The sequence below is a fragment of the Tursiops truncatus genome, chromosome 2 (genome assembly GCF_011762595.2).
Source record: "Tursiops truncatus isolate mTurTru1 chromosome 2, mTurTru1.mat.Y, whole genome shotgun sequence".
NCBI classification, from domain to species: Eukaryota; Metazoa; Chordata; class Mammalia; order Artiodactyla; family Delphinidae; genus Tursiops; species Tursiops truncatus.
This window is the reverse complement of record NC_047035.1, coordinates 45,147,221-45,422,914: the sequence shown is the minus strand read 5'-3', so window position 1 is coordinate 45,422,914 and position 275,694 is coordinate 45,147,221. Positions and strand designations below refer to the sequence as shown.

Sequence of the window (275,694 nt, the reverse complement as noted above, 5' to 3'; positions counted from 1 at the left end):
GCCGCTCTGCGCATGTGGAATCCTCCCGGACCGGGGCACGAACCGGCGTCCCCTGCATCGGCAGGCGGACTCGCAACCACTGCGCCACCAGGGAAGCCCCTTAATTTTTCAATTACAACATGAGCATTTCATCTTGTATTGGCTGGTACACAGTAAATGGAGCAAGTGAAAGCCAGCCGTTTTCCAGAGTGGCAGAAATCTCAAAAATCCCAAACGAGAATCATTTAGTTCTCACATTCTGTGGCATTCTCTCGCAGAAGTACAAAAAAGCAGCACTGACATGCCATTTCCACTCTCCCATCTCTGATGGACATGCACTCTGGAAAGAAGAGCAGGAGGCACTGGGCTATGCCTGGGAGATTAGCCATGAGGATTGTGGTCTCTGTTGTGCTTTGATACGATTTCAGCGTCTCTCCATTAAGAGTAGCAGAATTGAGTCTAACCATCATACTTGAAATTACCTTACTTTACAGAAGCCATCATCTGTGAAACTTCAATTTTTCATTGTGATAATAGTAAGAGTGGCATTAATTGAGAGCTTACTAAGTGCCTGGCACTATACTAAGCACTTTATGCATCTTATCTCATTTCCACCTCACAACAACTCTTTGAGAAGTATTCTTACCTGCATTTTACAGGTGAGGAGGCCCGGAAAGTTTAAGAAACTGCCGAAGTCCACACATCTGCAAAGAGACAGAGCCAGGATTCAAAGCAAGGTCTTTATGAATCTGTTGCTCGCGCTCTTAACTGCTTAGTTATGCATTTTGTTTTAAAAGAAGACTGCATTTACCTTAATTCTCTGATAGATGAAAAGAAACACCGGTAGGATTTTGTTAGGTTGAATGATGCGAAAGGGTTGTTTTTGTAGGTCAAAACAGTAAGATATTGGCAGTTTCATAGAAGCCAATCTAATAATTCATAACTGAGCAACGAAAGAATTTTCTTTTTCATATCCTGAGCATGCTAATGGGTTAATGTGCACAAAATTATGGATCACTGTTAAGCTCTGGCATCATCTTGAAAACGTAGGTGTTGTTTGATAGCTCTGTTGGAACCCTGGGGCCACCCTCCTCCGTATAAACGTTATAGAAAAGAAAGTCCCCGGGGAGAGCAGGGCTACCGAATTCTTTGTGGGCCACATATGGGCAGAGAAAGTGCTCTCTATACTGCCTTTTTAGGGAGATGATAGGCGCTGCCTGTGATGGGATGCTTCAGGTCTTTAGCTTCTCTTCTCTCCAAATAGTATTTAAATATTTGCATTATTTGGAGTGTTAAAGGTTACCTCTAAATATCTCTTCACTTCATTATCCTATAGTGGCAATTACAATTTTCATACACACACACTCTGTGTGTACACATATACATAGTTTAGTTAATGTTGATTAAGAAAAACTCTCTTCCTCTCAAAGCAGTGCATTTCTCTCTTCCTTCTCATTTATATCAAAACAGCCTAAAATAGGTCTTTACAATAATACAATAGAATACTGAAGTTTTTAAAAAGGAAGGAAATTCTGACACATGCTGCAGTATGGGTGAACCTTGAGGACATTATGCTAAGTGATATAAGCCAATCACAAAACAATAAATAATATATGATTTCACGTATATGAGGTATCTAGGTAGTCAAACTTATAGAAAGCAGAATGGTGGTTGCCAGAACCTTGGGGGAAGGGGAAAATGGGGAGTTATTGTGGAATGAATATAGAGTTTCAGCTTTGCAAGAAGAAAAAGTTCTGGAGAGTCATCGTACAGCAATATGAATATACTTAACACTACTGAACTGTCCACTTAAAATGGTTAAGATGGTAAGTTTTATGTTATGTCTATTTTACCACAATTAAAAAAAAAGATTGATGTTTAAAAACAGTCCAGTTTTCCCAAGATTTCTTATTAGTATATGGGACGATGTGTGAGTTGTCTATGAAGATTATTTTCGAATGCAAAATAAAGACAGTAATTGACTCTTCTTTTTAAACTAGTCCTTAAAAGCTCTCTGAATAGAAAAAGCTTGTTGACAATTTTTCATTTAATGCCAGATTTGCTACATTTTACATATAAGCAACTACAGGCTTTGAATATAGTTGTTGTATGCTCTTTCCAGCACAAACATGGAGCTTTAAAAATATATTGACAGGGCTTCCCTGGTGGCGCAGTGGTTGAGAGTCCGCCTGCCGATGCAGGGGACACGGGTTCGTGCCCCGGTCCGGGAAGATCCCACATGCCGCAGAGCAGCTGGGCCCGTGAGCCATGGCCGCTGAGCCTGCGCGTCCGGAGCCTGTGCTCCACAACGGGGGAGGCCACAACAGTGAGAGGCCTGCGTACAGCAAAAAAAAAAATATATATATATATATATATATATATATATATATTTATATATATATATAGACAGTGGGTTCTCTCATCAGTTTAATGGCCTAAGGCAGAATTTCATACTGTTACACATTTTTTAGGAGCATAGCAATTCCAAACACAAGACTTTTTATCCTTTCCTCCATGCTCAAGTATCCTAATGAGTAGCTTCATGAAAATCAGGACCAGATTTATATCTTATTTAAGCTTTAATACTGCTAACTGAAAGTGTATCAAAGATTTTTGCTCTTTTTTTTTTTTTTTTCTCTTGTTGAGGTGACAGGAAGTTATGTCTTTGTTCTTAAAATGCGGGAGGATAAAGAGTATTTTATATAACTGTTCAGGGTAACACTTAAGCCTCATGGCTAATCCTGTGTGAATGGAAGCTCAGTGGACAAAGGTGCAGGTGTAAGGGTTAGGAGCTTAAGAGAAGTCACAGGTGTTTTATAGGAATAAGATAATTATGATGTGTCACAAAGGAAGAGGTCGGAAAGTCAAATGCGATGGACAAAAAGAGCACAAAGATACTATCTGTAATTATGAAGCTTCAAGATCAAAGAATCTAAATATTTACTACTCATTGTTGAGTTAGCTCATAAATCATTTGAGGTTGTGATAAGCTGCCATAACAGAAAATCTTATTAGAGGAGTCAAAAAATAGGGGATAATTTTTCTCATTACAAAAAGCCCAGAGGCTTGTGGCTACTGGCATTGGTTGAATAGATTAAGCTGTTATGACCATTGTCTGAGTAAGTGGACCTCAGGCTTTTGGGCCCAGAACCTCTTTAGAGTATTAAAAATTATTGAGGACCCCCAAAGAGCTTTTGTTTATGTGGTTATATCTATTGATATTTGCTGTGTTAGAGAAATTATAAGTTTCAAAAATTATTTATTAATTCATTTGAAAATAATAAGCCAATTACAAATTAACATATTTTGTGAAAAATAACTATACTTTCAAAACAAAAAGAAAAAATCAGTGAGAAGATTGGCATTGTTTTGAAATCTTTTGAATGTCTGACTTAATAAAGAATAACTAGATTCTCACATCTCCTGCAGTCAATCTGTTGGGCCATGGTCATTTGGTTGAAGTATATGAAGGAAATCTGATCTCACATAGCTACATAGTTAGAAAAAAGATGACCTTGAAAATGCCCTGAAAAGGCCTAAGGACCCCTGGGAGTCCTTAGGCCACACTTTGAAAACTACTGGACTGGATGATTCTTTTCCTCATGTTTGTTGCCTCCTAGTGAAAAGATGACTATTGTACCTCTGGTTTTTGTTTTCGAAGCAGAAAGAAGAGGGAAAATATAGGGATTTCTCATAAGGCTTTTCTTCTCTGTAAATTTCCTCTTCATCTCATTAATCATAACTGGATAATAAACAATCATCAGACCTATCATTAACCAAGGGGTGTAAGAAGATCATGACTGATTTACAACTGGGACCACCCTGGGGCTGGGGTAGGATTTACCATCTGTGAAATTAAGAGCTTTCCCTCAGATTTAGCAGAAAATACAGGATGTCCAGTTAAATTTGAATTTCAGAAGTCAGAGTGGCCATCTGCTTCAGGAGAACTGTCTCTATGAGGCAGGATGGCTGCTGAAGGTGGGATTAGGGGATGCAGAGAAGAGAAATCAGCTAGCGGAAAGCAGCGAGCAGGAGTTTGTTTCTGGGCTTTCACCACCCACGGGTGCAGAGAGGGCCTCTGTGCTGCAGGTGACAGAAGCGTGGCCAGCACAGCATAACCGAGCAGAAACAAAGAGGAGAGGCCAGTCTGCCTGGCAGCACAGAATGTTAGAGGAGCCCTGCAGGACCCAGTCCTGAGGTTTGGTCCCTGGATTCCAAGTGCTGAGGAGGACAGACAGGCTATAAGAATGCAGTCTCACTGTCCCCGCCCCTCCTTTCCAATCTCTCTCCCTTCCAGGTCAGAAGCAGTTATATTTGCATTTTCTACTGGTGAATCTATATTTATCGATCTTCAGATTTCAGAAATGATCACCGCCTTTTCAGTACTAATTCTCAGTACTAATTTATGCCTCAATAAGGTTGTAAGGAAGCAAAACCAATGGAAACATGATGCTTTTTTTTCCTTTTAATTGGGGTATAGTTGTTTTACAATGTTGTGTTAGTTTCTACCATACAGTGAAGTTCCCTGTGCTATATAGCAGGTTCTTATTAGTTACCTATTTTATACATATTAGTGTATATATGTCAATCCCAGTCTCTCAATTCATCCTTTTTTTTTTTCCTTAAAGCAAATCCTTTCCCTGGGCAACAACCAAGTGGCAAAATTAATTCTTTTAATCATTCATTTATTCACTTAACCTATTTTATGTGCCTTTTCTATGCCAGGCTCTAAAGGTGAGCTAAAGGTGAATTAGACGTGGTCTCAGACTGTTAGTAGAGGGAGGGAGCTATGTAAAGAAATAACTAATAGCAACAAAAAGAAATAATGCTAATAAAATCTTTAGTAGAGAAATGAACGAGATAACATTTATTGTCAAGCATTGAATGAAATGCTCTATATTAAGGAAATATATCAAATTCAGTAATTAATATCAATAATCAAATTTAACCCTCCTGATATGCATATGTTATAAGCATTATTATTATCTTCATTTGGTTAGCAGATGAGAAAACTGCTTCTTTCTGCTTCAAAAACAAAAACCAGAGCTCAGAGACATTTAAAGATTTGCCCACATTAGTAAGTAGTGGGGGTGGGATTCAAACTGGTGACCTCTGGCAGGTGAGGAAAGGTTTCAGTGAGTAGGTGATCCTTGAAAAACAATTAGGTGTTTCCTAGTAGGAAGGAGAGAGGGGATGGTTTGAGGGTAGGGCAATCCAGGAAAGAGGAGAAAGTGTAAGTGGGTGGGAGACAGGATGAACCCAGGCTGTGGGGAAGCAGGGAGCAGTTCCGAGAAAGCTGGACATGGGCAGGGTTTGGTGTGAGGAGTGGGGGAAGGCTGGTGAAGAAGGCAGGGCAGAGCACAGGGGCCTTGAGTCTTACTGAGGAACGGCGGGTTTGTTCCATCAAAGGTACTTAGGCAGGGGACTCACAGGATCAGATGTGCATTTCAGAAAACTTACTCTGACAGCAGTGTAGAGAAAGGACGGCAGGAAACTATTTGTCTCCCTGGCTCAGGAGACCAGGAAAGTAATGCCACTCCTGAGAATATAACTTAGAGAAACTCTCAAAAATCTGTTCAAAGAGAGGGATGCCAAACTGTTTGCATTAGCAAAAAAATCCTAAATGTCCTTCAACAGAGAATAAATAAATAAATTGTGGTATAGTCACATGACAAAGTACCACATGGTAGTTAATGTGACTGAATCAGGGCAACGTATGTCAACAGGAAGAAAACATGAAATTGAGTGAGGCAAACAAGTTGCAGAGGGTATGTAAGGTAGATGTCATTTTAGTCAAATTTTAAAACCTACAAAGCAATGCTTTAAATTGTTAATCAATTCATAAATATCTAGAGAAAACATACATGAGATTGATAACAGCAAATTCACGAGAATATGCTGGGGAAGGAGGGACTTGGGAATGGGGGACAAGTTAGTCAAGTGGGCTTAAATATCTATATCTATATTTACAATGAAATCTACATCTATATCTATATCTTCATTTCTTTAAATAAAATGGCAGATAATGACAATGTTAAGATTTTGATGACACTGGTAGTCAGAACACAGTTCATTACATTATTCTCTATACTAAGCTGTATATTTCACATATAACATTAAAAAAAAAAAGTGGATTCAAAAGTGTACGCTTTCTCCGACAAAAAGAAAGTAAAGAAAGAGAAAGCAGCACTCAGGCAGTAGTATAGTCCAGAGATAGGGGGCTGGGAGACCACTGCAATGTTCAGGCAAGAGGTGATGGGGGCGTGAACTGAGGTGGTGGCAGTGGGAACGGAGAGGCCATGAGAGATGGGAAGTAGGTGACTGTGGGTTGATGGGAAGTGGGGGAAAGAGTAGAATCCAAATGTCTTCCAGCATCGAGGTTGCGTTACTGGGTGGTTGAGCAGGTGGTGGGACTAATCACCAAGAAAGGGAACAGAGGAGAAGAAGCAGGTCTGGTTGGGGGTGGTACGTGGAGATGGCTTTCAGACACGTTCAGTCAGAGGCACTCTCAGGAAGAAGCGTCGGATACGTCATTTGATATTCACACCAGGAGTTCAGGGTCCGGGGTAGAAATGGAAATTTGGTTATCACCGGCATTTGGGGGAAACCATGAAAGTAAATAATGAGATTACAAGTCTTACTGTAGGAATAAATATAGATGCATAATGTGGATGACGATGAAAATAAATGTTAATGGAAGGTGAAGTCAGGTATGAGAAGTATGATATGTAAGTAAAATATGAATCCTAACTTTTACTCATTGTACTTGAAACTTTTAAAAGAAGTAGTAACCTGCATCCGACAAATTACATGTCTATGATCCGAAATATGTGTCGTCTTAACCCCTCATCACCATGAAGAGGAACTCACTAAGGATCCTCGGAAAGTCTGACCTCTCTGCAGGGCAGTATGGAACCAGCAAAAAGGCATCGCTAAATCACCAGTGGAAACCGACCTGATGCTGGTAAACCAGTCAATGCTCAGAATCACCTAGGGAACCTAGGTAAAAGCAATGCAGAGTCCAGACCGATCAGCTGGAACCCTGGAGCTGGGGCCCGGGGATCATAATTTCAAAAAGCTCTACAGGTCAGGCTGGTCATCAGGACATCAGTTGGTCATCAGCTACAATATCAGCTACTGGGCAGCAGCTGTCACCTGAAGTGGAGCCTGTCCATCTCCATCTGACTTCTCCTCCATTGGGACCTTGAGCTCAATGTCTTTATGTCTCAGTTTCCTTAACCATAAAATAGGAACAAAAATAGTACCTACTCTTGGGGTAGTGGTAAGGATTAAATGCATTACTTTATGCCAAGTACTTAAAATAGTATCTGGAATATGTAAACATGCAATAAAAGATACTTACTATAACTATTATTTTTATTAATATATGTGAGAAGTGTACTGGGATACCATTCTGCTACTATTTTTGCTAACTAAAATATTCTAATGATTTTAAAAAAAGAATAAAATTCTACGCTCAACTTGAGTCCTTTGTACTAAGATCTTCACTGCCCCTGTCTTCTAAGCCTCCTGAAGTAGTTGCCTTATCTCTTTCACTTCTTTGGCACAGAAAATTAACCTGAAGATATTGGAAGCCTGAAAGCATATTTTATGCATGAACTGGTCTGTGAGAGTTTTGGCATTTGAAAGAAGATGGATTTGTATTCAAATGGCTCTTATTACTAGCCAGGTGCCTCAGCAGACCCTGATGATATTCGGAGTTTCTGGCAGTTTCAGAGGAAGTATTTCCATGGTTAAGAAACTTGCTTCTGAGCAAATTTAGTTTGTTAGACTTCACGTCCATGCATGCCCTGAAGACCTAATTATACAGACTTCCTGAGGTAGATGTATCATATTACACCCACATTTTTGAATTATTACAGTGCATATATTCAATAGATTCTTAATCCAAATTGGTTCATAAAGGTGAAAAAGAACACGTCTATTATAGACATACTCTTTAGCAATCTTACTAATCTCATAATAACCATGCACCTTGAGTATATATATATATATATTTTGTGTGTGTGTGTGTGTGTGTGCGGTACGCGGGCCTCGCACTGTTGTGGCCTCTCCCATTGTGGAGCACAGGCTCCAGACGCGCAGGCTCAGCAGCCATGGCTCACGGGCCTAGCCGCTCCGCGGCATGTGGGATATTCCCGGACTGGGGGACAAACCCGTGTCCCCTGCATTGGCAGGCGGACTCTCAACCACTGCGCCACCAGGGAAGCCCTGTACCTTGAGTATATTTTATGAATATTGTGTTGAGTCATTTTGAGAGTTAGAATTCCTCTACATTGAAAGTTAGTAGTTTTAATTTCATGAGAAGGTAATACATCTAAGATTTTGCCTGTTAAGTGGTTATTTCCAAATCATTACTAAAGCACATTTAAGAGCTAAACAAAAATGTAGCCAACTGAAAGAGGGCATGAAATGACGTAACACTGAAATTTCAACACATTAAAAATGCTCAATATCACTGTCAATAGAGAAATACAAATTAAAACTGCAAGGAAATACCACTACACACCTATTAGAATGGCTAAAATCAGAAACGCTGACAACACCAAGCGTGGCCAAGGTTATGGAGAAAATAGAACACTCACACATTGCTGGTGGGAATGCAAAATAGTACAACCACTTTGGAAACAGCTGGACAGTTTCTTTTAAAATTGAACAAGTATTAATATTTGACCCAGCAATCCCACTCTTAGGTATTTACGTAACTAAGAGAAATGACAACTTATGTTCCCATAAAAACCTAAGTACAAATATTTATAGCACCTTTGCTCACAATTGCCCCAAACCGGAAGTGACCCAAATGTCCTTCAATGGGAGAATAGATAAATAATCTTCCACATATCCATATGTTTAAGGCCAAATAATGGCACCCTGGAAGACAACCATGTCCTAAACCCTGAAACCTGTGAATGTTACCTTATGTGGCAGAAAAAGGACTACACATGTGATTAAGAATCTTGAGAGAGAAAGATTCACGTGTATCCTTATAAGAGGAAAGCAAAGGGAGATTTAACTCCAGACAGGTATAAGAGGAGGTACTGCAACCTCAAAGGCAGAGATCAGAGTGATGTGGCCATAAGTTAAGTACTGGTGGCGCCCACCTGAGGCTGGAAGAGAAAAAAAAAAGGATTCTTTGCTAAGGCCTCCAGAGGCCTTGCCAACACTTGATTTTGGCCCAATAATACTGATTTCAACTTCTGGCCTCCAGAAATGTGAGAGAATACATATCTGTTGCTTTAAGTCACCATGTCTGTGGTAATTTGTTATAGCAGCCATAGAAAATGAATACCCCGTACAATGGAATACAACTCAGTGATAAAAAGGAATGAACTATTGATATACACACTAACATAAATAAATTTCAAAATCTCATATGCTTAGTGAAAGAAACCAGACTCAAAAGGCTATACGCTATACAATTCCATTTATATAACATTCTTGAAAAGAGATAGTCATTAGTTGCCAGGGGTTAGGAGAGGTTGATTACAAAGGGGCAGCCTAAAGGAGTCTTTTTGGGACGATGGAACCCTTCTGAATCTTGATTGTGACAGTGGTATACACTTTATTTGTCAAAACTCATAGAACTGTACACCAAAGAAAGTAAATTTTGCTGTGTGTAAATTTTGAAATAAAATTTAGAAAAGAGGGGCTTCCCTGGTGGCGCAGTGGTTGAGAGTCTTCCTGCCGATGCAGGGGACACGGGTTCATGCCCCAGTCCGGGAAGATCCCACATGCCGCAGAGCTGCTGGGCCCGTGAGCCATGGCCTCTGAGCCTGAGCGTCCGGAGCCTGTGCTACGCAATGGGAGAGGCCACAACGGTGAGAGGACTGCGTACCGCAAAAAAAAAAAAAAAAATTTAGGAAAGAACTCAAGCTTGAGCAACCAGGAAAAATGCTGAAGTGTTAAACTTTCAAAGGGAAGTTGAAGTTCCTTTTAAAATATTGTTGCTATACAGGGCTGTGAATGAGAAGCAAGGAAATATTGGACGATGTTTACAAAAAATGCTAATTTAACTTCAAAAACACTGTAAATACCTCTTTTCTGACTTGCAGGGTCCAAAAACTTAAGCCATATGAGATGCACAGTCTTGTTACAGTGTGCTTAATGAAATGATTGAGGGCAAGCCATACAGAATAGAGTAACTGAGAATTCTAGGAGTACAGCTGTACCATTTCAAACTATCCTGGTCCCTGCTGAAGTCTTATATCACCTGGTGGCAGCTTACTGACATAAATATTGCTGGAGACAATTCTGGGTCCTGTGATGGGCTGAGTCTTCTGGGATAGCGGCAAAGATTCCAGGAATCTCTGGGTTAGTTGACACTTATCTCGATGGGCTTATCCAGGGAGATTGAGCCAAGAATATACCATACACGCAAGAACTCACTTTCAACCTCTGTACTTCTTAAGACTGGAATTCTCTGCTGTTTCCCTGTTTGACCTAGCCCTCACCTCATTTCTCTGCAGAAGATAAGAATTTTAACTGGCCCCCGTTTTAGAAACAGGGTTGGAAGGATAATGGAAGTCAATTGAGAACTGCATTATATTTGAATTAATCTCATTGCAGGGTGTGTTATCACTGTTTAGTTTTTTTTTTATGGTAAATGGGTCTAATTCATTATTTTTGAGAGCAATTAGAGAGCTGGCCAGTTATGTTAAGCCAGTCCTAGTTTGAGAAGAAAAAGTGTTGTTATCTTAAAATATGGTGATCCTAAGCCTGTTTTGCTCTCAGATCTATTCCTCATTCTTCTGCTCTGCGGACCTATTTCCTAGGCCCTTATGTCAGTTAGACTCTAGCTGAGTTTGGCCAATGAGAGGCAGAATAATGGCCCCCAAAGATGCCCATGCCCTGATCTCCAGAACCTGTAAAAGTATTAAATGTTATATAGACATAGAGAATAGACTTATGGTTACTAACGGGGAGGGGAGGTGGGTGAGGGATGGACTGGGGGTTTGGGATTAGCAGATGCAAACTATCATATATAGAATGGATAAACAACAATGTCCTTCTGTATAGCCCAGGGAACTATATTCAGTATCCTGTGATAAACCATAATGGAAAAGAATATGAAAAAGAGTGTACATATATGTATCACTTTGCTGTGCAGAAGAAATTAACACAATATTGTAAATCAACTGTACTTGAATAAAATAAATTTAAAAAAAATTAAATGTTACATGGCAAAGGGGCCTTTGTAGGTGTGATTAAGGTTATGGACCTGAGATGGGGAGATTGTCCTGAATTATCAAAGTGGACTCACTCTAATCACATGAGCCCTTAAAACAGAACCATCTCTGTCTGGGAAGAGGACAGATGAGTCAGAATGGGTCTGAGAGATCTGAAGCATGAGAAAGACTTGATCTGCCATTGCTGGCTTTGAAGATGGAAGAAGGGGGCCATGAGACAAGGAATGTGGGGAGCCTCTAAAGGTTGAGAATCATTCTTATTTGATACCCAGTGAGAAAACAGGGACCTCAGTTCTATACTTGCATGGAGCTGAATTCTGTCAGCAACCTGAATGACTGTGCAGGTAAATTCATCTCCAGGGCCTCCACAAACAAATGTAGACCTGCCAACCCCTTGATTTAGGGTTTGCGAGGACCCTAAAAGGGGGACCCAGCTGAGCTGCACTGTAGTTGGACTTCTGACCCACATAAACTGGGGCCCCTGGGTTCTGTAATATCAGTTCTTCCTCTTGTCCCTCCAGCTTGAGTGTCCTAAGAGCTTCTTGCTGTTACTATTATCTGAGATACCTTCCTGTCACTGAAAAAAAAATGCGAAACCTAGAAGATGAGAATTATATTTTATTCAGTGGACCTGCTGAGGACTTGAGCCCAGAAGACGGCTTCTCACATAGCTCTGAGGGACTACCCTGAAGAGGTAAGGTAGGAGCCAGGATATATAGGAGTTTGGCAACAAAAAAGATTACTGTTAATTAAGGAAAACCAGAAATCTCAAGTTAATGAATGTAGCGCTTTTCTTTGTATAGGAAGGTGCAAGAGTCTGGGCTCATCCAAATCATTCCTTTGATATGCACCTTAACTACCTAGGGCCAGTATCCTGCTTTTCTCCTTCCTGAATTCCTTCTCAGGGTGCAGAGTCAGGGGCAGCTGCAGTGGCTGATGGCTTGAGGGCCACCACATCCTTTGTTTACTGAGATGGCAGATGACATTCTTCATCCACATTCCGTTCCTTGTTCCACTTCTCAGCCTGTTCTACCTCCTGTGTTACCAACTCACTGTGGTAAATTCCTTCTGTTTTAAATACTCCAAGTGATTTTAGTTTCCTGATTTGATTCTGAGTGATAAATACAGGATAATTCTGGGGATTTTTTGGTTCTTTTTTCAGTGGTGGTCAGAAGGGAAGTACAATCATTTATTCATTCAACAAACATTCATTGGGAGTCTATGCTATGTATCAGTGTTGAACAGGGCAGACAAGGTCCTTGACCTCAATGAACTTTACATTGCAGTCAGGCAGAGAGAATTTTAATTAATAGTCAAAGTAAAGTGTTAGTATTATGATAAGAATAAGGATCTGTAAGAACATAAAACAAGGGGTTCTTTAATCTAAGAGCTAGAGAATGATTCTATAAAGAGGAGATATTTAATGAGATTTGAAGATTGAGTAGGGTTATCCAGATGATCCAAAATAGTTAATAAGTTTGGGATGGGGCTTTGCTGGAGAATAGGAGTAAAACAACCCTATTTTATTCTGCCGGAAAAGTTAAACGAGAAAAAAAAAATCCTGGACCTAATATGCAATTACAGAATAGAGGCAGGATCCAAGGTTAATATCTAAAATCAATCACTTTCCTATATATGAGTAATAAACAAGTGTAATTTGAAATTTAAAACTCATCATTTACATGAGCACCCATCAAAATAAAATACTTGGGTGTAAATCTAACAAAATATGTACAAGATTTTTATGAGGAAAACTACAAAACTGTACAAAATGTCAAAGAAGAACTAAACAAATGGAAATATTTCATATTCATGGACAGGAAGACTCAGTATTGTCAGGAGGTCAGTTCTTCCCAACTTGATCTATAGATTCAATGCAATTCCAAACAAAATCCCAGCAAGTTATTTGTGGATATAGACAAAAGCTGATTCTACAGTTTGTATGGAGAGGCAAAAGACCCAAAGTAGCCAACATAATATTGAAAGAGAAGAACAAAATTGGAGGATTGACACTACCCAACTTTAAGATTTATGATAAAGCTATAGTAATCAAGATAGTGTGTGTTGGTAAAAAAAAAAAAAAAGACAAAGAGATCAATGGAATAGAACAGAGAGCCCAGAAGTACAGTCACATAACTAAAATCAACTGAGCTTTGACAAAGGAGCAAAGATAGTCTTTCCAACAAATGATGCATCTACGTGCAACAGCAAACAGCAAAAAAGAATCTAGATACAGACCTTACACTCTTTACAAAAATTAACAAAATATGGATCAGACCTAAATGTGAAACACAAAACTCTGAATTCCTAGAAGACAACATAGGAGAAAACCTAGATGATCTTGGGTGATGATAACTTTTTAGATACAACATGAAAGGCATAATCCATGAAAGAAATAACTGATAAGCTGGATTTCATTAAGATTAAAAACTTTTGCTCCATGAAAGACACTGTTAAAAGAATAAGAAGACAAGCCACAGACTAGGAGGCAATATTTGTAAAAGATACATCTATAAAGGACTATTATCCAAAATATACAAGGAAGTCTTCAAACTCAACAATAAGAAAACAAACAACCTGATTAAAAAATGGCAAAAGCTCTTAACAGACACCTCACCAAAGAAGATATACAGATGGTAAATAAGCACATGAAAAGAAGTTCAACATCATTAGAGAATTGTAACTTAAAATGAGATGCCACTACACACTTGTTAGAGTGGCCCAAATCCAAAACATTGACAACACCAAATGCTGGTAAGAATGTGGAGAAAAAGGAACTCTCATTCATTGCTGGTGGGAATGCAAAATGGTTCAGCCATTTTGGGAGACAGCTTGGTAGTTTCTGACAAAACAAAAATACTCTTACCATATGATCCAACAGTCACACCCCTTGGTATTCACCCAAATGAACTGAAAATTTATGTCCACACAAAAACCTGCACATGGATGTTTTATAGCAACTTTACTCATAAGTGCCAAAAAGAAGCATGAAGATGGATAAATAAACGGGTACAACCAGACAATGGAATATTAAAAAGAAATGAGCTATCAAGCCATGAAAAGACATGGAGGAAACTTATATCCATACTACCAAGTAAAAGAAACCAATCTGAAAAGACTACATATCGTGGAATTCCAACTATCTGACATTCTGGACAAGGCATAACTATGGAAACAGTAAAATGATTAGTAGCTGCTAGGAGTTAGCAGAGAGGGAGGGATGAATAGAGCACAGAGGATTTTTAAGGAAGTGAAATGATTCTGTGTGATACCACAATGGTGGATACGTGTCATTATACATTTGTCAAAACTCATAGAATGTACAACACCAAGAGTGAGTTTTGAGTGATAATTTAGGTTCATTGATTGTAATAAATGTCCCACTCTGGCGAGCGTCGTTGACAGTGGCAGAGGTTGTGCATGCATGGGGACAGGGAGTATATGGAAACTCACTGCACTTTTGTTCAATTTTGCTGGGAACCTAAATAAAACTGCTCTGAAAAAGTTTATTAATTAAAAAAAATTCTGTATGCTACTTTAGTGAAAAGCCTGAGTAGTGCCATCTTTGACAATTTGCTTTCTCGGCCAGGACACACGGCTCTCAGGGAAATTCCTCCTGGAACCACTTTGGTATCTGACCTTATTTAACTTGGATTCCAGATCAGATGTCCGAGTTATATCTTTTTTACGCATTCTTGAGAAATACATAAAATGAAAAACGCACTTTTTTCTGAATCAAATAAATAATGCACCCAACAGGTACCCCTGTCAATGTAACACAGAACTGTGAATCTAACAAATCAACTTCTAGCAATTTATTATGAGAAACTAATTATTTAAAGAAGTTCAACACAGTATTGTTCATAATAGTAAAAATAGGATACAGTTTAAATGGAAATCAATTATATAAGCGAAGCATATATATATATACTGTTCAGCAATGAAAAATGTTGATGTAGATCTATATTTATTGACATAGAAAGATGCACACAGCATCTACCAAGAGAAAATAGCGGAAAACCATATACATGTCGGTGTGTGTTCATATGCAGTACCCCTAGGTGGTAGGTTTTAGAGTGTGTGCCAGTTGTCAACTTATTGCCTTTCAGCTTCAAATTCATAGTTCACTCCCTGTTCTACAAAAATGGAGATACATTTTTTGCCTTTGCCAGCTGACACCTGTGGTAAACTTCATCAGTACAGGAAGCTGGAGTTTCATTGCAGGTGGGAGGGATTTTTCTCCCTTGTTCCAGTGTATTGCCTTGGCAGGCTCCTGTGGCCAAAAGCTTCCCCAACGGCCCCACCTGACCCCTCCAGTGGTTTTGCAACAGAATGCTTCTGGCTTCCCCAGAAGCCTAGAGAGCAGATTTTGAGCAAGGTTCGACAGCACAGCAACTCAGTAACTTCCCTGCCATCCTGTGGTGGTGGGTAGGGAGGGTCCTTAAGCCTTCTATCTCAGACTTAGAGGTTGTGGCTGCTCCTTATATATGCCCTTCTTATATTCTTTTTCTTAAAATTAATTAATTAATTAATTTATTTTTGGCTGCATTGGGTCTTTGTTGCTGCGAGGAGGGGCTACTCTTTGTAGCGGTGCGCGGGCTTCTCATTGCAGTGGCTTCTCTTGTGGAGCACAGGCTCTAGGCACGTGGGCTTCAGTAGTTGTGGCACATGGGCTCAGTAGTTGTGGCTCACGGGCTCTGGAGCACAGGCTCAGTACCTGTGGCACACGCTCCGCAGCATGTAGGATCTTCCCTGACTGGGGCTTGAACCCATGTCCCCTGCATTGGCAGGTGGATTCTTAACCACTGTGCCACCGGGGAACTCCCCCTTCTTATATTCTTTAGAGTTCTCTTTGTTTCTTACTAGCTGAATCCTTGTTAGTCCAATTCCCTTCTATAGTTAATCATTTTTTATATTAAATTTTTCCTTGCTTAAAAAAACCCACCTACATAAAATTATATGTAACTCTACTCTCCCTGTGATAACCATCATTAACATCTTGGTGCATATACTTTAAGCCTTTTTTTAAAAAATAAATGTGTATGCATGTATTTTATGTGTATATATACATATGTAAAAACTATGTCCATATGTAGTTTTTACAACAAAAGATAAAGCACGTTATACAGGTTGCTTTGTGAGCTTTTTTTTACATCAATATTTGTAATGGTTGCAAAGCACTTCACTTGGTATATATACCTTAAATTGTTAAAAATTTCCCTAGTTTGGGACCCTCAAACTATTTCTAATCTTATGTCATTATAAACAGTGATGCAATGAATATCTTGTGCTGGAAATCTCTTGTTTATTTGTCCAGATTTACCTTCTACTCTTCTCTATCCCACTCTCAGCTCCACTCTCTTTAGGGAGTACATTAACTTGTTCCTTTGCTCTCTGGCTTCCTGTCAGGTTCAGACAACACAAAGGCCCAGCAGGAGACTTGAGGAAAGGACAAGAGTGAGATCAGAGCATTCATTCTGGCTCCTTCCTTGTTAGGTCTCCTAGAGCTAGCTGTGCTCCTCAACTGAAAGTCATTATCCTCAAGGTGGCCAACCCTACACAGTCCTCTCTTCCCAGTTCTCCTAACCAGTCCTTCCCTTGTCCTTTTTTACTGGGCCCAATGGTGACAGCTCTGCTGCTGCTGGAAGCCCTGGGTACCTGCACCATTGTTGTGGTTTTCCTATAAGTCATCCATACCATTGTAAATTAACCCCATTCAAATTATCCTAGTTGTTGTTCTCTCACTAATATAACCTTTGTGTTTAAATATTTATGTATATCTTTAATTATACTCTTCAAGTAAATTTCAAGATGAGGAATTTGCTAAGACACTGGGTACACCTGTTAGAAAAGACATGTATGCATTTTAGATGGAATGTCTATAATCTTGGTGATATAGAGAGTCACCCTTTAAAATGTGTAATCTATACTCTGGATCCAACCAGATGAGGATATACCTAAATATTTAACAAAGATAAGAAATTGGCAAGGAAGACAGCCCAACATTTACCTTGGTCCCTGAGAAGTTCTGGAGACCTCAAATCTTCCTGAGTGTTTTAATAAACCTATTTTGTGAAGTATTACTAAGATCCAGTTAGAAAATGAACAAAGAAAGAAAATACAATTAGTTAATGTTGGCTTATAGAGTAGAATAAATAAGCCTTCCACGTGTCAGTTATTATCTGGGCTTTTGAGACGGCATTCATCAAATTTCTAACATAGGTAGTCCAAATTTGTCTTCATGTTTCAGTTTCAGGCCCAATCCTCATGACGATGATTTCTTATACCTGAGTTTTTCTGAGACAATGAACAATTTAAAACAGGTGTGGCAGATATGACTTTAACAAACTGAGGAGACAAGAAATATTGTACCTTTTACAGGTTACACCATATGAAATTGATGTTTTGTAAGTCAAAATTGTTACATACCATCAATTTCATATGCGTTACCCTAGTAATTTTCTCTAAATCAATTTAATTCTATTTAGAACCTCATCTTGCCACACTGGCTGGAAAGATAACCTTGGCCATTTGCAGGTTTTCTTTACACCTCCCCCTTCATCTACGACTGTCCTCCATCCAACCTCCTCGTCTACCTGAGAATACGTGAAAGTTCCAGGGTGAATGGGAGTTTGGGGAAGGGGACGAGCATCTGGTCAAGTTGATGCTGTGTCTTCCATGTCCTCTGCCTCTGTTCTTCCTAGGCCGTGCTGGGAGCATGGAGATCAAGAGACGCTGCCTAGGGATCTGCCAGCCTAGGCGCACTGGTCAGCGGTTTCTTCTCTGGGGTCTTACTTATTGCTTCCATAGTAAGTAGCATAGCTGTGATTGCAAAAGGGTTTCCAGATGACCATGCCAAGGCTTACTGTAAAGGAAATGGATCACTGTCCACAGTACCTGGAACACCATAGGCACTCACTAAATATTGATTGAAGGGATAAATAAATCATCTGAAGGGGTCAACCTAAGCATACTAAGCGGAGTAAGCAGAAAAATAGCAATAGCAAACCCTTAAGGTGACAGGCATTGTTCTAATTGCTCTGCATAGATCAACTCATTCAGCTCTTGCAGTAACCCTAAGAGTCATGTAACTGAGCAGAGCTAAATTAACCTTTCAAGTTTGTGGCAGACCCTTGCAGTCGGACTCAAAAGCCTGTCTGCTTAAGTTCTAGTTCATACTGCAGCCCAAGCATAGAATCAAGGATGCTTTCTCACTTTGTACAGAAAGAGCTAGGCCTTCAATGTCCTCACATATTGCTTTCAGCTTCAGCACAGATTTCACTAGTGGCATTTATCTCTGATACTTAAGATCACTAACAAAGCCCAGGCAACATCCCGGCTTGCAGCCAGACCACTGGCCTTCCCATCTGGGATACTTGGCAGGACTGGTCATGCGACAAAGACAGCTAATAACAACAATTACTGGGTGATGAATGGCTAGAAGTAACGCAGCTCAAAGCATGACTGGGACAAGGAATGCAATCAGGAAATGCTGACCTGGAACTTAGAGTGTGCTGAGTTGGGCTGTGATGGATGGAAGGCAGCAGCTGCACGTACAGCATGTTGGGACACACAGTATGAGAAGCGCTGCTTAATTTGAATTGAAATGGGCAGCTTGAGAGGCTGAGATGCAAGCAGTGACCACAGCCACAAACCGAAATACAAACTTTCCATTAATCTGTCCAACGACACTCACACTCTTGGGTAGTATTTTTGTTGTTCAGCACCATCCTTCAATATGATAAAGAACGATGATACAGGGCTGTGGGCCCAGGGCCATGCCTTATGAGATGTCTGAGGGAGGAACCTGCAGAAGAGGCTTCAAGCTGAGATTTATTGGGCTCATCTGAGCCAATCTCCGAACAAAGGTTCCTGTTTAATATTTGGAATAGCAGTTCTGGACCACACTGAAGTGCCTGTGAATGAGAGCAGAGTATCTTTGGTTCCTTTTTATTTCACACCTCAAAGTCAAGGGCTCCTTCTGTTATTTTTCTTCTTTCCCATTGTGCTTATAGCTCTTGCATCTCAGCCCAAGTCAGAGCTCTGGGTACCCTGGGAGCCAGGAGACTTGACTCAGCAGGAACACGATCCTGAGCAGTCAGTGAAATGTTGGGTCCACGCTCTGTGGGCTCATGTTGTTCTGGACGCACTTGTACAACTCGCAAGGGGAAGACACTTCATGAGTCTGTGACTTTTTATTACAGGCCTCAAATGAGACTTCAGATGGATGTTTAAAAATGATCCCCTTATCAGAAAAATGGCTTGCAAATATTTTCTCCCATTCTATAAGTTGCCTTTTCAGTCTCGACTGTTTCCTTTGCTGTGCAGAATCTGTTTGTTTGTTGTAATCCCACTTGTCTATTTTTGCTTTTGTTGCCTATGCTTTTGGTGTCATATCCAAGAAATCATTACTAAGCCAATGTCAAGGAGCTTTTCCCTATTTTTTTTTTCTGGGAATTTTATAGTTGCAGGTCTTACATTTAAGTCTAATCCATTTTGAGTTGATTTTTGTGTATGCTATAAGGTAGGGGTCCAATTTCACTTTTTGCATATGAATATCCAGTTTTCCCAGCACCATTTGTTGAAGAGATTGTCTCTTCCCCATTGCATATTCTTGGCACTCTTGTCAAAGATCAGTTGACCATATATGCATGGGTTTGTTTCTGGGCTTTCTATTCTCTTCCATTGGTCTACATATCTGTCTTTATGCCAGTACCATACTATTTTAATTACTGTAGTTTTGTAATACATTTAGAAAATCAGGAAGTGTAATACCTTCATCTTTGTTTTTCTTTCTCAAGATCACTTTGACTATTTGGGGTCTTTTGTGGTTCCATATGAATTTTGGATTTTTTTCTATTTCTGTAAAAAATGCCATTGAGATTTTGATGGGAATAGCATTGATTCTGTAGATCTCTTTGGGTAGTATAAACATTTAAATAATATTAAGTCTTCTAATCATACAATTCAACAGCAAAAAAACAAATAACATGTATTAAAAATGCACAAAGGACTTGAACAGACATTTCTCCAAAGAAGATATATAGAGGGCCAACACATACATGAAAAGATGCTCACATCACTAATTATGAGGAAATGAAAATCAAAACTACAATGAGATAGTTATAGCTATTTTTCTAGGATAGCTATAATAAGAGGGACAGATATTTTAAGTGTTGGCAAGGATATGGAGAAACTGGAACTCTTATCTACAACTGGTAGGAATATAAAATAGTGCAGCTGTTGCAGGAAACAGTTTGACAGTTCCTCTAAAGATTAAACAGAATTACCATATGAGGCTAGCAATGCCATTCCTAGTTATATACCAAAGAGAAATGAAAACACATATCTACACAAAATTTGTACACAGATGTTCATAGCAGTATTATTCACACTAACTGGAAACAACTCAAATGTTCATCAGTTGATAAATGGATAAATAAATTGTGGTATGTTCATAAGATGGAATATTATTCAGCCAAAAAAGGGATGAAGTACTGATTAATGGTATAACATGGATGAACCTTGAAAACATGCCGAGTGAGAGAAGCCAGTCACAATTCACATTTTGTATGATTCTATTTACATAAAATGTACAGAATTGGAAAATCAATAAAGACAGAAAGTAGGTTAGTAGTTTCCAGGAGCTGGAGGGCTTGGGTGGAAATGGGAATTTATTGCTAATGTCTATGGGATTTCTTTTTGGGATGTTGAAAATATTCTAAAATTGATTGTGGTGATGGTTATACAACTCAATATACTTAAAACTATGGACTTGAATACTTTAAATGGGTGAATTGTATGGTTTGTGAATTATATTGCAATAAAACATATACAGTATGTATAATACATGTGGAATCAACAAGAATAAACCACACTCAAAGGGTTTTTCTTGCATAAACCACACTCAAAAGGGCTGTCTATGATTTCCATTATATTTTTGTAAAAGATTAATAAGAAATTAAAGATATTTGTAATGTAATTACAAAGGTCTTTTAGTTTTTTCAAAGTCTTTGCAAACTTTTGTAGTCACTTCACTCACTCCTGATTTTTTATAACAGCTTTATTAAGATATAATACACATGCCATAAAATTCACCCCTATAAGTTGTACAATTTAGTGGTTTTTAATGTAATTCAGAGTTAACACACATACTTATTTTGACATTGAAGTTTCTAGCTATTTGTCTTTACCAACTCTTTCCGAAGTAATGAACATAGTTTTAATTAACAGGTCTTTTTGCACTCAGTATTTGTTTAAATTATGTAAATACAGTTACAGAAATCTGACTGAGAAAACATAACGGACCCTTGGTAAGCATACTCAATCACGGGCATAGCTGTGCTTGGGTGTGCTAGTGTGTAGCCTATAGGCACAGGTGTTACAAGGCAGTGCATAGCACAGAGAGAATGGAGAGAGCCACTGAGTTTGGAGAATGAGTTAAATGGAGGCTGGATAAGAGAGTTTTTACTAATGAAGCAAAATGTTTTGGAAGTTTAAAGGAGGAAAGAAAATCTTATAGCTTCTTAGAAGAAATGGCTTTGAAATGTGCCTATAAGAATGGATGAAAGATTTCTCTTTAGTGGAAAAAAAAATTGGAGAGAATATAATGTGCCTCAATGATGTACAGATCACCCACCCAACAATTATCAACGTGAGATTAATCTTGTTTCATCTATAGCCCTATTTACTTCCCCCCTTGGAAATATGGGTACAGTTTTGTTTTGTTTTTATTTTTTACTTTTTTCCAAATTGAAGTATAACTTAGGTACAGCAAAACACCAATCTAGCAACACAGCTCAGTGAATGTTTACATATGTATATACCAGTGTAACTACCACTTGGATCAAGACAGAACATTCTGCCTCAATAAAGCTGGAGAAAAAAGATATAGAACATTCCCAGTTTACTGGAAGGTTTCTTTATGTCACCTTCTAGTCAATGCTGCCCCACTCCACAACATAACCACTATTCTGACCAGTATCACTATAAATTAGTCTTACCTATTCTTGAACTTCACGTAAATGGAATGATATAGTAAGTACTCTGTTGTGTCCATCTTCTTTTAATCAATCTCTTGTTTATGAGATTGATTTATGTGGTTGCATGTAACAGTAGTTTGGTTTTTAATTGCTGTATAATATTTCATTATGTGAATACTCCACATTTTTTGTTTGTTTTAATTTTTTTTTAATTAAAAATTTTTATTTTTTTATTTTGGCTGGGTCACACTGCTTGTGGGATTTCAGTTTCCCAACCAGGGATTGAACCCGGGCCGTGGCAGTGAAAGCACCAAATCCTAACCACTAGACCACTACAGAACTCCCTCCACATTATTTTTTAACCCATTCCACTGTTGATGGGCATGTGGGTTGTTTCTAGCTTTTCCCATGAAGCTTCTTGTGCATGCCTTTTGGTGGATATATGCACTCCTTTCTGTTGGGTATATTTACTGGAGTGGAATTTCTGGGTTGTAGAGTATAAATATGTTTAGCTTTAAGTACTGTAAATTTTCCAAAGTGTTTGAATGAATTTATACTCCAACCACCAAGTTAAGGCAGTTCTTTCAGTTGCTCCACATCCTTGCCAACATTTAGGATTGCCAGTCTTTAGGCATTCTAGAGGAGGTATAGTGGTAATCATTATTCCTTTTTCATTTTTGTCTGTTTTTTTTAATCAGATACTTATGTTTATTATTAAAGTTCATAAAGATGTAGTTAAGATAGGGTCATTAGAATGAGCCCTAATCCAATATGATTGGTGTCCTTAGAAGAAGAGATCAGGGCACAAGTGCACAGAGAAAAAACCATGTGAGGATACAGTAAGTAGGTGGCCATCTGCAAGCCAAGGAGAGAGTCCTCAGAAGAAACCAAACCTGCAGACATTTTGATCTTGGACTTCTAGCTTCCAGATTGTGAGAAAATTAATTTCTGTTGCTTAAGTCAATCAGTCTGTGGTATTTTATTGTGGGAATCCTAGCAAACTAATGCATATGGTAAGTGTGTATTTAATTTTATAAGAAACTCTCTTCCAAAGTAGTGCATCATTTTGCATTCTCATCAGCAATGTATGAGAGTTCCAGTTCCTCAGCATCCTTGTCAGAGCTTGGTATTGTCAGAATTTTAATTTTAGCAATCTCAGTAGGTGCAGCGGGATCTAATTGTGTTTTATTTATTTATTTTTAAAAATATGTATTTATTTATTTGGTTGCGCTGGGTCTTTAGTTGCAGCAGGTGGGCTCCTTAGTCATAGCATGTGAACTCTTACTTGCAGCATGCATGTGGGATCTAGTTCCCTGACCAGGGATCGAACCTGGGCCCTCTGCATTGGGAACGTGGAGTCTTAACCACTGCGCCACCAGGGACATCCCCTAATTATGTTGTAAATTTGCAATTCCCTAGTGACTTGATAACATTGAACATCTTTAATTCTTATTTGCCACTCAGTGTAGCTTTAATTTGCCATTTTCTGATAATTAGTTATATTGGACATATTTCTATATGATTATTTGCTGTTTAGATAACCTCATTTGTAAAGTGCCTATTCAGGTATTTTGCCTATTCAAAAAATAGGATGTCTGCCTTTTCCTTTTAGAGTTGTAGGAGCTCTTTACATATTCTGGAGAAAAGTACTTTGTTGGATATATGTATTTCAAATATCTTCTCCCAGCTCTACCTGCATTTCACTCTCTTAATGGTATTTTTTTTTTTAGAGTTCACATCCATTTTTATTAATTAATTTCTTTGAGCATCATAATTTATTTAGCCTTAATGGTGTTTTTGATGAAAATAAGTTCTTCATTTTAAAGAAGTGCAATTTTTAATCTTTTATGTTTATACTTTTTTCTCTTATTTAATAAATGTTTGTCTACCTCAAGATTGTAAAGATATTCTCCTACATTTTCTTCTAAAGGCATTATGTTTTTAAAAAATTTATTTATTTATTTATTTTTTAAATTTTTGGCTGCGTTGGGTCTTCGTTGCTGCACGCGGGCTTTCTCTAGCTGCGGCGAGCGGGGGCTACTCTTTGTTGTCGTGCGCGGGCTTCTCATTGTGGTGGCTTCTCTTGTTGCAGAGCACAGGCTGTAGGTTCAAGGGCTTCAGTAGTTGTGGCTCGTGGACTCTAGAGCGCAGGCTCAGTAGTTGTGGTGCACGGGCTTAGTTGCTCCGCGGCATGTGGTATCTTCCTGGACCAGGGCTCGAACCCGTGTCCCCTGCATTAGGCAGACAGATTCTTAACCACTGTGCCACTAGGGAAGCCCCTAAAGGCATTATTTTAATTTTCATATTTGGGTTACGATCTGTTTGAAATCAAAAATTTTTGTGTGTTATATAATGTGAGATAGGCATCACATTTTCCTTGACCAATTGATTCACCACTATTTACTGAAAGGACAGAATGTGTAAAATTATTTATTTATTTATGTAATATTTTTTTTATTGAATGAAAGATTCTTTAAATTCTATAGTGCTTTACAATTTTCAAAAGTTTCACACAAATGATTGCGTATAGTCCCATAATAAACCTGCTTTTTTTCTCCTACCTCTATACTGCCTCATCCCCCTTCCCTCTCCACACTGGTAATCACTAGTTTGTTCTTTCTATCTGTGAGTCAGCTTGTTTTTTGTTTTATTCACTAGTTTGTTATATTTTTTAGATTCCACATATAAGTAATATCATACAATATGTCTTTCCCTTTCTGACTTATTTCACTTAGCGTAATGCCCTCCACGTCCATCCATATTGCTGTAAATGGCAAAATTTCCAGAACGTGTAAAGTTTAAACTGTGGATATTATGTGAGGAATGGAAGGTGGTGGTATTCCAACATGAAGGAATGGGAGGCAGTGCCACAGGAATAATATATTTAGCAATGAGTAAGTAGGTCTGTTTGAGGGGGATATCAAACTTTAACATTCATAAGTATTACCTATTAAAAATGTTAGGTCCTGAATATGCCTCCCTCCACCCCTCCTCCCCCAAAATTCAGAACAGGAGGCCTGATGTGGATCACAAATAATTTGTGAACTACACTTTGAGAAATGCTAGTAAAGGCATGGTGGCTGCTGTATGTCTCTGTCTTTTTCAGATCACGCTGATATAATTACTTTAAAAACTTTGTGGACTTCCTGAGTGTCCATTGATAATCTATTCCATTATATAAAAGCCAGGCCCACAAATCTCTTTCAAATAAGCTTTTACCTTCCTTGGACTCTCTGTGAAGCTGCTGTGAGACAATGGACTTAGATTCTTAAAAGCCCCGCTGTTTAAACAGAGAAAGTCTGCAAGATAGACTCTTAAAAATCCTTAGAAGGCCTTCTGCCTGTCTGCAAGGATCTGATCTGCACCACCTTAAACCTCTCTGACTTTTTACTAAAGAATCTTGCAGTTTTATCCTAGATTTGATTTCTCTTCTGAAGCCATGTGAAAATTGTCACCTACAATAGCCTCCTACAACTGATGGGACAAGATTAACTACAAGATTTATGAAAAGAAATTGGAAAAAAGTTTAGGAATATTCAAACCTGATGATGCTTTGTGTAATGCTTCAGCTGTTGATTTGTACTTCTTTCAATCAAAGCATTTTTTTTCTTTTTCAGAGATATGTTATTTCTATCTCTCAATACTAAATAACTTTTGACAAAGGTATTCATTGAAATTTTCAGTGGAATATCAGTGCTTGGATCTGAGCTTTTCACTAATCTTGACATTATATCCTCTATTGTCAGGCTAGAAGCTGAAAGGAGTTTTTTTGCTATTGACCTTTATGCTCCTGTAATTTGGTTTCTTTTCAATCTCCTGAACCAACGGGAATTCAGATCTCTCATAATAGTCCCGAGGCACTCAGTAGAAGAAAATACAGTTATAGAAAAATAAAATAAAGTCAAAGAAGGAAAAAAGTGGTGAAAAAAAATCTCTTTCATTGGGCTTTAGCTGACAGTAGACATCTCCTTTCTCTCCCGGGAATTTCATAGGAGGTGGACTCTGATAAACCCGGGCATGAATTTCTAAGCATGATGAATATTTCTTGGTTAGTATTTAAATTCACAGTTCACTGTTTCTGCAAATTCTGTTCTTCTTTATGTCCTTAAAAAATTAGAAGAACTGATTCATAAGAACATAACACAAGACTAGTGATCTATTTACCCCATTATTTGGCTGAGAGTAGTACCAATGGAGGTTTTGTGGGAGAGTATTGTTTTACCTCAGTTGTTTCTGACCTGAAATAAAATAAATCTTAATCTTGAGTTCTACTCTGTGATTGGTGCTGTAAGCCTAGTTCATCTGCAAACAGATCTTTTGACAATCACTGATGTCATTACCCAGACACAATAGAAAATGAGAGCGATGTTCAATACTTAGAAGACCAGGGTCTCTCACCAACAATCCCTCATTGAACAGTGATTTCTGATGAGATACTAAAGAACACTGAGCTTTTTCTAGGAAAGTCAGGGCTCACAATCATATAAGCAAAAAATTAAATTACTCACTGGATTAAATGTGTAAGTATAATTTTTTGGTCAGTTAAGGAAATGAATGCTTGGTGAGCATGACAAATCATAATCTAAAACAAAAATAATGAAGTTTAAATAACAGAGCATTGCAAATAAATATGAAATATTTGGGTTGGATTAGATGATTTATAACATCTCTTGCAGATCTAACATAAATTTTTCATGGTGCTGGAAAAATTAGATTAATGAGAATTCACAAGAAAGGATAAACATCAGAGTACTTCATTCATGTCCTGGAAAAATATGAGTAAAGAGCATGACAGTCAAAGTTTTCCCTTCGACTTGCCAAGAAAGCCTAACTGTTCCCAAAGGCATGTAGACCACTGAAGAGGATTTTTGTGAAGAGAGGTGAGCGAATGAAGGGGCATGCCAATGTCATTGTCGAATGTTTCTCCCTGGGATGCAAAATAAGTTTGGATGTCATCAGGAATATATTTTGGGAGGGTGGAGAAGATGGGTTGAGCCTGACATAAACCAGATCCACTCTAAAGCAAATTTGTTGAATTCCTTTCATGTCTCAGGGAACTTGGGTGACCAGCTGTCCCAGATTTCCTGGGACTGGGGGATTTCCTGGGATGTGAGACTTTGAATGATAAAACTGGGAAAATCTCAGGCAAACTGATACAAGTGGGTCACCCCAGTTATGAGAGAACCAAGCAGAAGTCAGATCCCATTGGTAGTACAGATCCACCACCCCAATCAATAGAGTATACCCCTCTTCTTGTTCAGTGGTTTGAGAAACACAAAACAGCCAGTTGGAAGCCTCAACTTTCAGTTCAGATAGAACCATGTTGTGTCTCCTCGTAGAAGCCTTCTTCCCTTGGGAATTAAGAACTTTTAAAGATGCAGAGGGACTTCCCTGGCATTCCAGTGGTTAAGACTCCACACTTCCAATGCAGGGGGCACAGGTTGGATCCCTGGTTGGGGAACTAAGATCCCACATGCCTCTTGGTGTGGCCAAAAAATAAAAATAAAAAATAAATCTGCAGAGATCAGAAGCAAAATTTTTGGAAGCAGATGATTAAGTAGAATAATGAGAAGAGCCACTCTTACTTCTTACCCTTGGTTTCTGTACCTATATACTCTGTCTGTGGGGTAAAAAAAAGAGACGCAAGATACATATTGCATCTTGTAGAAGAGCACCCTAATGTTGCAAGGCATTGTTTCTGTCTCTCATTTGTCACCAAAACTGGGTCTTTGACAGCCATTCCAACCATTCTATAATGTCAGCTCTTCTAGTGAATCTTTTGCCTCACTTTTTTTTTTCCTGTGAAATGAGTTTCTTTGTCAGAACAGTGTTGTGTGGGATTTGTGACAGTGAATAGGCATTCAGTAAGTACACAGATGGTGGTGATGGCAGAAGCTTTGCATGCAGGGAAAGCAAGTCCATATCTAGAAGGAGTGTCTATTTCTGGGGGGACCAATCACTAATCCCTTCATGATGGAAAGTGTTTAATAAAATCAACCTGCTATCTGATGGCTGCTGTTCCCCCCAGGGTATGTTGCTATACTAGGGTTCAGTGTAGGTATCTGCTGTTAGTAGGCTGGGCACTTAGCAGTAGTGGTAGGTAGATTAATCTTGGTGAGAAGAAGTCCATGTGCTTGAAGCCCTGCAGAACCTCCATCTCTGCAACTATGACCACTTTCCTTATGAATTCATTGAACGAATTGCAGGTTGGCTGAGGAAAGAGGTTGGTTTACCTATAGTGGCCCATCTTGCCTACCTGATTATAGAGAACTGCAAGCTTTTGCCCTAGATAAGCATTCCTACAGGAAAGAAATATCCTTACATTTTTAAAAAAAATCTTGGCAGTGGTGTATTTTTCCCAATTAATTAATTAATTTTTGTCTGTGCTGGGTCTTCGTTGCTGCACGTGGGCTTTCTCTAGTTGTGGCGAGCTGGGGGTACTCTTCACTGTGGTGTGCAGGATCCTAATTGTGGTGGCTTCTCTTGTTGCGGAGCATGGGCTCTAGGCGCGCGGGCTCCAGTAGTTATAGCACATGGGCTCAGTAGTTGTGGCTTGAAGGCTCTAGAGTGCAGGCTCAGTATTTGTGGTGCACCGGCTTAGTTGCTCCGCAGCATGTGGTATCTTCCTGGACCAGGGCTCAAACCCGTGTCCCCTGCATTGGCAGGTGGATTCTTAACCACTGTGCCACCAGGGAAGTCCTATCCTTACAGTCTATGTCCACTATTAAGTGGGCATATACACATGCCTCTTCCCCAAACCTCCTTGTTAACTGTTCTCCAATCTTGTACCAAGTCCCTGACCTCCAACCCATGAATTTTTGTAGACATAAATATATGGGCATCTCTCCTTCCAGGAAAAGTGCATACCAGATGTATGGCTTGACTTTCTTCCCTTTGGGAAAATTCATCCTCCCCATAGTTCTCCAGGGTCACCCCTGAACAGGGTGTGATTCTGTAGCAGTTTATTTTCATCTAGTACCCACACGTTGTATAGTTGCATCTCTAAACCAGGATCAATTTTTTCCTTCCTTGATCAGGTGGAATTTATTTTTTTAATATACTTTTAAAAATATTTATTTTGCTGCACCGGGTCTTAGTTGTGGCATGTGGGATCTAGTGCCTTGACCAGGGATTGAACCCGCGTCCCCTGCATTGGGAGCGTGAAGTCTTAGCCACTGGACCACCAGGGAAGTCCCAGGTGGAATTTCTTATGAGACCATAGGTGTGAATGAAGGATAGGCGGCACTGGAGTAGATGGTGTGGCAGTCTTAACCACTTGTTTGTAACACATTTGTGCCTTCTCTGAAGGCACAAATGAGTTATGAACCTGTTTAACCTAGATCTTGCATAAACCATATCTTTTTGATGATGAACATCTTTTCCCACTCCCAAAGTTATGGGTTGATGGGTTAGATTACACCCAGTTCATAATAGGCAGCTCAGGTCACCTGGACAGTTGGTGTTCCATGGTCAAGTACTTGATCTTAATTAGAGGAAAATGGCCAGCATACCCCAAAATCTAAAAGTCTGCACTATGCTTCTCCTATTGAGATTTGCCAGTGGCTTTACATTGTATTCTCATTTTCGCTGTTGGATCTGCTGGGTCACAAGTCTCAACTGACCATAGGGCACATGAGTCTTAGACCTGCTAGAGTTCTTTCTTGATCTGGGCCCAAAATTCATAGCCTAACAGGTTTCCCAGAAAATGAGTTAGAGTAGCAGACCCGAATGTAGTATGCATTGCCTACAGAATCCAAAGATACCATGATGGTTAATTTTATGTGTCGACTTATTAGGCCACAGTACCCAGATATTTGGTCAAACATTATTCTAGATGTTTCTGTGAAAGAATTTTTTAGATGAAATGAACATTTTAATTGGCTGACTTAGGGTCAAGCAGATTATTCTCCATAATGTGGGTAAGCCTCATTTCATCAGTTGAAGGCCTTAAAAGACAAAACCTGACCTTCTAGAAGAAGATGGAATTCTGCCAGCAGACTGCCTTGGGACTTGAACTGCAACACTCTTTCTTCCCTGGGTCTCCAGCCTGCCTTGCCCACGTTCAAGATTTTGGACTTCTCAGCCTCCACAATCATGTGCATGTATAAAAAAATTGGTTCTATTTCTCTGAAGAATTCAGACTAATACAGATGCCTTTTCCTTAGTGGTAGGGCTTGCAAAATGCAGACACTGGTCTTTGCTTGGGAATATAGATTGTAATATAAGACCAGAGAGGGACTGCAGAGTGAGACAATAGAGGGACAAGGCTGGAAACCTGAGGGACATCAACACAAAAGAGATAGAGAAGACAAATTCAGAAAGGGACTGAGGAGCTTCAGGCTACATAGAAGGAAAAGAGAGAGCAGAAGAGCCATGTTTGTGAGGTCACTGAGGTCAAGGAAAGAGAAGCCTTTCAAGAAGTAATCAGTGGTGTCATGTGACAGAGAGGAGTTAGCAGCAGGGAAATCATTGGTGACTTCAGTGAGAAGTGTTTCAGAATCCAGTTGTGGGTGCAGAAGCAGGTTACCGATGTATAAGGCAGAGTGAATGGGTAGTGAGAATATAGTCAAGTAAGTTGCATCTTAACCAATCCAAGAATCAATCAAAAACCTGGCTTTGTAGGAGATGGGGTAGATGGGGTGGGCTGGAGTTTGAATATTTTCCCCTTCGTTTAACTGGAGAGATCCCTGAATGCAGGAATGGCTGATGGAGAGGGAAAGGTTGAAGATTCAGACAGAAAGGGCATTGTTGATGGACTGCAGTCCCTGAGGAGGCTCAGAGGGCTGACATCCAGAGGTCTGTGTCATGAGAGTCAGCATCCAGAAGAATTATTCTACAGCCTTCACAGAATGATGATTTGTAATAGAGGTTGCAGTCTGTTTACCTTCTCTCATAAGACTTCCAAAACAATATATGCAAGTACCAAAAGGTGGCTTTTAAAAATTGTTGACCTGGATCAAAGGAAGTTGGTAAATTGGAGATGTGGTCAGAAATAGATGGAACTAAGCCTGGGAAAGGTTAATTACAGGGTTGTCATACTACAGGGAGGAAAAACACTGGGCAAGGACTGGCTGGGAATCTAAGAGTTATCATGAGGAGCTGAATATGAACAAGCAAATAGAAGCGTGTTTTTTGTTTTTTTGGTGGTGCCATGCGGCTTTCGGGATCTTAGTTCCCTGATCAGTGGATTGAACCCATGCCCCCGGCAGTGAAAGAGCATAGTCCCAACCACTAGACCACCAGGGAATTCCCAGAAGTGTGGTTTAAAAAGCAGGCACCATTCTGCAGGACACACATTTTTAAATGCATGTTTTATATTTAAACACCTAGCATGCTGCTGTATATGTTGCAAATATTGCTGACTTTGTTCGATTTGTTGCTACTGATCTGCCCTCACCAGGTCATACTCTTAAAAATTATTTGGGTGGGAGTGGTGACAGTTATACTGAAATATCCATGTTCTCTTGCCTGATTCCTCAGGCCAAGATTCATCCCTGCAACTTGCCTGGTTAGGGTGAAGCTTGTATAGGCAGCAGTGGTGAAAGAGTCATTGTTTTTTCTTTTCTTTATGTGACACTAAGCAGCAGCAGTATGTTGACCACATTTTTTATTTAGGCCTCATTGAATAGCTAATACTAATCAACCGATCTAACTTACTAAACAAATAAAACTTCTCACATGAGGACTACAAGTTAATCTTCTTTTACCCTCCACATTATTTAGGTCTCTTATTAGTAAAAGCGTAGTATCCATTATTCAAGCATGCTGTGAAGATCCCTGGTTCGATCCCTGGTTGGGGGAACTAAGATCCTGCATGACACAAGGCGAGGCCAAAAAAAAAAAAAAAAAAGAATCAGAGAGTTTAAAGATTGTTTCTTCCAATTGCTAGGTGTATTTGGACAAAATGTACATATTTCAATACTGTATTATTTTGGTAAGAAGAGTTTACATGATGCTGGCTGGCAGCCAATTTAATATTGTTGATTTAATTTAGTGTTATCTATCTGCTCATTGTTTATACTAATGACAAAAAAGATATCATAAGTAAGAGAATCCTATACATAAATGAAAACTCACATTTTGTTTGTGTACCTAAAAGTTTATACTTTGGGAGTCAACATGTTGCAGTGGCACATGCATGGGAATTGGAATCAAATAGATCTGGGTTCAGGTGCTGCGTTTTTTTTTTTTTTGCGGTATGCGGGCCTCTCACTGTTGTGGCCTCTCCCGTTGCGGAGCACAGGCTCTGGATGTGCAGGCTCAGCGGCCACGGCTCACTGACCTAGCCGCTCCGCGGCATGTGGGATCTTCCCGGACCGGGGCACGAACCCGTGTCCCCTGCATCGGCAGGCAGACTCTCAACCACTGGCGCCACCAGGGAAGCCCCAGGTGCTAGTTTTTGAGCTCTGTGTTCTTGAGGTAGTTAGTTATTCAGCGTAAGCCTAGTCCTATGGGGTTGTTTGGACAATCGTGTGTGCTAATTACGTTAAACACCTGCACCGTGCACATGCGGAAGAAATACTGGCTCCTCTTTCCTCATTTAATCCACCAGTTTCCAATCACTGGCAGCCTTTGAAGATAGAAGACATGAAGGTGCCTTCAATAATGTTAAATTATGCTACAAAGTAGTTTTACCTCCCTACTTATTCCTGCCCAAATTTCCCTTGAAAGTCCCCAGTGATGTCTTGGGATTGTATGGGCAAAGTGGAAACTCCCTTCTGCTTAAATAAGACTAAAATTTCTTGCAGCTATTTAGAAGTGGAAGAAAGATGTGCGGCTTATCTATTACTGCATAACAAACCATCCAAAAATCATAAAAATTATATGGAGTCAGAAATTCAAGTAGGGCTTGGCTGAGTGGTTCTTCTGCTCCGTGTAGTACTGACTGGGATCACTTAGTGGTATTTAGCTTGTGGCATGGATGGTCTGGGGCTCCAGAAGCCTTCATTCATATGTCTGGCACCTTGGTGGGGACAGTTGGAAGGCTGGGCCCAGCTGGTTCTCTCTTCCTCCCCATGTAGTCTCAAGGCCTCTCCACATGGTCTCTCCAGCAAGGTAGTTGGACTTCTCACATGGCAGCTTAGGGCTCTAAGATCAATGGTTCCAAGAGACAGGAAGTGAAATTGCCTGTCTCTTACAGTCTGGGCCCAGAAATTGGCACAGTGTTACTTCTGGCATATCCTATTAGTCACGTCAGTCACAGAGCCCTCCCAGAATCAAAGGGAGGGGCACAGATCCCACCTGTCCATGTAAAGAGTGGCAAATGATTTATGGTCACCTTTAGTCTGTTATGAAAGCATTTGAATGCCATATGCTTGAAGAGATTACATGTCAACGGGAACAATGCAGACCTCTCATAAGCACAGTTATGTGCCAGATACTTTGTTAGAATAGCTGATTACATCTAGATCTCCAGTTGCAGATGTTTGTATAAACTTCCCCACTCCATTATTTGGGTGGAAAAGGTGGACCTGGAATCTTCCTTTTTCTTTCAGTTCTGTGAAATGCTTCTATTATACTTTCATCTCTGCCATCCCTGAAATGGTGGAGTAGGAGGTGTAATACGTTACTCATATATTACTCAAATCTCTACAGAACTCACCACTTCTGGGAAATCTTCCCTGGAAAAAACAGGAATAGCCTGCTTTCTCTCTATCTGCTAGAGAGATAGGTACTGTGTGTCTTTAAAACTTTTCCAAAATTAGATAAAAGTTATTACACACTAGAAGTCAGAAGGCAATCGCCAGTAAATTGCACTTGAGAAAGAGAGAGTGAGCAAGAGAGAGTGAGCAAGAATACTCTTCAGGTAATAGTGTTACACTTTATCATTTTCAATAAAATTTAATTTCTTAGTTGTTAACCACTAGAGATACTTCAGATGTTGGGAGTGCTAATCGTTGTTAGCAAGTTAGTTGCTTCTTCAGTAACATTGAGAGTAGTAAGCAGCAACCAAGGTTAATTATATCTTAGGTTATTTATATCTGTTAATTATAGTTAATGATATTATATTATACTATACTTCAAAACTTAGAGGGCAGGTCTTAATTCCTAATAGGGCTTATCATGCATAACAGTTCTAGTAAGGCTTTGTTTTTACGTGAATAAATATGAAGCTTATACTGAAGAATGAAGTATCCAGGCACTTCCCTTTCAAAGTCAAAGTTCAATCACTCAGAGAAGTTGAAATAGCTGACACATTTACGCTTTTTTTGTTTCAAACTATGGAACACAAAAATAAGTGATCCCTGACCATAAGAAGTGGTATATTTAGGGTAAACATGTCCCTAAGTTCCATCCACTTCTTGTCTTATGTACAAATGTACCTAAAAATTACTGTTTCTAAAATGACACTGAGGTTTTACTGAAATCATAAAAATGATAGAATTTTAAAATTCTAACCTAAAATCTGCTTTAGTACCAACCAGAGGAAATTAGATGGTTGTTTGTAGGCTAATCAAGAGTCCTTAAACTCCTCTATAGGAATGATACATTTCCCCTCTTTGTATTAAGAGACTAATGGCTACCCTCTTCAGTGAAGCTGGATCCTTTATCGCAGGCTCAGGAGACAGCCAGAGGTTTAGAGATAGATTGCTTTGAGGGCACTGGAACCGCTGAGGTGCTGAGTAACCCTACTGAGAAAGAAAAAAGAGGGTGGCGCTTCTGGAGTTAAAATAAGACAGAATGCATCATTGGAGAACACAGTGGCTGAAGACTGGCAGAATTCTCAACATCTCAGGCTACCACATACTGTTCAGTTTTCATGTGTACTTTGGAGGTGCTCTAGAAAGCTCTGACAAAAAATAATTAGAATTCAGATGTACAGTACATTTTTAGCCAGCCCATATAAAGGTGGTGCAGGAACTGTTCTGACGTTCATTACTTAAAAATTGGTCTTGTTCCCCTTTGTCAGTATGTAGCGGGAGGTGTTAGTGATGAGTCCTAATTTTATGTGTCTCTATCCACCCTCTAAAAGGTTTTGAATTATTTTGAACTCTCATAACATTTGAGGAGAGCCTGTAGGTGTTTTGTATATGTTCTGGACAATGCCTAGCATTCTGGGAGAGATTGATAAGAAGTAAGTAATAAACACATCTCGTTTGCCAGTGGACCAGGAAGATAGCTATCATTCCTTTAGCAAAGAGCAAACTAATAAGCAGGGATTCTGGCCAACCTTTCCTTTCTTCTGCAGCTTAAAGTTATTTACTCGGGCTTAATGAATGGCCATCGGCTGGCAGACACAACAGCTTCACAATATTTGCACACAATTTACTTGGGTCCGTTTAAAATTTCTCTCTCTCTTTGGCTCCAGGGATGCCCGAAGGAGAATTCAGAGAGAAACTCTGGAGACAGAGGAACGGATGATTTCGTTTTCTAGTGATAAAAAAAATCCATATATACACTAATATGTATAAAATGGATAACTAATAAGAACCTGCTGTATAAAAAAATAAAATAAAATTCAAAAATTCAAAAAAAGAAAATCATAAAGAAGAGAAAAAAAAAAAAATCCAGTCTGAGGGGCCAGGTTGGAGGGCCATGCAAGACGAAACCAGCTTTGGGGGAAGGACAGAGAGAGAGAGAGCAGGGCCCCCGGACGAAGGGAACTCCGCTGCGCCTCGAGCCCCAGAGCTCCCACCTTCCACCTAGCTGCGGGACGTCATCTCGGGAGGAAAGCCCCGGAATCCCGAGCCCGCCGAACGCTGGGACTTACCCGAGCGCGCGGGAGAGCGCGCGGGGTCCGAAGCGGCGACGCCTGTCCCTTTAAGGGGCCGGTCTCCGGGCACTGCCGGCCCAGACGCCGGGACGTGCCGGGGCCGCCCCGCCCCGAAACCGCCCGTTTCCTGCCGGGCGGCGCGACGGCACCTGAGGTACTGCGGCGGCGGCGGCCACTTGGAGCTGGCGGCTCGGGCTGTACTGCCGGCGCCGCCGCGTCTTTCTGGTATCCTTCCCCGGCCGCGCAGGGTAAGGGAGAGCGGGCCGCGCCGGGCCCAGGCTCCGGCCGCGGGGACCGCGGAGAGGGGAGGGTTGCGCTGGCCGCGGGGTCCCAGGCAGACGGGAGGGCCGCGTCGGGCGGGGGGGGGGGGGTGCGGCCGTGGGGCCGGGACACCGCCTGCTGCCGCCCCCGCCGGGTAGGCCTCGGGCGCCGGGTCGCCGCCGCCGGGCTCCTGCTTGGGCCGGGCCACTAAGGCTGGCGGGCTCCGAGCGGCCTCGCGGCCTCGCCGGGCCGCCGCGGGCCCGACCCCTGTTCCGCTGCGGCGTCTTGTCCGAGGACGTCTCCCGAGGGTGAGGTCGGCCGCAGAGGGCCTTGGGGTGACCGAGACACCTATTTTTAGTTGGGCGTGAGGGCCCCCGGGAAGGAAGGCGGATTACCGTATCCTCGGCCGGGGGACTGAGGGAGCGCGTCCCCGGAGGCCTCCCTGGGCGGGAGCTGGGCCACGCTTACGCCATGCTGGAATTCCAGTCCTCGCCGCTCTCGGGGTACTTGGTGAAGCGGCTTTCGGCCCTTCCAGTGCCCCCTTCCGCCGCCCTGTGCTCGCCCCCGGGTCCTAGAGAGGGGCGGTTGGCCATGGGAAAGCAGCGTGAGGGCAGAGTTTGGAAAAATCTGTGGACCGCCCTCGAGACGGGGGAAGTTATCCTTCCTCTCCCTGAGGGGTGTGTCTTCCTTACTGATTCCCCCTCCCCCCTCAGTTTCCAACAATGAGATTTTTGGCGTTGGGGACCTCGGCAGAAAACCCAGCCGGCAGCCTAGAAAAGTCGTACGGTAATCCGACAACTGGTGTGGCATGTGCAGCACCGCGCGTCGGTCGTGAGGCAGCATGTGTACCAGAGACCGGCATCCCCAGACGCGGGGAGCGGCATCCTAACCTCGGCCAGCTGCACCCTGATTAGGTTCAAGAGCGGGCTGTTTAATCTTAGCTCTTCCTTGTGGGAGGAAGCAGGAATCTAAATTCATGGTTGCGCCTATTCCAGAAAAGGATTTCTTAGCAGGTATCTGAATAAGCACTGCTTAAAAAGCTGCAGTTGAAGTTAACGGTTCAAAGTTGTGCTTTTTTTGAGACGCTTTGTGGAAACCCTTGAGAAATTTAGACACCCGTAGCCTGCTAAAGGTAAACACCTTGGGGTGAACTAAGCATTCTGAATTGTGTAGGAATTGTCTTAAAGTTTGAATTCTTGGTTAATTAGGTTGCACTTCTCCTTACCTCACCTAGCAGGTGAATGGCATCACTGTCTCCAGTCTGGCTAAAGTAGTTGCTGATGAGACTGTTATTATTGTCCCAAGAATAACACTGGAGTACTCTTGAATTGCTCTGTGTTTTGGGTAGACATACCTTGCTATAAATACTTTCATATTTAATGTGTTCTCTGATAAACAAGCCCCCGCCCCGCCCCCGACTCCCCATATCCTCTTGTTTAGGGATCTAACAAGAAATAACTGGGTTTATTGTTTGTAGATTCTAAGGAAAATTCATTAATTCATCCCTCTTACCCTCCCCCCAACACTGAGTTAGAAATCTCTTCTAATTTTGCAGCCTTAGCAGTGTAACCAACTCTATCAGGTGCACTTGGAGAGTGAAGTGTTCTATTTACCTTTGTGAGATTCATATTGAAACTTAAAATATAACAAAGCCTGATGAAATTTTTTCTTAAAAATATTAAACACTTTAAAATTATAAAGGGTATTGAGTATTATATAACCCTTTCTTGATGGCTCAGGGTCAACATGAAGAGCCATTAATTTATGAATGTGTTTCCAGTTTAGTATTTTCTGTATCCTCCTTTAATATCATAGTCTCTTCTGCTTGATGCAAGTGTTTTCATCTGTCTCTCACTCCAAGCCTCCTTCCAGTTTGTAGGCTTTAACCTGCTTTTAGTAGGGAGAACATTTTAATAATTAGATGTTAAAGGACAGCCAGTATGACTTTTATATTTTATTATTATTATTTTTTTTGTGGTACACGGGCCTCTCACTGTTTTGGCCTCTCCCGTTGCAGAGCACAGGCTCCGGACGCGCAGGCTCAGCGGCCATGGCTCACGGGCCTAGCCGCTCCGCGGCATGTGGGATCTTCCCGGACCGGGGCACGAATCCGTGTCCCCTGCATCGGCAGGCGGACTGTCAACCACTGCGCCACCAGGGAAGCCCCAGTATGACTTTTATAAAGGGCCTGAGAAGTGAAGGCTTTTTTGAGGCTTAACTTTAAAGGACTTGTGTTAAGATTGATACTGTGGGGAACTTATCTTGAATTTTACTTGAAATGTATGGAAGGTATATTTTTAATTGCATACTTATTATAATTTTTTATAGCAAAGAAAGTTTTAATCTAAAAGATCTCACAATACTTTGTAAAAAATTTAAGTTGTTAATAAACGTAATGGTATGGGTTTCTTAGGAATCTGACCTAATGTGTAAAAAGGAAATGAAGAGAGACTATGCTTTTCAAGAACATTCGAACGTTTGAGGATAACATCTTATAAGCTGCTTTTTCTGTGTACTGTTTATGTTTTTAGTTATTTTGAAGGTAAATCCAGAGGATACTTAGAGGCTAGAAGCAAGTAATTGTTTCTTTAGAAGTGATCACTTTTATGCATAAATAAAGTTGAGTTTCATTGCTTCCTCTTTCAGTTTTTGTGAACATGACTTTGGGTGTTCTGATCATAAAAGTGTAGTTTATGTACAAAGCACAGGTTAAACATTGGTTTAGATAAGAATGTAAGCTATTTTTTTCTGTAAACAGAAAATTAAACAGAAAGAGGAAAAGCCTTTAGTACCATAACTAAGGAGTTTGATTTAACTTAACCTTCTGTATGTGAGCTCTAGAAAGAGAAAAGTAATGACAGTTTATAACTGTTTGCATGCCAGGGTGTTTAATTGGTGTTTAAATGGTTTTTTTGGTCTTTGAGTTTGATTGCAGTGTTATTTAGGCTTTTAAAATTAATTTTTAAAATGGTATACGTTTTTAATTGGTTTTATCTTAAAAAGATAAAATAGGCAAAATAGTATACTTTTAGTACTAAGAATAGTTTTAGTAATGATTCCAGTAGGAAATCTAATATTCCTAGGAAATGTGTAAGAAGTGACCTCCTTTTAAAAAAAGTTGTGCTTTAGTATTTCACCTATCACCTTAACTACTACAGGCTGATTAAGAGCTTCTAACCTCAAGTCTAGTTTCAGCAAAGTGATTTGTACACTAAGTGGAACTTAAATGAATTGTTTATACTCCCCTCCTTCCAGGACATTGCTTTTTGGGTTTCTCTTCTCACTAATTGCTCTGCTCATTCTGTGTTTACGATTCGTTCTCATTCTTGAAGTGCTCAATCCTTGGTTCACTTTTCTTTTTATACTCCTCTGGTGATTTCATCCAGTGTCATGGCTTTAGATACCTATATGCTGATGGCTTCCATTTTTATATCTACAGCCCAGATTTACCTCCTGTATTCTGTACGACCTGTTCTGAATTTCTGTTTGGATGTAAAGTAGTAAACTCAAACTAAAATTCCATGTTCCTCTTTAAACCTGCTGTAGGGGCAGGCTGATCCATCTTATTAGATGGCAGTTCTATCCAGTATTCAGGTGAAAAGAAAAATGGAGTCATCCCTGACTTATCTCATTCATACTTGGCATTCTTGGCTCAATCTTACCTTGAAAATATATCCAGAATCAAATCACTTCTTACCACCTCCATTACTCATTAGGCTAGTCCAAACCAATCTTCTCTCTCTTGCCTAGATTTCTGCAGTTAACCTCTAATGGGTTTCTCTGCTTCTATCCTAGCTCTCTACAGTCTTTTTCAACAGAGCAGCCAGATCATACCACTTCTTTCCTCAGAACCCTGCAGTGACTTCCCATATGCAGAGTAAAATCCAAAGTACTTATGGTCTACAAGGTCTTACAGAATCTGGATACTCCTACTCTCCCCATCCTCCCTTATCTCTCCTAAGTTAGGTACTACTCTACGTCTTGCTTATTTCAGCTGTCTTAGAGCCTTTACACTGGCTGTTACCCCTTCTTCAATCATTTTTTCTGTAAGGTATCTACATGACTGATTGCCTTGTCTCCTTCAAGTCTTTGCTCTTGAAATGTTTTTCAAAACGATCTGCCTTCTATTTAAAGCTGCACTTCCCTACTTATGATCTCTGTACCCTGTTCTGTTTTACATAGCAGTTGTCACCTTTCAACAAACTATATAATTTCCTTGTTGATCGTGTTTATTATCTCTTCTCTCTGCCCCCAGACGTACGCTATAACGTAACCTCTATGAGGACAGGGCTTTTTGTCTCCTTTTGTTTATTGATGGATTCTAAGGGTTTAGGGCAGTGCTTGGCACATAACAGGTGCTCAATAAAGATTTATTAAAGATGTGTTCATTACAAGTGAATTAAAATCTTTATCCTACAGTTTTTTGTTGTTTTTTTTTTTTTACTGTGATGCATACCTCATTTTTGGACACATGTAGTTTTCAGTTTGCTCCTTTCCTAGGAACAGTCAGAGAGCAGAAGAAAAGTGGCAGGGAACCTTTGGGAACCCCTTGGTGGAGGGAGTGATGTTTAAATGTGGCGGAGACCGTCTTACCTGTCTCACGTGATTAGGACTATTAGTTAGGTAATATAAAAAGTTGGTTAAAGCAAGAACTCGAGGTATCTGTGCACTTCGTTTTAATTTTAAGCATTTACTTACTTTTATTTGCCTCTCTTTTTTTTTTTTTTTTTTTTTGCTGTATGTGGGCCTCTCACCGTTGTGGCCTCTCCCGTTGCAGAGCACAGGCTCCGGACGCGCAGGCTCAGCGGCCATGGCTCACGGGTCCCAGCCGCTCTGCGGCATGTGGGATCTTCCCGGACCGGGGCACGAACCCGTGTCCCCTGCATCGGCAGGCGGACTCTCAACCACTGCACCACCAGGGAAGCCCTTGCCTCTCTTTTTTATTTGGATCAATCTCTTGTCTTTGAGTAGGGGGTCTCCTGATCTTTTTTCTATACATCATTCCTTAAAAGCGTAATTTCTAGTATTGCTTTTTTTTAGTGTAATGAAACATTCGAATTCAAAATCATTCTAGATTTTTCCAATCCTTATCAAGGCCTTCCAAAGGATTTAACTTTGTTTTTGTAGAAATAACAGCTTTGTCTTTATTCTGTCATTTAATCGATTTATAGAAATAAGCAAATGTGTAGGTGAGTAGGTTGCTAGCCAGAAGCATTTAGCTTTCTGTAGACACTAGCCCATGTATTTTTAACCAAGGGGAGAAATGTCATTTAATCCAGTGAGAGGTCCTTTAAGATAGCTTCCATATTGAATCGTTTTCATGGGGGCCATAGGATCCTAGCTGCCTGCCATTACTAGAGAAGAATGTCATTTATCCACATTTCTTTATTTTTGGATCTGAGTGACATCTGCAATTAGTTATCAGAACTTATATGATTTTTAGTAATTACATTGTCTGTCAAGAGACCTGATGTTATGCTACATTCTCACTGGAAAATGTGGGATGATCATTATTTACTCTTACACATGAGTCATTTAAGTTGCTAAGGGAACAGTCTGGTCTGGAAGTCAGTAGTTAGGAGATCTGCAGGTCTTAGACCTTATTAATTCTAAGGTTTGTGCAAATTTCTTATTGCTCAGTTCTTTAATTGTATAATGTGTGGTGTAAGTGGAAAGAGTGTGGTTGCTAGGGAGTCTGAAGAACTTGGGTTTGAATTTGGCTTTGCTAGTTAATACCACTTACTGTATGTGTGGATTTACTTGCAGGAAACTCATTTGCCTTGCTTATATTATCTTAGTAGTTGCTACATAAGTGATAGCTAACATTAGAGTGCTTATTTGTTGTAAGGCTTTGTAAATATGTATAGTATCATATTTATCCTCTCTGCAACCTTATGAGATAGATAGTATTTGGTGGAAACGAGGGAGGCAGGTTAAATAATTTGTCCAAAGACACAGAGCAAGTAAAAGGAGGAACCTGAATTTGAACTAGATATTCTGACTCTAGAGCCCATTCTCATACATTGAGTTGTTTCGTAAGAATGCTTTCTGAAAAAAAGAGTAAGGCACTTGTCCATGTGCAGTTGTCTGATGTTAGGTATTAGAAAGCTACATGAAGGTTATAAAGATTTCTTTCCCCTGGAGTTAGAGGATTAACTCTTAAAGCTAGTGACTTAAATTTGAGAACTTAAAGTTTTCCAAGGAGAGAAAATAGTAAAAGCCATTTAAAACCAAATGCTATAAAGTGTTTTATAGAGAAAGCAATAGGTAGACTATGATCTTTTTAATTTACAAGAAAAATTTTCAGTCTTAATTCCTGTGTAGCGTTATGAGTTTTACTGCCGTGTGATCTTGTAGGCATTGCTCAGTGGTTATTTCAGAAAGGCCAACCCTGATCACCAGAATGAATCTTTATTCTTTGTCTCAGCCTTATTTTTCTTCACTTCATGATCAGTTATTACCTAACATTATAATATATGCTTGTTTATTTATATGCTTGATATCTGTTTCACCTCTAAGAATATAAGCACTATGAGGTGGGAACTCTTGCTCACCACTGTGAACTATATTTCTCACACTTAGGTAGTGCTCAGTTTAATGAATGAATAAATTGCCTGATGTTTGAAAATGATTGGGACTCATTGAGCCTTCTGCTTTACTTGTCATTTTTTTTTCAAATATGGATACTTTAATAGGAAATATTATATAATTATTTCAGTTCACAGTTTTCATTTTTTTGAAAAAGTACTTCATAATTTAACTATAAATTACCTACATGGCAATTATATAAGTGAGGAGCTAGATATATCACGTATTTTAAGGAACTCTCCATATCTAGCCATATTTAAATGACAGATCTGGAGTAAGAAATAATGATTAAAAAAAGCATTGTCCAAATACAAAAAGGCATGTAATACGTTCCTTTAAGGCTTAAATAATGACTTAGGAAAGTCGTATCGTTCCTTTCAGACACCACTGATTAAACAGATCATGAGAAAGTCAAACTAATAATGTTAAAATTTGCATGTATTCAAACAAACAAACTTGAGGCTAGAATTTGAAACTTCTTGACTTGGATTACTGCTAATTTTGCCAATTGCTTTACTTGTCATTTGTGCCATCTGCCTTCTCCATTAGCATGGCTAGTTGATTTACGTGCAATGCCATGGAAAGTGAGACTTCAAGAATAAGGGTTTCAGGTTTACTCTTGGGAGTGGGATGGCAAACAAAATTTAATGCACGAATTTCAGCCAAAGTACTTCTTAGTACTAGTTAATCTTGTTGATCAGCAATGTAAGTGTTCTGAGTGAAATATATACATACATTATTTAGTGATTGCATATGTTTACATCTGGTTACCTTTGAAGTAAATTTGAACAAGCTAGGCTGTACTTTGAAAGCTCTCCAGTGTTCTGAATGCTATGTTGTTGAACATTTAAAGTGTTTCCTTAAATTTTTTAAAAAATAAATTTATTTTTATTTATTGATTTTTGGCTGCATTGGGTCTTTGTTGCTGTGCGTGGGCTTTCTCTAGTTGCGGTGAGCGGGGGCTACTCTTCGTGCGGTGCTTGGGCTTCTTATTGCAGTGGCTTCTTTTGTTGTGGAGCACGGGCTCTAGGCGTGGGGGCTTCATTAGTTGTGGCACACGGGCTCAGTAGTTGTGGCTCGTGGGCTTAGTTGCTCCGTGGCATGTGGGATCTTCCCGGACCAGGGCTTGAACCCATGTCCCCTGAGTTGGCAGGCGAATTCTTAACCACTGTGCCACCAGGGAAGTCCTTTAAATTTTTAATATCCATGCACAGGTTGAATTCATTTGTGTGCTTTTGGCCTGTACTTGATTAGTTTATTGGGAAGTCATGTTCGTTTGAAATGTGTTCCATAATTATTTTACATAGTTTTCCTAACCTGGATATCTCAGGTTGGCTGAACATGATTTCTGTGAAGTGAATTTCTCAAGCTTCTCATATGATTTGGTATTTTCATTTCTGGGTATAGTTTCAGTTACTGTGGTGTATAATCCCTTTTGGTATCTTTTTTTTTCTGTTTTGTTTTTGAACACTGTAAATGGGATCCTTCTGTATGAGTTTATTTGCAACTTCCTTTTTCTCCTCAACTTTATTGTCCAAATATTCTTCCACCATCTTGTATATAGCTCTAATTCATTCACTTCACTTCTACCTGGAATTTCATTGTATGTATATTTGCCACCTTGTTTGTTATCTGTTGATGGGCACTTGGGTAGTTTGCAGTTTTCTTTTGCTATTATAAACAGTTCTGCTATGAATACCTTGTATAGGTCTCTTGGTGCACTTGCATCCCTACTGTCTCTAGTATCGTGTTTTAAAAAACTTTTTTGTTACTACTTACAATAAGAAATAAATTTTACGTTATGAGACTCAATACATTATCAGATGTATACATATGTAACAAAGTTTCTTGGGAAAAAAACCTCATGTGATACTAGTTTGTTTCATTAAGAATAGAAATGCTAATCAAGACCCACTGAGTTGATTTTTGCTACCCACTAGTGTTGAGGTTTGCAGTTTGAGTAAATTGTGTCAGACCATAACCTAGATAGGAGTGGAATTGCTGCATTGTAGGAGAGGTGCATTTTCAGCCTTACTGTAGGTAGCGCTGTGTTGTTTTCCAATATAATTGTACCAGTTTATTCTCCTCACTAGTGTATACATGTGATGGCTCCACATTCTGGTCTATACAGTTGACCCTTGAAAAACTCGGTGGGGTTTGGGATGTTGACCTCTGTGCAGTTGAAATTCTGCCTATAATTTATAGTTGGCCCGCCATATCTACCCTGTTCCTCTCAATCCATGGTTTGGCATCCACAGATTAAACTAACTGCACGTTGTATAGTACTGTAGTATTTACTATTGAAAAAAATCTGTATATAAGACCCTCACATTTCACTCCCATGTTGTTCAAAGGTCTACTGTACTTGATGTTGGTAAATACTAAAGTTAGACAGCTTGTTGGGTTGAATTGATATCTCGTAGTTTGTGCATTTTTGCTTACTGAGGGGAGATGTCTTTTCAGATGTTTCCTGGCCATTTTTGTTTCCTTTTCTCAGAAATGACTGTTGGGTTTGTTTTTCTTTTTGATAGGAGTTCTTTATATGTTCTGAATTCTAATTCTCTGCGGATCATGTATCACAAATGTCTTCCCATTTTGTGGCTTGTCGTTTTCACTTTTGTATGGTTTCTTTGTTAATAAAAGTTAAACATTTTAATTTAGTTGAATTTCTCAGGATTTCTCTTTTATGGTTTGTGTCTTTGTGTCTTGTTTAAGAAATCCTTTCCTACCTCAAGGTTATAAAGGTATTCTTTCTTGCATGTTGTGGTATAAAGTTCAATGTTGCCTTTCACAACTGTTTTCCCAGGAATTGATTTTTGTTTCTTCCCTTCTATGCTGCTGTTTTCTTTTCTCCGAAGTTCCACTACTTAGCATTTCAGTTTTTTTTTTAAGGACTAAAATGTGTGAATTTAGTAGATACTTTGAAATAAATCTTTTGAGTTACTAGTATTATGTATTGTCCACACCTTGCTTTTAGAGTCATAGGTAAATAATTATGTTAAGAATGTTAAGGTATGGATAGCTATCTAGTAAACTTGGAAGTCTTCACTCTCCCCCAACGCCCATATGACATTATAGATTTGTAAATAATCAGGGAAGTCAAGTCAGTGTTTGCATGTGGTTTTCTTAAGTTGTTATGGACATTTGTTGTGAAGTAGTCTGGTTAGTTATTTTCTTAAAGTTGCAGCTCCTTGTGCTTGGTATTTTGCAGTTTTACCGTAGTGCACTGTGACTGTGGACCTATTTCTCTATATCCAGCTAATACTCAGAGTATACATATAATCTGAGGAATCAGATCTTTCTTCAGTTTTGGAAAATTCTCAGCTATTTAAATATTGCTTCTTTTATTTTTACTTTTCTTCTCTTTTGGTAGACCTGTGTTGGAGTTTTTTATTCTCTGTGTATTTTAATTGCTCTTTCAGTTTTTTTAAAAAAAATTTTCTATGCCTTATACCAGGTGAATTTGGTACAGTGTAGCAATTTACTTTGTTCCTCTGCTACGGTCCAGCCTAGAGTTTATTCTGTCTATTGAGTCTACATGGCAGTATTTACAATTTTCATTTTTTTTTTTTTTTTTTTTTTACGGTGGCGGGCCTCTCCCGTTGCCTGGGTTCGTGCCCTGGTCCGGGAAGATCCCACATGCCGCGGAGCGGCTAGGCCCGTGAGCCATGGCCGCTGAGCCTGCGCGTCCGGAGCCTGTGGTCCGCAACAGGAGAGGCCACAACAGTGAGAGGCCTGCGTACCGCAAAAAAATTAATTAATTAATTAAAAAAATTTTTTTGTCAGACTGTTTCATAAAACTAATACCATCTGGTGTGAATTCATGTTTTTATTGGTTTTTTTTTCTTCCTCATCATTAGATTTCTTCCTATGTTTTGGATTATTGGTTTATTAAGTTCATTTTAAGTGGAGTTTTTTTTTTTTTAACGCTTTTCTAAGTGATCATTCCCACCCCCACCTCCAAATTATTTATTTATTTTTAAACCATTTGTGTCTGGCCCACTCTTCCTCTAGTTGCAAGCTAGGTTTATTCTGGGACAGTTAAAAGAAAAATGCAAGGTGGAAAGTGTTTCTAATGTGAAATCATGTACTGAGAAAGAGGGAGATAAGGATGTGTGTGTGTTTGTGCGTGTATGTGTGTGTGTGTGTGTGTGTGTGTGTGTGTGTGTATAGAGAGAGAGAGAGAGAGAACGAGAGAGCGAGAGCACATGCTCATGTTTAGAAGAGTATTGAATGAAATCTAAAAAAAATGACAGTTTGTTATGGGGGAGAGGAACACAGTGTAGAAGAGCACTACACTATGTTCTGAATTTTCCTTTTTCTTTATACCTGACTTTGGAGCCATGTAAATGTTTTACATAATTATTAAAAAATTTTTTTAGATCTCTAAAAATTAAAAGTAAAACAAAATAAATGAATTTTACATGTATTCACTTGGTGGATACCAGAGTGAAACTCCGCCAAGTGGCTTTAAAAGACAGTGACTTGACTCACTGATGATATTCCCCCTGAAATAGACCCTGGGAAGAGAGTGCAGGAAGGATGGCAAAGAAGAAAAACAAGTCTTGAACTATTATAATTTTGGTGGCAATGTATACATTGTATTTCAGTACTGTGTAATGTATGTATTGTGGGCTAATTGAAATGAATGAATATATTGGTTTTGTTGAAAACAAACTTTTAGCATTATTTAAAGAAGATGTAGGTTTTTTTTTTAATACTTATGATGTGGAGCATTTTTTAAAGGCTTTATTGAATTTGTTACAATATTGCTTCTGTTTTATGTTTTGGTTTTTTGGCTACAAGGCATGTGGGATCTCAGCTCCCCGACTAGGGGTCAAACCCGCACCCCCTGCATTAGAAGGCGAAGGCTTAACCACTGGACTGCCAGGGAAATCCCTTTTTTTTTTTTTTTTTGCGTTACGCGGGCCTCTCTCACTGTTGGGGCCTCTCCTGTTGTGGACCACAGGCTCCGGACGCGCAGCCTCAGCGGCCATGGCTCACGGGCCCAGCCGCTCTGCGGCATGTGGGATCTTCCCGGACCAGGGCACGAGCCCGTGTCCCGTGCATCGGCAGGCAGACTCTCAACCACTGCGCCACCAGGGAAGCCCCAAAAACCCTATAGTACTAAATTTGAGTAGAAGCCTCTGTATGCACTCATGCAATAACTTAACTTATTGAAATGTATGCATTTTCTGGCCCTGTTGACTTAAAAGGCCTAGAAACAGTGACCAATTCAATAGCAGTCTTGATGCTCACATTGTGGTCTTTAAATACCTTTTCACAATAAAAGTAAACTAGTGCTCAGAATGGGCATTTTCCAAGTCTGAGGCAGGAAATGTAGGAGATGAGCCTGCATATATTAATTATCAATAGTACCACAAGCTCAGAGGCTTGCAGTGACACACATTTGCACCACCCCCTTAACTGGGTCCTCTGCTACAGGGTTTCACAAAACTGCTATTATGGTGTTGTCCATGGCAGGGGTCTCATCTGAAGTTCAGCTGGGGAAAGATCTGCTTCCAAGTTCATGTGCTTGTTGGCAGCATTCAGTTCCTTGGAGGGTGCCCAACTGAAAGCCTTAGTTTCTTGTTGGCTGTTGTCTGGGAGGCTGTTCTTAGGTCCTTGCCTCATGACCCTCTCCATAGGCAGCTTACAACATGGCAGCTGCTTTCTTCAAAGCCAGTAAGGGAGAGAAAGAGTGACCTATTAACAGGGGTTACAGTCTTATGTAATATAATTATGTATATGTAATCATTTTTAACATTCTGTCACCTTTGTCATATTTTACTGATCAGAAGCAAGTCACAGGTCCCACTCATACTTAATGGAGGGGATTGTACAAAGGTGAGAATGCCAGGAGAGCAACTCGAGTTTTTTTTTTTCCCCTAGAATGTCTTGTCAGAAAGCAATAGAGCAACTAAAAACTATGAAGGTAGTGTCAAAACAACCTAGGAGCCATCCTGAATAAGATCCCATTGGTCAAAAGGGGGACAATTTCATTATATGCAGATGATATGATACTATATATAGAAAACCCTGAAGACTCCACATAAACACTACTAGAACTGATAAACGAATTCAGCAAGGTAGCAGGATACAAGATTAACATACAGAAATTGGTTGTGTTTCTTTACACCAACAATGAAATATCAGAAAGGGAATGTAAAAAAAACAATGCTTTTAGATATCGCAGCCCCCAAAATAAAATACTTAGGAATAAGCCTCACCAAGGAGGTGAAAGACTTATATGCTGAGAACTGTAAAACATTAATAAAGGAAATTGAAGATGATGCAAAGAAATGGAAAGATACCCCATGCTCTTGGATTGGAAGAGTTAATATTGTTAAAATTGCCATACTACCCAAAGCAATCCACAGATTTAATGTGATCCCTATCAAATTACCCATGACCTTTTTCACAGAACTAGAACAAATAATTTTAAGATTCATATGGAACCATAAAAGACCAGAATTGCCAAAGCAATCCTGAAGAAAAAGAACAAATTGGGAGCCATAACCATCCCAGACTTCAGACAATACTACAAAGCATGGTACTGGCACAAAAACAGGCATATGGATCAATGGACAGGATAGAGAGCCCAGAAATAAACCCACACACCTACGATCAATTAATCTTCAACAAAGGAGGCAAGAATATACAATGGGAGGGGATTCCCTGGTGGTCCAGTGGTTAGAACTCCATGCTTCCACTGTAGGGGGTGCAGGTTTGATCCCTGGTTGGGGAACTAAGATCTCGCATGTTGCGCGGAGCAGCCAAAAAAAAAAAAGGAATATACAATGGGAAGAAGTCTCTCCAGCAAGTGGTGTTGGAAAAGTTGGACAGCCACATGTAGATCAAAGAAGTTATAACGTGCCCTCTCACCATACACAAAAATAAACCCAAAATGGCTTAAAGACTTAAACATAAGACATGATACCATAAAACTCCTAGAAGAGAACATAGACAAAACATTCTTTGACATAAATTGTACCAGTGTTTTCTTAGGTCAGTCTCCCAAGGCAATAGAAATAAAAGCCAAAATAAACAAATGGGACCTAATCAAACTTACAAGCTTTTGCACAGCAAAGGAAACCATAAACAAAACAAAAAGACAACCTACAGAATGGGAGAAAATGTTTGCAAATGATGCTACTGACAAGGGATTAATTTCCAAAATATACAAACAGCTCATACAACTTGACAACAAAAAACCAACCCAATCGAAAAATGGGCAGAAGACCTTAATAACATTTCTCCAAAGAAGAAATACAGATGACCCATAGGCACGTGAAAAGATGCTCAACATTGCTAGTTATTAGAGAAATGCAAATCAAAACTACAATGAGGTACCACCTCATGCCGGTCAGAATGGCCATCATTAAAAAATCTGCAAATAACAAATGCTGGAGAGGGTAGGGAGAAAAGGGAAGCTTCCTACATTGTTGGTGGGAATGTAAGTTGGTGCAGCCACTATGGAAAACAATGGAAGTTCTGCAGAAAACTAAAAAAAGAATTACCATATGATCCAGCAGTCCCACTCCTGGGCAGATACTCAGACAAAACTATAATTCAAAAAGATACAAGATACACGTTCCCCTATGTTCATAGCAGCACTATTCACAGTAGCCAAGACGTGGAAACAACGTGAATGTCTATTGACAGATGAATGGATAAAGAATAAGTGGTACATACATACAATGGAATACTACTCAGCCATAAAAAGAAGTAAATGATGCCATTTGCAGCGACATGGATGCAACTAGAGATTATCATACTAAGTGAAGTAAGCCAAAGAGAAAGACAAATACCATATGATATCACTTATATGTGGAATCTAAAATATGACACAAATCAACCTATCTTGGGAACAGAAACAATCAGGGGCATGGAGAATAGACTGGTGGTTGCCAAGTGGGAGGGGGTAGGAGAGGGTTTGATTGGGAGTTTGGGATTAGCAGAGGCAAACTGGTATATATAGAATGGATAAACAACAAGGTCCTGTATAGCACAGGGAGCTATATTCAATATCCTGTGGTAAACCATAATGGAAAAGAATATGAAAAAGAATGTATATATGTGTGTAACTGAGTCACTTTGCTGTACAGCAGTAATAAACAACATTGTAATTCAACTGTGCTTCAATAAAAAATAAATTTAAAAAAGGGACAATTTGAACATCAGTAAAGAAAATAACTAATGAATTGAAACAAGTCAAGTATGTTTAATCCTTGAGTTCGTAATGATGCTAAAACTTAAAAAAATACTTTAGTTGCTCTTGGGCTAACTCATTATTTGACAGTTTTGATAGGTAAAGAAAAATAAGCATTTATCCTACTTTTCTTATATGAATTGGATCTCTGGGTGACCAAATAAGAGAAGTTTCTTTCTATAGATGTATTCTAATAAAGATGGATAGACTTTATATTTATTATATATTTTTTTGGCTGTGTTGGGTCTTCGTTGCTGCGCGCGGGCTTTCTCTAGTAGCTACTCTTCATTGTGCGCGGGCTTGTCATTGCGGTGGCTTTTCTTGTTGCGGAGCACAGGCTCTAGGCGTGCAGGCTTCAGTAGTTGTGGCACGTGGGCTCAGTAGTTGTGGCGCATGGGCTTAGTTGCTCCACGGCATGTGGGATTTTCCTGGACTAGGGCTCGAACCTGTGTCCCTTGAATTGATAGGTGGATTCTTAACTACTGCGCCACCAGGGAAGTCTCAGTGATAGGCTTAGAATGTCACCATTTTGCATCTCCTAATGAATAATGTCTAGGCGAAGATCACCAATAGTTGGTAATATCACAAAAAGATATCCAGATACTAGATACATCGTTTTGGAAGTATGCCATGCTGTCTGTGCCTTAGTCTTGCCCTCAGGTTATAATCCTGAATCTGATCTAGCCTTTAAATTTAACTACCAATTTATAGGAAATAGAAGACAAAACAAAAACAAAACACCAAAAAAACTTGTTAATACTGTGGGGATGCCATCAACAAAATTCCTACTGAGAATCTTTACAGGACAACTGCCTGGTTTTTCCAACCCCAAATTCTAAGAATTGCAAGAAAGTGAATAATAAAAGATACAGGGATGATGAATGGAAGGAGACGAGATAAATACAGTAAGTCCTCTACATACGAACGAGTTCCATTCTGAGAGTGTGTTCACAAGTCTAATTTGTTCATAAGTCCAAGTTAGCCTAGGTACCCAATTAACACAATCAGCTATATAATACTGTATTCTAATAGGTTTATAATACTTTTCACACAAAAAATAAAACATTTTTAATCTTGTGGTACAGTACATTGAAAAGTACAGTGGTACAGTACAACAGCTGGCATAAAGGGGCTGGCATCGAGTGAACAGGCAAGAAGAGTTACTGACTGGAGGAGGGAGAGGAGGTGGGAGATGGTAGAGCTGAAGGATCGTCAGCAATAGGAGATTGAGGGCAAGCTGCAGTTTCACTCACGCCTGATGTTGATGGAAAGCACGTTTGCATCTTTGAAAGCTCGCAACTCTTGAGTTTCGTATGTAGGGGACTTACTGTACATCAATCAATACAGAATAACTCAAAAAATATTTACACAGCAGTTGGGGAAATGGGAATACTGGCTGGATATTTGATATTAAGGGATTATTGTTAATTTTAAATGTGCTGTGAGCCTGGATTTTTGTCCTCTTTCCTTTCCAGGCTCAGAGCTCCTATAAAGCTATATAGCTATAGGTAATAGGTTTTCAGCCTGATTCTTTTTTTTTTTAAACTTTAAAAAAAAGTATTTATTTTTGGCTGCCTTGGGTCTTCGTTGCTGCATGCAGGCTTTCTTTAGTTGTAGTGAGCAGAGGCTTCTCTTCATTGCAGTGCGTGGGCTTCACATTGCAATGGCTTCTCTTGTTGTGGGGAATGGGCTCTGGGGTGCTCGGGCTTCCGTAGTTGTGGCTCACGGGCTCTAGAGCGCAGGCTCAGTAGCTGTGGTGCACGGGCTCAGTTGCTCTGCTGTGGCACGTGGGATCTTCCCGGACCAGGGATTGAACCTGTGTCCCTTGCATTCGCAGACATATTCTTAACCACTGTGCCACCAGGGAAGTACCCAGCCTGATTTTTTTTCATACATCTTCTTTCTCCCCCTACCCCACCACCCAAGCTGTGCAAATTCTATTCCCATACCCACCTCTTGGTGTCAAGCAGCAAACCTGGTTCTGTTCTGTTGCTGTTACCTGTGGGAGCTGAACTTCTCTGACCATTTGCCTGCTATAGTCAGTATCCAGCCATCTTTCCCATTCTTTATTCCCTGTGCTCCATTTTAGATACTGTATGGTTTATTCTTTTGAATTTTTATTGTTTCTAGCTCAGGGATATATTTATTTTCGTTTTGGGTTCAACCATATCTTTTTGATAATCTTATTTTTCATCCATTTTTTTTTTAATTGAAGTATAGTTGATTTATAATGTGTTAGTTTCTGGTGTACAGCAAAATGATTCAGTTATATACTTTTTTATATTTTTCAGTGTGGTTTATCACAGGATATTGAATATAGTTCCCTGTGCTATACAGTAGAACCTTGTTTTTTTTTTTTATTGATGTATAGTTGATGTACAATAAGATATAATTTACAGGTATATAATATACTGATATACAGTTGTTGTTTTTTTTTCTCTCAATCCCTAACTCCCTAACTATCCCTCCCTGACACCCTTCCCCCCGGTAACCATAAGTTTGTTCTCTGAGTCTGTGAATCTGTTTCTGTTTTGTAAATAAGTTCATTTGTATCATTTTTTTTAGATTCCACATATAAGTGATATCATATGATTTCTCTTTCTCTGTATGACTTACTTCACTCAGTATGACAATCTCTAGGTCCATCCATGTTGCTGCAAATGGCATTATTTTAGTCTTTTTAATGGCTGAGTAATAGTCCATTGTATATGTGTACCACAACTTCTTTTCATTCCTCTGTTGATGGTCGTCCATGATTTTATGTGTTTGGATAGAAGCATCCTTATTGGAAGTCTTCATCTTTTCATTTCTACCTATTATAATCTTGTTTTTGAAGCGCAACTTAGTGTATCCTGAGTGCTCTTGTTTAGTGATCTGTTCCTTTGCTCAAATCTGCTCTCTTTTAACCTTTTTTTTAAAATTATTTTTTATTTCTATTTTTTTAATTTTGGTTATGCTGTGTGCCTTGTGGGATCTCAGTTCCCCCACCAGGGATTGAACCTGTGCCATTGTAGTGAAAGTGCTGAATCCTAACCACTAGACCACCAGGGAACTCCCTGCCCTCTTTTAATCTTGTTGGTTGTTTTTCAACTTTATAGATTAAGTTTGATTTTAGTATCACACTAATTTGTTATGACTACAGTCAATTAAAATCCTAAAGCCTTGAAGTATGATTCTTGTTGCTGCTAGTTCATCTCACTCATCCTATGTTTCTTTAGTTTGTTTTGGAGTACAGGTATCCCTTGCTAGTCCAACTCAGGCTGGGTAATTTTTTTCTTTTTTGAGGTAGCACTGGTATCCCTTGCTGTCTGAACTCTTGTTGCTTATTGTTCCAAACTTGGGAATCAAATATATGTATCCTTTGTTTAATGACTTGAATTCATTCTTGAAAATTCTGCTAAGTGAAAAGCCATTACATGAAAACATATTTCCTTTAATTTTTTCCTACATATAAACTTAATTTTTTTAATTGAAGTATAGCTGATTTACAATGTTTCAGGTATATAGCAAAGTGATTCAGTTATATATATATGTATTATATATTTTTGTATATATAAATTTTAAGATTCTTTTCCATTATAGGTTATTACAAGATATTGAATATAGTTCTCTGTGTTATACAGTAGGTCTTCGTTATCTGTTTTTATTAGTAGTGTGTATCTGTCAAAGCATATTTTCATTCATTTTTAATGGGAAATTATGCTCTGTTTTATCTCAACCAATTTTTACACATAGGAAAATATTAATCTAGAAATGAAGATGAGTTTATACAAGCATAAGCAACACTTTGAAAGTAAATAAATATACTTGGTCTTAAAATGTAATGTGATAGGGACTTCCCTGGTGGCTCAGTCGTTAAGAATCTGCCTGCCAATTCAGGAGACACGGGTTTGAGCCCTGGTCCGGGAAGATCCCACATGCCGCGGAGCAACTAAGCCCATGTGCCACAACTACTGAGACTGTGCTCTAGAGCCCATGAGCCACAACTACTGAGCCCGTGTGCTGCAGCTACTGAAGCCTGCATGCCTAGAGCCTGTGCTCCACAATAAGAGAAGCTACCGCGATGAGAAGCTCGTGCACTGCAATGAAGAGTAGCCCCCGCTCGCTGCAACTAGAGAAAGCTCGCGTGTAGCAATGAAGACCCAATGCAGCCAAAAATAAATAAATTTGTTTTAAAAAAAATGTAATGTGATAAAATGAAGGGGTATTGTATTATACTTGCCAAAGGAGGAAGAGAAAACTTGGTTGTGGTGGTGGTTGATGAGGTGTAATTCTTTGGAAAGTCTATTCTTATTATACCATTTTTTTCACCAATTTTAACCTTCCTGGAGCTCAGGGTTATCTTACATTCAGTCTGCACTTAAAAGTCAAATTGTGGTACAGATAAGCACTTTTAGTGGAATAAAGGCCAAACACAAGTCCTTTAAGCAATGTGGAAATAGAATACAGGCAGAAAATACTGAAGAGTTGTAGGAGATGATAGCTTTGCATCCCTCTTGCTTGGCAGTATGTGCAGAAAGCACATGTTCTCAGTTCATCCAAATGTGTGCAGTACATCAATACATATGATGTGTTCCAACTGGATACCATTGTATTGATTAAATTGTTGAGTGTACCTTTAGCTGAAATTATAATGTTGAAATTTTTATTCTTCATAGAATATTTATTTTATGTGTATTTTAGGCGAATAACTAATGTTTATAGTAGTAGTTTGAAAAGTAGTACTTTTCAAGAGTCATTTGATGAAAACCAGTTAACTGAACGATTATATGAGGTAGGTCTGTAGATTGTAATAACATGGTATCCCTCCTTATCTGAGATAGCTATTGGAATTCCTGCTGTTCCAGCTAGGGAACTGAAAGAGTTTAGTAGCAAAGGATAAATAAAAATCTTATTTTATGAAACATTTTTAGTTGGTTTGTCCTTTGTTCTCCTATTCTGAGTTCAGCACATCTTTGTAAACTGGCAAGCTTGTCGTATTATCAGGGCAATGGATGGATTAAAATGTGACTAAGGTCAGGCAAAGAACAGAGTCTGATACATAATAATCCTCTTTCTAAACTATTAATTAGCAACTTTGGGATATGATTATTTAACCTATTAAATATTCTCTAATTTCTACTACTCTTTGGCCATGTTTTAGTACTTACCTATCTTGTTTCCAAGGATAGCTTGTATACATTATCAAGTGTTTTGTCAAAATCACACATTCTAATTTTTCCTAATTTAGTAAACCTTTTATTAAAAAAAAGACATTGAAATGACTTGTTTATAGTGAATGACTTTCGATGCTCCTAAATTCTTTAGTTAGTGACATTGTCTGAATTTACACACAGTGAGTTCACCTATTTTAATTCGATTGCTTTCTGCTCTTTTTAGTATATGATAGCTTTTACTTTTACTTTTTTTTTTTTTTCCCTTAACCTTTTCAGGCATCTTCTAATAGTGGGGAAAGCAGAAGTCTTTCGGGGATCTTGAAATGTAGGATCCTGGCAGCTGTGTACTGTCTGTTGAAGGCAGTACTGTATCTATCTTTGCATGGCTTTTGAGGTTGTATAAATATGGTTTCTAAGCACAGTGTTCAGAGCAAGATGGCTGTAGGATAAGGACCTCTACTTGTGACTGTATTTCATTTTTTTCTAGCTTTATTGAGGTATAATTGACATAACATTGTGTAAGTTTATTAGCTTTGAAGTTTATAATACATTATTGTTGACTGTAATCACTGCTGTGCATTAGATCTCCAGGACTTTTTAATGTACTAGTTGTAAGTTTGTACCCTCAAAAAAAAACTCCCCAAAGCCCCAGGTAAGCACCACTCTTCTCTGTTACTATGAATTCAAGATTCCACATGTGATATCATACAGTATTTGTCTTTCCTTGTCTTATTTAGCATAATGCTCTCAAAGTCTGTCCATGATATTGCAAATGGCAGGATTTTCTTCTTTCTCATGGCCAAATAATATTCCATTGTATATATGTATCACACTTTTAAAATCTGTTTATCTGTTAGTGAACTCTTAGGTTGTTTCCATGTCTTGGCTGTTGTAAATAATGCTGCAGTGAACATGGATATCATGTTGAAGATATCTCTTTGAGATACTGATTTCATTTCCACTGCATATTTACCCAGTGGAATTGGGTTTGCTGGATTATGTGGTAGTTCTATTTTTAATTTTTTGAGGAACCTCCATACTGTTTTCCACAGTGACTGCACCAATTTACATTCCCACCAGTGGTACACAGAGGTTTTCTTTTCTCCATATCCTTGCCAGCACTTGTTATCTCTTGTCTTTTTGATGATAGCCATTCTAACAGGTGTAAGGCGATATCTTATTGTAGTTTTGACCTTTGCATTTTCCCCATGATCAGTGATATTGAGCACCTTTTCATGTACTTGTTGGCCATTTGTATACCTTCTTTGGAAAAATGTCTATTCGGGTCCTTTGCCCATTTAAAAAAATATATATATTTTTTGGCTTTTGAGTTGTATGAATTTCTTATATATTTTAGATATTAATCCTTTATCTGGCATATGGTTTGCAAATATTTTCTTCCATTCTGTAGATTGCGTTTTCATTTTGTTGATCATTTCTTTGCTGTGTAGAAGCTTTTTAGTTTGATGTAGTCCCACTTGTCTATTTCTGTTTTTGTTGCATATGCTTTTGGTGTCATACACCGAAAAATCACTGCCAAGGCCAATGTCAAGGAGCTTTTTCCCAGTGTTTTCTTCTAGGAGGTTTATGGTTTCAGGCCTTAACATTTATGTCTTTAATCCGTTGTGAGTTAATTTTTGAGTGTTGTAAGATAGGGGTCCAGTTTCATTCTTTTGTGTGTGAATATTCAGTTTTCCCAGCACCATTTATTAAAGAGACAATCTTTTCCCCATTGTGTATTCTTGGCTCCCATGTCAAATATTAGTTCACTGTATATGAGTGGATTTATTTCTGGGTTCTTGATTCTGTTCCATTGGTTTGTCTGTTTCTATGCCACTACCATACTGTTTTGATTACTGTATCTTTGTAGTATAATTTGAAATAAAGTGTGATTTATTTCAGCTTTTTTCTTTCTCCAGTTTGCTTTGGCTGTTTGGAGTCTTTTGTGGTTCCATATGAATTTTAGGATTGTTTTTCTTCTTCTGTAAAAAATGCTGTTGGAATTGTGATAGGGATTGCACTGAATCTGTAGCTGTATGACTTTGGGTAGTATGGACATTTTACAGTATTAAAATTCTTTGGTACATGAACACACTATTCTTTTGACACAATATCTTTCCATTTATTTGTATCATTTTCAGTTTCTTTCGTTATTGTCTTACAGTTTTCAGTGTGCAGATTTTTCACCTCCTTGGTTGCATTTATTCCTAAGTATTGTTTTTGGTGCTGTATTTTAGGTTTCTAATAACTGATCACCTTTGAACCTCTTCAGTTATATTTCTGTTGTTTGAAAGGGAGTCTTGGCAATCACAAATTTTGAAGGCTTACTGTATTTCAGTTTTGTAACTAGGTAATTTATAAACCAACTTTAAGAATGTGGGAATTCATTTGGTGAAATTCTAGAGATGAGAGTTTTTCTTGGGTATCGTTCTTAGATTAACTTCTCTCACTGTTTTTTGCTTTGGTTGCTTATTGGGAACAATATCAAGAATGGAACCAACAACCAAAAAAAAATTTTTTTTTTGGTGGGGGCTGCTGTTGTAGGTTTAAATGTTAAAATACAAGGTATGTACTTATTTCCAATTAATGGTAATTTTATCAGGACTTTTTGATTTTTATTTTTCTGTTATATACTTCTTTTGCAGCTTCAAGAATATTATAATGAAGTCCATATTATGATAAAAAGTCCCTGATTTTATGTCTCACAGTACTGGTGGACACAAATGGGATTGATGTAAACTATATTTATGAAGGTTATTTTGAAAGAAAATCCATAATCATAAGGGCTACCTGTATAAAGCTATTTATGTTAATGAAGTAAACTTTTTTTTCTTCCCAGATTCATGCTGGTTGTGTTTTAGCCAGTTAAAATCTGACAGTGCTATGTGTTGAGCACTGCCTGTGTTGGGCTTGCAGGTATTTGGGAGAGAACATACAGATCGGTAGGAGAGTCATTGATTTGGCATGTTAAATTTCAGTAGTATAAAGCAAACCTTGTATAACAAGTAAGTAAAAATCTTTAGTGAATTTTTTTTAAACCATAATTTTCAAGGTACAATTTCACTAGAAGTTGTCTACATAAGATTGTGAGTATAAAAGCAAGTGCTGCTTGATTTCAGTGAATGGGGATGGGAAAATTTCTTACTATTTTAAGATTCTTTAACTTCACCATGGGTTAATAATTTATTAACAGAGGTAATGTTTCAGAAAAAAATAGGAAAATGAAAATATATAAGTAGTTTCCTACCTTATTTTACTATCCTTATTTGTATATGCTTTCATTTTGAATATGTATAAGATTTTGCTGTTGATTCACAGTTTTGTTCTTTGTGTGGACTTTGTGTCTCTTTGCTTTCTTTTAAATAACAGTTAGGAGTTTGTGGAATACTGTTAAAGTAAAAACTGAAATTTAGACTGTAGAAGTGTAGAACTTGAAATGTAAACTTCAGAATAGATTGTATAGTCTTAGAAAAGATAATCAGGATTTTACTGTTATTTAATTAGTGTACTTGATTGTAAAATGCTGTGGAGTTTTGTCCTAATTTTATATGATTTTATACTTGGAAGCTCTGAACACTGTAATTGAGGGACCAGAGAGAAAATTTTTTTTTTTAACTTTTTTTTCTTTTTAATGAAAACACCTGACTTTGTAGGAGAGCACTATTTCTTGTCTCATTGTTTTTATTTATTTATTTATTTATTTATTTATTTATTTATTTATTTATTTATTTATTTATTTATGGCTGTATGCGGACCTCTCACTGTTGTGGCCTCTCCCATCGCAGAGCACAGGCTCCGGACGCCGTGGCCATGGCTCACAGACCCAGCCGCTCTGCGGCACGTGGGATCTTCCCAGACCGGGGCATGAACCCGTGTCCCCTGCATCGGCAGGCGGACTCTCAACCACTGCGCCACCAGGGAAGCCCAGAAAATTTTTTACTAGCACTTTTCCCCTTGGCTTCCTGAAAAGCTTATTAAGAAAAAGGTTAGATGTGATCCCTAATGAAAGAATTTGGTAATATTCTCAATTGTATTCTGGTAGGAAGAAGTATTGCTCATTTACAGAAACTACATGCTAGATTATTAAATTTTAGATTAAGTATTTATAATTGTTTGCTAAATTAAATTTGTTACACATAGCTGATAGACTTTATTGCTTCTGAAAAGTGAATATTCCAGTGTTTTGCTGGATCTGGAATTCTGTGTTAGTGGTCATTGTTTTTATGGAGATTTTATTCCATTATCCTTTGGCTTCTATTGCTGAGTAATATATGTCTAATTTTATTCTTTTATAGGTAATTTTTCTATGTTGCTTTTAAGACCTACTTTGCATCTTTTGAGTTATATAATTTTCCTACACATATATTTAGGTTTGTTTCTTTTTATTTATGCTGTCCAGATTTTGTTGCCCTTCTGGAATTGATTTATATCTTTTCAGCAGTTTTTGAAAATTCTTTGCCATTTTGTCATCAAATATTACCTTTCTTGATTCTTTTCTCTCCTTGAATTCCCATTTGACTTATTGGACCTTCTCATTCTTTCCTTCATGTCTATTAGTTTTTCTTTCATGTTTTCCCTAATGTATTCCTTTGTGCTGCATTGCCAGTTTTTATAAGCTCTGTCTTTCTGTTTGATAATTCTTCAGCTGTGTATAATTATCAGTTCATTTAGTTTTTAATGTCTGCATGTCTGTGTATGCACATATGTTTGTGGATGCTTATACACAATTTACAGTTTCTTTAATTTTTACCTTCTGGTCTTTTATATGAGTGTTTTATTTTTTTTCCCAATGTATGATTTAATTTATGCTTCTAATAGCTGAAAAAATTATTTTTTATAGTCCTCCACATTATTCTATTTGGAATTCTTGGGGATATAATCCCTGTTTGTATCTTTGATTTTCTTCTCTTTTTATTGTAAGTTCACCTTCAACAGGAGGGTATCTGAAAATACTGTACTGTTCAGGCCAGACTGGGTAGAAGGATTTTTTTTCCAGAGGCTTTCATGGCCTTGGAGCCATTTTTGTGTTCATATTTTTGGTAGAAACATTGGGGGTGTTCTGGACTGGCAGAGACTGTAGATGTGAATTTAAGAATCTATGGTTATAAATTTTTTTTTTTAAGGGTCAACAATCAGTATTTATTTGGAGATGTCACTTGCAAACTGTCTTACATCGATCTCTTTTTAAAAAATTTTCTGGTTGTATTTTATTTTAATTTGTTTATTTTTAAATTTGATTTTTTAAAATTGAAGTATAGTTGATTTACAGTGATTCAGGTGTACAGCAAAGTGATCCAGTTATGCATATATATACACACATACAATTTTTCATATTCTTTTCAGTTTTACTTTATTACAAAATATCAAATATAGTTTCCTATGCTATACAGTAGCACTGTGTTGTTTATCCATTCCATATATAATAGTTTGCATCTGCTAATCTCAATCTCCCAGTCCATCCCTCCCCTGTACCCTCCTCTCCCTTGGTAACCACAAGTCTGTTCTCTGTGTCCGCGATTCTTTTTCTGTTTCGTAGATAAGTTGCTTTGTGTCATGTTTTAGATTCCACATATAAATGATATCATATGGTATTTGTCTTTCTCTGTCTGACTTAATTCACTTAGTATGAGAATCTCTGGGTCCATCCATGTTGCTGCAAATGACATTATTTCATTCTTTTTTATGGCCGAGTAGTATTCCATTGTATATATATACCGCATCTTCTTTATCCGTTCATCTGTTGATGGACACTTAGGTTGTTCCCATGTCTTGGCTATTGTAAATAGTGCTATTAACGTTGGGGTTCATGTATCTTTTTGAATTATAGTTTTCTCTGAATATATGCCCAAGAGTGGGACTGTAGGCTCATGTGGCAACTCTATTTTTAGTTTTTCATTTCTGATTTTATTGATTTGGGCCCTCTCCCTTTTTTTCGTGACGAGTCTGGTTAAAAGTTTAATAATTTTGTTTATCTTTTCAAAGAACCAGCTTTTACTTTCATTGATCTTTTCTATTTTTTTAAGTCTATTTCATTTATTTCTGTTCTGATCTTCAGTTTCTTTCCTTCTACTAACTTTAGCTTTGTTTGTTCCTCTTTCTCTAGTTGGTTTAGGCTTAATGTTAGGTTGTTTATTTGAGAATTTTCTTCTTTCCCGAGGTAAGCTTTGTTGCTACATACTTCCTGCTTAGAACTGCCTTTGCTACATCTCATAGGTTTTGGACTGTTGTGTTTTCATTTTCATTTGTCTCCAGGTATTTTTTTAATTTCCTCTTTGATTTCTTCAGTGATCCATTGGTTGTTTAGTAGCATATTGTTGAGCCTCTGCGTGTTTGTGTTTTTTGCAGTGTTTTTCTTGTACTTGATTTCTAGTCTCATAGCATTGTGGTCAGAAAAGATGCTTGATATGGCTTCAGTTTTCTTAAATTTACCAAGACTTGTTTTGTGGGCTACCACGTGGTCTGTCCTGGAGAATGTTCCATGTGTGCTTGAAAAGGATGTGTATTCTGCTGCTTTCGGGTGGAATGCTCTATAAATATCAACTAAGTCCATTTGACCTAATGTGTTATTTAAGGCCTGTGTTTCCTTATTGATTTTCTGTCTGGATGATCTGTCCATTGATATGAGTGGGGTGTTAAAAGTCCCCTACTCTTGCTGTGTTACTGTTTATTTCTCCTTTTATGTCTGTTAATATTTGCCTTATATATTGAGGTGCTCCTGTGTTGGGTGCATATATATTTACAAATGTTATATTGTCTTAGATTGATTCCTTGATCATTATGTAGTGTTCTTCTCTGTCTCTTGCAATAGTTTTTATTTTAAAGTCTGTTTTGTCTCGTGTAAGTATTGGTACTCTGGCTTTCTTTTGATTTCCATTTGTGTGTAATATCTTTTTCCATCCCCTCAGTTTTAGTCTGATTGTGTCTCTGGATCTGAAGTGAGTCTCTTGTAGGCAGCAGATATATATAGGTCTTGATTTTGTATGCATGCAGCCAGTTTGTGTCTTTTGGTTGGAGCATTTAGTCTGTTTACATTTAAGGTAGTTATTGACATGTATGTTCTTACTGCTGTTTTGTTAATTGTTTTGGATTATGTTTTTGTAGGTCTTTTTCCCCCTCCTCTTTTGTTCTCTTGTGATTTGATAACTATCTTTCATGTTATGTTTGGATTCCTTTTCCTTTTTTGTGTGTAAATCTATTGTAGATTTTTGATTTGTAGCTAACCATGAGGTTTTTGTATAGCAGTGTATGTGTATATGTGTATGTGTATATATATATGTGACTGTTTTATGTTGCTGATCTCTTAATTTTAAATGCATTTAAAATACCCTACATTTGTACTCTCTCCCTCCAGTAATTACTGTTTTTGATAACATAGTTTACATCTAATTGTTTTGTGTATCCATTAACTGCTTATGTGGATATAGATGATTTTACTACTTCAGTCTTTTAATTAAACCTCCTTACTGGCATTGTGTATGGATGATTTCCTACCTTTATGTTTGCCTTTACCGGTGAGCTTTTTCATTCTATAATTTTCTTGTTTCTTGTTGTGGCCTTTTCTTTTTTGCCCAGAGAAGTTCCTTTAACATTTTTTGGAAAGTGGGTTTGGTGGTGCTGACTTTTTTTAGCTTTTGCTTGTCTGGAAAGCTTTTGATTTCTCCGTCAAATCTGAACGAGAGCCTTGCTGGGCAGACTATTCTTGGTTGTAGGTTTTTCCCTTTTGTCACTTTAAGTATATCATGCCACTCTTTTCTGGACTGCAGAGCTTCTACTGAAAAATCAGCTGATAGCCTTATGGGAGTTCCCTTGTATGTTATTTGTTGCTTTTCCCGTATAGCTTTAGTGTTCTCTGTTTATCTTTGATCTTTGTCATTTTGATTACAGTCTGCCTTGGTGTGTTCCTCTTTGGGTTAATACTGTAGTGTATGTGTATTTATTGGATATCTTTTCTCCCCCTAGGAATCTTCTAAACGTGTCCTTTAACCTTTCTCTCTCAGGTTCATCTTTTTTTTTTTCCCACGTTCAGTACTTTAATTTTTTAGCAGACAATTTACATACCACCCCCACCCCTTCCTTTAAGTTAGTGTGACAGTTTTCCATAATCTGCTTAAAGAGAAGCTTTGGTCAAGAATAGAATGAAAGAGCAAAACAAAAAAGAAAACCCAAATCACTGCTGCTTTTAAAAAACCAACACTTTCACCAATTATCCTCAAACAAAACACACAACAAGGTTTGCGCCATATGTGTCTTCAGTATTTCCTGGCGGCTGGCTCTTCTCCCCATCATGCGAATGGCGGAGCTGCCCAGTGCAGCCTGTCCATCCTTGTGCTGGATTTGGGAGGCTCGCTCAGCTTCACATTATCTGAAGGCCCTGGACAGAAGACTCTAAGGTCTTGAAATGCCAAATGGTCATGGCTCTGTCGATGCCAGTAGTGCAAAATTTGCGACAATCTTACTTGTCCACTTCATAAATAGACACTTGAGTGATGCTGCTCTGGTGCAGCATCCCCAGGGCCTTGTTGTGGTTCTCAGTTGTGGCCCGCTTGTCCATGTTGCGGAAGTGCTCCATGGCCGACATGTTGTGCTGGATGCGCTGTTTTGGGATGTCTAGCTTGGAGACGAAGGTCAAGCAGCTGCAGTCGTTGCATCTAAAGAGCATGGGGCAGCAGTCATGGCCAGCAGCCATGATGCTGTTCTCCGAGATGAAGGACACACTCAGGAGGGGCAGGAACTCTGTCTTCAGAGTTGAGACCTGCACACTTTTTGAGGCATCGGCAACGGACACCGTGTTGTGGCTGACCCAGGCCAGGTGGCTCCTGCTGGCGGAGAAGTTGACCCCATGCACCCAGCTGCCAGTGCCACTGCCACCAAACGCTGACATCAGCTGACCAAAAGGCATCTTGCTGCCCCAGGGTGTACTGGCTGGCTTCTCATCCACTTCTTTAATGTAGGCAGAAAACACTCTGCATTTGAAATCACAGGATCCTCCTGCCAGCAAGACATTGTTGGGATGCCAGTCCAAGCTGAGAACTGTGGAGCGAATGGGTTTTTTAATGTGCTTGCTTATTCGCCAGTCATTTTTGGACTCGAAGTAACAAACAGAAATGAGTCATGCTCCACTGCCCACAACAAATTTGTTCTGTAGTGGGGACCACTTGACAGAAGTGGCTGCATTGTTAATTCTCAGGATCACCACGGTTGGCTTCCAGATACCATCTTTCTGACTCCAGACCTAGGCGTTGCGGTCAGCCCCTCAAGTGACCATGAGGTCACTCTTGGGAGTGCAGTCGATACCTGTGATGTGTCCATTGTGCTGCTTGAGTTCATGAATTTTCACCCACTGGCTCCCAACTTCTTATAGATGTGGACTTCATGGTTATTGGGGCTAAGGGCAATCTGGGTATGATACCAGTTCCAGGCATGACAGGTAATTGGCTCTAGTAAAAATTGATGCAGGGATATTATTCTTAGTGTTTTCAAAGGACAGAAAGCTGGGGGTTGGGGCCATCTGGACGGGCTCGGAGCGTGGAATTCGTGGACTCTGGTCAGTTGATGCGAACAGGCTCCGGCCAGGTTCATCTTTTTCTCACATTTCGGGTGATGTTTGTAAGTTAAGCCTACCAGACCTTTGTCTTTTTTGAGTTAGTCACTTATTTCTTCCCATAAAGTCTTTACAATGTTTTCTAGTCAGATTTTCCAGTTTTTTCCTTTATGGATCTGGGTTTTACATGAGACATAGAAAAAGCCTTTTACAAAACAAAATTATTTTAGATTGAAAGAAATACACTTGTTTTCTAGTTTTTTCATGGTTTAACTTTTTAACTTTTAAAACTTTGATCCATATATAATTGAGGTAGGGGCTGAATTTTCCCCTGAAATGGCTGTCATTTGTGCTGATACTATTTATTAAATAATCCATAGATTTACTTACTGATTTGAAATAGCTCTCTGATTATATACTAAATTTTTCACATGTATTTGGGGCTTTTTATGTTGCATTTATTTGACAGTTCTTGGGCAAGATGTAAAGATTCTTGTTTTATAGTGAAGCTTTTCCAATAGCTCCCTTAGAGTTTTTTTGGGTAGCATTTGACGATTTTGGCTTTTCATTTACATTTCCTGTTTAGTTTGTGAAATGATCTTAAGTATTATGTGTTTTTTAGGAATAGGCAAGAATAAATATAACATTTTATTATTTTAGTACTTTCATTGTTGAGTGACCTACGGTGATGTACTCATGAGTTATTTCATCAGTCTATTATGTTCAACTTTTTTTTTTTTAAATTTTTAATTTATTTATTTATTTATTTATTGCGGTACGCGGGCCTCTCACTGTTGTGGCCTCTCCCGTTGCGGAGCACAGGCTCCGGACGCGCAGGCTCAGCTGCCATGGCTCACGGGCCCAGCCGCTCCGTGGCATGTGGGATCTTCCCGGACCGGGGCACGAACCCGTGCCGCCTGCATCGGCAGGCGGACTCTCAACCACTGTGCCACCGGGGAAGCCCTATTATGTTCAACTTTTAACACCCTAGCAAAACTTTCCTAAAGGATGATAGGGTTTGAAGTAGGTTTTTTGTTTGTTGATAAATTTAACTGGTACCATACATTACTAGGACTGCCTTGTTGTAGTGGGATTGGACATAGATGAGGAGGCTAGGGCACTTAGAGGGCCTCAAGGAGAAGTTACAGGAGGAAAAGATTTTGGATCACAACTATGAAGAATATTCTAATGTTTTTTGTGAAAGGAGCTTATGGGAGGTGCTGATTCCTCATAAGCATAGGCTCACTGACCATTCAGCTGGGTCCAGTGTTTTAATTAGATGGCCCTTTCCAACTCAGAGGCCTTGTGAAAAAGTAAAGGTAGGTCAAGACTAGATTTTAGGGGAAGGCAGTCTTGTATATATGGTATAGCTGTTTTACAATTACATCATTGGTGTGAACTTCATGTTTTAATGTTAATTTTTGAACAGTGTTAATTTTTGAACAATTTTGACGATTTATCTTCACCTTTGGAAACTTTTACATATTGATTTGAAATACTGATTATTTAAATGTATTATTAAATTTTTGGTATTAAAGCTTTTAATTTGTCTAATTAAGTTATCATAAATTAGCTTTCTTTACAGAATAAACTTTTAACCAGGTTATCTCCTGTGGGTATGTTTTTTTTAAATTTATTTATTCATTTAATTTAATTTTTTAAAAATTTACTTATTGATTTGTTTATTTTTGGCTGCATTGGGTCTTTGTTGCTGCCTGCAGGCTTTTCTCTAGTTGTGGCGAGTGGGGGCTACTCTTCGTTGTGGTGTGTGGGCTTCTCATTGCAGTGGCTTCTTGTTGCGGAGCACGGGCTCTAGGTGCACGGGCTTCAGTAGTTGTGGCTCACGGGCTCTAGAGTGCAGGCTCAGTAATTGTGGTGCACGGGTTTAGTTGCTCCATGACATGTGGAATCTTCCTGGACCAGGGCTTGAGCCCGTGTCCCCTGCATTGGCAGGCGGATTCTTAACCACTGCTCCACCAGGGAAGTCCTGTGGATATGTTTTTAAATGAGCAGTGTCTTTTCCTGGGAAAATGGACTAGTTGGGGCTTGATGGGTAAGCAAAAGTCTGAAAGATATTGGTATAACTCTCAGCAGCTACCAGCTACACAGATACTTTTCATTTTCTTGGAGAAGCTGTTCAAACTGATTTATCTAGTCTTGTATTAAAGGAAAAAAAGTAAGTTTGGTTAAAAAAAAAAGAAATAGAAGTTTCACGTGTTGTGACATGATAACTAATGGAGAAGTGAAATTTTATTATTCATCTCTGGTATTAGTTGGATTTGTTTCAGACTGGGGTAGCAGTTCTCTAGAATGGGTATTGCTGAAATAACTTAAATGGTATGTTAATAAGGTGTGAGTCATAGAAACAAGTACGTGTTGCAGTTTACAAGGAGAAATTGCACCTCAGCTTTAAGATTTCAGTGTAATCTGTAAAGTTAATTTTAGAAAAGCTGTTGTAAATGGACTTCCCATGTCAGGCGACTCAGTGTTTTGATTTGCTAGATTATCTTATCTTTTGGTTGCTTTGAATGTTTTTCTTCTTACCTTAAAAGATAATTTTATAATTGTATTGTGGGCTCTGGGGACATTATACTTTTGGTGTAGAGAATGGAAATTTAGGTAAGTTTTTATATTTTGATGGCTATTTCAGTAAATGATTAATAATTTGTTTTTCTCATTGGTGTCTTTTTCTTATTTATTTGTAGAATCAAGTATTTAAAAACTTACTGTAGACTTAATACACACGTAAACTTTTAAACATATATAGCTGTACAATATAAGGTGAATCTACTTTTTCTGTGTGTTTTTGTTCCAAGTACTTTATACATTTTCTTAAGTTTAAAATTTTAATCTGTCTGGATATCTGTTTGATCTGAACGATCAGATAAATTGATTTTTAAATTTTTAAAAATCAATTTGAATCTATTTAGGTTTTGAGTTCCATTATTTTCTGTTCTTTTATCTTTTATCACACTGCAGTATATTGCTACTTTCCTATAATTGTTACACAATTATCTCCTATCTCATAGAATGCTATGAATGTGTACATAGAGAATAAATGCTCTAGGATTTTAGGAGGAAGAGAAATATCTGTAGGCAAGGTACTTGAGCTGGAAGAGTAGACCTCATTGAGGCTCAGGTTTGGTTTTTATGCTCTGTTTTATTGATACTATGTACTTCCTCAGGTGGGTCATAAATTCATTTAAAGTCAGTGAATCTATTTGTGCAACACTGCTTAGCACCCTGTATTCTCTCCAAAGTTTTAAATTTAAGTGGAGAATCAAAATGAACAAAATTTATAAGTAAAAAATAACAATGTAATAATTATAATGTGTTTTATAGGACCACCAGCGCCACCCTTTCCACCCTTACTCAGAACTAAACTTTGTTTCCCATTTCACTAAGAAAATAGTAGCATTAGGAGGATAATTTTTACAGACTTCTACACTGTATCTACCTCCTTGCCTATGTTTCCGTCTAAGGCTAGTCTCTTCAGAATTTGTACACCAAATTCTTTTCCTCTTGCCATTTGAGAACATTGTCCCTCACCCCTCACTCTCTTGCATCATCAGTCTTTCTGCTTCTGCCAGATCATCTTTATCAGCATATTAACATGCTGTTATTTCTCCTGTCTTTAAAAACTTTAAAAACCAAAGCCCCAACCTCATATTCCCCTCCAGCTTCCATTGCATTTCTTTTATTACTTCAGAGGAAGTCTTCTCGAAAGAGTTGTTCACACCTGCTGGAGTTCTCACTTTTGACTTCATTTCAGTCAGGTTTTGATCACTACCACTCTACTGCTTTGGTCAGTCACCACTAATGTCTCTGTTGCTAAAATCCAATAGTCAATTTCTATCAATAGTTTTTACTGTACTTTATTTACTAACACCATTTGACAAAGTTGATTAATCTCTCTTTCTTAATATAATTTATTCATTTAGCAACCAGGGTGACATTTCTCGTAATTTTCTTTCTACTTCTCCTTCGCTGTTTCCTTTGCAAGTTCCTCTTCATCTTCCTGTTGTTGAATTGTCCAGGGGCTCTGTCTTGAGATCTGGGCTCTGTTTATACCCATTCCCTTGGTGATTTTATCCAAGCTTATGGCTTTAAATATAATTTATATGCTGAGTATGACTAAATTTATATTTTTAGCATGTATTCCTCACCTGCCTAAGCACTCTTTGTTTAGCTGTCTGCTGGATATCTCCACCTGTCTAAAACCTAACTCCTGGTCTTTAACCCCAACCATGTCTTTTCCACACTTCCCCCATCTCAGTAAAGGGCAAGTCTTACTTTTGGCTTAGTCTGAAAGCTTTGGAGTTGTCTTTGTCTTTGCTTGTTCTCTCACACCCCATTTTCCAGTCCTCAGCAAATCATCTTTTCACTACCCTCATAGTGTACTCAGAATTTGACTACTTTTTACTACCCCTCTTGCTACCTGCTTGCTCTGATCATCTGTTGCCTAGATTACTTCAGTTGTCTCTTAAGTTTTCCCTGCTGTCACCTTCTCCCTATACCCTTTTTCTACTCAAAACCCTCTGTTGGTTTCCCATATTACTCAGAGTACAAGCCACAGCCCTTCCATTTGCCTGTAAAAAACTACATGATTTGTTCACTGCACCCTGCCCCATTCAAATGATCTCTTTAACCTCATCTTCTACTACTATTCCTCTTGTTCATTATACTTGAACCACATTGTCTTTATTGTTCTTGGTCAAATGTGTCAGGTTGTGTTCTGTCTCATATACTGTATATTAACTGCTGGACTGTCTTCCTTTTAGTAGAATGTTAGCCCTATAAGGGCAGGCATTGTGGCCTTTTGTACTGTTGTTTATTCAGAATGCCCTGGAAAACAAGGTTGACGTATACTAATTGGTGCTAAATAACTATACAAAGTGAATTAATAGACTGTTGTGGAAGATGGTAGTTGAAAAGATATTTTCATAGGTGTGATTTGGGCTGTGTTTTGAAGGATAAGTGAAGATTTGATACAAAGGACAAGGCAAAGGTTTCTAGATTTGATACTAGGGAGGAGGGGAAATTGGACTTTTTAGAGAGTTTTTCCTTTTTGTTCCCCAATTTAGAACCTGTAGTACCTTCTTAGTGCTGATTTTGTCTACTCAGTTGACTGCTGATATTCTGTAGCTGGTTGTAGTTTATATTTCCTCAAAATCATATCTAAAACTCCCAGACAAAAACCTATTCCTTGTCTTGAACTTGACATGTGATTTCATAATTTACAGATTTTGGCCAAGCTAGAAACATAGGAGTTAGTTGTCTTAGACTCCTTCCTCACTTTCACCATGCTCTTTTTTTTTTTTTCTTGGGTCGCGCCAAGTGGCATGTGGGATCATCTTTGTTGCCTGACCAGGGGTTGAACCTGTGCCCCCTGCATTGGAAGCACAGCGTCTTAACCACTGGACTGTTAGGGAAGTCCTTCACCATGCTCTAATAGTTGCCTCGTCCTCTATCTGCATTGACTTAATTCACTCTCACTTTAGCCTATTGAAATAGTTATTTTAATTGGTGTCCTTGCACCTGTGTTAACCTATCCATTGGATTTTAAATTTTGATGCTAATTTTTATTTGTAGAAGTCCTAATTGATTCGTATCTACCCAGTTACTTTTTTTTTTTTTTTTTTTTTTTGCGGTACCCGGGCCTCTCACTGTTGTGGCCTCTTCCGTTGCGGAGCGCAGGCTCAGCGGCCATGGCTCACGGGCCCAGCCGCTCCACGGCATATAGGATCTTCCCGGACCAGGGCACGAACCCGTGTCCCCTGCATCGGCAGGCGGACTCTCAACCACTGTGCCACCAGGGAAGCCCAGCCCAGTTACTTTTGATAGTTTCTGTTCTTTGCTCATTTTTCCAGTTACCTCTTCTTTATGTGTGTAGGTTATAATCTATATCTATTAATTCCAGTATCTTGAATCTTTAGGGATGTGATTCCTTAGTTTATTTTTGTTGCCTCTTGCTCATGGTGGCTTCTGTCATTTTGTGTTGTGGGCTCTTATCTGGATGACAGTCTTCTTTGGAAATCTTGAGGTTCCTGGCTTGAGGGAGCAATATAGCAAAGAAGATGTGCATTCACTTCTGCCACATGCACTATGGGCACCACCAACTTGGAACCACTTAAATTTTTTGTCTTGGCATTTCCAAGATTGTGTTAAGTAGTTTGGACTTTAGACCTATGTAAGAAGAGACCCCTGGAGCCAAGGCAGAATTGGGACCAAAAGTCAAGACTCTTGACTTTATTTTAGTGCTTTATTATATTGCCGTTTATCAATTTTAAAATTTATTTTTTTTCAGGATATATCTGGAATATGACATGCATACTTTATTTGAAGGTTAGTGACACCATAATGTTTAATCTTACATTTTACCAAGAAGGGTTCAGAAAATACTGTAGTTAACTTCTGTTGTGTAATGGAAATCTGAGTAAGTGATACTTGTCCATGAATATACTTTTTATCAGTGTATGGTACTTCCATAAATAAAGTTTTCCTCAAAAAAATTAACTTGAACATTAAAAAAACAACATAAGATGTTATTATGGATTTAAAGGAAGAGAAACATGGCATGTTTAGAACACAGACTACTTAGATTCAGCATGATCAGGTTACAGATAGATTTTTTAACTTACGAACTCTGTTATTTTTTGCGGTACGCGGGCCTCTCACTGTTGTGGCCTCTCCTGTTGTGGAGCACAGGCTCCGGACGCGCAGGTTCAGCGGCCATGACTCATGGGCCCAGCCGCTCCGCAGCATGTGGGATCTTCCCAGACAGGGGCAGGAACCCGTGTCCCCTGCATCGGCGGGCGGACTCTCAACCACTGCGCCACCAGGGAAGCCCATGAACTCTGTTTTTACAAAGAACCTGTGATAAGAGCTTTCAGCTTAGGTTTCACAGCTACTTCTAGTAATATTATAACTATGTTGTACATTGGATAAAGCTCTTGTAGGCTACTCTTGGTGCCTGTATATCTTTTCAAGGTGTATTCATTTAGTTGTTCAGACATTACAGATTTATACAGGAACTTCTAAGAAATTAAGTGTTCCTGGGTTGAAAACTACCTTTCCCTCAAATCTTTGCTTGCTCTTTACAAATATGCTTGCTTGTATGTTGTTCGGTATACATCCGTGGAAAAAAATTGACTTTCAGTTTGTTCAGACTTCAGTCCTGGATTTTTGTTATATTTTTCTTACTGGTTCTTTTGAGTCACTCCAGTTGACATACTTTTATCAATTGAAGCACAGATAATTTAAAAAATTAGTTTTTTGGTGTCATTTGTTTTAAATGTTCTTTTAGTTTAAAGAAAATGATGTCAGAGGCAAGAGTAACTAAAATACTGTGGTAGTAAGGAAAGAGATTTCAAAATTCTTACATTTACTTGAAATTCAATAGTATACCTATCAAACTGCTTGCATTTTTCCTTGTAATATGTAAGTAACGGTTCTTTTAAAATTTGTGTTTATTTAAACTTTTAAAAGTATGATATTGTGCATTCAGCATGGTTACTTAAATTTCTGTTTTAATGTAGAAAAATTTAAAAAGTTGAGCAATGAACTGTATGTTAAAAATATTTGGGGCTTCCCTGGTGGCACAGTGATAGAGAGCCCTCCTGCCGATGCAGGGGACACAGGTTCGTGCCCCGGTCTGGGAAGATCCCACATGCCGCGGAGCGGCTGGGCCCGTGAGCCATGGCTGCTGAGCCTACATGTCCGGAGCCTGTGCTCCGCAACAGGAGAGGTCACAACAGTGAGAGGCTCGTGTACAGAAAAAAAAAAAAAAAAAAAAGCAAGGAATTAAAACTTTTATGAGTTTCTCTTAAACTAACAAAATTTAAAATATTAAGGCAAGCGAGACTGCACCCATGATTATGGCACAACTCTTTAATTTACATATTCATCTCAATAACCTATTATACATGAGGTGTTTTGATCATACAAGTAAAACTGTGATTTTGACTATTCAGTATTTAATTGAATTTAAGAAAGTCTCAGTATTTACAGTTTTAACAGCAGTGTTTTATTGAGTTGATATTTGCTAATTTAACCCATTCTGATGTTGTATATTCTATCTCAGTTTTTTGTATTATATATAATACTGCTGTGAACATCTTTATATATGCTTTTCTTTGTAAATTTCTTGGGATAAAGAATCAGGAATGTTGGATTAAAGCAATGCAAACACTTTCTTGACTTTAAATTTGCCTTGGTGTTTTGGTTGGGCTCCTCCTAGTTGCAGAAAGAGCTCACATGACTGGGAATTGAATTGTGTGAAGGGAATCTTCTGAAAAATCCAGAAATGGAAATCATGATTCTTCCAGGCTCGTGTGGGACCTGGAAAAGGGACCTAGAAAAATCATCAGAACATTTGAGGAATGTGTGTTTCAGAGTTCTTGTGGTCTCATGGCCTCTTTTCTCCCTGAACGTTTGCTTCTTGCTCTGCTTCATCATAGATTTTGCTCTCCTAAGACTTAAGTTGCATGTGGGTGCAGTTTGCTGTTCATCAAAGCCCTTCTGACTTTGACTTGACCTTTTTTCAGCATCTGTGGTTGCTGCTAAGTGCCTTAGCCTCTTTTCTTTCCTCAAAGCAAAAATCCATAGAGTTCTAAGTCATTGTTTTGTCCTTTTTCTCCCCCAATTCCCCAGCCAAGTTGAACAGGCTTTGTAGCCTGTAGGTGGTCATGTTAAAACAAACAAAAATCAAAAACAAAACATCTTTTAGGGCTTTCCTGGTGGCGCAGTGGTTGAGAGTCCGCCTGCCGATGCAGGGGACACGGGGTCGTGCCCCGTTCCGGGAGGATCACACATGCTACGGAGCAGCTGGGCCCGTGAGCCATGGCCGCTGAGCCTGCGCGTTCGGAGCCTGTGCTCCGCAACGGGAGAGGCCACAACAGTGAGAGGCCCGCGTACCACAAAACAAACAAACAAACAAACATCTTTTAAAAAGCATTTCTGGTTGACCACTAACAGGCACAGTAAAATATGTTTAATAAATTAAAAATCTTGGATAGTTCATGAATTATCAGGGAAGAACAATTCTGTATAAAGTTCCTTTTAGTGTTTTGTTAGCACATGATTCCTTTTCCCCTTCATCTTGTTAAAACCTTCTCTTAGTAAGTCCAGGGTTGTGTTAATACCATTAAAAATTTTGCTTCTTAATTAGACATTATTAAGAGAGGATGGTGATTGCCCTTGTTTTTGCAGTATAACTTTTTTTTACAGTAAGAGGTACCTTGAAAAAAATTGAGAAAAGCATCTTATTTGTAATTTATTTTAGTGTCAAATGACATATCCTAACATTTTGATTTTTTACTGTATTATATTTCCATATCCTTGTTGTAGCCCACCATGTCATGAGGCTGTTAGTTAACTGGAATAAAGGTGCTCACAGTTTGTGAATGAACTTAAATCTTTAAGTGGAGGAATGAACCACTTTTCTTTGCAGTTAAGAGTGTGGTACTTTTAATGGATATCTAGTGTGTTGGTAATAGTTAATGCCTCTTTATTTCCATGTATAGTAGTATTCATGAACATTGTACAGTAAGAGGAAAACTAAATAGTAATAGTGTCAAAAGTGGATATTTTTTGGGAAAAAGTAATGAATGGCTAAGTTTTTTTTCCCTTCCGTTAGAACCTTTCCACATGATTTAAAAATGGAAGGCTGGGGGCTTCCCTAGTGGCGCCGTGGTTGAGCGTCCACCTGCCGATGCAGGGGACATGGGTTCGTGCCCCGGTCCGGGAAGATCCCACATGCCGCGGAGCGGCTGGGCCCATGAGCCATGGCCGCTGAGCCTGCGCGTCCGGAGCCTGTGCTCCGCAACGGGAGAGGCCACAACAGTGAGAGGCCTGCGTACCGCAAAAAAAAAAAAAAAAAAAAAAAAAAAGGAAGGCTGTGTTACACTCCTAGTTACCACAAAATTTTTTTAAAAGTATATTCAAATTGTATTTGGCAAAGTAATCCAGTATGTGATTTAAAAAACCTGTTCAGATTTGTAGATCAGGTTAAATATGAAATACCACTTGAAAGAACAGAGATTTTTTGTGTTTAATAAGACTGACTCAGGTTTTTGTTTCTTCCTTCTTTCACATTTAGGTTTTATAGGATCACATTAACAAAAGCACCATGGAGTTTTATGAGTCAACATATTTTATTGTTCTTATTCCTTCAGTAGTTATTACAGTAATTTTCCTCTTCTTCTGGCTTTTCATGAAAGAAACATTATATGATGAAGTTCTTGCAAAACAGAAAAGAGAACAAAAGCTTATTCCTACCAAAACAGATAAAAAGAAGGCAGAAAAGAAAAAGAATAAAAAGAAAGAACTCCAAAATGGGAACCTCCATGAATCTGATTCTGAGAGTGTACCCCGGGACTTTAAATTATCTGATGCCTTGGCTGTGGAAGATGAGCAAGTTGTACCTGTTCCACTGAATGTGGTTGAAAGTTCAAGTAGTGTTAGAGAAAGAAAGAAGAAGGAAAAGAAACACAAGCCTGTACTAGAAGAACAGGTCACCAAAGAAAGTGATGTATCAAAGATTCCATGCAAAAAAGTGGAACCTGTCCCAGTTACTAAACAGCCCACCCCCCCCTTGGAAGCAGCTGCCTCAAAGAAGAAACCAGGGCAGAAGAAGTCTAAAAATGGAAGCGGTATTGTATTCTATTCAACTTTATTGCGTGGTTATATTTGTTTTAATAACTTTAGAGTTTGAAGTTCAGATACTTTGTTAAGTGTGCATACAAATGTTAAATACTGAATCTGAAATTGAGAACATTATCCTTTTCACTGTGTGTTTGCTTTCATTCATTGCTGATAGAAAGAATTAGTACTGAGCATAAAACAGTGTTCAAAACTAAATTTCACATTACAAATGTGGAAAAGGCCTTTAGTGGAAATATATAAAATCTGTTTATATATATAAAATATAAATATATAAAATATATTATAGAAATATATAAAACCACTGAGGACCTGTAAATATCAGTAGTTAGAAATGTTCACATTTATTTCAACCAGTACTTTGTAATCAGTGTGATAGGAATTAAAGATGAAAAGAAAAATCAGATATCATTTTCACCTTTGATTGATTAATTTTGCAAACATTTGTAATACATGTGTTTTGTGCTAGGCATTAGATTAGGTACTAGGACTGCAGAGATGAAGTGTGCATTTTCAAGGTAGCCTCATGCTAGTTGTAGATACAAAGAGAAATAGGTTATTATAATATAAAAAGTTTAGTATAATGAGCTAGGTATGTCTAAACCAGTGTTGGAGTTCTAAGGTGGGCCACTTAAAGCATGTAATGCCTAAAGTTAATCTTAAAGGTTGAATAAGTACTAGCTAGTTTTTCTTGGTGGATAGGGTGTTCCAAGGAGAGAGCTTAATAGGTACAACAGAAAGGACGTGAGAAATGGTGTGCTGATGGTTGAAATTGCAGTTTGCTCTGTATGAAAGGACTTGTGTTCACTATTAAGTTGTTTTCGTATCTTAACTTATGTAGTATTAAGTTAGTTATACTGGATTTTAAATATTTGCTTGCCAGCTCTGATCAAGCATCGTACTAGGGAAATAAGAGTAAAGGGGACAGAAGGACATGTAAGTCAATAATGAAATGTGACTTATATAAGAAAAATACAAAGTATAGAAATACTACGGAGCCAAAACACCTAGTGCTTATGGGGACCATGGGTCAAAAGCTTTACAGAGGAGACAGTGCCTGAGCTGGGTCTTCCGGAATGAATCACTTCATCGAGCAAATAGTGGGATCTCATTCCCCACTGGCAGAAGATCATGCATAAAGGCATTAAAGATGCAAGAGTACAGTGTATTGTTGAACCATGAAATGGGAGGTGGGGAGGGTAGGAACAAAGCTGAAAAGCTAATGGAGTGGGTAGATCATGATGATTTTTGTATACAATGCTAAGGAGCTGGGATGTTGTGATTTGGCCATTGTTGAAGATTTTCAAGCAGGCTTAGTTTACATGGCCTGATTTACATTTTAGAAAGGTATTTTTGGCAGAACTAGGGAAGACAAGTTTCATAGGGCAGTGTTTAATATAGGCACACTTGTTAAGAGGGTATTATTTTGCAGAGTTAAGTTGAAGGACTGAACTGTGGTAGTGACAGAAGAAATAGTAAGGAGGTTAGAGAGATCTGCAAAGCAAAAATGACATGACTAACGTTATGCATAGGATATGGCAGACAGAGGAGAAAGCAGGATCAAAGATAATTTCCAAGTTTTAAGTTAGGTCAGGGTAGGCAAACTGCAACCTGTGAGCCAAATCTGGCCTGCTTCTCGTTTTTTATGGCCCATGAGCCAAGAATGGTTTTTATATTTTAAATGGATTAAGAAAACTAAAGGAGTAATATTGTGTTAAATATGGAAATTATATGAAATTCAAACCTCTGTGTCCATAAATCAAGTTTTTTTGAATGCAGCCTCACTCAATGTGTTAACGTTTGTCTGTGGCTGGCTTTCACACTGCAACAGCAGGTGAATAGTTGTGACAGAGTCTAAATGGCCCACAAAACCAGAGTATTTACTGTTCAGCCCTTTGTAGAAAAGATTACTCAAGCTCTGATTGGTAAATGTTGATAGCTTTAAGAGGGAATAATGGGGAGAGAGTGGATGTGTGCCCAGAGGAGAATGCTTTCAGTTTGTGTTTCTGGTGCCTATAGGGGCTATTTACATAGGGAGGATGCAGTAGGAAATTTAAGTACAGAGGCATAAGGCTAGACTACAGATTCAGAAGCCTTATTAAGCATGATGGTAGTAGTTGATGTCGTGGGTGTAGAGAAGATCATTCAAGGAAAGTATTTAAAATGAGGACACAATCCTGAAGAATACCAGTGTATAAGGTATTCAGTAGGAACAGCTTACAAAGGAGACTGCAAAGGAATATTCCAAGTGTAAGAAAAGAATTATCATGGGAGCTGAATTTTATTGTGGTACAAATATATGTAACATAAAATTTACCATTTTAAAGTATAAGTTCTGGGCTTCCCTTGTGGCTCAGTGGTTGAGAGTCCGCCTGCCAATGCAGGGGATGCGGGTTCGTGCCCCGGTCCGGGAAGATCCCACATGCCGCGGAGCGGCTGGGCCTGTGAGCCATGGCCGCTGAGCCTGTGCGACCGGAGGCTGTGCGACCGGAGTCTGTGCTCCGCAGTGGGAGAGGCCACAACAATGAGAGGCCCACGTCCCGCAAAAAAAAAAAAAAAAAAAAAAGTATAAGTTCTGTGGCATTAAGTACATTCACATTCTTGCACAGTCATCACCACCAGCCATCTCAAGAACTTTTGGTCTTTCCCAACTAAAATTCTGTACCCGTTAAGCACTAATTCCCCATTCTTCCCTCTCTCTAGTTCTTGGCAAGCACCATCCTACTTTCCGTGTCTATGAATTTGACTACTCTAGGTACTTCATATAAGTGAAATCATACAATATTTGTCCTTTTGTGACTGGCTTATTTCACTTAGCATAACGGAGAAGAGAGTAATTTAAAGAGGTAGAGACCAATAGTATGAAATGCTAAATAGAATTCAAATAAGGATTAAAGGATATTATTGGTAGAATGTGGCATTTGGGACACTAGGGACCTGAGTAAAATCTTTCATGGATATAATGGAAGAGAGAAAAATCAGGTTGCAATTAGTTGAGAAATGATTGGTAGGAAAGGAAGTACAGACTGTTCTTTGGTCAGTATAAAAAGGAAATGGGTGTGGGGGGCTAGGGATTACAGTGGTGGGAAGGGTTTTATTTTTTAAGATGATAAGGGATTTGACCATGCCTATAAGCTGAGTAGGGCTAGGAGTGGCTGAGAAATGGGATATAAAAGAAGGAGCAAGTACTAGAAGTCCTGATGAAGTTAAAGAGCATATGTGGCAGAGTAAGAAAGCTAGAATAAGTGAGAGAATTGTATATCAGAGTTTAAAATTTTGGTGGTAAAGCATTTTAGGAAGTATTCATTAATAATTGAATCTTTTCTGGTGTGTTCATTGTTTGCTATGATGATTTTTCATTTATTTTTAATAAAGATGATCAGGATAAAAAGGTGGAACCTCTTATGGCACCGTCAAAAAAGCAAGAACCATTACCCCTGCATCAAGAGACTAAACAAGAAGGTGGATCAGGAAAGAAGAAGGTTTCATCAAAGAAGCAAAAGACTGAAAATGGTGAAATGTGTAGATATGTATTTTATAAATACTAATTCTAGAGAAGTCCACTAGGACAAGGAACCTAGAGACCTCACATGCTCTTTAACTTCCAGCTTAATATGTACCATAACAGCTTTAAAACTAATACAAGCCCATGGTGCTTTGACAGATGGTTAGGGTATAAGTTTGTGGTGAAGACCTTTATATGAAATTTATAAAAGGACAGAAGCATTTATAAATATTCTCATTCTTAACTGAGTTTTGAAAATAATGTTAATAGCATACAAACTCTATAGAAGAAAAGTATTCCTGAAATATTTGTACTTTTTAATATCACATAAAGATTATGCTTGAGAACATTAGTTAAATTTATCATTACCCTACATTCCTAACTATTTATTAAACATAATTTGCATGTGTGTATGAGAAGCATCCAGTTAAAAGTGATGAAGCAATTTTTATCTGTTCCGAATTGTCCACAGAAGACTTAGCTATGAAATTTATGTAGATAAAACAGTGATTTTTATAATATTGGGCTGTGATATCAACTAGTGCTAGAAAATAGTAAAATTGGCAAGGGAAAAGATGAAATTCTGTTATTTGCATTAAAATTATGATATATCAAGCAATCAGGTATAGAAAAATATTATCACAAAATATTTGTTAATATTAAATATTTATTATACATTTTAAATGAAAGAACTGTATGTGCCCCAGAGTTTTTTTTTTTTTTAGAGAGACTTCCATATGGGTGTGGAAGTTTGTGTCTCTAACCAACAGATATCAGACTTCAGTATTCAAACTTTTCCCATTAAAATTAGGAACAAAGTAAGAAGCCTTCCTTCCTCCACTTTTAATGTGGTTCTGGAAGTTTTAACTAGTGTAGTAAGATGTACCATATAAGTTAGAGGCATAACTATTAGAAATGAGAAGATATCTGCAAGGAGCAGTGACTAATTTTGTATCTAGCAAGGAAAAAAACTCAGGAATTAACCAATGGGAATAAGAGGTCAGTAAAGTACCAACATACATTAAAAATTAATAGTTTTCCTTGAGCACTAATTAAATGTGAATGGATTCTTAGTTAAATCAGGAGAAACATGAGAACTAACTAAAATGTATAGGGATGTATAAGAAGAAATTTTCAGATACTATTAGAGGAGATGTGTGATACAAATGATATGCTATAAAATAATATTGAACTGGTATTTCTTAATTAGAAGAGTGTTTTGAGTTGTTAAATGATAAAATAGGAATTTAAAGCCAAATTGAGCTGGTATTAGAGATTTGAAAATAACTGCATTTATCATTAAACTTAATTGTGCTTACATGTTATTTAATTACTCTGTTATAAAAAATGCTGAGTAATTATGATTTTGTTGAACTTAAATTACAGTCTTGGTAGATGAACCCCTAATTCATGCAACAACTTATATTCCTTTGATGGATAATGCTGATTCAAATCCTGTGATGGATAAGAGAGAGGTTATTGATCTGATTAAACCTGACCAAGTAGAAGGAATTCAGAAAACAGGGGCTAAAAAACTGAAGATTGAAGCTGATAAAGGTAATATACAGAATGTGACAATCTTTTGTATTGAAAAAAACACATTTTTGAGTTCTGATGGAGTGAGTGTGTTTTCTCATAGAAGCAATGAATTGCAAAAGACTAATAGAATCTTTGTAGTAAAAGATTTATTGGTAGTTTTCTAATCCACCTTCTCAGTTTTGTAGAGCTGGACATTAGACTTTGACTTGCCTAAGGTTTCATAGCTGTTTTGCTGTCGGGTAATCTGTTCCCTTCTATTATTGTCTCTCAGAGTTTTCTATGCTAATTCACAACGGCCTTATTATTATTATTACTATTATTATTATTATTGTTATTATTTTGGCCGAGTCACATGGTTTGCGGGATCTTAGTTCCCCAACCAGGGGTTGAACCGGGGCCCATGGCAGTGAAAGTGCTGAGTCCTAGCCACTGGACCACCAGGGAACTCCATATTATTTTTTTAATAGTTTTTTTTTTTTTAAACAGCACTTTTAGGTTCATAGCAAAATTGAGTGGAAAGTACAGAGTTTCCATATACCCCTTGTTCTCATACATGCACACAACTGCCTTTTTAAACTTATAATGTAGCTGAAGTATTAAAAGCTCTGGGCACCTTTGGGTGTAATGGGTGGCAGTTGCTTTTAATGAGAGGCCACTGTTGCCTAATATAAGAGCCCTAGGGGAATTGAAGTGGGTGAGTCAGGAGATGTTTGGCACATGGATTTTTAAAATGTTAGGATTGCTGTATATACTTGATGTTTGTAAAATCAGACTTCCTTTTTGTAATTGTCTTCGAGCTTATTTTCTCATCTGTAAAATTTGGCTCATAAGTCCTAAGTATTACAGTTAAATGACAGTATTTGTGAACATATTTAGTATAGATACTACCATATATTAGACATCTGCATTTTTTTTTTTTAAAGTAAGGGTATACTGGCACTTTAATATTCTGCAGTTTGGATACAAACCACTATGTACATAGAATGGATAAACAACAAGGTCCTACTGTATAGCCCAGGGAACTATATTCAGTATCCCATGATAAACCATAATAGAAAAGAATCTAAGAAATAATGTACATATATATATGTATAACTGAATCACTTTGCTGTACAGCAGAAATTAACACAACATTGTAAATCAACTATATTTCCAATTAAGAAAACATAAAAAATATTCTGCAGGTTGAGCAAATTTTTATTTAATGTAATTATTCCATATTATATTAAAAATGATAAACACTTTTTCTCTGTGGACTAGAGCATTAATTGTTGTTTGACCTGAAATGTAAATCTGTTTTCTCTTGGTTACTGACTTTCTGGGTCAAGAATTCTTGGTGCTTTACCTTTGCTGAAGTTGTTACTTATATCTTTTAAATGTTAACTTTTTTTTTTTAAAGAGAATGCTGAAGTAAAATTTAAAGATTTTCTTCTGTCCTTGAAGACTATGATGTTTTCTGAAGATGAGGCCCTTTGTGTTGTAGACCTGCTAAAGGAAAAGTCTGGTGTGATACAGGATGCTTTAAAGAAGGTAAGCATATTTTAGATTATGAGCCTATTTGAGGGCAGTGATTAGAAGTTCACCAAGCAAGACTTCTGCTAGAGCAATAAGTTATAAGCTACTCCCATCCTTCATACCCCGAAAGCACTTAGTGACATTTAAAAGTTCTGGAATGCCTTCGGAAGTTATTTCGTATATCCATACTAATCAATATACTTATTTAGTTCAGTTAGGTGTCCGAATCATCTGAGGTTTTGACAAAAACGAATTGCTTATAATAAGTAAGAAGATTTATATAACTTTAAAGTCATTTGGCACTTGGCTAAGTTGTACCTTGCTTTCCTGTGAATGTAAGTGCTGAAGGCAAGGTCGGGTGATTTCTGGATAACATATGGAATGTTTTTGTGACTGAAGATAACACCATTCAAAGCACCTGGGCATCTTTTTCGCGTGTGTGTGTGTGTGTGTGTGTGTGTGTGTATGTATGTATAGAATACTACTGTTCTAAAGTAAATGCTTTGAATGATAGAATCATTGCTATGACTGACTAAAATTTGAAAAAAACGAAGCCATGAAGCTAATATTTAATTTCTCATTATATTATACTCACTATATTATCAGGTCTACTAACTATCTCATATTGGGAAATGTGACAAGTTTTTAAGTGTTACTTTGTGTGAGATAAGATGACATGGTATCCGGTGTTCAATATTAGATTGTGGATGTGACCATTCTTATTTTAAACACACATACACACACACTCCTAACACACTTTTCTGCCTTTAAACCTTTAGTGGCTTCCATTTATTCTTTTTTTTCCCCCATCTTTATTGGAGTAATTGCTTTATGATGTGTTTCTGCTGTACAATAAAGTGAATCAGCTGTATGTATACATATATCCCCATATCTCCTCCCTCTTGAACCTCCCTCCCACCCTCCCTATCCCACCCCTCTAGGTGGTCACAAAGCACCGAGCTGATCTCCCCGTGTGATGCAGCTGCTTCCCACTAGCTATCTGTTTTACATTTGGTAGTGTATATATGTCCATGCTACTCTCTCACTTCGTCCCGGCTTAACCTTCCCCCTCCCCATGTCCTCAAGTCCATTCTCTACGTCTACATCTTTATTCCTGTTCTACCTCTAGGTTCATCAGAACCATTTTTTTTTTTAGATTCCATATATATGTGTTAGCATACAGTATTTGTTTTTCTCTTTCTAACTTATGTCACTCTGTATGACAGACTCTGGGTCCATCCATCTCTACAAATAACTCAGTTTCATTTCTTTTTATGGCTGAGTAATATTCCATTGTATGTATGTGCCACATCTTTATCCATTCATCTGTTGATGGACACTTAGGTTGCTTCCATGTCCTGGCTATTGCAAATAGTGCTGCAGTGAACATTGTGATACATGACTCTTTTTGAATTATGGTTTTCTCAGGGTATATGCCCAGTAGTGGGATTGCTGGGTCGTATGGTAGTTCTATTTTTAATTTTTTAAGGAACCTCCATACTGTTCTCCATAGTGGCTGTATCAGTTTACATTCCCAGCAACAGTGCAAGAGGGTTCCCTTTTCTCCACACCCTCTCCAGCATTTACTGTCTGTAGATTTTTTGATGATGGCCATTCTGACCAGTGTGAGGTGATACCTCATTGTAGTTTTGATTTGCATTTCTGTAATGATTAGTGATGTTGAGCATCTTTTCATGTATTTGTTGGCAATCTGTATGTCTTCTCTGGAGAAATGTCTATTTAGGTCTTCCGTCCATTTATGGATTGGGGTGTTTGTTTTTTTGATATTGAGCTGCATGAGCTGCTTGGAAATTTTGGAGATTAATCCTTTGTCAGTTGCTTCATTTGCAAATATTTCCTCCCATTCTGAGGGTTGTCTTTTGGCCTTGTTTATGGTTTCCTTTGCTGTGCAAAAGCTTTGAAGTTTCATTAGGTCCCATTTGTTTATTTTTATTTCCAATTCTCCAGGAGGTGGGTCAAAAAGGATCTTGCTGTGATTTATGTCATAGAGTGTTCTGCCTATGTTTTCCTCTAAGAGTTTGATAGTGTCTAGCCTTACATTTAGGTCTTTAATCCATTTTGAGTTTATTTTTGTGTATGGTGTTAGGAAGTGTTCTGATTTCATTCTTTTATATGTAGCTATCCAGTTTTCCCAGCACCACTTATTGAAGAGGCTGGATTTTCTCCGTTGTATATTCTTGCCTCCTTTGTTAAAGATAAGGTGATCATATGTGTGTGGGTTTATCTCTGGGCTTTCTATCCTGTTCCATTAATCTATATTTCTGCTTTTGTGCCAATACCATACTGTCTTGATTACTGTAGCTTTGTAATATAGTCTGAGGTCAGGGAGCCTGATTCCTCCAGCTCTGTTTTTCCTTCTCAACATTACTTTGGCTATTCGGGGTCTTTTGTGTTTCCACATGAATTGTAAAATTTTTTATTCTAGTTCTGTGAAAGATGCCATTGGTAATTTGATAAGGATTGCACTGAGTCTGTAGATTACTTTGGGCGGTATAGTCGTTTTCACAATGTTGATTCTTCCAATCCAAGAACATGGTCTATGTTTCCATCTGTTTGTATCGTCTTTGATTTCTTTCATCAGTGTCTCCCCCCCCCCCCCCGTCAGTTTCTTATAGTTTTCTGCATACACGTCTTTTGCCTATTCCTAGGTATTTATTGTTTTTGTTGCAGCGGTAAATGGGAGTGTTCCCTTAATTTCTCTTGCTGATTTTTTGTTGTTAGTGTATAGGAATGCAAGAGATTTCTGTGCATCAATTTTGTATCCTGCTACTTTACCAGATTCATTGATTAGCTCTAGTAGTTTTCTGGTGGCATCTTTAGGATTATCTATATATAGTATCATATCATCTGCAAACAGTGACAGCTTTACTTCTTCTTTTCCAGTTTGGATTCCTTTCATTTCTTTTACTTCTCTGATTGCTGTGGCTAAAACTTCCAAAACTATGTTGAATAATAGTGGTGAGAGTGGGCACACTTGCCTTGTTCCTGATCTTAGAGGAAATGCTCTCAGTTTTTCACCATTGAGAATGATGTTGGTTGTGGGTTAGTCATATATGGCTTTTATTATGTTGAGGTAGGTTCTCTCTATGCCCACTTTATGGAGAGTTTTTATCGTAAGTGGGTGTTGAAATTTGTCATAAGCTTATTCTGCATCTGTTGAGATTATCATATGGTTTTTATCCTTCACTTTGTTAATATGGTGTATCACATTGATTGATTTGCATATATTGAAGAATCCTTGCATTCCTGAGATAAACCCCACTTGATCATGGTGTATGATCCTTTTAATGTGCTGTTGGATTCTGTTTGCTAGTATTTTGTTGAGGATTTTTGCATCTATGATCATCAGAGATATTGGCCTGTAATTTTCTTTTTTTGTGACATCTTTGTCTGGTTTTGGTATCAGGGTGATGGTGGCCTCGTAGAATGAATTCGGGAGTGTTCCTCCCTCTGCTGTATTTTGGAAGAGTTTGAGAAGGATAGGTGTTAGCTTTCTTCTCTACATGTTTGATAGAATTCACCCGTGAAGCCGTCTGGCCCTTTTGTTTGTTGGAAGATTTTTAATCACAGGTTCAATTTCATTACTTGTGACTGGTCTGCTCATATTTTCTGTTTCTTCCTTGTTCAATCTTGGAAGGTTGTACTTTTCCAAGAATTTGTCCATTTCTTTCAGGTTGTCCGTTTTATTGGCATATAGTTGCTTATAGTAGTCTCTCATGATCTTTTGTATTTCTGCAGTGTCAGTTGTTTTTTCTCCTTTTTCATTTCTAATTCTATGGATTTGCATCTTCTCCCTTTTTTTCCTGATGAGTTTGGCTCATGGTATCAATTTTGTTTATTTTCTCAAAGAGCCAGCTTTTAGTTTTATTGATCTTTTCTATTGTTTCCTTCATTTCTTTTTCATTTGTTTCTGATCTGATCTTTATGATTTCTTTCCTTTTGATAACTTTGGGTTTTTCTTGTTCTTCTTTCTCTCATTGCTTTAGGTGTAAGTTCAGGTTGTTTGAGATGTTTCTTGTTTCTTGAGGTAGGCTTATATTGCTATAAACTTCCCTCTTAGAACTGCTTTTGCTGCATCCCATAGGTTTTGGGTCTTCGTATTTTCACTGTCACTTGTCTATAGGTATTTTTTGATTTCCTCTTTGATTTCTTCAGTGATCTGTTGGTTGTTTAGTAGTGTATAGTTTAGCCTCCATGTGTTTGTATTTTTTTACAGTTTTTTTCCCTGTAATTGATATCTAGTCTCATAGTGTTGTGGTCAGAAAAGATGGTTGATGCTATTTCAGTTTTCTTAAATTTATTGAGGCTTGATTTTTGACCCAAAATGTGATTTATCCTGGAAAATGTTGCTTGTGCACTTGAGAAGAAAGTGTATTTTGTTGTTTATGGATAGAATGTCCTATAAATATCAAATTATTAAGTCCATCTGGTCTAATGTATCATTTAAAGCTTGTGTTTCCTTCTTTATTTTCTGTTTGGATGATCTGTCCATTGGTGTAAGTGGAGTGTTAAAGTCCCCTACTATTATTGTGTTACTGTTGATTTCTCCTTTTATGGCTGTTAGCATTTGCTTTATTTACTGAGGTGCTCCTGTGTTGGATGTATAGATATTTCTAATTGTTATATTTTCTTCTTGGATTGATTCCTTGATCATTATATAGTGTCCTTCCTTGTCTCTTATAATAGTCTTTATTTTAAAGTCGGAAGTCTGATTTGTCTGATGTGAGTATTGCCTCTCCAGTTTTCTTTTGATTTCCATTTCCATGGAATGTCTTCTTCCATTCCGTCACTTTCGGTGTGTATTGTCCCTAGGTCTGAAGGGGTCTCTTGTAGACAGAGTATAATATGGGTCTTGTTTTTGTATCCATTCAGCCAGTCAGTGTCTTTTTCTTTATTTTAATGATTGCTTGTTTGCTTCCTTGCTTGCTAGCTTGTTTGCTTATTTATTTATTTATGACTGTGTTGGGTCTTCATTGCTGTGCGTGGCTTTCTCTAGTTGCGTTGAGTGGGGGCTACTCTTCGTTGCGATGTGTGGGCTTCTCATTGAGGTGGCTGCTCTTGTTGTGGAGTGTGGGCTCTAGAGCGCAGGCTCAGTAGTTGTGGTGCCTGGGGTTAGTTGCTCCGCGGCATGTGGGATCTTCCTGGACCAGGGATTGAACCCCTGTCCCGTGCATTTGGCAGACGGACTTTTAACCACTGTGCCACCAGGGAAGTCCCCAGTCTGTGTCTTTCGGTTGGGGCATTTAATCCATTACATTTAAGGTAATTATTGATATGTATGTTCCTATTACCATTTCGTTAATTGTTTGGGTTTGTTATTGTAGGTCTTTTCCTTCTCTTGTGTTTCCTGCCTAGAGAAGTTCCTTTAGCATTTATTGTAAAGCTGGTTTGGTGGTGCTGAATTCTCTTAACTTTTGCTTGTCTCTAAAGCTTTTGATTTGTCCATTGAATCTGAATGAGACCCTTGCTGAGTTGAGTAATCTTGGTTGTAGGTTTTTCCCTTTCATCACTTTAAATATATCTTGCCACTCCCTTCTGGCCTGTGGAATTTCTGCTGCAAGATCAGCTGTTAACCTTATTGGGGATTCCCTTGTATGTTATTTGTTGCTTTTCCCTTGCTGCTTTTAATACTTTTTCTTTGTGTTTAAATTTTGTTAGTTTGATTAATATGTGTCTCAGTATGTTTCTCCTTGGGTTTCTCCTGTATGGGACTCTCTATGCTTCCTGGACTTGATTTACTATTTCCTTTTCCGTGTTGGGGAAGTTTTTGACTATAATCTCTTCAAATATTTTCTCAGATCCTTTCTTTTTTTCTTCTTTTTCTGGGACACCTACAATTCGAACATTGTTGTGCTTAATGTTGTCCCAATGGTCTCTGAGACCGTCCTCCATTACTTTCATTCTTCTTTCTTTTTCTGTTCTGCGGCAGTTATTTTCACCATTCTCTCTTCCAGCTCACTTATCCATTTTTGTGCCTCAGTTATTCTGCTATTGATTCCTTCTGGAGTATTTTTAATTTCAGTTATTGTGTTGTTCCTTACTGTTTGTTTGCTCTTTAGCTCTTCTAGTTCGTTGTTAAACGTTTCTTGTATTTTCTCTGTTTCTGAGATTTTGCATCATCTTTACTATTATTATTCTGAATTCTTTTTCAGGTGGTTTACCGATTTCCTCTTCATTTATTTGTTCTTGTGGGTTTTTATCTTGCTCTTTTGCCTGCAAGATATTTCTCTGTCTTCTCCTTTTGTCTGGTTTATGGTATTTGAGGTCTCCTCCTTTCCCTAGGCTGCAGGGTCGTAGTTCCTCTTGCTTCTGTTCTCTGCCCCTGGTGGTGAGGTTGGTCTAGTGGCTTGTGTAGGCTTCCTGATGGGAGGGACTTGTGCCTGCGTTCTTGTAGGTGGAGCTGAGTCAGGTGGTATGTTTTGGGGTGTCTTTGAGCTTAGTATGGCTTTAGGTAGTTTGTGTGCTGATGGGTGGGTTTGTGTTCCTGTCTTGTTTGTTGTTTGGTGAGAGGCATCCATCGCTGGGAGCTGCTGGCAGTTGGGTGGAGCCGGGTCTTGGATTCAGTTAGAGGCCTCTGTGAGAGCTCTCGGTGATCAATCTTCCCTGGGGCCAGGAATTCTTTAGTGGTCCAGTATCCTGGACTCCGTGCTCCTACCGCAGAGCCTCAGGCCCGACTTCCAATCTGGGAACCAAGACACTGCAAGTTGCTCATCCCTCAATAAAGGGGATTAAAAAAAAACACAAAAAAGAAAAGACTAATAAAACCATAGAAAAATGGTAAAAAGTAAAATCAAACAAACAAAAACAGAAACAAGGAAGCATACATACACACAAAAGAAACAAACAGAACCATATGAAACAAAAACAAGGGAACAACCAGACAAACAGAACAACTCAAAAACGAAATCAAACAATTAGAATCAAAACTAACAAAAACAGAAAACCTAATAACAAAACCAAAGCAGTGTGCCAACTGAAGAATAAAGTAAGGAAACAGAACAAACTGATAAAAATGAATTAAAAAAATTAAATAAAATAGAAAGGGAAAAAACACAGGATAACAGAAAAGTAAAGTAGAAATGGAAATATAAAAAAAAAATTAAAGAAGAAGAAAAAAATACGGGAAAAGAACACAGAAAAACAGAAAAGCAAAGTAAAAATAGAAGTTTATAAAAAAATAAAATAAAAATAAAAAATATGTTATAGAACATGAAGATCTCAAAAGACTAAAGAAAAAAAACCTGAAACAACAACAAACAAAAAAAAGAAAGAAAAGAAACCCAACAACAAAAAAGCCAGAATGAATCAAAACATAATAAAATTAATAGTAATAATTATGTTTCCCTGGGGTCTCAGCTGAAAGTGTCTTTGCGCACACCGTGAGCCATAGCCCACCTCTGCCTCCCCAAGAGGCCCTCCTCTGCCTCTGGGCTGGTCTCTGGACCTGTTGTGGGCCCTGTGAAGACCACTCAGACTCTGATCTGAGCCAGTTCTTGTGTGTGCTTGTCCCCAACGTCCACAGCTGCCAGAGCTAGACCATTTTCATTTGTGAGAACACTCATTGTCTACTCAGATATTCCATGGACGCAGGGTCTACCTAGCTGATCACGGGGATTTAATCTGCAGCTTGTACAGCTGATGGAAAGTTTTCGATCTTCTTCCTTAGTTGCCCCATCCCTGGGGTTCAGCTTTGGTTTTATCCCCACCTCTGTGTGTGGTCCACCCACAGAGTCTGGTCCTGAGGCCGCCGTGGAGATCTTGGGTCTGCTCCAGTGAGGACAGAGTGCAGAGGTGGTATGACTGCTTGGATCGCAGGAGCCCTGGTGGTGCCAAATGCACAGGGGAGCCGTCAGCCACAGGCACAAGAGGTATGGCCCTAGTGAGGGCCTTTTCTGGCACCCAGTGTACGGTGCGTCAGGGCCAGCCCTGGCTGGGCTTTTTCTGGCGCCGAGCAGCAGGTGCGCTAGGGCCATCCCTGAGGGGGCTTTTTTTTATTGCTAATTGGCAGGTGCTGGCATGAGGGGAGAGAGAGGCTGCAAGAGTGGCTTGTCCCCCTGCGTGTTACTCAGCAATAGTGCCCTCCTTCCATGGCAGTCCCGTCTTCCTCTGTAGGTATTCCCTGCTGCGGATTTCCTCCCTCCCGTCCCCTCAGTCCATCTCCCCACAGCCAACAACAATTCTTGCTCTGGGCCTGTTCTCCAGTCCCCGTGCTCCAGCTCCCAGCCCCCTTGCACACCTGTGAACACATGTCCCAGTCCAGGGTATGTAGGGCCACGGTACGGACCGTCTGTGTATTTCTCACTGTGTCCCATCTGCCACCGATTGGCCACTTCACCCTCTTCCAACAGCCTCAAATGCTTTCTTCTGTCCCAGTCGATTTCTCTGTTGGAGAGGAGGTTTCCCCGAATTTGGGACTCTCTCCTCTGCTTCTGCCTCCCCCCTGCTCCCCGGGGTGCAGGTCCCATCCAGCTTCCTCTCCTCCTCCTCCTCCCTTCTTTTTGCCATCCTACCCAGTTATGCAGGGATCTTTATAGTCCTGTCTGGTGTTCAAGGCCTTCTGCTAGTCTTCAGCTGGTGTTCTGTGAGAATTGTTGCATCTATAGATGTATTCCTGATGCATCTGTGGAGAGAGATGAACTCCACGTCCTCCTACTTCTCCACCATCTTTTTTTTTTTTAAATATGTATATATTTATTTGGTTGCACTGGGTCTTAGTTGTGGCACACGGGATCTTCATCGTGGCCTGCGAACTCTTAGTTGCAGCATGCATGTGGGATCTAGTTCCCTGACCAGGGATCAAACCTGGGCCCCCTGCACTGGGAGCCCAGAGCCCCAGCCACTGGACCACCAGGGAAGTCCCTTCTCCACCATCTTGAATCCTCTCCCATTTATTAAAGACCGTCCTAGTCCAAACCATCACTTCTCATTTGATTACCTTCAGTATTCTCCTAGTTGATGTTTCTGCATTCCCTTGTAGCCTTCTAGTCTATTTTTTCTACACAACTGCAAGGCAGCCTTTAAGGAGGTAAATCACTGCTTTAAAAACCCTTTGGTGCCTTTCTCTTTGCACTTAAAGCAAAATCCAGATTCCTTTTAAGGCCTATGTCTGTCTCTCTCTATAACCTGATCTCATGGCATTTTCCTCATCCCCTCATTAAAGAAAACCAAATATTCTCTTCTGTCTGGACTGTCCGAAAGCCCCCAAGCCCCTACCCCCTAACTTCTTTCCTTGGTTATTTCCTCCATCAGGTTTCCATTTAAATATCATTTCCTCATATAAGGCTAATCTGAATTCCTAGTCTAAATTATTCTCTTCTCTCTTTCTCATAACCATCTGAATTTTTTTTGTCATATAGCATTTATCATGGCGTATGTCTGTCCATACTTCCAGGTATCTATTGACAACGTGTTTTACAAATCTATGGCATTTTACAATGTAGTATGCTTGTTGGACAGTCTCCGTGTGGTGCCAGCAGTGGCTCAGAGTAAACAGTGTGTTCGAGGATCATCAGAGTGCGATAACTGTGTGACTTTGGATACAAAGTTAGATTATTCTCTTGCAAGGAACGTTCTTGAAGTTCTTGACTGAAGAATTTATCTTTTGATTTACTTTAATTGGGTAAGTGTATATCTTAAAAGGGTTCCTGGTTATTTGTGAGGATTGGGAAAATCTTCTTGCAGGGAAAAGCCTCCAGCTGAACTTAGTTACTACCTGTTTGAAATCACTGCTTTTTAAAATTAATTGCTTCAGGTGTTTTTCTTCTGACTAAGGATGGTGGTGGTGGTGGTTTATGGGTGCAAGAGTAGTCATTTTATTGCTTGAGACAGCTTTGAACTCTAGAGGTTGGGTGGTAAATCAGACTCCCCTTGATAGCTATATTAGGCAGGCCAAGGAGGAAGTTGGGAACTGTTAAAGTTAACGTTTTGAAATAGAGTAAATATTTTGAAACCTTACAGTTTTCCCTTTTCCTTGGAACCTTTGGCTTTCAATTAAAATCTTGTTCTGTGTTTCTTATGGTGTGATTCTATTCTTATCTTCAGGGACTCAGTGCCCTTGTAGATCCACTCTTATCAGGGAAAGACTTGGTAAGTTTAATTTCTCCCTTTTCCTGTCATGGAAATTGATTCTTGCTCAGACCTTTTAATAGATTTCAAGGTCCAGGATGTGATGAATCCCCACACCTAATAAAGACCACTTCAGAGAAAGGGGGAAGATAAATGCAGGAATATAAACATAGATGTAGGATAGAGATAGAGGAGTTAGAGGACTTGCTGACCAATTAGATTTGGTGGCTGAAGAAGAGTCTAGAATGAATGCTTGTTTTTGCTCTGGAGTAACTGGATAGATTGTGGTGACAATGGTATTCATGAGCACTTTGCAAAGGAAGAGAGAGTAGAGGATTATGAAAATATTTAGGAAGTTGTTTTAGGCATCCTTTGGAGAATTTAAATGGATACAATTATTTCACAATTGAATATATAATTCTCTGGTGTTGAAAATATATTGCAAAGTGGGTAATTTCAGAAAGTAATGAACTATCACCAGTACATATAGTGGATATATGTTAGTCCAGAGAGGATGTGGAGAGTGGTAAGAAAGTTCAGGAATGAACCTTGAGAAGCACCAACATTTAAAGGTCAGGGAAAGCCACCACAGAGTATAGTGAGAGGAGAAACAGCAGGAGACAGTGGGATCACAGATGCTTAGGGAGGGTAGAGAGTTCAGGGGTGGCGGGAAAAATCAGCAGTGACATGCTTTAGAGCAGTCAAGGAGAGTAAGGATTGAAAAAATGGATTTGATGTCCTTAGTGAAAGCAGTTTCATTGGAGTACTAGACTATAAATAAGTGATGAATGAATAGGAAAGGTGACAGTATCCACTTTGAATAAGCTTAGATGGGAAGGGGAAAACAGAGTAAAAGCTAGAGGGCTTTTGCAGAGTTGGAGAGGAGATGTTATGTTCTATGTGTATGTACACACGCCTTTGTGTTTAAGCTATAAGACACTCTGTTGTATATTTAGAGTGTAGGTTAAGATCCTGGGCTCTAGGGTCAGATTTCCTGGATTCAAATCTGGACTCTGCCACTTTGAGCTTTGTGGCTTTAGATAAGTTACTTAACCTCAGTGTCTCAGTTTACCCATCTCAAAAATGGGAATGATAATAAGGTATTATCTTAGAGTTCCTAGCATAAAATAATTGCTCAAAAATGTTAACTCAGTGTGATTACTAGTAAGAAAACATTTAAAATGTATTTGAATTGTACATTAACACATATATTTGTGGAATCTAGAAAAATGGTACGGATGAACCAGTTTGCTGGGCAGGAATAGAGATGCACATGTAGAAAATGGACGTGTGGACACAGTGGGGGAAGGTGTGGGTGGGATGAATTGGGAGATCAGGATTGACATAGGTACTCTACCATGTGTAAAATAGATAGCTAGTGGGAACCTGCTGTATAGCACAGGGAGCTCAGCTCAGTGCTCTGTGGTGACCTAGATGTGTGGCATGGTGGGAGCTGGGAGGGAGGTCCAAGAGGGAGGGGATATATGTATACATATAGTTGATCCACTTCACTGTACAGCAGAAACTAATATAACAGTGTAAATCAACTATACCCCAATTAAAAAAAAAGAAAAGGCAAAAAAATATTTGATAGTTTTGGTTGATTATTGATTTCTTCTTGTTGGCCTTTAAATATACTTGCCTCAGTTATGTGTTTTTTTCCCAACTCTAAGTTAGTAACTATTTTGGCCCCATGTTGTATAACAGGAGGAAGTCTATTTAAAATTTTTCCTACCTTCTCTCTTCCTTCCCTCTCTACTTTTGTTAATTATAGCATTTGTTTATCAGATACTTACAATATTTAATGTTTGTTTTGTGACTATAATTTTTATGTTTGTTTCAGTCTTAATTCTGTAGCTTAATGCTGGGTTCAAAGCTTGATACCAGTTCTTTTGCCATAAGCTTCTGTATTCATCTCTTGGTTGGCTGAAATTGTTTTTTTTTTTCTGGAATTGTTTCAAGAAGGGCTTATGGAACCTGTATTTCCCAAATTCTGGCAAGTTAAAATGCTGTTTTATTGTCTTTGTACTTGAATGATAGTTTGGTGGGGTATAATTTTTCTGGGTTGCAGTTTCTTTCCTTGATAATTTGTCATGCTTGCTTTACCATTCTCTACATTCCTATCGCTGGATAGAAGTCTGAGACCAGCCTGAGTTTTGCATTCTTTTTTTTTTTTAAAGGCTCTGCCACGTGGCATGTGGGATCTTACTTCCACAACCAGGGATCAAACCCATACCCCCTGCATTGGGAACCCAGAGTCTTAACCACTGGGCCACCAGGGAAGTCCCCTGAATTTGCATTCTTTTCATGTATTTTTGTCAAAATACACTCTCACAATGAAAACATCCTTTGGGTAATCAACCAAGTTTTTATTATTTATTGGACTTTCCAGTGTCCACCCTACTGTACAAACATCAAGGGATTCAGCTTCTTTGAAGTCATGGGAATTTTGCTATAATGTGGCTTTGCATTGACTCTTCTATCAGTATTCCCTTGGGCAAAGCATGTCTTTTCAGTCATGACATTCAGTGTCCCTTAAAAGAATTGAAATAATGGGTATCAATTAAGCGTAAGTTGGATCTTCGTTGCCTATTGTCTTTATCGTTCATATTTTTGTCCTAAAAAAAATAAAGCTTTGGTTTATTTCCTCTTATTTTTATTTACTTCTCTCCACCCTGAACTCTATGTCTTCTCCTGTGTTTTCAGCAACATGTCTTTTTCTGTTTGCTACTTCTAATTGGATTGTATTTCTGAGATGGTGTTACTTTTACTTCTACTTTGGGCTTTGCCAGCTTATATTTCATCTCTTTCTGTGGTCTTATCTTTCCTCTGAATTATTTCTTGTGAGCTCTGTTCTTTGCTCTTGTTTTTCTAGAAATTGTTGCTATGTTAGACTTTCGAAAGTCATAGTGATATGTTTTTTTAATCAGTTTTTGTCCGTTCTTGACAGTCTTTTTATGGTGATTTTTCTCCACTTGGCATTTGGTTTTTCTTATTGCTTTCCTTCCTTTTTTCTCATATCTTACATAGACCTTGTTTTATTTCTTTTTCATTAATACTCCTCTTCCAGGGAGGGGTGTTTCTCTTGGATCATCTCTGTGGCTAGGGATTGATAATGAATGGCTAAGACGAGCTGTTCTCCTTCGGCTATGTGTGAAAATGAGTTCTTTTAGCCTTTCCTTTTTCTCATATAAGAGTTCACTACAGAGGATCTCACTGTAGAGGATCTCTCTTAACTCTTCCTTACTGATTAGCTGCTCTCTTTGAATAAAGTTTACCTGTATGATTTCTTCTTTCCTACTTCTGCTTGCGAAGACCTCCTACCAAGAAAATTCCTACCTTCTATATTTGTGCTTGTTCCTGATGTCAAATGGGGGATTGTTGGTTTTACCTATCAGTATATTCCTGTTAACTTCAGAGAACTATGTACCCATGGCACCTCTGTAGTCTTGGGTATGTTTTGACAAGGTTGTTGAGCATCTGTTTGATCTCCACTGCTTTCGGAAGTCTTTCCTGATATTATGCTTTGACGTTACAGATGTTTGTTTTCTTTTGGTTCAGTTTGCATTTCATTTCATACCCCTCTTTTGAACTTTTAGGAGGAGAAGGGAGAGATTACTATCTTGATTTTGTGTTTAAAAATGGAAGTCAATTCTTTGTAAAAATCTGTTTCTTGATTGATATGTGTCCTATGTTATGCATCAGAATATGTAATGATACAGTGATTTTTCTGAATGATATTTCACTGACCAGTGTTTGGCAGTTATTCTACTTTATATGTAATAGTGAACTCTGCATTGGCCTAAGAACACTTGATATCAGATAGTTCATCTTCATAATTTTCATTAGCCGATGTTTACTATTAACTAATTTTGTATTGATTTCTCAATTGTAGTCAAATAAAGGAGAGTTGACTGCACTTGTACATCAGCTTCAAGAAAAAGACAAGTTACTTACTGCTCTGAAGGAAGATGCTGCTGCTATGAAGGATCGGTGTAAGCAGTTAACCCAGGTGAAGACATTCTTGTATTTAAGGGTTAACAATGAAGGATTTTAGAAATTGTCCATAATTCCTGATTTATTTGTGCAGTAGATTTATACCACGTGAAAGTAATTTTCTTTTAGAATTTAGGTGGTGGTGATGGGGTCTCACTCTTTCATGTTATTATAGCCTACAGTTGAATTGTGAATTTAAAATAGCAGTACTTATAGGTATACTAATTTCTGAATAATGGAAGCCTGTGGACATTGGGAGTATGTTTCAGTTGGTTCTGACCTAGAATTATTCTATAGAAGCACAAAACTCAGTGTGATCTTGTTTAAATCCAATTTATGGGACAAATGTGAAACTCTTACATGGGTGGTTTATTCATGAAGGTTTTTGTGATATAATTTTTAATCAGTGAAGTTCTTTAAATCCCATTTACTTTGAGAGGTTTAAAAAAAAGGCCTTTAAACAAGTGTAAAAGTACAAATTTCCAGTTGTAAAATAAATAGGTCCAGGGGATGTAATGTACAGCATGGTGAATATAGTTATTAATACTGTGCTGTATATTTGAAAGTTGCTACGAGAGTAAATTTTAAAAGTTCTCATAACGAGAAAAAAAGTTTGTAACTGTGTGTGGTGATGATTTAGCAATAAATGCGAGTATTGAATTATTATATTGTATACTTGAAACTAATATAATATTCTACGTCAGTTATATTTAAAAAAATCATGTAGACTGAGAACATAATTGAAATTCTGTAGTAAATGTGGTCTCGTTTTTCCCGAAGTGCTTGTTTCTCCTTTTAGATGTTAAATACAGTAGACTATATGAGGTTTATTTCACTGTCGTTCATGTAGCTACTTGATGACGTTATGAGAATGGCCTCATTTGAATATAAAATCTTTTCTGTGAATTTGAGGTAAATAAAAAAAAGTCAGTGGAAAACTTGGTTAGATTGATTTTTTTTTAATAAATTTATTTTATTTTTGGCTGCATTTGATTAAGATTAATCAAAGTTGTTGCTAAAATAAGTGTTTCCTTAAGATTAGAAACTTTACTGTAGTTTTCTGTAGCTATAGTTTTCTGATTATTTTAAAAATTAAAAAAAGAAACTATTTTGTGTAACTCATTGAGCTGTATACTTAAGATGTGTATACTTTTTTCCTAAACGTATTATGTACATCAGTAAAACAATTTGCAAATGTAAATGAACTCTTATGGGCAAACTGTTAGTTAAATGAAAATCTTAAAGTTTGTCAAACAGTTTCTGAGAGCAGGGAAAATGGACTGATCATACCTGCAGATAACTTTAAAGTTGCTTGGCTTTCTTGCACTTTAATAGTTAATATTTATCCTAGGAGTTCACAATACTTGCAACTCAAAATGAAATTACCCTTTTAATGTTTGACTTGGGAAGATAATAAAACTTTCTGAGTTTTACTTTCCCTATTCTGCTATAAACATATCTTATCCTTATCTCTTAACTTAGGATGGAGACTTTATTTCTCGGCTCTTTTTTTTCTGGGGGCCTATTCTGTACCCTAAAAGAGCTGGTACCTGGAAATAATGAAGAATTACCTTGTTTTGCTTTAAAAATGTTCTTTCTTGGGGGCTTCCCTTTTGGCACAGTGGTTGAGAGTTCGCCTGCCGATGCAGGGGATACGGGTTCGTGCCCCGGTCCAGGAGGATCCCACATGCCGCGGAGCAGCTGGGCCCGTGAGCCATGGCCGCTGGGCCTGCGCGTCCGGAGCCTGTGCTCCGCAACGGGAGAGGCCACAACAGTGAGAGGGCCGAGTACCACCAAAAAAAAACACATGTTCTTTCTTATAATCAAGTTAGAATGTAGGATTTTATTCCATGTTCAGGTCTTTAACTCTTAAACCAGAAAGTGCATTTGAAATATGAGTAAACAGAACAGCTAAGTGTTTATGAAGGGAATTGGTGTAAAGAGCAGGTAAGATGCAGAAGACAAATTTTTTTTTAAAAAACCTTTGACCTTGCTTTTTAAGCAAGTACTTATTTCACAATTCAAGATTGGGCTTCCCTGGTGCACAGTGGTTAAGAATCCACCTGCCAATGCAGGGGACAAGGGTTCAAGCCCTGGTCTGGGAAGATCCTACATGCTGCGGAGGAACTAAGTCTCTGCACCACAACTACTGAGCCTGCACTCTAGAGCCCACGAGCCACAACTACTGAGCCTGTGTGCCACAACTACTGAAGCCTGCGTGCCTAGAGCCTGTGTTCCTCAACAAGAGAAGCGACCGCAGTGAGAAGCCCACGCACTGCAACGAACAGCAGCCCCCACTTGCTGCAACTAGGGGAAGCCCGCGCGCAGCAACAAAGACTTAACACAGCCAAAAATAAAAACATAAATTTATTTTAAAAAAAAAGAATTCATGATTGTTTTACTGATGTTGTTTTCTTCTTAGTAAAGTCTTGTTCTTATTTTTTTAAATAACAAGTTTTTCATATTTTTTTTCTGATTTACTCTTCTAGGAAATGATGGCAGAGAAAGAAAGAAGCAGTGTGGTTATAGCAAGGATGAAAGATCGGATTGGGACATTAGAAAAGGAACATAATGTGTTTCAAAACAAAATGCATGTCAGTTACCAAGAGACTCAACAGATGCAGATGAAGGTATATTTTCATTCTTTGAATACAAAATTAAATATTTGTATTCATTTAATTAGCAAACTTTTAAGTGCCCTGGGTTGGGCTTTGGTACAAATGGCTAATTAAACTGTCTCCCTGTCCTTAAGTAAGCAACTTTTTGGGGAGGCTAGAAGTTGACAAGTAAATACGCTGTTATAGTAGAGGTAAGCATCAGGTGCTTTGGGACAGCGCAGATGAGAGGTGGGGAAGAGAAGGATTGATAGGGAAGACTTTTTAGAAATGAGAAGCAGACCGTGTTGAATCTTTTGAAACAATTAGGCATTGTCAGAAAAGCAAGTGAACGAATGGGTGCTGGGTATGAGACTTATTACATGGTGTAATTCCTTCCCATCCCATGAGATGATGGTTTGGTAGGTCTCTTTTGGGGCCCAGGATCGTGCTTTTTAATGAGTGCACTCCAGGTGTTTTCAGCATAGGTCGTCTAGTGATAACGGTTTGTGAGAAATACAGTAAAGAGTTGTGGTATTTGGGAATCAGGACTGGAATGAAGAGACCTAGAGAAATAGATGGAGGTCTTGTCTTAAAGGGCCTTATATCCCTGAAGACTGGGGAGCCAAGTGAAGGAGTTTAAGCAACCCAACAGTGTGATTGTATTAGTATTTTAAATTATTACTCTGGCATAGTATGGAGAGTGGCAGCAGTGTAGAGAGTGGAACAGGGATAGTTGAAAGGCTTTTGCAGGAATCCAAGTCAGAGAATAAGGACCTTAAGTCAGACATTGATAATGAGGGGATGAGTTTGATAAAAAAGAGATAGTAGATAGGGCTTGATGATGGAGTGGAGAAGAGAGGAAAAGTGATAATGGTTTTGGCCTAAGTGACCTTCTCTCTCTGATCCTTATTTTCACCTGTTTTCTTTCAACATTTTAGAAGGTTCAGTGCTTACTGCCTATTTTTACAGTGTTATCCATTTTCATGATTTCGGTTAGGTCTGGACCAGTGATTGTTGTTGTTGTTTTGAAGAACATGGTTTCAGTCTGCTTGTCAGGTGGGCTTCTAACACTCCCTCTAATTGGACTTTGTGGACCAGTGATTTCTTTTTGAAATTGTTTACATTGCTGGCTGATGCTTCAATTTGAAAGTGTTTGTCGTCACCTCAAAATTAACGTATGTCTAAAATCAAACTCTTGCTTCTGGTCAGGTTGTTTTTATTTTCTAATGTTTTGAGGCATTATTATCCTTACGCTTGAATCTTTGACTTCTCTCTCCCTTGCCCAATCTACAATTTGTTCTGAAATCTTAAAGATACTTTATTTCTAGTTATTCTTGCATTCAGGTTTTAGATATGACCCTAGTTTATTATTTCATACTAGCATAATTATAGCACCTTAATAGATCTCTCATTTCCTTTCTAATATGTGTAATTAGTACCAGATTTTTATTTGCAAAATATTACTTTGATCACATTGGTAGTTTGCTGAAAAATTTACTGCTATTGAAGTTCCAGTTTTTTCTGTGGAAATACCACTAATAGCGATAAAGAAGTGAATGAATCTCCTCTCAGGTTCTTACTGCATCCACTACTTTGATGCTCTAATTTGGCTCAATCCTCCATCTTCCCAGCCCCCAGCCATTTGAAATATTCTTTCCCATTAACCAGGTTATTGAAGAACTGATTTTCCTGGCCTTGTGTGATCCTTTTTCTTCTTAATTCTGACTTACTATTCATTTGAAAATTAGTGGGATACATGTAGCAACATCTTTTATTGAAGGTTAAGGGTGTTGAAGTGATTCTTTTTTTCAACTTGATTGCTTATAGAGGCCAGGATATAGATTACATATGATAAGTTCTCTGAAAAGTGGAAATATAGACTTGATTTTCTTAATTGAATAGGTTTACTAAAAATTATTAAGATTATTTCACATACTAAATTGAGGTTGTGGGGATATAAGATTCAGTGTTCTTTGTCTTTTGATTCTGTAACTCTGAAATAAAAAACAAGAAGCCAGATATTTTAGCAAGTAGATTTTTGTGTAGTGAATTTGCCATCTATTTGGCTATGGCTCAATTTGTAACTTAATGTAAATGTTTTGAACATGTTTTCAGTTTTTAAAGTTTTGATTACTAAAATCTTTCATTAAAATATTGCTAACACAAAATTGACATTAATTCTATGTGAGTCTATTGTGTAGGAAAGAGTTCTAAAACATCTTTTAGTTCTAAAACAGCATCTCAGTGTATTTATTTTGCCTATGATAGCAGCTGGCATCTACTTGCATTCTTGAATGCTGTGGCAGCTTATGTTTACTTTGTATTCGTCACTATCAAAGTTTATCCTTTAAATTTGTTTATATTTATTTGAAAAGGATATCCAGACTTCATTCTATTGATGCTTTTTACATTCTCATCATAATAAATTTTCTTCGAAGTTAGCTTTGGCAATCATTGTTTTCTAAATCTATGTGTGTAAAATTATTTTAGTTCCAGCAAGTTCGTGAGCAGATGGAGGCAGAGATAGCTCATTTGAAGCAGGAAAATGGCATACTGAGAGATGCTGTCAGCAATACTACCAACCAGCTAGAAAGCAAGTATGTTTGCAAATGCTTTACTTTTAATAGAATGGCAGAGTATTTTCATTGAATGATAGAGTATTTTCTTCAGTCACCAAAATGGTGTTTGATAATAATTGGTTAGACTTTTGTTTTTTACACTTGTTTCTAAAATGAATTTTCTAAAACTATCCTCTTGCTTTTGAAGAACCTCTTCAGCTAAACTGTATGATGAACACTAGTGCCACCAGTGGAACAGTTTATAAATTTATGAGGCTGAATTTACAAGTTTTAAACCTTCTATTCCATTTAACAGTAGTTCTCAAACTTCATTATTCTGAAGAACATCTGGCATGTTAGCTAAAAATCATATTCTTGAGTCTTACCCTTATAAGATTATGATTTATTGGCTCTGAGATGTGGAATCCTGGAATCTGCATGTTAAGACACATTCCTTGTGATAGTGATTTAGTTGGCTGTGGGCTGTACTTTGACAAACAGTCCAAGAGAAGACTAGTAGCATGCTTACGTAGAATAAATATTCTGACTGGTTGATTTTAATAGATTTTCAGAACACTGATTTGAGGGTGACACTGTTGATTCGTGCTCATGGTGTGTGGTCATCTGTTTTTCTTGATTATTTTATAGTAATTTTAGTGTTTGTGTTATTGTCCTCAGAATGATTCAGATTACACTCAACCAAACTTCATTATTAGTAGTCACTTATAGCATTCATTTTCATTTAGCTATAAGTGGAATTACTAACTCAGCATAACTCATATAAAATATATTTTGTTTACTCTTCATATGTGTTTTGTAGTAATGGAAGGTTCCTAATCCAGTTACTGTTTTCAGGCAGTCTGCTGAACTAAATAAACTGCGCCAGGATTATGCTAGGTTGGTGAATGAGCTGACTGAGAAAACAGGAAAGCTGCAGCAAGAGGAAGTCCAAAAGAAGAATGCTGAGCAGGCAGTTACTCAGTTGAAGGTGATATATTCCTACCTTTATCATTTCATCAATAATGTAGGTATTCAATTCAATGACATTAAAGTGTATATAGCTTTGAGAAGTGTAGTTTGAGGCTTAATGGGACTTCTGTAGTCTTAGTGCTCTGCCTATATAGAAACGTGTACACTAATGAAAAAATTGAATATAGGCTTGAGTTTGCAGTTAAAGACTTTTTGAAGATATGAAAATTGAAATTAGCTGATTGACAGGCATACACAGTAGAATTTCGTCTTATATATATGGAGGTTAGGGTGTATATGTGTAAGGCAAAAATCAAATTTTTGATAGGTAGTTAAAATCACCTTCAACATCGCTTATACATAACTTGGATTTCTCAGTAAGTTTAGTAGAGCCTGTTTTTATTCCGGCATTGGAATAGATGATTTTCCTTTCCTTTAGCACGAGACGAAGTAGTGCTCCAGTTGCTTTCACTTGAGCCATAGTGGGAAAAAAATCACACATTGTTTCTTTAGACACCAGAATGGCACTTGCTGTCATGAGATGCTTACACTAGGAAGACACGCATGGGGTTGCTCAGGCTGACTGAGAGAGAGGAGTGGACTCATTTCTCTGGCACTTTTTAGCCTGTGTACATTGAGTAGAGTGATGAGTAGAATTGTCTGTTCCTCCTTTTACTGGGGAGAGGATTTATTGAACGTATAGTTCAATTTCTGTAAGTAAATGTATCTGACAGACTCCTACCTAGGTCATTGATACAATCAATATAGCTTAATACCAGTTCTAGAGTAGTAGGGGTTAAAAGGGCTTTGAGAATAATTGAATGCAGAAAATAGCATAATTTTTGTTTTCTTGAAGTTTTCATGGGTCCCTGTGGGAGAGTGATATAGTTGTCCTTCCTTTCAGTAAATATTTGTCTTGCTGGTGTGTTTGCTGGTAGCATTTATAAATATGGAAGTTTGTGCTCTATGGATATGGATAAGTAGATAAATGACATTAAATATTATAGTCATAATTGAAGTGTTGTGCTATACCTAAAAATAAGAATTTTAGGTGCCCACTGAAATTTAGCAATAAAGATACTATCCTTTTGAAAGCCTGTCAGCTGAAGGAAGATCAGTGGAAAGCTGATCAGAGCAAAGTGGATCAGGTATATCCATAGTAGTAGCTATATTGATGCACCAGCACAGATATTGAGTTTCTGAAATAATCTCCAATCTGTAAATCCTGTGTATTGGAGGGTAGAATTGCAGTGGCTGAAAATATCTGTGCATATTATCAGGCTGAGCACATCTGCCTATCTTATTAAAATGTAGGAGACTAGTGATTAGTTGTTGGAATAAGCAGTTTTATGTCACAACAGTAAAGATAGAGGATGCTTTTTTTCCGTTAAATTGGAATCCTGTATTTGTGCTGACTTATCCTTTCTCCAGGTTCAACTGCAAGAAGCTGAGAGAAGGTGGGAAGAAGTCCAGAGCTATATCAGGAAGAGAACAGCAGAGCATGAAGCAGCTCAGCAAGGTAAGGGGAAGTGGTATTCATTTAAATTTAGTATGTAATTCTGGGTAAAACTTCCTCCCCTCTCCATATGTGAAGACAGTGTAAATTGGCATTTTGGTTATAGGTCAATAAAAATAGCTTTTACACTTTCATAGTACTTTTATTTCTTTAACATTTCTTAGGGTTTTAAAAATAAGCTCTCTAGTTTTGTCTGAGGCATTAAGTTATAGTCAATAAATAGGGTAATGGGAACCTGTGCATGTTCCCTTTCTGTAGTTATTCCCTCTGGTTCCTTGATCAGTTCTTCATCTTTTTTTTTTCTAAGAAGGACTCATTCCTATATTGTGAAGAGAAAAACAGCAAGAGCATTACCATTCCAAGTAGTTGACTTAATTTTTTTTGGCTGCGTTGGGTCTTCGTTGCTGCACACAGGCTTTCTCTAGTTGCAGCAAGCGGGGCTACTCTTTTTTTTTTTTTTTTTTTCGGGGCTACTCTTCATTGCGGTGTGCGAGCTTCTCATTGTGGTGGCTTCTCTTGTTGTGGAACACGGGCTCTAGGCGTGCGGGCTTCAGTAGTCGCAGCATGCGGGCTCAGTAGTTGTGGTGCGTGGGCCCTAGAGTGCACAGGCTTCAGTAGTTGCAGCGTGCGGGCTCTAGGGCGCGCGGGCTTCGGTAGCTGTGGTGCGTGGGCTCAATAGTTGTGGCATACGGGCTTAGTTGCCCCACGGCATGTGGGATCTTCCCAGACCAGGGATCGAACCCGTGTCCCCGGCGATTCTTAACCACTGCACCACCAGGGAAGTCCCCAAGTAGTTGACTTAAAACTGCCTACTTAAATGCTAACTTTCACTATTTACTCTTAATTCGATGAATTCATTTAGGAAATAATGGAGCTTGTATTAGTGTGTTTTATCTATGTTTCCACTACTCCCCTTCCTCCCATGAAAATGGTGGAGAGCTAGTAAAATATAGTTCCAAACACAAGGCTAGATCATATAGAGTTTTGGCTCTTTAGACCTTTGGTTTCCTCTGATTTTTTTCACTAAATAACTTACTAAAGCATCTTTGGGGAAATAAAGAGTGCTTGCGAGAAATGATATAAGAGTTTTAAACATCCATGTACCATTCATTTAACACATTTATTGATTATGTATTTTGTGCCAAGCCTTGGGTACAGCTCTGGGTATAGGGAAAAGGCAATCTCTGATCTCAAAAAGCTCACTCTCTGGGAGAGGAAGTGAATTAGTACAGTGTGGCAGGTGCTGTGAAAAAGGTAAGCATAGACTGCTCAAGGGAGCCATATGCAGGAAGCAGAGGAGAGATTCAAGGAGAGCATTCTAGAGGAGGCAGTGCCTACACTAACGACGAGTAGCAGTAACCAGGCCAAGGAAGAGACCTTTATAAAATGCAATGTTTTGTTAGATTTACAGAGTAAATTTGTGGCCAAAGAAAATGAAGTACAGAGTCTGCATAGTAAGCTTACAGATACCTTGGTATCAAAACAACAGTTGGAGCAAAGGCTAATGCAGTTAATGGAATCGGAGCAAAAAAGGGTGAACAAAGAAGAGTCTCTACAAATGCAAGTTCAGGTATCTAATTTTCCCTCTTTAAAAAAAATAAAGACGGGCAGTGGTTGGATGTGTCTTGTGTAGAAGAGAGAGGGTAGCCTATCTTATCCTAATTCTGGAGTGCGGATGAATAATTCTAATTTAATCTTCAAGCAGTTGTCACAATATGATCTGAATATGTGCTCAAAGATGCCTTTACCCACAGTCTTATGCTTTTTTGCATTAGATTAGGAAGAGTACAATGTATTCTTAATTTCTGCTTTGTAAATTAGCTCTCAGAATAGAATGCCTAATCATTGTTTAAAATGACGCCTTTTGGAATCTAAGAGTGCCTTTTTAAAGGTAAACAGATGTACCTGTAACTCATTTTGTTCATATACATTGGTATATTTAACAGAACACTTTTCCCTCTCCTTTTTGGTTGCTCTTTATGAAAGGATATTTTGGAGCAGAATGAGGCTTTAAAAGCTCAAATTCAACAATTCCATTCCCAGATAGCAGCCCAGGTAATGGTGCTTTCTTATTGCTTGTCATTACTAATGGCTTCCTAGCTGTGTAAATAATGTGAGTGCCTGTTGAGTGCTGCGTACTGGATTAGTAGTTGGGTGACTAGTCAATGAATCAACTGGATGATCCTAAGTGCTAAGCACTCTGATAATTACGTATAGTGCTGTAAGAAAACACTACGGAAGAAATCCAAATCTAATGGGAAGGTGGGTTAGAGAGTTTTTAACTTTAGGAGGAAAAAAATGTTGATTACCATCCTGTCAGAAAACAGGTGTCAAGAATCATAGTTTATGTTTTAGAAGTATTCACTAAATATTGACTAGCCATAAGGGAAAACTTTGTATACCCTCAGGTGTTAGCAGTCTGTTAACCATAGCTCTCAGGTTATATATGCCAAAGAATCATTTTTAAATTTATAATTCAGTATAGTTTGAGTGTGAAACCTTCCAGAGTTTTCTAGGTGGTATTGTAAAACCTGTTAATCTTTGGCATCATTCTTATGTAACATGATAAATAGGTAGATAGATAGATATAGATACATAGCCTTTAGAATATAAATAATATAACATTAAGAAGAGAAGAAACTTGCAAGTACTTAGCTTGTTTCCATAATATGCATACTGTGAATTTCAGTTTCAGTTCTTCAACTTTAAACTTCTAAAAGTTGTTTGTAGGAAAAGTAATAGCTTAGAATAGAAGTCATTTTCTGTGCAAAAAGTGGTTTTAACATTAAAAAGTTGTTTGTAACGTTCAGGCAAGTTGAAAATCCCAAAACTTTGAGGTTGCAACCATTTTTTTCTTTTCTAATTGTTCTCTTTGTAGAAACTATAGTCTAAAATTAATTGGGAAAGAATTATATAATATAGGAAAGGGTGTGTGTATATGGATGTATGTGTGTATGTAAATTATTAACTCAAATTGGATTGAGATCTTAAGTTATAGAAAATTTATCAGAAACTTAATATTTAGAGAATGCTATAAGTACCTTTTGAAAAGTAAAGATAAACACGAGCATTACCAAACGACTTGTTATCTTAATCTTGAATGGTATCATTTCATTATTAGAAATTGTTACTAAGGAAAAGAAGCACATGAATGAAAAATAGCCTTTGCTGCTGTTTTTCCTATTTATGTGTTGCTTGGCAGTTACATAGTTTTCAGACCTGTCAACTTACTTTATTAAAAATGTCTTATGATGTGTATAATTCCCTAATACTGGCTGTTATTGATCAAATTTACTTTCAGAATATTAGCTGTTATTTAGTGAACATTCATCATGAGCCAGATACTTCCTTAACTTTATATACATTTATTTCTTTTAATTTTTAAAGCTTTATTGTGATGATTATTGTACAACTTTAAAACTTTCTCTTAAGGGCGTTTATGTTGACACTGTTTCTCTTTCTTAGACATCCGCTTCAGCTCTAGCAGAAGAGTTACATAAAGTGTAAGCCTGCCTTTCTATATTTCTCTTAAAATTGCTTGGTCACCACTAACTGATAGCTGTTAGATTCTACACTTATGATTGACTTTACGTTCTAACTTGTTCAAAAAATACTCTCAAGTAGATTTGGAGCAGCTTTTGCTCTTCTACCCCTAAGCATTATGTATTCTATGTTTTTATGTCTTTGTCATAAAAAGAGTTGGGGAAGCTTTTTTCCCTTTGGGCTTTAGCAGTTATGTGGAAGAGATTATTGTGATTTGAGATTAGTGGAAGTTAGTTTTTGTGTCTAATAAGTAGTTGTAGCTACTCTGTATCTAACTATATGGTGGTATGTCCAAAATGAAGTTCTTTTTTTTGGTGTGTATTGTATAATTTGCATAGACATGGATCACTTAAATTCAGAAGACCTGGAATCTTTTTTTCAGATTGCCAGGCTTGTGAGCTTAAATTACTTAACTTCTTTGACCTCAAGTTTTAAAATAGGGGTATGTATTTTAGGGAGTTGTAGTAATGCCTGTGACAGTTACTACTAAACTGATATGGTCTGTAGAAATGGAAGGTATGGTTATGTGAAAAACTACTTAAGTAAGGATGACCGTATTTGAGGCTTCTAATCCTTTGATTTGTGACTTGACTTCTAAATGTTTATTGAATGTACAAATCTATTTTCTGTTAAAGGATTGCAGAAAAGGATAAGCAGATAAAACAGACTGAAGATTCTTTAGCAAATGAACATGATCACTTAGCAAGTAAAGAGGAGGAACTTAAGGTACAGTAATTCTTATAAATGGCTACAGTATTTTATAGTCATTGAATTACCCTGATCTTGTAATTAGTATGAGTGTCTGTGAAGACTGGAAAATACTCTAGATAGAATTCATTTGAAAAGTGTCTTACCTCTTTTCTAAACTACAAAATCCTCTTTAGCCCTCTAAGAGAAGTTCAAAGGCCTTTTCTCACATGATATTTATTATTCATAATAATTTGGGAAATACGTTAAATAACAGAAGTTGATGGTTTTCTTTCTGACTTAAGAAATTGTAATTTGAGACCTTTGCTTTGAGACCTTTGCTTAGGTAGAAGAGATACATTACAAAACTTCAAATTTAATATTAAATACTTTTAATACTATTTTTCCTTCTTGTTCTAGGATATACAGAATATGAATTTCTTATTAAAAGCTGAAGTGCAAAAATTACAGGCCCTGGCAAATGAACAGGTAGATCTTTATTGCTTTTAAGCATGTACCTTAGAATTACAGTTTGTTGACACTTATTTTCATTGGTATTGCAAACCTTAGTTTTACTTATGTAGATAGTAAACATAATGGTTACTTGTGTTTGGCTGCATGGTGTGTTGTTAAAACCCTCTTCTGTTTTTTTTTTTTTTTTTCTGGTACGTGGGCCTCTTACTGTTGTGGCCTCTCCCCTTGCGGAGCACAGGCTCAGCGGCCATGGCTCATGGGCCCAGCCGCTCCGCGGCATGTGGGATCTTCCCGGACCGGGGCACGAACCTGTGTCCCCTGCATTGGCAGGTGGACTCTCAACCACTGCGCCACCAGGGAAGCCCCAAACCCTCTTCTGTTTGACCATGACTCTCACAACTCACCTAAATGTTACTATATTCATGTTGAAATTAATGTTTGATCCAAGAAATTGATCACTTTATCAGAGAACTCAGTTATAACACTTATGATGTGCTGACTTGTTTTAGCCTTCTGCCATTTAATCAGAAAAGGATATACCTTAAACTAGGATAAAAGTTGAACAGTAAGAAGTACAAAATACTGGACAGCGAAAAATATTACTGTAATGTATGCTGTTGATTTAACTATTTACTCTAAATATATGAAAATATAACTTTAATATGTAAAAATAAGTAAAAGAATAGGTTTGAGTACTTCCTGAGAAATGATACAATTCTCATTTCTAACAGGCTGCTGCTGCACATGAACTGGAGAAGATGCAAAAAAGGTGATTAAAGTATTGCTGTACATGGGCCATTCATACATTTATATTCCAGTGTAATTACAGAAGACATTGCTGCTTATAGCTGATAGTTGTGCACATAATTTATGTAAGCTTTCTGTATATATGAAGTATTTTTTTTCTCATAGTATTCACGTTAAGGATGATAAAATAAGACTGCTTGAAGAGCAGCTACAATGTGAAATTTCAAACAAAATGGAAGAATTTAAGGTGTGTAATTAAACTTGTCAACTCAGCTTTCTTTGAACAAACTTGTGTAATTTTCAGTTGAAGTGAATGTAGAAATACTACTTTTTTATATGTGATCACTCTGAAACAGTGTTTCTATAGTTTATTTGGGGACTTCTACGAACAATTTTATCATAGACTTTTTGCTTTGATTATTTTGACTTACTTGTTTTTATAGTAGACTTTTGATACTTGTTTTGCCCCAACCTTTTCTTTACAGTTTTCATTTGGTAGTTTGAGATGGTTTTATTTGCCTCCATTGTTGGTGTAGTGCTAGTTTCTGGTCATGGCCAAACAGCTTGAGGATTATTGTAAAGCATTCTGATTGCCAGGGTACAATCTCTGCATGCAGTAAGATTTGCTTTTTTTTTTTTTTAATTTTAATTTTTTTTTTTTTTTGCTTAATAGGAATCCTGTAAGTAGTCACTTACGAAAGCAGGGTTTCCCAGAATTCATTGGCACAAACGATTAAACTCTTTGAAATACACGTGTAAGGGTTCTAAGCACAGTGTTAACAGTGTTTGGGATAAATCACATGACTGAATTGGGGGGCTCAGTAGAAACAACTTTTTATAGATCATTGTATATGTACATTATACTATTACTGTATTCCTGTTCTCTGGAAATAATGTTCATTGAAACTGAAAAATGGAGCCTCATGAGATTTGCATTCTTAGGTCAGTATATAATTCACCTGTCACTTTATAAGTACTTAACAGTAATATGGCTTTGATTTTTAAAAAAAATCCAGATGGTTGCTTTGTTACCTTTTCTTAATAAAACAGTAAATTGAGATTCTTTCTTCTAGATTCTAAATGACCAAAAGAAAGCATTACAATTAGAAGTTCAGAAGCTACAGACTCTTGTTTCTGAACAGGTAAGGCTTTTCATGAATTATAAGTTAGAAATATCCGATAGATAACAAGGTCTGATTCTTCTTAAGTAGTAATCAACTCGTTCATTTTTAGAAATTTTGTTTAAGTGTAGATATGTCTTTTAATTGCATTTCTAGTCATCTTGTGCTAATCAAGTCTCTAAATTAAGGAAAATTTAATTTCTCTTCCTGAGAAGAAGCTAATGCTGTTTATAGCATTTTCCAAAAAAAAAAAAGTTTAATAGGATGCATAAAAATAATTTCTTTAAGTCATTTTGATGCATTTGGCTCTCAGGATAATAGTCAGACTTTTGGAGCCTCACTTTTTTCTGTAAAGCAGTGTGGATTCTTAAAAAGAGAATGGGTTTGAAACCTACTACCAGCACTTAAAAGCAGTGATGTTGATCAAATTGCTTAACCTTTCTAAGACCTCTCATTCCAGGTCTCCTACATTGGGATTTTATTTACATTATAAGCTTGTTAGATTTAAATTGGGGAGTTTATGTATAGTTGAGTAGCCTAGTGCTTTGCATATAGCAGACATCTTAAGCCTTAATTCCTTTCCTTTAGAATATTTTTTTCCAACTCATCTCCACCCTCTATTGCCATCATACTTCTTTCTGTATTTATAGCAAGCCATCAAAACTGTAGCAGCCTGAATAAGCATGGCTCCATAAACTCGAGCCCCAGGTGATGTCTGTTCTGTGGCTGTTCCTAAGAGTTGCCTTCATACTCTTCTAAATAATTCTTCGAATTCCAGTTTTTAAAAATATTCTAGAAACACTTCATATTATATGACACATTAAAATGAAGGCATGTTTCTCTACTACTGTTAAATTTTGACACATTTTATTAGAAGCTGAAGTGTAAGTTATTGCAAATGATATAGCACTTCCTTTAGCAGATGCATGCTTTCTTTTTTATTTTAAAATCCACATCTGTGCAGGTATTGAATTGGTGTAAGTAGCTGTGCCAAATGTTGTGGAAGTATTTTAGAAGTATTTTGTGAACATCTGTTTACTTGTCAAGAATTAATCCATTATTTGTTTTCCTCCCCCACAAATATGGTATTTAAGTGCTTTGCATAAACTTTGTATATGCTTTACCCGTTCAAACTAAAGGTAATAGAGGAGAAAATGCTGAACAAATGATGTTTAGTGTGTGGACATGACTTCATGCCAGTGTAATGCTCAAATGATATTTAAGTTTTATTCTTAAATCTTATTCCTATTTCCTTTTGTTGTTATACAGCTTTTAACAGATAAGATATTTCATCAACTGTAAGAACTTTTTTCTCCTCAGTTTATTATCTCTGAAGTCTGGATGTATCTTAGTCTCCGGTTACAGTTTAATTGGAGGCATCTTTAATTTTTAGTGTTATGTAAACATTTTACCAGTTGTGAGATGCAACATTGGTGACTTGGATTAGATAAAATATGATAGATATTTTTTGGCTGTGTTAATTCTTACCCAGAAAAGCAGAATGTAGTCCTTTTTTTGAGTTGGTTGTCAGAGATTCTGGAACACCTATTTCAATATATAAAGTTTTAAACTTTCTAAAATTCACTTCATGGGAGGTAAAATAAATGCCTAGAAATTTCTGAATCTACGCTAGAATTGCAGTATTAAAGGTGATGGTAATTCTTAGTTTTAAACAGAGTACCTGGATCTTTTCTTTTCACTTCTATTGTATACTAAAAATGATATTCTTCATCATTAGACAAGAGTAATACCATTAGCCTTAATTTTTTTTTTTTTCCCCTTAAGGTAACATGATAGCCTAAGAATTACCTAGTTTTCTCTAGTTTCTTTATTTTGGGGGGGGGTGTTGAATTGTATTTTATTAAAAAAAATTTTTTTTATTGAAGTATAGTTGATTTACAGTTGTGTTTCTGGTGTAAAGTGATTTATATATATATATATTCTTTCTCATATTCTTTTCCATTATGGTGTATTACAGGATATTGAGTGTAATTCCCTGTGTTATACAACAGGATCTTGTTGTTTTAATTTCTTTCTTACTGAATCAGCCTTCTGTCTACTATAAAGCTTCTGTGTATTTTTAAATATTCTGTTAACATAACTTTTAGCGTGAGATGGATTCTTTTTTTATGAAGAATAGTTTTATGAAGAACAGTCCACAGAACATAATTTCATAGCCACATTTTAAAATTTATTTAAAAGAATTATTTGATAAGAGGAGAAACTCATCTTTTAAGATTTGCTCTTTGGTAATTCTTAGAATTTTTCCTCCTTGTTCCGAAAGCTTTTTTTTTTTTTTTTAAATAGTCTAGAAAGCATATGACTGTGATGTTATGTTTTTGGTTGTCATTGTGACTTCTCTCTCTGATCTTAGCAGACCAGAGAACCAGCTCTTTGGTTTTTCCTCTGGTCTTTTTTTTTTTTTTTTTTGTGGTACGCGGGCATCTCACTGTTGTGGCCTCTCCTGCTGTGGAGCACAGGCTCCGGACCCGCAGGCTCAGCGGCCATGGCTCACGGGCCCAGCTGCTCCGCGGCATGTGGGACCCTCCTGGACCAGGGCACAAACCGCGCTGCATCGGCAGGCAGACTCTCAACCACTGCGCCACCAGGGAAGCCCTCCTCTGGTCATTTTTATTGCCACTGCTAGTGAAGGAAGAGATAAAGATTAGCATAATTTGAATTTCTTTCATTTCCACCTTTCTTTAACCCCTTCCTACCCAGCAGTCAGAATTCCAAGTGACAGTTGAGAGATGAACAGTTTAGTTATGTAAAAAAAATTCTGTCTCTTTGCTCCATGGATTTTTATCCTGGAGGAAAAAATTGAGCTTATTGAAGCACAAACCAATAATGGTGCCAAGTTTTTGTTGTTTCTTTAGGTGTAGGAAGCAGAAAGACAGCAAATATCAGGTAAGGTAACCTGTTTATATACTAGAGAAGAGAAGACTCCATTTGGATGTAGGCCTATGGATAGATCAAAGAAATAAATCAGTTACTAAGATCTCATTTCTTCAGAATAAAATAATACTTTTTGTGGGGGAAGGTCCTGAGGTGTCTTATTTTTTTTTGAGCATCTTGACTTTTTAGCAAAGGAACAGCATGACTTTTTACTAGTAGTTTTTTAAGATTCAAAGATAAAGATTATTAAGCGAAAACTGTAGCAGTAGGAAGTTTTTTTCTTTTGCCCTGCAGCCTGGTTCTGTTTTATTGCAGAATAATTCATTGTTGTATGATGTAGTTTTGAAAGTCATCCACGGAGGAGAAAATTGGATTGGATTAGGTTAATAATGTATAAAGGTAAAATATTGGATAGATAACTAAGTTGGGTCGATTTCATGCAGTTGAACATTCAGTGAGCAATTGACCAAGAGTACTTGTTAAACTGTAACCTTGTTAAAGGATATTGAGTCCATTAAATTTTTACTAATGGAGAGTATGCTAGGTACTATGCTGCAATGCTAAGGCTACAGAGATGAATGAGACTTGGTTCTTGCCCCAAGAATGTGGTTTAGTGTGGAATTAGGTGTACACGCAGAAAAAGTGTGATGAATAAAATTCTTTTTTTGAAAAAATTTTAAACTGTGTGTACAGGTTTAGAGGAAGAGATAATTCTATCTGAAGGAGAGTAAGAGGTGCCACAGAGAGGGGACAGCTAAACCTGATTTTGAAAAATAGCCAAGAATTTGCTGACAGCTATGGGGCAATCCAAACTGAGGGGATACAGTGTTAAAAGTCATGGTAGTGTGGCCAAATTGGCATATTCAGAGCATATTGGCATATTGTGGAAGTGCAAAGTATGAGGTATTAAGGGGAAGAGAAAGATTTGCTAGGGCCTAATCATGAAGGACTTTGTAGGCTGTGTAAGGACCATGAGCTTGATCTAGAATGTGATATGCTACTGAAGGATGTTGAAAGAATGAATCAGCATTTTGTCTAGTATTTTAGTTGGATCATTCTGGTAACCATGAGGTGTTTGAATTTATGTGGTAGTGAAGTATGCAGTACTAAAGGTGTAATACAACTAAATGATCAAGCTGCATATAACTAGGACTTAATAGTGTTGTCTTTTTTAAAAAATTGAGATACAATTGACATGTTAATTTCAAGTGTGCAACATAATGATTCTATATTTGTGTTACTGTGAAATGATCACAGTAAGTCTAGTTAATGTCTGTCACCATACATAGTCACCTACTTTGTATTGTTTTTATGTGGGACATGCATCAAAAATAAAGATGGACAGGACTTCCCTGGTGGTGCAGTGGTTAAGAATCCGCCTGCCAATGCAGGGGACACGGGTTCAAGCCCTGGTCCAGGAAGATCCCACGTGCCACGGACCAGCTAAGCCCGTGCACCACAACTACTGAGCCTGCACTCTAGAGCCCATGAGCCACAACTACTGAGCCCACGTGCCACAACTACTGAAGCCCATGCACCTACAGCCCGTGCTCCACAACGAGAGAAGCCACTGCGGTGAGAAGCCTGCGCACCCAATGAAGAGTAGCCCCCACTTGCCACAATCAGAGAAAAAGCATGCGCACAGCAATGAAGACCTAACAAGGCCAAAATAAATAAAATAAAATAATACAATTAAAAAATTTATTAAAAAAAAATGGACGAAAGCCATCTTGATGAAAGATTTATAAACTTACTGCATGATTTATTTTTCACAATTTATAAACATGATTTAATGTACTTTTGACAGCTCCTATGTCCTTTCTGATGGTAGGAAAGTTTTTTTTTTCCCATTCGGAAGTTCTGTACCTCTCACGGTATAGTCCTTATGAACTCTAGAGACAGGGAGAAGAATTAGGGTATTGTGATATTTAAGATGAGTAAAGCTGAGGATCTAACCTAAGACACTGAAGAAAAGGGGGTTAATTTTTAGAAATACGTTGAAAGTGGAATCTTATGACTTGGATTTGGTAATGGAAAAATTAATAGTATTTGTGAAAAATTGTTGTAATAAAATTGGAAAAAAAATTATGAAACCAACAAAATTAGGAGAAAGCAGGTAGGGAATGGTATGGGTAGAAGAGAATGTTGAAGGGAAAAAGACCCCAAACCTGTTTTGTCAGGTTGCTTAGCTGCCTGAAGACCTAGGAATGCTGAGGGGGAAACCTTGCTTCTGGACACATAGTAAATATAACACTGAGGACTTTGTAAAGTGTATGGGCGGGATGCTAGAAGGATGGGTGAATGGTTGGGATCAGCTCACATGTCATGTTTTAATGTAGCAAGGAGAATACGTTCTTGTGTTGCTTCTGCACTTCACAATCAGTTTTATTTTATTTTTTACTCTTATAAATTTATTTATTTAACTATTTTTGGCTGCATTGGGTCTTCGTTGCTGCGCGTGGGCTTTTGTTTAGTTGCAGTGAGTGGGGGCTACTCTTCTTTGCGGTGTGCAGGCTTCTCATTGCCGTGGCTTCTCTCATTGCAGAGCACAGGCTCTAGGTGCGTGGGCTTCAGTAGTTGTGGCACGCGGGCTCAGTAGTTGTGGCTCGCAGGTTTAGTTGCTCTGTGGCATGTGGGATCTTCTTGGACCAGGGATTGAACCAGTGTCCCCTGCATTAGCAGGTGGATTCTTAATCACTGCGCCACCAGGGAAGTACCTACAATCAATTTTAAAACATTCTGTATATTGGCTTAGGTGTTGGTTATGTGAAATCTACATGTTAAAAATTCATTGAATTGTACACAGGATTTGTGCACTTGCCTTATATGTTACTTTTTAAAAAAAAAAAAAGGAACAAAGCCTCCTTCTTGGCCTGCAAGGCCTTAGAGCCTTGGAATTTTAGATTTGAAGAATTAATGTAAAGGAGGAGCAAATTCTCTGCTTATCCTTAATATTTCTTTTATAGTAATTAAAAACTTAACAAGGGACTAGTTCATTTTTGCCAGCCCATTTTATACTTCATCTTTTTCTGTGTCTTGTGTGTAGCCTCGTCTTTTCTGTCCTGTGTTTTCTTTTCTTTTTTTATAAATTTATTTATTTTATTTTTTAAAATTTTTGCCTGCGTTGGGTCTTCATTGCTGCACACAGACTTTCTCTAGTTGTGGCAGCCGGGGGCTACTCTTTGTTGCGGTGTGCGGGCTTCTTATTGCGGTGGCTTCTCGTTGCAGAGCACGGGCTCTAGGCACGTGGGCTCAGTAGTTGTGGCACATGGCCACAGTTAGTTGCTCCACGGCATATGGGGTCTTCACGGACCAGGGCTCAACCCGTGTCCCCTGCATTGGCAGGCAGATTCTTAACCACTGCACCATCAGGGACGCCCCTGTCTTGTGTTTTCTGAATTCAGTAATTCTTTAACTATTAGCAGTCTTCAAACATGGATCATCTTCCTAAATTTTGGATCTAATTAATACTAATAGAATTCTATTTCTGAAGTAGTTTTACCTCATGCAGACTTGGTAAAATTAATCTTTTTTTTTTTTCTTTTTTGGTGATTTTATTTTAGCCTAATAAAGATGTTTTGGAACAAATGGAAAGATGGTAAGAGATTAAATTTTTTAAAAATATTTTAATGACTCATTTCTACCAAGTGTGAGATAGCAGAATTATTAACTATATTAATCTAAATTCTTAAAATTCTCTTTGTACTTCATAATGGAAGAGAGTGGTGTACTATTGATTGATTTGGAATTACATTAAGTTTGTGGGTGTCATGTGTGGCCATGATTTACTTGTTTAGGCTAGCATGTAAGCATGCATTACTTGAATACAGTTTAGTTTTTGGTAAAGAGGGACTACCCTTGGACCATGACCAAAGATCCTTAGAAACCTTTCTAGAATTGAAAGTTTATAAGGAAAAATGGGCATAGGAGTTGATCCATGTAAAATATTTATTTAGAAATCATATTGTTTTCTTTGAAAAATAGTTCATACATGTGTTTTAAATTTATAATTTCAGCATTCAAGAAAAAGATGAGAAGTTGAAGACTGTAGAAGAATTACTTGAAACTGGACTTATTCAGGTGGCCACTAAAGAGGAAGAACTGAATGTAAAGAATTTTGTATATTTGTTTTCCTTACGATTATTCAGTGAACATGAAGCGGTTTTACTGTAATGTGTAATATTTTTCCCATACCTTTTAGTTACCCACATTTTATGAATTTATATGATGTCCTTTTTCATTAAATTTAAGATTTTATTATAAATACAAAAATGTGTAGTTACCTATAGCATTCACTGCCTTAATGATGTAGATATTATTGTTATGGTTTGTAATAGATGCTCCCCCACCTCCACTCATGCCCGAATTATAACCAAACAACAACTAGTTACAAGAATAACTAGTGGACTTGATAAGTTCATGAAATAGTATTGGAGGCCATAGAATGGAGAGAATGCAGTTTTATTTTATGATTATCATTAGCCTTAACTAACTTAATTTGGATAGGATTGCTGGAAGAAATAAGGTAAAAGGTGTATTTGATTTTAGGGAGAGAAGTGACTTGACTGTGTGGTTTTCAGGTTGTGGAAACATAAGTAGAAATACTTGTGAGGATAATTGAATTAAAGTCCATTTGCAGAATTGTAGACATATAGAGCAACTGAGATTTCTGGGCCTTCAGAGAGGAAAAGAAGCAGCTAGAGAAAAATGAGAAGCTAGCTGTTTTTTCAGAAAATAAAAGTATGTTGTGCTTATGTGTCTTTGAAAAAGGCAATAAGAACAGAAAATTCATCTCTGACAAAAGAAGTTCAAGACTTAAAGGCCAAGCAAAATGATCAGGTAATATATTTAGTAGATCCTGCAACCGTTCTCTTTTAAACGTTGTGCAAACCTGTTATCAAATATAGCAGCAAGCCTTTTTTTTGTTCCTCCCTTCTCCAACATGGAATTTGTCAATTATAGTTTTAATCTGTGAATGATTGGTGACTTGATTATCAGTAATAGAAGCTGCAATTTATTAAATGCTTACTTTATGCCAGGCACTGGATAGAGTATTCTAGGTAGGATGTCATTGCTTGTTACTATAGTGATAAAAGGTTTTGAGTATACATATATAAAGTAAGACTCTAAATAATAGTAAAAGAGGTTACCTGAAGTTAGGAAATTTCCTATTTTCTCCTTATCTGGTTAGAATCATTGAGTCAATAATTTTAATATTTATCTATTGGTTTTTCTTTTGACCTACACTTACCATAAGTAGCTTTAAAGCTGCTTACTTTCAAAGTGCTTTTCATTTTCATAATTATGACATTTAAAAAAATATAGAAAGAATTACTTCCCAGGTTTACTTTTCCGGGGTTTTGGTGTAGTGGAAAATTTAAAGAACAACATACTTTTCTATTTATGACCCATTTATATTTTGAGCAAATTACCAAGTAGGATACCTTCCTATTTCTAGGTTTCCTTTGCATCTCTAGTTGAAGAACTTAAGAAAGTGTAAGTAATGACATTATTAAACTGGTCTTTTTCTTTTGGTCCAGTTTTATTAGTGCTCATAAATCTTGTTTTATTGTGCAATTAAGATGGCTAGGAGTTTTCATTGCTGGAATAAGGAGACTTAGCTGTGCTTTCCCAGTGCAGTTGTTAAAAAATCAGTTTCCATGATTGACTCCATTTATTAACTTGTGGCATCAAATCGTTAATTTTCTGTTTCTGCACTAGGAACTGTTAATGAACAGGTTATATTGGATAGAGATCAGTTCCTTGTATGTGTTGTTTTCTTGAAGTGTCTATAAAGTTTAATACCATAATTGTATGTAAGTTTTGCCATAGCTTTCAGAGCCCAGAAACCTATATTGTTGAGAGGAACTCAGTTCTCCTTAGTATTCTTTGGGGTGCAAATCTTATATTCCCTGTGCACTTTGGAAACATGTCACCAGCTTCTCCTTGCGTGCATAGGCTTCAGCCATCTGGTAGTTACTGCTTAATTCTCATTTAGGAAGAGCTTTAAGTATTTTTTTCCCCTTCTGTCTGCAAAATATGGTTGCTCTTTTACTTAAAATGGGAAGAGTTGATTTGGTGAGCCTATTAATGATTTGGTACTATTTTTATATCTTAGTTGGTGGATCTTGATGATTTCTCCCGAAGTTTAATAATGCATTTCTTTATCTAAGGATCCATGAAAAAGATGGAAAGATCAAGTCTGTGGAAGAGCTTCTGGAAGCTGAACTTCTCAAAGTTGCTAATAAGGAGAAAACTATTCAGGTATTGAGAGAGAGAAAACTTATGTTTTGCTTTTTTGTTTATCAACTTTAGTGAATACCATTTAATTTCATGTGTTTGTCTGTACATTGCATTTTATGTCAATTTCTGTGTTTCCATTGTCCAATCTTGTCTGTTTTGTCATTGTCAAGGATTTGAAACAGGAAATAGAGGCTCTAAAAGAAGAAATAGGAAATATCCAGCTTGAAAAGGCTCAACAGGTAAAAATCCCAGAGCCATAGCATGACAGATTCATTAGTGTATGTGTATTAATGAACTATTTGGTTTTTTTCTGTTACTCAGAAGAAAACTTTTAGTAGTGTGCTGTAAGTATATTGGGTTATGTGCTTTTTTATTATTTTTGCCTGATTTGAGAAAATGTTTTAATATTTTAATCAACATATCTTTTAACTGTTTAAAGTTTTTTTCTGGAAAGTTTTCTTTATTAATGTTTCATTTTAGTTTGCCAACTTAAAAAAAAAAAAACACTTTGGTAAACCTTTTTTTTTTTTTTGACTGCATGTTCCAAAACATTTTGTTATAGAATACGTATTGCTCAACCTTTGCCTATAGAATAAAGTACAGATTTCATTGGGGGATTTCAGAGGTAGATGTGGTTACTGGAAATAGATGGGTGGTTTTGGTGAATATAATCTGATAAGGTTTGATTGAAAAAAGTGGTGAGATTGCATGGAAGAGATGATTCATTCATTCATCCAACCAACAGATTCATTCAATATTTATTCAGTTCCTCCTGCTTATCAAAGTACTATGTTAGTGGTTGGAGATAATGTGTTGAATGAAATAGGGTATGAGGAAAAGATTAAATTCCTAATATAGACTGAGAGTTCAGGAAGGTCTCCTTCTGAGGAACTGACATCTAAGCCAAGATCTGAAGGGACTGTGAGAAGGCAGTGGGGAATGAAAGGTACTATTGAACTGTGTATGGTAAGAAGAGGAGATTAAAGGACAATATAGAGTACTGTTGAGTAGTTGGCCTTGAAGAGTGGGAAGAAAAAGCGCTTTGACAAGATAGGGAGGTATGTGGACAGTTAATATTCTGATTTTCACAATTTAAAAAAGTATCACATTGTTTAGACTTATTCATAACCATATTCCTTGTCTCTTCTACCCCCCCCCCCCCATTTTTAATTTATTACTCTTACTGTCATTGGAGTCGAGAAGGTGAAATCAAGTCATCTCTGTTTTGGCTAGGTCTTTGTAATTTGAAGTGTGCACATTTTAAGGTTTACCATAAAGCCTATTAAGGTAAACTGAAAGGATTATGAATTGCTTTTTTTCTGCTTCTTTCTTTATATTTTAGTTATCTATCACTTCTCAAGTTCAAGAACTTCAGAACTTGTAAGTACCATTTGCCTCATTTCCCTTTAATATCTTTCTTCCACAAGTTAAACATAATTATAATGAAAATTGTAGCTCCTTTTTATTTGATTTCAAGTAATATTTTAAAGAACATCGGGCTTCCCTGGTGGCACAGTGGTTGAGAGTCCGCCTGCCGATGCAGGGGACACGGGTTCGTGCCCCGGTCCGGGAAGATCCCACATGCCGCGGAGCGGCTAGGCCCGTGAGCCGTGGCCGCTGAGCCTGCGCGTCCGGAGCCTGTTGCTCCGCAACGGGAGAGGCCACAACAGTGAGAGGCCCACATACCTCAAAACAAACAAACAAACAAACAAAAAAACCCCATCAAATTATATCTCACAAAGGCCTCAAAGTCTTAAATTTTTCATTAGGATTTAACCTATAGGTTTTTTGATGGGAATGGGGATAGAGTGGAAGTCTTATTTTTCTGCTTTATAATCTGAATGTGACCTTCAACTGACAATGTTGCTCTTTGCCCATTTTAATAGCCACTGTGAAACTGGTTATATATTTCATACCCAAACTAGTTGTGATAAGCTAAATTTGCTGGTATTGACTTAAACAGGGTGTTAAGGGGTGGGAGTAGAGCTACTGCTTAATTTGATATCTCCAAAATCTTATATGCCTTTATACTTGAAATATTTATTTTTTAGTTTATTTAATCAGTTCGGGTTATGAGTACAACCTAAAATACGCTTTTCCAGTCTCCAGTATTTTTACTTTGTTTAGTCATGTAACATTTTCACTGATAGTTCTTAACTTATTGTTAGATTAAAAGGAAAGGAGGAACAGATGAATACCATGAAGACTGTTTTAGAAGAGAAGGAGAAAGACCTAGCCAATAAAGGGAAATGGTTACAGGTGAGAAGTTAAAAACAATAGTAAACACCTTTTTTATACTTGAATATCACTTTTATTTAGACTTATTCTTCTTCAGGATCTTCAAGAAGAAAATGAATCTTTGAAAGCTCACGTTCAGGAGGTAGCACAACATAACTTGCGAGAGGTATAGTATAAACAGATTACCAGCATATTTTATAAAACATGAGGAATCTTTATTTTACTGTACTAGAAAGCAAAGAAGTTAATATGTTCTCTGAGTTTTTTGCCATAAAAATTACTGTTGTATCGTTGTTTTGTTGTTGATAAAATAACTTTTATCCCTGTCAAGTCTACTACTGCCTCATTTGTCAACATAAGTCTGAAAGAATTTCCTCTCCTTACTTTTTCAGATGGACTCTTATTCTCATTTTTAAGTCTGTGTTTAATTGGTGTATTAATCTGTAATCCTTTAACAAATGGATATTAACAATTAAGTTAAATAAAGAAAATCCATTCTTTGTTTTATGAATGGCCCAATCTTAAATTTACCACATATAATTGTGTTTTTATTTTACTGGTGAGTGATTCTATAGATAATATATTGTAGAACCTGATCTTTTTCATGTTATAATTAAAAATGTGAATCTGTTTCTTAGGCATGTTCTGCCTCACGATTTGAAGAACTTGAGATTGTGTAAGTATACTTTTAGCCAGCATTTTAAAGAGGAACTTCTCAATATTTTCTAGACTGTCCTTGAATATTATGATGAGTTTCTTCTAAGTTATTAACTTTCTTGTTAAGTAGGAATTATAGTCCAGGGGCAAATAAGTTAAATCTCTGTTTGGTATAATAAAACAGAGGCCTTTCAAATGCTTTCTGATACCTGGAGACTTTATCTTTTCCAAATCCTTCAAATGCATTTTCTGAGATGCTCTTTCTGCTAATATAGACTGGTTGGTTTTATTTAAGTTTTCTCTCTCTCTCTCTCTCTTTCTAAATGAAGTATGTAATTATTATAAAGAGAGGTTAAATTTATTTCAAATCAAAATCATTTTTAGTATTTGAAAGAATAACATCTCTGAATTAACCAGAAGATAATCTTAGCCATAATCTTGATAATGAATATTGAATCTTTCTATAAAAGTAACTTGCCTTTGGGGGAAAATGGTATCTGTTGTTGTATCAGTTAATGCTGTGCCGATTAGTAAAAATACTGAATCTGATGAGCATAGGAGGTATCAGTCTTAATAGATGTTATCCTAGACAATTTTTATCCTATGAAGTCTGTTTTCTTAAACTAAATTAGTCTACAGTGGTAAGAAAGGTATCTGTACTTCATTGTTTTGGCCTTCTATCAATTACTTTTAAGAGATTTTTCCTTTGATGTAATCTCATCAGTCTTTATTGATGTTTAAGAAGTGGCCCTTTGAAACTGTATCTTTAAAAAAGTAAGATAGTGAAGATATTTATTAGGTCATTATCTTTATGGAGAAAAAGGAGATGTCTTTATTGGCACTAAGATTGCTCATATGTACAACTAACTGTTTATCTTATGGGCATTATATAACTGTCAAGGTGCTTTTCTATCATTTGCTAATAGAAAGCTTAGAGACGTTTGAGGCCTATTTGTAGTAGGTATATAGATCATTAAAGTATGATTTTAGATTTATTTCTACCTCACATTAAAGAAAATTAATATAATATTTGGGGGGGCTTTTTTAGGTTTACAGAAAAAATTGAGAGAGCAGTACAGAGAATTTCTATATACCCTCCTCCCCATTTTTCTTCTTATTTACATCTTGCATTTGCGTGGTAATTTGTTACAACTGATGAAGCAAATCAATATATTGCTATTAACTAAAGTCCATAGTATCCATTAGTGTTCACGCCTTTTGTACATTCTAGGGGTTTTTGACCAATGTATGATGACATGTATCCATCATTACAGTATTATAAAAAAAAGTTTTACTGTCCTAAAATTCTCCTGTGCTCCACCGATTCACCTAACTAAATATAACGTCTTTGTAAAAATTCTAGGTTGAAAGAAAAGGAAAATGAAATGAAGAGATTAGAAACTGTGGTAAAAGAAAGGGAGAGTGATCTTTCTAGAAAAACAAAGCTGTTACAGGTAAATATGTTTATACTTAAAATTATCATGTGAGTTACTGTCTTTGCATGTTTGAAAACAATTTTAACTACTGCAAAAGAAAATTGAATGCAAAATGACATTCCCTCCTACCCAGATACTGGGTCTCATTCCTCAGAGATAACTACTATCAATTATTTATATATCTTTTGAGCAAGCGCCCATGCATAAAATGTGTGTGTGTGTGTGTGTGTGTGTACTTAATAGTTTTTAAACATATTGTATTTAATCATACACAATTTTGTATTTTGCTCCCCCCACCCAATTAATAATGTTTTTGAGGTCCTTCCACATAAGCACATCTTTATCTTTAACGTTGAATGGCTTCATGGTATTCTTTTGTATGATTGTATTATCATTTATACAACCAGTCCTGGTTTATGGATACTTACATTATTTAGAGTTGTGTTTCCTGTTACAACAGTTCTATGGTGAATATCCTTACACACACATTTTCAATACTTATGCTACTATACTATATCTGTATTTATAATTCCTACAAGTGAGATTTTGGATTTTATGCAGAGGGGTTTTTTCCTTCTTGAAAGTGATAGTTAAAATAGAAAATAGTATCTCTTCATCTTCATGTAGTTAGTATTGAAAGTCCTTACAAAACATTGTTTTGAAGTAATAGGAAATTTTAGATGTCTGCACTGTCTCAGATACTTGTGCTCACATTTCATGCTCCAAGGGTTGGTTCTGTCACATTCCCTTTCCTTCCCAAGTAGGTTCATTTTAAATTTTGTCATATAATGCTAAATTGTCCTCCAAAGTGTTTTTACTAATTTATACTCTCCAACAGACTAAATTACAACTAAACTAAATTGCACTAAATTAAACAACCAGACTACAACAACTAAATTACACTCTCCAACAGAGAGCCATTTCCTTTTCATCCTCTTCAACACTGATGAAGATGAAAACATTTGATATTATGCTTGAAAGATGGTCAGATTATTGTAATTTGTATTTGATAGAGAAGTTAAGCACTCATCATTTGTGTATGAATTGGCCTGTAATTTTTCCTACATTTTCCCCTCTGGGTTGACTTTTTCTTATTAATTTATAAGATCCTTTTAACATAGTAAGGGAAGTTAGCCTTCTTGTCATGTGAGGTGATTTATTTTAGTTTTTCTTTCGACTTAATTCCTGCCCCCCCCCGCCCCCCCCGCTTTGGAAATTTTTATGTACTGAAATGTTAAGTAGTTTGCTGAGTTTGAAGTCTTGAAATGAAAGTTATCTCTGACTCTATGATCATAAAAATGTTTTCACGTGTTTTCTTCTAATAATACTATGTTTATAATTTATTTTTTTTGCTTAGATGTTTTATTCACATGTAATTTATTGGAGTAAGTTATAAGAATAGCATTTCAACCTTAAAAAAAATAAAAGACTAGCCACATTATTAAATAATCGATTATTACTTGACTGCAGTGGCTCTGTCCCCTGCCTGGAACATTTAGCAATATTTGGAGACATTTTTGGTTATCACAGCTGGCGGAGGGGTGCTACTGCATCCAGTAAATGGAGGCTGTGGATGCTGCTGAACATCTTACAGTATGTGGGCAGCCCCCATAATAAAGAAAATACGGCCCAAAATACCAGTAGGACTTGCCCTACTGATCTGAGGTGTCACCCTGTAGTAAATTCTGACATGTGTTTGGGTCTGTTTCTGGATCCTGTTTTCTTCCATTGAGACATACCCACTCCCAGGCTAGTACTGAATAATTGAATTATTCTAATTTTATAATTTTTTTTTTGCGGTACGCGGACCCCTCTCTGCTGTGGCCTCTCCCGTCGCAGAGCACAAGCTCCGGTCACGCAGGGTCAGCGGCCATGGCCCACAGGCCCCGCCGCTCCACGGCATGAGGGATCCTCCCGGACCGGGGCACGAACCCGTGTCCCCTGCATCAGCAGGGGACTCTCTTGACTCTCAATTATAATGTATTTTATAATCGATTCTCAATTATAATGTATTTTATAATCGACTCTCAATTATAATGTATTTTAATATAGGGCTTATTACACCCTTTAAAAATTGTTACTATTGTAGAATTTGCCTGTATGATACGTTTTAAAGCTTATATGGAAAATAAAAGCTCTGTCCATGTGTTCATGTTTAATTTTTGTTTAAATAGGAAGTACAAGATGAAAACAAATTGTTTAAATCACAAATTGAGGAGCTTAAGCAGCAGAACTACCAACAGGTAGGTACTGTTAGATGCCTTGCCTTTTATTTATGTGGTAAAAAATTTTATGACTCATGACCATAAGTATTACCATTTTGCCTTTTCATTGAGAATAAAGTATGTGTTGTTTTATTTATAAGTGTTTATCAAATTTCCTAAAAAACAAAGCAGTTTGCTATGCTATAGCCAAGATAAGATAATCTATAATTTATAAAGTATACACAAATAACATTACTATCTGTATTCCAGCTCTGTTATGTATCTGTGTGTGTATGTTTTCAGATCCTTTAGAATGCCTTTCTTAGCAGGTCAGATAAAATCATGTAGAGGTCAGCTTAAAAACATGTGTATACCCTACTTCCCCTTTCCGCAAACAAAACATCTATAATTGGAGAGAAACTAAGAAATGTGTAATATTATAAGTAATAGTTTACCACCATTTAAAATACTTTCTCAGAGTATAATTCTGCTTGGTAAAAATAAAATGTGTGATTTTTAAAAAAAATAATGTTCACCAAAATATTCTTTAAATTAATTTATATTGTGAATGTATATGGATAAACTCGAAAGTATTTTGAAGGACAAAAGAATTAGAGTCCTTGTCGACAAGAAGCTTATAGTAGTTTCGTTTGGGAGATTGTAGTCATCAGGAATAAATACCATATGTGAAGGGCTATGTACCTTTACGTATTATGTAAAATTAAATTTTTGTAACATGCAAGTTAACTAACTTTTCCATACTTTTCCTTCATTAATGGTATTTTTTTGACTTTTGGAAGCTTAGTGTAGTCAAATATGAATTATGCATTATGAAAATTTAAGGTATTAACTCAGTGCTTTGCACATGATAGGAAATTTATAAATGTTTGTTAAATGAAGAGTTTAAGAATATAGTGACAATGAAGATTTGATTTAGCACTCAGTACATTGTATAAATGTGTACATGTTTTTATTAAAATTACTTTTTGATGGCATATAGAATATATGATATTTTTACCTTTGGTGTTGTCTCAGTTTTAGTCTGAGAACAGATTTAATTTTTTTGAAGTCCTCTAGAAAGCTGTGTTTGAAAATAACATTTAACTGTTTTAATAGGCATCTTCTTTTCCCCCTCATGAAGAACTATTAAAAGTGTAAGTAATAATTCTTATTCACAATTTGGGACGTGGCAACTGTTTTTATTTACTAAACAGTTCTCAGATAAGCAATTTGATGTAACTGCAAATGCTCCCCTAATTTTTACAGTTCTATTTGGATTTCTTGGACTGTAGGTCATTAGAGCTTTAGCTGTGCCTTTGGCTGAGCTAAATGTACCTTTTATGATATTTGGATTTCTTTGAACCTTTTTTTTTCTTTTTCTTTTTTATTTTTATTTTTTTGCGTTACGCGGGCCTCTCCCGTTGCGGAGCGCAGGCTCAGCGGCCATGGCTCACGGGCCCAGCCGCTCTGCGGCATGTGGGATCCTCCTGGAACGGGGCATGAACCCGTGTCCCCTGCATCGGCAGGCGGACTCTCAACCATTGCGCCACCAGGGAGGCCCTTTTTGAACATTTTGTTGAGGGTGATAACTGGTTTTTCAGGCATTCAGAAAATACCTAATCACATTTAACTATATTTTGAAGGCTTTACTGATTTACCTTAAATTATCTCAATTATCCTCCTGATATCTTAGCGGAATTGAATGGTGCACATTTTGGTTTAGCTTCTGCATTAAAAAAGTAAATCTTGTAATCTTTGTGGTTACTCTCTTTTAAGTAGTTTTTTTTTTTTAACTGAAACATTTTTATTGTGGGTCTGTATTTTTCTCTAAGAGGCTGCTTTTAAGGTCATTTCAGGTAAGTTGGTATGTTTCAACATGTTAAATGTCAACCACATGAAGTATATTCAGTGATATATCTGTGTGTTCTTCCATCTTGACTTGTTTACACAGTTGGTAGTTTGCTAGTTTAGAATTATTTACTATTAAATTGAGTCTTGAGTTTGACTGTATAGAGCAAGGGTCAGCAAACTTTTTTTTATAAATGGCCTGACAGTGAAAATTTTAGGCTCTGTGGGCCACGTAGTTTCATATTCTTCTTTTCCTTTTTTCCCTACAGTTGTTTAAAAACATAAAATCAGCTCTTGGCTCAAGGGCCATACAAAATCAGACTGTGGGTCATGCCCTGAACCCTAGTTTGCCAACCCCTTATATCGAGCTTTATTCTTAGGGAAGAGCAGTTTGTACTTTAATTTTCTATCCAAGCCTCCTCTCAGCTATTACAGAATCAAATTGTGACTCTTTGCCATTTCTTTCTGCATTTCTGGGAAGTAAACTAACTTATTTGATAGAACCAGAAAAACATGAATCCCAAGACTGTTCTTTTTTTTTTTTTTTTTTTTTTTTTTTTAATGGTACGTGGGCCTCTCACTGGTTTGGCCTCTCCCACTGCAGAGCACAGGCTCCGGACGTGCAGGCTCAGCAGCCATGGCTCACGGGCCCAGCCGCTCCGCGGCATGTGGGATCTTCCCGGACCGGGGCACGAACCCGTGTCCCCTGCATTGGCAGGCGGACTCTTAACCACTGCGCCACCAGGGAAGCCCCCAAGACTGTTTTGAAAATGAAAAGAGAACACCTACCTCACGTTAATATTATGCTTTTATTGTGGGTTAGCCACTTAAAGTCATAATTGATTTCATTACCTTCTGGGGAAAAAAAATATTGAAGGGAATGTGTCTACATCAGTTTTTACTCCTCTGAAAATAGCTACTTCACTGCCCTAGATAAAAATAGAAGTGACTACAACTACAGCTGTTCATGTATTCATGAACTGTTTCTTAGGGGATGATTTCTCTTTAGCATAAATGTCAGTATATCATATTGTAAAAATGTATTTGAAAGGTTATTTCTGAAAATAGGAATTCATGGATAGGCTTTCTGTGGTAACTGTTTAAGCTTAAAGAGTTTGCCTGTTAGGTTAATGCATTTTTCAAAGCATCATCTACTTGCTGTTTTTATTGTAGTGACAAATAATATGTTCACTGTTTACCTAAAATATTGTTATATATATTCATGTTCTGGTTTAGAATTTCAGAAAGAGAGAAAGAAATAACTGGTCTCCAGAATGAGTTAGCTTCTTTGAAGGATGCTGTTGAACACCAGAGGAAGAAAAACAATGTAAGCAAATTTTTATCAGAATAAAGCTTTTTATTATTATTATTTCACTGAAATATCATGGTTAAGAATTTTTTAATCAACTTTTACTTTAGATTTCTTAACCTTTGTAGGAAAGTACTGTTTTGTGTGTAGGTTTTATGAGAGGATTATTGGGGAAACCACTTTATTAGAGAGTGGATTTTTTAATGAATAAATGAAAAGTCCATTTTGTACATGTCTGAATATCATTTTAAATGTTGACATTACAATTATTACAGCTACAGATTTTTTTTTTTTAAACTATAGTTGACTTTCTGTTAAACTTTTTTTGTTTGTTTTTTTTTGTGGTACGCGGGCCTCTCACTGTTGTGGCCTCTCCCGTTGCGGAGCGCAGGCTCCGGACGCGCAGGCTCAGCGGCCATGGCTCACGGGCCCAGCCGCTCCGCGGCATGTGGGATCTTCCCGGACCGGGGCGTGAACCCGTGTCCCCTGCATCGGCAGGCGGACTCTCAACCACTGTGCCACCAGGGAAGCCCATCTGTTAAACTTTTATCTGGAAAAATTATTCTTTCAGCTCAGTATCTTAAAATTAAAGGTTTTTATTCTTATTTTGATTGGGCTAGCCTTTTTGTAAACTGAAAATAATGCCAGTATTCAAACCTAGTATTTTCAATAATTAAATGTCTTTCAAAGTCTTCTGCCACCTCCCTTTTTAAATTGAGAGGCGTTTCAAATTTTGGTAATTAAGCATATTAGAGGGCTCAAAACCTGAATACATTTAGGTTAGAATGGAAGGGATAGTGAAATATTGACAAGTAGTAAATTTAGATGAGTTTCTTAAATTCTCTCTGACCAGAGGATGACACCTTTAAGTAGAATGCAAGCGTTCTTGTTAGACGAGGAATTTTTGCACACAAAAGTATCATTGTTAAGACTTGAGTAAGGTCAGAAATGTTATTGAAATCTAAGCGGGTATTTTCTAATGAAAGCTAATTTTTCAAAGTTTGCGTTAATTTGTTAATTTAACAAGTTGACATGTTCCTGCTCCTCTGAGTTTGTCAAAATTAGGTATGTGAATTGCCCTTTGTGTGTTTGTGTAACATTACTAATAGCATTGCTTGGCCAGAAAACCTAAGCTCAATTTGCCAGTATTACTGTTACCATCTTAACTGTGTTTTATTATCGGGATTCTGAGATAAGGAAGGTATGGTAATGCCAGTCTAATGCCTCAGCAGCAGCAGTGCTGGAGGCACTGAAGTGTGTGAAAAGAGCCAGGACACTGGAGGCCAGCAGACTGCAACGTCAGTCCATTCTAGTTCTGCCCCCTCATTTGCTGTGTACACTTGGTCACATTTATTAACCTACCTGAGCTGTGGTTTTGCCATCTATAAAATGGGAATAAATACCTCTTAGGGTTGTTATGAGGATTAATGAAAATTTTTGTGACATGCCAAGTACAGTGTTGGGCACATAAGTAAGCATTCAATAGATGGTGATTATTGGCTTTTTAGTTTTTGTTTTTAATCTGTTTAGATTTCTAAATCTGAAGAAAGGCTGAATTATAGCAGATTGTCCTTATTAGTATTTGCTAATGAAATGCTGTTGAAATAGATCTTTCAGAACTCAGTTTCCAAAGGCCTCTGTTTCTCTTTCTAGCCTCCTCGTTTGCCTTGATCAAGTAGCTCATACAGTTCCTGTCAGGTTGCTTTTTGGTATGCACATTTGACCATGCCAAGAAAGATAGAGAAATACAGTGAATTCCTATGTCATTCCTAGGTAGACTTGAAATGTGTTAAATCAATAAAACATATTTAGAGAAAAAAATGTTATGCTGCAGTGGAAAGTCCCATGAGTGATACTGGGTCCTGTTTAAAAATCACACATAAAGCTTTTTGTAATACTTGTGTATTTGTTCTGTCCTTAATCCTCTAATATTCTATGTACCTGAAATTATATTTGTAATCTTGGTTTCTGTGTTTACTTTTGAATGCTTTTTCTTCCTTGTTATATGTGCATAGTAATTACTTTAAAGCTGGCATATTTGGTGTGTATACTAAAACATGGGAAGTGGGCATCTTTATTTTCTCATTCAAACTTCTAAACATTGCTTTTTATTTTTTTGCTAATATACATATTTTCCCATTGAAATAATTTTGCAGTAAGCAGCAGTTAAATGCAGTGCAAAATACTGATGAAGCAAAAAGCAAAAATCTTTCAATAATGGATAAACTGAAATCATTCTTTCTAAAAATGATTAGGACCTTCGGGAGAAAAACTGGGAAGCAATGGAAGCATTGGCATCAACTGAAAAAATGCTGCAGGACAAAGTGAACAAGACTTCCAAGGTTGTAATGCTAACTCCTAGAAACAATCCACTGAACAGAGAAAATCTGCAGCTTGTCTTAAAATCAGACTAAAGCATTTAATTTTACTGCAATTTGAATATAAAATCTCCTTATCATCCACATTTATCACCTCTGTCATCTCTGCTTTTTTTCATCTACTCCTTGAAGCTTTAATTTTGGGCATGCTGTTTTGTTGTGATTACTTGATTGTTTGAGCTTTGGTGATTACTGCTTTAAGCTGATGAGTCTCAGGAAGCCTGTGCTACCCATGTAAGCTCGTCTTAGACAGAGTGTACCTCTTGGGTTGATTAAGACAACTTGGTGAAAACCCTGAGCCAAAAAAAATCTAACTGAATTAACAAACACATTTGACTACCTAGAATGCACCTGTGATGCACAGTGGACTCTCCTAGGTTCCTTGAGGCACTCCAAGATGACTCAGACAAGGTGGAAAATGATAAAAGTCTTCAGAAGTACAAGGACGGGATCAATTCTGGGTGTGTTATTGGGGATGCTTCCTTAGAAGAGATGGAATTAAAATTAAACTTTAGGTTTTGAAGTATCTGGGCAGTAATGATGCACATTTTATGTTTAGTATGGAATGTTAATGTAAGGGATAATCCTCTTGACCAGAGTACGTAAAGTGCTCCTGAAACATATATCCCCTTCTGTCTTAAAGACGATTAAAGGTATTCTCCCTGAGTTCAAGTTGTTCCATGGATTTAAAGATTTCTAATGAATTGTAATCGAGAAGCTGTTTTTAAAGATTGAGAGAAATAAATGTGCCAGTTCAGTCAAGCACTTTGAAAATTCCTACCAAGAATAAATGTGGAACAGAATTATTGAATTTCAAATATGGGTTAATTAAAGTTCATTATGTTATTCAATTCAGCATTCTGTAAGTATTTTGTGTGCTAAGGTAATATGCTGAATTTTAAATGTAAGTCTTAGTGACATTTGAAGGACTTTTTTTAAGCAGAATAGAATTTTAATAAATTTTTTTATCCGTCATGTTTGTAGTTATATTTCCTTTAGTGTAAATGGATTTGTATTTACTTATATACTTATTCATCAGGCCCTAATTTTCACTAAAACCTTAATTTGAGATATTGGCAGATATTGGAACCAGAGAAATCTAAGCCAGAAAGTAGAAAAATCTAGGCCAGGTAGGACGTTATTATTTTATTGTCAGTGGTTGCAGTCAGCCCTGTCAGCAGTGGGGGTTCTGTATAGTTTCTGATTGTTTCTGTAACTTTGTTTTTCACTGTTATGAGCTACCTTTTAGCCTTATTTTGTTAATGAGGCTGGTTATCTAGAAAGTGCTAAACTCTTAATATGCCATTCCTACAAGAAGTTATGTGCCACCTGTCATAGGCATTCTTGCATATTATGATGCCAAAAGAAAGCTAGAATTTGTTTCATCATGTGTTTGGTGGTGAATTTAAGAATTTATATATATTTCAGAACTAATCACCAAGTGCATGATGGCTTCTCGCATGGCTGATGATCTACAGAGCATAGACTTTATACTCCTTCTCTATTTTAATGGAATTTAGACAGTCCTCAGATAGCATAGGTATAAAATGATGTTGATTGACCCCTGACTACAGGTTGTGCTGTAAGGAGTAAATGTTCTTGAGGACCTACTATTAATGACAGGTTCACATGAAAGGTACTTCACACATGTTACATTTAGGTAAAGATAGTAAGGAAATTATAATAATGCAGTTTTCAATATTAAAGTGGAATAGAAATTGCTATCCACAACCAAACTACTATGTCAAATGAAAACGTTTTACCTAAAATTGCTAGTACATCCTTGTGCTTCTCAGTTACAAGTTAGACACCTATTTCCTTTAGTTAGATTCTTTTTCCCTTGGGGAATTTTCAAAAAAGTTTCTGTTCCACAGTGTCTCTTTTCCTGATCTTCTTTAGAGATTGCTCTACCACTTCTATGGTCAGATGATAAAAATGAGCTCTTCATTGTTTCTGAATTAGCAGTTAATCATTTTCCTTAAATGAGTGTACCTTATTTTATGCAGTTAGGTGGATGTATCCCTGAAAAATAGTGCACTTTACTGAGTTATTGAAAATACTCCATTAAAACATCCATTTTTAAAATCCTGCCATTAATCCGAATAAAGTAACAGCTTTTTGTGTGTACAGAATATGATTAATCTCTAGCTTCTTATTGTGTAACTTTAGATTTTCATGTTATTAGATTTTCTTAAATTGAAGTGTGTGCATCTTAAATCCATAATAGATTTGAAAGATTGATTTAAATGGTGGAGGAAGATAGGGTTGAGATCTTGCTAGCTTGCTTGCCTTCTTGTCACCTGTTGAACTTCACCAGTGTTTTGAGATGATTTTCTTGGCTTGGTTTAGATGTGCATTTTTATATATGTCTTTTTTTGTTTTTTAATCTTGTAGAGATAGTTTGAATATTCGATTTTTATTTTTTCGTGTGATCAAGTCATTACCCTAATTTTGACAAACAATGCTTTTGAGTTAATAATTGATACCCATTAGACTTGGATTTAAAATCACCAAATCTAGACATGCATTTGTGATACTTATCTTTAAATTTAACAGCTGACAGAGTCCATACACACATGCCAGAGTTAGTCTTCTTGACGGCATTGGTGAAGTAGTGCACCATCAGTTTTTCCTCTTTCTCTTTTTCCCATATGTACACCTGTCAAATTTTGGTGGTTCCTTTTTTCCCCCCCTTTGTTTAGCATAAATAGCTTCACCTGACCTTGAAACTGGAAGTATCCAAGTTGCCATTTTAATTCCATGGTCCATCAGTGATGCATTTTTTGGAAAGAGATTTACCAGCCTAATAAGCCTCAGTTATGTCACCCAGATGCATATTTTTTGCATGCAGTTTGTTTTAGCTGTAGGAATTATTTTTTGTGTTTTTGTTTGTTTTTTGAATTGTTCCTGGAGGGGTATCACTTGATGGCAAGGAAAATGTCCATATTGTCAGATATTGCCTTAGTTTGATTAATATAAGACATTGTTACTTAGGATGATTTTGCAGATTTTTTCTTATGTAAGCATTTTGATATTTCAGAATGGGAAATTTGAACATTTGTCAGTAATAAGAAGAATTTTTAAAATATTAAGTCTTTTTCTTCCCTTAGAGCTTAAAAGACTGTAGCTTTTTTTTTTTTAAATAATCTTGTAATCTTGTAAGTTTGATTTGGTTCTTCTTCTGCTTTAGGAAAGACAACAGCATGTGGAAGCTGTTGAGTTAGAAGCTAAAGAAGTTCTCAAAAAATTATTTCCAAAGGTGTCTGTACCTTCTAATTTGGTAAGATTAATTTATTATTTTTTAAAATATGACGTCTTTATCATTATTCAAGGAAGTTGTGAATAAGCAGCATTTGCACTCTGCACTTGGTTTTAGGGTGCACTGATCCCTCAGTCTTTCTCATTTTTAACCTAGGGTGTTTTGAGTAGTTAAAATCAATAACTTGGTTCAAAGACATTTATGTTTTTTCAGTTGATACTTTGTTGTAATCTATAAAATTTGCATATGAGACATATTATTTAGAGGATCATAAACATCATATTTGGGAAAGAAATATTTCTTCCTAAGTCAATAGTGGTTAATAAATCAGTAATGTTCTTAATGGCTTTATTCAAAATAGAACTTAATTTTAAGTGATTCCTTCTTAGTTTTAGGAACACTTTATTTTTAAATGTATTTAATACTAAGAACCAGGCTATTTTTATTTCATAACTTAAGATTTTGGTCATCTGTTAACTTCTTCAAGCAAAAGTCTTAAAGATGATATAGAACAACTTGCTTCAAGCAAAAGTCTTAAAGATGATATAGAACAACTTGCTTTATTTGAGGTTGTATGTGTTTTAAATGGGAGAGAAAAGTTCCCTCCGTTCAGAGAATTAATACAGTGAATACTTGAGGGCACTAAAATGGTGGCACAGGTCCTTTTCTCTTTTAGTGGGAAGTTGTATGTATGTATAGTCAGAAGCAGAGAGAGGAGCGTAATGAGCCAGGTAAACCAGTATCTCACTTCAGCCATTACCAGTATATCGCATGCCTTGATGCACGGTCTTGTTTTACTTCTAGCCCTGTACTTCCTCTGTTATTTTGAAGGAAGTCAAACATCAGAGCATTTCATTTGTAAATATTTCTAAAATATAAGGATTCCTTTAAGAAAATACTATTATATTAAAAAAAAATTCTTTATGTCATACATCTAGTCAATATTTGGATTTTTTAGTTGTCATATAATGTATTTTAATGAAATAATAACTACTTATTGTAGTTTGTTTTAGTCAGGACTCAAATAAGGTCAACCTGTGATTGATTTAAGACATCTTTTGGATCATCTTTATTCCACGGGTTCCCTTTTATCTGTCAGCACACCCCCTCGCCCACCCTTTTTTTTTTTTTTAATGTAGTGGTTTCATATGCAGTTTCCCAGTCTGGATTTAGCTGAGTGCATCCCAGTAATGTCAGTATGTTCCTCTGTCCTTTGTGTATCCTATAAATTGGTAGTCAGTGGAGGCCTGATTAGATTCAGGCTCAACACTTCAGAGTTAGGATGGGTAGAGGCAAGACTACTTCGTGGCCAGTGTTGTGTACTTCCATTAGGAGGTCCATCATGTCTGCTTTTGCTTCTTTGGCCCGTTGGAGCTTATTTAGGCTGGCTACCAAATCCTTTTGACACAGCACTGCTAAACTTTGGTAGCTTCTTTGCTTTGTGGTGTGACAAGTTGTTCCTGATTTGTTGTGTACACTTCCTGCCCCAAACTTGGAATCAGGGTATTTCTCAAGGAGAGGGCTGTAGGTGCCAGGTGTGATGTAAGTAGACGTCATGGCCTGTTCTCTGTGCAGTCTTAGCTGCTTGCTCTCTTCGGTTTTATCTACATATCGTCTGCGTCTAACTTGCACAAGAAGCAAAAATTCTTTTGTTTCTGTTGTAACTGTCAAGGATATATTCAGGTTTGATCAGCTTAGTAGATACGGGTTGAGCTGATGAAATAACCTGTGCTGGGCAATATGAATAAATTGTCAGTTCTAGTACTGTTCTTACATTGAACCTAGGAGAAAGGGTTGCTCTTCATATACTTCATATTTTTTCCTTTGTGGCCATAAGCCGTTTTTATTTCTTTATTCCTACTTTATATTTTATTAGTGGAAATAGAATTGCACGATTTATTTGGCAGTATTTTATGAGCCAAAAGAGTTAATAATTTGTGTTTCTCTTCTTTAAAGATTGTATAAGATCACCAGAATTAAAAATTCTTTTTAATGTAACAAATTCATTCTTAACAGCAATATTACCCACCTTCAACCACCAGACCTTTTTGACACTATAAATATTTATAAATCACCATAAGACATGAATGATGATATTTGGCTTTTGTTCATCCACTTGTTAAAAGTTGAATACTTCTGCGTGTAGTCTGTATTTAAGAAATATATTAAGCTTTTTGTGTGCTACCTAGGGTCTAGCATTTAAAATTTTTAGAGATATGATGGATAATAAACTATTTACCTTAAGAGAATAATTAAATTTAATATTACTAATATAGTCAGTAGATATAAAAGGGCTTTTATACATGAAGTAATTTTTTTAAACTGTTTTCTATTGCTTTTTTGCTAAGCAAATCATCAGAGGAGTGATCTAAACTATATGACCTGGATTGAAGAGAGGCTTACATACTTTAAGCATCTAAATCTGAATTTAATTTATATTGAATCCCAGTATTTGAAGCTAAGTAGGATTTTAATAGTATCATTTTGTCATCATTCAGATTTATGATGTGAGAATGTAATTTTGTTTTTAAATGGAGAGGCTTTTTTGACTAAAATGTACTACGGGGTATTGTACTACAGGGTGATCTCAGCATCCAGTTTTGTTTTTTATTTGATAGAGTATAGAGAATCCTGATTCAGCCACATAAGTAAAACTTTTAATTAGAGCAATTAATAGAAATTTCATGTGTGTTCTTTTTGTCTTGAATTAAACCAAACCGAAGACTTAAAAGAGGAATAAGAGGAAATTTGCTTTAAAGTATCTAACAAATACTCTCTATCAGAGTTTAAAATTCAGACAAGAATCATCAATAATCTAGAATAATTTATTCTGAAATTTGGAATAATGACTAAAATTATAATAATGCCTTGTGTTTGCATCAGCTGACCTTTCAGTACAAATAGAGTTTTTGTTGGTTTTAAACACACAAATGTTTGTGTATTCTTATCTCTCATTATGATTTAAAAAATGCTTCATAATACATATTTATTTTGAAGTATTTTCACAATCCCTGGAGCACCTTCACAGAATCTGAAATCTTTTGACTACAGTATCTCAATTGAACTTTTAGTTTATGAGTTCAGTTTTTGAGAACTGGTTCACCTGAAAAAAAGTTTGAAAAATTATTCATTCTAGGCTTTCTCTGTCTTAAATACTGAATCTATTAGTCCTAGCACTAGTAAGTGGTAGAGGCTGGTTTGAGCCCAGATCTTCTACCTGTATGTCCAGAATTCAGTTGCACATATCCTAGGACAGGGTAAATAAATTTAAATTTGATTTTGTGGTAGTACATAGGCATATTTTTAGTGTTTATTTTCAAGGCTGGGTCACGTACAACTTATGTAACAATTCTATTCTTCTTTGAAATTTCCAGAAGGATGGTATTTGTCTATATAGATTTCTTTTATAATCTTCTAATTTGGTTATTTAAAATACTTATTTCATTTAGGTATTTTTTGAAATTGGTTGTTTTGACTTTTCTTCTCCACAGAGTTATAGTGAATGGTTGCATGGATTTGAAAAGAGGGCAAAAGAATGTGTGGCTGGAACTTCAGGTTCAGAAGAGGTTAAGGTTAGTTCATGAAGTGAAGTATTTATATTTTAAAGAAACATAGAAAAAAGAAGTAAATCAGAATTTGTCTTTATAAGCTTGGGAAAGATAAAGGCTATATTATGAGTAGAATAGTGATCTTTTCAGAAAGTATAAGAAGGTGGTTTCATTTTTGTGTACATTTTGGTGGAAATGGTATTAAGTCTTCCCTGTGTTTGATTTGTGTACAAAGCTGGTGTTTCTCGTTTAACTCTGTTATCTTAGTCATTTCTAAAACTGAATATTTAACTGTCTGTTGCTCTCTTTTTAGCTTGGGTTTAGAAAGTAAAGATCAGTTGATAGGTAGAAACTGACTGGTTTGCTAATGTATCCCCAAATACATTACTTAAGAGTATTCAGAGCCTAGATGTATTTTTATCCTTGACTACTGAAATTTGGGAGATTAACTTTTTTTGTCTCTCAAGTGGCATGAATAAAATTTCTTTCCCATGGCATTGTGATCTTACTTCACATGTGGATCTGCTTTGATTTACTGTCTCACTAAAGAGTGACAAGCCTATTTATTACAAAATTGTGTGATATATTTTGTATTAAACAGACTCTAAGAGTTTTATTAGGAAAATCAAATGACCATAAAAAAGGTAATTAAACTTCATTGTTACTTAAGAAGATTGAAATGTAGTAATTAATAATAAAACAGAAACCGTTTGTATAATATACCATTAAGTACTGAAACAGATTTGAAGCACAAAACTTTCTGGTAAAACTAAACTAGAGAATTTTTCTTTATTTTATTTGCAGGTTTTAGAGCACAAGTTGAAAGAAGCTGATGAAATGCACACATTGTTACAGCTAGAGTGTGAAAAATACAAATCCGTCCTTGCAGAAACAGTAGGAAATGATTTTTAACCTACATTTTAAAATAATTATTAACATTACTTAGTTGCTTAAATAGTTTATCTTGGTATTAGAACATGAAGTTTTCAGAACAACTATACTTTTGTTTATAGGAAGGAATTTTACAGAAACTACAGAGAAGTGTGGAGCAAGAAGAGAATAAATGGAAAGTTAAGGTCGATGAATCACAAAAGACTATTAAACAGGTATTTAAAAACGAAGAGCTTAGGGGAAAAAAAATAAAAGGAATGTGTGAACGATTTAAAAAAAAAAAAAAGCTTAGAGTAGTGGTTCTCACAGTGTGGGCCCTGGACGCGCAGCGTTAGCGTCACGTGGGAACTTGTTAGAGACGCACATTGTTTGGGCCCCCCCAAGGCTTACCGAATGTGAAGCTGTGGGGTTAGCAGTCTGTGTTTTAAAGAGCCCCCCGAATGATTCTGATGCCCACTGATGCTTGAGACTCACTGGTTTAGGGTACGACTAAAGAGTAATGATACAGCGTGCAGAGTGCTTTGGAAGTTAAAGAACCACAATGTGATAGCATAAGGCAAAGAATTTGGTGTTCACAATAAGTTTTAAAACACAGGTATGTGACTCATGATATAGTATTCAAGAAAAAGTAAGTCCTTCTTCTGTTCACGGGACTTGAATATTATTTTGTAGTCTTAGTTTTTCTTCTGTTTACAGTTGTCCCTCCATATCCATCAAGGAATTAGTTCCAGGAGTCTCCACAGATACCAAAATCTGGTATCTTGGATGCTCATATAGAATGGCGTAGTAGTACTTGGGTGTGGTAAAGAGTGCCATCTCTTGCTCACTTGTTTTCCTGGGCTGACCTATGCAGAATCTGGGGTTGCTGATGGTATTCTATATTAATGCATTTGGGGATTAAGTACAGCTGATTATTGTTAATTACAGTTAATTAACAATTAACTGGACCTAATATAATACCATGCAAATGGGGTAGGTTTTGACCACAGTTTAAATCAAGTTAAATGTGACACTCTAATTTTTAAGATCTTTTAAAATTCAGTTATGGCTTTAAGTGAGATACATAAAAAAAACCCTCTGAAGTGTCTAATTGATTAAAATTCTACAAGATAGGAAAGCCTCTGTATCCTTGGTGGTTTAACTTGGTCATGTAATTATTTCACATTTCAGATGCAATTGTCATTCACATCTTCGGAGCAAGAGCTAGAGCGATTAAGAAGAGAAAATAAAGATATTGAAAATGTATGTTATCTCACCATTTGATTTGTAACCTATGGACTCATTTTTTAGCATTAAGGATTGTCTTACAAGCTGTGTTTTAAGATTTCTTTTGTCTTATGATGTGGTTGTTACGCCTTTAAGAATATCTTGAGTAGTGTTTCAGATGGTATAGTTTTATATTCATAAGTGTCATAACTTTTCATTGTAGGGAAGCCTCTTAAATATGGCTCTTAACTTTTCCTTCTTTGTTGCACTGCTAGCTGAGAAGAGAACAAGAGCATTTGGAAATGGAGCTAGAGAAGGCAGAAATGGAACGATCTACCTATGTTACAGAAGTCAGAGAGGTACTTACGATAGAATTTTTTTCAACCTTCTCAATTTAAGTTAAATTTATAACAGTGATAAAATATTTCAGTGTAAGTTGTTTCTGGCAGAGCTTCCAAGTAGCATACAAACATGGGATATCATAAGGAAATCAATCTTAAACTCTAAACTTCATTGCAGCTGAAAGATCTGTTGACTGAATTGCAGAAAAAACTTGATGATTCATATTCTGAAGCAGTAAGACAGAATGAAGAGCTAAATTTGGTAAGAAGCTTGTTCTCCACGGGGTATCAAGTAGGCTCTGAAAACACTTGTGTTGACATGTGGAGAAACCATCCAGACTTCTCCTTGCTAACACCTTTAGCTTGGCATTTTTATAAGTTTAAGATAATCTTCATATTCTGATGACTCAAGATGGTCTGTCTTTTCTTGATTCCTAAGATGATCCTTCTTTTCTTAGCTCCTAACAATGGCATGTTTGGCTTGCAACTCTTTTTCAGAATTTTCTGTGTTTTATAAAACCAGATTTCTTCAACAGCATTATTTTCAGTGAATAAAGAAATGAAACAAACAGACAAAGACTGGCTGAGTTGCAAAGATTCTCTTCTCAGAGTTAGCATAGTTAACTGAGCCTCTTATTTTCTAACCTGGAAGGAGATTACTGAAGGAGGAAGATACATATTCTTCGTTCAAGGGCAACGATCCAATGTAGCTTCTTATTTTAACTGGCCTTTCTACACATTATAGATAACAAAAAGCTTGTGGAATTCTTTATCATCGTCTTATCATTCAGAGCATAATAATCCGAAAACTACAGACTCAAAGTTAGTTAAATGTTGTATAAAGACAGAGTACCCTGTATTCCCATTCTTAAATTTTCTGAAAATTTACACTGAGGCAGGCTTGTTTTTTAAATAAACATGACTATCTTATTGTATGTTTGAAACAGTAATCATTATGTCTATCTGTGACTTTTAAAACTTAAGAATATGATTAGATTTTTAAAAAGTACTTGAATGGGGCTTCCCTGGTGGTGCAGTGGTTGAGAGTCCGCCTGCTGATGCAGGGGACATGGGTTCGTGCCCCGGTCCGGGAAGATCCCACATGCCGCGGAGCGGCTAGGCCCGTGAGCCATGGCCACTGAGCCTGCGTGTCCGGAACCTGTGCTCCGCAACGGGAGAGGCCACAACAGTGAGAGGCCCGCATACCGCAAAAAAAAAAAAAAAGTACTTAAATGAACTCTAGTACAATTGCAGTAAGACAGTTTTCTCCTTACTATAAGTTAACGCTGCCAAGTTTGGGATTTTCTTTTTAGTACTGCTGTATGTACCAAAGAAAATTTCTTAACTCATTCATGTTAAGCAGTGTTACAGCAGTGATTTATGGGAATCAATTTTCAGAGTAGAGCTCTCTATGAAATGTACACAGAGTCCGCACCCCGACACACACACACACACACACACACACGCCCCTTTCTATTTTTGAAATAAAATTTACCTTTATTTTACCTTAATTGAATCATTCCCACTGCAGTGTGGGAATGATTCAATTAAGGTTTTATGCATACGTTTGCTATACATTGCACAGATTGGTACTGTGATATGCAACAGCTTTAAGTGATATGCTTATCCTGTAATGTGGTTTTTTTTTTTTTTTTTACTTTTAACTTTTACTTTTACTTTGATGCTTTGTGGCTGACTCCAGTGCAGCATCAAACCCACAGGATTATGGTTGAGTCTCCATTCAGTCTGATGCTCTCTTTGTACATTTTGACCCTTTACTTCTGTCAAGAGGTCATTTTGAGTGATATTTAAAATTTTTTTGCCTTGAGTTTGCAGTCTTCATTTTAATCTTCCTGTTTGCTTTTTGCTCAGGGTAACTGTTGCCACATTTTAAGATATATTAAAATAATTTTGTTTGCTTATACATTGTGTGTTCCTGGGCTAAAGGAATAACCTCTCTGATGTGTGAAATCAGAGTTAAGTAAAGGAGCAAGAACTGAAGCATTTGGGATAAATAGAGTTCCCAAAATAAAATTTCCAAATGGAATGTCCTGCACTAATTCTCTCTACATGTTCGAAATGTCAGTGTCTTATATTTCCCCCTTTTGGGTTTCCAGAACTGTTTGGAATGCTGTGCCTGTGGGTGAGAGACATAATTAACTTGATGAGTTTAATAAGAAAAAGTTATCTTTTGTCAGTGAGTCCATTTCCCTCATTCTTATGTAATCAGAATAGTTACTAAGAGAACAGTCATTATGTATTAGCTCTAGAGTTTAATAGAGCTTTATAACTGTTTCAACAAGTTGGTTGAGATGTATATATTAAGACATGCCTTGTTGGTATAGTTAGGCCAGTGTGGTCTTGCACTTATCTTTCTAGTGACATCTTAAAGGATGAGTGACATTTAAATTTTTGAAGATTTCATTTTACTGGATTTGTAATCTTCTGTTCAATGTTTTTATTAAAAATATTACACAATTGATTCTTCTTAACTGAACTATATAGGTTAAGAAAGCCTTTAAACATTTAAAAACTAGTAAAATTTCTTATGACTTGCCTTTTAATTTGAAATAAATGTGAATGAACTGCCCTATGAATAGTGAATAGTAATACTTTAAAAAAAATAATCTACTGGAATTTGATGGTTTTGTTTTTACATTTGCAGTTTTCTACTCTCAACTCTAGTTGGTTTTGTAGCTTTTCTTATGTTTAGCTTTACAGATTGGAACCTGCACTTCTTAGCTTTTCTGTACATCTGGTGCAGCATATTGGCTAATCCACTGTGCATAATAACTGTTAGCGAGCCCATTCTTTCTCATTCATTCTTCAGTCCTAGAGGTCTCAGCATAATCAAAGAAGGAATCAAAGAAGGATGTGAATTAATTATGGTGTTCCTGTATTTTTACAGTTAAAGAAGCAGTTAAATGAAACACTTGCAAAACTTAGAACTGAACAAAGTGAAAGACAGAAGGTAGCTGGTGACTTGCATAAGGTAAGACACTGCTTGTCCTGAAGATGCCATATCATCATATTATGTTGTACCTTGAATCTTAAGCAGACATACTGCTAACCCTGGATTCATTCTTTCACATCATTACATTAATTTGTTTATAAATTTAAGCTGTTTGTTATACAGTTACATATTTGGAACTAGACTTTTTGGCTTGTTTTTCCATTCTTAATTCGCTTCTTCATTTCATCATATTTATATAATTAATTGCTTTGTAAAGTGTAGATTAAATTTTGAATTCAGTTGATGTGACTCTTAAAATTGGTTACATCTATATATTTTTTATTGGGATTTGCTTATATAGTCATTTACAAAGTATGTTTCTTTTGATCTTCATGAATGTGAAAGAAGTATATATAGACCTCTGATGTTTCAGAAATTCGTCCCTTTATTTCTTTGTAGAAATATGTTTTTCTTAATCTCACATGTAGATGGGTGATTTTTAGGATTACATTTTTTATTCTTTGCGTTAGGTTGACAAGTTATTTGTAATTCTGTTTTGAGTTTTTTGTTTTTTTTTTTGTGGTACGCGGGCCTCTCACTGTTGTGGCCTCTCCCGTTGCGGAGCACAGGCTCCGGACGCGCAGGCTCAGCAGCCATGGCTCACGGGCCCAGCCACTCCGCGGCATGTGGGGTCTTCCTGGACCGGGGCACGAACCTGTGTCCCCTGCATCGACAGGCGGACTCCCAAACACTGCGCCACCAGGGAAGCCCCTGTTTTGAGATTTTTAATAGTGTAATTCATAAATGCTTTTATCAGAGCTGCTTTAGAGCTAAGATTGTTTATAGCAGATCTAGTCATTAGCAAAACAATTAAATTTGCCACTCTTTTAAAGGTTGAAAGAAATATTTGTTGGTTCTGTATGATTATATCATAATTGTTATGCAAAAGTCTAGGAATCTAGAGTTGCTTCAGATTACTTTGATGTTGTCACCAGTAGATAAAATGTGAACTTAAGAAGTTTCATTAGGTTTGAATCCTACTGCTGCCACTTCTGAGCTGTGTGACCATGGGGCAATTATTTGCTCTTTGCAAGTCTCAAGTTTATCTTCTATAAAATGGCATTTACAAGAGCTGTTTTGTGAATGAAAATAAATTAAGAATGTGAATTATTAAAAAAAAAGTTTCAGAACTCTGACTTAGATATATGATACATTGTCAGGATTGAGCAATCTGATTTATATTTTGATAACGTGAATGTTTGATCACTGGACAAAATATAAAACTTGCAGTTTTAGCCTAGCAGTTTATTTTCTCAAGAGGTAATTTAAGGATATTAAACAGGTGCTCAAAGATATGGCTATGCCGTGTTATTTGGCATAAAATGGCAACAGTAGTTGAAAGTGAACTGTACCATATCTATGTAATAGAAATACTGTGCAACTCTGAATTGGAAATGCACATAAATATTTATTGACATGTAAAAAGAAAATGCTTCGTCAAACAGCATGTATGTTAAAAGCCCATTTATAGAACATTTTCTACCAATTTTCTGTTAGGACATATATGCACTAAAGAGGGATCTAGACTAGGAGTCAGCAAACTCACAAACTGTTTTAGGATTTGTGGGCCACCTATAGTTTCTTTCATATACTCTGTTTTTTTGTCTAGCACGACTCTTTAAAAATGTAAAAACCAATCTTAGCTTGTGAGCTCTACAAAAACAGGCTGTGTGTGGCTAGATTTGGCTGACCTCTGATCTAGACTAATGTTAACCTAAATATCACTGTGCTTATTTCTGCTTTTTATTTCTTTATACATTTTCTGCATTGTTTGAACTTTTTAAAATGGTGAGCATGTGCTTTTATAATCTGGTGGGGGAGAAAGCTATTTGATTTGGGGGAAAAAACGGAACAGGTTGGCTTTACATTGTATTTTGAGAAGAGCTTTAGTTTTGTACAAAATATAATGAGTGTAAGAAAATCACTCATATTTTTTCTTGTATATATTTATTTATCAGTTGTATTATTCAGAGACTCCATATTGCTTTCCTCACAGGCTCAACAGTCACTGGATCTTATCCAGTCAAAAATAGTAAAAGCTGCTGGAGACACTACTGTTATTGAGAATAGTGATGTTTCCCCAGAAACGGTATGCATTTTCTTTAGCTCCAAATCTCTGCGCTGATTACCTTGTAAATTATGTGAAGAATAAAAAATGTACAGGGTCCATTTCTACCTAAAAAAAATGCCTTTTTAATGTGCTTCTATCAATTATGTTGCATTCTTAACTCAAGGTTATTTTTTCTTTGAGGTATCTTATCTGAAATGCAGTGTTCTTATTAATGTTTGTTTTCACTTTAGCTTGGTGAGACATTATTATGTTAATGTGTAGGTTTGTGGTGGAAGGTATTATGGTGTACTGCTTAAGAATGTAGACTCTGCTGCTTGTGTTGAATCCTGGTTCTACTATTCAGTAGCTGTGTGACTGACTTAGGGGAAACTTTTTATCCTCTCTGTGCTTTAGTTGCTCCATCTGTAAAAGGCAATGATATTAGTACCTATCTTGTAGGATTGTTGAAGGGAATAAATGAATTACTATATAAAACACTTAGAATAGTGGGTAACACTTAAAACAGTGCTTCAAGTTTAGTAAGAGCTCAATATATGTTAACTGTTATTTTTCTGTTGTTATGAATGTACTCTCCTTTGGTTCCTTGCAATTTTTTTTCTGAAAGGAGAAATGGATTTATATCTGATATTCATCGATTCTAGATTTTTCCCTTTGTAACCTAGTGACAACATTTATAACATAACTTTCTTTGATGTAAACTAATTTGCATGCTAGGTTAGCAAACCCTATTGCGCTATGTGGTTTTTATTGTCAATTTTCATATCATCTTTCAGATTTTTTTGTTTGTGTTTAAAACAGCAATAAACTATTTTTGGTTTTGGTTGCAAATGCCTTTTTCTTGTGCTCAGCGTTTTTCATCTCTTCCGTCTTCTTTTTAGGAGTCTTCTGAGAAGGAGACAATGTCTGTAAGTCTAAATCAGACTGTAACACAGTTACAGCAGTTACTTCAGGCAGTAAACCAACAGCTCACAAAGGAGAAAGAACACTATCAGGTATTAGGTAAGAATAACTGAAGTATTATTGTCTGTCTATAGATAATTGACATACTGTGTGTGTGAATGTATGTATAGTGTGTACTTACTTTAAATATAGGAACTCTTGTTACCCTAGTGGGAATATTCCCTCTTTATCTCTCTCAGAACCTCCAAATGACAGCTTTATAGCTTTCTTGGAGTTTTATTTCCATCTTGTACATATTTTTTGGTCTTGTAGCTTGGAGGAGAAAAAACATACCTTATCTTTTTTTTTTTTTTTAATATGTAAGTTTCATGAGTATAGCATTATACATGTGTACACTGCAAGGTGATCACCACCACAAGACTAGTTACCATCTATAACCATACAGTTGACTTCCTTTTCCCATTTTGTCCACCCTCCAACTCCCTTCCCCTCTGGTAACTACTCAGCTGTTCTCTTTTGTGAGTTTGTTTTTGTTTTGTCTGTTTGTTTTATTTTAGATTCCACATATGAGTGAAATCATATTGTCTTTCTCCATCTGACTTATTTTATTTAGCATAATAGCTCCAAGTTCTAACCATGTTGTTGCAAATGGCAGGATTTCCTTCTTTTTTATGGCCAAGTAGTTCACTGCGCGCGTGTGTGTGTGTGTGTGTGTGTGTGTGTGTGTGTGTGTGTGTGTGTGTGTGTGTGTACACATACATACCACATCTTCTCTATCCATTCATTCATTGGTGGACACTTAGGTTGTTTCCATATCTTGACTATTGTGAATAATGCTGCAGTGAACATATCTTTTCCAATTAGTGTTTTCATGTAAAAACCCTTTTTCTTTGCCTCTTTTGACCTTTTTACAGAACAGACTCATAACTTGTTTACCTAGGTTTTGTTCATTGCCATAATGTCTGCAACTGTTTCTTTAGTTTATCCTGATCTTAGTTCTGGCAAAATATCTGTGTGATTTCTTTTTTTTTTAATGACTTGGTAAAATAAAGTGACTATAATGTTTTTACTGAGGTAAGATGCTGAACTGAAAATCAAGTCGTCACAGTTTCTTTACATTGGAAGCTGGATTTTATTTAAGTTTGCTGTGGGTAATCAAAGAAATCCATTTTTTAACTCCTGAAGTGAGAGTGTTAACTGAAGATAAACAAACCAAGCTATAAAATTTTATTGACTGTATTACCTGGAAATGCATGTTGATTGATTTGATTCCTGGGTTTTACCTGTTTCAAGAATGACTTAAGTCACAATGCCTTGGGTAATTAATTAGGGTGTTCTGATACGCACTGAATACTTTAGATATTCTTCTTTTGAAGCTGTTTGTTCTATAATAATCGTGGTGTCCTGGACATGAGTAGGGTGGCCTGTGCAATGCCAGGGGGCAACTCATCACTTAATTGTCCCTTTCAGAACCCAAACTTAAGACTCTTAGGTTATACAAAGGCCTCAGGATAGGTTAGGTGCTCTGGAAAAGTTGGTATGGACCTCCATCTTGGTCACAGGGGCATTCTGTCTCACTTTTGTAGAATGATTGTCCTCTGGCCTGTCTTAGCATACACTCTCCTTTAAAATGCTATTTCAGGTGAGTTACCTCTAAGAAGACTTTTCAAATAAACCCAACTCATTCTTATAACCTGTCAGCAAAAAGAATTATACCTTAATCTTTTATCCTTGGTAAGCTGACCTCTCAGTTGCCTAGAGTTAAATTTCTGCCACCTGACCACTCTTCCCCAAACTAGAAAATAACCTCGTTTCCTGCTTCCCAGGGCAACTTTCCTTCCCACATCTTCAGTCCTGCTTCAGTCCTGAAGTCTACATCTTCAGTCCTCTCCACTCACTGCTTCTGTTCAGTCTTGAAAAATGCTCAAATATATTATTTTAACTTTGCACTTTCTTTAGATTACCACCCTAATTTTTTTACTTCACTGTTTAACAAAGATTCTTAAAAGAAGAAACTATTCTCACAGTCTCATGCTACTAACTACTCCATCTCCTCTAGAATGGCTTCTCTTTCTGCCATTCCGTTGAAACCGTTTTTGCTGAGGTAATTCATTAATGATTTCCTAATTGCTAGAGCTAATACAGGATCATCTTTTGCATATAAGATACTGAAAATAGTTGTGAATTATTCTAAATACGGTGAGGTCAGTCCTTAGGCCTCTGTTTTCTGAGGGAAGGGTTTCGCTTCTGAGAACCTAAAAAATTATAAGATGGCCTGTTACCCTTTGCCTTTAGACCTTGTCAGTAGTATCTCTCCAGCATCTCAAAAGTGTTCTTCAGTATTTTCTTTTTCTTCTCAAACATGTGGTCTGAACCATTTTTGCTTGCCTGTTCCCACATTTGCCTTAATCATATTAAATTTGAGATTTACACTGATCATTGGTAGTAACACTTTTATTTTTCCAGACTTTTTTCTTCCTAATTTATAAAAATGTAGTGTGTAATTTGTTAAAAGAAATACATATACCCTGGCAACACAGCTGAACTGTTGTTTAGCAGACAGCTCACCTAAGTGATAGATAACTCAGCATTCTTTTGTTAGCTGATGAACTTAATTTCAAATTTGGCAAGTGAAAGGGCGGTTGAGTGGTCAGCAGTGTATCATGAAAGATAGATGGATTGTATGAAGCTAGAGGTCCACCAGCACTTGAGAACTCTCTCCTTGCATAGGTTCTAGCCAGCACTGACAGTGATAACCCCTCCTTAGGGATCTCTTGGTTCCCACAGCTCTTCTTTATGCCCTTTAAATGTTTGTGTTACCCTCGAGTTTTTAACTTCAGCCATCATTTTTGCTCAGTGTATTCTCCCTCTTGTCAACTCTTTTAAAATTACTACCAGATAATTAAATTGGAAATACAGATTTCTTAATCATCAGAATTTATAGGTTAATGTCTGATGTCAAGAATCTTTTTTTCTTCCCTGCTTTATTTAGGTATATGTTATTACTGTTTTTTTTTTTTTTAATTAAAGCATAGTTAATTTACAATGTTGTTTTAGTTTCTGGTGTACAGCAAAGTGATTTAGTTATATATATACATATATATTCTTTTTCATATTCTTTTCCATATAGTTTATTACAAGATATTGAATATTCAATATGTTGAATATTGAACCTTATTGAATAAGGTTCCCTGTGCTATACAGTAGAACCTTGTTGTTTATCTTGTTTTATATATAGTAGTTTGTATCTGCTAATCTCAAACTCCCAGTTTATCCCTCCCCCAGCCCCCTTTCCCCTTTGATAACCATGTTTATTTTCTGTGTCAGTCTGTTTCTGCTTTGTAAATAAGTTCATTTGTGTTATATTTTAGATTCCACATATAAGTGATATCATATGGTATTTGTCTTTCTCTTTCTGACTTACTTCACTTAGTATGATAATCTCTAGTTGCATCCATGTTGCTGCAAATGGCATTATTTCATTCTATTTTATGGCCAAGTAATTTTCCATTGTATGTATGTACTACGTCTTCTTGTTGATGGACACTTAGGTTGCTTCCATGTCTTGGCTCTTGTAAATAGTGCCTCTGTGAACATTGGGGTGCATGTATTTTTAATTAGAGTTTTCTTCAGCTGTATGACCAGGAGTGGGATTGGCATATGGTAACTCTATTTTTAGTTTTTTGAAGAACCTCCATACTGTTTTCCATAGTGGCTGCACCAATTTACCTTCCTACCAGGAATCTTACTTCTTTTTAGTATATACTACAAGTACATATGAATTGTTTAAGATAATGCTGTACATTTTCAGTAAGAGAAAAGCTATTTTTAAAAGACAAAAATGAGAGATGATGTATAGTAATTTAGTTTTCGAAATCCTAATACACAGAACTTAGCCTTTCTTTGAGTTGTAGGGGCATTTGTCTTGCGCTCTTAATTTGTAAAACATTAACCCTTCTTTTCTTCTGGAAGTCTTCCTGCTCATCTGCTATCCTTCTCTCCCCACCCCTGCCACCTCCCCAAACAGAAGGCTGTCATCCGCCTGTCCCCCTTTTAATTAAGGTAATTGTTTTTGTAGCTTTGGATTGTTAACAGTAGTATTTTGTAGTATACTTTTTTGTTTCCAGATACCTACTTTTTCTTGTGTTTCATATCTGCCTGGCTTCTAAGTGTTCCAAGTGTATGTCCGACTATATCAGAAAACTTTATCACCCCATGTCTTAGTCTGTTTGGGCTGCTATAAAAAAAAACCCATACATTGGGTGGCTTAAGCAGCAGGCATTTATTTTTCACATTTCTGGAGGCTGGGGAGTCTGAGATCAGGGCACCGGTAGGTTCTGTCAGGTGAGACCCACTTCCTGGTTTAAAGATGGCCATTTTCTTTCTGTGTCCTCACATGGCAAAAGGGGCAAGGGAGCTCTCTGGGGTCCTTTTTAAAAGGGCACTAATCCCATTCATGACAGTGGAATCTCCTAAAGGCCCCACTTCCAAATACCATTACATGGGAGTTAGAATCTCAACATAGGAATTTCGGGGGATGGGGGAGACACAAACATTCAGACTATAACACCCAGGATCTTTTACCTTGGAACCTGTTTGTGGAATCATGTGGAAGGAGGCTGATGATTTTAACAGCTGACACTTCATGAATGTGCCTCTAAGAACGAACATGCTTCTAACATATGGTCATTCATTTAAATTTTCACAACAACCCAGTGCAGTAGATAGATAGGGATGATGGTGATGATGATGATGATTAATACTATTACTTATTTTTTTATTCCCATTTTACAGCAGACCCAAAGAAGTTCTGTAAGTTGCCCAAAGTCACACAGCTAGTAACTGGGTGAGCTGGGATTTAAATTAAGGTGGTCTGGGCCTAGGCCCTGTGCTCTTAATCTGCACTTTTCTTCTCCCTAATTCAAGCACTATGTGCTCTGATCCTTGTCACAGCTTTCCTTTCTCCTCATTCTGTCTAATCCTTTATTGCCAGCTTCTTATAGTTTCTTCCTTCAGTTCTGGCTTTTTCCTAAAGTTGGTAATTTGGTTTGTCAGTATTGAATTGGAGAGGCTCTTGAAGTTATCCAGGAAAAACTGAGGTGAAATTTTGTGTATGTGTTTTTTATATATGTGTCCTCCTTACTCCCTTTAACAAATAGATTCTTTCATGATACAGTTTTCTCTTGTTTCTGAAAGGAAAAAGTTCTTTTTTGGTGCTATTGGAGTGTAAGAGTTAATGTTTCAGACAAAAACTAGCTTTTATTTCTACACTTTATACTTGACTGTCATATGGATCAGGTTTTCATTTTGTGTAATGTGTTCACACAGCACTTCTTAGTTTAATGTACCAGTGGGCTATGTAGACTTTCTGATTAGCTGTTAATCTTGTCTTAATTAGAGAACATGATAGCCAGTGATAACTTTGTTTTTTAACTTTCTAATTGCTTCTTTTCCCCTCAACTTTCTAATTTTGAAAAATTTCACACTTAATGAAAAGTTGAAAGGATATATAATGTATAACACTGACACCCTTCAGCTACTTCATCTCTTTATTTGTGTATACATATTTTGTTGATGTCAACACATTTGAAAGTAACTTTCAGATAATATGACATTTTACCCCTAAGCACTTAAGTATGTATCTCTTAAGAACAAAGACATTCTCTTACAAATCCATAGTATCACTGTCACATCCAAAAAGACCAGAACAGTAGCTCTAATATCATCCATTTTAAAGCCCATATTTGTGGCCCCACTTATACCCGAAATATCTTTTTAGCTATTTTTTCCAAACCAGGATCCATTCAGACTTCACATGTTGCATATGGTTAAGTCCTTTTAATCTCTTTAATGGCTTTTGAAATTTAATTTCTTTAGTCATTTTATCTGACTTGGAAAGCTTCAAAAGACCTTAGGAAATCTCTGTCTGAAGCTTCAATTATTTATTCACCGGGGGAGAGTTGTAAATTTCAGTTTCTTTCCAGTGCTGCTCACTCACCTTATTAGCTTTACAGTCTCTTGAGTAGAACAGTAATACAAATGGATTCCCAGTGTTCTCTTAAATGTTTTCTAAATAGGATTTTTAAATCCCTGTATTATTCTCAGTTTGGTCTGAGATTTTGGTTCACATATTTAAAAATCCACCTTCAGAAGCTCCTTCTGAATCCTGAGATTTTTCTCTTATTTTTGATTACCATCAGTATTAATTGTTCTGATCTTAGTTGAAAAGGCCATGCTAGATCAAATGGCATATGTACTTTTGGTATTTGACAGATGTCTTCTGATTGCCTTTTGGTTTCTTTGTTTTAAAATGAATTTCTTTCTTTCTGATCTTTTACAGAGTGAAGTAATTGGGAAACTGTTCATTCAAGGATAACAGAAGGCATTGTATTATATTTTGCCAAATTAAAGCCTTATTTATGTTTTCACCCTTTCTACTTTGTCAGAAACACTGAACAGAGTTTTGTCTTTTCTAATCCTTGTTAGACTACTGATTTAAAGAGAGAGAAAAAAAGCCAACTCTGTAGACACCTTCAGAGTTTAGTTTTATAATAAAAACTGTTTGAATAATTAGACCTTTACATTCCTGAAAATAAAATAAACATGTAATCTTGTATCTTATTTTGCTCAATAAAATTGTTCAGAAGATCAAAAGTGGTAAAGACAATGTAAAATTTAACATTTTAATACAGATGTTGTACACTGTTTTACTTAACATTTTGGGGAGCAACTGCCTCTGACTTCAACTCAAGAAAACACTTTTTGTTGCTAATGTAATCGGTTTTTGTAATGACGTCAGCAAATAAAGGGATGCTTATTATTCAAACTGGTTTTGATTTTCGTTGAGCTTTAACAGATTTCATTAGCACTTAGATCAACATAATTTAGAGCACAATCATTAATTGCAACTTCAGACAGGGTAGGTTTGTTGCTTGTACACCTTCTCTAACTAGAGCTCTGGGTCTTCTCTGTGGTTCTGTGCAAGGTAAACTGTGTCCTGAAGGTAGTGTGGGTTACAGAAAGGATGGGGCAAGTATTTAGGTTTTCAGACCTACCACCCCTGCTTCAGGTAGAAGAGCTTTACTTTATTTTTACTATTACTATTATTATTTTAAGTAATGATTAACTTTTTTGTTTCCTTCTTATCAGACACTTTTACACAGTTTACATATGTTACCTTTTTTGTTGTTTGAACATGTTGATAACATATGTTATCTTTTTTTCTTTTTCTTTTTTAATAATTGGCTGAAAACACTGAGTGCTCAGATGCTAAATAACCATTGGCAAATGTCTTATGCCACTGAGTATTAAAGTACCTGCTATACCATATGGTGGCCTCCTTGCTGTTTCAGCCACGCTTCTACCATGGGGCCTTTCCACTTTCTGTTCTTTCTGCTACAGCTCTCTTCTCTTGGGTGTCAGTCTTGGCTGGTTCGCTCACCATCATGAAATCTGCTTAAATGTCACCTTTTTCATCGGGTCTTGACTACTCAGTATTCCCCCTGCCTCCCTATCTGCTTACCTGTCTTGGTCTATAACGTTAACAGTCCTCCAGTATATACTTAGTCATTCCCTATACCCCTCCCTACCAGAAAGTAAGCTCCAGGAGGGCAGGAACCATCTCTTTTGTTCCTTGCTTTATCCCCAGCCCTGAGAAAGTACCTGACACTTAATTGTGCTCAAATACTTAAATGAATGAATGGGTGAAGTTCATCTTTATTATTTATTTATTTTTTTGGCCACACTGCATGGCTTGTGGGATCTTAGTTCCCCGACCAGGGATCGAACCCGGGCCTGGCAGTGAAAGTGCCAAGTCCTAACCTCCGCACCACCAGGGAATTCCCGAAATTCATTTTTATACCTTGAGGATTATCTAAAGTGGTGCCTTCACCATATAGCGCGTGCACCAAATAGTATTTCTAAAGTATAGAGAGAGAAACTGAAGAAGCTGCTCATGGCCATTGGTAACTGGACTGGGAATTTGGGCTACCCCAGGCCGTGGCTGCTTTCAGCAAACCACTGGGAAATTGGTCTGAAGGCCAGCCAGATGCCATATCATCGTCGTCTCTTTTTCCTTTGCCATTGCCTATAAAGGTACTCATGTCTCTGCCTTCTGAAAAAAGCAAACAAATCCCACTTTCCATCTTACAGCCTCTTCTTGCTATTTTTTTTTTTATAAATTAATTTATTTATTTTTGGCTGCATTGGGTCTTTGTTGCTGCACGCGGGCTTTCTCAGTTGCAGTGAGCGGGGGCTACTCTTCATTATGGTGCGTGGGCTTCTCACTGTAGTGGCCTCTCTTGTTGCGGAGCACAGGCTCCAGGCGTGTGGGCCTCAGCAGTTGTGGCCCACGGTCTCCAGAGCACAGGCTCAGTAGCCGTGGCACACGGAGTTGCTCCATTGCATGTGAGATCTTCCCGGAGCAGGGCTTGAACCAGTGTCCCCTGCATTGGCAAGCAGACTCCCAACCACTGCACCACCAGGGAAGTCCTTCTTGCTATTCTTGCTCAGAACAACTGTGTAACTGTATTATTTTTCAACCTCCTTATATGTTTGAATTAAAAAAAAATTGCAAGAGATTTTGAGGACTCAGTCTTAATCTCTGATTAATTTCTGTTCCCTCCCTCAACATCCCAACCAAATACGTGTTCATCTTTTTGCCTCTGAAGTGGCGGGAAGTTCACAATTAGGTACAATTGTAATTGTTAATGGTTATTAAGTTACTGTATTGAAAGTTGTGTTCCTGTTACTCACATCGGTTTGTCCTACTTCCTTACTCCAGAATCACATAGGAAAAGCGTACCATACTCCCATTCAGTTATTCTTCAAATATGCCAAGATAGCCCATGTTCTCTGAAGTCCATTCCCCTCTAGGTTAAGTATCCCCAGTTCCTTAGTTACCCTGAATGATGGAAGGCTAAACTAGCCTACTTGTCTCATCCACCCCCAGCTGTCTACCCTTCCCCAGTGTCCTATAGGCAGGTCGCTGGGAGAGGATGGGAGCATCAAAAGAGAGGTCATCTGTGTCCTCAGTCTCTAGTGGCCCCTCTTGCCACTGTTAACAGCCAATTGAGGCAGGAAGCAAGCCCTGAGCGTATTTCTCAGTTTGAGGAGTGACTACAGGGAGGGAGAATGACCCTTATACCACTGAGTATTAAAGTACCTGCTATGCCATATGGGGGCCTCCTTGCTGTTTCAGCCATGCTTCTACCATGGGGCCTTTCCACTCAGCTGTAGTTGAGAGCAGACATCGTGATCCCTAGAAAGAACGGAGAGATGTGGAAGGGAGGAGTGGCGGGATACCTGAGAAGCAGGCTATACCCTTCAGTTGGGTGTAGTAAAACTAGTACATTTCTGGCAGGTCAGTGACACTGTGTAAGGCTTGAGCACCTTGTAAGTGTTCACCCCAGCCGCCACAGGGCAGCACCTGTATTGCCCGTAGAGGGTTAGAGCCAGGACCAGATTTTCACATGTCTTGCATCCCAGGACGAATCATATATGGGCATCTGCCACTTGTGAGACCTGCCCTAGATGGCGTGTACAGGAGGAACAGTGATCACCAGAAGGGGGCTGCATTTGCACCCTCGGTTGAGTAGAGATGTTTGTCCTTTGACCCCATTCATCATCTGGGTCCCCAGAGAAGGGAGGGCAAAGGAGGAGTTAAAGAACAGTCTCCTCCCTGTTGCTGCCACTAAGGCCAGTGACTCTGACCTAGACTTGGATTAGCTGCAGTTACAGGACAGCTGTGGGATCTGCTCAGGTTGTGCTTAAGAGAAGAAGGAGGTGCTGCACAAAGACCGTGCTTGGGAAAATGAGGCCAAATCCAGGCTGTTCTACCAACTGATTGATAGATTTTTCTCTTTCTTCTTGACTCAGTTTTTGTCATTTGTGTTTTCCTCAGAAATTGGGCAATTTCATATTCATTGGTGGAATTCTATTATGACAGTTAACACATTAATCACTTATACAACCTACCACATGCCAGACATTTTTAAAGCACTTTACTTGCGTTAACTCATTTAATCCTCACCAGAATTTATTGAAGGGGTGCTTTTATCAACATCTCCATTTTATAAATAAGGAAATTGAGGCACGGGGGGACAATTAAACAAGGTCTCACAGCTACTGACTGGAGGAACTAGGATTCAATCCTCCAACTTAAGCCTTCTGGCTTGCTTCTCTTATTGGCTCATTCGTATATATATATATTCACACACATATATATATATATATATATATATGTATGTGTGTGTAATTATGTATATAATTTATAATTTAAAAAATTACTTTTTTTAATTAAACCTGTTTGTTCCTGATGTTATTGTACCTTCTCATTTTCTCTTGACTGTACTTTCCAAGGGACCTTCAACCTCAGTGGTTCTCAGAAGTGTGGTCTGCAGTGCTCTGGGCATCGCCAGGGTCCTTTCTAGAATTCCAAAAGGTCAAAACTACCTTGATAATACTAAGATGTTATTTGCCTTTTTCGCTGATGGTGTTAAAACAAGTAGATAAAACTGCTGGTGCTTCAACAAGGATCAAAGCAGTGGTTCCAAACTGTGTTGGTAGTTACTGTATTTTCACCACTATTCACTCCCAGTAAAGACAATATTGGATTCACTTAAGAATGTCTTTTCTGATGAGATCAGTAGTGGTAATAATGAATGTGCTTTTTTGGTATATATAATGAAATGTGTCAACGTTTGGAAGATCTGCATAACTCAGTGAACCAATATTTTCCAAATGACCAATACACAATGTTATAAAATCAGGCTTGGGTAAAAGATTCATTCAAAGAACAAGACAAACTAATGGATTTTAATGTAACAGAGTACAAAAAGTTCATTGATAGGGTTTCAGACTCTACATCATGATTAATCTTTAAGAAATTGCCATGTGTTGAGTTTTGCTGTGTCAAAGAATATCAACAATTACCTGAAATGGCTACTTCTCTGTTTTCTAGTGACATATCTGCATGGGGCCATATTTTCTTCGTATACTTCAACCAAAACTACCTGTCACAACAGATTGAATGTAGAAACAGTTGTCTTCTATTGAGCCATATGTCAAAGAAATTTGCAAACATGTAAAGCAATGCCAGTCTTCTCACTACATCTTTTTGGTTTGTTTTGGAAAATGAAGTTATATTTCACGAGAACCTGAAAACTTTAAAATGAGCATTTATAATTTTTCTTGGCTTTAACTTCTATTACATTGAATATTAATAGAAATAACCGAAGAGCTTTTAAAAGTGTAAAGGAGTTCTGAGAAGAAAAATTTGATGGCTACTGGTCTAGCATATTGTTTTTTTCCAACAGTTTTTAAAATTATACTAGGCAGTTCTATCAGCACTTTCTTGTTGTATTTTGTTTTATGTTTAATTCATATGTGGTCTTATCATTTTCAGTCTTTTTACTTTCTTTGCATTTATTTTGTTGCACTTTGCCAACTTCTTGTCTTTAAATGTTAATTCATTTATTTTCAGTTTTTCTTATTTTCTAATTCCTTTCAGAGGCTGTAAGTTTTCCTCTGGACTTATTTGCATCCCACAGATTTTGGTATGTGGGGATTTTGCTGTCTTTCAGTTCTTACAATCATGAATATTTCAGATACACAAAATCATGAAAAAATAATAGAAAAAAACCCGTGTACCCCACTCAATATCGAATATTAACATTTTGTCATATTTGCTCGAGTTTTTTTTTTTTTTTTAATAAAAGGAACAAAACAGTTGATACAGATGAAGCATCTTGTATACCTCTCCTTGATCCCATTTCCCTCCCTTTCCAGAGGTTGGCACTGCCCTGAAGGTAATGTTTATCATTTAATTTTTTTTGAAGTATAGTTAATTTACAATATTGTGTTTTAGGTGTACAGCATAGTGATTCAGTATTTTTGCGGATTATATTCCATTATAGGTTATTACAAGGTAATGGGTATACTTTCCTGTGCTGTACAGTATATCCTCGTTGCTTATCTATCAATATTTTAAATATAGTAGATTATATCTGTTAATCTCATACCCCTAATTTGACCCTCCTCACTTCCCTTTGGTAACCACAAGTTTGTTTTCTATATCTGTTGAGTCTGATTCTATTTTGCATAGGCATTCATTTGTATTACTTTTTAGATTTCACATACAGATGATATATAGCATATGTCTTTGTCTGACTTATTTAACTAAGCATAATATTCTCTAGGTCCATCCATGTTGCTGCAAATGGCAGTAGCTCATTCCTTTTTTATGGCTGAGTAATATTCCACCCCCCCACATCTTTTGATCCAATTATCTGTTGATGGGCACTTGGGTTGCTTCCATGTCTTGGCTATTGTAAATAGTGCTATGAACATTGGGGTGTATATATCTTTTCAAATTAGTGTTTTCATTTTTTCTGAATATGTACACAGGAGTGGAATTGCTAGATCATGTGGTAGTTCTATTTTTAGTTTCTTAAGGAAGCTTCATACTGTTTTCCATGGTGGCTGCACCAATTTCCATTCCCATCAACGGTGTACAAGGGTTCCCTTTTCTCCACATCCTCTCCAACATTTGTTATTTGCAGACTTTTTGACAATGGCCATTCCAATAGGTGTGACGTGGTATCTCATTGTGGTTTTGATTTGCATTTCTCTAATGCCGAGCATCTTTTCATGCTCCTGTTAGCCATCTGTATGTCTTCTTTGGAGAAATGTCTGTTCAGGCCTTCTGCCCATTTTTTAAATGAGTTATTTGCTTTTTTTGATGTTGAGTTGTATGAGCTGTTTATATATTTTGGATATTAACCCCTTGTCAGTTGCATCATTTCCAAATACTTTCTCCCATTCAGTAGGTTGTCTTTTCATTTTGTTGATGATTTCCTTTGCTGTGCAAAAGCTTTTAATTAGGTACCATTTATTTTTCCTTTTATTTATTTTGCCTTAGGAGACCAATACAAGAAAATATTGCTACAATTTATGTCAAAGAGTGTTCCACCTATGTTCTCTTCTAGGAGTTTTATGGTTTCAGGTCTTAGGTTTAGGTCTTCAAAGCATTTTGAGTTTATTTTTTAAGAAGGTGTGAGGGAATGCTCTAATCTCATTATCTCACATGTAGCTGTCCAGTTTTCCCAGAACCACTCGTTGAAGAAACTATGTATATTCTTGCCTCTTTTGTTGTACATTAATTGACTGTAGGTGTCTGAGTTTATTTCTGGGCTCTCTGTTCTGTTGTTCTATGTGTCTGTTTTTGTGCCAATACCAGGCTAATCTGATTTTTTAAAAAAATTTTTGTGTCACCACAGAGGAGTTTGCGCAACTTAAAAAAATTTTTTTATTGAAGTATAGTTGATTTGTGTTAGTTTCAGGTGTACAGCAAAGTGATTCACTTATACATACATATATATTTGTTTTTCTCAGATTCTTTTCCCTTATAACTTATTACAAAATATTGAGTATAGTTCCTTGTGCTATACAGTAGGTCCTTGTTGGTTATCTATTTTATATATAGTAGTATGTATATGTATTTTGATTACGGTAGCTTTGTAGTAGAGTCTGAATACTGGGAGGGTTATACTTCCAGCTTTGTTCTTTTTTCTCAAGGTTGCTTTGGCAATTCTGGGTCTTTTGTGGTTCCATATATTAAATTTTAGGATTATTTGTTCCAGTTCTGTGAAAAATGTCATGGGTATTTTGACAGGGGTTGCATTAAATTTGGAGATTACAGGATATCCTTCCATTTCTTTGAATCTTCAGTATCCTTCACCACTGTTTTATAGTTTTCACAGTATAGGTCTTTAACTTCCTTGGTTAAGTTTATTCCTAGGTATTTTAATATTTTTTGATGTAATTTTAAAAGGGATTTTTTTTTACTTTCCCTTTTTGATATTTCATTATTAGTATATAGAAATGCAACAGATTTTTATATATTAATCTTGTACCCTACAACCATGCTGAATTCATTTATTCTAATAGTTCTGTGGTGTGTTTATCACTTAATTTCATGTTATTATATGATTAATACATATACATGTATCCAAGAAACAACATGTAATAGTGTTTTGCATGTTTTAAACTTTATATAAATTATTCTGTCATTTGCTTTATTAGCTTAATATTAGTTTTAAAATTCATACATGCAGCTTTTATTCATTCATTTTTAACTATGGATATGCCACAGCTTGTTTGTACATTCCTCTGACAATAAACATTTGTCACCAATTTAAAAAATTTTGTGTTAACTTTTGTTTTGATTTCCTTTAAGCTAAGAGATTTTTTTTTGAGCATGTGTATTTTCCACATCATGGATTTTTAAAGTATTGTTTTTGAATATTATTGCATTTGAGTCCGTGAACATGACCTGTATGACATGTCATGTTTGTTTTTCTCCTTAATATGTGGAGACTTCAGAAGAAAGAAAACTTGTAAACCAAAAATATTATTTAGTTTTGGTTTAAAATAAAAGAGGTTATCTGCAAGAATGCTAAGCTTTGGCAGGAAATGATTTTATCTGTGGAGTAGTTTGAATTTTCACATTACTTTGCCAGGCTGTTTGTTATCCTCTTTTGTTAGAAAATGAGAGCCATGGGGAATATTTATTTTCCGGTGACCTCAGGAACACAGGAAACAGAGTTAAACAGGTGGGGAGGGACTTCCCTGGTGGTGTAGTGGTTAAGAATCCGCCTGTCGAAACCCTCCAGAAAGTAGGCTTAGAGGGAACTTATCTCAACATAATAAAGTCCCTGTATGACAAACCCACAGCCAACATTGTCCTCAATGGTGAAAAACTGAAACCATTTCCACTAAGATCAGGGACAAGACAAAGCTGACCACTCTCACCACTATTATTCAACATAGTTTTGGAAGTTTTAGCCACAGCAATCAGAGAAGAAAAAGAAATAAAAGGAATCCAAATCAGAAGACGTAAAGCTGTCACTGTTTGCAGATGACATGATACTACACATAGAGAATCCTAAAGATGCTACCAGAAAACTACTAGAGCTAATCAATGAATTTGGTAAAGTAGCAGGATACAAAATTAATGCACAGAAATCTCTGGCATTCCTATACACTAATGATGAAAAATCTGAAAGAGAAATTTAGGAAACATCCCCATTTACCAATGCAACAAAAAGAATAAAATACCTAGGAATAAACCTACCTAAGGAGACAAAAGACCTGTATGCAGAAACCTATAAGACACTGATGAAAGAAATTAATGATAATTCAAACAGATGGAGAGATATACCATGTTCTTGGATTGGAAGAATCAACATTGTGAAAAAGACTATACTACCCACAGCAATCTACAGATTCATTGCAATCCCTATCAAACTACCAATGGCATTTTTCACAGAACTAGAACAAAAAATTTCATAATTTGTATGGAAACACAAAAGACCCCGAATAGCCAAAGCAATCTTGAGGAAGAAAAAGGGAGCTGGAGTAATCAGGCTCCCTGACTTCAGACTATAATACAAAGCTACGGTAATCAAGACAGTGTGGCACTGGCACAAAAACAGAAATACAGATCAATGGAACAGGATAAAAAGCCCAGAGATAAAGCCATGCATATGTGGTCACCTTATTTTTGATAAAGGAGGCAAGAATATACAGTGGGGAAAAGACAGCCTCTTCAATAAGTGGTGCTGGGAAAACTGGACAGCTACATGTAAAAGAATGAGATTAGATCACTCCCTAACACCATACACAAAAACTCAAAATGGATTAGAGACCTAAATGTAAGGCCAGACACTATCAAACTCTTAGAGGAAAACATAGGCAGAACACTCCATGACATAAATCACAGCAAGATCCTTTTTGATCCACCTCTTAGAGAAATGGAAATAAAAACAAAAATAAATGGAACCTAATGAAACTTCAAAGCTTTTGCACAGCAAAGGAAACCATAAGATGAAAAGACAACCCTCAGAATGGGAGAAAATATTTGCAAATGAAGCAACTGACAAAGGATTAATCTCTAAAATTTACAAACAGCTCATGCAGCTCAATATCAAAAAAACAACCCAATCCAAAGATGGGCAGAAGACCTAAATAGACATTTCTCCAAAGAAGATGTACAGATTGCCAACAAACACATGAAAGGATGGTCAACATCACTAATCATTAGGGAAATGCAAATCAAAACTACAATGAGGTATCACCTCACACCAGGTTAGAATGGCCATCATCAAAAAATCTACAAACAATAAATGCTGGAGAGGGTGTGGAGAAAAGGGAATCCTCTTGCACTGTTGGTGGGAATGTAAATTGATACAGCCACTATGGAGAACAGTATGGAGGTTCCTTAAAAAACTAAAAATAGAACTACCATAGGACACAGCAATCCCACTACTGGGCATATACCCTGAGAAAACCATAATTCAAAGAGTCATGTATCACAATGTTCATTGCAGCTCTATTTACAATAGCCTGGAGATGGAAACAACCTAAGTGTCCATCAGCAGATGAATGGATAAAAAAGATGTGGCACATATATACAATGGAATATTACTCAGCCATGAAAAGAAATGAAATTGAGTTATTTGTAATGAGGTGATGGACCTAGAGTCTGTTATACAGAGTGAAGTAAGTCAGAAAGAGAAGAATACCGTATGCTAACACATATATATGGAATCTGGAAAAAAAAATGGTTATGAAGAACCTAGGGTCAGGACAGGATTAAAGACGCAGACCTACTAGAGAATGGACTTGAGGACACGGGGAGGGGGAAGGGTAAGCTGGGATGAAGTGAGAGAGTGGCATGGACATATATACACTACCAAATGTAAAATCGATAGCTAGTGGGAAGCAGCCGCATAGCACAGGGAGATCAGCTTGGTGCTTTGTGACCACCTGGAGGGGTGGGATAGGGAGGTTGGGAGGGAGGGAGATGCAAGAGAGAAGAGGTATGGAGATATGTGTATATGTGTAGCTGATTCACTTTGTTATAAAGCAGAAACTAACACACCATTGTAAAGCAATTATATTCCAATAAAGATGTTAAAAAAAAAAAGAAAAGAATACGCCTGTCAATGCAGGCGACATGGGTTCAAGCCCTGGTCTGGGAAGATCCCACATTGCCATAGAGCAACTAAGCCCATGCACCGCAGCTACTGAGCCTGCACTCTAGAGCCCGTGTGCCGCAACTACTAAGCCCATGTGCTGCAACTACTGAAGCCTGCTCACCCTAGGGCCCACGTGCTACAGCTACTGAAGCTCGCACACCTAGAACCCGTGGTCCGCAACAAGGGAAGCCACTGCAAACGAGAAGCCTGCACACCACAACGAAGAGTAGTAGCCCCCGGTCACCGCAACTAGATAAAACCCGCGTGCAGCAACAAAGACACAATGCAGCCAAAGAAAAAAAAAGGTGGGGAAAAGTCTTATTTACGTTTATATTTATACATTGTCTCATGCTTTTGCTATGAACAGTCAAGAAATTAATGAGTTTTTGAGTTAAGAGCAGGTTCTTCCTGGGCTATTCAATACAGAGTTCTTGAGATTTCATTCCATGCCAAGTACAGAGTTTCTGTTTATCTGCTGAATGCAGTATTCCTTTCAAAATATCTGAAATATGGTATTGTTGATTGTAGTCCATACACTATGGTTGTAGGAAATGGAACTTCACTTACATTGATGAATTGTGTTAAGTTCCATCACCGCCTAAATTGTGCAGGCTTTTCGGCCTGTGCATCTAGTTTTTCTCCTTGCTAGCTGTGTAAGTAAAATAAAACTGTGGCTCTAGTAAATTCTAATCTAAATGCAATAATGAGTTTTCTTCAGCAATTCCTTTGTTGCCAAGTTCATGGTCAATACTTGTAAATATTCCAAGCAATTGAAAAGAACGGATATTTTCTATTTGTTAAATTCAAATTTGTTAATTCCCGTGGTTCCCAAACTGTGTTTCTAGTTTATTAGGTCTGGGGTGGGGCTCAAGAATTTGCATTTCAAATAAGTTCCAAGTGATGCTCATGTTGCTTGTTTGGGGACCACACATTGAAAATCATGCATTATGGTTTTCAATTTGCTTTTCTTCTTTTGCAGTTTCTTCACAGTTTCTTGTCAAATGAGAGTTCCTGTTTTCAAATATTGGTAAATATTTACTAATTTTTTTATATTACTTTTCTAATTTCTACAAATATGAGGTGGGAGAGATTGCAGCATGTGCTCTGCCTATCACGCTGAAAACCGAATTCTCCCAAAGTAGGCCTAAAAAGGGTGAAGTGCTAATTGGTGGTTTTCTTGGTGTTTCTTGTTATTTCCTGGTTATGCCACGCAAGGAGTATTTTTTAAAAAACAAATTTATCTTAAGTTTTTCTCCTCTTTGGTGAATTTCTTTATAGGCATGAATGTTAGTCTCGCATTGACCAGTGTTATGATTTTTAGCGCCTTGAAGGAAGACTCAGTTGGAATAAAATTTGATAAGAAAAACAAGTTTTTCTCACTTTTGATACCAAGGATAGGATGATTTATGCACTCGGCAGCGTGAGGACAATATAGAAACCCAGGTATAAAGACTCTTACAGACTCTTTGCCTTAATGTTCCCTTAGGGGACAGTTTCTATGGACTCAATCTTCTGTTAAAACAGATGAACATGTCCAGTCAGGTGGAACAGGGTTTTTTTCTGACAACCAATCTTGGTAACTATCTGACCGTAGCTTGACACCTATTTTGAATAAACTAACTGCATTTCCTACCCATACTTGCATAGAAAATACAAAGTTTTCTCAGAATGGTTTGAATGTTATGAGTAGCCTTAGAGACAACTGGCCCCGCTCTCTAGTCACTCTCAGAATGGCTTAGGAGTGAAGGATGGACTACTTCACCACCTTAGACATCGCCCAGCACCCTAGAACATACATTCAATTAGCATATACCACCTAACTTTTAACTGGATTATGACTGATGCCCCTATAAAGCAACTAATTAACCGTTTACTTGGGGGCATTTTATCAATGTTAATAATAGCAATTGGAATAATTACATACATTTATTGAATGCTGTTTTCCAGGTACCATGCTAAGTGTTTTTAACTGCATGCTTCATTTTGCTAGTGATTTCCTTTTGAAGGTCATCTGGAAAGATGTATTATTGTGGGAGTATAGTTTTTGGAGTTTTTATAGAGCTTTCCAATGCCAAAGTTGAGTTTTTGGTAATCCAAAGCCTAGACTTTCTAGAAGGTTGAAAAAGGCAAGGAAAAGGATACTCTCCTAGAGCCTCCAGAAGGAACTCAGGCCTGTCAACACCTTGATTTTTATACAGCGGTACCCATGAAGGACTTCTGACCTCCAGGATGATAAGAAAATTAATTTGTGCAGTTTTAAGACACTAGGTTTATGGTAATTTGTTACAGCAGCGATAGGAAACTGATACAACCACTCCTGGCTGCGATCTCCTATCATCTGCACCTGGGATGGGTGTTCCTGCTTGTTCAGTGACTGCAGACCAGCTGTGGCCCAGGGCAACCTAGTGAACTTCTCTGCCTTCTCCAGGCTTCTCCAGTGAGGCTTGAATTCCTGCCTTCCCTTCCAACTCTGTCCTTCTCTAGGTACTCTACCTCAGCCCTGAGGTATTCTTTAGAGTTATTTTTGCCCTGTTAGAGGTCATCCCCTGGTATAATTAATAATTCTTTATATTAAACTTTCCCTGTTCAAATTTTGTGGGTTTTTGTGTCTTGATCGGACCTTAACTGATAGACCCTCTAATCAAACATCCTCTCCCAGATTTTCTTCCTCACACTGCCCTGTGTTTTTTCCCCACTGACCCAATCTGCTTGCTTTCTTCCCACCTGAATCTTTCCACTTCTCCCTCTGGAAATCCTTTCCTTTGGAAAACTGATATTCCCTCAAACATTCTTTAAAAAAAAAAAAAAAAAACTACTCCCTTAAATCTTATGCTATCTAGAAATATTGTGTCTCCTCTTTGCTGTCAACCATATGCCTCCTAGTCATTTCTCCCCATTTGTTAAAAACTGGCATCCACCTTGTAGCTTTCTCTCCAGTACAAGTTCCACAACCATCACAGGTGATCTGAACGTCCATGTGGATATTCCACTCAGCCTTCTAGGCTTACAGTTTTTAGACCTTGACTCCTGTAGAGTTTCTTATGGCTGCTATAACAATTTACCATGAATTTAGTGGCTTAAAAACAGCACAAATTTATTCTCTTAGAGTTCTGGAGGCTAGAAGTCCAAAATCGATGTCACTGCACTACAGTCAAGGTGTCAGCAGGAGTGGTTCCCTCTGGAGGCTCTTGAGGAGAATCTGTTCCCTTGTCTTTTTTTTTTTTAAATAAATTTTATTTATTTATTTATGGCTGTGTTGGGTCTTCATTGCTGCGGGCAGGCTTTCTCTAGTTGCGGCGAGCGGGGGCTACTCTGTTGCAGTGCGCAGGCTTCTCACTGCGGTGGCTTCTCTTGTTGCAGAGCACGGGCTCTAGGCGCGCGGGCTTCAGTAGTTGTCTTACACGGGCTCAGTAGTTGTGGCTCGCGGGCTGTAGAGTGCAGGCTCAGTAGTTGTGGCGCACGGGCTTAGTTGCTCCGCGCCATGTGGGACCTTCCCGGACCAGGGCTTGAACCCATGTCCCCTGCATTGGCAGCTGGATTCTTAACCATTGCACCACCAGGGTAGTCCCTCCCTTGTCTTTTCTAGCTTCTGGAGGCCTCCTGTATTCCTCAGCTGGTGAGCCCTTCCTTATCTCACTCCAACCTCCTACTTCTGTTGTCACACCTCCTAATTCCTCTTTTGGTCTTCTTGCCTTCCTCTTAAGGAGGGATCCTTGTGATTATACATAAAGCCCACCTTGATAATCGAAGATAATTTTCCTACCTCAAGATTTTTAAAATAATCACATCTGCAAGTTCTCCTTACCATGTAACATAACATGCCGAGCTTCTGGGGATTAGGATGTGGCTATCTTTTGGGGGGACATGATTCAGACTACTGCAACTCCAAAGACCTTTGTCTCTTTCACACCTATGAGCACACCTTGAACCTTGTCATTAGCCTCCAGTGTTCCAACCTCTGATACCGTCTCCCATCGTTCCAGATCTCTTGGCCTCTAAGTCCCACAGGTCCTGCCATTTGCCCTCAACAGCCTTTAAAAAAAAAAATTATAATACCTATTGATTTCATTCCTTTCTCTATGATTCCACGTGTCTATATCTCTTCTGTGAATATACAAAATCCTGTTACCCCTTGTCTCTTACACGTGCTTGACAAAGAGCTCCAAATCTGCATCATAGTATATTCAAGTGGAAGCTTATGTAGAGACGAAACTGTCAAGTGGGGCAGGACTCTGCAATATGAGGACTCTGAAAATGGAAGATGGGGGAATGGTCCTGCTGCCCTTATTTCCCACATCCACAGTGATGGCATAATAGGGTTTGAAGTTAGAAATTAGTTGAAAAGGGAATTTTTCAGAGATTGCTGTTATTGTACTGTGAGTCCCACTCTCACCAGGGTGGGTAGAAATTGGAGGGTCGGATCCTTCATCTCCAGTCAAGAGGGAGGGCCTTCAATGGGACCGTCTCAAGAGCTTGTAATGCATCCTCCGCATTTGGAAAACAGAGTGGACTGGTGACTGATTCCCTCCTGGAAAATCCAAAGGCTGAGAGATGGTTGCTTTGATGGCAGGTTAAAGGAGAGGTGGCCATGCTGGATGGCCCACACTACCCACATTTTTCAGAATACAGGATATGTGGGTGTCTGCCATGGACCAGACACGAGCCGTGTGAGGGAAAAAGCTAGTGGGATTGTCTTGGATTCTGTCCAGAAAAGACCTCAGCGGACAAAAGCTGAAGATACCATCAGAGGCCTATGAACGGAGGTAGAGGTAACCAGCATGTTCCTGCCCTCAAGGCAAGTGCAGGTGCGAGATCTCCAAGGCTGGGAAGGAAGGACTCAGGGTTGGGAGTCACACCAGGGAGCTCAGATCCCAGAGGCAGTGCTGAAGGAGAGCCGTGCAGAAGAGCGCCCAGCGCACACTGTGTGGGCAAGGAGCATGGTCTGCTGTCTAGCGTGGCCACGGGGGCTTAGTAGTTACCGCAGTGTGTTGAGCCTTTTAACACCTTCCCACATACAGCAAAGTCTCTTACCCCAGAGGGCTGCGGTGAGAAAAGTGAGGTGTTGGCACGGGCTGAGTCTCGGTAATGGAAATCCTCCCACCCGCGATGGTGAACCAGAGCAGCCCTCAGCACTCAGGCACCAGCGCGTGTTCCGGAGTGCATCTGTGACAGGGGAACTGAGCCCTTGTTGCCAGGAAGCCCATTTAGATTCCTTAAGCACCGTGTCTCAGCCTAATTTACTGGTATGTCTTGCTTATTCTTTCTAAACTGGGTTCCAGTGTTGGGATTATCTACAGACCTCAACATGAACAGCATCTTGGTATTGGGCACATCAAGGTTAAGCCCGTTCCTTCTTGGCTTCATATCTAGGGTGGTTTCTGTTTGTTTGCTTACTTGCCTGCTTTTGGGGTAGGAATAAGGGCACTTTCCTAAAACTACGGGTATGTTACAGTATGTTTACAGAGGATGTGTGACTTTTATTCATTCAACAAGTTTTTACTGTACATCTTCTAGGAACCAGGCAGAAGTTCTGGGGCTGGGACACAGCAGAGAATAAGAGACCTGATGGTGTCTCTACAGAGCTCATGGGGCCACGGGGGGGTTACAGGTCATGGAAAAGCCAGTGACAGGCCACTGACCCAGGTCAGGGACGGCTCCCAGGAGGATACAACGTCTCAGCTCCCAAAGGCCTAAAGTGGCAGGTACAGGCAGAGAAGGGAATTTAGGGTGGGGAGTGGCAGAGTGGGATGAGGGGGTGGAACAGGAGGTACAGGAGAGGGTGATGGAGAATTTAGGTGTGTTTCTGCCTTCGTCTAAGTGGTTCTCCCCTCCTGTTGTCGAGCAGGTACACGGTAATGGTGGTGTAACAATTCTGTACATAGAATTTCACTCTTGAAGCATTTCTGAATGAGAACCAGCACAGCAATCATGGCACTCATTTATGGATTGTGAATTAGGAATCAAGACTTGGCTTAAGCATGTCTTAGTCCACTCAGGCTGCTATAACAAAACACCACAGACTGGGTGGCTTAAAAACAACAGAAACACATTTTTCCCAGTTCTGAGGGCTGGAAGTCTGAGAACTTAGGGTGCCAGCATGGTGGGTTGAGGGCCCACTTCCAGGTACAGACTTCTCATTGTGTCTTCACATGGTGGAAGGGGCAAAGGAACTCTCAAGGGCCTCTTGTATAAGGGCACTAACTACATACATGAGGACTCTTCCTCATGACCTAATCACCTCCCAGAGGCTCATCTCCTAATGCTATCACCTTGGGGCTTAGGTTTCAACATATGAATTTTGGGAGGGCACCCTCAGGCCATAGCAAGCATCATATCTGCTTTGAAATGTTCCTGACCATGTGTGGCCTGTCCATCCAAAAGCTATACCCAGCCTCCTTCTCCTTTGCTGCCTCCCAATATAGGGGCTGAAAAGCCAGATACTCACTTTTCTAGCTTCCCTTGTAGCTTAGAGTGGCCATGTAACCCAGATCTGGGCTGTGAACCTTAAGCAGAGGGGCTTCTGGGAAAGCAAAATTTCTCTTGATTAAAAAGAAAAAAAAAAAAGAGCACATGAGCTGGTTCAGCCCTTTGGCCTTTTCCTCTTTTTCCTGCCTTGAATACAGAATGGCTAGAGAGGCAGCAGCCATCTTGTGACATGAAGGACAAGCCAAAGAAATTGCAGAAAAGGCCCCCAAATCTTTGAAACTCTTAAGTACCCCTGTAACTTCTCACCTCTGGACTTCTGAGTATGTAGACAGAAACAAAAACAAAAACAATTTGTTTAAACCACCTTAGTTGATTTGCGGCCCAAACCAATCCTGTTACACAATGCTAGGCAGAATCTAATAGTCCTTCCTCTGAGTTTCTGTTTCACATGTTGCACAGTCTTCTATTCTGTTAACACCGACTATTATCTTTGGTCTGTCTGTCTGACTTTCCCAATACTGTGAGCTCCTTGGGGTCAGAGACTATCTTACCATTTTGGTGACCCCAAAACTACTACAGTGTGTGGCACATAACAGCCACCTAGTAACACTTTGTTAGATGAGTGAAGGACTGAATGAATAATGTGGTCATGTGGAGGATGGTGTAGGGAAGGAGACAGTAGTGGCCGGGAGACCAGGGAAGAGGTTGTAGTGGTAAGAATCCAGGCGAGAGGTGATGAGAGCGTGAGCTAAAGCAGGACCACGCAGATGAGAGAAAGGATGGATTCAGGGGTTATTTAGGAGATAGAGGGTAAGGGCTTGGGGACGAGAGGGAGGGAGAAGAAATGCTCAAGAATGGATAAGAGCCTCTCAATACGTGGTGGTTTGGGCGTCCACTGGTTCTGTGATCTTGGGTTAGTTACTCAGACATGTCGGCACCTTTGTCATCTGCAAAACGCGGATAACAGTAACACACTCTTCTTAGGTTTGTTGTGGGAGGTCAATGACTTGGCACCTATAAGTTCCTTATAACAGGGCCTGGCACGTTGTAGGTGTTCCCAGGTTGTTACTGTCACCATCATTGTCAATATTGGGGCAGGAGAGCAAGAAACTAAGGAGGCTATTGAGAGAGGTGGAAGTGAGAATGAACAGGAGCGGGGTTCAGGAGGAATGAGGAGGAAGGGCCAGGTAGCTAGCAGAGTGACTTTAGGATGTTAAACACCTCAGTCTTATCCCCTGGAAAGAAAGGCTTTATTTAAAGTGGGACTGAACGTCATTTAATGATCTCAAGAGGAATGAGATGAGGTACAGGCTGCTTTTATTCAGGACTTGTGTCAACTGGTTATGCTGCTTTGATTATTGTTTTAAACATGTCCCAGGGCGCTTAGGGTAAGAAATGAAGAGTCGAAGATACTCATTTTTAATGTAAGCTATTCTGGGGCACAGTAGAAGTCTCTAGAGGGTTGGGCCTAACAGATTTTCTGAAACAATTACTGCAACCCAACAGCAATAACAACATAAGAGGCACCATGTGAGGGCTGTTAGCCTCGAGGCAGTGGAAGATCCTGCATGATGAGGCAGGATGAGATGGTAGGGCACAAACCACACTCAGCTGCTGCAACAGGGCCATTTATAAGGTTACACGGGAACAAAGCAGACAAAGGCTCTGCTTACTTAATGCCTGTGGGTGTCAAGTGTTTTACACGTTGTTTTATTCCCCTGGTTTCCCTGCAAGAGTGGGATATTATTATGTCCATTTTAAGGATGAGAAAACTGAGGACTGAAGAGATTAAGTAACATTTCCAAGATCGACCAACCAGGAAGAGGTAGAACCAGGATTCAAACCAGGTCTGGTCGCCAAGATTTTGCTATTTCCTTTTCAATGTGTTGCAGCTCATGATACTGCCGCTCAGGAAATTTTATTGGAGAAGTTTTTGCCTCTGTACTACAGGAGGTGCTTTTCAACTCATACTCATTCTGGAAATGGCAGAGTATAAAACCTTTCTCATGCCTAAATCATGGGCTGAAGGGGGAAGAACCAGGGAGACAGCGCTAACAGAGAGAAAAAACCTCACACTGCATGTGGTGGTTAATTTTATGTGTTGACTGAGCCACAGGTGCACATATCTTTGATCAAACATTATTCTGAGTGTTTCTGTGAGGGTATTTTTGGATGAGATTAACATTTGAATTGGTAGATTGAGTAAAGCAGACTGTCCTTCCTAATGGGTGGGCTTCATCCAATCAGTTGAAGGCCTGACTAGAACAAAAAGGCTGACCTCTCCCAAGTAATAGAGAATTCCTCCTGCCTGACTGCCTTTGAGCTAGCACATCGGTTTTTCCTGCCTTCACACTTGAACTGAAGCATCAGCTCTTCCTGAATCCTGCTGGCCTTCAGACTGGAGCTACGCCATCAGTATTCCTGGGCCTCCAGCTTGCTGACTCACCCTTGTCAGCCTATCACATGGGCCAACTTCTTATGATGAATCTCTCTGTGTATCTGAGTGTGTGAACACACTCAGACACACACACACACACACACCCTCCAGATTCTCTTTCTCTGGAGAGCCCTGAATGAATACACTGTGCAGTGCTGTGCACATATATGCCAACAAGTGGTGGTGAAGCAAGAAAGTAGCTTTCCCTGCAAAATGCAGTAGAGACTGTATTTACAGTTATATATAGACTTGGAGCAAATATTACTTATTCCTTGCATTTCGTATTAAGGACTCTGATTCCAGGAAAGGACAGGTCATGGTATCATGGCACTGATGAGCACTGGATGGGAGAGTAGACAGTTCTCTTACTCAGACCCCAGGGGTACCATCACCAGACTTCCTTCTCAGCCTCTGTGAATGCTCTGATGATCACAGTGTCCACTGACCAGTCTGGAAGCTCTGCCTTCCCCCAGACACAGACGTGAAGAGGGAAAGGAGGAAGTCATGTGTCACACAGAACAGTATCTGCATAAAATGCAAAACCAAAGAAAAGGAAGACATTTACTTTAGCCATACCTGGCTAGAGCTGTTCATCAGTTCCTAGCAAGGAGAGACTGGAAGTTAGTATCAGAGTCCACCCCTCTGTAGATTATCTATCTTTTGTTGTGTATAATTCTGATTAACTTTAATGATAGTAATAATAATGGTGAACATTTATTGAATGATCGCTGCATTCCAGCTGCTGTGCTAAGTACTCTAAGTATATCATCTCATTTAACTTTCACACTGAGTGAAGTAGATTCTCGTATTACCTTATTGTACAGAAGAGAAAAGGGAGACTCAGAGAGACTCATTGACTTGCCCAAGATCACACAGCTATTGAGTGGCCCAATCAAGGCTTCACACAGGCAGTATGATGTACAGCCTATGTTCTTAGCTCCATTCCCTGGGGCGAAGGTGGTTCTTTTGGCTGGCTTCATACAGTTCAAGATACCCTTCAAGTTCCTGAATGGGGTGGTCCCTACTTGGCAACTGCAGTCAAGGTTTTGGTGTCCAGACTGGGCTGATGAGGTGCACAGCTTGCCTATTAAATGCTGCCCGAGTCAAGCTGTGCAGGACTGGATATGCCATCTTTTTAGGTGACAGCTCTCACCAACAGTGACATTTGCTGCTTCTTGGGATGTCAGCATTGTAGTTAGATCACTTCCCAGTAACCAGGAATTGGTTCCAAATCCTTTTGTCCCTCAAGCTGTGTGGCCATAGGTATCTGTCAAGCAGGGATTCATGGGATCATTGTGAGGACTAAAGGATAAAACTGGGTCAAGCATATAACACAGTGCCTGGCACTTAGAAGGGACTCAAGGAACGTTTGTCTCCTAAAGGAAGAGTTATAACTTCTTGGTCCTGCATCCTTAATCCATCGTTACCTAAAACTTGGAGGCATCTTGGGGTTTTTTCAATACACATGAATAGAACCCTTCAGATCAATCTAACAGATGTTTGTTGAGTGCAAATATGATGGGCTCTGATTCCCAAGTGTCCCTGGCTCCTGGGGTGGGTCTGCAGACTGGGTCCTTACCTTGTTACAGATCTGTCAGTCCTTGGCTTGGGCTTGCAGGACCGACCGGAAGTTTTGAAGAAGCTGAGACCATGATGGCATCTCCTGCTTCCCCTTTAGGGACTGGAGTACAAGTTCTCTAGCCTCAATGCAGAGAAGCAAGCACAAGCTTGGCCGTACGCCCCATGTCTCCCATCCCAGAGCATGAATTTTGGAGAGCTTCTTCCTACCGCAGGTAAAAAAAAATTTCAGTCCTCTGCACCTTGGAGGTGGCAAGGGTGGCATGTTCTTCAGCAACAGAAAGGAGGCACCTGAATAAAGAAGTTCCTGCAGTCCCCGATTTCCCTTTTTTTTCTCCCCATTTATCTCATAAGACCCCAAAGTACCTGGTGGAGTCTTGATTCCTCCATGGAATGGAGACAGAGGCTAACGCTTGTTCCGAGGGCTGCCTGGGTGACTCCTGTTGTGTCAAAGGTATTTGCTCTTCATCCTGACATCTGCTCAGTCCAGGCGCTGGAGCTAGTTTTGGTAGCCAACTACAGGAATTATTTCCCATCATCCCCAAAGCGATCTCATGAGCCTATAATTGCTCTGAACTTGTGTGTGTGTGTCTGATTATAAGTCTGATTTCGCGTCTTAAAGAGCTCCCTATGGACTTTTCTGCCCTTCCTCATGACCACTGGTTCCTCTTTATCTACCAGGGGCTAAAGTCTTTGAGGAAGAGAATCCATTCTGAACACAGCCTGGTCTGAACATGCTCTTCTGGTTGTGCTGGGCTCCCTCGGTGCCCAGAGCTGGGGAGATACACTGTCACAGGAACCAAGGGAGCATCAGGAAAGGGCATCCTCTGGGTTTGTACATGGCTCTGGGCTTGAGACCAAAGCTGAGGGATGGCAGGACTCTTGCAATGTCAAGGCTCTTCTCCCTTAGATGTGAACTGTAAGCCAGGTTAAAAAGGGAGAAACGACTGGAAGATAAGGAAAATTGAGCAAAAGAAAATAGATTTAAGCAGTTAGAGTGACATGTTTTTCAGTAAGATGCCTCCCAGCAGGTTCAGAAACCATAATGGGTTTCTGAGGCAGTGAAAACTCCTCCTCAGAGATGCTGTTAGCAGCAGAAGCAGCAGCCATATCATTTTTACAGGCCTTATCTGTGCACCTGACTCAGTGCTCAAGCCTGCAAAAATGTGACTGAGTCCTTATTGCATCTCTGTGATACTTGCAGTCTCCGCCCACCCCCACCCCCCCGCTTTCACACGAATGGAGATGGAGGCACAGAGTATAAGCCCCTGGCTGGACATCACAAAGGGATGCATGGCAGCACCAGGCTTCAAGTGCAGGTCTCACTCCAAACCCCTAGGTTTTGATTAATAGGTTCCCAGGCAATGTCAGCTTGAGGCGATTTACTGGTGGAATACACCTTGCCTGTTTCACGGGGCTGTTGTCAGGATACAGAAAAGCATTTTGAGGACCTGCAATATTGTACAAGTATAAAGAGGCATTATAATTATTATCATTGGGTCATTTAATTTTTCAACTCTACCAGTGGATTCTTAGTGCACATCTCAAATGCAATCACTAGGGGGCGGCAATAGATAGTGCATACAAACAAACTTAGTCTCCGAAGGGAAGTGTATTTTTCTTGTAAATGATGCTCAGGGATTTAAAACAGAAAAGCAAAGGCCTGTATTAGGCACTGGCTGCCGTTCTCATCCAGGTTTGATCTTGTGCTTTTGTTGAAGTGTTTCCATGAAGGCATCTTAGTTTCTCATGAATACTTTTGAATAGTGGGTGTTGCCCAACAAATGAATGGAAGAGACTAAAGGCTAAGCATTGACTCTCTCACTGTTCTCTGGCTTCTTGCCTTGTTCCTCTGTGATCACTTCTGTTTTCCTTGAGGTTCAGTTTCCCCTTTCTTTTCTCCACTGCATTCCTCTGCAGACCATATTTGTCGGCAGAGCTAGTAAGGCATGTTCCTGATCATTCCCATCCATTTAATTCTGCTCCTGTGGGATGGTCTGTTTGTTTATTGCAGGCAGACCCTTCTCTGGCTATTTCTAGTTCATTGTCATCCTTGTGTTTCTTCCTATGGTGATCTGTTCTCTTCTCTTTCCATTCTTCTGGAATTCTTCATTTCCCTTTTGGAAAGGGAAGAATGTTTGGCCTAGGAGTTCAAGCCCTATGAATACCACTCGCTAGCTAGTTAACCTTGAGACGTAGCAGAATGCCCCTGAGCCTTTGCTTCCAAGTCTACCATTCAGGTACAGCACTATTTACTTTGTAACTCACGTTAATCTTGCTCTTGCCTCTGTTGTTCATGCAGGATTATCCAAATAGTCCATCTTCTCTCCCACTTCAAGTATTTCTGGGAGTCAGTCCCCAGTACGCATGAAGAAGTCTCCACCTGTGGTGTCTGCTCTGTTCTGCCAGGTGGAGATTCTTCGTGGCTTCCCTAGAACCAGAGTCCCTACCTGGGACTCTGTTGCCAAAAAGAAGAGGCTTACCTTGTGTTACCACCTGCTAGAAGGAGCCCAGAGTAGTGCTGCTTGAACTTCCAAGTGTCACAGAGTTCACCATCGTGTCAGTTGCCTCTCTCACCTTCAGGACTGGCCGGAGGGGGATTCACAGAATAGCCTCTCTCCCCACCCCCATCCCATTCATCTTGTGAACGTCTACTCTCCTTTAACAACCATGGGCCAATCAGTGGTGATCCACTCCCCTCTCTTAAGACGAGTCCTACATCCTTCTGAAAATGGGCTATTTGCCAGGCCTGACCTAATATTTTTGAACCTATCAGGGGACATATCCCGAATTCTTTCCAAGAGACTTCCCATGCACGTCAACTACCGCAAGGTCTGTCCCTATTGCTCCTGACCCACAGTGGTGGACATGGAAGCTCTGGCTGAAGATGTGATCTCTGTTTTGACTGAAAAGAACTGCCACTGGGACCGTAACTATCCTCTTGCCTAGTTCTTCCTGGTCTTCTTCCTTCTTCCACATTTCCCTTGATCTCTGTCTTTCATTCTAAATACCACTGTAATGTGTTAAAAACTGAAAGGGAGGGCTTCCCTGGTGGCGCAGTGGTTGAGAATCTGCCTGCCAATGCAGGGGACACAGGTTCGAGCCCTGGTCTGGGAAGATCCCACATGGCGCGGAGCAACCAGGCCCGCGAGCCCCAACTACTGAGCCTGTGCGTCTGGAGTCTGTGCTCCGCAACAAGAGAGGCCGCGACAGTGAGAGGCCCGCGCAACGCGATGAAGAGTGGCCCCCGCTTGCCACAACTAGGGAAAGCCCTCGCACAGAAACGAAGACCCAACATAGCCATAAATTAATTAATTAATTAATTTTAAAAAATTATTTTAAAAAAACCCCCAAAACTGAAAGGGCCACGTCAAAAGGACACCGAATTTGCTTGAAGGGGCTCCCCTAACCAGATTTGGGGCAACTTGAACATCAAAATTAATAATGATAGTAATAATGGCAGTAATGGATAATAACACATTGCATTAAAAAAAGAATCTCCCAGTCTACATTTATACTGAATAAAAGAGGGAAGGGAGAAGAAAAAGCCCTTCTTTGTAGAAGAATGTCAATAAATATGGAGGAATGATACAATTACAAAACCATGGTTTTTCAACCACCACAGTAATAACTAACTCAGGTATGAATTTTTTAATGGATGCTAAAACCACTGGGTGAAATGTTGATGGGGTAGGGGATATGCACACCGTCTCCAAATTTCATCCCCTAGGTTACTTATTAATTACAATGGGGGAAAAGGTACTTTATGAAGGAGAAATCTGGCAGACACCACCTTAACTAAGTGATCAAAACTAACATCACCAATAATGGATAAATAGACATAATGGCCTCTGGTGTGACACCTGAGGACACAACGCCGCCTGTGTGGGATTCTTGCCAAAAATATCGAGCCTGAATCTAATCAAGAAGAAACTATCAAACATATCCAAATTTGGGGACATTTTACAAAAGTACTGGCCTGGATTCTTCAAAAATTCAATGTCATAAAAGATGAAATGTCTGGAAACTATCCCAGATTAAAGGAGAGTAACAAGAAGACATTTCAACTAAAGGCAGTGTGTGATCCTTGACTGTATCCTGGATATTGGGAAAAATTAACCTCTAAAGGACAGCTTTAGGACAACTGAGGAAATTTGATTATGGATGGTAATAGTATTACATCAATGTTAGAAATCATAATTTGTGTAAAAAAGAAAAAAATGAAATTAGAAATAAAATGAAAGAAAATATCATTCATTATTTATGCACGTGAGTCTTTGTGTTTTTCTAAAATCCTGCCAATTTTATGGGCTGGTAAATATTCCCATGATCCTTACTTGCTTCTTTTGTGATCTTCTCTTTCCATTTTCTGTTATTTCTCAGTGAGAGGGCTCTCACAAAGAAGAGGGAAAATAATCAGGAAATGGCAGTTTGAAGGGCACCATTATTAGCGGGTATTTCCTTTTGGGACAACTGTGGGAGAGCCACAGCTCTTCACAAATGGGGCCATTTCTGTTTTTATTGGACAACGTGTTGGTTTGGGGTAAGACATTTTTACTTCCTTTGGGTTCTAAAAGTTTGCTTGTTTGAAATATACAGTATTTCTTTTCCTTGCTCGTTCTAGCTCAATACCCAGGGAAGAAGACGAACCAGCGAGGCGCCATAAATGGGTCATCTGGATCATGGAGCTCCTTGGACTACACCAGGGGCAGTGAAGCCTACAGTTCTTGCCAAGAGGAAAAACATTGGTGCCATTTGAAAATTATTATCATTATTATTTTGCTACTATTACTGTTGTTTTTTGAGTTACAAAAGTAAAAACAAAACAAAACAAAACAAACAAGGGCTTCCCTGGTGGCGCAGTGGTTGAGAGTCCGCCTGCCGATGCAGGGGACACGGGTTTGTGCCCCAGTCCGGGAAGATCCCACATGCCGCGGAGCGCCTGGGCCTGTGAGCCATGGCCGCTGAACCTGCGCGTCCAGAGCCTGTGCTCCGCAGCGGGAGAGGCCACAACAGTGAGAGGCCTGTGTACCGCAAACAAAAAACAAAAAAACAAAAACAAAACTAAAACAAAACAAACAAAAAAACCTGACGGAGCATAAGGTTGACTTCATAAAGAATAGCATTGGAAAGAATGAATAAATTATGTAAGGGCAGTATTTCCTCCCAAATACAAACCTTTTCTTGTCTTTGGAGAAGTTTTTTTGGTTTTGGTTTTTGAGTTAGGAGATAAGTTGAATTTGATGTCAGGAGTATTTCAGAGAAAGGCTCACACCATCAGAACCAAGCCCCAGCTCGGAGGAATGTTGATGGAAACCCCAGTTAAGTCTGGATGACCCCGGAGCACGGGTGACCTGTGTTTCCTTGCCCGTGGTGTTGCCCAAGGACCCACAGAGGTAGAGAAGGCACATGGGGCCAGGGGACAGCCACGGGGCCCTGAGGGCAGCCTCGTGGAGTCCTGGCACCTCGTCTTAGTGCAAAGAGAATACCCAACCATCCTGGGCCCCTGGAAGGGCAGGAGGGGCTGAGAGAGGCCCAGAGTGGGGCTGGGGAAGACACGTACATGGACACTTATTTAAATTTGACAAGAATGTGTTTGCTACCATCAGCAGAACAGGGGCTCAGATACAGAAATTAAATTGGTTTGTATAAAATTAATGTTATACCTTGACAGTCTGAATCAGAGGCTCTGAAATTTGCTTGGCTATACCTATTGACATTTTGTTGGGTTTAACTGGGGCCTGAACAAACTGCTGTTACCGAAAGCAGACGGTATCTAAACTTGCCTTGCTTGTTTTATTTCGGATTAAAAGCTTCCCAGCACTTTGAGGCCAGGCCCTTTATAGCTTCCTTCTCCTTCCTGGTCCATCTGGGATTCCTGACGCAGAAGGGCTCACGATGGATTGCGGTGGATCTTCCTCCACCTTCCGGGGGCTCCCTCCCCAACCTCAGTCCACACCGGGCGCCTGCCCCGAGAATGCGCAGTTCCTCAGCAGCAGGAGGTTCTCTTCCACCCCAGGCGGCGGGAGCTCTTGCTGCAGTGTTTCCTTCAGCCAATCAGGTTACTTCCCCGGCTGGCGGGAGGGTCAGCCTGCAAAGCAGATGGTGGAGCGCGCAGCGGGGAGAGCCACCGCCAGCTGCCCCGTGCTCTCCTGCGTGCCTTGTGCTCGCTCTACACTAGGAAGGGCCGGGCTGGGTGGCCGCCTGACCCGGAAAGCCACCGCTGGGGGCTTTTGGTAGTTGTGAAGGAATCACGCAGGTGAGTGTGACCTTTGGGCGCCCAAGGAAGTTGCGTGGAAATCTGTAGCTTTCGGAGCATCGAGGAAATTGCAATTCTGTTTGTTTTTGAGGCTTTGAGTTTCAAATGTCGAGTAATAAACTGGCCGTTACCCGAGAGACTCACTGTCCTAGGAAACAGAACGCCTCGTTTGGGGAAGAGAAAATGGGGGTGCGTTGGCTCCTACATCCCCAGAAGAGTATTGGCTGATACCCAGTGGCTCGTGGATGGTTTGGGCGGGGAGCTGGCCTTTGGAGGCTGCAGCGTCTGAGGAGTGATTTTTCTAGAACCCTTATTCCGACTCCGACTCGTCAGCACTCTGCGGCCCAGCACTCCAGATGGTGACAGCTGGGTCCTGCAGGGCTGCGCCCACCTTTAATGAAGCCGGCAGCCCTCTCGAGACACAAAACATGGAAGGGTCAGCGCTCAGCCTGACACCTACCCTAGGAAGGGTGCTGGGTGCGGGACGCAAGCCAGAGAGAGGCCAGTTACCTTATCCGGAAAAATGGGACTGTGATAGGGCAGATCAAAGGAGGAAAGCTTGATAGGAAAGGAGATGGAAGATGCAGCTTGTTGTAAAGGACGTTCACATGACAGTGCAGATACAACAGAGCAGGGAGAAAAACAAGTTGACTCAGGAGGAATAAACAGGTTTGTAGGTGATGAGGTCAGATGGGTCACAGTTTACCTCCCGACTTTTTGGCAGCGAGGACAAAAAAATAATAATAATAATGGGCAAGGGACTTTCTAACTATTAAAAGCTAATATTTCATGCCTTCTAGGTACCAGGTACTGTTGAGGCACTAGCCAGAGAATGTTTCGCTTCACCCTCCCAACAGCTCTGTGAGGGCATCCTAACCTTATGTCCATTTTTACATATGAGAGAACAGAGAAGGAGGTTACATAACTAGGAGGTGGTGGCCCCAGTTACTCTAGGCTGTCTCCCTCCAGAGCCCAACCTAAAACCCTCAGCCTAATGCTGTGCTGCCTCAATATACGGGAAAGGGGATGTATAGTTCTTTTTGGCTTTTTGATATGCATCATCAAGCCAAGAGCTAGAGTGGAATCCCACAATCACCCAATGGGCCAAACCTGATCTCATCCGGTTACTAATATGTTTGTGGACGGAAGTGGAAAGTCTGTCTCAGGGAGCAGGTGCAAAGAGGCATTAGGCATCTTCCCTTCCAGAAGGTCACCTAGAGAGGCAGAGGGGCAGGGAGTCCAGCTTCACATTAGGCTTCCTAAACTCCAGATTCTGCCAGGTCCAGTGATGCGCTCAGAATTGACGACAGCTACATTGAAAATCAGGAGCAAGGGGAAGCAGTTTCCTTTAACTAAAGATCACGTCAGTTTATGGCCACATCTCAGGTGCCCCCATCCTCTTGGCCTCCCCTGCCTCCTGGACGCAGCTGCTTACTCGTCTCAGCGGTTGCAGTGTGGGTCAACTTTGGCAAGGCTCTGGTGCGGTTCTGATGCCCAGAGGCTCTGCCTCCTCCCAGCACCTCTGGATGTGAATGAACATCGTGGCACTTGGTGGGGGCAGAGCTGTTCGATGCAACTCAGAAATGCAAGGGAGTTAAATGGGCCACATCTTGGCCAACAAGACTGGAGATGGGTAAATTCCCTCTCCATTCTTCCCTTTGATGGACAGTCCTGAGGCACATTTTTTTTCTCTTTATAGCTTGACCAGAGATGTCCTGCTGTGGCCAAGCAGCTACACCCATTGTGCAAGGGCTGCATCTCTTTAACACTTGTTGGGAAGCAGTGGACAGCACAGTAAGACATCAACATGCATTTACTTTCCATCCTTTCCTGACTGACCCTCCTTTCCCCTTATTTTCACTGCCCTGGCATTGTATTGCCTGAGTAAAGCTTCAGCCCTTAATCCTTGCCTAAGAAATCTAGGCTAAGAGGAATCTTACGTGGGCTTCAGAGTTCAAAGCGAAGTTCCCTCTGAACTTTTCCTCTAGATCACTGTCCTGTACCATTCAGTTTTAAGGAAAGATGACTGTCCATGGACCAGACTTCCAAGAAATAGAGCCTGGTGGCTCTGGTGTAGGAGATGTAGGCTCTGCTCAGAGAGCCTGACCCCCAGTATCTCCATGGTAAGTTTGATTGGGATGGGGCATTCATAACCAGAGGATTGTGACATCTGCCACCATCTTTCATTTCCTTCCTGCTTACCTGGTCCTGCCTTGTTGGCCCCATCTTCTCTCTTTTGTCTCTCCCTGGTGGGTATACCCTCAGCCTTCAAACCTTATTGTACTGAGTTGATCCAGACTCCTCTGACTGAGCCATATGCCTTTCCTTCCTAATAAGCTAAATGATGGCTCGGCCCCCCAAGGAATGAAAATCTGTTGCAGATTAGTGATATTAGAAAGTTACTGCTATGACTTTCCATTCTAATCACTCTGAACAAGCTCCCTTGCTCTGATGTGACTGCCAGATTCTTGTGGGGCTCTTCACAGATGGATTCTAGACAACTGAACATTTTGTTGGCAAACAAATAAGAACTGGAACTTTTTCCCACACTGGACTAAGGAAACGCTAGGAGTCAGAAGTTCTGCTTTCCTATGACAACGCCACCTCCTCTAGCTGGTCGCCTGGTCATCTGTTGGCCCCTGGCTGTGGAGAAGTCTCACTCTGAGAAACCATGTGGTCACTAGAGACACATATTTCAGATCCCTGTGTATTGGCCGTCACACAACAATGACATAACCTAAGATTTCATGAGCTAATGAATCTCTAAAAATTCACTTTAAGACTTTGGGGTTTATAAAATGTCCCCCAATTCTTCTGTAGCTATCATAATGAAAACATCAGAGCAAAGCCACACCGTAGCAAAGTTGCTGAACTTCCATTCCAAGCTAATGATGAGTGGACGCCTTGGTAATATGACTGTGAAAGAATCTGCTGTATTTGGGGAGAGAAAGGGTAAGGATTAGTTTATGACTTCAGAGTCCTGGGTCAGATTGGAGAGAAGATGGAGGAAGGTCTTCGGGGGTCGGAGAAAGCAACCCAACAGTGCATAACCCACATAACTCTGTCCTTTTCCGCCTCTAAATCTTCAGGTAGACGTTCTGCGGCAGAGAGGTGCATTGTGGAGCTTCTGGAGGCACTGCTCGGAGGCAAGGTCATTTAAACTGGCCCTCCCTGGGCTCTTCAAAGAAGCTCCATTGGGCATACAATGTCTTGGGCCTATGGCCTAAGAAGTAGTAGTTACCTGGGCCTGCTCTGAAAGGAGCTCGTCCGTGGAAAAGCATTAGGGGTGATGAAAGGCAGGGAACTTGGGTAAAGGTAAGGCAGGGAGAGGTCCCAGGATGTCCAAAGAAGAGGCACTGGAGTGTCTGCATGGAAGAGCCGTTCAGGTCCAGGAGCCAGAAGTAGGCTGGGCGTTCGGAGACCCCATTGCCCAAACCTTGGGTCTCTTTCTCCATCCACCATCCACTCTGTGTCCCGTTCTCCTCTCTGGCTAGTGAGACCTGCCCCCCTACTGTTGTCTGGTCCCTGGGAGACAGAACAGGTTAGGGGGCCTCATAGAAGGGTCCCACATGGAGGCTTCTAGGATCCGCATCACGCCTTTAGAGCCAGGGGTCTGGATGCTTCCCAGAGGGGCTTTCTGCTCTTCTACCTTGGATACCCTTTCTTGCCTCATGGATGAACATCAGAACAGCGCAGGCTCATTTCGCATCAGGCTGTGTGTGTCGCAGGCACAGCGGGGATGAAAACAGTCTGCTGCATTTGGAGTCAAAGACTTTCTGCTATAGGGCTCTTCTGGGATCAACAGACCTTTAAACAGAGATCTTTCCCCAGCATTTTCTTCGTTGTGTCTTTGGTGCCAGGGTGTCTGACGGATGTTTTGTCTGGGGATGCATTCGGAATTGACTACCGATGATTCAGCCCCGGGGTCTAGTTTCTCTCTCTCTCTCTAGACTCAGCAGGACTGTGAGTTGCTAGGTCACCACAGGCCTTCTGAGTGCAGATACGGCCTCTACTCAGCTCCTTTTGTCTCTTAACTTCCTTCGGTCTGCGTGAACCTTTCAATAGCTGGGTTGGACCATTCGCATGCAGAGGGCTGGGTAAATTCCCATGAAGCAAGTTAATAATATAGCATTTCCATGGTGGCATAGTGCTGCTGTTTCGCTATTGTTTTTAACTTGTTTTATTCATATCTCTTCTTCCCCTACATGGCTTTTTTTTTCCTTCAGATTGATTAAGTAGGGGCTCTCTTAGACTGTTGAGGCGCTCAGAGTTGCTGGTTCTTCCTGGAGTTCTGAGGGGTACTGTTCACTGTTGAGAAAGGAAAATACTTTACCCTGGAAACCCAGAACACTGATACACACACAGCCGCTTCTCTTGGATGAGGCACATACTGATTTTATTATTCTGATAACCCGGGCATCTTCTAGAATAGTGGTTTTTAAATTTTTTAAGGAACCGGACCCCTCCTCAAGTGAAAAACCGTATCTCTGATATAACAGATAAAGCAGAAACCATGGCTGTGGAGGTGGGAGAGATGCTTCACCCTGTTGACCTTCACTTCCCTGCTTCCTCTCTTGGAGGATCCCCTCCGTGAAACCCTGGCGCTCTGTGGAACAGTGGAAAACTACTATGCTAGCATGAAGTGTGACCTGATCTATTTTGGTGCTGATTGGCAAGACCACAGTACCGTCGTCGTTAGTTTGAAAAGTAAACATTTTTGCATATCAAAGGTACAGGTGCTATGGCTCCTATATAAGGTCATTTGATAGTTAATTCCTGCCTAGAGGAAAATAACAACTTGTGTCTTATAACAAGCACAGAGATATGTGCATGGTGGTGGTGCCACGCCCCCAGAAAACACAAAGGTATGAGGAAGGCCACTTGTAGCCTTGTGAGCTGCAAATCTGCTCAGGACTTAAGTAGAAATCCTCCATTGTTTCTTTTTTTTAATTTTTTAATTTTAATTTTTTTAACTATAAGACTTGTAGCCTTGTGAGCTGCAAGTCTGCTCAGGACTTAAGCAGAAGTCCTCCATCATTTCTAATTTTTTAATGTTTTAATTTTTATTTTTATGGCTGTGTTGGGTCTTTGTTGCTGCACACGGGCTTTCTCTAGTTGTGGTGAGCGGGGGCTACTCTTCGTTGCGGTGCGCAGGCTTCTCATTGCAGTGGCTTCTCTTGTTGTGGAGCACGGGCTCTAGGCATGCGGGCTCTGTAGTTGTGGCTCGCGGGCTCTAGAGCGCAGGCTCAGTAGTTGTGGCGCACGGGCTTAGTTGCTCCACGGCATGTGGGATCTTCCCAGACCAGGGCTCGAACCTGTGTCCCCTGCATTGACAGGCGGATTCTTAACCACTGCGCCACCAGGGAAGCCCTCCTCCATCATTTCTGAATCAAGGCTCCTTGACAGTCAAAAAGCCAAAGGGCTTCCTTTGGGGTTACCTTGACCCTCTGTTGGTGCAGTGAAACTGGTCTGTTCTATTTGATTTTAAAGTCACTGCTAACAAACTGATAACTTTTGCTTTAGGGCCTATGTATTTGGATTGACCTCTACTTCGCCAAAAAGTTTTCAATGCTTGTATGTTTCTGATCCCTGTTGCCGGAGCATGTCATGGACCATTCACCAGCTCGCTGAGGCTAAATCTTTCTCAACAAACACAGCTAAGGAGATGTGGGGCAGGTGGAAGTATGTGATCTGAGGGGCACTGACTGACAAGGCCTTGTTTGCCATCCTAACCTACCCTGGCCAACTGCTGTTATTACCCCTACAACTTCCGCTTAGCAATAGTGATCATACACTGTGACCACAGAAATTGTTAGTCGCAGCCCACTTTGTCATGTGAGAGGAAAAAGAACAAGGACTTGGAAATAGCTTGTGAGCTTAGTCTGATAAATCACATCCCATTAATTTCCAAATATTTCTGCAAAATCAGAAAGGGGAACCTTGTAAGTTCTATTAGTTCATTACTGAGTGATTCCTAATTGGTTATGCATTTAAAAACACACAGAGAATTCCATTTAATATTGTTGTCTTTATGTGGAGAGAGATTTGTTTTGTTTGACAGAGCATTAGCTGCGACATTTTGGGGTTAGTGCAGACAGACTACTTGGTTCTCCCTGAAAATTCATAGATACGGAATTTAAAATTTTCTTTTAGCTGAGTATTAAAATAATAGGTACTAATTCTCTCTCCAATTTATTGGTCCCATAACACTGAAATAGTACCTGTCAGGACTGAGGGAGCTAGCCTGCTCCTTCCATGGGGTCCCCCCTTCTCCCTGGAGATAAGTGTGAATTCCCTCTCCTTCTTCCACCCTGTGACACTTTCCTAAAGCACTTTGTTCCATGAACTATCTTCCTTGGTTTATAAAAAGGCAGTGGTGCAATGAGGTTCAATATTCAGAATCTGGCATGCATATCTTGTGTTAAGGGGCTGATGAAGTTAAAATAATGAGCTTTGTTTATGTCTGGGATGTTGTTGACTAGCACAGGAAGAACATCAATTTGAATTTTCTTCAATTAATGATGATGAATTTGATGTTCACGTGTTTGGTAAATATCAGTCGATCATCTTCTCTGTGCTCCGATCTGTCTCTTTTACTCTTTCTTTACATGTTCAAGAACTAATCTGTTTAATTGTCTGATGCTAGGGAGATGCTGAGCATAATGACGGACAAGAATACGACAGAATGTCTGAATGAACCTACAGTTCTTAGCCCTTGAACTTATGGAGCAATTCCATCAGCCACCATTCCCTTTTCCTGGTAAGCAAGATTTCAAAAGAGTGACTGTATATGAATTAGAACCATAGTGGGGAAGCTAAGACGATGGGATTCAGAATAAAATTGTCTGGGCTTGACTGCTGACTACCGCTTACTGTTTAGGATGCCCTGGGCAAGATGCTTCACCTCATGGGGCCTCAGTTCTCTCGCTTGCAAAATGGGGTAATGTTACCACCTACTTCCTAGTGTTAGTGTGAGGATTAAATGAGAGAATCTTCTAAAAGTTTGTAGAATAGGACCTGGCATGGAGTAAGTTCTTAGTAAATGTTAGCCATTATTATGGTTATTATAATTGTAATCATTTTTTTTTATCTCTTTAGCTTTCCTTGGCTATTATGGGAAATACAGTGAAGAGTAATCACTGCCTATGAATAGAAAGTAACCTTTTGACTTACCCGCTCGTTGTCTAAAAGCTTGCTGCCAAAGATGCTCTCTGGGGTGAGGTATATGGTTTTCCCTTCTTGCCCCCACACACAGTAGGTCAGGCGTAGCAGTGAGATGGAGATTGCAGTGGACGTCAGGAGACACAAAGATGGTTGTTACTCCTTCTTGACTATGGAACAACTTTGGCCGAATTCTTCAATCACCTCCAGCTCACCTTTCCCCATGTACAAAACTGAGCTGTTGGAAACCACAGTAGGTGGCAATGAGAGCCTTAAAATACGTTATGTATTGTGGTTTAATATATATTTTAAAGAATCTCGTGTATAATGTAGTGCAAGAGAGTAAAAGCACACTGGGCTCTTCGGAAGTCTTTTAATGTGGTGAGAACCAAGAGCCGATCGTTCATGGAGCCCCCAGTATGTGCTAGGTTCTGCATATTTATCATCTCATTTATTCTTTATAGCAACTTCATGAGTAAGTTGTATTATTTCCATTTTTCAGTTAAGGAATCTGAGTCTCCAAGAGTTTAAATGATGTGTTCAAGTTCACGGGGTTAGTTAGAAGCAGAGAAGGGCTTCAGAGCCACGCCTGTCTTGAGCATGTCCCCTGTGGTGGTCATCAGTGCTGTTTCCTTCCAGGCCAGATCATTTAATTGCCAATGCAAGATTCTCCTTCTGCAGGGGCCATTGGCTGCTCTGTCAGCCTGTGTCCTTGGGTGACTCTGATGAGCAGAATGCCCTGCAACTTGAGATGGACATGCGGTGAGAGCATGAAATAGCCTTTGTAGTTTTTGGTCATTAAGGTTTTGAGTTTCTTTGTTACTGCAGCATAACCTGGCATATCTTGACTAATACATGCTCCAGTAAGGTGATTAACACTGAGAGCTAAATTATCTGTAATCTTCCTATTTGTCAAGTAGAGGCAGCAGGCTGAATCATCTTGTGTGTATGGGGGGAGAATAATGACTGAATGTTTCTAAGTGCTAATAAGGTAGGTCATGGGTTGAAAAGGATCTTTTATCATTTTTTTCCAGTGTTTTCTTTCTGATCAACTTCTTTTCCCTCTCTTACCTTTTCTTCCTCTACCTTCTACCTCTTTCATTTTTTTTCCTTTGGGTCTCCTTTTAGTCTCTATACAGATCTAATGCCTAGTGCCTAGTAGCACTCAAATGTTTTGTTTTTTATTTTTTGGGTACGCGGTCCTCTCACTGCTGTGGCCTCTCCCGTTGCGGAGCACAGGCTCCGGATGCACAGGCTCAGCGGCCATGGCTCACGGGCCCAGCCGCTCCGCGGCATGTGGGATCTTCCTGGACCGGGGCACGAACCCGTGTCCCCTGCATCGGCAGGCGGACTCTCAACCATTGCGCCACCAGGGAAGCCCTCAAATGTTTTTTAAAGTGGGAGGAAATATTCAGAATCCAGGAGAGCAGTGTTGAATTCCACATTCTCTTCTTTTTGTTGGCAATTTGGTTAAAAAAAATGTTTAAGGAGTTTACCTTTGCCTTTAACTAAACAAAGCAATCATAAGACTCAATTTCTTAGTTTTCACATACCTTCAATGTTCTTTCACCTCCCATTTCTCTTGGTATTGTATCTATGTGGCCTAAGGAGGACTCTTGGCTAGGATGCTTGTGCAAGCAGATTGAATTTATTTCTGGCTGAGCCCATCCCTGTCTGTCACCCAATTATCATCCATAAATATTTAAATATCAGGCCAGCAGCCCCTGAATGGAGCCCTGGGTATCAGGCCTCTGTGAATCCCAGCTGATCATTATTAATTCAATGAATGTAGTTGTAAATTAGCTAAGAACATACAATGGAAGCAAATACATGGACTCTTGTCAATGTGGGCTCACTTCATTGAAAGATGTTTTAAATTTGCTTTTGCCTCATTCCAAGAAGATACGAGATGCAATTTGCCTCAAACTAAATGCTCCCTTAGTGTCTTGTCCAGATGTTAAACAAGAATAAGGCAGGTTGGAAGAGCCATCTCTAAAATGTATTGCTCTGAAGGACTTAGAGGTTTGCAGGGTCACTTTTTGAGCTAATGTGAATTGGCAGGCAAAATACTTTCCACTGAGGTGAATTATGTGCTCAGGGTTACCTAGTTTTTAAATCTGAGTTAGACAGAGAAGTCAGAAGTAGATAAAAATGAAATGACCCATTATCAACTAATCAATGAAAAAGCTGCACTCCTGCAATGTTTCTGGATCAATATACAAGTTACCTTTCAGATAGATGAATTATTCTTGTGTAGTTCAGAGCGGATCAAAGCCTACTTGCAGCCAGATGTCCCAAATGCATTGTGTGTGAAAGCAGAGAAAGAAAGCATTAACCCACCAGGCACAAAAATACGGGTCCTCTCCGTTCAGCAGCTTTCCTGAACAGTGCCCAGTGAGAGTATTCTTGGGAACATCAACCAGACCCAGAGGCACAAGCTGTTGAAGGTTTAGTGGATAGTGTAGATAAGGCTCTGAAGAAACGGCACGTTCATTCCTCGAGGGCAGGAGTATAAACTGGCAAAGACTTTCTAAAAAGCAATTTCACAGTACCTATCAGAATTTAAATTTCTGTGCTCTTTGACCTGGCGATCCAATTCTAAGAATTTATACTAAAATGTAGTTACATGTGTATAAAAATATTTGTATAAGGATGTTTCTTTGTTGTGATAGTAAACACATAACACGTCTTACAAATATCCATCAAAGAGGGGATAGTTAAGTGAATTGTGATCTATAAATACTGTTGAATATTATCAGCCATTAAGAAAATGAGGTTAAATATATATGTGCTGACATATGACATTGGAGAAGTTATTCAACCTGTCACTGCTTGAGTTTTCTTATTTGTAAAGTGAGTATAATACTTCATAAGTATTAGTTGAGTGACAGACTAAATGAATATATTTGTGTGTGTATGTATATGCATGTGGTACATATGCAATTTTTTTATTTTTGGAGAAACTAAAATTTAGAAAAGTAACTCAGAAATCCAGTAGATAGAGCTAAGTTTAGAATCCTAAGACCCTCATCTAGGAGTGGGAGGTGGGAGATGGGGAGACATATGAGGAAGGATAATAGTCTTTATTGAAAATACACACTATGGGGCTTCCCTGGTGGCGCAGTGGTTGAGGGTCCTCCTGCCGATGCAGGGGACACGGGTTCGTGCCCCGGTCCGGGAAGATCCCACATGCCGCGGAGCGGCTGGGCCCGTGAGCCATGGCCGCTGAGCCTGTGCGTCCGGAGCCTGTGCTCCGCAACAGGAGAGGCCACAACAGTGAGAGGCCCGCGTACTGCAAAAAAAAAAAAAAAAAAAGAAAGAAGATACACACTATGCTAGGCTATCTGCTACATACTTTACATAATCATATCATTTAATTCTTACAATCATCTGAAGTAGGTATTATTATATCCACTTTACAGGTGAGAAAATAAGGCTCAGAGAAACTTACCCAAGGTCGTACAGTTGTGAGTAGCAGAGCTAAGCTTCCAGTGTCAGAGCTGTGCTTCCCACCACCTCCTTCCATGCTGAGACCATATCTTACTCATCACTGGATATTCAGTGTGTAGCATAGAGCCTGACTCCATAATGCTTGTTACATTTAATTAAATATTTGCTTAAAAATTGAGGATACTGACATAGATTTCCCTTTGCTTTATATTGGTTAATAAGTGGGAATAATTATTACGATACTTCTTTGCTATATAAGTTTTTCTATACTTATCTTATCCCACCTTTATCAGTCACCATAGGCTAAGTTATGCTGTGGTAACAAATAACTCCAAAAGTCTCAGTGGACTGCTTTGTTACCCGCATTGCGTGGATTAACTGCCGCTCTGCTCCATGTTGCCTTCGTTTCAGGACCCAGGCTGAAGAAGCAGCTCTTTCCTGGACATTGTGAGTCTCATGGGAGAGGAGATGAGGGATGGAAGAATCACCTAGCCATTAAAGCATCCATTAATGGTCATTAAAGCTTCTGCACAGAAGTAGCACATACCACTTCTACTCACATTTCCTTGGCTAAAGTGAGTCAGATGGACAGACATGAACACAATAGGGTGGGAAGAGTATTATCGCTCCATAGGGATAGTCTCTGTTGGGTGGGCCCATTTAGGTGCTCCTTGTAAGAGGAGCAGCTGATATTTTGAAGAGTAATGCGATATACCCCACTACTCTATTGCAAAATAAATTTTAAGCCCCTTAAAATAGATACTGTGTTTTGTACTTCTGTTTAGCTTATATATGTAGAATGGAACTTTTACTCTTGTAATTCTAGTGCTTTCTTCACTAGATAGTAAACTTAATTTTGCTTTTATGGGAGTCAGTCTTATCCAAATACAGCAGTTCTCAAAATGTGTTGAGGGAACCCTAATAGTCCCGCGAGACACTCTCAGGGGGGTCTGTGAAGACAAAACTATTTTAATAATAATACTAAGTTGTTATCTCCTTTTTATTTTTAACATCTTTATTGGAGTATAATTGCTTTACAATGGTGTGTTAGTTTCTGCTTTATAACAAAGTGAATCAGCTATACATATATCCCCATATATCTCCTCCCTCTTGCATCTCCCTCCCTATCTCCTTTTTTTTTTTTTTTTTTTTTTTTCAGTACGCGGGCCTCTCACTGTTGTGGCCTCTCCCATCGCGGAGCACAGGCTCCGGATGCACAGGCCCAGTGGCCATGGCTCACGGGCCCAGCCGCTCTGCGGCATGTGGGATCTTCCAGGACCCGGGCACGAACCCACGTCCCCTGCATTGGCAGGCGGACCCTCAACCACTGCACCACCAGGGAAGCCCCCCCAACTCCTTTTTTAAACTCTCATTCTCTCATGAGTGTACAGGGGGTTTTTCCAGATGTCATGTAACATGTGACATTGGAACAGATTGAACACAGAAGCAGATATGAGAATCCAGCTATCCAGGCATTAAAGAGATTTGCAAAAATGTATAGTAATACCACTCTCCTCACTAATGTTTTTGTTTTGGAAAACATAGCTGTGTTTGATAAAAATGTTAACATGTATTAGGTTTTTTCTTAGTAAGGTTAACAAATAGATATTTAATTTTTTTCAGCCTTAATTTCTAATATAGCAACATATTATATTTATCTTTATAATACATCTAAACAATAGCTCTTTGGGGTACTTAATAATTTTGGTAAGAGTATAAAAGCATTCTGAGAACAATGTGTTTGAGAACTTCCGTCCTAAAATGATATGACAGGCCCCATCTCCATGAGAGTATTAGTGGCAAGATCATTAAACACAGGTAAAGTTTCCTTAGCTATAGTGTGGAGCACGGTGGGTTCTTATAAATACTGTTATTTTTCATAATCATCACCAGTGTTCCATATCTTGTACTTCCTGAAGGAACAAGATGATTAGTTTGTTAAAGAAGATTGGTTGCATGAATTATTTTCAGTCTTGTAGAAGTTCACAGCTTGATGTTGCATTAGTAATGAATAAGAAAAAGGGTGGTACATAACCCTGAAAAGAAAAATGCTGCTTTGTAATAAGAGGCCCTGGTAATTTAACGTTGTCTTGGAACTTTATCATCTTGTCTCCCTAGCTTCAATACGGAATAATTGAAAACAAGCCACATGTTTACACTAATGAATGATAATAATGAAGAACACTGTGTGGAGAGCCGTGTTCAGGCTCTATAGTGTTTTTCACGTGTGAAAGTCTACTTTCACATTTGTGACCAAGCTCAGCCAGTTTTTTCTTTTTTTATCTTCCCCCTGCTTTGCGTTTACACTATGCTAGTACCCTCCTTCCTGAAGAGGTAACTCCCAATAAAAGGACTTTAAATTTATGGGCAGAGTCTTGATCTCTGTTGCAGAATTCTTATCAAATAACTTTGAAAGTTCTGGAAGGACAGTTCTGAAGGGGCATCTGGACATGCACATTTTTGCACATATGCATGCATGTTGGAATTTTTTTTTTTTTTTTTTGCGGTATGCGGGCCTGTCACTGTTGTGGCCTCTCCCGTTGCGGAGCACAGGCTCGGGACGCGCAGGCTCAGTGGCCATGGCTCACAGGCCCAGCCGCTCCGCGGCATGTGGGATCTTCCCGGACCGTGGCACGAACCCGTGTCCCCTGCATCGGCAGGCGGACCCCCAACCACCGCGCCACCAGGGAAGCCCGCATGTTGGAATTTAATGCCAGGAAGAACTTTGTTTCTTCTGAGAAGCCAACAGTGCTGTTTACCCAACAGTGAGAGGTGTATAAAGTGCTGCATTTTATTTTCTGCCTTGGCTTCCAGGAAGCTCAGTCCTCACATGATATTTACTTTGGGTGATTTTTATTCTTTTTCACTGCAAATTACTTCCATTTTGGAAGCAGGCACAAGATGTAATAATAAATGAACAACAAGAAGTCAGATGCAGGACAGCCTTTAAACATAGGTAGAAGTGGTAACTACATTTTGAAGGCTTAGCTAGGACAGAAAGTCCTTCTTGAGTACCATGTATCTGCCACTGTTACGTGAAATTCCCTCCATTAGGGTTCCTCCTGTCAGGTAACATATTTGATCTTTAGAAACCTGCTATGTTACAAAGGAAACACGCTCCCAGGAGAGTCATACCTCAGTATTTGGGATGAAACATTGATGAATCAATGAGAGCATGAACTAGAAGAGAATTTAGATATCTTAGCTTTCAGACGTATATTTTTATTAACATACACCTCTCAGCTAGTGGGAAACATTTCCAGAGACATAGAGAGAAATTTTCCCCATGAGGGTTATGAAGAGATTTTTTTCCCCTTCAGGTAGGGTTGCCAGATAAAATGCAAGACATGTGCAATATATGTTTATACCAGAAAATTATTCATTGCCTATCTGAAATTCAAATTTAACCAGGCGTCCTATATTTTTATTTGCTAAATATGGCAACCCTACTCTTAGGGGAACAATATAGAAACCTTTCTACTGGTAATGTTGCTTGTTAATCACCTTGAAAACTGATTCATATACAGACACGTATTTTACTTTTCAGTATATCACAGGGTCAATCCTTGTAAGTGGGTCTGAGAAGATAAACCGATTATGTACAACTTTGTTTCTTTCAAGTTCCTGCTGAGAGGAAAAGCTGTTATGTAAACAGGGAAGTGGCAAAGCATTTCTCTTCTCCTATGGGCCCCAGCACATGTGAGAGAGCACCCAGAGAATTCTTCCAGCCAGGGTACTGCTGCCGCCCATGACGACTCCCTGACAGGGGAAGCTTGGGGACAGAGACAGCACGATGCACGTGAAGGAATGGGGGAAACAAACTTCTAACTAACGAGGCTTTAGACTTCACAGAGGGAGGACACTTGCTATTACACACCCAAGTCAGGTTTAAATTTCCAAAGGTGATACTTTTAGCTGTAACGTTTCTGAGGCTTGGACCAAGTGACTGCTTCATTTTGTGCAGGTGCAGACCTGGATGTAGCTCACAAATGATATTGCCTCTACAAGCCCACCCATTCCCCATCCATCTTTGTCTTGCCCCGCAAAGATGCACTGAGATCTCTCACAAGCCATCCATTATTACCTTGCCAGGAGGATCCTGACCTTAAGACAAACAATTAAAAATAGCAGTAAAAAAAAATCCCAAAACCTTCTCTGCTCTTTATGCTGTGAGTGGTTTAGGCTGTTCACTTTGCTTTCATCCTCAGCTTGGTGTGAATTATACATGCTTTTGTAAACCCAGACTTAAAGCCCAGCATGGCTTCAGATAGCTTCTCACCGCACTCCTTTATGTGGGTTATTTCTCACATAAACTACGGTGATTCTGCTTCCACAGAGAAGGGCAGTGACTTGCTGAAAGTATTGATTAATTGTAGTCTCATTCACTGGTTTGCTCATTTTACAAACATTAAAAAAAATGCATACCTTGTGCCAGGAGCTGTGTGCAAGGCACAGGCGAAACAGATAAATAAAGCACAGTCCATGCCCCCAGGGAGATGACAGGTTAAACAAATATTTGCAATTCAGTGTGGTGAGTCCATAGATGTGCTGCAAAGAGGGGCTGAAGTGCTGTCTGTAGGAGGGGGAGGAGAAAGAAGGAAGAGCGGTTCCGAGGAGATTTACGAGCTGAAGCCTGAGGAATAAACAGGCATATTCTAAGTGCAGAGACGGCAAAATGGGAGCAGCATGGGCAAAAGCCAGGACTTCATGTAGCATATAAAGTGTTATAACTTGTTTGATGAGAGGCCTCCACAGGCTGAAGATGATCCACTGGGATCCAAAAATAAACAGCATAACTTCATACCTGTATTTTTATGTAAAAATTAACTTTGCTAATATTCAGTATATGGTTTATAGTTTGGGTGTATGTAATTTATCACAAAGTATAGTGCTCAGCCGGTTGCATGCTCAAAAATGCTTTACCAAAAGGGGACGCTCACGATCAAATTAATTTGGCTACCACTGCTGGAGTGGTAGAACTAGGAATTCAGTTCTTGCCCACCAACTCCTTCTGCAAACGGCGCCAACAGGAGTCTAGATAATGATGTTTCTTTTGCTCCAGGGTACCTCAAAATACACATAGAATGCTTAGAGTGCTTGTTAAAGAAGGGCAGATTTCCAGGCCTGTCTCAGATCAATAGTCAGCCTCTTTCAGGAATAGAAACAACAACAACCTGTATGTCTAACAAGCTCCACAGGTGATGTTTATTGCCTTAGTCTGTTCAAGCTGCCATAACAAAATACCACAGGCTTTCTGGCTTAAAACAACAGAAATGTATTTTCTCACAGTTCTGGAGTCTGGAAAATCTAAGATCAGGGTTCCATCAGGGTTTAGTTTCCGGTGCAGTCTCTCTTCCTGGCTTGTAGATGGCTACCTTCTCCCTGTGTCCTCCCATGGTGGAGAGAGAGGGCTGGTGTTTCCTCCTCTTCTTTTTTTTGTTATTGAAGTATAGTTGATGTAAAATATTATATAAGTTACAGGTGTACAATATAGTGATTCAGTTTTTAAGGGTTATACTCCATTTATAGTTTTGATAAAATATTGGCTATATTCCCCCTATTGTACAATATATCTTTGTAGCTTATTTTATACCTAATAGTTTGTACCTCCCACTCCTCCACTGGTAACCACTAGTTTGTTCTCTATATCTGCGAGTCTGCTTCTTTTTTATTATATTCACTAGTTTGTTGTATTTCTTAGAATCCACATATAAGTGATATCACACAGTATTTGTCTTTCTCCTTCTGACTTATTTTATTTAGAATTATACCCTCCAAGTCCATCCATGTTGCTGCAAGTGGCAAAATTTCAGTCTTTTTTATGGCTGCGTGTGTGTGTGTGTGTGTGTGTGTGTGTGTGTGTGTGTGTGTGTAATCTTCATCCATTCATCTGTTGATGAATGCTTAGGTTGCTTCCATTTCTAGGCTATTGTAAATAATGCTGCTATGAACATTAGGGTGTGTGTGTATCTTTTTGAATTAGTGTTTTTGGTTTTTTTGAATATACACCCAGGAGTATCAGTTTTATTGGATCAGGGCTCCACCCTTGTGACCTCATTTAACCTTAATCACCCCCTTAAAGGCCTTATCTCCAATACAGGGAGGGTTAGGCTTCAACGTATGAATCTTGGGGTAATGCAGTTCAGTCCATAGCATTTATGTTCACTGAAGTTTGAGGACCACTGCTGTAGTCTAACCAATAAATAGTAAAGCGAGTGATGGTTTCTGAAGTAGGTCCCTTTTTCCTAAGTCTGAACCCAGAGGAAGAGCCAGAGAAATGAGGGGTTTCCAGCTCCCACCTTGCCTTCCAGACTAGCGCTGTTCAACTGAAGTGTAATGGAGCCACTTTACAAATTGCATATGTAACTTAAAATTTTCTAGTAGCCACATTGAAAAAAATGTAAAAAGAAAGAGGTGAAATTAATTTTAATAATTATTTAGTTTAATCCAATATATCCAAAACATTATCAGTTCAACATAAAATCAATACATATGATTAGAAATAAGATATTTTACAATTTTTTGTACTAAATTTTTGAAATCCTGTATTATTTTATACTTACATCACATCTCAAGTCAAGCTAGCCAGATTTCAAATGCTCAGTGTTCTCATGTGGCTAGTGACTGCTGTACTGGACGGTCAGTGCTAGAGTGTTACAACCTTCAGTTCAGCGCTTTAGGAAGCAGAGCAGACAAGGCGTGCTGTGAACATGCTGTACAAGCAGCATCATTTCTAAAAGAGGCTTTATGATTATGATTAATCCTGAAAAGTTTTTAACATGCCTGTCCTCTAACCAGCAGCTTAAGATGTCAAGTTTGAGCAGAGAACAGAAGCCGACGGCTCATCCTAGCAGTTGAAGAAATTGTCACCATTCAGTGTTCTGTTTACCATGTACGTGAGAAGTCACAAGCTGCCAGAGCTGCGTGATGACTGAGACAGGCTGGCGGGATGATAGTTTGCCCTTAAATGAAAACTGAGCTGCATTTGATTTAGCACCCTCAGCTGTCACTTCTCACCTCCACTGAACCTTTCCCAAGACCACAATAAATGTCACTTTAAAGGTTCGGGACTGGATTTCAACTGTGAAGAGTGTATTAGTCCTAAAATGGGCTCTTTCAAACAAAGCAGCATCTGCAGTCGGGGCTGGGGCTGGGGAGAGCATATGCAGAATGTTCCCTGAATTTTATATGATGAAGAAAGCATTAGGCTTAACCATGAGGTTAACTTTATCCATATCCCACAAGACCAAGTTGGGGATCCTGCAGGGCTATTGGCATGTTATTGGTGCTGAGATGTGTCTTGGGATCCACTGGAGCCCAGATGCTTCTAGTTACTTTGAAGACAACAAATTCTTGTCTTATTGGAGGAACCTGAGGATGTTTGGCTGGAAAAGAGAAGTTTGGTGGGGAGGGCATGAAAGGTCACCCTCATATGTTGGAGGGCTTTCTGGAGGAGGAATTAGACTCATTCTGTATAGTCAAGAAGGGCAGAATTAGAACATATTTTTAGTTCAATACAGAAGTCTTTTTAATGAGATTGTGGAATCATTAGAAGACCCAGACATTAGATTGTGTTTCCCTAAGGACATTTATCAAATGCCTACTTTGGGTCAAGCACTGTCACTCATAATATTTCAATTAAATTTTCCCAGTGTTCCTGCAAGGTAGGTACTATTACCTCATTCCAAATGTGGCATCCCCCTGCTCTGGGGCCACGATGACAGCAGTCATGGTTCCAGCATTTGCCCTGCATCTGGAACCTGCTGAATGCTCAGCTTTCTGGAGCCGACCTTATGCCCCAGACAGGAAATCAAATGTAACTGTCATTTTCTTTCTGTGCTGGATTGGAAAGGACACAGCTTGTCTGTCCTGTACAGTGGAATTTGAGTTTAACAGATGGGAGAACCACATTAAAACACCCTGTACAAAGTTGCACAAAGATTTCTATTTAAACGAGTACTTCCCATTCTCACCAGTGATAACGTGTGCCATGGCCGCGTCTAAATTCTCTTCTCTATGTGCATTTACAGTTTTTACTAGCCTGTACAACTCGTACATCCATAATCAGTCTCATTTGTTAAGATATATCTTGCAGTACCCATGAAAGAACATGTTACTGACCCTCCCGAGTTGGTCCCTAAGAAGGGTCCTTCTGCCCAGTGTTGCTCAAACCAATAGAACGAGACTGAGTTCTTCCATTTGGAAGCAAAAGAGTTTCATTCTTTGATCAAAGAACAGAGAGGTGTGAACTCTGGCTGCAGAGCACACGCTCTCCCGTAAAGACTGTGGGTGGGGCTGCTTTCTAGGGATCTCGGCAGTGGGGGAGGAGGCGGAGCTCTTGTGGGATATGGTGCAGCTGCTGCGGCTCCGCCTCCAGATCGCAGCGCCGAGAGCAGCGGCTCTGCACACGGCCCGCCACCGCCGCCATCTTGAACTGAGCGCTGGTTGCAGTGTTTCTGCGCAGAGCCCTGGAGCTGAGGGGACGGCGCAGCCGTGCTGCACCAGGAACGCCGGTCTGAAGGGCCGGGTGCGAGGCCTCTGGATGCGGCACCCTAAGAACAAGGGAAACTACATGAAGCACAAAGGAAGAGGTTAGACCTTATCTTATCACCTAGATTCTGTCTTGCTTTTCCTTGGAGAACCCAGGGGTCTTTGTCGGTGACAGATATGCTCAGAATGTAATTCTAAAATGGATACTGGTTCTTCTTTTGTTGTGACCACGGAATGTGTGGTGACTTGAGCTACCTCCCATCTCGTGTGGCAGGAAGTGGAGCATGAATATCTGTACATGATGTAAACATATAATAAGATATTAAATGGCTGATGCTATCGCATACTTACTATGAGACAGGCAGTGTGCTAAGGGCTGAGGGATCTTAACTCATTGCTCCTGCCATCTCTCCCATAACGTAGATACTGTTATGAAAATACCCCCACTTTATAGAAGAGGGAACTGAGGCACAGGGAGGTCACATAACTTGCCCAGGTCGTGCAAGTAGTAAGTGGCAGAGATAGGATTGGACTCGGGCCATCTAACGACCAGAAAGAAGCATAAGGGATGTGTTGTCTCCCGGTGTAGCAGAGCTTAAATGTTCTCCTACTTTCCCAGCAAACAAGCACACTGGTAAGGCCCTGGTGGAGCCCAGCCTTGCACTGTCCTGTATGGTAACCACGTGTGGCTATGAGCCCTTGAAATGAGGCTTGTCCAATTTGACATCTGCTGTAAGGGTAAAATAAGTACTGGATTTTTGAGGACTTACATGATAAAAAGAGTATCTCTGACCGTTTGCTCACACATATGTTCGCTCATTCATTCAATATGTCCTGACACCCGGGAGGCACTGACGGTGGGATGTAGCAGTCAGCCAGACAGGTGTGGCTCCTGTTCTCATGTAGCTCAGTATTCTGGAAGGACTGGTGGTTTGGGGTGGGAACTGGACCCTAAGAAATAATTATGTAAGTACTTAATTACCATCATTATTGTTAAAGAGGGGAAGGCGTTTGCTGTGGAAGGGCACCTTACCCTTGGGGGCCACTCAATAAATTCATTCAGTAGATATTTGTTGAGTGAAAGAATGAATCTAGGGGATTCGAGGAAGCATCCCTGAGGAAATAACTTTGAGATAGAGTTCCGAAGGAGGAGGAAAGAGGTGAAATATTGGGAGCGTCTGCTGTGATCACAGGCCCGCTGGGCAGGTGGCTCTGGCCGGCTCTTGCTTTATATCAGGGACAGTTGTCTCTGGCCAGGTGGCAGTGGCACAGATGAGCCCAGAGTTTTGTGGGGTGGGCAGAGGCGTGGGGAGCTGTGTTCCCTGGCACGGGGAGGCATGGTTGCAGGCACAGGGACATTTCAAGGAGCCGGCAGGAGGGCGGCCCCTGGCCCTCTCCTCCAGCATCACCCAGTGCCCAGCACCCCCTGGCACACGGACTCAGTTTCTTCTTCATGGCGGCTTCGTGTCCTTCCTCTCCTTTCTTCTTTGCCCCCAGCGGTTTGGGTCTGCAGCATTTATTTCCTTTTGTTGCACAATCCATTCCACAGGTTTTTATTTTGTTGTTGTTTCCACCCAGTGTAAATGAGACCTCCAGTAGGGAGAATAACTTAAATCTCTTGTGACCCAGCAGGACAAAACGTTCCCAGTTTCTTCCCCCAGAGCAGTTTTCATTTCTGTGGCAAGTTACCACGGAGTGCTTATTCTTGTCGATAACAGTGTGGCAGTGAGGACGTGAGGAGGGCGCGTGGAGAAGGAGGAGAGCCCTGGACGTGGTGGCTGGGTGCTGGCTGGCCTGAGTCTGCTGCCCGTAGCTCGCCCAGTGTGACAGGGAGCTGGAGCAGGCTGGGCTGGGGGCAGAGGGCAGCTTTGGGCAGCTGGGAGGAATGCTAGGCATCTGACCTTGGGCTTCAGGCTGTGCTAAGCCTCACCCCAGTGTAGCCCCTGGGAGAGCTGATTCTTGGATGGGTCTCCTTCAGTTCTTTGCACACCTGATCCCAGGTTGCCAAGTTACCCAATGAGCCAGAAAACAATAAAACCACCATAAACCCAGCTGGGGGTGATTGTGCTGTGTTCTGAGTCTGCATATCTTGCCTGGATCTTATATTGGGCTTGAACATTAAGAGGGCTATTCCAGGGTGGGTAACAGTGTTGGCAGGGAAATTTGGCAACGTGCCCTGAACATACTGGGCACCCAACAAATACTTGTTAAATCAACGAATAAGAATTGGCTGTAAGGAATACCATTTTTAGTTAATTTGCAACACTTGTGCTACCTGGGCGGAAAGTCAAGCCAGCAATGCATTATAATGTGGTTTGGTAAACATTGTGTAGCTTTGTTCTAGGATTTTCCTAAAAACCCAACTGAGTCTCAGTGGGCTCATTGTCTCTGAAGTCTCTTCCTGCTGTAAGATTCTGTGATTCTTTGAAACATGCTTGGTCAGGGACGGGCTTCCGACCTGGAGGAGGGTTGTATTCAAGGCTTCGCGTCTACCTAGTGGTGACTACTGCTTCTTTACAGCAGAGTTTCAACTTCAGTACTGTTGTCATTTGGAGCTGGATAATGCTTTGTGGCAGGGGGCCATTCTGTGCATTGTAGGATGTTTAGTAGCATCCCTGGCCTCTACTCACCAGATGCCAGTAACACCTCCCTATCCCTCCCAAGTAGTGAGAAGCAAACTTGTTTGCAGACATTGCCCAATGTCCGCTGTAGGGCCAAACTGCCCCTGCCTGAGAACCAGTGCTCTGTAGGAATAAAGTGAGACGGGGTGCAGACTATTTGAAAAAGCCCATTATGCACAAGCAGTTTTTACTGGAATATATCACACAGCGTGCAGGTTTGTGGATTTATCTTTCCAAGGCATTAATTTGGCACACATTAAAACTGTGTGCCAAATTAAATGCCTTGCAGGATCCCTTGCAGCACTGTGTGGCTCTGGGGGTGGATAACTGGACACAGACAATGGCTACCCATTGTGTTGTCCTTCTGTCCACACCTCCCTGCTCTATTCCTTGTGTAGAGCAGTGGTTCTAGGCCCTACATATTCACTATAATCACGGGGGGAGCTTTTCCAAAATTAATATGCCTGGCTCCGCTGCTAGGGGTTTGACAGAATTGGTGGACCCTGGGGCCTGGGCATCTGTATTTTTCTAAAGCTTTTCAGGTGATTTAACTCTGCAGCCAGGGCTGGGAGCCCCAGGTGTGGTAAAGACCAGTCTCAGCCAGCCAGACTTTTCTGGGTTGACTATTGATGGAACTGGGGATAATTTTGGGTTGGCCGAAAAGTTCCTTTGGTTTTTAAGTAAAAATAAAAGACACATTTTTAATTTTCACCAAGAACTTTATTGAACAACGTATTCACTGTTTTGTTCCACTGCCTTCTGCCATTTTTCAGGCAACTTCATAATGCCATCTTCCCAAAACTTTTTATCTTTTTGAGCAAAGAACTGTTCCAGGTGCCTTTTATAGTCTTCCAGGGGATTGAAATTTTTTCCATTAAGAGAATTTTGTAAAGACCAAAATAAATGGAAATCCAAAGGTGCAATGTCTGGTGAATATGGTGGATAAATCAGAACTTCCCAGCCAAACTGTAACAGTTTTTGCCTGGTCATCAAAGAAACACGCGGTCTTGCATTATCCTGATGGAAGATTATGTGTTTTCTGTTGAGTAATTCTGGATGCTTTTCGTTGAGTGCTGCTTTCAGTTGTTCTAATTGGGAGCAGTACTTGTTGGAATTAATTGTTTGGTTTTCCGGAAGGAGCTCATAATAGAGGACTCCCTTCCAGTCCCACTATATATAATATCACCTACTTTGCATGAAGACCGGCCTGTGGTGTGGTTGGTGGTGGTCTATTTCACTTGCCCCGCGATCTCTTCCGTTCCACATTATTGTACAGTGTACACTTTTCATCGCCTATCACAATTTGTTTTAAAAATGGAACATTTTCATTACATTTAAATAGAGAATCACATGTGGAAATACGGTCAAGAAGGTTTTTTCGCTTAAGTTATGTGGAACCCAAACATCAAAGCGATTAACATAACCAAGCTCTTACAAATGATTTTCAACGCTTGATTTGGATATTTTGAGTATGTCAGCTATCTCCCGTGTGGTATAACTTTGATTGTTCTTATTAATGTCTTGATTTGATCGCTGTCAACTTCAACTGGTCTACCCGACCGTGGAGCATCATCCAGCGAGAGAAATCCCCAGCGTGAAACTTCGCAAACCACTTTTGACACGTTTGATCAGTCACAGCGCATTCTCCATACAATGCACAAATCTTTTTTTGTGTTTCAGTTGCGTTTTTACATTTCTTGAAATGATGAACCATAATATGCCAAAAATATTGCTCTTTTTCTTCCATCTTCAATATTAAAATGGCTACACAAAAATTCACCAATTTCACACTCCCTCTTGCGAGACCACTGGAATCACAACTAACTGCTGAACAATCATCAACAGGAAGACACTGGAACTCACCAAAAAAGATACCCCACATCCCAAAACAAAGGAGAAGCCACAATGAGACGGTAAGAGGGGCACAATCACAATAAAATCAAATCCCATAACTGCTGGGTGGCGACTCACAAACTGGAGAACAGTTATACCACAGAAGTCCACCCACTGGAGTGAAGGTTCTGAGCCCCACGTCGGGCTTCTCAACCTGGGGGCCCGGCAACAGGAGGAAGAATTCCGAGAATCAGACTTTGAAAGCTAGCGGGATTTGATTGCAGGACTTCAACAGGTCTGGGGAAAACAGAGACTCCACTCTTGGAGTGCACACACAAAGTAGTGTGTGCATTGGGACCCAGGGGAAGGAGCAGTGACCCCATAGGAGACTGAACCAGACCTACCTGCTAGTGTTGGAGGGTCTCCTGCAGAGGTGGGGGGCGGCTGTGGCTCACCATGGGGACAAGGACGCTGGCAGCAGAAGTTCTGGGAAGTGCTCCTTGGTGTGAGCCCTCCCAGAGTCTGCCATTAGCCCAACCATAGAGCCTTGTAGCATCCAGTGCTGGGTCACCTCAGGCCAAACAACCAACAACCAGGGAGGGAACTCAGCCCCACCCATCAGCAGACAAGCAGATTAAAGTTTTACTGAGCTCTGCTCACCAGAGCAACACCCAGCTCTACCCACCACCAGTCCCTCCCATCAGGAAGCTTGCACAAGCCTCTTAGATAGCCTCATCCACCAGAGGACAGATAGCAGAAGCAAAAAGAACTACAATCCTGCAGCCTGTAGAATGAAAACCACATTCACAGAAAGATAGACCAAATGAAAAGGGAGAGGACTGTGTACCAGAGAAAGGAACAAGATAAAACCCCAGAAAAACAACTAAATGATGTGGAGATAGGTGACCTTCTAGACAAAGAATTCAGAATAATGATAGTGAAGATGTTTCAGGGCCTTGGAAAAAGAATGGAGGCAAAGATCGAGACCATGCAAGAAACATTTAACAGACCTAGAAGAATTAAAGAACAAATAAACAGAGACGAACAATACAATAACTGAAATGAAAAATAGACTAGAAGAAATCAATAGCAGAATAACTGAGGGAGAAGAACAGATAAGTGACCTGAAAGAATGGTGGAAATCACTGCCATGGGACAGAATAAAGAAAAAAGAATGAAAAGAAATGAAGATAGCCTAAGAGACCTCTGGGACAACATTAAACGCACCAACATTTGCATTATTGGGGTCCCAGAAGGAGAAGAGAGAGAGAAAGGACCTGAGAAAATATTTGCAGAGATTATAGTGGAAAACTTCCCTAACATGGGAAAGGAAATAGCCACCCAAGTCCAGGAAGCACAGAGAGTTCCAGGCAGGATAAACCCAAGGAGACACACGCTGAGATGCGTGGTAATGAAACTGACAAAAATGAAAGACAAAGAAAAATTATTGAAAGCAACAAGGGAAAAACGACAAATAACATACAAGGGAACTCCCATAAGGTTAACAGCTGATTTCTCAGTAGAAACTCTGCAAACCAGAAGGGAGTGGCATGACATATTTAAAGTGATGAAAGGGAAGAACCTACAACCAAGATTACCCGGCAAGGATCTCATTCAGATTCGACAGAGAAATCAAAAGCTTTACAGATAAGCAAAGCTAAGAGAATTCAGCACCACCAAACCAGCTCTACAACAAATGCTAAAGGAACTTCTTTAAGTGGGAAACACAAGAGAAGAAAAGGACCTACAAAAACAAACCCAAAACAATTCAGAAAATGGTAATAGGACCATACTTATAGATAATTACCTTAAATGTGAATGGATTAAATGCTCCAACCAAAAGACACAGACTGGCTGAATGGATACAAAAACAAGACCCATATATATGCTGTCTATGGGAGATCCACTTCAGACCTAGGAACACATACTGACTGAGAGTGAGGGGATGGAAAAAGATATTCCATGCAAATGGAAATCAAAAGAAAGCTGGAGAAGCAATACTCATATCAGATAAAGTAGACTTCAAAATAAAGAATGTTACAAGAGACAAGGACGGACACTACATAATGATCAAGGGATCAATCCAAGAAGAAGATAAAACAATTATAAATGTTTATGCACCCAACATAGGAGCACCCCAATACATAAGGCAAATGCTAACAACCATGAAAGGAGAAACAACAGTAACACAATAATAGTGAGGGACTTTAACACCCCTCTTACACCAATGGACAGATCATCCAAACAGAAAATAAATAAGGAAACACAAGCTTTAAATGACACAATAGATAAGATAGATCTAAAAGATATTTATAGAACATTCCACCCAAAAGTGGCAGAATGCACTTTCTTCTCAAGTGCACATGGAACATTCTCTAGGATAGATCACATCTTGGGTCAAAAATCAAGCCTCAGAAAATTGAAGAAAGTTGAAATCGTATCAAGCATCTTTTCTGACAAAAACGCTATGAGATTGGAAATCATTTACAGGGAAAAAAACTGTAAAAAACACAAATACATGGAGGCTAAACAGTGCACTACTAAATAACCAAGAGATCACTGTAGAAATCAAAGAAGAAATAAAAAAAAATACATAGAAACAAATGACAATGAAAACATGATGACCCACAACCTATGGGATGTAGCAAAAAGCAGTTTTAAGAGGGAAGTTTATAGCTATTCAATCTCACCTCAAGAAACAAGAAAAAACTCAAGTAAACGATCTAACCCTGCACTTAAAACAACTAGAGAAAGAAAAAGAAAACCCAAAGTCAGTAGAAGGAATGAAATTATAAAGATCAGAGCAGAAACAAATGAAATAGAAATGAAGAAAACAGAAGCAAAGATCAATAAAACTAAAAGCTGGTTCTTTGAGAAGATAAACAAAATTGATAAACCCTTAGCCAGACTCACCAAGAAAAAAAGGGAGAGGACACAAATCAATAAAATTAGAAATGAAAAAGGAGAAATCACAACTGATAGTGCAGAAATACAAAGGATTATAAGAGACTACTACAAATTACTATATGCCAGTAAAATGGACAACCATGAAGAAATGGACAAATTCTTGGAAAGGTACAATTTTCAAAGACTGAACCAGGAAGAAGTAGAAAATATAAAGAGACCTATCACAAATAATGAAATTGAAACCGTAATTAAAAATCTTCCAACAAACAAAAGTCCAGGGCCAGATGGCTTCACAGGCAAATTCTATCAAACATTTAGAGAAGAGGTAACACCAGTCCTTCTCAAACTCTTCCAAAAAATTGCAGAGGGAGAAACACTCCCAAATTCATTCTACGAAGCCACCATCACCCTGACACCAAAACCAGAAAAAGCTATTCCAAAAAAAGAAAGTTATAGACCAATATCACTGATGAACATAGATGCAAAAATTCTGAACAGAATACTAGCAAGCAGAATCTAACAGCACATTAAAAGGATCATACACCATAATCAAGAGGGATTTATCCCAGGGATGCAACGATTCTTCAATATATGCAAATCAATCATTGTGATACACCACATTTACAAATTGAAGGATAAAAACCATATGATCATCACAATAGATGCAGATAAAGCTTTTGACAAAATTCAGCACCCATTTAGGATAAAAGAGCTCTCCAGAAAATGGGCATAGAGGGAACCTACCTCAATATAATAAAGGCCATATATGACAAACCCACAGCTAGCATCATACTCAATGGTGAAAAACTGAAAGCATTTCCAGTAGGATCAGGAACAAGACAAGGATGTCCACTCTCGCCACTATTATTCAACATAGTTTTGGAAGTCCTAGCCACAGCAATCAGAGAAGAAAAATATATAAAAGGAATCCACATTGGAAAAGAAGAAGTAACACTGTCACTGTTTGCAGATGACATGATACTATACATAGAGAATCCTAAAGATGCCACCAGAAAACTACTAGAACTAATCAATGAATTTGGTAAAGTTGCAGGATACAAAATAATGCACAGAAATTCTTGTATTCCTATACAGTAACAATGAAAAATCAGAAAGAGAAATTAAGGAAACAATCACATTTACCCTTGCAACAAAAAGAATAAAATACCTAGGAATAAACCTACCTAAGGAAGTAAAAGACCTGTACTCAGAAAACTATAAGACACTGATGAGAGAAATCAAAGATGACACAAGCAGATGCAGAGATATACCATGTTCTTGGATTGGAAGGATCAATATTGTGAAAATGACTATACTATCCAAAGCAATCTACAGATTCGATGCAATCCTTATCAAATTACCAATGGCATTTTTTTTGCAGAACTAGAACAAAAAATCTTAAAATTTGTATGGAGACACAAAAGACCCTGAATAGCCCAAGGAATCTTGAGGGGGAAAAACAGAGCTGGAGGAATCAGACTCCCTGACTTCAGACTATACTACAAAGCTACAGTAATCAAGACAATATGGTACTGGCACCGAAACAGAAAGATAGATCAATGCAACAGGATAGAAAGCCCAGACATAAACCCATGTACCTATGGTCAACTAATCTATGACAAAGGGGCAAGGATATACAATGGAGAAAAGACAGTCTCTTCAATAAGTGGTGCTGGGAAAACTGAGCAGCTACGTGTAAAAGAATGAAATTAGAACACTCCCTAACACCATACACAAAAATAAACTCAAAATGGATTAAAGGCTTAAATGTAAGACCAGACATTATAAAACCTTTAGAGGAAAACGTAGGAAGAACACTCTTTCACATAAATCACAGCAAGATCTTTTTGACCCATCTCCTAGAGTAATGGAAATAAAAACAAAAAGAAACAAATGGGACCTAATGAAAACTTAAAATCTTTTGCACAGCAAAGGAAACCATAAGCAAGATGAAAAGACAACCATTAGAATGGCAGAAAATATTCGCAAACGAATCAACGGACAAAGGATTAATCTCCAAAATATATAAACAGCTGGTGCAGCTCAATATTAAAAAAACAAACAACCCAATCCAAAAATGGGCAGAAGACGTAAATAGACATTTCTCCAAAGAAGACATACAGATGGCCAAGAGGCATATGAAAAGCTGCTCAACATCACTAATTATTATAGAAATGCAAATCAAAACTACAATAAGGTATCACCTCACACCAGTTAGAATGGGCCTCATCAGAAAATCTACAAACAGCAAATGCTGGAGAGGGTGTGGAGAAAAGGGAACCCTCTTGCACTGTTGGTGGGAATGTAAATTGATACAGCCACTATGGAGAACAGTATAGACGTTCCTTAAAAAACTAAAAATAGAATTACCATATGACCCAGCAGTCCCACTACTGGGCATATACCCAGAGAAAACCATAATTCCAAAAGACCCCAGGCACCCCAGTGTTCATTGCAGCACTATTTACCATAGCCAGGTCATGGAAGCAACCTAAATGCCCACTGACAGACGAATGGATAAAGAATATGTGGCACATATATACAATGGAATATTACTCAGCCATAAAAAGGAACGAAATTGGGTCATTTCTAGAGACGTGGATGGACCTAGAGCCTGTCATACAGAGTGAAGTAAGTCAGGAAGAGAAAAACAAATATCATGTATTAACGCATGTGTGGAATCTAGAAAATGGTACAGATGAACCAGTTTGCAAGGCAGAAATAGAGACACAGATGTAGAGAACAAACGTATGGACACCAAGGGCGGAAAGGTGGGGGTGCGGGGTGGTGGTGGGATGAATTGGGAGATTGGGATTGACACATATACAGTAATATGTATATAATAGATAACTAATAAAAAAATCCACCAGTTTTGATTTTTTTTAAATGCACGCTATGACAGCTGTCACAATACAATGTAACAAAATTGTTTCAAATGAAGTTAAAGACAACTAAGCACTAGTAGAGCCATCTTACAGAAAAACGCGAACAAACTTTTTGGCCACCCCAATAATGGCTCTGTGGTGACAAGTAAAGGAGGTAACATTTGCAAAAGGGTCTTACTGTAAGGTACATAATAAGTGCTCAGTAAATGCTCTCTCCTTTTGGGTCTGCCTTCCCTTACCCACTTCCTTTCTTGTGCCCTCTCCCCTCTGGGACCACCAGATCTTGGGGCACTCTCTGTGTGCCTGATGTGGGGTTGCTTCTCTCCACTCACTGTGGAACTGCACTCACTTTAGTCCCCTGTACCTGGAAAGAACCAGTTTCTGCACATTTTTGAGGCCCTTGGGCCACAGCAGGACTCAGAGTGCTCTCTCAAGTGTATTCCTGGAGGTCATTGGAGGGGCCAACAGTGAGCTGCCAGGGGTGGGGACCACGAGAACCCATTCCCTGCCAGGGGTGTGCCTCAATCACTGCCTGCTATTTTTAAAAAAAAAATTTATTATTTTTGGGGGGCTTCCCTGGTGGCGCAGTAGTTGAGAGTCTGCCTGCTAATGCAAGGGACACTGGTTCGAGCCCTGGTCTGGGAGGATCCCACATGCCACGGAGCAACTAGGCCCATGAGCCACAATTACTGAGCCTGCGCGTCTGGAGCCTGTGCTCTGCAACAAGAGAGGCCGTGATAGTGAGAGGCCCGCGCACGGCGATGAAGAGTGGCCCCCGCTCGCCACAACTAGAGAAAGCCCTCGCACAGAAACGAGGGCCCAACACAGCCATACATACATACATACATACATAAATAAAATTAAAACAAAAAAACCATTCCCTTAAAAAAAACATTATTTTTTTTATAGGGAGGTGGGTGTTTGGGCAGAGCCTATATATTATATTAGTAAACCTGAGTCGAACAGGTCAACAGAAGGTGGCAGGAAAAGGAGGGGTTTCATTCATTCTTTTGCTCCTTTATCCTTTTATTTTCTTGTTAAAGGGCCCCCTGCAGTCGCAGGCCCCTGGAATTGGAACAGTGCCTTGGTATGTTTAACTCGAGAGTGATGAATACCCCTGGAAAGAATGCTGCTGACCAGCCACAATGTTTAACCAGCGGCAAGGCGCTCCTGCCAACATCTGGTCTGTGCTCGAGCTTTAGCGAATCCCACCATTTTATCAAGCAGCAGTTGGTTGTCACAGATGTATTAGCATGAAGCAGCCTTGTTCATAAGTACAAATGTTACGTGCCCACCAAATTAGTTCCCCAGTTCATTCTCTTCCCTTGGAATGTAGTGCTTATAAAATATATGAGGTGAATGTTCTTCAGTGGTTTGCTGGAAAAAGGTAACCCTAGGCAGGTGATTTGTAACCAGAAACTCTGGGTAGATTCTTTGACCTTACCTGAGAAACCCATTCTAGGCATGTCACTAGACCAGTGGTTCAACCAGGGGTAATTTTGCCCCTGGGGGAGCATATGGCAACGCCTGGAAACATTTTTGGTTGTGACAAGGGGAAGATGCTACTGGTATTTAGCGAGTAGAGGCCAGGGATCCTGCTAACCATTCTACAAAGCACAGGACAGGGTTACCCAACAAAGAAGTATTTAGTCCAAAATGTCAGTAGTATCGAGGTCGAGGAACCATGGTTTAGGCCAACCAGTGTCCAGTGCTGGCTCTGTGCTCTCACTGGCGTGTGAGGTCCAGGTGGCTTTGTCCAACCAAAGCCTGGCTCTCACCTGCTGAAACAGCTCACTTAGGTTGGTCATGGTTAGATCTGGGCACACTGTGGTCAAACGATGATGGTGACACCTACATACATGACTGTTTCATTAATACCTACTCTGTGGCCGTCCGGAGCTGGGCCTCTTATGCACATTATCCCATTGAATTCTCACAACAGTCCCAGCTCATGTAGATGAGCAAGCAGATCCTCAGACAAGTGCAGTTGCTTGGCCAGGCCTGCACGGCTAGTAAGCAGAGGATTCAGGGTTTGTACCCAGGTCTCTTCCCTCCAGAGCTGGGGTTGCCTATTCCCAAGAAAATCGAGGGAAAGGGCAGTTGCTAAGCATCTTTCATTCAGCTTTTGGATGGGTTTTGCCCAAGAAATGGTCATCCCCTCCTTTAGGTAACCTGTAGTCAGATTAAGTCTTCGCCTTTGTAACTTTTTAACCTTACCTTGATTCATCTTTAATGACTAGTGATTTTGGCCGGTACTCTTTCGTAAGTAACAGCAACATCACGTCACACAATGAGCAGAGTGACTTGCCTGAATCTCTCAATCTTCACGTTGCCTAAGCAAGGCGTGCTGTAGTGAGCCTCAGGTTCTCTGGTGCCTCCAGATGGTCTCATTGAGCTGGGATGACACTGCTCCTACCTACATCAGCTGTGAGGACATGGAAGCGCAGGGGCCCTCCAGGCTCCCATGTCTGATGTCTGCAAACACTCTTGTCACCCATGCAGCTATTGTAATGCTGAGACTTCTCTGGGTAGCTCTGGAGAGGTCCCACTGGTACCAGAATACATGGGTAGCCAGGCCAAATACTTAATTCCAAGACAAGTTCCGGCAATTAGGCATGTCGCACAGCTTCTTTGGGTCTCGGGTTCTGTATCTGAACACAAGGGGACGTACTTTTTGCACTTTTCTATCTTTATAATTCTATGGCTCAAGACAGAGAGAAATTTGAATTCCAATCTAAAGGTAGAGGGGAAAAGTCCAGAGAGATTGCAGTTTGCCACATCAGAAGGAAGGCAGAAACTTCAGACTAGGCTCCCATGTTTAGACTTCCGCAAGCTTCTATTACCTCTGCAATTTCCCACCTTCATTATTTTTTATCTTTGTTGGTTTACAGAAAACCCTGAAAGTGGATATGGACAAGGGGAAGGAGGCAGACTAATTCTGGGTCCCTCAAAAACACTGTGCCTTAGATCTAACTTCATGTTTGTGCTTCCCGGGGTCTCTCTCTCTTGGAGAAGGCCAGAGGAAGCTTTCTCTAGTTCTTCTGGCTAAATACTCCTGAGTAGATGCCCTCCTCCGCTTCCCCATGTACTTTGGTCTGGGTCCTTGCCACCCCTCCACTCCCCCCATATCCCCTTCAAGAGAATGGAATCTGCCCCTGTTCACAGGTCGGGTCACACCGGAAATTAGGATGGGACCCTGTACTGCCTAAATCCTGCTGACAGACTGGGGGCTACAGCTCACCTGAGGGCGAGGTCCTTACTAGTAGACTGGCCAGTGAGCGAAGTCAACCGGATTCCCTCTCTGGGAAAAATGTGAGTTAGGAGTCACAGGGGAACAGAGAACACTCAGGCTAAAAGATCCTGTCAGCTAAAAGGCTGAGATGAGCATTAAGGTAACAGTCCTCTTTCAAGGTGAGGATATTGAAAGATGAAAGATGCTCATTGAGGGTTAAGATTTGCATTCGTGACAGAACCTGGGAAGGTCTGGTTGGGCCACTTCCTGTCCTGATCATCTGCTGTGCTGGCCGTGTCAGGGTGAACAAAACAAGTTAGACAGGCCCCTGCCAGGGCGATGTGTGCTAAGAGGCACAGCTATTAGAAGGGGCTTCAACAGGATTTGTTTTTTGACTTGCTCTTTGCTTGAAAGTCTCTTAGTACAAGTGGGAATTTGGATCAGGAGGACAAGTGCAAGTGTAAAATCCATTCTTTAAAGCCTAGCTTGGAGCAGGCCCTGCCTGTGAAAAAACTGGGATGCCTATGAAATTGGCTTTCTGGTTCCACAAGGCCCTTCTTTCTCTGTTCTTCCATCTATTTCCCCAGCTCCACAGCCACCTTTCTCCTTTACAAAACTTCCCTATATTGTAAGGTAAAAAGTGACTTAACATATTACCAAGTGAAGGGAACTAAACTGAAGAGGCTACACACTGGATGATGCAACACTGTGACAATATGGAAAAGGCAAAACTATGGAGATAGTGACAAGATCAGTGGTTGCCAAGGGGAGGGGCCCATAGGTGAAGCACAGAGGATTTCTAGGGTAGTGAAAATACTCTGTATGATACTGTAATGATGGATACATGTTATACATATGGTCAGACCCATAGAATGTACAACACCAAGAGTGAACCCGAGTGTAAACTATGGACTTTGGATGGTATTGTGTCAGTGTAGGTTCATCAGTTGTAACAAATGTACCACTCTGGTGGGGGATGTTGATATGGGGGGCTATGTACGTGTGGGCAGGGTTATATGGGAGATCTTTGTACATTCCTCTTAATTTTGCTGTGAACCTAAAACTGCTCTAAAAAATAATGTCTTAAAAAAAAAGCAGAGCCAAAACCAACAAACCAACCAACTAACCAACCAAAATGTCTGTTAATGAGTGTTACTTATACTACTAGTTAATTTTACCTTTGAAGACAAATAGCTTTAAACCAAAGAAAGAATTGTAACTTTTTAGCACAGAGAACTGAGCATCACACTAAAAATAGCATTTATTCAGCATCTCTGTAAACTCTGCAACTGTGGTTGACATCGTTGCTTCCTAACCCATCAGTCAATCTGTACCAACCCCTCCTTCTTGCTGGAAGAGCCCTGATGTTTGTTTGGCTCCTCCTCACATATTCCATGGAGGTGACTCGTACCCCTGTACCAGGAGGAGCATGTTGCTTGGATCTAAGCCAGTCGTGCTGCCTGGATTCCTATTGTCAGCGATTGGTTTAGAGACGGAATGCAATGCAGACCTGGCTAGTGAGACATAAGGGGGCTTCTGGAAGAGGTTTTCTCCCTTGATATAGAGCATCTTGGGGGACAGTCTCCTGCTCTCCTGCTGATGGTTGTTGCATGAGGTGGTGCTGCTTGGAGCGTCTTTTGCCATTTTTGCATCCATCAGGGGAGACAGATTGCAGATGGCATAGCAGAACATGGAGAGCATGAGTCCTCAATGACATAAAAAACTGCTTAACCAGCCTTGGAGCAGCCCCAATTCTGAGCTTCTTATTATAATTCCCTTTTTTTTATACTTTTACTGAAGTATTCTGTTATTTAGAGCTGAAAGCATCCCAATGAATGCCATGCTAAATTCTTTGTATAGATCATCTCACTTGATCCTCACAACTTTATAATGATGAGAAAATGGTGACTTAGAGATCGTAAATAGCTTTCTACAAATCACACAAGCAGCAAGTGGGGCCTCAAACCAAGATACCTGCCTTCAAAAAGCCTGGTTCTCAACCACTATGGTCAAAAAACTGTCTCTTGCCTCTACCTCCCTCTGGGACCTTAAGTAAATCTCTTAACCTTGCAAGCCTCAGTTTTCTCATCTGTGAAGAAAGAAACTGGATGGCCTCATATGTCCTTCCCAACTCTAAAATTCAAGGAGTAAAATATCACCTTGTTGGACACAGGAGGCCCTCTCTGCTGGCCTCAGAACAAATTCTGGACTGTTCCTAATCCTTCACTTGCTCCAGGGTAAAAATCTCAGGTGGAAGCATTTAGGTCATTTGGACTTAAGTTGGATGCCCTTGTTGCCAGGGGCTGGGAGTCCAAGTCCAGGTGGGGTTCCCCCAGAAGCACCCGCGAACAAGGATTTGAGTGCAAGGGGTTAATTTGGGAGGTGATCCAAGGAAACACTGGAAGGGAGTGGGAAAGTCAGATAGAGAATGAAGTAATAAACGGTGTGTTATCAAGCAAATTACCCCTGTGGGCAACTAGAGCATAACCCTGCTAGGAGAAAGTGTAGACCATGCACCTCAGAGCTATGTCACTGACGGGCAGGGAGGTAGGATGTTTGTCCATCAACCCTAGACAGTCATTAGCTGAGGGCTGCTGGGTAGGAGGTGCAGCGTACCTTTCCTGCTCCTCTTGCATCCTGCATTTGCAAAGTGGGCTTTGGGGGCCAGAGGAAGCCCTCAGGCAACAAGCCACGGGTGCTGGCAATTGGAAGTCTGACGATGCCTAAGCACCTAGCATTTGCTGCCTCTCACCCACATTTACACAAACAGGAGGGAAGTTCGGAAGCTGGGCAGCCACCATGATCAACATCCATCCTGGGGTCCTTGTGAAATCCTGTCAGGTAGGCAGCCACACTGTGTTGGGGTCCCTACAACCCACATAGACCTGGGTCCTCTAGGCACCCCCAGAAACGGAGGCTGGGCGCACTAGCTGGAAATACAGCCAGTTCAGGCTGCGGTGTCTCATGGCTTCCTGTGTGTCGTCTCGTCTCTTGTGGAACCGCGAGCTCCTCGAGGGTAGATACCATCTTTGATAACATTTACTTCCCTCTTACCAATTGCATTCTTTACAGTGATAGGCACATAGCAGCCACTAATACGTTTAAAAGTTGAATTCAATGTTTTTGTAAATACCGTTATTAGTAGTCTATATAGGTTGATGGAAAATTAGTCATAACTATTTGTAAGGATCCTGTAAGTCACATAGAACATACCTTCTCTATACCAAAACCCCTTCTGCAAGGTCCCTGTTGTGACTGTTAGTTACAGCTACCTTCCAGTGACTTCCATGGGCCAGTGTGCTGGTGTGGGGAAGAGTGGGCCTCTGCAGTCAGCTGCCTGCCTTTGAATCTCCGCTAAGCCTTTTACTCTGTACGTGGCCTTGGGGAAGTTAGGTAATGTTCTGAAACCTTAGTTTACTTATCTACAAAATGGGGGTAAATGGTAGTATCTCCTTACATAGGGTTGTAAAGATGAAATATAAAAAATGGATACAAACATAAATATAAATTCATACATACATACCATATATACATATATGTTTTATATATCTCTATAGATAGTGCTATTTAGCACAGAATCATAAAAGAGCAAACACTCTGTCTGGGGTGGCTATTATTGTTATTCCAGAGACAGGTTATTCCGTCTTCCTGATGATGGACTTCTTCATTTGGGAACAGCTGTTATTGTCAGCAAGTGCTTCAATATATCAAGCCTGGATCTTTTGTCCTCTAACTTCCATGCAAAGGTTCAGTACTGAAACTAAATTGTTAATTCCACTCTCCCAAAGGAATAATTTTAAACATGTGTTGTCTTCTGAAACTAGAGAAGATAATTCTTTTTCATTTGCATGATTTGCCTTCAGATAAATAAGTTATAAAGCAGTGTTTCCTAAGTGTCTTCTGAAAAATCTGCTCTCTGAGGAAAAAGTCTCTTTCAAGTCACCATGCCCATTCCTACATTAAAGGCTCTGAGAAGTCCTGCAGTAAATCATTCCCCAAACTAATTGAAGCATGGAATCCTTTTGCTATGTGACATTTACTAAAATCTCTGCAATTTCCTACATTAAAGGCTCTGAGAAGTCCTGCAGTAAATCATGCCCCAAACTAATTTGAGCATGGAATCCTTCTGCTATGTGACATTTATTAAAATCTCTGCAATGTCCTGGCATGGATTTTGATTTCTTTGCCCTCTTTTCAGCAAGGATTTTGGTGCCGACCACCAATACTATAGATACTGAAAATAAGTGCCTTATTTTCACAAAAAAAATTTAATTTTTTTTCACTTAAGAACTTCTTTTCCCCCCTCTTCCTTTTGCTCTTTTCGAAAGGACATTTTTCACTGTCTGCAAAACTGGAAAGGCAGAGAGGCAAAAGAGCCTGCTCTCTGCTCTCCCCCTTCCTCTCATCCACTTCCTGTCACCAGTAAAACTACTCCTGTTTCTTGAATACCAGCTGCTCGACCCCAGCAGCAGACTGAGAAAGAGTTCCATATGGAGAAACTTTGCTGGCCTTTTTGTTTGTTTGTGTTTTATTTATTTATTTAACGTCTTTATTGGAGTATAATTGCTTTATAATGGTGTGTTAGTTTCTCCTTTATAACAAATTGAATCAATTATACATACACATATGTTCCCATATCTCTTCCCTCTTGCGTCTCCCTCCCTCCTACCCTCCCTATCCCACCCCTCGAGGTGGTCACAAACCACGTAGCTGATCTCCCTGTGCTATGCGGCTGCTTCCCACTAGCTAGCTATTTTACGTTTGGTAGTATATATTAGTCCATGCCACTCTCTCACTTTGTCACAGCTTACCCTTCCCCCTCCCCATATCCTCAAGTCCATTCTCTAGTAGGTCTGTGTCTTTATTCCCATCTTGCCCCTAGGTTCTTCATGACCTTTTTTTTTTTTCCCTTAGATTCCATATATATGTGTTAGCATATGGTATTTGTTTTTCTCTTTCTGACTTACTTCACTCTGTATGACAGACTCTAGGTCCATCCACCTCACTACAAATAACTCAATTTCTTTTCTTTTTATGGCTGAGTAATATTCCATTGTATATATGTGCCACACCTTCTTTATCCATTCATCTGTTGATGGACACTTAGGTTGCTTCCATGTCTTGGCTATTGTAAATAGAGCTGCAATGAACATTTTGGTACATGACTCTTTTTGAATTTTGGTTTTCTCAGGTATATGCCCAGTAGTGGGATTGCTGGGTCGTAAACATAGGCAGAACACTCTATGACATAAATCACAGCAAGATCCATTTTGACCCACCCACCTCCTAGAGAAATGGAAATAAAAACAAAAATAAACAAGTGGGACCTAATGAAACTTAAAAGCTTTTGCACAGCAAAGGAAACCATAAACAAGATGAAAAGACAACCCTCAGAATGGGAGAAAATTTTTGCAAATGAAAATTTATAAGCAGCTCATGCAGCTCAATGTGAAAAAAACAAACAACCCAATCCAAAAATGGGCAGAAGACCTAAATAGACATTTCTCCAAAGAAGATATACAGATTGCCAGCAAACACATGAAAGAATGCTCAACATCATTAATCATTAGAGAAATGCAAATCAAAACTACGATGAGATATCATCTCACACCGGTCAGAATGGCCATCATCAAAAAATCTAGAAACAATGAATGCTGGAGAGGGTGTGGAGAAAAGGGAACACTCTTGCACTGTTGGTGGGAATGTAATTGATACTGCCTCTATGGAGAACAGAATGGAGGTTCCATATGTATAACTGATTCACTTTGTTATAAAGCAGAAACTAACACACCTTGGTAAAGCAATTATACTCCAATAAAGATGTTAAAAAAAAAAACTAAAAATAGAACTACCATATGACCCAGCAATCCCACTACTGGACATATGTCCTGGCCTTTTTTTTCCCCACTGTCCTTGGCGAGGGGGTTTCTCATTGTAGTGAGCGTGAAAAATTAAAACCTGAAAAGGAGGGCATGTTTTCACCAGAACCTTCTCCTCTTCAACTCTTCCCAATGTTGCTAAAAAATAGCTCTAAAGAAGAATATCTGCTCTGTAACTGGGCTCCTTACTCAAAGCAGGAGGTTGAGAGAAAGGTCAGCCCCATGATTTGAATGACAATGGCTCTTCCTTATAGTTGCTACCTTGATAAAGGCAGGCCTCACTCCTTTTGCAGGCAAACCGTGTAATTAGGTGTGAGGGGCTGTGCCTTAGAGAAGCTCAGAGCCATAGGATCTCAGCACTGGCTCACCAAGCCCAGACTTTCCATTATACAAACGAAGCAGTTATGGCCCAGAGAGGTTAACTGCTTTGACCCAAGTCACAAAGCAGAGGTGGCTTCTTCCTACTGCTTTAATGATACCTTTTTTTGCTTTCCTTTTTGCTCTTTTCTGTGTGTGGGTTGTGGGGAAGAGAGGGGATGTATGGCTTCAAAAATCTGATTTTTACCTTTCCTCACTTGCAGCCAAGAAATACATTGCTGGGCTTACGATCTTTCTCATTCGTTCAGTAAATATTTATTAAGTGCTCACTGGGTGTCAGGCATTGTGCCAGGACATTCTTCCACTGGGTCTGTTAAACAAACATGATTTATTTCCCTCTGAAGCTGGTGGAATAAGACCCTAGGCCAGTTGCTGTATGTACAAAAAAATGCCATTTTATATTTTCTGGTGTCTGGCACCAGGCAGTTTGGACCCAGTCACCAAAGGACCCCATTGGTGTTTCCAGCCCCTTGTGTCCCTTGAACCTTGGCCTTGAAGCTTTACAGAGATGGCCTGCAGAATCCTTGTGTATCTGTCTCCTTGCTGGGTACAGGGACGGTCCTTTTCCTTGAACACTGTGGTAATATGGAACGGTCCGGGGGTGGTGCCCTTGTGCCAGTCCCCCATCTCCGCAGTGCCAGGGACCTGGCTAAGCTGATTGGGGGTGTTCCCCAGTCCAGACTCCAGGGGTGAGCAAACTGATGCTGGGAGGAAGGGAAGGGAGTGGAAGATGCGTGCTCTGGTTTATAGGAGGTCATTAACCCTTGGTCAGGTCCCACCCTGAGGTATTAAAACTTAAATTCAACACACATTTACTGAGTGCCTTCTACGTGTCACTCACAGGTCAAAGTGCTTGTACATAGCAGTAAGCAGAACAGGCAAAGGTCTCTGCCCTTGGGGAATGTACATATGACAGTGGAACGTACGTAGGGCAGCTTCCTGTGGATTCACTGATAACTAAGTCCAGAGAGTGAGGCACAGGGCAGGCCCCCAAGGCTGCTCACCAGGGTGGAGAGAGACAATGAGGGTTTCCAAAGAAATACTTTATTCACTTCTCCAATTTTTCTGGGCCCTGACTTTTGCTGTGCTCTCAGTAGAAGCAGGAATGGCCTGTGTCTTTCCTTGTAATTGAGATCTTCGATCTCCCGACCATCTCCCGACCATCTCCCATACTTCTGGGCAGCAGGGGGAGGACCAGCCCACCCACAGCACCTTGCCTTCATCATTCCACCTGCAGAGACGGTGGGGCTCTTTGGTGACTGGTGCTGATATGTCAGACTTGTCTCTAATCAACATGGTGAAGAGACTGCAAGGTTGCTCCTATGACACTCTAGGGCTCAGAGATATCAAAAAACCAGCCTTTCCCTGCCCAGACAAGTCAGAAGACTGAAGAAGAAGCTGTTCCACTAGAGCCAACGTTTCCAAACAATTGTCTTTGGATCAGCAGCCCCAGCATCCACTGTGTGTTAGTTACATAGTGTTGCTTAACGAATTACCCCAAAATTTAGTAGCTTAAAACAACAAACACGTATTATCTCACAGTTTCTGTGGGTCAGGAATCTGGGTGTGGCTTAGTTGGGAGCTTCAGGCTCACAATCTCTCATGAGGTTGCAGTCAGGCTGTCAGTAGAGGCTGTGGACTCATCGGAAGGAGGGGGGAGCCACTTCCAAGCTCACTGGTGTGGTCGTTGTTGGGTGTCTGTCTCTCACCCCATTAGCCTTGTCATACGGCTGTTTCTTAACGTGACCCCTGGCTTCCCCTAGGGCAGGAGATCAAAGAGAGAGTGAGTGATCACTCAAAATGGGAGCCACAATTTTTATATAGCCTAAACTTGGAATTGATATCACATGGCTTCTGCCGTATTCTGTGTGTTAGAAATGAATCAATAAGTCCAGGGTATGACTCCTGGGAGGTGGGGATGATTGCATGCCAGGAAGAAAGGAGGTAGGGGATCTTGGAGGGTCTTCTGAGGTGACTTGATTGGCTCAGGGTTCTTGCCCCCCTCAGCTGTTCAGATGTGGATTCTCGGCCACAGAAAAGGATGCAGCCCGTGGGTAGACGGAGGGTCAAAGAGCACTTCAGAGAGAGGAAATGCGCGTTCACACTAATCCTCCTTATTGGAGACCCCTGTGAGATCTGTCCCTTTGTTAGGAGCCAGTGGGGAGGGGACATGGGGCAGTGCTGATTGTTCCGTTCCCACTAGGTTATGTCCTTTTGAGAATAAGCAGTCCCAGCTTTCATAGCAAAGGGAAAAAAGGATTGCATTTGGAAAGTTGATTTCAATTGGGTAGATAGACTTATCCCAAATTAGAATAAAGTAACTAGCTATGAAAAAGGGGTCAGACAAGTAACGCAAGGTAAGAGCAGGGTGTAATGCAGTAGAGACTGGTGAGGACTAGGGAGAAGTGGAAAGTGAAGACCCCATTAAAGGGGGCAGGTACTATATAGCTTCACTTGTGGCTATATAGGCAGTTGTTGCTACATCTTCACATTTTTAAAGAAAAGCCTGAAATCCAGACTCTTAACTGAAATTTCCCAGGTACAGAATGTGGGCAACTAATTTAAAAAATTTAAAAGCACTGGGTTGGCCCATTAAACACGCACACATATGTGGGCAAAGTGCAAGAAATACAGGCAGACAATGCACACTTTTCCTGAGCAACATTTCTCCTTACGGTTTCATCTTGAGGGCCATATCCCAGAAGAATTAGAACAAGGACAGGGAGACATTGGGTATTTATGGTATGTTATGGTACAGAATAGTTGTGAAAAAAATAATATGTTTTTATCCTTACTTATTTGATCACAAAAATAATGATGTTACCTGAGTGCTGACCTCTCAGGAAATGATTAAACTAAGTTTTGATGAGCTTCATATAAAAGAGCAAAGAAATGTTTATATTTTCTCAACTGGCTATTTGAGGGCAAGGGGTCGTCTTCCTATTTTAGAGGAAGGAAATAGTAGATGCCCTGAGGTTTCTGTAGGAACTGACCAGATATGCCAAAGAAATCCGGTTTTGAACTGAGACAAGTACTAATGCTTGAGTTTGCCTCCAGGGAAATCTCTACATGAATAGAAGAGGAATAATTAACTGGTGAAAATGGGAAACAAGAGGCTTCAGGTTAGACATAAGGAAGTACTTAAAGACTAAGAGGACCTAAAGGCATTGGAACAATGGAGAGAAGAAACTCATTATTTTTTAGCCTAGAGTTTCTAAATGGAAGAATTAACAGCTTTCTTGCTGATCTGCTCTGTGAGCAGTCCTACTCAGAAGGGGATGTGCGAAGGAGGCAGCCCCTGGACCCTCTTCATCCTGTGATTTCTTCTGGGGCCCAGCAAACAGAGGCCCCCCAGTTTACTAACCCACCAAATTTACCAGCTGTCCCTTCCCCCAGGAGGTAAACAGGCAATAAAATAAATGAAATTCCTACTCTTTATTACTTGACCCCCATAAATCATCACTCACTCCAGGTGACCACTTATCTCTAAGGCATCACAAAATATTTAAAGTGCTATCTCCTTTATTATGAATGAAATAGAAGAAATGAGCAAAAAACCGAATGATGATGTGTCTTAGTGCAAGGACAATTCTGCCAGCAGTAACTGTTAAATTTCAGAAAACAGGAGACTCTGTGTGTGTGTGTGTGTGTGTGTGTGTGCTTGTGTGTGTCAGGGGAGTGAAGATTCTTAGGGCTTTCTCAGTTTCTTCCATTCTGTTCCAAACCTTTCCTAGGATTAGATTCACTCTGAACTTTAGGTCCTCACAGAGCGACAGATAGATAGATAGAAGCATATGGGATGTTACTTTCCATTCTTGGTTACTTATAAAGTCTATCTTGAACTAAAAGCTTATTGTGCCAAAATAGGGGGCTTTTGCATCTTGCTGGTGAGCAGACGAGTGCTATCCTGTCACCATGACAACAAGTATTTGCATTAAAGAGGCTCCTCAGACCACATTACAGTCCCATGGCCCAGAGGGACCCCTTTGAAGGCCTTGTAATCTTTTCTCTAAGTGTGATTAACATCTTCTGAACATAATCATGAACCATGTTCTGTAACAGATAATTACCTACTGCAGTTAGCATCTTCTGTCCCTGAGAGCTCTGTGAAATTCATAGAGTGCAAGACTTACTCTACTGTTACTTTACCTAACCAACTAAAGTAAAGCAATCTGACTTCTTAAAATCTGGGGAAGTTTGCATTTTACACAAATATATTGTGTTGACCCTGGCATCATGTGTATCTGTCACATGCTCTGGGATGTTCTTCACCCCGTTTTTGAATACCTCCTGCAGGCATTTTCTGCAATGCCAAGGGCTCCCTTATCCTGTCTGTGTCTCCTGTTTTTCCCATGACGTGTGCACACTTCTAGTCCCAATTTGTGCTTCAGATTTATTGCAGTCACTTGCCTGGATATACGGGGACTTTTAAAACTTTCTCTTCATAGAAGTTTCCCCTGTAGATTTCTGTTTATCACCTAACATCGTTTCTTGAGACTCCCAAGGCTCGTGCCATGACCCAGGGGAGTCCTGCTTCTCTCTTGGCTCTACTTTACCCAGGAAAGTCTCTCTTGCATAGGTGGAAGCCTCCTCTTCCAGGTTCCCTAACCCCATTTTATCTTTAGGGGTACACTCAAAACTTAAGGGAAGCTAGATGAAACGGATGTTGAAAAGAGTGTTTGAGAGAAAAAGGAAAGAAAAAAGAAAACTCCAAACCCCAAGCTACCATAGAGATTGACCTTTACTGATATCTTTCCAAGTCTTTGCACTATATTACACTGTTGTTATGCAAATAGGGTGTGGAATCATTATGATGATAAAGAGCACTTCGGTGTTTTAAATGTTACCTTGCTGGAGTACCAGGATTCTAAAGGTGAAACAATAACCTTTAATATCCTGCCATCTCTCGCAGGGTAGGGGTGGGGCATGAAGAAGACTGATCACACACCACGTCTACTCCCTGCCCTGCTAGTCTTTCTTTGCTAATAAAATTGACTAAAAGGATCTTCCAGTGCTGTTTGGCTGCCATATTTTCTGAACTCCAAATCAGGAACCATGGCAAAGCCATCGTACTATGTTGGTGGTAGAATCAATGTCTCCCAAAGGCATGAGACTGAGGGAAGTAGTCAGAGCTTCACTCTGGAAGGGAAAAAGGCCCGGAGAGGATGCAAAAGGTCAGCCTGCTGGATGCAAGGTGTGGGCTGTCCCATATTGAGTACATATATGTGCAATGTATCTCTATATGTGTATGAAATATATGTACACTTTATATATATATATATACACACACACACACATATATATAGAGAGAGAGATAATTTTTAAAAATGATCCACTCAGGTCTTTAAAAGAGCAGCTGGCTAGGCCATCTCTATCTCCAAGGGGTTCAGAACAAGCCTTCTCAAAATGTGTCACTTTGACATGTGGATTATTTTGAGCTGAAGACAGTCAAGGCCCAAGAGGCTCAGGAAGAGCTTTCTGCCTCCCCCTTAACTACATAAAAGAATTTAGGTAACAGAGAGCTATTACCAGAGGTAAGTTTCCATCTGAATGACCTATCCCCATGGCAGGGCAAGCATCTAATGACTATACTTCTGCTCTACTTACTGTCCTGTGAATTGTCCTCCTCCCCTTGGAAGCTCCAGGCCCCTGTGCCGTTCTTTAGCTCAGGATGGCATATGAGCCTCGACCGCCCATCTTGCCATTGTGCCTCATATTTTTATGGCATCCCCGTGCATACAAAATTAAATTGGCTTTTCTCCTGTTAATCTGTCTCATGTCAATTTGATCATTAGAACAGCCGAAGAACCTAGAAGGGTAGAAGGAAAAGTTTTCCTCCCCTACACTCCTCAATTTGCTTTTGGCCTCAGCCGTCTGGAGCGTTACAGCTCCCCTTTCTCTACCCTCCCGCCACCAAAAGCCCAGGAAATAGGGCCTGTCCCCTATTTGTGCTGCACTCCAGGCAAAGCTTCTGTTATAATGAGCTCCCTTGTGATGCAGAAACCAATAAACCTCTGCTACGAATGCCCAATAGTGAACCAAATTGTACATTTTTTCCCCAATTGAGTGTTGTTTTAAATATGCTCGTACCTTTTTAATGGTATGCATAAAATTGTCATGTGTATGAGAAAACATACTTGCCTCTGATTGTGTGTGTGTGTGTGTGTGCGCACACATGTGTATGTGCGTAAAAACTTCTCTAATTAGCACTACCATGGGTAAAGATTCTTCTGGGATGAAGTGTTGAGATTGGGGGTACTGAGACCCCATCCAGCTATATTTCTGAAGGCCTAAGGCAGAGGAAATTCTTGGCATATGGAATATAATTATTCAAAATGGAAGGTGGCCAAGGTGCTGGAGTTAAGATTTCCTATTCTTACACACTGTGGGATATTTCAAGAACTTCCTTGCCATAACCAGTTGGACACAATTTCTAGGGATGAATGACAATGTGCTGGGACAGGAAGATAGCAGCTGGCCGTTTGGCCAATCCATTATTCTGCATTAATTTGACTTTTTTTTTTTGGTTAGAGCCCTGGTGGCGATGAACTCATTTAGAATCTTCTCTGCCTGCCACATGTCAGTTCAGAAATATTCCAACACAATGTGGCATTAGTTATGTGGCCTGGGATCGGGGCCAACCAATTGGATCCAATGAATGTGGATAAGCTTTATTCATTGGCAAAATTAATAAACAGTAACAGTGACTTGAGCCAGTTAGAAAGCAGCTTATTCATAACAGTTCAGTGCCCCTGGGATGAACTGGTCCAGTCTTTGATTGGCCTCAGCCACAATGGTTCTGTTGTGTACACCAACCAGTGTGTTGGGGTCCGCAGGGGCACTGTCACAGCTCTGCACTGATATCCATCTGAGAAACTGATTAAATTTGCATTAATCACAGGGCCCAGCTTAAGTGCTGTCAGTGCCCTTGAATATTGCCAAGAGGATCAATTGCTTTGGCTTGGAAATATAAATGCATTTCTGTCATTGCTGGAAGCTATTATCTGGTGATAACGTTCTAGTACATTGGTATTATTTTCAGTTAATGAGCACCGAGGAACAAATTCTGACCATAACCACATGTACATGCTATTCAGAGATGGGAGAAGGTAGAAAAGAGAGACTGAGTAACATGTGAAGTCTTTTCAGTGGCCTATGAGACTCGACCTTGTTGGCTCCTATCTGTCTGATAACTCCCATCCCTCTGATATTACAGATTGCTTCTTACATAGCAACCCTCCAAACTGCCCCACCACATACGAAGACTGAATAGATGTGATTTGTTCAGAAATATAGACACAGGCGTAGAGAACAAATGTATGGATACCAAGGGGGAAGGGGAGGGGGGATGAATTGGGAAATTGGGATTGACATATATACACTACTATGTATAAAATAGATAACTAATGAGAACTTACTGTATAGCACATGGGACTCTACTCAATGCTCTGACCTAAATGGGAAGGAAATCCAAAAAAGAGGGGATATATGTATACGTATAGCTGATTCACTTTGCTGTACAGCAGAAACTAACACAACATTGTAAAGCAACTATACTCCAATAAAAAAATTAATTTAAATAAATAAATGGAATCATAAAAAAAAAGAATGTGCTTTGTTTTCTTCCTGAAGAAGAAAACGGTAACTTTTCAGAAGTGCTTTCTGTTGCAAGAAAGCTCTTTGCCACCAGTGAAAAACTTTCCTGTGTTCTACATGAAAAATACAATTATTTTATATCCAATCAGCCTGTGTTCCTCAACAGATTATTTTATTGTAGGGAAAACATGATGCTTTTACTGAAACCTGTTTTGGTTTTTAAAAATTGATGATTAAAAAAAAGTGGTTATGAAAAACCTAGGGGCAGGGCAGGAATAAAGACGCAGTTGTAGAGAATGGACTTGAGGACACGGGGAGGGGGAAGGGTAAGCTGTGACAAAGTGAGAGAGTGGCATGGACATATGTACACTACCAAATGTAAAATAGGTAGCTAGTGGGAAGCAGCTGCACAGCACAGGGAGATCAGCTCGGTGCTTTGTGACCACCTGGAGGGGTGGGATAGGGAGGGTGAGAGGGAGACGCAAGAGGGAGGAGATATGAGGATATATGTATATGTACGACTGATTCATTTTGTTATAAAGCAGGAACTAACACACCATTGTAAAGCAATTAGACTCCAATAAAGATGTTTTAAAAAATAAATAAAATAAAATAAAAAATGATTTAATACACAATGTGTTAGGTTTGTGGCTATGATAAGGCTATCACTTGTACCAGACCATTGCTTCTGCCAAGAATGCCTAGAAAATGTGGATAAAGTACAAAAGAAAGCTTTGTTTGAAAGCATCAGAGAGATGCCAAGCCTGCTATGATTTGAAGGGCCAGATTCTAGAAAGAAAGAAGGCTCATTGAAATAAGCATATTTTATTTTATGTGCTACCTTCTTCATTGGACATTTAGTAAGTATAGACATGGATAAGATGCTGAGACTCTGGGCAGTGGTTTGGCTTCTAAGGGTCAGAGAGGACTTCTGAGCTTTTAGCAATTTCATGAAGCTGGGGAGACAACTATTAGAGTCCAGGCTTGCAAGAAAACCAGGAGTCAAGGGCCCAAGAACTTGGAGAGGAGTGGATCAGATGCTGCACCGGTTTTCCCTTTGAGACATTTACTGTTTAATATATGTAGAGTAAGCAACCAGAAGGCTGCTGAAACAGAGTGGAATCTTAGACAGTGCTGTGGAGATAAAACTTGAGTTCAGGGCCCATTAGGGAGGAGGAAGCATAGAAAACATCCTAGATTCTCGGTTGGGACCCCTGGGAGGCCTAATCTCTAGGATTGCAGAAAGAGCCAGAAATAACTGTGAACCTAATGAGGACTGAAAACAAATCTTGAGCAAGATCGGATCCTGACTGGGTTGATGTTATGCACCGCTACAGCATCTGGCAGAGAATAGGGGGTATCTTCTCTGGAGTGATGTCATGTAGAGATTCCACAGCTTTTCATGTACAACATTTAGTATTCCATAAAAAATGATAAATCAAGCCAAGAGAAAGAAATAGAATCTAGAAAAGCAGACCAAGAAGTGACCCCCAAAATGGAGAATTTCACTGAGAGTAAGAATCTATACAGAAAAATATCAAATGGAAATTTTAGAGATTAAAAAATCCTACACCTGAAATTAAGAACCGAGTAGATGGCTTTAACAGCAAATAAGACACAGGTAAAGGGGGATTGGTGAGCTATACGATGGGTGAGTAGAAATACCCATACTGGAGGGTGGAGGGAAAAAAAAAGGAAAATATATAAAAGAGTATAAGAGATATAATAGAACAATAGAATTTGAATTCTATAAGCAGAAAGAGAATGGAGTAGAAGAATATTTGAAGAGATAATGGTCAAGAATTTCCCAAACTGATGCATCAAGCCATAAATACAAAGATTCTGTGTGAACCCAAGCAGGGTAAATAGAATGAAAACCATGACTAGTCATATAAGGAAACTGATGAAAATCCACACAAAGAGAAGCATCTTAAAAGTAGTCGGGGGCTTCCCTGGTGGCGCAGTGGTTGGGAGTCTGCCTGCCGATGCAGGGGACACGGGTTTGTGCCCTGGTCCGGGAGAATCCCACGTGCCGCGGAGCGGCTGGGCCCGTGAGCCATGGCCGCTGAGCCTGCGCGTCCGGAGCCTGTGCTCCGCAACGGGAGAGGCCACAGCAGTGAGAGGCCCACGTACCGCAAAAAACAAACAAACAAACAAACAAACAAAAAGTAGTCGGAGAAGAAAGATACATTTACCTCTAAAGGAACAACAATAAGACATTTGACTTCTCAACAAAAACGATGGGATCCAGAAAACATTGGCATAAGATCTTAAAGTGCTGAAAGAAAGTAATTGCCAAGCTAGAATTTTACATTTAAAAATTTCCCCAAAAGTTTATATCAGAAAAAGATGTTATAGACAAATAAAGAGCTATATTGCAATCATCGAAAAACAGATAAAATTTAGAATGGGCAAAAGGCATGAATAAGTATTTCACAGGAGAAGAAATAACAAATGGTAAGTTAACACATAAAAAGAAAAGGGTCAAAAGAAAACTATTTTAGGCTCCAAAGCATATTTTTATAATTCGTTAACTTTTTTGGATGGATCAAATAATAATAGATGCCAAGCCAGACCTTGAATAATGAAGCTAGAAAGAGAGAGCCTCATCTTTTCATTTTGTAAAATACATTTTATCACATGTGCCTCTTATACAGACAAAGAGGTTCACTTGCCCAAATTTCAGAAGGAGGTAGTCATAGAACTTGTATTTTAATGGCTCTGTGGTCTTAGGCTATTTATCCCTTGAACACTTCAACTATTACTGGGAAAAGGCAGAGTTTGGCATTGATCCCTGTCCACATGAGAGTTAACATTCTAATAGTAGGAGACAGACAGCAAACAAACAAATGATAAGCACTTTGAAGGAAAATGAAGCAGGTAAGAGGATAGAAAGGAAAGAAATGACCTTTTAAGATAAATTGACCAGGGGTCTCCTCTCAGAAGAGGTGGTGTTTGAACAGAGATCTAGATGAAGTAAGGGAGCAAGCCACGAAAATATTGGGGAGAAGAGCATTCTAGGCTTCAAGCAACAAGACCAGCATGACTGGACAGAAAGAGTGAAAGGGAGAGTGAGGTCAGGACAAATAGTCTTAAGAAGCTATGGTGAGGACTTCAAATTTTATTTTCACTGTTGAGCACTTTGGAGGACTTTGTGCAGAGGAGTAACAGGATCTGACCTAAGTGTTAAAATAATTACTCTGACTACTCTGTGGAGAACAAAGGGGGCTAAGAGTGGATTCAGGGACTCTACTTAATGGGCTGTCTTATTAGTACAGGCAAGATAGTGGCTTGGACTAAGATGGTTATGATGAGTTACTGAGAAATGGTTGTAAATATTTGGAACATATGTTTAATATAAAGCCAATGGGATTTATTGATGGATTATTTGTATAGGATGAGGGAAAGAGAGGAGTCAATGATGAGTCCAGAATCATTAGGAACTGAAGGAACGGAGGAAAAGTTTTGCATTTACAATACACTGGATAAATACTGATAGAGGTGAGGGCAATGGGAATTTAGAGCTGGAGCACCTGACATAGATGTGGGGTGGAGTGGGGTGTAGCCAGGAAAGGTTCACTGCTCTCCCTTTACATGCTGTTTTTCTTTTGTTTTAAATTAAGCATCTCAAAAATAGATTTAATTTTTTTTTACATATACATGTATCTATTCTTTTTCAAATTCTTTTCCCACTTAAGTTATTATAGAATATTGAGCGGAGTTCCCTGTGCTATACAGTAGGTCCTTGTTGGTTATGTGTTTTATTTTTTTTTTATTTTAAAAATTTTTATTGGAGTATAGTTGATTTAAAATGTGTTAATTTCTGCTGTACAGCAAAGTGAATCAGTTATATATATACATATATACACTCTTTTAAAAATTCTTTTCCCATATAGGTCATTACAGAGTATTGAGCAGAATTCCCTGTGCTATGCAGTAGGTCCTTATTGGTCATCTATTTTTTATAAAGTAGTGTATATGTGTCAACCCCAGTCTCCCAATTTATCCCTCTGGTAACCGTAAGTTTGTTTTCTACATCTGTGACTCTGTTTCTGTTTTGTAAAAAACTTCATTTGTACCATTTTTTTTTTAGATTCCACATATAAGTGATATCATCATATGATTTTTGTTTTTCTCTGTCTGACTTCACCTAGTATGATAATCTCTAGGTCCATCCATGTTGCTGCAAATGACATTTTTTCATTCTTTTTTTTATGGCTGAGTAATATTCCATTGTATATATGTACCTCATCTTCTTTATCCACTCCTCTGTCAATGGACATTTAGGTTGCTTCCATGTCCTGGCTATTGTAGATAGTGTTGCAATGAACATTGGGGTGCATGTATCTTTTCGAATTATGTTTTTTTTCCAGGTATATGCCCAGGAGTGGGATTGCAGGATCATATGGTAGCTCTATTTTTAGTTTTTTAAGGAACCTCTGTACTGTTCTCCATAATGGCTGTACCAATTTACATTCCCACCAACAGTGTAGGAGGGTTCCCTTTTTTCCACATCCTCTCCAGCATTTGTTGTTTGTAGATTTTTTGATGATGGCCATTCTGACCGGTGTGAGGTGATACCTCATTGCAGTTTTGATTTGTATTTCTCTAATGATTAGTGATGTTGAGTATCTTTATATGCTAGTTTCATTGCCTTTTTTGGCTTTGGCTGTTCCTGTCTTTCTGATTTTGTGAGAGTTTTTTTGTTTTGAGGAGGGGGTTAGTATTTATTTTTTAAAAAAATTGAGATATAATTGATACATAACACTGTGTAAGTTTAAGGTGTACAATGTGTTGATTTGATACACATATATTGCAATATGATTACCACGGTGGTGTTAGCTAACACCGTTATCACGTCACAATTATCATTTCTTTTTTTGTGGTGAGAACAATTAAGATCTAGTCTCTTAGCAACTTTGAAGTTTATATCTATTGTTGACTATAATCACTATGCTGTGCATTAGATCTCCAGGACTTTAAAATCTACTAGTTGTAATGTTGTACACTTAAAAAACATCTCCCAATTCCCTGCAATCTCCAGACCCTGGTAACCACCATTCTACTCTCTGTTTCTGTGAGTTCAGTTTTTTGTTTGTTTGTTTTGTTTGTTTGTTTGTTAGATTCCACATATAAATGAGATCATCCAGTATTTGTCTTTCTGACTTATTTCACTTAGTATAATGACCTCAATTTCCAACCATGTTGTCACTAATGGCAAGACTTTCTTCTTTCTCATGACTGAATAATATTCCATTGTGTATATACACTGTGGATATACACTATATATACCACATCTTTATCTGTTCATCTGACAGACACGTTGTTTCCATGTCTTGGCTATTGTGAATGATGCTGAAATAAACATGGGAGTGCAGATATCCTTTAAAGTTTAGATATCCTGTATTCATTTCCTTTGGATATACAGGCAGAAGTGAGATTGCTGGATCATGTGGTCGTTCTATTTTTAATTTTTGAAGAATCTTCATACTCTTGTCCATAGTGGCTACACCAAATTTACATTCCAACAGTGCAGAAGGGCTTCCTTTCTCCACATCCCTGCCAACACTTATCTCTTGTCTTCTTAATGATAGCCACTCTAACAGGTATGAGGCAATATCTCATTGTGGGTTTGATTTGCATTTCCTGATGATTAGTGACATTGAGCTTCTTTTCATATACCTGTTGGCTATTTGGATGTGTTCTTTGGAAAAATGTCTATTCAGCTCCTCTGTCCATTTTTTTTTGTTAGCAAATAAACATGCACATTTATTTTATTTTTTTTTTAACATCTTTATTGGAGTATAATTGCTTTACAGTGGTGTGTTAGTTTCTGCTTTATAACAAAATGAATCAGCTATAAATATACATATATCCCCATATCTCCTCCCTCTTGCATCTCCCTCCCTCCCACCCTCCCCATCCCACCCCTCTAGGTGGTCACAAAGCACTGAGTTGATCTCCCTGTGCTGTGCAGCTGCTTCCCACTAGCTATCTATTTTACATTTGGTAGTGTATATATGTCCATGCCACTCTCTCACTTTGTCTCAGCTTACCCTTCCCCCTCCCCGTGTCCTCAAGTCCACTCTCTAGTAATTCTGGGTCTTTATTCCCGTCCTGCCCCTAGGTTCTTCATGACCTTTTTTTTTTTTTTAGATTCCATATATATGTGTTAGCATATGGTATTTGTTTTTCTCTTTCTGACTTACTTCACTCTGTATGACAGACTCTAGGTCCATCCACCTCACTACAAATAACTCAATTTCGTTTCTTTTTATGGCTGGGTAATATTCCATTGTATATATGTGCCACATCTTCTTTATCCATTCATCTGTCGATGGACACTTAGGTTGCTTCCATGTCCTGGCTGTTGTAAACAGAGCTGCAATGAATATTGTGGTACATGATTCTTTTTGAATTATGGTTTTCTCAGGGTATATGCCCAGTAGTGGGATTGGTGGGTCGTATGATAGTTCTAGTTTTAGTTCCTCTGTCCATTTTTAAGTCAGATTTTTTTTTGTTTGTTATTGAGTTGTATGAGTTTTAAAATATATTTTGGATTTTAACCTCTTATCTGATACATGGTTTGCATATATTTTCTACCATTCCATAGGTTACTTTTTCATTTTGTTGATTGTTTCTTTTGCTGTGCAGAAGATTTTAGTTTGATGTTGTCCCACTTATTGATTTTTGCTTTGGTTGCTTGTGCTTTTTGTGCCGTATCCAAAAAATCATTGCCAAGGCCAATGTCAAGGATCTTCTTCCCTATGTTTTCTTCTAGGAATTTACAGTTATCAGGCCTTATGTTTAAGTCTTTAATCCATTTGGGATTAATTTTTATAAGTGGTGTAAGATAGGGTATTTTTGGGTTTTGTTCTCTTCTAGGAATTGTCACTTCTTGATCTTGTCCCATGAACCTTGAGACTAGATCCAGCCTATACTACTAAACTAGCCATCCAAGGGTAGAGCTCCCTGGTCTTCAGGACTGGGATCTGGACCTTTGCTATGAACTCTACAGAGTTCCCAGAAGAACCCACAGCTGAGATCTAGCTGTCAGGGATGGAGCTACAGTAACTCACTAGGGAGGACCGCTCCCTCCTCTCACTGGAACTGCAGGATGACATAACCAGAAGTGTCCCCTGGTGCTCAGCCACTCTGAGCACACTCAGCCGTTTGTGGTTTAAGTTAGTCAAGATTCACCCATAGAGCTAGATGTAGGGTCAGTTTTTCCTAGTGCATATGGTAGATATGCAGGTAGATACTTGAATGAGAATTAAACTTCTCTTTCCAAGAGGCAGGGAAAGTATAAGCTGCGTGGTCCAAACAAAAAGTGCCCAGTATGTGAGGGGAGAGAGGCAGCGTGCTCAGGGAACAGGTGGAGAGAATAGTGCTTTGGGTCACTGTGGTCCATGAATAATGACCCATCCAAGGACAATTGGGAGAACATGACGTAACGATCTAATCGGAGGTCACTTATAGTTAGACATCTCCAAGGACACATACTGAAGCTGAACCACATCCTGCCTTTAGGCATTATAAGGAAATTATAATGTGTGTATCTAAGTCAGAGCCAGTACTACCAGGAGCAGAAGTGTCTCAAAAATAATGTCAGTATTGACTTGTTTTCAGTTATCTTATAAACAAGCTATTCCTCTCCGCAGTTGATGGCAGTACTAGCCCTGTTTCTGGTTTAAAGAGATCAGAGATGGGAAATGGGTTGGTCTCCCCAGATGTGCATCATAGGTGATGCTATGTTAGAGCTGAAAGGGATCTCAGAGACTGTTCAGTCCAATCCTTCAACTAGATGATGGGGAAGAAAAGTTTAGGTAGAGTTCTAGATACAAAATCACATGTATGTTTAAAGACTTAATTAACCTCTCTGTGCAAACTATATGACTATTGTCCTCATAATTTGCTATTTCTGCTGGGTTCATGTCTGAATGAAGGGAAACTTGACCTTTATGGTATATGTCCTTTGTCCTTTCCTGTCAGTCATTTATTAATCAGAAAACATTTCTCTGAGTACCTATCACACATCTGGAACTGTTCTCAGCTGAGAGTAAAGCAGTGATCAAGACAGACGTGGAGCCTGCCGTTAAGGTCTAGAGGGAAGAGACAGAAAAACTCAAGTAAGTGGTCAAATACATTGTTTACAAATTATGGTATTATAAAGGAAACAAAACTAGGATGGTATAAACTAGTGAAAAACAAAGGGAGCAGCTTTAGCTAGGAAGGTCAAGGAAGAATTCTCAGAAGAATGGAGTAATTAAAAAATTTTAACTCAAGGTAATCTGAGAAAATTTCATCAGGCCTAGTTGAACTCAAGCCTTTGAGGACAGCTCAGGTCTGGACGTGTAAGGTGATCCTAGAGCTATTCTTCTTGTCTGACTTTCCTCAGGTTAAGGATTCCCTAAGCTGCTGGGAGTTTCACCAACTCTGCCTTGCCCAGTTTATGGAGACCATGGCCAAGAATGGCATGAGAACCAGCTGCTACTTTGGGGGATGCATGTACAGTTGCAGATTGTGTCCCAGACAGCTCTAGGGTCACCATTCACATAGACTCAGTTGAATACAGCTATATATGGCAGCTTTGACCAAGACAAGGTTTCCTATTAATGTGGTTTTCTCCTTTAATTTATCTTATGAAATAGTCTGGGTTAGAGGCAGGGTGGGACCAGGGGAATAATGGTAGGGGAGGTGGATTTGAAGAAGACAGTGGATTCTGTTTAGTCTAATCTATTGCCCCCTATTTAAATTCCACGACTGTGGTCTAGAGGGAGGGAGCATCAGGACTTTCAAGTTGCATGAACTTTAGCCCTGTATTTTTTTAAACAGAATCATCGCTGCAGAACATGGAATCCAAAAGCCTTGAGGGCCTCATATCTAGTTCTTTGTTCCAGGAAGGAAGTCCAGAAACTTCATACTGTTGATAAAACTTCCAAATATAATGAACAACTTGGAAAGCTCAGGTGTCATCAGTGCCACCCTCCCACCCCAAAACCTAGTGATAATGTGTATTTATTCACATGCCCTTTGCCCTCTCTCCTCTTTGTCCCCAAATTTAAGTTCCCTGAGAACAGAATCTTTGATTCCTTCATGCTTTCCAGAGCCCCTAGGATAGCATTGCTTTACGCATAGTAGGTGCTCAATAACTCCTTATTCTGTCATTTAACCTGGTAATCTGTAGAACACATGTGGTCATTAGTCACAGCTTTTTTAGCTGGGGCCTCTCAGAAAGGATTGGCTCCTGGTTCTCCAGCAGAATAATCCTGTCTCTGGGAGTTGGAAGCATCTGGAGGCTCCCAGCCAGGGAAGATGGAAAATCCAGTGTCAGGGTTTAGTCTGGAAACAGAATGCCCCCAGAACTCACATCTCATTGAGACCCTAAAGCCCTTTGCTTGAGAAGGGGTGGGAGAAGGGACGGGGGCTTCCTGGGATGCCCTTCACTCTCAGCGGCAGTGGTTTGAGCACCTCACCAGTGTATTTCATCCAGTATGCCCAGGAGTCTATCCCAGAGTTTGTATTTAAGGGAACCCTACCTAACCTTGCTTTTCATTTTAGCCTTAGAATCAAAAAGGCAAGTCCACTTCATTGTACCTCAAGAACGTACTTAATGACCTTTCCCAAATGGAAGGCAAGGTACCCATAGCCCACACTTTTAATCTCAATCAATTCCTTTCCTAGCATAAAGAACAAACAAAAATATCTTCCCAGGAAGGTAAATGGCCAGAGGGGACTTGAAGTGTTCCTGGGGTACCTGCAATGTTCATCAGTTGACCTTTTACAAAGGTAAACAGGATTTGCCTTGCTGGTTTCTGAGCAGTTTGTGGGGAGATGCGTAGCAGGCTTCAACAAAACATGGTTGTGAGGCTGAGTGCCAAGTGCTTTGCATGAAGGGTGAATCCGCGTGTGAGTAGGGTGTGCAGCCACATGTGGCTCAGATTCCTGCTGCTTGGAAAGAATTGCAGTGCAATTAAAAGACTTTTTGAGACTTGGCAATATTGTTAATTCCTTTGCCATTTTACATGAGCAGGAGGATTAATTAGCATTGGCTTTATAGAGTTATATCTAAATGCATATGTTTTGGGTTAGATATTTCTTTTTACTAGATTAGTCAGATTTGTTCCTAACTGTGAAGGCTGCCTCCTGAGATTCATTTGTGCCTGCCTGAATGCTTCTGGTTTGACGGAGTGTGTTATCCACGGCTGACACCAGGACCATCTACAGGAAGGCTGACTCTATCCTTACCTTGCAGTATTACGTTTGAAGAAGAAATCAGAAGGAAAATGAGTAGGGATTTGGAATACAGGGGCAGACTCGGTCACAGAATTTCCTTTGTTTTTGTCCATTTCTGCAGATGACTTTTAAAAACAGTCTCATTTTCCCAGTTGCATTTCCTTAATATTTCTTCGTTTTCACACTTTTGTAGGAGAGAAAAGGGGACAAAACTCTTTGCAACAGGGGTATCTTTTAACGAAGCTCAGAATAGCCCTCCAGAGCTACTTACTCAGACCTCTTCAGTGTTCACATCTGAGCCCATGAGGTTCCCAGGTCTTCCTTCTGTCAATTAAGCCATAATAAGAATAGTTTTTCTTGTATACTTTGGTGACCTTGGAAATGTAGTATATTCCAAAAATAGACATATGCATGATTCTCTTTCTTATTGCTCATGGTAATGAGGGTAGTTGGTCTTACTTATCTCCCAGCTCTAGGCTTAGCACATGGAGGTATACAGTAATGTTTATTGAATGAATAAATGTTTGGCTTGGTGCTTGGGCCATTGTCTGGGGCAGTGGTTCTCACTTTAGCCTGCATGAGGTTCACCAAGATGGCTCATTAGAGGCTTTCCAGGCTCAAGCCTCGCAAGTTATGATTTGGTAGGTCAGAGAAAGTGTTCAGGAATCCGTATTTTTAACAACTCTCCTGATGAGTTTGGAGGTAGGTGCCCTTTGGGCCTCGCACACTAGGGAAAGAAATTTCTCTGGGGGATATGGCATTTCAGAACTTTAGAGGGAAAGTTTCTCCTAACCAGCTTAGGCTCCTTCTCATTTCTGTCCAGGCCCATGTCCTCCTCTGAAGGTCCCCACGATGGCTCCCTTCCTCCTGTGAGCACCGGTGCTCAGGCAGTCTCTCCAGGTACCATTCCCTAGCCCTCTACTTCCTGACCGTTGCAGAGTCCCCTGTGCTGCAGATCAGATTCCTCCTGTTCCTGTGGAGCCACCTGAGAATGGCATGACCCGATCATACCCCTTGATCTTACTCTGGGATTGTACAAATTCACTGGTGGCCAGGGTGACGTGGGCCTGTTAGTCTGGCTTAGGTGACATTTCTGCACATTTTCTGTGCTGTGTGTTTGCACAAGACACCGAGTAAGGTTAGTTAAACGAGCTTAGGTGTATAAATGAGGTGATGTATAAACGAGATGATGTATTTAAACTTAGCACCGTTCAGGGTCGATAACCTACGTTCCATACATTGTAGATGCTTTTTCCTCCATGGATTATAAACTCCTTGAGGGGTAGGACTGTGTCCCATTCCAAGGAGTCCCTGAACCAAGCTAGATTTCTCAAGGATTAGGGCTGGAGTTGACATTCACCTGAAAGTTAGACATCAGTCTGACATAGTCATAAAATAACTAAATAGCAAAGCCCCAGGATGTATCAAGTGGGCAGTTTTCAGCAACAGTTGATGCCTACCACCCAGAGAGATGTTGATAAAGCGAGACAGGAAGTAACTGTGTGCAGAGGCCTCCTGAGTAGACTCAACGGGATGATGTTCTCTTCACATTCAAAAGCTGGGGATGCTTAAAAACGACCCGCCCACACCCCGGGGCTCCTCTCCGCCACTGCAGGGACACAGAAGGCCTTTCATAGCAGGCAGTTTGTTGGGTCTGATTAAATGAGTTATACTTTCTATAAGAACATAAATGTGTGCCTTAGCGAATAGGAGTAAAAATAGCAAAGCAGAAGAAATGTAGCTGCAGAAGAATATATTTTAAAATCTAAAGTACCCATCACTCCAGACAGAGACAGAATTCTTTCTAGTTTTGCCAGCCCTGATTAGGGCACTCAGTGGCACAGCCTGAAGAGAAGCCACAAGGTGTCCTTTCAAAGCCTGTGGCACACATGTCCATACACACTGGGTGGGCTGCCTTTTTCTGCAATTTGCCAGTTAACTGGACTACGAGTGGCTTAAAGCAAAGAAAACGTACTCTTAAGAAGGAGTTGGTGGTCAGCAGTTTCAGAATTTGTTCAGCAGGTCAACCCTCTGAGTTGGTGGTTCTTTAATGCTTCTGGCCTTTTTTTGGTCAAGATCACAAAATGATCATCACAGCTCTGAGGTTCCAACAGGACTCCAAGAGGGAAAGAAAGGGTATTTTTCTCTTCTTTCCTCCCTGCGTCCCTCCCTCCCCCCCTCCCCATCTGTCTGTCTCTCCCCTTTTCCTACGTTTCTCCCCCTCCTTTCTTTCTTCTCCCTCTCCCTTTCTTCTTCTGTTTCTCTTTCATCCAGGAGAAAAATCCTTCTCAGAAACTTCCAAAAGGTTTACCTTACCTCTCTTTGACTAGAAGCAAGTCACATGCTCATCTCTAAACCAATCACTAGCCAGTGCCTATGGGGCTACCATTTTGGTTTAGACCTATCATGGTTCCTTTCCTGGGTCTAGAGCGGGCCTCCCTTTTTCTGAGCCTGTAGCTCCATGAATGATATCAAGACTCAATAAGAAAGTAGAGAGGAATGGCTGTTGGGTAGGTAGATGTATTAGGTTCTAGGGCTGCTGTAACAAAGTACCAAAAACTGGCTTAAATAATAGAAATTTATTTTCTTATGGTTCTGGAGGCTAGAAGTCTGAGATCAGAGTCTTGGCAGGGTTGGTCCTTCTGAGGGCCGTGAGGAAGAATCTGTTCCATGCCTTTTCGCTAGCTTCTGGTGGTTTGCTGGCAATCTTTGGAATTCCTTGGCTTGTAGAAATCACCCCCATCTCTGTCTTAATCTTCACATGGCGTTCTCCCTGTGTGCATGTCTGTGTCCAAATTTCCCCCTTTGTCCCCTTTATAAGAACACCAGTTATAGTGGATTAGGGCCCCACCCTACCCCAATATGGCCTCATCTTAACTAATTATGTGTGCAATGACCCTATTCCCAAATAAGGTCTCATTCTGAAGTACTGAGGGCCAGGACTGCAACACATGAATTTGCCGGGAGACACAATTCCACCCACAGCATCAGTCAGCTGTTGGCACAGCATCAGTTTCTGCCCCATGAGGTGAAGTGGTCAGGTTGACCTGACCATGACAATCTCAGCTACTGTACTTTCTTGTTTGCATTTAGCATTTAATTCAGTCTGAAGAGAACTTGCATTCTTTAAATGTTAGAGGAAAATTTTTTAAAAAGCAATTGGAAAAGGGCAAGAACTAGAATTTTCAAAGAACATAAAAAATTAAAAATATCTTCACTGTCATTACCATCATCAGTCAATCCACCTATGCATCTACCTACTTCCTTGCTATAACAGCAATAGAAAACCATAGCCACTCAACTGGCAAATAATAGGAAAGTCCTCAGATAGAAATCTAAGGAACAATACACTGTGTAGTTACTCAACTCCATACTCATGAGAATCGTTAAGTAATTCTTATCATTTATGAAATTTAGTCTAGTGGAGTCATAAAATTGATTTTTCAAACATTTATATTCATTATTTAAACATTTTTTCCCCCAGACGTGGCCATGGAGAACACATAGAAAAGTCAGGTCATTCATTTCAGACATTTTGGGACTATGTATATATCAAAATTGATAAATATTTAAAATACTTTTTAGAGCCATAAATGTTGTTATGTAACATTTTTCTCTTAGAGTAACTGAATCTGTTTACTCAGTATTTTTATTTCAGTGGAAATCTCACTGCCAAGAAGATAAGAGCATGACATTTTCTACCTAAAATTTTGTTTTTTTTAAAAGTCATTCAAAGAGGTATCAAAGATCATAAAGCACCCTGAGATAAGATTATTTTGAACTTATTATAATAATTTTTCAGTCACTGCCACTGTTCTCTAGTGTTTTTGGGTGGGTGCTCATGGCCTGTGGGGCAGACAGGAAGAAGGAGGTGCCTGACCCTATAAGAGATGGTGTGTGGTGCACAGGAGGAGGCTGGCTCTGCTGAGTTGTGTGCTCTGAATATGGGGAGAGACCCAGTTCAGGCAGTGCTGTGCCCTCCTCCCCCATCACGAATTTGAGAAGGGGCTGGAGCTTCATCTGGGCTCTGCTCCACCTGTTGCATGGTCTTTCTCTTTCTTCAGTGGTATTATGCAAATGAGGTCTCTGTCTAGCAAAGCTGTCCTAGGGGATTGACAGTCAGGGCCACCCCTTCTTTGGCTGGGCCACCAAGAAAGGGTCTGGATTTTGGCAAAAATATGTTTTCTCAAGCCCTTCCCCAGCAAGGGAAGACCTACTAAATGTCTTTTCACTGGATATGCCCAGAGCCTTTTCCTGGACCACAGAGCCTGCAAAATTTGTACTGAGCTACCCTCTGCCCAGTGACCTGTCCTCTGATGCTTTTAGTGTCCTCAGATGCTTAATTTCTCCTGCTTCCATCACACCTCCCTCATGTGCTCTAGCAGCCACTCTCTCTAAAGCATGAAGATCATCCATTTGAGTGATGCTATGAGTTTTTTAAAAATTAAGGTGGAATTCGTATAACACGCAACCATTTTAAAGTGTACAGTTCTCAGTGGCATTTATACATTTCTGATGTTGTGCAGCCACTACCTCAATCTAGTTGTAGAACGTTTTTATCACCTCAAACAGAAACCCTGTACCCCTTAAGCAGTCCCTCCCCGTTCTTCCCCGATTCCCCACCTTCCAGTGCCCAGCAACCACTAATCTGGTTTCTGTCTCTATGGATTTACCTATTCTGGAAATTTAATATAAATGAAATCATACAACATATGGCCTTTTGTGTTTGGTTTCTTAGCATGATGTATTTCAAGCTTCATGCATATTGTAGCATGTATCAGTACTTCATTATTATTATTATTTTTTGCCATGCTGTGTGGCACGGCATGTGGGATCTTAGTTCCTTGACCAGGGATCGAACCCAAACCCCCTGCAGTGGAAGTGTAGAGTCGTAACCACTGGACTGCCAGGGAAGTCCTAGTACTTCGTTATTTTTCATGGCCGAATAATATTCCTTTGTATTGATGTACTATAATTTGTTTATCCATTCCTCTGTTGAACATTTGGGTTGTTTCCCTCTTTTAGCTATTGCTATGACTTTTTTTTTAAAAAAGGCTGTTTTCTTTGTTTACCTCTGTTTTTAGACATGGAACCATAGGCTAAGATCATTAACTATGGACTCCTAAGAGTCTTGAAAGGTGGCATGCACCAGTTTCTAGACTCTAGGGTCTGAGCTTCAACTATTCCAGAAAGTGTTTGCCTATCTCTTTCTTAAAGGACTTTCTTTTTTTATTTTATTTTATTTTTTTAATTTTTGGATGCGTTGGGTCTTCGTTGCCGCACGCAGGCTTTCTCTCTAGTTGCGGCGAGCGGGGGCTACTCTTTGTTGCAGTGCGTGGGCTTCTCATTGCAGTGGCTTTTCTTTGTTGCGGAGCACAGACTCTAGGCTCATGGGCTCAGTATTTGTGGCTTGCAGGCTCTAGAGCACAGGCTCAGTGGTTGTGGTGCATGGGCTTAGTTGCTCTGCAGCATGTGGGTTCTTTCTGGACAGGGCTCAAACCCCTGTCCCCTGCATTGGTAGGTGGATTTTTTTTTTTTTAACTTAGTAGGATTTAATATAAAGTCTGAATTTAATTCCTAAAACTTAATAATATAAATTTAGAATGGGGGCTTCATTTTCTTCTTAGCTTACGGAAAAAGCCTGGATGCAGCCAAAGAATGATTAAACAAATCACACTTGTGCAGCAGATATGAATGTCAGTCACCAAACTTAGATGTGCAAGAAATGTCTGGTTATTTTCTGTAACTCAGTTTAACTTCTAACCTGGAGACCTCGATCTGCCAAGCAGGCAGAGAATTTAATCGAAGTCATTCTTGAAGATTCTTTACCACCCCAGGAAGGTTCAAGGAAACATATACAGTGGTGAGACATGGGGAATAGGGTGGCCCCACCTGTCCCTTGTGATCTGCCTGCACAACCTGCATGGACACAGGAGCCCTGCCACTCCAGGCACTGTTGGGCCATAGGGTCTTTGCAAAGACTCTGTGCCTGAGCTATCCCTACTTTCCACCTCCCTGGCTCTGCTGCCAAGCAGTAGGATGGGACCCCCGCTACTCAGGAACACATACTTCTTTCTTATACTCCCTCCTTTGGTAGGTGGATTCTTAACCACTGTGCCACCAGGGAAGCCCTCTTAAAGGACTTTCTGACTCTATTGGCCACCTGCTCGGGACTAACAGCCCTTGCCACAAGGGGGGTCTTCCTCATATCAGTAGCACCTGTACATCGACCGGATGTGTTAGTCTCTTCTTCCTTTCAAAGTGATTCAACATCTTTCTTGCAGGTAATCTTTGCTGTCCTGTAAGCTTGCCCTTTGCTTGTTTTCACTGATCTTAGATTTCTTCAAGGACTCGGAACTCCCCATACTCCAGGCATAGCGCTAGAATTTGGAGGTTGTGATATAAGCCCAGCAAAGCGGCTAGCCCTTTTTGGCATTCACGTTTCTTGCACTTGAAAGTGGGGCCCATGGGAATGTTAAGCTGCCTCCTGGTTTTATAAATGCCTAGTGCTAAAAAAATTATGTGCAAAATGGAAGGCCTAGGTGAGTGTGATTTTAAAAAACCTCAGCTGTTGGGCTCCCTATGGTGAAGGGCAGTCATGGATGGCCACCCTGCTGGTAAATGATGGGCCATAATTCTCCTTGGTCTGTTTGCTGACTGCACAGGCCATTGAAGCCCTGTCTTAGGTTTCATAATGTCATCAGGACACCCGCTGGTGTTTTAGCCCACATCTGTCTAAGAATTCTCCTCTGTCAGTTATAGGGAGGTGTTCCTATAAGGCTGTACCCTGGAAGGGTGGTCCATAGAGCTGATACGTGTTTGGGCTTACTTTCCTTGTCAAGAGAGTTCAGGATTGCCAAGAAGTGATCCTACACTTTCATGAAGCTCCAATCTGCTAACATGATTAGGTGATAGTTCTTTAAATGTGCAGAGTGTTTTTCTCCCGGGAAGCCCAGAGGAACCTCCACAACGTGTGGGAAAACCACTGCCAGCTTCATCGTGTCTTTGGGGGCCTCACCGGCTTCTTGTTCCCCTTATTACTGATGCCCCCTTTAGTTTGTATTATACTTGGAGCGTTACACGAGTCAGAAGATCACATCACAGAGAAGATTTTAGCTCCATTGTGGATGAAAGAAAAATGTATCCTACCCTTCCCCTCCCGAACATGTTTAATGAAAAAACCTATAAAGCTTTCCTGTCCCTATGAGGCTTGATTCACCTGTTTATTCAGGCTTTTCCTGAAGCTGGGGTGACTGACGTGGTTGGGTGTGATGGAAGGGCCTTGTGGGTGATGTCTGGGCAACCGTGTTTCAGGACAATGCCTGTCAGCTCAGAGCTTGGAGAGGGAGGGATGTTTTCATTCCAGGCTTTGTGCAGCTTTATGAGAAAAGGAACGTGGGGAAATCTCCCAAACTACCCTGTAGGCACAGGGCCGAAGGGGGCACTCTGTCTCTTCCACTCCCTCCTGCCTCTCCCTCCCCTATCCCCAGTTTGCTTACAAGCAAAACCCAGCACAGATTCTTCCCCACCACCTCCTTCCACATCATTACCAGGGCACCTTCCAGAAAGGACATGAAGGCCAGCTCTGAGAATTCCAGGGCAACACGCTTTACAGGGCCTTGTGACCTGCAGTGGAAGGAATTTTGGGCCTTGTGCCCACAGTTTGATGGCAGAAAGGTTAACTAGTATTGAAAACAGGGTGGGGGACCCCGTCAATAAACAGGAGGAAGTGAGATTTGTGACTGCTTTTGCAGCATGATTAAATGGGGAGATCTATACTGGAAACGTACCCACACCCACATGGGACTCACCCCGGGTCCATAGTGCAAGTGTTATCCTCTCCTGCCCCTGCCCCTCTCCTGCTGGTGCCTGTCTTTCATGGATGGTCAGCCCAGGACTGTCCAACAAGCTCACACTCTAGCAGTCTATCCTGGGCAAAAGCAATCAATAAGAAATATTTCTCTGTGAAACGCAGTCTGAGTCCTCGAGGTCCTTCGACTTGGCTGAAAGGAGGCAAGGTTGGTGGGGAGGAGCCCAGCACCTGGTGAGACCCTCCCTGATGTGCTCCAGGCCCTCCGCTGGGCCATTGTGAAGGCTGACTCAACCTGCCCTCCCCGTGAGCCTGTGAGGTGGCGGTTATTTTCATCATCTTTTCTAGATGAGGAAACACAGTCTCAGGGAAGTTAAGTTTATTTATTTCACTCTCTGCTGTTCTTTGAAGGATTTGAGATAGTTAACAAAAGCACTTAGGATTCAAAAGGAAAACAATAAAACTTGATGCAGAGACAAGGAGTGAAGGCAAAGCATGGAAAGAATATTAAGCTGCCAGCAATGCACAGCACACTGGCAGAGTTGCTAGATGTGGCCATAGATTTAGCTCAGGTTTCCTAGAGGCCAGAACAGAAGGAATGGCAACTTAGTTAGAAAAGTTGTGACTTACACGGTAAATAGAGGAGTCATGGTTGGAATCCAGTTTTGTCTGATGCCAAAACTCATTCATTCATTCATTCATAGGGTGGGACTTGTGCTGTGGTCTTGAATGGTGGCTATGGCCCAAGTCTGAAACAAGAAGTTAAGCAGCACTTCCTGAAGATTTGGGCCACACCCTCGGTGCCAGGTTCATCAAGAAGCAGCAGGATGGGGCCTGCCACCACCCACTGCTCTCCCACTGGCCCCTCCTGAGGCTGTTTGGGACGAGGACTGGAGGCGAGGGGAAGAGTGGTCTTCCTAGCACTCAGGCCACGTGTGCAGTGAGGAGCTGGTATCTTACCAGGGGGAAGGGAATGTTTTTCCTTCTTTGATGCCAAATGCAAAGACTGGGGACCCATGAGAAGGGAAACTAGCTGTTGGAGGTTTGCCGAGTGGCAGAACCCACAGGCTCACACTGTGCTGTCACCAAAATTCAGCATGATGAAGAAGTCCTTGGAAAGGCCAACCTGGGCCCCTGAGGTGAGGAAGTATGGACATAAAGCCTGGTGCCCACAATGTAGAATCTAGAGAGTTCTGAAGACAGAAGGCCCACTGCAGTTGCTTGTGCCAGTAAGACTTATGGGATTGTGGGGCAGTGTCCCTGGGCAGAGGAGGGAGCAGGTCTCATCCTAACTTGTTCTCCACAGCCCTTGGAGGGTAGTAAAGGTACCCCTAAAGCTTGTCATCTTCTTTGTTTATTCTTAAAAAGGTTACTTGGTGTTAAAAAGAAAAACCACAGGGCTAAAATGGCATCACTTGAATTGAAGCCCATGCCAAATCTAGACTTAATACCTGACTTAATTGTAGTTTCGACCTTCCCCAGAAATTAATCCTAATTAACCATTCTGGAATTTTCTGGTCAGCACCAATGATGTAGTCTGTCACATGGGCCCACTCTGTTCCCACCCCACCCTCCCATCCCCTAATAGGAGGCAATCTGCATGATAAAATCCCTGTCTTCCCCTTCCTCCCCAGAAGAGGATGTGCTGGCCTAAAAAAAATAATTTATTTTCTTTTGCCAATACCTTCCTTACCCCACCCTTCTTCTGAGAAGCCAGGACAGCCAAGGAGAGGTGGTACTTTGAAGAAGGAAGAAAAAGGGATGGAGGAAGAAGACAGTCATCCCCACTTAATAAATATTTACGTCATTAATATTTTTTAATACTTCATTTTGAAGAATTTCAGACTTACAAAAGAAGTTGCAAAAATCTTACAAAGCTTCCCTATACCCTTCTCTCAGCTTCTTTAAATATTAACTTCTTAGAAACCATAGCCCTATGATCAAAACCAGGAAATTAACATCAATATGATACTGTTAATTAATCTATAGGTTAATTCTGTAGAATTAAATTGAAATTTAATTTAAAAGCAAATCATTCGACTTTCTCTAGTTGCCCCACTGATGTCCTTTTTCTGGTCCAGGATCCAACCCAGAATCCCCTAGTGCATTTAGTTGTCATATTTCCTTAACCTCCTTGAAGCTGGAGTCAGTCTTCTTTGTCTTGCAAGACATGCTTTTGAAGATTGCTAGATAGTTATTTTGTAGAATGTGTGTGCGTTTGGGTTTGTCTGATGTCTCCTCCTGATTAAATTCAGGTTATTCATTTTTGGCAAGAATACTACAGGAGATAACATTCTCTTCTCAGAGCATTACAGGAGGTGGTACAAGATTAGAAGTTTGTATATTTTCCCCCAGAAAAGCATCATAGAAGAAAATATACCCAGCTTATCTCCCCTCCTAGGAGTCCTTGCCACCAATCCCTCTGAGGCCCTGGAGAGGGGAAAATAGCTTTCCTAAAAGGAAATATAATTTGTAGAAATCAATTGTACCCATACTGAGGATCGAGCCTGTGACTGTTCCTCATTCTTTGTCACCCTTGTCTCCCCTTCTCTATTCCAACAAGGCACTTAATATTCATTCACTACATTTTTGCAGAATTGTTTTGTTACTTAAACTTTCTTAAATTAATAACCTTTTATTTTCGAGCATGGTCACATTTCCTATATGAATAATGGGGATCATTAGTAAATGAGGAAAGAATAAAATCCAGCCCTTATGACACCTTTTCTTACCTGAGACAAAAAGGTAGTATTCAATCATATCTCTCTTATAATGTGTTCAAGCAAGTGTGAGGACATACATATATATCATATTGTAAAAATAAAAAAAGATAATATACAGTTTTGGCTAAGTGATGGGACAAAATACACTCTTAGCTCCTTTTGGCAAGAGTTTAGATTGGTATAATTTTCTGCAAAGAAATTTGGAAAAATGCATCAAAACTCATAAATGTGCAGAAGCCTTGATATAACAATTCCGTTTTTAACAATGTATTCTAAAGATATTATATTTTTGGACAGAGATTTAATTCAAGGATGTTCATTGCAGTGTTGTTTATAGTAGCGATGAAAATCTGGAAATGACCTACCTGTGAAATAATAGAAAATTGGTGAAAGGAATTACAGTTTTCCCATATGATGGAATACTTAGCAGTACAAATTGCACTGTAGACAAATTTTTAGGATACAATATATTGCTAAGCAGTTTAAGCAGGCTATAAACAGTATGTTCAGTTTGATTGCAACTTGTTATAACTTTGACTTTCTAGCTTCCTGTAGCCTCAAGAGGCTACACTTGCCTTTAAAATTCACATCCTGTGACTCTAGCCCCCATCCAGCTTGATAGCAAGAGTTCTTTCTTCTAGGAAATTCCCTCCTCTGTCTCTCATCACCTTAGCCTGGTGCTTCACTCCTTTCCAGGTCACCCTTGTCCTCTGGAAGCCAGCTTCTCTAGGCTGATATCTCTCCACTCATGAAGCTTTGCAGAAACCCAGGCAACGATTGGTTCCCTTAATTTTCCCAAACATAGGTAAGACTGAGCTTTGATGCTTAATAATGTACAGCTTCCCTGAGCACTTGGGTGTAATATATGGGAGTGGCAACACCAAGAAAGGAAAACTTAAAATAGAATACTAGATATGTTTGCTCCCAGAAAACTTATGCTTGGGTCAGTCTCACCCATGTGTCTCCGTGTCCTCTCTTGGTTGTTTCTCTCCTTTTCTGCCTGATAGTCACCATTTTGCAAGGACTAGCTTATTACTGTCCTCTCAAGAGTGTCCTTAAGCTCATCTCCCCTCCCAGGAGTCCCTGCCACCAATCCCTCTGAGGCCCTGGAGAGGGCAAAATAGCTTTCCTAAAAGGAAATATAGTTTGTAGAAATTAATTGTACCCACACTGAGGATAATAACATTTACCCTATTATGCTGAGTGATTTAACTTAGTGTGTGAAACCTCCCCATTTCAGGATGAGATCTTATGATTGCATGACCAAAAGGCCATTAAAGAGACCCTTCCCTTTACTCCCTCTACTCCCCAGAACAAAGAGACAGTTTGAAACGTCAGTTATCATTCTGGAATACAAATATTTCTTGTAGTAATAAAAGGAAATATTGTACCTCTGCCTCATGCCTTTGCTTTTTACAAAGAATGTTTCCAAAAAAAAGAATTCAGTTTCAACTAGAACACTTAGTCTCTCTCTCTTTCTCTCTCTCTCTCTCCACACACACACACACACACACACACACACACACACACACACCCCCTTGAAGAGACCTACCTTAAAATATAAATATCAGTGATCTCTAGGGACAGGAGGTATATTAGTTATCTATTGCTGTGTAACAAATTACCTTAAAATTTAGCAGCTTAAAGCAACAAGCACTTACTATGTCACAGTTTCTATAGGTCAGGAATCTAGATGCAGCTTAGTTGCATGTCCTCTCGCTCAGAGTGCCTCACAGGCTGCAGTCAAGGTTGTGGCTGGGCCTTAGTCATCTCAGGGCTCAACTAGGGAAGGATGTGTGTGTGTGAGAGAGAGAGGAAAGAGAGGCAGAGAGAGAAAGAGAGAGAGTGGAAGGGGAGAAAGACACACACAGAGATAAAGAGAGAAATCTTAGTCTTTTGCTAGCCTAATACGTTGGGGGTCCCCCAGATCCACCCCAGGTTTGATGGTTGGCTCATACGACTCAGCACATAGTCCTATTCTATATAGTTATAGCATTTAGACTATGACTTATTACAGTGAAAGGACACAACACAAAATCAGCAAAGGGAAAACGTACATGAGGTGAAGTCTGGAGGAAACTAGGCAGAAGCTTCCAAGAGTCCTCTCCCAGTGGAATCATGCAGGACACACTGAATTCACCCAGCAGTGAGTTATGACAACAAGTGTGAAATGCTGTCTACCAGGGACCCTCATTAAAGACTCAATGCTCAGAGTTTTTACTGGGGGCTGGACACATGGGCCCCCTCTGCCTAGTTCATATCAAAATTCCAGACTCCTGGAAAGGAGGCTGGCGTTTAACATAAACATATTGCTTGCGTGAACAGTTTAGGCACAACGAGCTTTTCTTATCAGGGAATAGTGGGAAACTTTCATCCTGAAATCCAAGTTCCCAGATGCTGGCCACAGGTCAACCTTGCAAGCAGGCCTTTCTAAGGATAACAGTCTCAGGCCTGCTCTGTTGACTCTCTTCTACACACCTAATCTTGGAAGTGATAGCCATGCCTTCTTCTGTATTCTCTTCATTAGAAGTGAGTTACTAGGTCCAGCCCACAGTATGGGGGGGATTTCACAAGGATGTGAGTACCAGGAGGGAGGATCACTGGGGGCCCTCTTAGAGACTAACCACTACACGGGGGGGCTTTGCTTTTCTCATCTGTATTTTCTGTTTTCTCTCTAATGACCCGCAGTACTTTTATAATAAGAAAATCTATTTGAAAACCATGATTAATTATATATACAGCAGTACTTACTGTGGTGGAGGAAGCACTATATTCCTTGTGGAAGAAAACTGGGATTTCTTTAGGCTCCACCACACTCAGGTGTGGATCCTTATGGCCTAATAACCCTTTTTGGCATTTGAGATGGTGTAGTTACCTGGGAAGAAAAGTTGGAATGTTTCTAATTATAAGAATAAATGCAGGCTTAAAAAAGAGGTTTAGTGTTTTAGAACCAGCAACGGTAGTGGCAGGAGAGCTGAAGTAGACAATCATTTGTGAAATGGCAGGATGCGGAGGCTAAGGAAAACCTCGCCAGGATCCAGAAAGCTTCAGACCAAGGCAGATGTTATGCCTGGAAATATTTGGCAAGAACCCCCGCAGGTCATTGATAAATGCATGTAAATATGGGGGCAGGGCAGGGAGCCTGGGGAGGATGGAGCTGGGGATGGTGTTTTCAGGGTTGTTCTGGCCAGAATAGATGAAGGAGGAGGAACTTCTCTCTATTCTGAACTCAGGATTTCAGAGAGGAAGTGAGTCTGGCCTGGGGATGGAGCTATCACAGAATGAGTGAAGGGTGCTGCCTGCTGGTGTATTGCCCGTGGTGGGAAGGATGCCCACTAACTTTCAGAGGCGGGCCATGGCATGGAGGTTGGGGTACTCCTGCTGTCGGGCGTCTGGAAACACAGAAGGCATTAGGACAGCACCTGGGTCACAACTGGGCATTTAGTGAGGCGGGGGAGGAAGAGAGAGAGAAATGAGGAAGGAAGAAGTATAACATATTCCGGAGTCCATTCAGAAGGCCTCCTCCAGCATCCATGATCCTCCAAATCTGCTCGTTTCCACACACAGTAATTAAAGTACTCTAATATGCTATTCTTATTTTATTATGTTTGTTTGTTTATTTTTTTGGTCTGTTTCTCCCCGCCATAATGAAGCTCTATGAAGGCAGGGATTTGGTCTGTTTTGTGTCTGGCATATAATAAGCAGTCAATAAATGCTGTAGAATTGAATCAAAAAAACACATTGATGCAAGTACTTCACATTCATTGCCTTGCTTCTGTATTTAAATAAAAACTGCGTATGTTTGCCTTTCAACTTAGTGGATTTCTTCTGTAGCCTCTACGAACTTGAAAACAGACCCGTCAATTTTGTGCTAAATGAAGGAAGCCAGACACCAAAGGCCGCGTAATGGTGTGATTCCATGTGTGTGAATGTCCAGAACAGGCAGATCCACAGAGACAGAAAGCAGATGAGGGCTTGCGGGAGGCTGCAGGGAGGAGGGAGGAGGGCGTGACCGCTAATGGGGATGGGGTTTCCTTTTCGGGGTAACAAAAATATTCTCTGACTAGATAGTGGTGACGGTGAAATTCAGCTCCATGAATATCTTAAGAACCATCAAACTGTATACTTTAAAAGGGCAAATTTTATGGGATGGGAATTATATCTCAACAAAGCTGTTATTAAAAAAATACAGGTTTGGGGCTTCCCTGGTGGCTAGCGGTTGAGAGTCCGCCTACCGATGCAGGGACATGGGTTCGTGCCCCGGTCCGGGAAGATCCCACGTGCCGCGGAGCGGCTGGGTCCGTGAGCCATGGCTGCTGAGCCTGTGTACCCAGAGCCTGTGCTCCGCAACGGGAGAGGCCACAACCGTGAGAGGCCCGTGTATCACCAAAAAACAAACAAAACAAAAAAAAAACAGGTTTGTCATTAATTTCCAACGAGACAGGGTGAGAGCTTCTTTTCCTGCAGTTCCCCAGATAACTAAAACGACGCTCGTTGGCAATGTGGTGTGATGCAGAGTGTGGACACTAGCATCAGACATAACCAGATTTGCATCCAGCCTCCTTACCACCGTGTGCCCTTAGGCAGGTTGCTGTTCTGACCTCCTGGTGCCTCATTTCCCTGCTTTGAGCAATGGGTATTCCAACTCTGAGACATAGGACCATGTGAGGGTCAGCTTCATTAACTCCTGTGAAATGCCCAGCACTGGGCTTGACAGCCTGACCGTGAACTTGGTCCTCTTCTTTCCTCCTCCTACTCAGAGCTACAGAGTGGCCAGGTGAGTGGCAGAGCAAGTAATTAGAATCTGATTACTGAGATGGGATCCATTCTGTGGTGTCCAAAATGATGAATCTGCCTCTTGAAGTCCCTTTGTCTGCAGCGGTTCAGCATTGTTGTGTCCATTATTTGCCGTGGAAGGTCACCATCCTTTAGCCTCCTTTCTTATCAGATCCAGAGCAAAGGCCCTACAAATGTCACTGAGCACAGCCAACAGGGCCTTGCCGCTACTCTGGAGATGGGGTGCTCTGTCCTTGTCCTTTCCAAGAAGGAAAGAGGCGGCCAGACAGAGCTCATTCCACTGATTCTTGTTTGCTGGGCAGTTCTGCAAATGTTTAATAATTGGTTCTCTGGGACATAAAAAAGCCCTGACTTATAGTGTGTGCCAGCTTCCATGGTGTGCTTTCCCCAGGGCTGACTGCAAGCCATCAGTGTGGTATGACTGAGTTTGGAGCTGGGAAGAGAAGCGCCCGATCAGCTATCTCAAGGCGAGGGAACGGGTTCCGACATATTATTGCCTTTACAGGGTAATTACACCACCATGGCTCAACAGAGCTTCTAGGCAGTTTCTAGACATGACTGCTTAGGGGAGAAGGGGCCTCCTGGTGTGAATTTTCAAAGCGTGGCACCTCTGTTGGGCCTTCTGCCTCCTGCGAACTCAGCGTGGAAGGCACAAAATTGTGAGCTTGCTTCTAAGGCTGGGAATCTGCACGGGGATTTATTGGAGCGTGGGGGAGGGGTGGTTAGGAGTCCAAACTAAGCCTCCTTGGGAGAGGAGCTTTTTGACCATCTGTGAAGGTGTACTGCAGTCAGCACATTGAGGCTCCTCTGAAAGCCTCAGACACTGTTTCTTGCAGCCTGATGTGCGTGCAGATTTGACAAGGTCAGAGTCACACAACTAAGGTCAAAGGATTACAGGATGCATGTTAAGGAGAAAGGCAAAGGCGTCTGGCAAGTTGGCAGCCTTACAAACAGAAGCTTTGCAAACCCAAACAAGTGAAGCCTCCACTCCTCTGGAGGGCTGACCCATCTGAATTTGGGTGGCAGGTTCCAGATAGAATACCTTCCTGGAAGCCAAAGCAAATATCAAGGTGATTGTAGAAGTAACCTTCAGTTCTGGGGCTGTTTAGAGTTTTTAGGATAGAATGTTGGTGGGTGGGTGGTGATGGGGAGGTGTGCTGTCGTTTGCTGTGAGAGTAATGACTGGGTTCATACTCTTCTAGTTAAGAATAGTGGGTTAGTTAGAGCAACCTAACTGCTATGACAAAAAAACTCCAGTGGTTTAATACAAGCATTTTATTTCTTAGGACTTCCTTCTGGTTGGCTGAAAGTGGGGTGGCTCTACTTCCTGTAGGCATTTAGGGATCTAGGTTGATGGATGCTCTGCTGTCTTAAATACAAGGCACACAACATGTCCCTTCCATTGATACCAGGCCAGCAAATGAGGGAAGAACAAGCAGAGAAACACATCTGCTTTTGAACCACATCCATTCCACTCACGTTCCTCCTTTTTTTTTTAAGGACTTTTTCCAGTTTTACTGAGATACAGTTGACATATAACATTGTATAAGTTTAAGGACATAATGTTTTTTTAATTGGAGTATAATTGCTTTATACCCTGAGAAAACCATAATTCAAAAAGACACATGTACCCCATTGTTCATTGCAGCACGATTTACAATAGCCAGGACATGAAAACAACCTAAATGTCCACTCATGTTCCTGAATGGGCCCCCTTTTGCAAGAGGAAGTATTTCTTCAACTGGGTAAGTATTAACTGAAGGCCCTCTGCAGTTATGACAAGTTCTTTGACTTTTAGATCACCAGGTTTTCCCTGGCTGGGCATCTACTTCCCAAGAACAGCTCTACAGAGAGGAGCAAAATCTTTGCTCTGCAGCAAGCTCTGTCTGCCATAGACAGGAACAATTCTGTGGTCAGCATGGTGCTGACAAAGAGTTTTCTTTTGCTAAGAGTATCTTTACTTAAACAGATTGGGCAAGTCAGCATTTTGTCTCATGTGTTTCCTTTCCAGAGGAAAGTCAAGAAAGCATGGTCCTACGTTGAGCCCGTAGGGCACCAATAATTGCATTTGGTATCTGTTCCCCCAGTGGGACAGTTCTTGAGGATATGGGAGCACTGCGTGGGGGAACTAAACTGGAGAGCAGTTCTTTCAGCACTTGGGGGGCCATTAGCTGAAGTCCCCCTGCCAGTCCTTCCATAGCAACTTCTCTGATTCTTAGATCCCTAGGCTCTCGTTAAATCCACTGATTTAGTAATTTACTGCACTGAGGGTTTTAACTGAAGCCAGCATGAGTGACAGTTAAGGCCTCCTGGAAGCTATTGGTACCAATAAAGTACCCTTCCCCACCCACCCCCAACAACTAGAGCTGCGTGCTAAGAATTCAGACCTCATCCATTTCTCTTAATGCCTAGAGATTTCTGATGATTTATGTCTCCAGGTTCAAGCCTTGAGAGACAATCAACAGAAGATGAACACGTTGAAAACTGACTTTTGGGCCAGAGGGGACATCTGTGCCTCAGTGCTTTGCATATGTAGTGGGAAAGTGACTCACTTCATTTGTTCTCATTTTACAGAAAAGCAGACATAATTTAGCACGTGCCAATCAGTGTAGACTTCAGGTGTATCACCAGACAAGGGCCCAGTGCCGATGGAAACCTAGGGTGGCAGAGAAGGGTCATGGTCATGGCTTACCTGCATGAACACCATGCAGAAGAATGCAAGTCTTCAGCGGCCCCCAAGAAGCTTTGTATTCATAAATGAAGATAAGCAGCTAGACACCCTTGGGGCTCTTTTGATGATGTTCCAAAAGCCATGTGGTGAGCTTTAATATTTGTGCCCAAAGGGAATCATAGATGAGTATTACCAAGTATTTCCAGGCAGGTCAGGCACTGGGGGTTGAAAACATTGAAGGGTCTGTACCTTCTTAGGAGCCACTCTCCCCATCTCGCTCTCTGTTGTTTTTCTGTGACTTTTTTTCCCCTTTCAGTGCTGTCCTTGATACTTGTGATAATTAATCTCATGTTTCAACTTGACTAGATCACAAGATGCCCAGACACATTATTTCTGGATGTGTCTGTGAGAGTGTTTCTGGAAGAGGTTAACATTTGAATCAGTAGACTGAGTAAAAGGGATTGCTCTTCCCAGTGTGGGTGGGCATCATCCAATCTGTTGAGGGCCTGAATAGAGCAAAAAAATGGGGAAGAGATGATTCACTCTCTTTCTGCCTGGATACTCGAGCTGGAACATCTGTCTTCTCACGTTCCTGGCGCTCCTGGTTCTCAGGCCTTCAGAGTCCACCTGGATCCTACAGCTCTCCAGCTCTCGGGCCTTTGAACTGCATGACTGGCTTTCCTGAGTTTCCATCTTGCAGATAGCAGATAGTGGGACTTCTCAGCCTTTGAAGTCACGTAAGCCAGTTCCATGTAATGGATCTCTATGTATAATCTATTGGTTCTGTTTCTCTGGGGAACCGTGACTAATACAACATTTCATCTGTGTGAAGTTGGTGAGTGAGCATGACGCCCAGATGATGAACCAGATCCCAGACACTGGCTATTTCTAGAGTTATCATGGATCAGAGGTGTCTAGTTGCAGGGGTGAGGATATCTCTCAGAGCTGGTTTTCTTCTGCATGGTTGGGATGAGAAATTTGATGGCTTCCACAAGGGTCTAGAAATGTATAGTTGCCTGTAAGGACTCCAAGTGGCCTGTTTTTATGGAGTCTTCACTGATAAAATGCATTTCCTTACTCTAGTCAGGATGATAAAAATACAAATTCTTATGCAGATTAGATTAAAACATTCATATTTATATTTATCTCCTCTGAGTGACAAATAGTCTACCTTTTAGCATTTCCCTTAAAACAAAAGTTGAATGTGGAAAAATTCCAGAGTTTGTCCAGGTAAGGCAAACAGATATCATTTCACACATGGGCACCAGTAGATTGGTGGTACCTGTCCGGAGAGTTGTGCTGAGAAGAATTTTGATACTGCATCCAGTTTCAGTGTGAAAAACTATCACAGTTGATTAGCAGTGTCTGTCAGGGATGAAGAAATCAGGAGCAATGACATGTTAGACACATCCATTCATTCAACCACCAAATATCAAGTGCTTGTTATATGCATGACACTATTTTAGCTGCCGAGTCTCTATTCTAGGTGCAGAGGCGTTGTTCTAGCAGCTGACTCTGTTTGCTATCCCTGACTGACCCGTCATTTTACGGTCTAGGTAGGTCAAATGATTCATCTGAGGCCACAAAATTATTTGGTAAAAGTCAGCCAGAACACAGGACTCTTGACTTCATGGGTGTGCATCTTGTAATCATCTCATCATCACCTGGGTGAGCTGATTGTAAGCATTTTTATTCTAGGCTATAAATTGCAGAAAACTCCTTGATCTTCTTGTATCTCTTTGATAAAGAGTTGACCCTCAACCTCGGCTGTAGCATAGGAATAAGGAGATTTTTCCTTTTCTTTCGGAACCTTCCATGCTGAATCACCTGCTACTTTTGAGAGTGTAACAGAGTCAGCAATGCCTGTGGAAAATTTTTCTTTGTCGGCAAAGAGCAATGTGGTATTTAGTTGAAGCAGGATGTTATCAAAAGACTCTACAGGAGTTTCAGAGTGCCTGAGGTGGGTGGGAGCTCCATGAATCAAGGTATCAAATGGTAGTTGGGTGAATTTTTCCATGGCTGAACTCCAGGAAAATTCCCCCTGATATGGTTTCTATTGTTCAAAGTAAGCCTGTTCCTGCCCAGGGCTTGTGAGAGTGGGCATGTCCAGATGGGTGGGTGGAGAGGTACTTGGGAGAAGAGATTATTTTTTCTCATTAGGATTCAGTTTATTCCACCAGTTCTTAGCTCACTTTGCCCCATAGTTGGGGGAAGGGTGTGTGCCTCCCTGCTGAGCTTTTAATCTGAACTTCAAAGCTTTGCAAAGCATGCTCCTCTATCTTTTTTCCTGCTTGGTCTCCATGGAAAACTGGTGAGATCTGACCTCCTCCCAAAGTGTCCAAAGCAAAGTGTCTACTCAGAGCTCTGTGGGCCCTGATTATGAGTCCAGGGAGGATGGAACTTGGGCCATTTGTTTGAACGGCTTGCTTCATGTCGTTAGAAATCATAGAGAGGCTGATTTATATAACTATATCTATTTAAGGATTATTGAAAGGATTTCTAGGAAGTTATGAGAAATTTGAAATAGCTATTCTAAAATGCCTCTACCCACAGGGCATTGTTCTAAGAAGCTCATTACTGGTCATTAGAAAGCTTGATGTAGCAGGAATTGTCTGGCCAGGCCCAAATCTCCTTGGCCCACCTTAAATATTGCCCACAGACAGATCCTGTACAGGCCCCATGGCGTTCGGGCTCTCTGCTGGAGAACATTCTCTGGTAGTGCTTGCTGGGGACAGACTTGAAGTCCTGAGGAGTAAACACTTCAGTCAATAAGGGCAGGAGTTGGTGGGTAAATCCCCCAGCTTCCTTGCCAGCAATGGCCAATTCTGAGGTGGGTTCTACACATTCTCTACGAGGGTTCCCGTGGGAGGGAGCATCAGCTACCTGCAGCCGGAAGTTTCTCATTTATGCCTTTTACTTGGCTTGCATGCCCGCCCTGTCTCAATTTCCATCTCTGTCACCATGCGGGCTGGTCACCTCCAAATAAACATTTGCACCCAATCCTGGTCTCAGGTTTATGAGGGAACTCCAGTGAGACCTGACAAATGTCTGGGTCTTTTCCTGCCGAGCTGCGATAACTCGCTGAGGTCCACAGCCTTCTCCTCCCACTGCTGTTGGTAGGTAGATAGATGTTTGTCCAGCTGGGGGCTGATCTCCTCTGCAGTGGGGGAGTATACAGTGCCACAATGTAGACAGAGTAAGAATAACAACTCAGTGGGGAAATCAGACTGAGCTGCAGAATTGGTATTATTACTAAATATAGCATTTGCCCTGGCAGTAATAGAGGACGAATGCTAGGTGGGCCCCAGGGGCCACTGGAATGACCCCCACACCATTCACTGAAATACCAGGTGGTGTCTGGATCAGAATGTGAGAGCATCAGCTGGGTCTTGATGGGAGGTTCCAAGCAGCTGGCTGGCTTGGGAAGGAGAGGCGCTTGCAGGGCCCTCTCTGCTGGGGTGGGTGTGGGGAGAGGGTATGACAGAGATCATCTCTGGTCTGGAGCAGCACATAATTCCTCTTCCTAGTGAAAACCTGTCTCCCACATTCCCTTCGGGTGGCTAGAGAAACCGTCTCCTACGGAATGCCAAGTTCCAGGGCCCAGTGGCTTTGCTACCCTGTGCACAGAGTATTAACGGTGTCATGGGCTTGAGTCCGTACTGAACTGTGGTCACAACCAAAGGAGACTGACCTTTCTCCCGTTCTCGTCATATCCGAAGTTAAATTATGTGACTTCTTGGACATTTTTCCTGCACTATTTTTATGTGGCACAGCTAGGAGGGAGCTGTCACTTGTCCCCTAGCCTCAGGCAAGGTGGCGGAACAGCCTGGTTGGAACGCTAGGCTGCCCTGACTATAGAGCATCACTCTGACCTCTACTGCTCCTTGACAAGTGTAGGGCCAAGCTGAGTCCTGTGGGGTTGGTAGGGACAGGAAGAGAAAGGGAAGGGGGAAAGAAAGAACCCTTCTGAAAGGAGTAGTTCTTATTGGAGAAAGAGGAGGTGTTACTTTCTGGCCTGGCTCTGTGAGCTTTCCTGTGACATTCTTCCTCTGGTACACTTCCCCATGGTGCTGCCCCGATGTCTGGCCTTTTCTGTGGCCTCTACTCCTCTCTGTTCTTTCAGGACCCAGCCAAGCTGAGAAACTAGTGAGTACTGGGAGGTGACTAAGTGCTTATGGGTTAACATGTTAATAGTGATAATAGCTGATGTTTGTTGACTGCCGCTTTGTGTCAGGCGCTCTGCGAAGGCTGTGCAAGGATGATCTCATCTAATTCTTTTAACAGTCCCCCAAATTAGGAACTGTAATTATTCCTATTTTTAAGATGAGGAACTGAAGCACAGAGAAGTTAAATAACTTTGCTAAGATTAAGCAACTAGTAAGTAGTGGGGCCAGTGCACAAACTCCATGTTTTCAACAATTCTTTATATATTCAGCACCCGCTACATGCCAGGCACCTGTTCTAGGTGAACAAGGTAGGCAGTGTCCCTGCTCCTCTGCTAGCTGGTCAAGTCAGGTAAGAATCCAAGAAGCAGATGTATTAACAAACTCTCAGATAGTGATTAGTGCCACGAGGAGAATTAAAATAGGCTGATGTTGGTGGAGCCCCTGGGTGACCACTTTAACCTGGGAGGTCAGGGAAGGCTTTTTGGAGGAGGTGATATTTCAGCTGCAATCTGAAGGACAAGGAGCCAGGCTGCAAAGATGATGGGGAAGAGAAGTTCTGCAGACAAACAGCCAGAACAAAAAACAGCCAAGGCAGGAACAGAAAGGAGAGGGATAGCGGAGAGGCAGGAGGGGCCCCTTCCAGAGCCTCCCAGGTCACATTCTTCATTTGCTCAGCTCAGTCTTTCAAAACTTAAAGCGCCCTGTGGCTCCCCTGAAGGAGTCAGTGGACCAAGGGGCCTTTTCACCTGTGATTCAGCTACGTCAGTAACAGTGTGACTGGGACCAGCGTGTGAGCCAAGTGCACACCTAGCCCACTCCCCTGCTTGGTGCACGCTGACCTCACCCAGAAAGCTGGGCAGCAGTGTAGGGTGGGAGCCACCCAAAGATATGGTGGGAGGGCTATCAGGCCTGTGCTACCTCCACTCCCTGGCAGGACAAGGCCTGTGCAGCCACTTTTGGGCTTGCTGCCAGCACTTCTCATTGAAAAACAGCAGGGCTGATTGCAATGACGTTTTGCAAAGGAAACAAGGGAGAGAACGTGACGTGGGCTGAGATTACAGCTCACAGCATTTCAGGTCCAGGCCAGTTCTAGTAGCAGAGGTTCCAATTCCTCCCTGAGAGTGTTTCCAGGAAACCTCAGGGCATGAAACTATAGTGCCAGATGTTCTAGTAAAAGGAAAACCTCCCAGAACAAATAATAATAAGGGCAAATTAATCCTGCAGGTAATGGAGAGAGAGAGAGAGAGAGAGAGAGAGAGCGCGAGCGAGCACACTCCAAGACTGTAACTAGGAGGCGTCTGGGTGGTTCTGGTTGAATTCCATATGCCACATCCCTTGTTTCCTCCTGTTTCCTAATACTTCTCCTCCCGGTGATTTTCGGGACCAGTCCTTTGGAACCACCAAGGTATTGGTCTCAGAGAGGCAAGCAGCTGGAGAAAAGGGATTTGCAGTTACCCAGGAGCAACACATTTCCTAAATTAAGAAAGATACTCCTGATGGCATGTGTAGATCACGTGGCCAAGGCAAAGGTTACTTTCTAGGTCCTGAGCTAGAACTCTGTGCCATGAGGGTGGGCATGTGTGGTACGATAAGTCAGCACTATCCCAGTATGCTTAGATGAAACAGCTGTCTCAGAAGAGACAGGTGTGTGAGTTGTTTTGAAGAACAAATGCCCTGAGAAAAGTGAAGAACATACATGGGGATAAAGAGGATGTGGAAAGCATTAACCAAACCTCACCTAACGTGGGTAATTTAGAAGTAGGTCCAGGAAATTATGTTCACACCAGTCCCAATATAAGCTTAGATTTTCCTTTATGCTTAAGTGTTCCCATGTCCTGACAAAACCATTGCACTCTGGGCAGGGGTGAGGGTTTCAGTGGGATGGGCTCTCCTAGTCTCCATGTTTTGGATGATGGGAAGGACAGGGAATGTGTCACTGATTAGTCTAGGGGCAGGTAGGGTCTCCATGCACAGTGAAGTTGCTTGGCTGCGCGGGTGAATGTGGAGGTCAAAATCTAGCCGGCTCCATTGGCAAAGCTATTCGCCCAGGTGTGCAGCTGTGTCAGCCTGAAGAAGGGACACATTTTAAAAATGGATTCGTCTAGCAGGATACCTATTTCTAATTCCCAGATAGGTGTTAGCGTGTGAGTCCTTGTCATCAAGGAAAATGCTTCTCAGATCCCCCTTCGATGTGCCTTCACTCTTTTTTTTTTCTTAAAACACTTCCCAAAATATCTTCTGGGAAATTGACACTCAATATGTAAAACAAGAGTTCAGTGGTAAAATAACTTTGGGAAATGTTTGGTTAATCACAGACAGATTTCTTTTAATTGCAGGATTTCTCAGAGCATTTAATATATGACTTGCATTATGAATCTCCCAGAGGCGGTTTCGGTGAGCAGGATTTCTCAGGTGTATATGGCAGTGGAAGCATCTTAGAGGACTAATGCTCTGTGAGCACGTATAACACTGATTTAGATGATTGCTGCTTCATTCCTTAGGTTTACGTTAGGCAAAGGTTGCTCTGGAAGCATGTCATTGTCCTGTCAAATGGGGGTCTAGCACAGACGTCAAACAACTTGCCTTGACCTCCTAGTGGAGTCATGGCCTCCTTGGTGAAGGAGACAGCATGCTTTTCTGCAAGCACTGATGGAATATTTGAGGGTGCACACAGCCTTTAGCACGTGGGAGGGCATCTCCTTGGATAGATGCTTGGGGTTTAACAGCCACTTATCCTTCTTATTCTCCGTAGACAGGATTCTTCAAGCATCAACAACCAAAATGGTCCCTTGGGAGCTAAGAATTTTTGGGCAGTTCTTCAAGAAAGAGAAAAGGAAGAGGTAGTAGAATAAGGAATTCATTCTGAGAAAAAAAAACACCACCACAAAACACCAAGTTTAAGCTTGCTGACAATAAGGAACCATCCAGACTGTATCTTTGATGTGTCTTCCAAATATTGAAAATTGTCTGTCCCCTCCCCCTGCCCCCAACAAACAAAGAAACGAGGTCAGGATGTTCTATGTGCCTCTGCTTCTTCCCATGTACCTACCTCACTAAAGTCACTATTGAATGGAGAGGAGTTTGTGAAGGGCTAAAGAGTTTCTAAGGGAGCATGGCACACAGCTCTGCTTGTGGCCCTGAGGGGTGAGAGGGCCTGGCTGCCAGGTGGGTCCTGTCCTCATTGGCACAAGCTCTCTGCTCCTCCGTAGTTGGTTAGGGAGCCATCCTAGACTCCAGCGGAGTGAAATTTGAGGACATGATCCTTAGGTACAGTTACTGCACTTGGAAAGCTGAGAAAGAGCAGGTTTTCAAGGCATCTGAGGGTCAGGGAGCTGAGATAAGCCTCTAACTCACCCACATTTTGAAGTCCCGTGGATTACCCCATCTAAATTCAGATAGACTTGCTTGTTATTTTAGTTTGCTCATTCAACTCTGTGATTCATGTAAACTGGAAACATCCTTATCCAGAAAATCACCAAAAATATACACTAATATGTATAAAATGGATAACTAATAAGAGCCTGCTGTATGTATAAAAAAAGTCAAAAAAATTATAGCAGCTGCCACTGTATTTTTTTGCTACAAATGTTCATTTTGGTTTGTTCTATATGGATATGGAACTAGTCAGAAAATTTGAAGGACATCACAGCATCATAATAATCATGGCACCAGCGAGAGGTATCTCTGCTTTTGTGCTTGGAGAAGGGAAGATTTCTTACACTGATTGGAAAAGCAGATAAATTCAAATGCCAATCCCCTTGCCTACATGTGGAATTAGAGAAGGTATACATTATAATGATTTGAATATCCATTTAAATTTGGCTGTATTTGTCTTCCCAGAGTTTTACTCACATCTATTCTCTGTGTATTTGCCAGCCAGATAATGAGGAACTTGGCAAGCTTTAAAAGTATAATAATTTCGGGCTTCCCTGGTGGCACAGTGGTTAAGAATCTGCCTGCCAATGCAGGGGACACGGGTTTGAACCCTGGTCCGGGAAAATCCCACATGCCGTGGAGCAGCTAAACCCGTGCACCACAACTACCGAGCCTGCGCTCTAGAGCCCCTGAGCCACAACTACTGAGCCCTGTGCCACAACTACTGAAGCCCACGCGCTCTAGAGCCTGTGCTCCGCAACAAGAGAAGCCCATGCACTGCAACAAAGAGTAGCCCCTGCTCGCCGCAACTAGAGAAAGCCTGCGTGCAGCAACAAAGACCCAACACAGCCAAAAATAAAAATAAATCAATTTTTTTAAAAAGTATAATAATTTCCCTTTTTGTACCCTGAGCTAGCCCCATGGAAGACATTCTATAGATTTATGAGTAGAATGACCATACATTTTGGTTTGCCTGGATGGTCCTGGTAAATGCTTGTTGATTAATTAATGATTGTTAATTATTTTTAGCTCCCAATTTCACCATCTGAAGTGTTCTATTTGGATGATAAATTATGCGGTCTCCCTATTTATGAGTGGTAGAAGTGGGTAGGTGGAAAAAATGGAAAAAAAAATAGAAAAAGATTTACCACAGTTGGTAAATCTCCCCTTTTAATCACTTTAATCATTTAGGCTACCACCATAATTAAAAAAAATACACACATATTTATATACACACTTATACATTTATTTTTTGAGTCATCAACTTTAGACAGAATTTATTAATTCCCTACTATATAAAATAAGGCATAAAGAATGTCCAGAACTTCCACCACTTCTATCACCCTTTCTCCCTTCCTGCTTTGGTCAGTCATTGTATTACTTTTACATTGTCAAGATTTACATTTATTGGTTGCATGTATATTCTGTTGCATAAATGCAGTCAAGCTTTCTGCTCTGTCTGTAGGTAGATTCTAAAAGCTGAAATGCATTGAATAACATTTATAATGCCATAATTATGTAACTGTTCTTCCTGGTAGAATCCACTACTGTGAATGAAGCTTCAGAGAAGGAAATGTCATTTTATACCATAAACAGGAGTATGTTTCAAGTCAAATGAATTATTTTTCCCTACATTGTAATAATTGCTCTTTTTTTTTCACATTTTAGTTTGCATTATATATGGAGTGATGTTTTATACAGGCTTTGGTTGTTTCCCCCTGGAGTTTCTAAATATCTTTCTTTTTCCTTGTTAACTGAAGAAACGTGTCTTTAAGATCTTCCACATTTTTAATCATAAATAGAACCATCTTCTTTTTGAAGATCTTCATAGAGCCTTCGGACTTCTGGGTTTAATTTGGATCAGTTGCTTTCTAAGTGGATTTCAAAGTTGTCATCCTAATTTTCTTTTCATTGGGTTCTTGTAGTAGTTCCTTTATTTTCAGAAATCATTTATTATTCTTTCTTAAATTCTTTTGTTGTTTTGCTAAAGATCATCATCAAATAATTACTGGAAATAATATATAGAATAATTTTCTTCATTGCTAGACTTCTGAAAATATCTTTATTTTGCCTTCATACATGATTGATACTTATCAAGATTTAAAAGTCTAGTGTATCAGCCTTGGTCCAATCAGGAGACAGAAACCACACAGTAATTTGAACAGGGAAAGTAGTATAGGGAATTATTAACTCTGGAGTAATGAGGAATTGTCTAGTAAGAAGTAAAGAGAACTCTGAGGAACGTAAGAATAGCAGTTCTACCCTTAGATTGAGACAGAGCACCCAAGAAGAGCAAGCGTCCCCTCCCCTGAGCCAGAGCTGAGATCCAGATCTTGTTGAAGAGAGCACAGCCATGGCTCACCAAGTAGCAGAGAGGTCACTGTGGTGACATGCCAGTTGGAAATCCACCCTTTGGAACTTGCTGGAAATCTACCCTCTAGGTGCTGGGGAAAGCTGTTCACGGGGCAGTGTCTCATCGGGGTGTTGCATGACAAACCTGCTCGAGAGATGATTCCAGGAGACCTTCTGGACACTGAGTGCTGCAGCCTTGGACTGTACTATAGGAATCGGGTGCTGGAGCAGCTGCTTGTAGTACTGTGGGAGCCTGCTGAGTAAGCATACCCAAACCAGGACACAAAATCCTGTGGTGTCTCTCCAGAGCTCTCTAGTGGCAAACTTCAGTGACAGCAGCAAAGAGAAATATTTAAAGGGCCCAGATGTATTTTCATAGAACAAGCAAAAAAGGAGAATTTGGAGCCAAGAGGCAATAAATCAATAACTGGCACATCTACGTTCCGGAGCATGTCATTATAGTGTTGAAGGTTTTGCTTCAATGCCTTCTGATAGCTTGTGGTGCAGATAAGAAGTCTGATAGCATCCTCTCTATTATTCCTTCATGGGTGACCTGGTTTTTTCCCTCTTTGAGAGGTTTTAGAATTTTCTCTTTATCTTTTGAGCTGTGAAATTTTATCAGAATGTGTCTAGATGTCAACTTTTCCCCCAATTCACCTGTTTGAGACTCTGTAGATCCTTCTAATCTAAAGACCTAAGTCTTCAGCTCAGAAAATTCCTATATTGTTTATTCTGTTATCGCTTCCTCACTCCAATTTCTGTTTTCTGTTTTCTGCACTCCTACTGAGCAGGTGTTGGACCTCATGGGTTGGTCCTCCCCGTCTTTTCAACTTTCTTATCAAATTCTCTCTTTGTCTTTTGAAGTTGTGGGAACTTTCCATGGCTTTATATTGTACCAATTCAGTCTTGGCCACATCTATGTTAATATTCCAACCCTCTGCTAAATAATTTTATTTTGACAATCATATTTTAAATTTTCATGTACTCTTCTTTTTTCCTGATGGTTTCTTTTCGTAGCAGTATTCTTACTTTATGAATGCAATGTCCTCTTGAATCTTTCTGAGGATACCAATTAAAAATTTTCCTTTTAAGTTTTCTCCTATTCCTTGAATGTTTTGTTTCCTGAAGTTTCAATTACTTTGGTCCTTCCATTTCACATTGCTGATTTTCCTCAAAAAAATCTAGCTTTTTTTTTTTTTTTTTTTTTTTTTTTGCGGTACGTGGGCCTCTCACTGTTGTGGCCTCTCCTGTTGCGGAGCACAGGCTCAGCGGCCATGGCTCATGGGCCCAGCTGCTCTGCGGCGTGTGGGATCTTCCCGGACCGGGGCACCAACCCGTGTCCCCTGCATCGGCAGGCGGACTCGCAACCACTGCGCCACGAGAGAAGCCCTGGCTTTTTTGAGGTTCCTTTCATTTATGAATGAAGGACTAGCCTGATTAATAAAGGGAACTGATGTGAGCTTCCTCTATAGTTGTATGGGAAAGTTTTCCCAACAGATCCTTTCCCTGAATAGGAGGGCCAACTTTAGGATTTGTGTAAGTAGGTGAGGTATGCCAGAAATCAGTCCACTGCATCCCCCAGCAGCAAGGGATGCAAGTTGAGTCCTCTGGAATGAGGAGCTATTTGTGTCTGTTCCAGTCCTTGGTAGGAGATGAGACTCATCATAACAACAGCTCTTTCCTGAAATCATAAAACAGAATCTTTCAATTTTAAACCCCTCTTGTATTCGCAATGTGCACGAGGGGTTTTTTGAGTTGATTAACTCATTATCAGCCACCTACTTCGAAAATTGCTGTATCTTCGTTAGTATCCTATTTTTGGAAAGCAATGTCTAATTGAATCTTCTTGTCTGCCAAAATTTTAATTTTAATATTACTTTAGAAATATATTTTGAGTATTTATAAAAATATATATGTAGAGTAATATTCCTAAAAGTGTGTCAAAGGGTGTTCAGTCTTAACTTTGAGAATCACTGGCTTAGCTGAGAGGAGTGGTTCTGGCTGACTCAGATATTAGCCATCTCAGGGCTTTTTAAACAATTGCAGTCATAGCTTCCCTCCCACCTATGCCTCCTTAACTTACTGCCCAGAGTCAGCTATATGGCAGGGGAAGGGGAGTCTCATGCCACCATCAGCTTCACTGTGTGACCCTAGGTGATAACCATAACAGCTCCCCTGGCTGAGGGCTTTCTGTTGGTCAGGCACTGTGCCATGCCCTCTGTAAACATGTTCCCAGTCACTTGTTGTAATGTCTCCATGAGGGTGGCACCATAATCACCCCCAGCTTTACTGAGGCTCAGAAAGGTCTCCTGTGATGGCTGTACAGCTCTGTGAATATGCTGAAGTCCGCTGAATTATACTCTTTAAATGAAGGAATCTTATGGCATATATGAATTATATCTGAATAAAGCTGTTATTATGATTATTAATTATTGCCTGCCTGAGGTGGAAGCGATTAAAATTATGAATGAAGTTAAGCATGTTTTCATAGGCATACTGATAATTTTAATTTTTCTTTTCATACTTAAAAATGGGGCTGTTGGTCTTTTACTTACTGAGTCATAAGAGCACAGGACTGGTCTATCATATGTGTTGCAAATATTTTTCCATGTTGCTATTTGACTTTTGACTTTATTCATGTTCTTTTTACCCAACAGAAAATGCTAAGTTTTATTGGGGTAAATTTATCAAGTTTTCCCTTGTGGGTTTGGGGTTTTATGTCATGCTTATAAAGGTCTTTTTTTTTTTTTAAACTTGAAGTTGTTTCTTTTAAATTGAAGTATAGTTGATTTAAAATATTGTGTTAGTTTCAGATGTACAGCATAGTGACTCAGTATTTTTGCAGATTATACTCCATTATAGATTATTACAAGATAATGGGTATAATTCCCTGTGCTATATAGTATATCCGTGTTGCTTATCTATTTTATATATTGTAGTTTGTATCTGTTAATCCCATACTACTAATTTTTCCCTTCCCCCTTCCCTCTCCCCTTTGGTAACCACAAGTTTGTTTTCTATATCTGTGAGTCTATTTCTATTTTGCATATACATTCATTTTTATTATTTTTAGATTCCACATGTAAGAGATCATACAGTATTTGTCTTTGCCTGACTTATTTCACTACGTATAATATTCTCTAGGTCCATCCATGTTGCTGCAAGTAGCAGTATTTCATTCTTTTTTTATGGCTAATATTCCATTATATATATACTACATCTTCTTAATTCAGTCGTCTGTTGATGGGCACTTGGGTTGACATGGAAATAAAAACCACAATGAGATATCACCTCACACCTGTCAGAATGGCTGTCATCAAAAAGTCTATAAATAACAGATGCTGGAGAGGGTGTGGAAAAAAGGGAACCCTCTTGCACTGTTGGTGGGAATGTAAATTGGTGTAGCCACTATGGAGAACAGTATGGAGGTTCCACAAAAAACTAAAAATACAACTACCATATGATCCAGCAATTTCACTCCTGGGTATAAAGGCTTTTTTTAACCCTGTCACCAGGCTCAGGATGATTTGGGGAAAAAAAAAGGCATCTATGCTTTCTTCTAGTACATTTATGGTTTCTTTTAAAAATGTTTAATGTTTTATCCATTTGGAATGGGAGTAATATATAAAAATCTAACCCCTTTTTCTTCCACATGATTGGCCAACTATCTTAACATTGTCTAATAATTAATATATCTTAGCCTCATCCATTAGAAATGTCACCTCTGTCATGTATTAAACTTCTGTGTGTGATTGATTGAATGTTTTTACCTTTTATTCTGTTTCGTTGATGTTTCTGTCAATTTATTCATCAGTACTAAACTCTTTTATTGCTGTAGCCTTACAATCAATTTAAAACATTCTTGTTCCTTTTGCTTTTATTTGGGAATTTTCACTGCATGTCTCTTATGTTTATTTTTTTATAAGTGATTTTAGTTTAAATGATCAAGTTCCAATAAATTTTGTTGGGTGTTTTGATAGCATGACATTTACACACTTCATTAGAGGCCTGTCCCCACATGGTTAAAGATACCCCCTTATCCTGTTTTCTCCCACATCTTGATATGCTTTCCTGTCTCCTTCAGTCTTTGCCTGATGGTCCCCAGAGCTCGATTATTGGTAGGGGGACTATATAATTCATTGTCTAAACCGGGACAATTTGAAATTAAGCAGGGTGCTCTGGGTGATTACGCTGGACAGCAGGTATAAACCAGGACTGCTGTGGGGATACAAGGATGTATGATCCCCCTAGTCATTGGCCCCTTTCCGATTTATAATTGTTTCCTTTATGATCATATCCATTGCCATGATGTCAACTACGACCCACATGTTAATACTTCCCCAATTTACATCTAAGTTCCCTCTTGAGCTCCTGATCCATATTTCCAGGTCTAGGCCAAATATCTCCTTCGTGTGCCCCACAGTCATCTCAAACTCAGGTGGGTTCAGCGTCCCTTCAGAATCACCTCCTTCCTGCTTGTCTCCTAGTGGGGACAGCATCCAGTCTTCTGAGCTGGATACCTGGCTAGGGTCTGGAACCCATCCTTCCCCACGCATTGCCCCGTGTTGGCCTCCAGATCCTTTCAATTCTACCACTGAAATAGCTTCTGAATCCAGTCCCATTTCTTGCCACTGTCTTGTCTTTTGTAGGGTCTCATTTTGTCTTTTCTGGATTATTACAACTGCTTCCTTTTTGGTCTTCCTGCCAAAGGCTTTCCTCACTTCAGTCCAGCCTCCAGTGTCCTATCAGAGTGAAAACACAAACCTGAGCTTGTTATTCATCTGCTTGAAGCTTTGTGCTGCTCCCCCTTTTGCCAAGTCCCTTATCATGGCTTGCAAGGTCACCCGGTTCTATCCTCCTGTGTAAGTTCTCACTTCACCTGATACACACGGCCCCCAGTCACACTGAAAGTCATTCCATTTCCCAAACAACACTGTGCCCCTTCTGCAGCTCTGACTTGGCACAAACTGAGTTCCCTAAAAGGCCTTTCTTGCTCTTTACCAAAACAGCCTCCTCAGAGACTGAAATAAAGCCTTGCCTCCTTTGTAAAGCCTTCCCTGGTTCTCCCAGGCAGTGAGCTCCCTTTCCAGTGCTCCTGTGGCTCCCCCCTCATGCCTTTCATCCGCTCATCCCCTCTCTATTTACACCTCTCCCTCACTCTCCAAACTGGTTGTTTTTTAAAGACAGGAACTTATCACCCCAGAGCCTGGTACTCAGCAGTTGCTCAGTAAATTTTTGTTGAACAATGATAACACGAGTGATGGTTTGTGATAATATGTGGTTGCCTGTGAACTCCATCTGGGATGCAGCCAAGGACAACCTCTGCCTCCTTCTTCTTCTTCCTTTTCCCCTTCCCCTCCTCTCACTTCTTCCTCTTCTTCTTCTCCTCCTCCCCTCCCCTTCTTCTTCGTCTTGTTATTATTATAAATTACAACAATAACTTCAAGTTATTAATAGTAGGAGTTCTGTAGGAGGGCCTGCTTTATCTATTGACAGGTACTATTGTAGGCTCTTCAGAGGCATTTTCTCCTTTAATCTTTAGAATAGCCTAGCAAGATGGGTTTTTTCTCTAGCCATTTTACTGTTAAGGAAGCTAAGATCGCAGGAGGTTGAGTAACTCTTCTTAAGGAGTTGCTACTAGGTGGGATTAGAACCAACTCTGTTTGACTCCAGAATTCATAGTCTTTTCTCCCTGTGTTCATTTGGAGGCAGCTTTTCCCTCCTAATGTGTTTTTTGGGATTATGTGTCTTTCTCACCACCCCTGACCTCCCTTTTTCTCTCCCTTCCTTATCCCTTCACCCAGAGGCTGGTTCTGGGTGGTCCACCATGAGGGCCTACCCTCTCTGGTTCATGACTCCCAAGTTTTCCTCAGCACCCTCAGGCCATTGAAGTCACCTGTTACTGCCATCCGAGGTGAGAATGAACTAATATGAGAAGGAAGCCAGCTCCTATGTACCAATGGGAAAGGCCAGATTAGGCTCTCAGGACCCCTGCTTTCCTCCAGAAGAACATGTGGGCCTTTAACAGGGGCCTCTGGGGGACACTGCTGTGTTTGCTGTTCAGCACAGATGGGGTGAGGTGAATGGTGGGAACTGGGGCTGAGGGGGAAGAGCACAAAGGAGCCACGGCTCAGAGAGATGTTTGGGGATTTGGGAAGCTCAGGCCAGGGTCAGAGGCTGCCTGCTTGGCCTATGGGCAGAGCAGATTCAATTTATAATCCTATTTCAATTTTATTCCAAAACAAATATGTGCTAATTGTAGGAAACTTAGAAAATTCAGCAACCACAAGAAAAGATACCAGTCATAAACCTGCCATGGTGGATGCACTTTAAAACGTTCCTGTGCATGCACCTCTCCCTCTATACACATGCTCACCCTTTCCTTTTTAAAAATAAGATGGTACTCTGTATCAGTTTTAAGATATCAATATCACGCGTGTTATTGAACAGTCTTCCTCCACACCGTTTTGCATGCACCCATAGTAGTTGTGTGATCGCTCGTTGGACATTGTTTGGTGTGGCCTCCGTGGTTAGAAATGAGGGAGCGGGCATGATGGACATGAGGAGGCGAAGGATGGCACCGAGGTCTGCATGGCGCCTGAGACCCCCACATCGACCTCCAACATCTGGCTCAGATGTCGTAAGTCAGCACAAGAGGGAGCTTCAGCAGTGACTTCAGGGCCACCTCCTTTCACACTGGGGGACACTGAGCTGAGAGCTGGATACTCTTGCCCAAGGTCCCAGACGCTGAAACTGTAATCCAGGATTCCTGATTGTTTGTCCAGAGTCTTTTCTGTTCTTCCACTAAATACTGTTTCACATTCTTTTTTAAAAATTTTTTTCATTAGTTATCTACTTTATACATATTAGTGTATGTATGTCAATCCCAATCTCCCAATTCATGTCTCACATTCTTAAAGGCGTGTGACGACTTTGGGAAGATGTCACTTACCATGGTCACGTAGAGCTTGGAAAGTGAGAGCTTTGGGGGAAGAGAAAAGCTGAAGTTATTTAGAAGAGAAAGACAAAGTGTGAGTGATGAGATGTGGTGTGATCATCATTAAGAGTTTGAAACAGCAACATAAAGTGAGGATGACCTGCTAGGCATTCCACTTGATTTTAAGGAAGAATTGGATCGAAGGATATGTTTGTTTTTTGTTGGCAAGTGGGTTTTAAAGAGTTACAGCTGATATTCACAATACTAACCACGTGTCACATAGTTATCTTTAAAGTAAATCTTCAAGGTGAGTAATAGCATACTCATTTTTGGAAAAGGTAATAGAGACCTGGTGACATTCAGTTACTTCCCCAAGGTCACAGAGCTATGTGTGGCCACCGCTTGGGGTGACTGTGTGATCTGTCTCACAGGACCATTGAAGGGGTCAGAAGCATCCACCTGGAGAAGGAAAGGAGGAAGCATCTATCTGTTGACTTATTTCCCCGGTAGTCAGGTGTTGCTCTGTAGGTGTTAATTCTCCTGCCCTTCTGGGTGGTTCTTGTCTGAGCCTGCGCTTCCTGGTCAGGCAAAACCCAGGGTGGGATGTGAGAAGCTTGTGTAGAGGTGCTGCTGTCAGGTTGTACCTGCATGATCTGTTCAAAATCTATGCAGAACTGGTTGTTCCAGCTGTGGGTGGATAAGAGGTGAGGCGGAGCAGATTTGCAGTTGTGTACAAAAGGTATTCTGTGCATTTGCACTAGAACTCACACCTGGCTGCTTCCAGATACACATCCTGTGTAGCTGAGACTTCTTTTATTTCTAAAGACCTTTCTGAACTGTGGTGCTTCAGAGCTTCTTCTCTTAGCATTATGGCCCCGGGGGCATGTTGCCATGACTCTTCTTACTTGGGCTAGGTGCTACCTCTAGACAATCACTGTGGCCAGGGAGGCACGGCTCATAAAATGACAGCAGCTTTCATTTAATCATATTTAGAGTTTAGTGAAAGGCACATTCCTCAGAAGACAAAACAGTAGATATCCATTAAGACAGCAACTAATAATAATGCACGTATCAAAACTTCTTTCATCCAGAGTTCAAAGTGCTTTAAGTTTTATTTAAAGCTCAGTCTTCAGAGGAACTCGATGAGGAAGTTAGGCAGAAAATGTTTCATAAAATGAAAATAGTGCCCCTTTGGAAGAAAGCCTCTAAGACATTTGCAGGATCTTTCTTGTTTCTCTTCTCCACCAAGTGCTCAGAAAGAATACCTTGAGTATTGCATCTAGGGGGCTGGCAGAGTTGGTTCCTTCTGAACCAAACTGGAAAGGAATTTCAGAGACGAAGACTTAAGAATACTTTTAATGGGTGTTTCCCACAATAGCCTTCCAAGGTAGATTCAGTTCAGTGTTGTCTAGTGGATACAAAGTGGAATGACACTCAGAGGGATTATTCTACTAAATGGATTGGGACAGTCTAGCCCAAGGATTTCAGAGTCCCCCTGCCCATGGGTTAAGGGCACGTCTGAGCTTCGTCTCCCTGACCCCTTTGTTCATCCCCAGAGCTTCTTTGGGCGGGGCACAGGCAGACTCAAAATCCTCTTGCCTGTTTTAATTGGACCTTTAATCTCATCCTTTGTTCCTTGTTGATTTTGCTGAAGGAACCAAGAGCAACAGGTGGCTTCATGTAGTGTGGTTGCCTTTGTTATTATGAAAGGCTGTGATCAAAACAAATCTGCAAACCTAGTTTCAAATAGGCCTACCTTTCCTAACCCCATCCCAAATTCTTTATATGTGTGTGTGTGTGTGTGTGTGTGTGTGTGTGTGTGTGTATGCATAAAACCAGCTCAGGAGGGACAGCTGCGCTCAGATTTGTGTTTTGGATGGATTTACATCATTTGCTCAAGTAAAAGTACATTTGCTTTCAAGTGCATTTTATTATTTTTTTCTCTTTTTTTTTTTTTGGTGCTGGAGCTCACAGGCTTCTGACTAAGTTCTTGATGTTTCATCCATTTGAACTGTGTGTTATGAGCTAGGTTTTCCTCTCCCCTCATCTCAGCATTTGCCTCTTGACTCCATGTTTTACATCTCTGTCTCCCTGGATTTTTCTTTATCCATTTAGGCCTTTCTCCAGAAAATTTCTTACAAAGCAGAAAGAAAAAGAGATGTTCTTGAGTTGACTTTTGGTGCTGGGTGTAAAGGTAGGGGAAAGAAGGTTCCACTTCAGAATAAAGAAATATTAAGGAACGAGTGGGTGATAAGAAATCCTGAAACACTGGGTAATTTTTGGCATTTTTCCCTAGAAGAAGGTGAGAATCAGTATGTTGGCATCAGCTCCAGCTCCAAGTTCAGTGATCTCATTTTGGTAGCTTGGACTCAGCCATAGTGAAGGTATTTACACCATGGAAATTGACACACACATGCCTCTCTGGAGTCCTGGTTGTTAAACTTTTACCAGAGAATCGTAGGTGCCCTCACAGAGTGCTTGCTGTATTACAGCCGGGAGGCCTGGATTATAATGTCTTCATGATAGATTTTATGCAAAAGGTTCATTTATTCTATTTCCCTTCCCCATGTCAGATTACACTGGGTGAGGTGCCAAAGGCTCTGTACCAGATGTCAGGAGAACTGTTCTTATCCAAGCTGTTCTGTCTGCCTGGAACTCTCCCCCGAGATAGAAGCATGGCTCACATGCCCTCTGCCTCTTCCAGTCTTTGCTCAAAATTCACCATCTCAATGAGGCCTTTCCTGACTCCTCATTTACCCCTGCCACCGCACTTCCTGTCCCTCTTACTCTGTGCTTTGTTTTCATTTTCCGTGTTCCTCACCCTCTTCTAACATACTATACACTTTATTTCTCATGTTTAATAT

The 275,694-nt window shown here is 39.7% G+C and overlaps 1 protein-coding gene, 2 long non-coding RNA genes and 1 pseudogene across 16 annotated transcripts; 2 read left to right on the top strand and 2 right to left on the bottom strand.

Moving 5' to 3' along the window:
• Window positions 1-35,997: 35,997 nt before the first annotated feature.
• Window positions 35,998-154,418, top strand: KTN1 (kinectin 1). 14 transcript variants are annotated; one of them, XM_019923670.3, is made up of 45 exons: window positions 36,020-36,130; window positions 71,948-71,985; window positions 75,740-76,292; window positions 79,678-79,815; window positions 81,194-81,364; window positions 82,746-82,876; window positions 96,843-96,959; window positions 99,433-99,573; window positions 102,031-102,137; window positions 102,954-103,086; window positions 104,499-104,586; window positions 105,987-106,153; window positions 106,570-106,638; window positions 108,049-108,086; window positions 108,762-108,852; window positions 109,234-109,302; window positions 110,019-110,056; window positions 110,200-110,281; window positions 111,108-111,176; window positions 117,614-117,648; window positions 118,067-118,157; window positions 118,821-118,889; window positions 119,509-119,546; window positions 120,224-120,314; window positions 120,464-120,532; window positions 121,636-121,673; window positions 122,462-122,552; window positions 122,629-122,697; window positions 123,170-123,207; window positions 124,552-124,642; window positions 126,799-126,867; window positions 127,945-127,982; window positions 129,913-130,003; window positions 132,241-132,327; window positions 135,554-135,643; window positions 139,114-139,194; window positions 139,975-140,064; window positions 140,184-140,276; window positions 141,232-141,303; window positions 141,543-141,626; window positions 141,787-141,870; window positions 144,517-144,600; window positions 146,618-146,710; window positions 147,571-147,691; window positions 153,933-154,418. In XM_019923670.3, exons 3-45 carry the CDS (start codon window positions 75,770-75,772, stop codon window positions 153,935-153,937), a joined length of 4,074 nt encoding a protein of 1,357 aa, XP_019779229.1. In that variant the 5' UTR covers window positions 36,020-36,130; window positions 71,948-71,985; window positions 75,740-75,769; the 3' UTR covers window positions 153,938-154,418. The 14 variants fall into 14 exon arrangements, with proteins under 14 accessions (XP_019779237.1, XP_019779229.1, XP_019779246.1 ...); XM_019923678.3 differs by lacking the exon at window positions 71,948-71,985 and having other exon boundaries at window positions 35,998-36,130; XM_019923687.3 differs by lacking the exon at window positions 120,464-120,532.
• LOC101321313 (actin-related protein 2/3 complex subunit 1A pseudogene) lies at window positions 64,453-65,521 on the bottom strand (annotated as a pseudogene).
• A 26,859-nt stretch (window positions 154,419-181,277) lies between the features above and the next one.
• On the top strand, window positions 181,278-189,853 carry LOC141277834 (uncharacterized). The gene is made up of 4 exons (XR_012329692.1): window positions 181,278-183,125; window positions 183,320-183,454; window positions 187,978-188,091; window positions 188,430-189,853. It is a non-coding gene; the product is annotated as an uncharacterized lncRNA (long non-coding RNA).
• A 10,368-nt stretch (window positions 189,854-200,221) lies between these two features.
• Window positions 200,222-205,453, bottom strand: LOC117311192 (uncharacterized). The gene is made up of 3 exons (XR_004525445.2): window positions 205,291-205,453; window positions 201,203-201,383; window positions 200,222-200,494 (listed from the first exon to the last, which is right to left on the bottom strand). It is a non-coding gene; the product is annotated as an uncharacterized lncRNA (long non-coding RNA).
• Between the last annotated feature and the right edge of the window lie 70,241 nt (window positions 205,454-275,694).

What these genes read in the sequence shown, in the direction of transcription:
- KTN1 (XM_019923678.3), top strand. Translation starts at nt 75,770, where the DNA reads ATGGAGTTTTATGAGTCAACATATTTTATTGTTCTTATTCCTTCAGTA. An exon ending in GAAGCAAAAGACTGAAAATG is followed by an intron (nt 79,816 to 81,193) that starts GTGAAATGTGTA and finishes CTTAAATTACAG; the next exon opens with TCTTGGTAGATGAACCCCTA. An exon ending in TACAGGATGCTTTAAAGAAG is followed by an intron (nt 82,877 to 96,842) that starts GTAAGCATATTT and finishes TCTCAATTGTAG; the next exon opens with TCAAATAAAGGAGAGTTGAC.